The sequence below is a fragment of the Cornus florida genome, unplaced genomic scaffold (genome assembly GCF_030987335.1).
Source record: "Cornus florida cultivar Cherokee Brave unplaced genomic scaffold, ASM3098733v1 CherokeeBrave_3.0.0_Hap2_Chr07, whole genome shotgun sequence".
Classification (NCBI taxonomy): domain Eukaryota; kingdom Viridiplantae; phylum Streptophyta; class Magnoliopsida; order Cornales; family Cornaceae; genus Cornus; species Cornus florida.
In genome coordinates this window covers 16,833-266,148 of record NW_026775577.1, presented here as the reverse complement: position 1 = coordinate 266,148, position 249,316 = coordinate 16,833, and the positions used below count along the sequence as shown (strand labels likewise).

Below are 249,316 nucleotides of genomic sequence, written 5' to 3'. Positions count from 1 at the left end.
CAGCCGTCTCTAATTCCCTCAGCCCTTACTATATCGTAATAGTTTTTTTTTTTCTAAAACCCTAGTCAGAATACTACCTGAATATTTATAGGCCACTAACCCTAGGTTCAATTAAACCCTAAACATAATCCACTCGGCCCATAGAAAACTAGGTTATAAACTATGTCGGCTATGAACTGTGTACTATATGTTTGCAACTAACCCTACAGTCACGTTACGGCAAAACAAATAATGAGATTGAATAAAATAAAACAATTTAATAATTAACAATTAACTTAAACAATTAATTCAAATAAAACAAATAATCAAATAATTTCAAACAAATATTCAAATAAGGAAATTAAAAACAATTTATGCAAATAAGTCAAATTTCAAGCAAACAATCAATTAAATAAATCAAATAATCAAATAATAAATAAAAAAAATCTAATTTAAACAACAAATTAAATACCAGGACTATCCTTTTGAAATTAGGGGTGTTACATGCCAGCTCCAGCCATTGGATCAATGGTCAGTGGAAGAAGCGATCACATGCGGCTCATCTACATTTCGCATGGTGGACACCCAGCACTGCCAAACAATATATGACGCGTGAACAGCACGCGCCATCAAGGCAGCGCGTCCGACGCGCTGCCAACTTGTAAAGGCGCGTGTATGCGCGTGGGGAGCGTGGATGGCGCGTGGCAAGTGCGTGTGTGGGCATGTGACCTATTTTTGTCTTCTGCTGGTGCACAAGACCTTACGGTGGACCTCCAGACTTGTTTTTACGATTATTTTGTACTATTTTCACTCATTAAAGAGTGAATTATTACCCTAAAGTGGATTTTAAAATTATTCTCCATTATTTAAAGATAGTAGGAGTTTAATGGGGTGCAATAATTATAGCACTTAATAATTATAGCATTCAAATGTTAAAAGCTAAATCCATTGGCCATTTCATTTATTTGTTTTTTGTCTGTCATTTATTTATTTATATGATGTATGAAATGCATGGAATATATAATTGCTAATTATTATTATTCATGCATTGGATCCATGATATTTATTTAAATAATTTGATTTATATTAATTAAATTGTGAAAATTAATTAGATTTAATTACTAATTAATTAGAGGGCACTTAAGGGGAAATGAAAAATTATTTTATTTTTTAAAAAGGTGTGCCTCAAATTAAATATTAGTGAATCATTTAAAGTCCAAATATTTTCTAAATTTAATTGGATTAAAATGAAGGCGTTTTGCATGCATCATATCATGTTTTTGAATAAATAAAAAATCCTAATTATGAATGATTAAAAATTGAGTGGGAGCGAAGATTTTTATACATTACCACATGGCCTTCGTTATTATAACCATTGTAATTAGATATTCAAAAATAAGGCCCCACGCATGATTTGAAGAGTCTAAAAATTACAAGAATGATTGTCTCATGAAAATAAAAATATTAAATTTTCATTGTAATTAAATCTTTTAAAATAAGGCCCCAACCATTATTTAAAGAGTTAGAGCATTAATAACATTATACACTCAATCTAAAATCGATAGTGTTAACTCCCCAACGGAGTGGTCTACACAAGTTGATTTTAGAAAGACTAAACATAATCGGAAATCATTTCATATATAAAGACAAGTCATTGTGTGATACCCCTCGATTCTAGAGTCACGGGTGATCAAGTCCGAGCACAGATCCGAGGGATACCAAACAATTAATATATAAATAAGCACAGAATACAAAAATGAAATAAAAATAAAATAATAAGCTGAAAAAAATTCTAATTATAAAATCCTCAAAAGTTACTATTGTTAAAATCTAATAATCCAAAATAACTCCATTAATTTAACAACTCGAAAATCCATCAAGTGGACCTCTAAAAAAATCCCAAACTAGAATGGAAATAATTGAATAAAAATCCAATGCTAAATATAGAAAACAGTCCTACGTAGTTGGAGGAGCGAGCCACTATATCTGCTCTGCACGACCAAGCTCTAACCCTGGAACTGATGAACACCTGAAAAATAAGTGAGTGGGCCAGGCCCACATGCAAGTCCTATCATACTACGATCCATACAGAAACCCGATACGCAGATACATCCTAGATAGCTCAACAATAATTAGAATAGTCCATATATGTATAAATACACACTATAGGACGCTCACTAGTCCAATAGGTCTGTCTCAGCCTGAGTAGAAATACCATGCAAATCGCACACATCATGGTCATGTGTACCTAGACCTACTAAGGAACAACACCGATGTCCAGTTATCCATCCTAGGCGATATACGCACCCTAACCATGGTCCTGAGACTCAAGCTCATACCATGGCACCATAATATATATATATATATATATATATATATATATATATATATATATATATATATATATAAAGTCCATATACTCCTAATACAAAATATCATCCATCTGGTATAGTGGCCTAATATATGTATAACAATCCATCCAGAAACCAAAGTAAGTCATTCAATTGTTTGTTGACATGACACAAATATGAGTAGAACTTAACCTTATGGTTAATTCATACCTCAATCCAGAATAGGTAAGACTTAGTGTTTGAACTAATCCATCCCTAGTATGCCACCGTCTCATACTGGTGCATACAATCCTCCAAATAGCATAATTGATAAAACAACACTAAGTATTCATCAACCATTCTCCAAAATATGCATCAATAAAGTTTCATACATATATGACGATATTAGGCATTCATTATAGAATCCTAAAAATCATGTTCCAACTATTTAAATTGCTAAAATAAACTAAAGCATTTAAATCCTCCAAATCAATCATAAATTGATACAGTTTATAGCAAATTAAATACCAAATAAATCCCAACCAAGCATAGTTAATTGCAAGTAATTCACTATACTTATAACTCTATTTAAAACATAATTAAACAGTATTAAATCATATATAACATAATCTCCGAGTTCCATTAAGTAAGTTCATTAACAACCAGTGTGCAACATATAGGATTTTCTCTAAATTCATCTTGCCCCGTTCTTCAGTCCAGTTATGAATTAATGTTTCCCTATAATTTTAAAGGTCTATAGCAATCCTATACATCATTTAAAACAGTTTAAATAGAGTGCAAATAGCCTGTACAGTCCAAACACATCCTAAAAACAGGTTAATACGCAATTATGGGCGAGAGCAGGCTCTCACAAATTGAGAGCCTGCTCCATTAACATGGGAGCTGACTCCCTACCCTTGGGAGCCGGTTCCGTGGAGCTAGGAGCCGGCTCCACACTTCTTGGAGCCGGCTCCATTGATGAGGGAGCTGGCTCCCTCCTTTTAGGAGCCTGTTCTCTGACTCTCTGAAGCCGTTCTGCGTTTCTGCTTCGTCTTTCTCGCCTCCGGCGATACCCAGGGCCTCTGTAATTCTTTTAATACTTGTTCCAGTGTTTAATCAATGTCCCAAAATATTTATAAGACATCGACATGCATCAACGATGTCAATTAAACCAAGCTTAAACTTAAAGACAGTAGGATTCAGTTAAGAACTTTAAGAATTCGCAAACCAGTTTAATTCAACGAGATTACATACATTTTAAACATGCATAAAAGATATTTTTTAGCATTAATTAAATCCCTGGAGTCTACCTAGGCATGCACAGAACACAGGTTTACGGGAAAAAGTTAGAACAGAGACTTGCCTTTAGGTTTCCGTTCAAAACCTTAAACCTCCGTCTCTGAGTTTTCCGACCACCTTCTAGACTGTCGTTCCTCACCCCCGTTGCTCTTGGTTCAACCCAGAGCATGAGTCAATTACTCCTCCTTGGTTTAGCCCTTGACCCTAACCAAAACCCTAACTTGTCTCTATCTATTCTCTCTCAAACCACCCTAATCTTTCTCTCAGCCTCCACAGGTCGTAAATAGAGTTCTAAAAACCCTTGCAGACCCCTAACTTATATATATATAGGCCTCAATGAAAACCTAATTCTAATTCCCCACTAATTATAAGTCGGCTAAACTAAATCCTGTGATTCCATAAATAAAACAAAACCCTAAATTACAATTATCGCATTTAACTTATTAAAACAATTACGTCAATGAAAGAAAATAATAATAATATAATTAATGTAATTACAGAAAAATCAAAATTCAATTAACAATTAATTAATTCAAATAAACACCACTAAATAAAATAATTCATTTAAATAAAACAATTCATCAATTAATTCAAATAAACATGCAAATAAGCAATTAAATAATTAAAAATGTTGTTAAACAATTAATTAAATACCAGGACTATCCTTTTAAAATTAGGGGTATTACATTCTTCCCTCCTCACAAAAGGAATTCCATCCTCAGAATTCGCTCTTACATTTTTCCAATATTTTAGGAAACTGCGAGCGAATGACATCTTCTCCTTCCCAAGTGGACTCAACCTCATTGTGATGACTCCACTGAACATGCACCAAAGGGATAACCTTATTACGAATGATTTGATCCCAACGGTCAACAATACGACACGGTGGCTCCAAATATGTTACATCCGGCTGCAAGTCAATCTCCCCAACAACGATATGTTGATACCGATCCTCATCTAGCAGAAATTTCCGTAACATGGAACACATTATGTACGCGATCCAAATTATCCGGAAGTGCTAACCGATAAGTTATAGCGCCAACTCAATCCGTAATCATGAATGGACCAACAAACCGCGATGACAACTTCCCTTTCTTCCCAAAGCGCATTACTCCTTTCATAGGAGATACCTTAAGTAAAACTTGATCCCCAATTTGAAACTCCAATGCACGAGTACGACGATCTGCGTAACTCTTCTGCCTACTCTAGGCAGTGCGCATGTGATCGCTAATAAGAGCAATCTTTTCAGAGGTATCCTCAATGAACTCAGGACCCAAAAATCTACTCTCGCCAACCTCCATCCAACAAACACGCGATCAATACGGTCGGCCGTACAATGCCTCAAATGGTGCCATACCAATAGTCTTCTGGAAACTATTATTATATGCAAACTCCATAAGTGGCAAATAATTTTCCCAGTGGCCCTTGAAATTAAGAACACACGAATGAAGCATATCCTCCATGATCTGATTAACCCTCTCAGTCTGTCCATCAGTCTGAGGATGATAAGCAGTACTAAGATATAACTCTGTACCCAAAGCTTGCTGAAAACTCTTCCAAAATCCTGACACAAAGCTCTAATCCCTGTCTGATATAATAGACAATGGAATCCCATACAACTTCACAATCTCTGTAATGTAAAGTCTCGTCAACTGCTCCAAAGTAAAGTCAGTGCGAATAAGCAAGAAATGAGCTGATTTAGTCAACCTATCCACGATGACCCAAATGGAATTGTGATTCTTATAGGAACTAGGCAATCCCTCCACGAAATCCATAGAAATGCTTTCCCATTTCCACTCCAGTATAGGTAGTGGCTGTAGAGCTCCTGGCGGCCTCTGATGATCAATCTTGACCATCTGACAAATACTACATTGAGAGACAAAAATAGTAATGTCCTTCTTCATACATGCCCACCAAAACTGCCGCGTCATATCCTGATACATCTTGTCGCCTCCTGGATGAACAGAAAACTCAGAATGATGAGACTCAATCATCACATCCTTGCTCAAATCGTCAGCAGAAGGTACTACTAACCGTCCCTTGTACCTCAAACCTCTATCAGTCCCAACATAATAAAATAGAACTTCCCCGGAAGCTATCTCCGTAACTCTGTCAGTGCACTGCTGATCCGTAAGTTATGCTTTCAAAACCTTGTGAATAATAGAAGGTGTAACTACTACGCAAGCCATGAAAGCATCCGACAACTCATCCATCGTCTTCAAAGCATTCCAATCAGAAAGACTAGTAACGGGTCGGTGACTGAGTGCATCTGCCACCACATTCGCTTTCCCTGGATGATATTGTATAGAGAAATGATAGTCTTTCACAAACTCTAACCATCGGCGCTGTCTCATATTCAGCTCCCATTGAGTGAACAAATACTGCAGACTCTTGTGATCACTAAATAATCTGAAGGATTCTCCCAACAGATTATGCCTTCAAATGCGTAAGGCAAAGACCACAGCTGCCAACTCCAAATCATGTGTTGGATAATTAAGCTCATAAGGCTTAAGCTTACGAGACCCATACGACGAAGATCGCTCCTCCTACATCAAAACACACCCAAGACCTTGTAATGAAGCATCTGTGTAGACAAGATACTCAATCCCGCTCTATGGAGTAGACAGAACCGGTGCAGAAATCAACTTGCACTTTAGCTCATCAAAAGCTTTCTGACAGTGTTCGTCCCACATGAACCATACTCCTTTCTTAGTTAGGTAAGTGAGCGATCCCGTTATCTTCAAGAACCCATGAATGAACCTATGATAATATCCTGCTAATTCGAGAAAACTCCAAATCTCAGTAGGTGAAGTAGGCTGTCCCCACTCAACCACTGCTGAAACTTTGGCTGGATCTACTGCTATTCCCCTTTCTGACACCACGTGACCCAGAAACTTCACTTCCCGCGGCCAAAATTCACACTTTTTGAACTTGGTATATAACTGGTGCTCATGAAGCGTCTGAAAGACTATGCGTAGATGTCTAGCATGATCGTCCTCTGACTTTGAATAAATTAAAATGTCATCAACGAAGACAATGATAAATTGATCTAAGTAAGCCCTAAAAATTCTGTTCATTAAGTCCATGAAAACCGTAGGTGCGTTAGTCAGTCCGAAAGGCATGACACGAAACTCATAAGAACCATATCTAGTGAGAAACCCTATCCTCGGAACATCATGCTCCCGAACCCGAAGTTGGTGATATCTAAAACAAAGATCAATCTTAGAGAAATATGTAGCTCCCTTCAACTGATTAAAAAGATCATCAATCCTGGGCAAAGGGTACTTGTTACGAATAGTAACCTTGTTCAAGTCCCTATAATCTATAAACAGGCGAAGTTAACTATCCTTCTTCTTCACAAATAGAACTGGTGCTCCCTAGGGTGAAGTACTCCTACGAATAAAACCCTGGCTAAGTAATTGCTGAATCTTATCCCTCAGATCTCGCATCTCTACTGGTGCTATCCTATATGGTGTTCTAGCAATAGGCGTAGTGCCTGGAGCTAAGTCAATCACAAAGTCTATCTCGCGACTAGGTGGCAACCCTGGAATCTCCTGAAAAATATCTAAAAAATCCTGTACGATTGGTATGCTATCCAATGACACAATCATTGCCTCATCCGTTTCCTCCTCCATATGGAACAAATATGTGCTAGTAACCCCGTTAGAACATGGTATAGCTACAACGTACATATCTTGACCAAGTATGGTGAACATAACAGACCTATCATAACAATTAACTTGGGCATGGTAGTGAGATAACCAATCTATCCCAAGTATCACGTCATAAGTGTGCATGTCCAGGACCAATAGATTGGCTAGAATTCTAAGTCTACCAATATCTAGTGTCACAGGCCCATCACTCTCATGTAAAATGGCTGTATTACCTAAAATTGTAGAAATACACTGAGGTCTACTGCATACCTGTGTCGTCATCCCAGATAAAGTAACAAAAGACCTAGATACAAATGAGTGTGTAGTACCCGTATCAAATAAAACATGCCCTAATGAACCATGAATAGGAAACATACCCTCAACAGCCTGAGGTGCCTGAATATCATGTGGCATGGGGTTGTACACCCTGCCATAATGTAACTACTGCGGTGCCTGTCCCTAAGGCTGTGGCGGTGCTGGTAAAGCTGGATATGTCTGAAACCTGTGGAGCGGGTAAAGGTACCGGTGCCCTCTATCCCTGCTACATATGCTGTCACTGTCCCTGTCATGTTTTAGGATACTGCCTCGAAGTATGACCATACTCTCCATAAGTGTAGCAACTACCCTAGAAAGTGCCAAATGGCCTCCTCTGTCGGTTAGCCGGTGGCTGACCCTGTCCTACCTGTGGTCTCCCATTCTGTTGCCTTTGAATAGGTGCCCCATCCCTGTGAGCATCTGAACCACCCTTGTGCTTCTTCCAAGACTGTTATCCCTAAAATTTGCCTTTGTCATTCTGTCGGTGTCCATTGCCATTTCTTTTCTCAGTTGACTAATTAGCAGAGTCTCTGTCACCCCGCTTCTCACCCTTAGCCTGTCTAAAGTCTACAGTCAACTGATACTGCTGTAAAGCGGCGTCCACCACCTGAGCTTAAGTAATGTAGGTTGGACTACCTGTAATAGCTCGCTTAATAGACCATATTAGTCCCTTAACAAAACTATTTCGCTTCTTTTCCTCCATATTCACCTCCTCTGGAGCAAAAAGAGATAAGCGCATGAACTGCTGCTCATACTCTGCCACTTTCATGTTTCCCTGTTGCATATTAAGGAACTCTGTCTTCATAGCTACCCTGACTGCATAAGGAAAGTACTTCTCATCAAAGCGTGCAATAAACTGATCATAAGTCAATGACATCTTCTCCTCTGTGGTGGTAACTGACTCCCACTACTGTAGTGCATCTCTAACCAGCTTCAAGGTAGCAAGCATCTGAACCTCCAAGCATTGAACCAGGCGAAGATGACACTCGATGTCTTGTTTCCATTGGTGAGCTGTTTTCGCATCGGTGGAGCCTGAGAACTCAGGTGGGCTCCCCTTTGTGAAAGAACTCCTAACTTTTTCCCAAGTATCAATCTGAACAACCGATGCTGGTATAGGCTCCTGCTGAACTGGTGGTTTATTCCAAAGTGCAAATATCACACCTGCTTCTATAGCCCGAGCAATGAGGTTATTGATATGAGGAAGATACTCTGGATCTCCTCCTTGATCCTGAGTCTGCTGAACTTCCTCCTGTTCCTCGTAGAACTGACCATTATCATCCTGACGCAGCCTATGGGCCTCTTCCATTCATTGCTGATTGTTTCGTCTGGTTCTAGCGTTAACCATTCTGTTAACATAGAAAGACAGATATCAGTACAATTTAAACCGAACCATAAAGGAATACAATGAATCCTAAACTTAAGCGCTAAACAAAGAGAAAATGCTACGCGGAAGTCTTATACGATAGAATCTTAGAGACACTGAACCTAGAGTGCTCTGATACCAACTGTGATACCCCTCGATTCTAGAGCCACGGGTGATTAAGTCCAAGCACAGATCCTAGGGATACCAAACAATTAATATATAAATAAGCACATAATACAAAAATGAAATAAGAATAAAATAATAAGCTGAAAAGAATTCTAATTATAAAATCCTCAAAAGTTACTATTGTTAAAATCCAATAATCCAAAATAACTCCATTAATTTAACAACTCGGGAATCCATTAAGTGGACCCCTAATAAAATCCTAAACTGGAACGGAACTAACTGAATAAAAATCCAACACTAAATATAGAAAACAGTCCTACGTAGTTAGAGGAGTGAGTCACTGTATCTGCTCTGCACGATCAAGCTCTAACCCTGGAACTGACGAACACCTGAAAAATAAGAGAGTGGGTCAGGCCCACATACAAGTGCTATCTTACTATGATCCATACAGAAACCCGATATGCAGATACATCCTAGATAGCTCAACAATAAATAGAATAGTCCATATATGTATAAATACACACTATAGGACGCTCACTAGTCCAATAGGTCTGTCTCAGCCTGAGTAGAGATACCATGCGAATCACACACATCGTGGTCATGTGTACCTAGACCTACCAGGGAACAACACATATATCCAGTTATCCATCCTAGGCGATATACGCACCCTAACCATGGTCCTGAGACTCAAGCTTATACTATGGCACCATAATATATATATATATATATATATATATATATAAAGTCCGTATACTCATAATACAAAATATCATCCATCTGGTATAGTGGCCTGATATATGTATAACAATCCATCCAGAAACCAAAGTAGGTCATTCAATTATTTGTTGACATGACACAAATATGAGTAGGACTTAACCTTATGGTTAGTCCATACCTTAATCTAAAATAGGTAAGACTTAGTGTTTGAACTAATCTATTCCTAGTATGCCACCGTCCCATACCGGTGCATACAATCCTCCAAATAACATAATTGATAAAACAACACTAGGTATTCATCAACCATTCTCCAAAATATACATCAATAAAGTTAAATACATATATGACGATATTAGGCATTCATTATAAAATCCTAAAAATCATGTTCCAACTATTTAAATTGCTAAAATAAATTAAAGCATTTAAATCCTCCAAATCGTTCATAAATTGATACAACTTACAACAAATTAAATACCAATTAACAATTCAGTAATCCAAATAAACACCACTAAATAAAACAATTCATTTAGATAAAATAATTCATCAATTAATTCAAATAAATATGCAAATAAAAATTAAACAATTAATTAAACAATTAATTAAATACCAAGACTATCCTTTTAAAATTAGGGGTATTACACATTGTCTTAAGAGATATGGAAATGATGGGATTTGCCCGCCAATAGCAATAATGAACTTTGCCAACCGAATAAATTATTAGCGTATTGGTTATCCGATTTTTCATGCTAAGTGATTAAGGGACCCACATATTATTTTAATGGAAGTGCTTACCTAATAGGTAAATAAGGCTCAGTAATAGTACTAATGAACTCCTCCAACAAGATATGTTATTGACGTATTGATTGTATGATTTATTATTAGGGCTGCAACTGAACCGAGCTGTTCATGAACAGCTCAGGCTCGACTCACTCCAGGCTTGGCTCGCTAGTAAATGAGCCGAGTTCGAACCCAATTTTCAGGCTCGTTTAGTAAACCAGCCGAGCCCAAACAACGTTGGGCTCGGCTCGGCTCGTATAGGCTCATGAACAGGGGCTCGGTAAGGCTCGGGTTCGACTCGCTATATAATATAATATAATATATAGTAAGTGACACATTAAAAAACATGACTTAGCAAGTTAGCATAGCTCGAACCTAAGACTTCATCATGAAAGAATAGAACTCCTAACACTCCTACCAGGCTACCACTAAACCACTTTGTGTCTTTAAAGTACAATATTGATTAATATATACTAATATACAAATACTAAATAGATTATCAAAAACAATTTTAACAGAATCAATAACTATACTACAATTTTTTTAATCATTATCGGTAGAAATGATAATTTTTTTTAAATTAATAATTTACATATCAAAAGCTAAACACCACAAGAATAATATCAAATAAAATAATATTGGAGAATCATTATCATGTTGATCTAAAGCTAAACACCACAATTTTGTTTTTATTAAGTTTGAATAGAAATCAGAATTGACTCTAGTATGAATGAAAATCAAAATTGAGCACAACTTAGATAAATATTTTGTAATTTTTAAATTCAAATATTTATCTATATTATGTTATAAAATATTCAAATATGAATTAAGTATGAATGGAAATCAGAATTGAACACAACTTAGATAGATATTTTGCAATCTTTAAATTCAAATATTTATCTATATTATGTTAGAAAATATTCAAATGTGAATTAAGTATGAATGGAAATCAAAATTGACTCTATGATCTTCAAAGACTTGTCGATTTAAGTATGAATGGAAATCAGAATTGAGCACTAACTTAGTCTACTTATTTAATTTTAATTAGCGCCTATATTAATAAACTGAAATAAACTTTTTTAATAATTCAAGTCAATAGAATTAAACCAAACTAATGAATTCACCATCCAGGAGCATGCTCCTTGGTAAGTTTATAATTATTCCCGATTTTATAATTTATAACCAATATGTGCCAATGATTTACGACATAATACTACATTAAACTGTGTTTTTTGTTTTTGTTTTTTTTGTTTTTTTTTTTTTTTTGGGATAATTCGGTTATTTCAATTATTATGAGGTGATTTTATAGAAACTTCTTTAGGTGAGGATTTTTTTCGTGTTAGATTTAGAGTTAAAATGAAAAAGAAAATAAATAAAAAATTCTTATTGTCTTATAATTATAGTAGTACAGTACTAGATATACAAATTGATTTAATTAGATTAAATTACCAAAAAAGTTTATTATTTGACTAAAAAAGAGACGGTGTCGTTTGGATTGTTAAACCAAAACCCTAAGGGTGTGTTTGGATAGTATTAGTAATGAGAGAAAAGAAAAGAAAAGAAAGGATAGTATTAGTGAGAAAAGAAAAGAAAAGAAAAGAAATGATAGTAATAATTTTTATTTGTGTTTGGATAGATAGGAGAGAAAAGAAAAGAAGTGATAGTTATTTTTATTTGGATAAGATAGAGGAGAGAAAAGAAAAGAAAGGATAATAGACAAATTACTTTTTTACCCTTTCATAACCATGGGACTTGAATGGAATAATAAATCTGTCTATTGATTTGTGGAGGCTAATTTTGGTATTATCAAAATACCACTAAAATCACTATCCTTTCTCTCACTATCTCTCCCTATCTTCTCAATTTTGAGGAGAAAGCAAATAAGAGATAGGGAGGGATAGCTATCCCTCCCTATCTCTCCTTATCCCTCCCTATCCCTCCACTTAAGTTACCCAAACACAAAGTTACACTATCCTCTCTTTTCTTTTCTCTCCCTATCCCTCCAAATCAACCTTACCAAACACACCCTAAGTATAAATAAGAAAATATGGTCCAACTGTCCAAGCGCCTCATTCTCTTTTTCATCCCAGAAGACTGCAAAACCAAAACACCCTAAAATCATTACCATTGAAGGAGCCAAGTCCGTATTTGGATCTGGATCTCTCAAACTTAGACTTCTTATCTTTATGAAATTCAAATTGAACTCAGCCAAGTCCGTATCTATATCCGCCGTCTACTATCCAATCTGTCCTCACCATTTGTTATCCTCGCCGTCATCTGGCCTCGCCGTCCTCTCCGTCTGCTGGTATAAAGATTCATTGCTCGTTTCCTTTTCTCTTTCCAATTCCATCTATCTTCATAGCATTGATGTCATGGTTATCATGATTATGTAAACACTTCATTGTTTGGGAAGATGCAGTTTAGGTAATACTGAAGTATGTGTGTGTAAATCACGGGGCTTAATTGATTTAGTTTTTTATTTTTATTTTTTTTCTCTGTTGTGAGATTTTTGAAAAATAAAAAAATTAATTTTGAAATTTGTTTTATTAAAATTGTCTTAAAAAAATCTGATATTTTGTATTTTTTAATCAGTTTCCAGAGTTTTTAAATTGGATTATAGTCTATTTTTTAGCTCATTAAGTTATGGAGTGGAAAAATCCATTGCTGTACTTGATTCTGTATCTTGTAGATGTCACTGGGTGTGGTTAAGAAGGGGCTGAAACTCTAATTTGATCTTTTTTTTCTTTTTATTTTTCTTTTTTTTTTTTTTTTTTTTTTTGTGGAATACTAATTAATTTTGAGGAGTAATTTTTTTTTAAAAAAAAAATTTAACGAGCCGAGCCCAAGTTTTATAAATTAAGACAAGCCCGAGCCTGAGTAGACCCTGTAAACAAACGAGTCGAGCTTGAGCAGACCCAAGCTCGGCTCGGCTCGGTTCATTTGCATCCCTATTTATTATGCTACGAAGTTAAGGGACCCACATTAATTAAAAGGGATTGTTCATCAATAGTGATAATGAACTCCTATTCTAGTGAGATTTATTATATTATGTGGTTGATAAACTCATTTTAATTTTAAATATGCATGATAGTATTAATAATTCACCTTGCTTATTGTATGAATGCATTTATATTCAGATTAATTATGTCTAATCGATTTAATCTGCTTGCTAACATATTCAATGTATCTGGACCTCATTTATACGGACTGGAAAAAGAACTCAGATATTTTATTCACAACGTAAGGGTACAAAATGTGTTTACTACTCCCATACCTAATTCCTTTTTACTTTAAGATACCCAAGAGGACATTAATATTTTTTAATAAGTGAAATAAGACAAATCATATGGCTCGGTGCAACATTCTAGAGTTTATCTCGAATACGCTCCAAAGCTAATATTTGTATTATTTTATTTGTTTCAAGCATAATGTTAAATCTCAATGAGATGTTTTGGTGAGATTGATAGAGCGTATGCCTAAGTACTATGTCAGACTTGAATACCATCGAGATAGCCTAAGGAACTCCAGTAAAAGATCGTATTTTGAAAATAATTGTTTATTATTTAAAATTAATTGGAGGTCAATAGGACTGACTTAGGTGATAAGTTTCAAGTTGATATGATTATTGCCTTGTTACCAAACTCGTTTGACTTTTTTTAGAGTGACCTAAATAAGGAACCAGTTGAGTTCACACTCACTAATATTCTTATAGAGTTGATAACATATGAATGGATAATCAAAAGTATGGGCGTTCCTACCAATCTAACTTAGTCTATACCATTTTCTTCTAGGCCCAAGTGGAAGGGCAAAGGAAAAGAAGAAAGATGACAATAGGACTAGGATAACACAAAACATGGGGATCCAAAAGGTTAAAGAAAATAAGGTAAAGTATGTTGAGGGCGAATGAAATTATTTCTTTTGTGGCCAACTAAGACACTCAAGGAACGAACCGTCTAAATAACGACATGGCATAGGAAAATGTATATTTCATCATTGAGCCATGTTATGTGATTGTATCTATTAATTCTTGATGAATAGATTCTGGAGCCACTAAATATGTTTGCAATTCGTTGTAAGGATTTCAAGAATCCAGTAGCCTCAATGATATAGATATATATTTGTCTTTTGACCTGATGCCAAGGTTGTAGATAAGTCAGTGGGAGTATTGCATCTGAAATTAGAGAGTATGAGGATATTAGTATTAGAGAACTATCTTTATGCACAGATGTTAGACGCAATCTCATTCTTGTTTCACTTTTGGTTTATAAAAACTATGCTATTACTTTTGGTAAAATTGCTTTTATAAAATTGAATAAATGTGCGATTGCTTTTGGTGCATTAAAAGATGGTTAATATACTACAACCACTAGCTCTTAATATTTGCATGATGCAGAAACTAATGTTGCAACTTATAGATTGAATGTTAAGAGAAATTTTGTTATTCCTGACTCATTGTATTTTTAGTGTCTATTATTGAGTTATAATCAGTCAAAATGAGATTCAAAGATTGGTTAAAGAAGGTTTTTTACCTAGTGAGGCAGGGGAGCCTAAACCAACTTATGAATCTTATTTTGAAAGATAGATAACCCTAAGAGCTTTAATCAGCTAAATGAAATAGGCATAAAGAATAATTGGAGTCAGTACACACTGATATATGTGGTCTTATGAACATCTAAACAACACTACTCATGTTTTGGATACATTTACCTGATGCAACATAAGTTTTAAACTTTTGGTGTATTTCGAGAGTGTCAAGACGGAGGTGGAGTACAAATTAGGTAAATTTATCAAAACACTTTGATCTGATCGTGGATATGAGTATTTATTGGGATAATGCAAATACTATATGGTCAATGAGGGTGTTGTGTACCATTTTTTCGCAATTGACGCTCGATGAATTGAAGTGTCAAATATGAATAACAGAATTCTGCTTAACATGGTTAGATCTATAATCAGTTATGCTATATTATCTCTTTCATTTTAGAGTTTAGCATTGATTATATCGATGCACATTATGAACTGCATTCCATTTTAATCTTTCTCAAGGATACCTTTTAAGCTGTGGTTTTTGACTAAATCTTAGTTTGAATCACATGCACATATGGGGTAGTCTTACACATGTGCGTTTGATATAGATAAGTAAGTTGCAAGCAGATTATAAGTATTTTTGATTTGATGGCTACTCTAAAGGCACTAGGATGGATTATTTTATAATCTCAATGATAAAAGTTGATTGTTAACACTCATTATTTATCTATAGGAGGAATGGAGGATCATATTATGAATCACATACCTAGTAGCGTAATGTTAGAGAATATGATATGAGTATCAGATGTACCACATATGAATATACTTATTTTAGAGATTAATAATTATATATGAATTCCCTATTGATGCGTCAGTATCATCTAGTACACAGATTCCTGCATCGATACATTGTTGTAGTGGGAGGATTATTATCCAATCCGACAGAATCATGTTTTTAGGTGAGACCTTTATGGACATCCCTATTAAACATGAGTTGGACCCAGTAAGCTACACGGAAGCGCGAACCGATATGGATACAGATCGTTTTGGCAAGTTGCTATAAAATCAGAGTTGGAATCTATGTATTCTAATAAAATCTGGGATCTTGTAGAACTTTCTGGTAGGGTGATACCTATGGAAGATAAGTTAATCTACAAAAGGATACCAGAAGATTTCTTAGTGAACGAACTATGTGTGTACAGGGTAATGCCATTATTTTTCTAATTCTATATATTGATGACATCCTATTCATTTATAATGATATGGAAGTTTCGTCATCAGTAAAGAGGTAGTTGGTCAATTACTTTGAAATGAAGGATCTTCAAGATGTAAGCTATAGTCCTTGGATCAAGCTTTTGCAAGATCAAGTTAAAAGGAAAATAGGCTTATCTTAATAATCCTATATTGATAAAGTTTTGACCAGGTTTGGTATGCAAAACTCAAAGAATGAGTTCTTACTTTATTGATATGGATTGCTCTATCAAGTAACTATTTTTCCAAGACTAACAGAGGAGATTAAGCAAATGAAACTGGAATAATATGCTTCGACATGTGGGAGTCTCATAAATGCCATGGTATACCAAATAGGACATCCGCTACATTGTAGGGATAGTCAGTAGATATCAGTCCAATCCCGAACTTGATAACTGGTTTATTGTGAAAAATATCATAAAGCACCTTAAGAGAACCAATAATCTCATACTCATTTATGAATGTGATGATGTGGTTCCAGTCGGGTATGCTAGTTCTGATTTTAAATCAGATGTAGATACTATAATGTCTATGACTTAATGTATGCTCACTCAATGGAAGGAAAATCAGTTGGTAGATTGTTAAGCAGATTTCAACTGCTGACTCAAACATGAAGGTGGAGTACATTGCAGCCTTAAAGGCAGCAAAGGAAGCCTTTTGGTTTGATCTCACTGATTTAGAGGTTGTGGAGCATATTAGCCTACCTATCGTGCTATATTGTGATAATAGTGCAGAAGTAATCCAAACTAATGACCTAAGGCTCCATAGAGGAACAAGGTACACTGAGAGGAAGTATCATGTCCTACATGATATTGTCTGGCAAGAAAATGTACACGTGGCTAGAACGTTGCATTAGAACACAACTTTGTTGATCCATTAACAAAGTTGTCATCGACCAATAGTTTTGATCGTCACCTGGATAACATTGGAGTTAGATGCAATTCGAATTGGCTATGAGGGTAAGGGGGAGCTGTTATATGCCCTAGCATAATAAATTCCTATTTAGATTAAAGTGACATATGTTCCTAACATATTTGAAATATTTATACTTTATACAATTGGTGAATTCAATGTATTATGTTTCGATTCCTTATGGAATTGATAGTGTTCATTTGATTACAAGAGATATTTATATATGTATGTGATGACGATCAATACATGAACATAAATAGTAATCATAAATAGTTCATAGTCGGTAATTATGGATGGACTCATTATTAACTAAGACTTGAACTGGATTCGCGTTAGGTTGAGATATATTGCGAGAGTCGTCATATGCAATTGCTCCCTATCACTGTCATGGCAATTGACTCTTAAGCATGAGAGAAGTATAAACTCTTTTATTAATTAATAATTAGTTTTATTAGAGTTCAATTAATTTCTTTTAGTGGAGTAGAAATTAATTTATGAATTAATTGAATTGGATCTATGGATCGGGCCAATTATTAATTCATTGTAACCAAGAAAATAATAAGTCCAAAGGATTCTTACTCATAGCCCAACTTGATATTGGAATCCTATTAGATTTAAGATATCATGTTACTTTTAAAGATTGAGAAAATATGATATCTTTAATTATTATTTTTATTTTGCCTATATATACATAGGGTCTATGTATATTTTAGGTTACGCCTTTGTGCAATAATTTTTAAAAGACAAGAAATTATTTATCTCTCTAGAATTTTAGCGTTCGTGTTCTTATCTAATGGAGGCTCCCACAAGCTAAGCTTTCCAAGGTCATTCATGGAGGCTTATGAGTGATTCCTAAAGGCAACATCATTACCAAGAAGATGGAGATCCATGGAAGAGGGTATCTAGCAAATGGATGTACAATAAGTGAAAACATTCACTTTAGAGGAGAGATTTAAGGTTTACTCAAACCTTGATGTAAGTTTTCTATCCCTAAATTGAATGGATCATCATATTCTTCATGCATAAAACTTGTCTCTACACATGAATCAAGATCTTTATTTGAAAAACCCTCATAAAGTTTTAAAAACTTTCGTTTCCCCAACAGTGTGTACGTTTGTATCCGTGTTTTCAAGTTGGTTAATTAACCTATTTGCATTTTTCTAAAAATCCTCTCTATTATTGAATCTGAAATTATCATTTCCATTGGGAATGAGATGGGTAGGAGGTCATTAGCAACGTGGATATGAGTGGTTGAGAGTTTTTTACAACTCTATTGATAAATGGATTTTTCTGGACTTACTTTTGAAAAAATTTGCATGGTGAGAGAAGGTCACCCAATCAAAGGCCAACAACCATGGAATTAATCTTTATAGATATTGTAAATGATGGGGATGTTCTACATTAAGAAGGAATTCCTAACCATTCATGAAATCAAAAGGCTTTCTGATATAGAACTGATTGTTAAAGTCTATATAATCCATTTGGACTACTAAAATGTCAAATGAGCAGGTTAACACAGCTTTTTAGGGTTGTTTCAATCAATCTATATATTTTGATCCACCAAGACCGTGTTCTGATTGGACTGAAAAGGCCCAACTCACAAAATTTAGCAACTTTGCTTCTGATGTAGGGTAGTTTTGAGCGAAATTCTACAGAATTGAATTCCTTTATGCTATGTTCAGTAGGAAAGAAAAAATTAGATGGAAGGGAGATAAGACACAAGTCGTGTCCCAACTGTGTCCAACTGGAAAATAAAATGCGAGCTCACAATAAAATGTGTCCATCCAAAACCTCATGAGACATCCTACGAAAGAGATTATATTTTTCCTTCTTTTTGTAATAAGCTCACAATTTATTATGTTGGTTATGAGAGAGGGAAATATAATGTTTTAAATTGCTTTTGTATATCATTATTTTCAATAATATCTATAATATTGTAATTCATAGAGGATAATAGTGTAATTTAAAACTTAAGTAATTTAATTTAAAACTTCTATAAAATAGTTCACTTTTCTTTCCCTCTCTTCCATCCAATCCAATAATATTTATAATATTGTAATTCATAAAGGATAGTGCTGTAATTTAAAACTTTTGTAATTTAAGAGAGTATTTAATTTAAAACTTCTATAATAGTTTCTTCCCCCTCTTCCGCCCATTTTTGGACGGATGAAAATTTATAAAGAATGAGGGATGATCCATCATTCCTATTATCATTTCTTTCCTTATATCATTAAACAAAGAATTTTTTTTTTTTTTCCTTCCTATTTTCTTTCCACACTTTCTTTCATTCTTACCTAATAAAGCATTAGTTTTTTGTATTTAATAATTTTTAGTAATTCATTTTATTACCTTAATAAATTAATTAATAATATATCAGATATTCGGCAATTTTTATTTAAGTTATTTAACTTTGTGAATTTAAAATTGTTCCATCAATTTTTCATAACTTCTGCTCAATCAATTTCTGAAGTTAATTTTGGATGCCCGTCTAAGAGTGTTACATTGCTTATGATATCCATATTTAGTAACTGTTGGGCTAAATTCGAATGTTATTGGAATACCAATGTCCACATCATTCCATGAACCAAGTTTAATGTCACTAATTCGGACCTTTCCAAATTTACGTGTTGTATAAATACCTGACGACTTCTGGATGGGCCAACTTTAGGAAGGGCCGAAGATATACGGAGTTGACGGGTCGGGGCACCTTAGAAGTTTTGTTTGTTTGAATTCCAAAACTATAATATACTTTTTGCGGGATTAGATTAATCGGGACTTTCACACAGATTACAACCATAAAATGATATGGCTGTGCCTGCACATGCATGTGATCCCCTTAGTGATGAAGATATAAGGTCATGTTCCCCGACTTTGGTGATATTCCCCTTGGTGATTATGCAATTTAAATTTCAAATCCCACCAAACTAGTTATTTGTACGTATTTATATGTATTTAATGTGTGATATACACCATGTAATAATTTCTTTTAATTGAAAATAACATGCACTTGATAAACTCTCTTCCCCCTTTATATATATATATATATATATATATGTTGAGTGATAAAGATTTATATAATAAAGTTTTTCAACATGATTGCATATGGAACCCTGTTGAGAATCTTGACTAGGATGCATTTAGACAGAAACCAAAACTAAGAAGACAAAGTCTTCAATAATCACACGAGAAAAGCTAATAAAATACAGGAGAAGGACAAGCTCAGTAATCCAAATCCCAATGAAACTTTCACTTATCCCTTTACATCAAATTGGGTGCCCATAATTAAAATGGAAATATATGTGCTGGTCTCCCTTTAAAGTCTTGGTAGGTTTTTGACCTAGCTCTATATCTTGCATTGGTTGAAACCAAATTCTTAGGTAGATAAGACTCTACATTTTTATATCAAAAGAAGGACCGACCTTAATTTTAGGATATATCCGACCCTAGCCTTGTTTCTTCTACTCCTCAGTAACTAGTTACCTTTCACACGCACGCTTCACATCTCATTAGCCAAAAATTCTCTTCAGAGAATTTGAGATGCCATATCAGTCTACCCATTTGCCAAGTATATTTGATTAAAATAATGGTATACCTACTATCTAGCTATTAAGGTTGAATCCACAGTTGCAACACCTAAGTTTAGTATTTTTATTCGGAAACTAAATACACCACCACATGAATAATGAAGAGTATACAGGTGAAAAATAAACAATCGGCAGGTATTTTATGGAACCCTACTTTTCAGCAAATTTAGAATTATTGTCGTTGTTGTGTGATTATTTTTATGCAGAAAACATGGAATAAAGCTAGGATCATGTAAAGGTGCATATATATATATATATATATATATATATATATGTATGTATGGATAGTCAAATATATGCAATTTACTTTGACATATATGTATCTTTTCTTTGGTAATTATATTAGTTAGCGCCCACGGTTCGATTGTTTTTCTCCACGCACACACGCTAAAAAAGGCACGCCTAGATGTTGCTCTCACATGCCACCCAACATGGCTTCTCTTCTCTTCATTCATATGAAGACCTGCTTTAATACTCCCCATTAATTGTTAATATATTAATCTGCAAAAGGAGCAATCCTAACCCCGCAAAGAATAAATAAAATAAAATAATAATAATAGTAAATAAATAATTTTCAAAATAAAATAAAATAAATAGATATAGATGTTTTGGTTTGAGTAGAATTAATAATATTCACAATAAAAAATAGGAAAGAAGAGACGACCGTGGAACAGTCATTGAAGAACCTTTTTTTTACTCAAATTGGATGCACATGGCTTAGTAATGATATTCCTAATTAAACATCCCACTCTAAAAGCCTTCTATATAGGATTAGGTAACATGATCTCACATTAGAAATCCCTTTTATATATTCACCTCCTCACAACCATGCACCAAGTGTGTGTCTATATATATATATATATGTCCGGCCAACACTTTATTTCTATTTGTTTGGAGCTATCATTAAAAGTGATTGATATTTAAGAGGCCATATAGATACTCTGACACAAGAGAGGTGGAATGTATAGGATAAAATATGTCAATACCATGATTGAAAAGGTAATCAATCTAATGATAGAACAGAATTTGTAAGTATAGTAATCTATTGATCGATGAAATGTTTACTAGAGATGCAATTAATGATGTCGTTCTAATTTTAGCCGCAGAAGAGAAGTTTTAAATTGGAAATTCAGTCCAATGTATATATATATATATATATATATCTCCAAATAAATAAATAAATAAACAGTTGATACTACAAAATTGACTATTGTCAGTGATGTGTGTTAGAAAAAATTACAAAAACATGAATTTTTGGACCCCATTTTACATAGAAGGGCTTATTTTCACAAATGGGGAATCTCTGATGTCAATTATTGTAGGTCTTTTTTAGGGTTCGTAACTGATGTGGGTTCAAGTGTCACTTCCTTGATTAAAATTTCTAAGCAAAAAAATTGAAACCAGAAGGCATGCATTTGTAGGAGATATGTTCATGTCCACGAAGCAAAATGTAATTAAGTTCATGTTTTCAGGTTCTCGACTTCCCCTTTTAGAAGGTGGGTTTGTACGAGTTGTGGGCTATTGCCCATTTGGTAAACGGGTTCCAATAACCTACATCATATTATGTTTTTTTTTGCAAGGATCAGATAACAATGGTAAAACAGTGAGACGAAAACCTGCAATTATGTAAAATAGCCTAGATAGTTGTAAGAAGATGAAAACTGCATTCATGTCTTTAAAAGAAAAATGGATTAAGTGGAATTGAAATTAAGTTGTAATTAAAAGTTATACTAACTCAAAGGATGATGATCGATCCAGCTTGCTACTTCATTTTAGTTGAGATGAGATTTGTAGTACGTATCATGACAATCATGAGTTATTTGATCTATTTCATCTCAAATGTGTATCAAATGATGATGGCGTTTGGATGACTGGTTTGATGTAATTATAAGGTAATGATACCGGATAATTGCAAAGGCTGATCTCTCATTTGAAGTAATAATTGGACTGTGCATAAAGTCTTTGATCAACTTTTTGTTCCAACAGATGAGACCTTCATAAGTGATTCTATATATTTATTAATTAATAGATTGTGTACGGTGCATGCATGTAAGCTCTGTATATAGTTTTATATAAGATCACATGCATTCATGGAAGGATGAGCAAATTAAGAGGTACTATATATATATATATATACACGAATGATGTTAATATTAGAAATTCATTAAACGGTCATTGGAGGAAATCGTTTCTGATTGAATAAATGGAAATCTGATTGAGAATAATAATAATGGCAAAGCAATGCATCAAAGGAACATGATTAACAGTTAACATGCAAGGCTTGCAGTTTATTTTTCTTACATCTTCTTCGTCATTTAATTTATATAGAGAATCCCTACAAATTTTTCATGTTACTTGCCCAAAAAATTCATAGCATGTTGGCACAAATTATTATTATTATTTTTTCATAGTTTGTTGGCACTATTTACTAAATTACGTATAAAACTATTAAAAAAAATCAACTTTTGCTTAATTGAATGGGTAACCATAATGAATCATCTATATACATGCAGTAAATTAAAGGAGTAGTAGTGTTTGTGAAATAGTCAATAATGGATCCAAAATCAGTAATTTCATTAACCAGTAGTAGTATTATATAATACTATATATACATTAATTTTATGCTGGTCTGCGCAGGAAAATAAAAACGGGAAAGGACAAAAATGGGAAAGCAAAAGATGATTTAATTGTTAATTAATGGAGAGAGAGAAGGTTTCTCCACCTTTATTTAAACGACTCAATTACATGAAAATGGAAACATCCAATCCATCTACAAATTAAGCAACAAAAAAAACACCACTTAGCTACCCACCAACGTCCAAATTCACTTCACTCCAATAGTGTTGGTTTCCTTTGGATTAAAAGACAAATATATGGAAACGCTAGCAGCTTCTACTGTGGCTTTAATGATCAATACCTCATAATATCGATCCATCCATCTATCTTTCAGTTTTACAGTTCCTAACTTAATTAGTTAGCTAGCCCTTTCAGTAATTTGATATCTATCTGTCTCTTTCTAGATCCGTCGATTCATCTCTCATCAGCTAGAAACTAATTAATATGAATCACTCAGTGGCCAAGAGCAAAAAGAAGCAAACACAGCAGCAGCAGCAGGAAACAAGTAGCTGTAGGTTTCTGGGTGTTCGACGGAGACCTTGGGGAAGATATGCAGCAGAAATAAGAGACCCTTCAACCAAAGAGAGGCATTGGCTGGGCACCTTTGACACTGCGGAAGAGGCCGCTCTCGCCTATGATAGAGCCGCCCGCTCCATGCGTGGCTCTCGTGCTCGCACCAATTTCATCTACTCCGACATGCCACCTGGTTCTTCCGTCACCTCCATCATCTCCCCGGACGACGTTGAGGCCAACTTCTCTTCACAACTTTTCCCCCCTCCCTGCCAGCAACCGGTCACTGCAAACCAACTGATCATGACACTACCGCCGGTACCACACAATATTAATTCCACCACCACAACTACTACTACCACCCATTCCCATTTTTCATCAGGCGGATTATTATTCCAGCAGCCGGTGCTACTTCCTCAAGGCCATGGATGGCCTTCTTCCACTGATCTAATTTATGAACAACAACAACAACAACAACAACAACCTCTCCTTGACATTAATAATATTAATGCGTATACTACTACTACTGGTGTAGACTACCACCAACTGTATCAGTATGATGGGGTTTCCACGGATCTCCCTACTCTGCCTTTGGACGCCTCCTCCGCTACTTGTATTGGGTCGTCAAATATGCTTGATTCGGTTTCTGGGTATGATCCGGCCGGTCAAATGATTTGGAACGATCCAACAACGTCTCTCCTTGACTTTCCGGACACTACTACTACTACACCTATTGCCACAGTAACAACTACAACCACCACCGCCGATTTTGAACCGTCTGGTAGCGAATGCTATGTGGGATTTGATTCCAGCAATTATGTTCACAGCCCGCTTTTTGGTCAGATGCCATCAGTATCCGGTACAGATGGGTTTGAAGCTTTTGATTTGGGTTCTTCCCGGTATTTCTTTTGAACTGTTGGCATACAAATACTGCATATAATACCAATGACTAAGTTGGTATAATTTCTCCTCCCTCACTCCCTCTAAGAAGGTGAGGAATTCGTGTGCTAGTGTGTTGTTTTGGGTTAGGGGTTCAAATCCTTGCTTTAGCAACTCGTCTGTTTTTTTTTTTTTTTCCTTTCTTTTCTTATGATTGGATCCATGTGTTTTCTGGCCTAATTTAATGGAATTACTGATGTTAATATGATATTTGATTGACTCCACTACTATTCCAATGGTAAATTGAAACTACTCTTTTCTATCTTCACTGATCAAATTGATGTTTTGATTAATTAATGAATAAAAAGGCTGTTCCTCTCATTCAAGATTAATGAGTCAACCTTTACTTTAAAGTTTAAACGGTATTTGTTACCGATTGATAAATTTATCTTATTTTTTTCATATTTAAATTATAAAAAATTAACTATAACAAAAAAGGCGAAGAGTTATTATTATATAAAGAACTATGATACGTACAGTATTCAAAGAACAAATTGAATGAGTGAGCCGAACTGATTTGGCTCACTAATCGGTTTTGTTTCATCCGCTAACAAATCATTTTCTTTTACAAATGCTAAGAGCAGGGCGGAATATTTTATTATACTCGGAAATTTTGAATCAAATACACATTTTTCATGGGTTATCTCGGTTTAAACAAAATGTTCTAAATTTTAACAAATTTTCAACTATTATTTACAAGGCGGAGAACAATTATTTATTGGTACTGTATCTTAAAGATCTTTTAATTTCTGAGTCGAATGATCAAATGGCTTGCTTAATATACATTTTTTTAAACATATTTTTAGTTTATTAATAATATGATTAGTTTATAGTATGTTAATAAAGAAAAATATTAGCCAAGAGGAGGATGCATTCCAATTCTTAGAACAGAATTATAAGCACTCAGATGTGCTTATACATGCATTGAAGAGTAGGGAGTATTATATTATGTAAAGCACATCATTACTTTTCACTACATATTATGATACGAAATATAAATTACCAACATTCCCCTCTCTTGTCAAATAATGGATTTTATTTATTATTATTATTATTATTTAACACTATCAAATAATGGAATGTCTCTCGTTGGTCGTGAAGGTTCGACTTCCTGGCGTGTGTGCCTGAGGGCTTTTTCAATGGTAACTTGTCTCGGCTCCCATACTGAATACATAGCGTAGTTTTGAGTTTCCTTGTGTTCTTGAGTCTCCTTGGGATTGTGGCCTCTTGGGGCCTCTTTTTTGTTGGTCCTTGGCGTCTTTCAATCCAAAATATTTACTCATTATTTTATTATTATTATTATTATTATTATTTTTTTTTTTTTGTGACAGCAACCACACAAAAACAAATTAACAAACCCTCAAACTGAGCCAACAACATCACGCTGCTGCCAAAAGCTGAGATATGAAAGGAGGGACTGAATGGAGCACCAAATCCTCCTCCATGTCAACACTCGAGAGACCAGCTAGAGCATGGGCCACCTTATTACCTCCCTTTCGAACATGCACAAAAGAAAACGAAGAGTAAGCGTGCAACTCCTTCCGGAGCTCAGATACCAAAGGTAAGCACGCACCATCACCATATCGCATTCCCGCAATAGCTTCCACCACCACCTTAGCATCCGTCTCAAAACAAACATCATGAAAGTTAAAAGATTTGGCCCAATACACAGCACGAGAAAACGCAAAAACCTCAGCTTCGCTTACGGATAAAGAAGAGACCGGTTTAAATATCACTGCTTGAAGAAACGATCCATCAGATCTCCGAAAAACCGCCCCTCCACCGCCTAACAACGAGGCATTTTTAAAGCTAGCATCCACGTTATAATTAATCATACCAGGCGACGGGTGTGTCCAACGGTTAGAGGACACAAAACAACTCATAGAAAATCAAACGCTTGGCATTTTTTCTGCACACGTAGAAATTTTCACATCTGATCCGTAGCTAGATTAGCCACCACCAAAGGATCCCAAACTTCTTTTTCAAATACCATTTTGTATCTAACCTCTAAATCATCCACAAACAAAAAGCAGCCAACCCTCTCACTACCTTGTTATTTTCCATGGAAATCAAATAAACTCTCGAAATACTCTCCCACCAACCAGTAAAAGACAAAGGAGAATGCTGAGAAAAATCCCAATGAAGAGGTGTGAGCTTCCATACTTGGACGGAGTGAGTGCACCGGAAAAAAATGTGAAGAAAATCCTCAACCTCCAACCCACACCTCGGGCACACCGGATTCTTCAAGCAATCTCTTCGAACTAACTCAGCCCCTGTAGGGATAGCACCATAGCAACATTTCCAAATAAAATGCTTAACCTTAGAAGGCACAGACAAGCTCCACAACTAACTCCAAAACTAGCTAGACACTTGTCCCTTCCTGCCCCCTCTCGACTTAATTCAAATTCGGACAATAAAGAGATACAGCCAATTGGTAGACGAACTTAACAGAAAAACGGCCTGAGGCATCTGTTGAGAAACGTGCAAGTTTTAAAAACTTTCTGAGGGATTTTCATACATAGATCTTAATTCATCACATAGAGACAAGTTTTATGCAAAAATAAAATATGATGTATCATTCAATTAATAAATTAAAAACTTACATTAAGGTTTAAGTAAACCTTAGATCTCTTCTCTAAAGTGAATGTTCTCACTTATTGTAGATCCCTTTGCTAGATGCCATCTCATTGGATCTCCATCTTCTCGGTAATAGTTTTGCCTTTAGGAATCACCCATAGGCCTCCATGAATGACCTTGGAAAACTAGACTTGTGGGAGCCTCCATTAGATGAAAAAGCAAACCCTAAAATCTAGAGAAAGAAAAAAAAAATATTCTGTTTTCTTTTCTTCTAAAAGTCTCCACCTAAAATATACATGGACCTGTTGGGATTTATATGCCCTGGCATAGCAATTCCTGTTTGGATTAATTGACATATGTTCCTGACGTTTCTGAAATATTTATGTTTTATACAATTGGTGAATTCAATGTATTATATTTCGATTCACTATGAAATTAATAGTGTCCATGTAGTTACAAGAAATATTTATGTATATGTATGTGATGGCAATCAATGCATGATATATAAATAGTAATTATAAATTGTTCTTAGTCGGTAATTATGGATGGACTCATAATTAATTAAGACTTGAACTGGATCCGCGTTAGGTTGAGATATATTGCGAGAGCCGTCGTATGCAATTACTCCCTATCACCATCATGGCATTTGACTCTTAAGCATGAGAAAAGTATAGACTCTTTTATTAATTAATAATTACTTTGATTTGTTCGGCGAATTCTTCGGGATCCTTAGACCGACACTTCGGGTAGTTATGTAATTAATAGTTAGAGGGTTATATTTTCAATATTTGCATCATTGCTACTTGTATTTATTTTGTATTGATTATGGTTGATCACAAAGTAAATTCGAAGGCCTTCGTATAATTTTAGACAAAATGATTTATTATATATTTATTTATTAAATTATTATTTTTGTCAAACAAATGTTTTATTGTGATCGAGCCAGAAATAATCAAAGGTACCAAAATAAATATATTAATTAAGTAGTCGGATTGATGGCATTATTTATCCGATAACTAATTATGCATAGAGGGGTCAAAGTGCAACATTGACTTAGAGGTTATTTATTATTTAATTGGAGTTCAATTAATTTCTTTTAGTGGAGTAGAAATTAATTTATGAATTAATTGAATTGGGTCCATGGACCGGGCCAATTATTAATTCATTGTAGCCAATAAAATAATAGGCCCAATGGATTCTCACTCATAGCCCAACTTGATATTGGAATCATATTAGATTTGAGACATATGAATTAGAGATGGAGAAGGATTTGTTGTTTCCTTTTCTTTATTTTTATGTTGCCTATAAATATACATGGTCTATGTATATTTTAGGGGGTGATTTTTATGAGAAGGAAAAAGGAATAAATTTTCTCTCTCTAGAAAATTAGGGTTTATGTTCTCATCTAATGGAGGCTCCCACAAGCCTAGTTTTCCAAGGTCATTCATGGAGGCTTATGAGTGATTCCTAAAGGCAAAACAATTACCAAGAAGATGGAGATCCAAGGAGAATGCATCTTGCTAAGGGATCTACAATAAGTGAGAATATTCACTTTAGAGGAAAGATTTAAAGGTTTACTCAGACCTTTTGATGTAAGTATTCAATCCATTAATTGAATGATACATCATGTTTTATTTTTGCATAAAACTCGTCTCTATGTAATGAATCAAGATCTATGAAGTTAAATCCCTCGAAAAGTTTTTAAAACTTGCACGTTTCCCAACAGTGGTATCAGAGCATGGTTTGATTCATTACTAGAGATCATGATTTTATGAAAATCATCATTCATGGATCCAAAATTATATTCATATATATTTTTTTGATGTATGTTGATGTATGATTTAATATGTTGATATATATTGATACATAATGATGTATGAATAATTGTGAATGAATGATGATGTATGGTTGGGCCATGGATGAAGCTTATAGGTTAAATTAATGTAATTTTATCTTTGGATGAATGTAATTAAGGCTTTGATTTAGCCGTTTGAAAGTTCAATGATGTAATTTAATTTTTTCCATTGTATTTCAAATTGTAAATATTTTTAAAGCCATGTAATCTTCGTCAAAGGATGCTATGAAGCTTCAAGAAGGTCCAAAAGGGTTAAATTATGCTTCAGTAATTTTCTGGAATTTTTCTGAATTTTTTGGAATTTTTCTGGAATTTTTTGAGGCTTAATTTAATTTTCTGGGAATTTTTCTGATTTTTCTGAAATTTTTCGGCGTTTTTCCGGTGGCCGGAGCATCGCCGGCGGCGAGAAGGGCGTCGGAGAAGGCTGGGATCAGATGTGGTGCAGGTGGGATGAGCCTGGAGCGTGAGGAACACGCGCCAGGAGGAGACATATGCTGGCGCGTGCATTGCACGCGCCAGCTAAGGTGGTATAGCCTCCACGCGCGTGCAGGCGCGTGGAGGCGCGTCCCACGCGCCCCACGCGCGTGCCAGCCCGTGGGGGCGCGTGGCTTCACCTGCAGCATGCCCCAGGCGCGTGTAAGCGCGTGTGGGGCCCTCCAGTCGCGTTCCAAGCAGTGTTTTGCTTCTCTTAGCGCGTATCAACCTCCTGCGGGTGTTTGCAAGCTGATGGAAGATCCTCGCGCAATACTTAGAGCAATTAAATGTTAAAAGCTGAATCCATTGGCCATTTAATTTGCTTTATCTGTCATTTATTGTTGTATGTGATGCATGAAATAATTAATTGCTAATTATTATTGTTCATGCATTGGATCCATGATATTTATTTAAATGGCTTGATTATATTAGTTAAATTATGAAAATTAATTGGATTTGATTACTAATTAATTTGAGGTCACTTATTGGGAAATGCAAAATTATTTTTTTGTAATTAAATTATTTTTAAAGTGTGCTTCAAATTAAATATTAGTGAATCGTTTAAAGTCCAAATATTTTCTAAATTTAATTGGATTAAAATCAAGACGTTTTGCATGCATTATATCATGTAAATGAATAAAATGAAAACCCTAATTATGAATGATTAAAAATTGAGTGGGAGCGGAGATTTTTATACATTGCCCCATGGCCTTTGTTATTAACACCATTGTAATTAGATCTTCAAAAATAAGGCCCCACGCATGATTTGAAGAGTCTTAATATTACAAGAATGGTTGTCTCATGAAAATACAAATATTAAATGTTCATTGTAATTAGATCTTTAAAAATAAGGCCCTACGCATGATTTAAAAAGTCTAGATTATAATGACAACATATTTAATGTTTAATTTTTCGTTAGAGTTTTAATAACGTTATACACTCAATCTAAAATCAATAGTGTTAGCTTCCCAACGAAGTGGTCTATATTAGGTGATTTTAGAAAGGCTAAATTAAATCGGGAATCATTTCATATGATAGACAAGGCATTGTCTTAAGAGATATGGAAATGATGGGATTTGCCCGCCAATAGCAATAATGAACTTCGCCAACCGAATAAGTTATTGGCGTATTGGTTATTCGATTTTTCATGCAGTGGTTAAGGGACCCACATATTATTATTTTAATGGAAGTGCTCGCTTAATAGCAAATGAATCTCAATAATAGTAATAATGAACTCCTCCAACAGGATAAGTTATTGGAATATTGATTAGTTGATTTATTATGCTACAGAGTTGAGGGACCCGCATTAATTAAAAGGGATTGTTCACCAATAATGATAATGATCTCTTGGTCGATTGAGATTTATTGTATTATGTGGTTAACAAGCTCATTTTAATTTTAAATATGCATGACAGAATTAATAATTCACCTTGCATGTTGTATGAATGCATTTATATTCAGATGAATTATATTTAATCCATTTAATCTGCTTGCTTACATATTCTATGATATTGGACCTTATTTATAATGACTGGAAAATGAACTTAGATATTTTATTCACAACGTAAGGGTACAAAATGTGTTTATTACTCCTATACCCATCTCTTTTACTTTGAGATACCAAATTTGACATTAATGCTTTTAATAAATTAGATAAGGCAAATGATATGACTTGGTGCAATATTCTAGAGTTTAACTCGAATATACTCCAAAGCTAACATTTGTATTATTTTATTTTCTTCAAGCATCATATTAAATGTCAATGAGATATTTTGGTGAGATTAGATAGAGCATATGCCTAAGTACTGTGTCAAATTTAAATACATCAAGATAGCTTCATGAACTCCAGTTTGAAATCAAATTTTGGAAAATGATTATTTATTATTTAAAATTAGCTGGAGATCAATAGGGCTGACTTGGGTGGTAAGTTTCAAGTTGACATGATTATTGTCTTGTTACCAAACTCGTTCGATTCTGTTATAGTGAACTAAATAAGGAATCAGTTTGAGTTCACACTCGCTGATATTCTTATAGAATTGGTAACAGATGAAGGGATAATCAAGAGTATGGGCGTTCCTATCAATCTAACCTAGTCTATACCATCTTCTTCTAGGCCCAAGTGGATGGGCAAAGCAAAGAAGAAGGATAATAATAGGACTAGGCTAGCACAAAACATAGGTATCTAAAAGGTTAAAGGGAATAAGGCAGTGTATGTTGAGGGCGAATGAAACTGTTTCTTTTGCCGTTAACTAAGACACTAAAGGACAAACTGTCTAAGCAATGACGTGGTATAGGAAAATATATATTTAATCATTGAGCCATGTTATGTGGTTGTATCTATTGATTCCTGATGGATAGATTCTGGAGCCACTAAACATGTTTGCAATTTATTGTAAGGATTTCAGGAATCCAGAAGCCTTGATGATATGGGTATATATTTATCTTTTGACCTGATGCCAAGGTTGTAGTTAAGTCAATGGGAGTATTACATCTGAAATTAGAGAGTATGAGGATATTAGTATTAGAGAACTATCTTTATGCACAAAAGTGAAACGCAATCTCATTCTTATTTCACTTTTGGCTTATAAAAACTAGATCGTTATTTTGTAAAACTGGTTTTATAAAATTGAATAGATATGTGATTGCTTCTGGTGCATTGAAAGATGGTTAATATACTATAATCACAAGCTCTTAAGATTTGCAGGATGTAGAAACTAATGTTGCATCTTCTAGATTGAATGTTAAGAGAAAATTTGTTATTCCTGACTCATTGTATTTTTGGTGTCTATTTTTGGGTTGTAATCAATCAAAATGAGATTTAAAGATTGGTTAAAGAAGGTTTATTACCTAGTGAGGCAGAGGAGCCTAAACCAAACTTGTGAATCTTGTTTTGAAGGATAGATAACTCTAAGGGCTTAATCAGCCAAATGAAATAGACATAAAGAACAATTGGAGTCGGTATACACGTACACGTGTAGTCTTATGAACATCCAATCAAGATTACTCACGTTTTGGATAAATTTACCTGTTGCGACACAAGTCTTATACTTTTGGTATATTCCGAGAGGGTCAAGACTGATGTGGAGCACAGATTAGGTAAACTTATCAAGACACTTCGATCTGATCGAGTATTTGAGTATTTCTTGGGATAGTGCAAAGACTATATGGTCAATGAGGGTGTTGTGTACCAGTTTTCCGCAATTGACGCTAAATTAATTTAGGTGTCAAATAGGAATAACAGAATTCCACTTAACATGGTTAGATCTATGATCAGTAATGCCACATTATCTCTTTCATTTAAGAGTTTAGCGTTAATGACATCAATGCGCATTATGAACTGCATTCCATCTTAGTCTGTCTCAAGGATACCGTTGAGCTGTGTTTTTGACTAAATATTAGTTTGAATCATATGCACATATGGGGTAGTCTTGCACACGTGCGTTTGATATGGACAAGTAAGTTGGAATCAGATCATAGGCATGCTAGATTTGATAGCTACTCTAAATGTCACTAGGATGGATTATTTTATGATCTCAAAGATAAATGTAATACCCCTAATTTTAAAAGGATAGTCTCGGTATTTATTTATTTATTTTTATTATATTTTTTTAATTGTTTAATTGATTATTTGACTAATTGTTTATGTGTTTAATTGAATTAAGTGTTACTTGATTAATTGGCTACTTATCTATGTGTTATTTGTATTTTGTCTAGGTGTTATTTGTATTATTTGTTTAATTAGATTGTGTGCTTAAATGATGTATTTGATTAATGTTAATTAATTGTAAATTAAATGTTTTCATTTCTTTTATTATTTTATTTTATTTTTCTTTTATGGTTATGGTTAGTGGTAATTGGCCAACCAATTGGATCCCATGGACTGCTTGGATAGGAGATTGGATGGGTATGGATAATTATCCATGGATAGTTGTATATGTATATATATAGATATATATGTATATACATATATATAAAAAGGAAAGTAATTTATTAATATTATAGTAACTTTAGTATTAATAAATAATCTGATGTATATATTTTATATATTTATAAGGATATACATATATTTTATACGTAACATGTTTTAAGTTACCTTTTTAATATTATGGTAACTTTAGTATAAATAAATAATCTGATGTATATATTTTATTTATTTAATGAGAATACAGATAGATTATATACTTAACATGTTTTAAGTTACCTTTTAATATTATGGTAACTTTAGTAGTACTAAATAATCTAATGTATATATTTTATTTAATTAATAAGGATATACATAGATTATATACGTAACATATTTTAAGTTACCTTTTTAATATTTTCATTTTTTTTTTTTTTTTATTAAGTTGACTTGGATTGGGAAAAGGAATAGGGTTATTATTTAGCCTATAAATACACAACTATAGGTTGAAAAAGGAGTGAAAATATATCACGTAATATATTCTAGAGAGAGAGTTAGAGAGAGAAGGAGAAAGAGGGAGGAAGGAGGAGAAAACCCTTTAGAGAGAAGATCAAGGAAGAAGAAGTTTAACTTTCAATCCGAAAGTTTAAGGCAAGTTCTTCTTCTATCTCTTTCCCTTTGATTCGTGTTTCTGTACATGCCTAGGAAATTCCAGGATTTACTAAACACATAAAATTAAATAATTATGCATGTTTAATTGGATTAAAGTATAGGTTTTTGTGAAATTGGGTCATATCTGTTCTTGTGTTATAAATTAAAAAATGCATGATTTTGATTTGATTTCTGGTGTGAATTTTTATATGTTTGAATTATGTATTTTTCATATATGTGGAATGATGGAACGTAGAAACATGCCTAGGATTCCTGAACATTAAATAGGGACTAGGTTTGGGTTTAAATAAATTTAAATACACTCAATCATAACGATGCTTGCTATTTAAATGTTTACACAAACGAATGGATTTAATCTTTTAAAATGCTTTAGCAATTGAGAATAAATGTGTAGGATGAATTGGATATGGAGAATGCTTATTTGACGATATAATAAAATATCATCATGTATAAGATTCAGTTTGTGTAGGACATATGATATATGAGCTTAAATAAATAATAAGTCATTCATATTCTGTGATAACTTGATATCATATTATCATAGTTATTTCTGGAATGTTTGATGTATTTCTTTAATTATTACATCAATTGTTGGATTGTGTGGTTTAATGCACCGGTATGGGACGGTGGCATTCTAGGGACGGATTAACTTATCAGTTAAGTCCTACCTATTTTATATAAGGGAATGGATTAACTAAAATGTTAAGTCCTACTTATATTCAAGTCAGGTCAGCTGAACAAGTTGAATGACTTATAGAGGATTAATTTATTATATAAGGGAATGGCTTAACTAAAATATTAAGTCCTACTTATATTCAAGTCAGGTCAGCTGAACAAGTTGAATGACTTATGGAGGATTAATTTATACTGGATAGGATGGTCACTAGATTTTATATATATAAGTATGGTGCCATGATATGAGCTTGAGTCTCAGGATCAGTGGTTAGGGTGCGTATATCGCCAGGGATGTGTAGCTAGATATAGTGCAGTTGTGTACCCTGGTAGGTCTAGGTACTCATGCCCACTATATGTGCGTTTTGCATGTTGCCTACTATTCAGGTTGAGACAACCCTATAGTCTAGTGAGGTTCCTTTAGTGTGTATATATATATATATATACGGACTACTAGTTACTGTTGGATTGACTAGGATGTATACGTGTATCGGATCTCTGCTTGGACTGTAGTAGAGTAGAACTTGTTTGTGGGCCTGACCCACCATTATTTTTCAGGTGTTCGTCACGAGTAGAGGTTGTTCGTGCTGAGCGGGGATCAATCTACTTCATTCTTCCGATGCTACATAGGAGTTCCTTTATGATTCAGTTTCCTGTTTTAGAATACTGTCATTTGTTTAGTTTGGATTTTCTAGGGGTCCACACAGTATGGATTCCCGAGTTGTATTTTGGAGGATCGGTTGTATCAGAAGAGTTTATTAATTAATGGAAATATATTATGAGGTTTATTATTAGATTATCATTTTAGTTTCTTGTCAGCATTTTATTTATTCTTCTTTATTCTTTTGTACTCTGTGTTCGTTTATTATCAATTTGTTTTGATATCCTCGGGTATTCGGGCGTGGGCCTGGCCAACCCGCATTCGGAAATTCGGGGGTATCACAATAAAAGTTGATTGTTTTCACTCACTGTTTATCTATAGGAGAATCATATTATGAATCACATACCTAGTAGCATAATGTTAGAGAATTTGGTATGAGTACCAGATGTACCACATGTGAACACACTTATTATAGAGATTGAGAATAATATATGAATTCCCTATTGATGCGTTAGCATCATCTACTACACAGATTCTTGCATCGGTACATTGATGTAGTGGGAGGATTATCATCCAATTCGACAGAATCATGTTTTTAGGTGAGACCATTATGGACATCCCTGTTAAACATGAGTTGGACCCAGTAAGCTACACGGAAGCGTGAACCGATGTGGATACAGATCGTTTTGGTGAGTTACTATGAAATCAGAGTTGGAATCTATGTATTCTAATAAATTCTGGGATCTTGTAGAACTTTCTAGTAGGGTGATTCCTATGGAAGGCAAGTTAATCTACAAAAAGATACCAGAAGATTTCTTAGTGAATAAATCATGAGTGTACAAGGAAATGTCATTATTTTTCTTAACTCTATATATTGATGACATCCTACTCATTTATAATGACGTGGATGTTTTGTCATCAATTATAAGGTAGTTGTTCAATTACTTTTAAATGAAGGATTTTCAAGATGTAAGCTATATTCCTAGGATCAAGCTTTTGCAAGATCAGGTTAAAAGGAAAATAGGCTTATCTTAATAATCCTACATTGATAAAGTTTTGACCAGGTTTGGTATGCATAACTCAAAGAATGAGTTCTTGCTTTATTGATATGGATCGCTCTCTCTAGTAAGTAGTTTTTCAAGACTAGCAGAGGAGATTGAGCAAATGAGACTGGAACAATATGTTTCGGCATATGAGAATCTCATATATGCCATGGTCTATACCAAACAGGACATCCGCTACATAGTAGGGATAGTCAGTAGAGATCAGTCCAATACTGGACTTGACAACTGGTCTATTGTGAAAAATATCATTAAGTACCTAAGGAGAATCAATGATATCATACTCATTTATGAATGTGATGATATGGTCCTAGTCAGGTATGCTAGTTCTGATTTTCAATCAGAAGTAGATACTATGAGGTTCATGACTTAGTGTATGTTCACTTAATGGAAGGGAAATCAGTTGGTAGATTGTCAAGCAGATTTCAACTGTTGACTCAAACCTGCAGGTGGAACATATTGCAGCCTTAAAGGTGGCAATATAAGCCTATTGGTTTGATCTCACTGATTTAGAGGTTGTGGAGCATACTAGCCTGCCTATCGAGCTATATTGTGACAATAGTGCAGAAATAGTCCAAACCAATGACCCAAGGTTCCATAGATGAACAAAATACACTGATAGGAAGTATCATGTTCTACATGATATTGTCCGGCAAGAAAATGTACTTGTAGCTAGAACATTGCATTGGAACACAACTTTGTTGATCCATTATCAAAGGTGTCATTGATCAATAATTTTGATCATCATCTGGATAACATTGGAGTTAGGTGCAATTTGAATTGGCTATGAGGGCAAGTGGGAGCTGTTGGGATTTATATGCCCTGGCATAGCAAATTCCTGTTTGGATTAATTGACATATATTCCTGACGTTTCTGAAATATTTATGTTTTATACAATTGGTGAATTCAATGTATTATATTTCGATTCACTATGAAATTGATAGTGTCCATGTAGTTACAAGAAATATTTATGTATATGTATGTGATGGCAATCAATGCATGATATATAAATAGTAATTATAAATTGTTCATAGTCGGTAATTATGGATGGACTCATAATTAATTAAGACTTGAACTGGATCCGCGTTAAGTTGAGATATATTGCGAGAGCCGTCGTATGCAATTACTCCCTATCACCATCATGGCATTTGACTCTTAAGCATGAGAAAAGTATAGACTCTTTTATTAATTAATAATTACTTTGATTTGTTCGGCGAATTCTTCGGGATCCTTAGACCGACACTTCGGGTAGTTATGTAATTAATAGTTAGAGGGTTATATTTTCAATATTTGCATCATTGCTACTTGTATTTATTTTGTATTGATTATGGTTGATCACAAAGTAAATTCGAAGGCCTTCGTATGATTTTAGACAAAATGATTTATTATATATTTATTTATTAAATTATTATTTTTGTCAAACAAATGTTTTATTGTGATCGAGCCAGAAATAATCAAAGGTACCAAAATAAATATATTAATTAAGTAGTCGGATTGATGGCATTATTTATCCGATAACTAATTATGCATAGAGGGGTCAAAGTGCAACATTGACTTAGAGGTTATTTATTATTTAATTGGAGTTCAATTAATTTCTTTTAGTGGAGTAGAAATTAATTTATGAATTAATTGAATTGGGTCCATGGACCGGGCCAATTATTAATTCATTGTAGCCAATAAAATAATAGGCCCAATGGATTCTCACTCATAGCCCAACTTGATATTGGAATCATATTAGATTTGAGACATATGAATTAGAGATGGAGAAGGATTTGTTGTTTCCTTTTCTTTATTTTTATGTTGCCTATAAATATACATGGTCTATGTATATTTTAGGGGGTGATTTTTATGAGAAGGAAAAAGGAATAAATTTTCTCTCTCTAAAAAATTAGGGTTTATGTTCTCATCTAATGGAGGCTCCCACAAGCCTAGTTTTCCAAGGTCATTCATGGAGGCTTATGAGTGATTCCTAAAGGCAAAACAATTACCAAGAAGATGGAGATCCAAGGAGAATGCATCTTGCTAAGGGATCTACAATAAGTGAGAACATTCACTTTAGAGGAAAGATTTAAAGGTTTACTCAGACCTTTTGATGTAAGTATTCAATCCATTAATTGAATGATACATCATGTTTTATTTTTGCATAAAACTCGTCTCTATGTAATGAATCAAGATCTATGAAGTTAAATCCCTCGAAAAGTTTTTAAAACTTGCACGTTTCCCAACAGGACCATGTATATAGGCAACATAAAGATAAGAAAATGAAACAATAAATCCTTCTCAATCTCTAATTCACATGTCTCAAATCTAATAAGATTCTAAAATCAGTTGGGCTTTGAGTGAGAATCATTTGGGCTTATTATTTTATTGGTTACAATGAATTAATAATTGGCCCGATCCATGTATCTAATTCAATTAATTCATAAATTAATTTCTACTCTACTAAAAGAAATTAATTGAACTCCAATTAAATAATAAATAACATCTAAGTCAATGTTGCACTTTGACCCCTCTATGCATAATTAGTTATCGGATAAATAAAGTCATCAATCCGACTACTTAATTAATATATTTATTTGGTACATTTGATTATTTCTGACTCGATCACAATAAAACATTTGTTTTACAAAAATAATAATTTAAATAAATAAATATATAATGAATCATTTTGTCTAAAAACACACGAAGGCCTTCGAATTTAATTTGTGATCAACCATAATCAATACAAAATAAATACAAGTAGCATTGATGCAAATATTGATAATATAACCCTCTAATTAGCAATTACATAACTACCCAAAGTATCGGTCTAAGGATCCTGAAGTATCCGCCAAACAAATCAAAGTAATTATTAATTAATAAAAGAGTCTATACTTCTCTCATACTTAAGAGTCAAATTCCATGATAGTGATAAGGAACAATTATATACGACGGCTCTTACAATATATCTCAACCTAACGCGGATCCAGTTCAAGTTTTAATTAATTATGAGTCCATTCATAATTACCGACTATGAACAATTTATAATTACTATTTATATTCATGTATTGATCGCCATCACATACATATATAAATATATCTTGTAATCAAGTGGACACTATCAATTCCATAATGAATTGAAATATAATATATTGAATTCATTAATTGTATAAAGTATAAATATTTCAGATATGTCAGGAACATATGTCATTATAATCCAAATATGAATTTACTATACCAGGGCATATAAATCCCAATAGCTCCCACTTGCCCTCATAGCCAATTCTAATTGCATCTAACTCCAATATTATCTAAGTGACGATTAAAACTATTGATCGATGACACCTTTGTTAATGGATTAACAAAGTTGTGTTCCAATGCAATGTTCTAGCCATGAGTACATTTTCTTGCAGGACAATATCATGTAGGACATGATACTTCCTTTCAATGTACCTTGTTCCTTTATGGAGTCTTGGGTCATAGGTTTGGACTACTTCTGTACTATTGTCGCAATATAGCTCGATAGGCAGACAAGTATGCTCCACAACCTCTAAATCAGTGAGATCAAACCAAAAGGCTTCCTTTGCTGCCTTTAAGGCTGCAATGTACTCCACCTTCAGGTTTGAGTCAACAGTTGAAATCTGCTTAACAATCTACCAACTGATTTCCCTTCCTTTGAGTGAACATACACCAAGTCATGAACCTTATAATATCTACAACTGATTTAAAATCAGAACTAGTATACCTGACTGGAACTATATCATCACATCCACAAATGAGTATGAGATCATTGGTTCTCCTAAGGTACTTTATGATATTTTTTACAATAGATTAGTTATCAAGTCCGGGATTGGACTGATATCTATTAATTATCCCTATAATGTAGCGGATGTCATGTTTGGTATAGATCATGGCATATATGAGACTCTCATATGCCAAAGCATATAGTTCCAGACTCATTTGCTCAATCTTCTTTACTAGTCTTGGAAAACTACTTACTAGAGAGAGCAATCTATGTCTATAAAGCAAGAACTCATTCTTTGAGTTTTGCATACCAAACCTAGTCAAAACTTTATCAATGTAAGATTATTAAGATATGCCTATTTTCCTTTTAACCCGATCTTGCAAAAGCTTGATTCTAGGAATATATCTTACATCTTGAAAATCTTTCATTCCAAAGTAATTGAACAACTACCTCTTTACTGATGACTAAGCTTCCACATCATTATAAATGAGTAGGAAGTCATCAATATATAGAATTAGAAAAATAATGACATTACCATGTACATACATGGTTCATTCACTAAGAAATCTTCTAGTATCTTTTTGTAGATTAACTTGCCTTCTATAGGGATCACCCTACTAGAAAGTTCTACAAGATTCCAAATTTTATTAGAATACATATATTCCAACTCTGATTTCATAGCAACTTGCCAAAACGATCTATATCTATATCGGTTTATGCTTTCGTGTAGCTTACTAGGTCCAACCTATGTTTAACAGGGATATCCATAAAGGTCTCACCTAAAAATATGATTCTGTCGGATTGGATGATAATCCTCCCACTATATCAATGTACCAATGCAGGAATCTGTGTACTTGATGATGCCAACACATCAATAGGGAATTCATATATGATTCTTAATTTCTATAATAAGTGTGTTCATTTGTGGTACAACTGGTACTTAAACCATATTCTCTAACATTATGCCACTAGGTATGTGATTCATAATATAATCCTCCTATAGATAAACAGTGAGTGTAAACAATCAACTGTTATCATTGAGATCATAAAATAATCCATCATAGTGCCTTTCATGTATATAATCTTCTTCCAACTTACTTATCCATATCAAGTGCACATGTGCAAGACTACCCTATATGTGCATGTGATTCAAACTAAGATTTAGTCAAAAACACAGCTCAAAAGATATCCTAGAGATAGACTAAGATGGAATGTAGTTCATAATGTGCATCGATATCATTAAAGCTAAACTCTAAAATAAAAGAGATAATGTAGCATAACCGATCATAGATCTAACCATGTTAAGCGGAATTCTGTTATTCCTATTTGACATTTCAATTCATTGAGCGTCAATTACGGAAAAACTGGTATACAACACCCTCATTGACCATATAGTCTTTGTACTATCCCAAGAAATACTCATATCCACGATCAGATCGAAGTGTTTTGATAAGTTTACCTAATCTATGCTCCACATTAGTCTTGACACTCTCGGAATATACTAAAAGTTTAAGACTTGTGTTGCATCAGGTAAATTTATCCAAAACGTGAGTAATCTTGCTTAGATGTTCATAAGACCACACGTGTCAGTGTGTACTGACTCAAATTGTTCTTTATGTCTATTTCATTTGGCTTATTAAGCCCTTAAGGTTATCTATCATTCAATACAAGATTCCCAAGTTAGTTTAGGCTCCCCTGCCTCACTAGGTAATAAACCTTCTTTGACCAATCTTTGAATCTCATTTTGATTGATTATAACCCAATAATAGACACTAAAAAATACAATGAGTCAGGAATAACAAAGTTTCTACATCCTGCAAATATTAAAAGCTTGTGATTATAGTATATTGACCATCTTTTAATGCACCAAAAGTAATTGCACATCTAATCAATTTTATAAAACCAGTTTTACAAAATAACAACACAGTTTTTATAAACCAAAAGTGAAACAAGAATTAGATTACGTCTAACATCTGTGCATAAAGAAAGTTCTCTAATACTAATATCCTCATACTCTCTAATTTCAGATGTAATACTCCCACTGACTTAGCTACAACCTTGGCATCAGGTCAAAAGACAAATATATATCCATATCATTGAGGCTTCTAGATTCCTGAAATCCTTGCAACGAATTGCAAATATGTTAGTGGCTCTAGAATCTATCCATCAGGAATTAATAGATACAACCACATAACATGGCTCAATCATTAAATAAACATTTTCCTATGCCACGTCATTGCTTAGACAGTTCGTCTTTTAGTGTCTTAGTTAGCAGCAAAAAAAACAATTCCCTTTGCTCTCAACATGCACTGCCTTATTCCCTTTAACCTTTTGGATACCCATATTTTGTGCTAGCCTAGTCCTATTATCATCCTTCTTATTTCCTTTGCCCTTCCACTTGGGCTAGAAGAAGATGGTATAGACTAGGTTAGATTGATAGGAACGCCCATACTTTTTTTATTATCCCTTCATTTGTTAACAATTCTATAAAAATATCAGCGAGTGTAAACTCAAACTGATTCCTTATTTAGTTTACTCTAAAAGAGTCGAACGAGTTTGGTAATAAGGCAATAATCATGTCAACTTAAAACTTACCACTCAAGTCAGCTCTATTGACCTCCAGTTCAATTTTTAGATAATAAACAATCATTTTACAAACACGATCTTTTATTAGAATTCCTTAGGCTATTTTAATGGTATTCAAGTCTGACACAGTACTAAGGCATACACTCTATCAAATCTTGCCAAAACATCTCATTGATATTTAACATAATGCTTGAAGAAAATAAAATAATGTAAATGTTACATTTGGAACGTATTCGAGATAAACTCTAAAATATTGCACCAGATCATATCATTTGCCTTATTTCACTTATTAAAAGTATTAATATTCTCTTGGGTATCTTAAAGTAAAAGGATTAGGTTTAAGAGTAGAAAATACATTTTGTACCCTTACATTGTAAGTAAAATATCTAAATTCCTTTTCCAGTCCGTATAAATAAGGTCCAGTTATGTTGAATATATTAGCAAGCTATTAAAATGGATTAGACATAATAAATTTGAATATAAATGCGTTCATACAATATTCAAGGTGAATTATTAATACTATCATGCATATTTAAAATTAAAATGAGTTTGTCAACCAATAGTATAATAAATCTCAATAGAATAAGAGTTCATTATCACTATTGATGAACAATCCTTTTTAATTAATGTGGGTCCCTCAACTTCATAGCATAATAAATCACACAATCAATATGTCAATAATTTATTCTGATGGAGGAGTTCATTATTACAATTGTTGAGATTCATTTACTATTAGATGAGCACTTCCATTAAAATAATAATATGTGGGTCCCTTAACCACTGCATGAAAAATCGGATAACCAATACGCCAATAACTTATTCGGTTGGCGAAATTCATTATTACTATTGGCGAGCAAATCTCATCATTTCCATATCTCTTAAGACAATGCCTTGTCTATATATGAAATAATTTTCGATTATGTTTAACCTTTCTAAAATCACCTAATATAGACCACTCCGTTGGGGAGCTAACACTATTGATTTTAGATTGAGTGTATAACATTATTAATGCTCCAACAAAAAATAAAATATTAAATATCTTGTCATTAAAATCTAGACTCTTTAAATCATACGTAGGGCCTTATTTTTAAAGATCTAATTACAATGAACATTTAATATTTTTATTTTCACGAGACAACCATTTTTGTAATATTAAGACTCTTCAAATAATTCGTGGGGCCTTATTTTTGAAGATCTAATTACAATGGTTATTAAAATGAAGGTCATAAGGTAATGTATAAAAATCCCAGCTCCTACTTAATTTTTAATCATTCATAATTAGGGTTTTTCATTTATTCATATCCATGATATAATGCATGCAAAACGCCTTAATTTTAATCCAATTAAATTTATAAAATAACTGAATTTTTAAATGATTCACTAATATTTAATTTGAGGCACACTTTTAAAAAAAAATTCAAAAATAATTTTTCATTTCCCAATAAGTGCCCTCTAATTAATTAGTAACCAAATCCAATTAATTTTCATAATTCAATTAATATAAATCAAGTCATTTAGATAAAAATCATGGATCTAATGCATGAACAATAATAATTAACAATTAATTATTCCATACATCACATTCATAAATAAATGACAGATAAAGCAAATTAAATGGCCAATGGATTTGGCTTTTAATATTAAATTGCTCTAAGTATTGTGCGAGGGTCAATCAAAAGCTTGTGAACACCTACAGAGGCTTATACCCCGACCCCATGCACAATTGGACCCCCCTACGCTCCTCTTACGCACTTGCACGAGCTACGGAAAGTTTCCAACTCGTGCCACGCGTTCCCGCGCGCTGGTGGGATGTTGCTGTGCATGTCACATGCGTGCAGAAGTTGCCAGCACGTCCCACGTGTTGGCACACGCCATGTGGCGCTAACTTGTCTCCAACGCGTGGTCCTCACGCGCCAGTTCATTGGTGGTGCATGGAGCACCTTCCAGCGACGATTCACCGGATCTTTTCCCTCGGTTAATGATGATCCAAGGGTTTCCGGTGCAGGTGCATGTGCACCGCGTCGCACTGGATCATCCTCCCCAATTCTGGCGCTGATCTTGCCTCCGGCGACGCTCCGGTCACTGAAAAACTGCCGAAACTGCAGAAAATAATTTAAAAAATTTCAGAAAATTAAATTAAGCCCAAAAAATTCTAGAAAAATTCTGAAAAAATTTCAAAAAATTCTTGAAGCCTAATTTAACCCTTTTGGACCTTCTTGAAGCTTCATAGCATCCTTTGATGAATATTACATAGCTTTAAAAAATATTTACAATTTGAAATACAATAGAAAAATTAAATTACATCATTGAACTTTCAAACGGCTAAATCGAAGATTTAATTACATTCATCCAAAAATAAAATTACATTTAATTAACCTATAAACTTCATTCATGGCCCAATCGTACATCATCATTCATTCACAATTATACATACATCATCATGTATCAATATATATCAACATATTAAATCATACATCAACATACATCAATAAATATATATATGCACATATAATTTGGATCCATGAATGATGATTTTCATTAAAAAAACATGATCTCTAGTAATGAATCAAACCATACTCTTATACCACTGTTGGGAAACGTGCAAGTTTTAAAAACTTTCTGATGGATTTTCATACATAGATCTTGATTCATCACATAGAGATAAGTTTTATGCAAAAATAAAATATGATGTATCATTCAATTAATATAATTGAAAACTTACATCAAGGTTTGAGTAAACCTTAAATCTCTCATCTAAAGTGAATGTTCTCACTTATTGTAGATCCCTTTGCTAGATACCATCTCATTGGATCCCCATCTTCTTGGTAATAGTTTTGCCTTTAGGAATCACCCATAAGCCTCCATGAATGACCTTGGAAAATTAGGCTTGTGGGAGCCTCCATTAAATGAGAAAGCAAACCCTAAAATCTAGAGAGAGAGAAAAAAATATTCCTTTTTCTTTTCTTCTAAAAGTCTCCACCTAAAATATACATGAACCATGTATATATAGGCAATATAAAGATAAGAAAAAAAAAAAAAAAAACAATAAATCTTTCTCAATCTCTAATTCACATGTCTCAAATCTAATAGGATTCTAATATCAAGTTGGGCTATGAGTGGGAATCCTTTGGGCTTATTATTTTATTTATTACAATGAATTAATAATTGACCCGATCCATGAATCCAATTCAATTAATTTATAAATTAATTTCTACTCCACTAAAAGAAATTCCACTAAAAGAAATTAATTGAATTCCAATTAAATAATAAATAACCTTTAAGTCAATGTTGCACTTTGACCCCTCTATGCATGATTAGTTATCAGATAAAAAAAGTCATCAATCCGACTACTTAATTAATATATTTATTTTGGTACCTTTGATTATTTTTGGCTCGATCATAATAAAATATTTGTTTGACAAAAATAATAATTTAAATAAATAAATCATTTTATCTAAAAACACACGAAGGCCTTCGAATTTAATTTGTGATCAACCATAATCAATACAAAATAAATATAAGTAGCATTGATGCAAATATTGAGAATATAACCATTTAACTAGTAATTACATAACTACCTAAAGTGTCGGTCTAAGGATCCCGAAGTATCCGCCGAACAAATCAAAGTAATTATTAATTAATAAAAGAGTCTATACTTCTCTCATACTTAAGAGTCAAATGCCATGACAGTGATAGGGACCAATTGCATACGACGGCTCTCACAATATATCTCAACCTAACGCGGATCCAGTTCAAGTCTTAATTAATTATGAGTCCATCCATAATTACCGACTATGAATAATTTATGATTACTATTTATATTCATGTATTGATCGTCATCACATACATATATAAATATATCTTGTAATCAAGTGGACACTATCAATTTCATAATAAATCGAAATATAATACATTGAATTCACCAATTGTATAAAGTATAAATATTTCAGATATGTCAGGAACATATGTCATTATAATCCAAATAGGAATTTGCTATGCCAGGGCATATAAATCCCAACAACATCACCATTCCATATTTGAACATCCTCTACTGGCCCATTACGTAAAGAGATCTAAAGTATACGATTAATCTCAACAATACAAAAAAATTTCGCAACACCTCCATACGCCATTGATTATTATCCTCGTCAATAAACTCAGCAACCCACGTAAAAGGCGACCCACCCGTCCTCGCCCCAAAAGGCTTGGAAATACCTAACACCCATTTATCATTCCAAATATGAATAGATATCCTATTACCTACCACCTATTGTAAACCATGCCTCAGCAACTCTTACGTTGACCAAATACTACGCCAAGCCCAGGATGGATTCGATCCAAGACCCGCATCCATAAAGGAACATCATGGAATATATCGCGCTTTGAATAATTGATATGCCACTCCACGCTTAGAAACTTGGAACTTCCAAGTGTGTTTTGTCAACAACGCCAAATTAAAAGCTTCCAGGTCTCGAAATCCCAATCCACCCTCCTGCTAACTTTTACATAATAAATCCCAAGGTGTCCAATGTATTACTTTATCTTTACCAAATTTTTGCTACCAAAAAGAGCGCACCTATTGCAATAATTCCATACATAAATTACGAGGAAGGCGAAAAATAGACATAATATAGGTTGTAAGAGCATTCAAGACCGTTTTTATCAAGACTTCCTTGCCACCATCAGAGAGTGTAATTTGTTTCCAAGAGGCCAAGCGATTATTCATTCGTTGAAGCAAAAACTTAAACACATCATATTTAGATCGACCAATTATCGTAGGCAGCCCAAGATACTTCGACTGAAACCCTTGCTCAGATAGACCCAATGTCTGACTCAAGTCGTGCCATAACTGCAAAGGCCTATTCTTAGAGATAAAAATAACGGATTTTTCAAAGTTCACCTTGCCCCGAAGCCAGCTCATAAGCTGAAATAATACGCGTTAAAGATTTAATCTTCGACGCAGATGCCTGACAAAAAACAACAGAATCATCCACAAAAAATAAGTGAGAAATAGATGGAGCACCTCGACAGATTCTCACCCCGGAGATAAGCTTCGCCTGCTGAGCACATTGAATAACTAAAGACAGCACCTCTGCACATAGAATGAAGAGGTACGACAATAAAGGATCACCCTGGCGCAACCCACGCGATGGCTGGAAAACCCCCACTGAAGTGCCATTAATAACTAAAGAATATGAGACCGTTGAGAGACATGAAGATAACATTTTAACCCAATGGTCATTCATTCCCAATTTACGAATCATACTGAATAAGAATTCACATTTGATACGATCATATGCTTTACTCATATCAAGCTTAAGTGCCAAAAAAGCCTACTTGCCCTTCCTTTTGTTTTTCAAATAATGGAAAATCTCATGTGAAATAAGAATATTGTCAGTAATATGCCTTCCCACAACAAACGCAGATTGATACTCACTAATAACATGATCAACCACACATTTCAAACGATTAGACATAACTTTAGCAATAATTCGATAAGCGACATTACATAAAGAAATAGGGCTATAATAAGTAACTAAAGTAGGTGAGTCAGTTTTAGGAATAAGAATAATATTAGTATGATTTAAGTAGGAAAACATATACCCGGTCTGGAAGAAACTGCTTACCGCAGCAACAACATCATCCTTAATCACCTCCCAATATTTCTGATAAAATAGAGGAGTTATACCATCCGGTCCAGGAGCTTTCAACGGTTCCATTCCAAAAATGGCTTCCTTTATTTCCAATTCTGTTAGTGGCAACAATAAAGATTGATTCATATCTGGTGAGATTTGACACGGAACATGATGCAGAAATTGGTCAACTTGTTGAGGATGCTGAGTTTAGAATAATTGCTGGAAATAGCGCAGAAAAATAGATTGAATTTTAACATCCTCCTCTTGCCAAACTCCCACTTCATCCGTCACCCTTGAAATTCTATTCCGAGCTCTTCTTTGTCGGGTCACGGCATGAAAAAGCGTGAATTTTTATAATCCAAAATAATTACTTCATTTACTCAAAAATTAAATAAAAAAATTTGGAATGAGAATGTATCCATGTCAACCTCTCTCTCTCTCTCTATACACACTAGTAAAAAATACGTGCAAGTGGTAAAAACTTAAAAGTTAATTTATAAACAAAAAAATTTATTTTATAAATAACTAATTAGCAACTTGTTTTAAATAGTTGATATTTAATATTTATAAAGTCATTTATTTATAAGAGTTAAGTTTGATTATTTCTTTTATTAATAAATTTTTAAAACAATAATCAAGTATAATTAATAATAAAATAATTGTGATCCAAAACTAAAATAAACAATAATCAGTAGAAATAATGTATCTTCTATATGTAAAAAATTAGCTATTACTTTCATGGTGCTTCATGAGAAAATAAAAATAAAAACTAAAGAATAAAAACATAATCCTAATGAACTTCTTCTTGAAGAAAAATCTAAACACCAATTATAAAGAGAAAAGGAGCAGATATAATAGAGTTAAAATACAAACTAAAAAAATAAATATAATACTTTCATATGATATTTTTGAAATAATAAAAAATAAATCACCATACAAACTAAATTTACAAGATCAACCATTGTTGTCACCAACCAAACATAAAATACACAATAAAAAATAGGATTACCTATTTTATTTTTATTGATAACTTGTTTTAGTTGTTTTAGTGTTGAAGAATTCCGAGTATAATATGATTTATTTTAATTGGTAACTTTTAAGAGTATAATAGGATTTATTTTAATTGGTAATTTATTTTATTATTTATTTATTTTTAGTGATGATTTGAAATTCTTGACAACCCTAGTACAAAATTTCTTAACACCCATTACAAAGAGAAAAGGGGCGTTTGGTAAATTATTTTATTAAACAATTACCTATTTTATTTAAATTGGTAATTTGTTTTAGTTATTTCAGTCTTGAAGAATTTCAAGTATAATATGATTTAATTTAATTGGTAACTTCTAATGTTGCGTTTGGTGTGCAGGAATGCAAGTGGAAATGGAATGGAATGGCCATTCTCATTCTATTGTCTGGTTATAAATATGAAATGTGTAAGAATGGAATGATAATAACCATTCTAATGTTTGGTTAGACTAATTTAAAATTTAGAATGGAATAAATTTCAAATTGAGTTATCCAAAATATCCCTGTTAGTAATAAATAAATTAAATGAACAAAATAACATTCTTCAATAATTGTTTAAAAATAGATGGTGGCAGTGGCTGTGGTGATGATGGTGGTGGAGGTGGAAAGCGATAGTGGTGTAGGTGGTGGTGTTGGAAGGCGGTTGTAGCGGTGGTGTTGATAGAAGGCGGCAGTGATATTGGTGGAAAATGGAAGCAGTAGTGTGGTGGTTGTGGTGGAAGGAGATAGTGGTGTAGGTGGCAGTGGTGGAAGTTAATGGAGGTGACTGTGGTGGTGGTAGAAGGTAGTGGAGTTAGCGGTGGTGGAAGCTGGTGGTGGTGGTGGAAGGCAGTAAAGGTGGCGACAGTGATGTTAGTAGAAGGTGATGGCAGTAGTGTGGTGGTGGTGGAAGATAGTGGAGTTGGCGGTGATAGAAGCTGGTGATGGTGGTGGAAGGCGGTAATGGTGGTGGTAGAATGCAGTAGTGTCAGTGGCAGCGGTGGTGGTGGTGGAAGGCATTGGCGGAAAGTGGTGGTGGCGGTAGAAGGCAGTGGCTGTGGTGGTAATGAAAGGTGGTGGCGGTAGAAGGCTGTAGCGGTGGTGAAAGGTGGTGGTAGAAGGTGGTGGCTGTGGTAAAAGGCAGTGGCGGTGGTGGAAGGCAATGGTTGTGGTGAAAAGCATTGACGGTGGCTGTGGTGGTGGTTACGACAAAGGAATGCGGTGTCGGTGGTGAAAGGCGATAGTGCTAGTGGTGGTGGAAGGCGGTGGTTATGGTGGTGGTTGCGACAAAGGAATGCAATGTCGGTGGTGAAAAATGAAAGCGGTGGTGGAAGGTGGTGAAAGTCAGTGGTGGTGGAAGGTGGTGGTGAAATGTGGAGGTGGTTGTGGTGGAAGGTAGTGGTGGTTTTTGGACTTGGAATATGCGGGTTTTTTGAGAAATTAATTTTTTTATATAAAAAAAATTAAGGTTAATTACAACGACACCCCCTGACATAGTTGTTAAAGGCGCCAAAGGCGCGCGCCTGAGGCGCAAGGCGCCTCCAGGCACAACCTTGGCGCCTTCATTGACTCAAGGCGACTGCCTTGTAATAGGCATGCGCCTCTAAGGAACAGGCTCAAGGCGAAAGGCGCGCCTGAGTGAATATATATATATATTTTGTACTTTTTTTTGCTATTATTTTGATTGTTTATTATTTGTTTAGTTTATTTGTTTAGTATTTGTTTAGTTTTTATTTTTTAATTACAAAACCTATGCAAACGGCTATACAAGACTACAAAAGTCAAAAGAAAAAGAAAAGAAAAAAGGACCAAAGCAAGAACAGGGAAGTACGAGCCCGGATCTGCGAAGCTTGCAGCTTGGAGTCTTGGATCTGCCGGAATCCGGATCTGCGAAGCCGGTAAGTTCTCCTTCCCTCTATTCTTCTTCTCTTCTTCTTCTTTCCTCTCTTCTTCTTCTCGGATCATCATCTCTCAGTCTTCTTTTGTTTTTTCTTTTTTTCTTCCAGAGACTGTCGTCCGACTCCTCTCTCAGATTTTTTTTTTTTTTTTTTTCTTCTTTTTTTCTTCTTCTTCTTCTTTTCTTCTCCCGGCAGGCTCTTAAGTCTTGGCGTCTTGCTTTTCTTTTAATTTTTTTTTAAATTTTTTTTTCCTCTTATTTTTTATTTTTTATTTTTTTATTTTTTTATTTATTCTTCTTCTTCTTTTCTTCTCTCGAGTCTCGGCTGAGTCGGATCTTCTTGCTTTTTTTTTTTTTTTTTTTTTTTCTCTCTCGTCTGAGCTCTTCTTTTATTTATTTATTATTTATTTTTTTATTTCAATAGCAGATCATTGTTGTAGTCTTGTAGATCATTGTCTTGTAAATTTTTTTTTTCAATAACATATCTTATTGGAACTGGAAGATGAAATTCCATTATTATTATTATTATTTTCATTTTCTAAATAATAATTGGAACTTATGATTTCATAAAAGGATATTCAAGACATTGAACCATTGAGGATAACTATTTTGTAAATTTGATTACTATATATATACATTTAGGAAAAAATATATAAATATAAGTATTTTTTGGGTAAATAAAATTTTCAAAAAAAAAAAAAAAAATTATATATTAAATATAACTAGGTAATTTTTTGTGATCAAAGAAACCAAACCAAAATTCCATTTTTTTCAATAGCATATCATTGTTGTAGTCTTGTAGATTCCTTGCCGGTTTGCAGTTGATTGTCTGGACTCTGGTCTGCAAAATAATATTCGAAACCAAGCTTTGATCTCAACATATCTTTCATGAAAAATGATAAATATATATATATAACCTTGGTTTGGACATAATTCATGAAAAATGATAACTATATATATATAAGTTGAGATCGAAATAATATATAAATAATATTCTGCTCTTTGCATTAACACTGCTTTTTTTTATTTTTGCATGAAATAATATTATGCTTTTTGCATTTTGTCAAAGCTCTTTATTGTTGCAGACACTAATTACATGATGCTATTATTTTGTCATCTTGAATTTGATTGTAGTTTGTACTTTAAAAGATGCCTAGTGATGGTTCAAGAAATGATCCGACATGGAATTACTCACATTTGGAGAATTCGAAAGATACAAATGCCGTCACTTGTAACTTTTGTGCAAAAGTTACAAAAGGAGGTATTTATCGGGCTAAGCAACACTTAGCTGGAGGGTATAGAAATGTGAGTGCATGCACAAGATGCCCATCTAGTGTTAGAGAAGAAATCAAAGAGTACATGAGTAAGAAAAAGGAAGAAAAAGAGCAAATGAATTTATTGCCTAGTGATGAAATTAATTTCATTGATAGAGAGGATAAGGATGACGTTATGGAAGTTAACAATCGGGGGAAAAGGGTAGCTAGTGCAAGTAGTGGCAGTGCTAGTGTCAATTCCTTAAAGATGCAAAAGCAAAAGGATCCGATTGATTTATATTTCATTCCCAGACCGGAAATTGTGGTACAAAAAAGAAAGGAGGGGGGAAAACAGACAACCATTAATGATGCATGCAAGAAAGAGTTGAGAGGAAGAGCATGTGTTGCTTTTGCAAGGTGGATATATGATGCAGGAATTGCATTCAATGCTGTTAAGTATGATAGCTTTGCCGAGGTTGTTGAAGCAATTGGATAATATGGTCCTGGCATGAAACCACCTAGTTGTCATGAGGTGAGAGTTCCTTTGCTTATGAAGGAATTGGATAATACCAATGCTTTGATGAATGACCATAGAGAGGAGTGGTCAAAATTTGGATGCTCATTAATGGCAGATGGGTGGACAGACAAGAGGGGGAGAACATTGCTTAATTTCCTAGTAAATAGTCCAAGGGGAACCCTGTTTATTGAATCGATAGATACTTCTTCTTTTTCAAAGGATGGTGCAAAGATGTTTGACTTACTTAATAAATTTGTGAACCGCATTGGAGTAGCAAATGTCGTCCAAGTCGTCACAGATAGTAAATCAAGCAATAAGTATGCCGATAAGAATGTTCAATGTTACATTCTTTACAAATATATAATTTAAATATTTCTTGATTTACTCATTCTCTTTATATCATTTTTTCTTTTTTTCCTTTTTCCCGTTTGGTTTCAAATAGGGAGGATGTTAGAGAAAGAACACCCGCATTTGTATTGGACACCATGTGCTGCTCATTACTTAGACTTGATGTTGGAAGACATTAGGAAAATACCGTCCATCTCTAGAACAATGCAGAGGGCAGTGGAGTTGAATAGTTATATTTATATGTGTCCAAAGTTGTTGAATATTATGAGGAACTTTACTCATAAAAAGGAGTTGCTTAGGCCCGCTAAGACTCGATTTGCTACATGTTTCATCACATTATCAAGTATTCACAAGCAAAAGAATAACTTGAGAAAGATGTTTACTTCAGAAGAATGGAATCGTAGTAAATGGGCAAAAGAGGAAGCCGGTAAAAGAGTTGCTTCTTATGTTTTGATGCCTTCTTTTTGGAACAACATTGTCTTTAGCCTTAAGGTTTCTGGTCCTCTTATTCTGGTTTTGAGATTAGTTGATGGCGAGAAAAAGCCTCCCATGGGATACATTTATGCGGCTATGGATAGGGCTAAAGAAGCCATTGCAAAATCATTTGGGGGAGTAGAAGATAAATACTCAGATATTTTTGAAATAATTGATAAGAGGTGGAATGTTCAACTTCATCGCCCTTTGCATGCAGCAGGTTATTATTTGAACCCAGAATACTTTTATTCAAATCCGAAAATTGAAGAAGATGAAGAGATTGCAAAGGGTTTGTATGCATGCATTGCAAAGTTAGTCCCGGATGCCAAAGACCAAGACAAAATTACTGAGGAGTTGTCTTTATATTATAAGGCTGAGGGCTTCTTTGGTAATCTCTTTGCTATTAGACAGAAAAGTACACGAGCACCAGGTAAAGTGGTAAAGTATATTAAGTTAACATAACTAAGTGTTAAAATTATTTTGACAATAGAGTCGATAGAAAGATGAAGCTAAAGTTGCTAAACATCATTATTAATTTTTTTTAATAGCTAATTGGTGGGAAGCTTATGGCAAGTCAACAAAACTTCTCCAAAAGTTTGCTATAAAGGTTTTAAGCCTTACTTGCAGTTCTTCTGGTTGTGAACGAAATTGGAGCATGTTTGAGCATGTAAGTATATACTATCTACTAACTAAATAGGTTTGTAATTTAATTGTTGAAAATTAAAATTTTAATTTTTTAAACTTACTAGTTAAAGTTGAATTTATTACAGCTTCATAACAAGAAAAGAAATAGGCTCGCTTAAACAACTTTGAATGATTTAGTGTTCATCAAATATAATAGAGCATTGAGGCGTCGATATAATATGCGTGACACTTTTGATCCCATTTTACTCGATGACATTGATGAGAGCAACGAGTGGTTGATAGGGAGGATGGATGAATCTGATGCAGAACATGATCTAGTCTATGAAGATGATTCCTTGACATGGGGTGATGTTGCTAATTTTGCTGGTATTTGAGAGGTTAGCAGGCCGCAACGGTCTACTAGATCAAAATCTAGTTCTAGTTCACGGTTACCAACAAAGGGAGCAGGAAGTTCTTCAGTTTAACTTGTGGATGAGGATGAGGATGATTCAGATGAGATAGAAGAGGATCCTGAGAATTATGAATCATTTAGTGACGATCAAAATGATGTTATGCTATTGATGACGAGGATGATATTTAGATTCGTTGGTGTTGTCTTCTTAGGAAGAAATGATGTTTATGTTTGTTTTAGTTTTATCTTATATTTCTCCTTAGTTGACTTTTGTATCTTTATATTAATATGTTTGATTATTCCCTGTTGAACTCAAGTACTTGATTTACTTGGTTTTGGCATCTTTATGTTGAATATTTAACTTAAGTAATTCATTTAGTTAACTTTTACATCTTTATATATACTATTGCATCTTTAATACTTTATTGGGTGGGTTTTGTTTTTCTTTTTTTTTCCAACGTGCGCCTTGCTTCAGTCGGGCGCGCGCCTCGCCTTGCGCCTTGCGCCTCAAGCTCCAGGAGGCATTTGCGCTTTTGTGCGCCTTGAGCCTTTAACAACTATGCCCCTTGAGGTTTGCCATATTGACAGCCGTATACAACTTAGCCCTTTTTTGAACAAAGATACCCCTCTAAAGTTACAAACTTGAACAAAGACACCCAATTTAAAAAAAGCAGAGCCAAACACAGCCTTAAGTTATGTGAAATGTCTAATGTGCCCTAAGAATATTTTAATCTCACCTGAAATGACCAAATTATCCTCTCCTCTCATCTTATCTATCACACACACACACACACACACACACATAAACTGCTTAATCGCCCTTGTTTTCTTCCACACCCTCAAACGCCCAATCCATATTAAAACCAAATTGCAGGCCCTTTCTGCAAAGAGAAACAACAGTGAGTGGGAAGGAGAGACCCACCAAGTGTGATAATTTGATTGGATAGCGAAAGGTCTCCTATGCTTTGTCTTGACTCTTGACTCCCCCTTTTATACACACACACACACATATATATATATATATATATATATATATATATATATATATATATATAAAATGTTAGAGAATAAAGGTGGAGGGAATAAAAGATTAAGGGAGAAAGAGATTTATTGTTTGGCATTATATCAACGGCGGCGGCAACGGTGGACGGCAGAGATCGGAGAAGGTTGAGGATATCAACGACGGCAAGGAGTGAGATCGGCGGCAGCAGCGATGGACGACAGAGATCGGAGAAGGTTGAGGATATCAACGGCGGTAAGGAGTGAGATCGGCGGCGGCAGCGATGGACGGCAAAGATCAGAAAAGGTTGAGGAAGATCTTGGATCTGTGAGCAGGGTTGGTGTGTTGGGTATCGGTCGAGGGTGAGGTGGCAGACGCCGGTGCTGTTGTCGTTGCAGAGAGTAGTGGCTGAGAGGCGGAAGTGGGTGAGGCGAGTTAGGAATTGGATTGACTGTGGATGGCTCAGTCGTGGAGGACTTGCGGTGGCTGGTGAGGGCTTCTTCTTGCTCGCCGCGAGATCCCCTTTTGAGGCGATCTGTGTTTTTTTTTTTTTTTGGATGGTGTGATCTATGTGTGTTGGGTTTGTGTGATTTATATGGGTTTGGATGGCTCGGCCATAAATATATATGTGTAATTTTGAGGTGTTGGGTTTGTGTGATGGTGGTGAAACGGGGAAGAAGATGGTGGTTATGGAGGTTACGGTGGTGGTGAGTAGTGGTTGTGTATTGGCCGGAATGAATGGGAGATTGAAAATTTGGAAGAAGAAAAGATTTTTTGGATGAGAGTAATTTGGTCATTTTATGTGATCAAAGGGTAAACATGTACTTTCATCATGTTTGGGGTGTCATTATTCAAGTTTACAACTTTAGAGGGTGTCTTTGTCCAAAAAAGGGTTAAGTTCTATATGACTGTCAATATGACAAATCTCAGGGGGTGTCGTTGTAATTAACTCAAAAAATTACTTGAGAATGAAATGGTCATTCCATAGGTTTAGTTGTGAAATAGATTTTCATTCAAATAGAATGATCATTCCCACTTTAAATTGCATATTAAACAAAGGAGTGGTTGGAACAGGCATTCCATTACATTCATGCATACCAAACGTAACATAAGAGTATAATAGGATTTATTTTAATTGATAAATTTTAAATGGTAATTTATTTTATTATTTATTTATTTTTAATGATGATTTAAAATTCTTGACACCCCTTGTATTTTTAATAATAATATAGATATACACACGCATATAGTTTCTCATTTAATGCCCAACAGGGAAATTATGAGCTCCCAATGTTTACGGTTGAGTTTAAAATCAAGTATACCAAAAAAAACCTAATATGGGATCAATTTCACAATTGAATAGTGAAAATAACTCAGTGTCAAGCAACTATGAAATTTCACATTTGGGGTAAATTTGAAGTCTTTGAAACTCCTTGATGTAGGACTTCACGTTTGGGGTAAATTTGAGGTCTTTGAAACTCTTTGATGCCGGACTTCACGATATTCAAAAGATGAATTATACTCAAAATAGGGAGTAAAGCAAAATGTTGTTTACGGGCATCATCAAATTGAAAAGCTAAATCCAAGTCCAATAGGTTTTAGTTTCAAAAGTAGCTCTTGGTAGTTGTGTATATGATATTTGGAGAGAGAAACAAAAGAGTTTTAAATGATCAATGTTGTCCTCCAGATGTTATCCAATCTATTAATAGTGTACTTCCGCTACAGCAGACTTTTTCCCACTAGATGCACCCATTGTCCGATCCCCTGTAGAATTTGTCACTACAAATTGGCAACTTCCAAACTCCTTTGACACTTGTGTTCCATGTTTTTGGTTCCTCCACTCATATTCCTATTTCTTCCTTGTTTAGCCCCTGTTTCCTCTTTATTCCTTTTTTTTTTTTTCTTAATTTGTGTTGTTTAAAAGGAAGAATTAATTATAGGTTCACAGGGCATACCTTCAGAAATGAGACAACTATTTCCAGTACAAAAGGAAAACCCAATATAACATCCAAATCCAAGGCCTATTTAAGCAAATCTTGAATTGAAACATTTATAACATCAATGACCTCAAAAAAACTTTGTTTAGCGACCTCCTGTGATGATCTTGAAGTTGAATCGTGAAGCCTACCACAATGAGTATAATAGGCCTGTGTTGGGTGTATGTCCTTACCTGTGTGTGCATAAAGTAAGTATAGACTTCCACCCACAAGGAGGTCAAATGAAGGATCAAGAAACTCTAATTGTAACAAGATTATATTTTTACAATAAATAGCTACACTTCAGTAAAATTGATGAAACATAACTCACAAAATAGTAATAAATAAACACAATAAGCAATTAACATTTGACACCAAAAAAAAAATGCTAAAGATTCATATAAGTTTGATAAGTTACGAGCATAAACTACATGCTTGTCTATTGCTATATTAATAACTCTCTTTACCAAAATTTTCAACTAACACCAAAAAAGTAGCAGAAAAGCCACACACCTTATATGCTTTGAGTGAATGATCAGCTGCCTCTTTCATCTCCTCACAGACTTAAATTCAGCCAATACCAATAATAATAATCTCCTTCCTGCATGCAACTAACCCCAAATCAAAACCCTAAACTACATGCAACTTTTTTTGTTTGTTTGTTTAAAACGCATTTAATCAAAATCACTCACATCTTGTAGAAGAACACCGTCGATTCACCAGTAGAAGCAATGCTCGTCTATAACAGTCATAATTTCACTACAAATGTTGGATAACTCCGATTCAACCTTTTATCTGTACTCCTTCAATTCGTTACCTCCTGCATCCTCCTTTTACTCTATGGAAGAAAAAATTCGCCTCGGAGTCCTCCGAGCTCCAATCACATTCTTGTACCCAACAGAGCAAATTCCTCTCCTCAATAGTCAATTCGACATCAACCTTTGCTTCTTTCTTCGTAGAATCGTGTGCGAGAGTACAATAGTAGAAGATAAAATCCTAAATTAAATCTTGGTTCTCCTATTCCTTCTGTGTACAAAACCCAAATCGCGTGTGAGAAAAAGAGTGTTGAATATCAAAAAACTAAATCAAATCTTTGGTTCTCCTCAAAACCCAAATCGTATGTGAGGGACAAGTTAAAGTCTGTCTGATAATTTTAAGGGTAAAGGGCAATAAACCCCCCCTCAAACTATGCTCTCTTTAGCAAGAAACCCCCTTAAACTTTTATTTTTACAATTAACCCCCTAAACTATCCCTTTTTTTTGCAAATATCCCAATTCCGTTCAAATTCCGGTGAATTTTCAACGTTAAAGTGGTGTGTGACATCACATAAGCTAAGCATAAATTTTAAATGGCAAGAATAACCTTATTACCCATTTAAATCGGGTTGTCTTTTGACCCGATTTAAAACCCACTCCAACTCCCAAATCTAGTCACCTTCGTCAAAGAAACTCCTTCTCTCTACCAGACTCTCTCTCTCTCGTTCTCAAGCAGATCCTACCAGCAGATCCGATGACGGCGAAGATCAGCCGAGGAATATAATAGCAATAGATTCTGATGGTGACAGCAAGAATCAACATGGTGGCGACAAGGTTGAAAGTCTGAACTAACGACAATAAAGCCTGATAATCGGCGATCGTGATGGCGATGGTGTTTCGACGGCGAGACCCACCAACGTGCCTGTTGCAACGGCAGTGGTTTCAGTGAAAGTTCTCTTATATGGGTTTGGCGATGATGGGTTGAGAATTTTACGGTCGCGATTGGGTTTGCCTGGTGATCACTCTTGGGGTTTTGCGATTGGTTTGCTTGTTGATCGACGACAACATATTTTTTAGATTTTGCGATTGGGATTACTTGATGATTGACAACATATTCTTGGGTTTTGTGATTGGGTTGGCAACTTTTGTAATTGGATATTGCGGCTAGAGTTTGGGGTTTTGTGATTGGGTTGCTGATGATTGCGATTCATAGCCAAAGATTGTATCGAAGGAGAGATAACACTATGATGTTTGGGATATTTTTAGTTGCTGGCTTTCGGTGTAAATTTGCCCTGTTACTGGTTTTTTTTTTTTTTAATTGCTTTTCTTGTTGTGCATTTGGTTGCTTATGACTATTTGATTTTGGCAAATTTAGGGTTTCAATGGTCACTGGTCAGAGCAACAAATTTAGGGTTTCAATGATCAAAGAGACGGGGATTGTTTGGCGCGAATTTTAGCAAAAAGCACACATAACAGTAATATGTGATAAAACTTGATGTGCTGTCAATGTTGGCAAGAGGGATTAGCAGATGAAGGTTAAAAAACAACAAAATGACATACCAGTCTATTGTAAGGGCAAAATGGTCAATTAATTTTTCTAGTCAACTGCTGTTAGACTACTGTCCTTAAATTGCACATTTTTAATAGTTGAGGGGGCAATTGTTAATATAGGGGGGTTTTGTGAAATACTCTAATTATTCAAGGGGGTTTATTGCCTTTTACCCTAATTTTAAATTATAGATGATTTCAGAATGAGGGAGATTTTGAGATTCTACATTTTGAATTTCAAAGGAGACTTGTTGTAGATCGTACAATTATGATGCATATATACTTTAACTTGGGTATTTGTATTATACAGTTGAGTTTAACCATGGTTAAGTTCATTACTCTCATGCCTAAAACGACGCAGCTGGAGGGACGAAATAACAACATGGAAAAATATACGTCAAGTAATTATACAGGAGACATAGATGGATCGATCTCCCACAGATTACTTAGATCGATCGATCTTGTCAATGAATAGGAGCAGAAATAACTACGTCAAGTAATTATACAGAGACAGTAGGACAATTCATTTAAGAGGATTCACTCCCGCAGACTACCTAGATCGATCTTGTCAGTGAATGGGAGTAGTCATAACATGCATCCACAAAGAAATACCTTTTGACTTTAAATTTAAAATTCCTAAATTAGTCAACTCAAGGCTTAAATATGCCACCTCATTTAACAAAATAAAATACACTTGCAATTTGTTTCCTTTTGAAGTAGCTCAACCTATTTGACGCCATTTTACTGCTTTGTTTTCTCTCTTAAAATAGGCAATCATGATATCGAAGAGTCAACGAGGGAGCCACCAGTTGATCACCAACTTTAACCATAAACATGATATCCCTTTCCCTGTATTGATCCATCCATCTATCTATCTATCTATCTATATATATATGATTAATACTATCATGAACAAATTGAAGTAAATTAAGATGCTAAAAATGAAGTTTGGAGCATGGTGTATGATTGGCATACTAGTAGCGTTGGCAATTCTAGTCCCAGAGGGATGGGCTCAGGAAGAATCGTGTGTTAACCAGCTTATCCCTTGCCTGAACTATCTTAACGGGATGGGTGAGCCACCAGATAATTGTTGCAATCCTCTGAAATCGGTGATAAAGTCGAACCCTGAATGTTTGTGCAGTATGATAAGCATCAAAGGCACCAATGAAGCTGAGAAGGCAGGCATCAATGTTACTGAGGCCCAGCAGTTGCCTGGCAGATGCGGACAACATGTTAACCCCATCTCCTGCCTCACGGTCACAGGTATATTTATATATATATATATATATACACATATTCCATTGATCAGAAAATAACACTTGAATTAATTGATTAATTCTGTGTAACTTATATGTTTTAGGTTCGCCTGATTCCAAAAACTCGGTTCCACATTCAGAAAGCTTCTCATTGTCATCTCCAAACATGAGAATATCTGCCGCTGTATCAATCATTATTCAGGTCCTGTTTCAGGTTGTTGATATTTGATCATGTACTTCTTTCTATCATTGAGCTCTCAGCTCTTACACTTTTTGTTGCTTTCAATCTGTACCCTTCGATCTCAATACAATACCTATTAATTCCGGGTTTTTTTTTATTTTTTCCCCCTCTTTTTTGGAATTGTCGTCAGAGTCTATACTAGTGTTGACCAGTCCTGAAGCTGCTTTTTGTTGGGCAGGCAGACAAATTTATTCATTTTTTTGGGGAAGTTCAGACAAATTAATTTATACTAGCTATTTCAACTTTTCAAAAAGAAAAAAAGAAAAAAAAAAAATTACTCAGGGAGATTTTTTTATTTATTTTATTAGAGGGACATGGTTGGTACCGACACAGGCATGCATATTGGACGATCCATGCTGGAAATCAGCTTCTCATGGTTCCTCTATAGTCTATACTGGGGACTTGAAAGTTATGTAATCGGACAACAGTTTCCAAAGTTTAAAGTCCCGAAATTAGGCAGGAAATTAGCTGTACATCAGGTTTGTATTTCATTATGTGTGTGAACAGCCTGTGTGGTTAGATTTCATTCCCATGATCCCTCCTGTCCGCGACATTCTAAACTACCTGTGACTGTTGAGCCACGCAGGAATTGAATTACAAGCAAGAAAACTAGATTCACACCATCAACACCAACAATGCGGCCTTCGACCACTGCCCCGTCACCACACGGCCGCCACCTTCTACTGCTGCCACCGTCACCGCCACCTCCACTGCCACACCGCCACCATCCCATCACCGTTGTTTTCCACCCCACCACACCGCATCCACAGCAACCATCACTGCAGCCACCACCTTCTTCCACCACCACGTACCATCCCCACCACAACCACCGCAGGCCAAAATAATCTTAGGTACCTTCCCCATCCATTTCATTTCCATTCTGCAGGCCAAAATAGGCCTTCTATTATCTACTTCCACAATTTTTCCACGTCTAAAATTCAGTTCCTGAATCTAACTGTTGCCAAGATTACCTTAGGTACATGACCTAAAAAAATATATCTTAGGTACATGAAGATTTAACATACAATGGAAACATTAAAAAAAAAAAATTCTAATTATTATAAAGAGAGTTTGATGAAGTCATAAATACAAAGATGCTACTCTAAATCGACCTGAGATGTAAACAAAATCATCTGCAGCCATTCAGTGAAACCTTTCATAATAAATCACATGATGATCGACTGGATAAGAAAATAAGGTTGGTTTGAATAGACATCAGTTGCATCTCAAAATATAGGCTACTAAAGAATCCTTTCATCCTATATGTTTCGACTTTTGAGTCAACAGATCAAAATTTTCTTTTCGCCAGACATAGAGGGAGTTTCATATGAAACAAAGGCAAGGATGATGATGATGAGAGGGAGCTTCCTGATTGAAAACACAAAGAGCACAGAATTCCACTGAGAATTATCAGCCGCCTTTTAGCCATTCTTGGAAATAGGACTGCATCTTTTCACGATTAGCAGCATTACCAACATTGACAGTAGGAATTATCTTGTCAGGCCTCAGAAACTGAAAAAGGTAAGGCCGATAATTAGTCATGGATGACTACATCAACCACGCACATTAAGGATGAAGGCGTGCATTTTCTAAATGACTATATTTTAAAGAAGACAAGGGCCACTGCTACGTGCAATAGTAAAAGCTGGGGCCTGTCACCAATATTCCTCTAAGAGCACCGGTAGTCAGTAATAACACTTGATAATGGCCTTTTAGTAGAATTTTAAAAAACATTTAGAGTATCCTAATCAAACCTGAACAAATTCTTGCAGTTCTGTGAAGCTGGAGTGCTCACTATATGGAACTCCTGCGAAATAACAACAAAATGATTGTATGTTAACCCCCAATAACTAGGACTGTTAAGAAAATCTGAGAAAGTCCTTAAGAAAAAGATACTCGGATACAACAGACACCATATTATAATCAATCTTCAAACTACTAAAAAGAAAGTTAACTCTTGATGTAAAGCATCATGTTAGGTCTATATACAGACAAAAAGGAATTCCTGGAGCATCGGTTCACGTGCTTTGTTTCATATCTAATGGTCAAATCCAAGATGACGAAAAAATTCATACTCAAAATCCTACAATCTCACCGTAGATTGTGACAATGCCTTTGGATCTGGGTTTTATTAGATCCAGGTGGCTGCCAATAGCCTCAGAGTAAGTCCAACCTGAGGAAGAAGTACTTCGGGGTTTTAGCATTCTCCTGCACTTAAGCAAGGGTGGCTTCCAGATAAATTACGAGGTCAATGTGAGTCCATAGCACATAGATGTCTCTCACCTGTAGGCCGAAATGCCAAAACTGCTGTGTATTGATTCATGTACGTCTTCAAGTAATTTTCCAGGATCTGAAGAACAAAAAAGGCAATCATTTTATTTAACAACAGAATACTTCAATAGAAGAAAAACAGGGGCCATTCATAGCAAACCTGGAATTTAAGTGATGATATAGGCAGAACATGCAGAGGTGTATCCTTCCCATTTGAACACAGATTCCCAGAAAGTTCAGTCCAACCCAAGGACTGTAGAACACGCCTCCTCAGAGCATTTGCATAAATTTTAACCTAAAGGATTTACAAAGAAGGTAATTACTGCCTAGGTCTTATATCCATCTTATTTCAGTCTATGAAACAAATTTCATATATAGAACATATTTCAACAGTAGGGGTTATGTCTTTTGGTGATTAGTACTTTTTAATGGCATTTAATTTCTCAAAAAAACCTAATATCAATAAGATTGAACAAAATAAATCTGTGAAGTCTAAACCCATTTGGATTTTGTCTATTGTAAATGTGACAAAATCTGGCAAAATTATCAACAACCAAATAAATCTGTGAAGTCTAATCCCATTTTGAATTTTGTCTACTATAAATATGACATATATTGGCATAAACATCAACATGGTCATCCCTCTTTCCTTGCTGTTGCAATATTACGAGCCTATAATGTATTTATGAGCTTCCAGTGAGCTTTTTCCACCAAGCTAAGTAACAAAATTCATGTAATAACCACAAAAATATATAAATCCTTCAACAGAACAAAAATTAATAAATAAAGATGAAGAGAAACCATCATACCCCTAGAGCCTTGGAAATCGCAAGATATACACATTCTTTCCCAAGGCTATACGCCCCAACAATGACCAGAGTTTTGGGTTGCTTCATAAGGCAGTTCTTAGTGACTCCAACAACAAAACTCAGTACATCTTCTTTGGAAGGAAACCTGGACCAACATATCAAAATATTTAGAGCAATATGAAACTAATTTGAAGAAGTAAAGTCAGAAGATCATACACTTTTACCTGTACTTCGGGTTGCAATATGTCGTGTCAAGGTAAAGCACATTGACTCTTTGGTTCACAAGAAGGGGATAAATGTGCATAAGTTTAGAAGCTCTGAAGTCTCCAGTGTGCAAATAACATTGTCCATTCGGAAGACGGAAGTGAATGAGAGCTGCACCTGGGCAGTGATTAGCTTCTAGCATTGTCATCCTGATTCCTTCAATGAGGTATTCTTTACCAAATTCCACAGGGAATAGGAATCTGCAAATGGAGAATGATGAAAAGCAAATTTCAATGTGGGCTTAAGTAGAGCCTGAGGCAAGGAAAGAAAGTGAGAAAATGAAAATTGTTACGATAAACGCAACGAACTCAAATTGAACCAAGAATCGCGACAGAAAAGTAAACACACCACACAAAGAACACAAAGATTTATATGTGATTTGGCAACAGCCTATGTCTACGATTGGGATCCGACGAAAGTTTTCACTATATATAAAATTGAAGATTACAAGTTTTCAGCCCCACTCTGTTTCTGTACGAATTTCAGAGTCTCTCTCTTACCCCACTCCAAACCCTAAGCTCCCTTATATATCGGGTTACAAGAGACTAATTAGGGTTCACGGCCCATGAACAAAACGAGTCAAAAATTTTCCGACCCAACACCAAATTCGGGCTATAACAACACAAAAATAGATAACCATAAAATAGTTAAAAAGTTAATTACCCCAAAATAAAATAAAATAAAATGCAACAAAAGTAAATGGTATTTGCTGCATAAGCAGTAAGTGCAACCACTGAGAAAGGACTTCTTACATAGGATCTACCGATAAACACATGCTGACCAAGCGAGCAGTGAGAGAGGTGCAGTAGATAGGACCATGTGACCATCTCTTGCTCAAGCCACGATAGTGATCAGCATGGAAGTGGCTAAGGATAAATGCAGAGCAGCCTTCAATGCGACCATAGCAGAATGCATCGACAGTGAAGGGTGTCCCTGTGTGACCAAGAGGATCCAATAAGAGCAGAATAACATGTAATTTATAGTAAATTACAGAGAAAACACAAGCTAATGGCACAGCAATGTGAGTGATTTAGTTGTCCATTAAAGCCACCTAAATGATTGTGTTTGCAGATGAATAGTATTGAAATCTTAATGCCGATACACCTGTAACAACAACATATGAGGTCCGATAGAGTTATAGTGGCATTTTGGAAATTTTGTGGGTATTATTATTATTTTTCTTTTAATTTATTTGCAGTTATCAAATTGTCCCTTTTAATTACTTTGAAAAGACAATTAATTTGGGATATATAAAAAGAAAAAAATGGACTAATAATAAGAGACGGAGGGAGTACTTATTTCCTATAGAAACCAATGGGATGAGTTTTATGTATGAAATATGAACTACATTCAATACAAAATGAAGTGGAAACTTTCCAAAGCAAATCTAATAAAAAAACAGATAAGAAAAGTAAGTGGTTCTGCAATGCTGGGCAACATGAAATGGGGATCTGAATCTTACTACCACATGGTATACTAAAATAGAATGGAAGAAATCTTCACCAAAAAACCAGACTATGTAATCTGTCTGCCCAAGTTTATGGATCGAAATCGTAGATGATTAAGAAAAAGGATCGCCTACAAAAATGAATCGAGTGTGACCAATATCTTGGGTAGGTTTTGAGAGCAAAAATGATACTCATTATAAGATGGGATGGATGAATTTAATAATCAAATCAAATAGTAAATAGAAAAAGGGAAACAGGGCTGACAAACCAGGGATTTTCTTATAGAAGGGGCAAACACGGGGCTGCTGACCGTATTTATGGGCAAATTCAGAAGAATTACCACCACCACCACCACCACTGCTTTTATTAATCTTTCCCATAATAGGAGGGAGAAGATGAGGTTGTTTCGATTTCATCATTCCAGAGAGAAGGGTAGATGACGTGGTGGAGGGTTTGTTCTTCATATTCATATCCTTCTGGAAGCCCCACATGTGGAATAGAGTAGTTTGTTTGAGGCTGTTCGTCCCCTTGTTCTTTTTGGAATCAATTTGTTGTTCGCATGGATTTTGGTTGTTGTTCTCTTCAACTTCAACAATATTACCAGTAGTATTTGTATTTGTGTTTGGTAACAAGCAAGACCAATCCATTCCACATCGGTAGAAATTAGCGGCGAAACTTTCTTCTTGCTCGGCAGTTGCAATCTCAATTGCATCCTTACCGCCATCGTCCTCAGGCTCCTCAGATGAAAGCTGGAAAGGCAGAAACTCGTTGTCGTCACAATCATAATCATAACATTTGTGGGTTGCAAATGCAACTCTCTCCTCTTCCGTTACGCTCTCCTTCCCCTTCATTTTGATTTGATCTTGAAAAAAAGAAACTAGTCTAGGAGGATTTATTTGCTGCAAACACCACTTGGTCTACTCATTTGGTTGGTGAGTATCATCATGTCGCGGCTAATGTGCTACAATCATAAATGCACACAATGATTTGTAATTACAAAATCCAAAAAATAATAAATAAAGATAATAATTTTATATGAAATAAGTCCCGTAACCCTTTTATTTTTTTTATTATCACTTTTTAAATTTTGTAATTACCTATTATTTGTGCATTTGTGAGTGAACTATTTGTGCATTTGTGAGTAGCCTACATCAATGATTAGTAAGAATGACCTACTCACATAAGTAGGAAGTCTTGTCCAAAATATTAAAATCATAAAATTCTAGCTACATTTAAATATGTCATAAAATCTTATCATTTTGTCTCTATATTGGTGTCCAACCGGACTAGAACCACGATGATTCAATAAAAACCCTAAACTAATCCCAAGGATTCCCTGAGTAAGAACCATTGGATCATCACTTATTATATGAATAGATATAATGACTAAAAATCCAAAGAAACATTTGTCTTTTGGTCAAAATAAGCATAAACAGTAGTTTAAAAGAATAAAAATCTTTCGATTTATAAATTAGGGACAAAATAATAAATGGGATATATGATTGGTCATATAATCGTGGTTACATAGATGCTTTTTATGCAGCATTTTTAACTGGAGGTATAAGAGGATTGACTAAATTAATTCATTTTTCCTTTTTGTTTTTACTTAACTTAAGAGAATACAAAAAAACTTCTTTTTTTTCATCGCACAACGAATGATTTTTAAAATCATAGGATTTTTTTTTTATTTTTTGTTTTATTCATGAAAACTATCTAGAAAAATAATTAGATAGAATAAGTTCGACCTTGTCAACTGATAGTGAAAGAACAAAATCGGGGTAAATACCAATACCTATGACAGGTAAAAAGATAGAGATCGAAACAAATAACTCTCGCGGTCCAGAATCAAAAAAATAAGAGTTTGGAGCATTAAATAACTTGTATCCATAGAACATCTGACGTGACATAGATAATGAATAAATAGGAGTTAATATCATCCCAATTGCCATTACAAAAGTAATTAGTATTTTTGTCATTAAAAGATACTTTTGGCTGGTAATTAATACCCCGTTCTATTCAATATCTCTATGGGGTAAAGTAGGCTCGAAAACAATTAACAAAAATTTTCGCTTATTAACTTTATTAACAATGAATAATAATGAAAGTGCTTCGTTTTTTTCAAAGAAGACATATCGAATTGAGGAGAATATAAGAAAGATGACACGAACCTTTATTACTATTTTTTATTGAGTTGTTAAATGAGAAAATTACCTAATGATTTTTTGTTAAATTAAAAATTAAAAATTATTTTTTACAAAATTACAAAAACACCCTTTAATCTTCTTCTTCACCCATCTTTCTCTATAGAATAGACACCACTATGATAAAGTGACAAAAAGAAGTGCTAAGAAGGGGAAAGTAGAGCCCAAACAAACTTGGAAATGGAATTGGAAACCAAAAGGCATATTCAAAGCGTATTAGGGTTCTTTCTGGGTTTTGGTTCTATATACGAGCATGTGTGTATGTATAAATTAGGGTTTTCTCTTTTGATCCATATACGAATCTATTCTTATGCAAACGAGAGATCGATTTATCGGCAAATCAATCAATGGCAAATGAGGGCACAAAATTTACAGGTATTGTGCGTTGGTTCAACAACAAAAAGGGCTATGGTTACATCAAACCAGATGATGGCGACAAAGATCTCTTCGTTCATCAATTGGCGATCGAATTCGACTATGTTTCAAACCCTCAAAGAAGGTCAGGTGGTCAAGTTTTTGATTGTCTTGTAGAATGGATCGCACCAAGGCCGTTGGCGTGATCAGTCCAAATGGCACTTCTCTTGATTAGATCAAGAAAAAGAGTTATGGACGTTATTGGTGGCTATGTTCGTCAGTGGCGGTGATGGTGGCTTTGTCTATCAGCGGAGGTGATAGTGGTTTTGTCCATCGGTGACGATGATGGTGGCTATGTCGCTAGTCAAAGATTCAACCACAAGTGACCAACCGATCGAAAAATACCATCAACAACGGTGATGATGGCTATGTCTGTCGACGGCGGTGATGCTCCAAATCCTCCTCTCTAATGGATTCTCTATAGGTCTGTTTTAGAGAAAGGGGTGAGAGTTTTAGAGAGAAAAGAGGGTGAAGAAGAAGATTAAAAGGTATTTTTATAATTTAAAAATAATAATTTTTAGTTTTTAATTTAACATTAAATAGTAAGGTCAAATTTGTCATTTTATAGCTTGGTTAACGGGTCAGATACAGACATTGGGGCAATGTGATCACTTCTTAAAGTGTAAGGAGTTTTCTGAAATAAATTGGGGGTTTGTGATTAAATTTTGAAAGTAGTGGGGGTTTTATGATTTTAACCCTAATAATTATGTTAAGTTGGGAGAAATTATTTATTATTATCCGCCAATAATTTTGATTTGACTGGCAATCAATCTTCTCCAGTATGTCATTCATCCGGGTCCGTTTTGTGCATTTGAAGAAAGCCGAAATTAGGTCCCCTCAAAATATTATATCCCAAATCAAATTTCCCCAAATCCCGCCACTCCAAAATGTTTTGTATCTCAAAAAAAAAAAAAAAAAAAAAAAAAAAAAAAAAAAAAGTTTTATCCAATTATTCTCATCTCTATAGAACAAAAGTGCACAAAAAAAAAAAAAAAAAGATGAGTTAGCTGTGACGTTCGAAATTTTCACAAACATGAATAGTCAATGTGACCCGAAAGTTGACCCGATAACGAATCCGGAATGCGAAAGCGGAAAAAAAAAAAAAAAAAAAAAAAAAACAAGGTTCCTAGGGATAAACAGCATCCCAAGAACGCTAAAGTGACTTTCCATGAAGTCACGGAGTTCAAAAGAAAACAAAATGCGGAAGCGATAATTTAAAAACGAATAATTTTAGCCCTAGAGGCAAAACGGTAATTTTCATAAAGTTATGGGTGCTACCGAGCACACCATTGGATAAACAATGAAAATTTAATGAACTTAGACTTAAGAATTGCTTGATTCGGAGTCCGGACATAAGAGAAAAATCAAAACGAAGAATGGACGTCGTTGCAGTCGACGACGACGACACCCTGACATGCCCTATGCGCGCCCACACGCGCTAACATGTGTGCGCTGCCCCTGTACGCCGCGCTGCTAATGTCAAGGCTGACACCTAGGCACAAACATGAAAATGCTGAGAACGGTGGGGTTTTTGGACCCCGAAACGACGTTTTTTTAGAAAACACAAAGAAGAAACCCCCCTTATAATAATTTTTCCAAACTAACCATGTCGAAAGACAATTTTTTTTTTGAACTGAAATGCCCAAAATACCCCTGAGATCAATTTTGAAGAAAAATGTCAAAATGCAAGTTTGCTTCAAGTGTTCAAATGACAAATTATGAAGTTGTGAACTAAAACAATTGTACACGCAAGTGTAATAAGTGTTTTAAAATATACGGGAATGGTCCGTGACCCCCAAATATGCCCAATGCAAAATCCGACCTATTAAACCTAAAAAGTACATAAAAATGGAAAGTTTGAAGCCTACCATCAACCATAACATGCAACCATGATATTTTGTGCAAAGTAAACATTCTCGTAGACGTCATATGTATAATAAAATGTGTCTCAATGGTCCATGACCTCAAAATACACCATATCCAAAATATGACATGTCCAAACCCCAAAAATCTTGAAAATGCCCATTTTTAAGCAATTTGAGAAGTCAATCACCAAAGATGCATTCAAAAAACCATTTAGCTCTTGGTCACACGTCACAAATAATGACACTAAAGCTTCGCATTTTCCCATTTTTCACATATTAAAGCATATAACTAAGTAGAATAAAAGTAAAATATGAGGTCTTGGCCCTTGGCCTCATCACATACATGTCAAATAGGTCTCAAATGATGCATTTAGGTACTTATTACATATCCCAAATAGAAGTTACAAGTTTTGACATAATTGACCAAAGATAAGGCAAAATCATGCTAGTAAGTACAAGAAAAGGAGTACGCCAACTCATCAAGCCACAAGCAAGTTCAAGGATGTTGTACATCCCTAAAACATGGTTCTTTACCTGAAAATATCCAAAACAACGAGGGTGAGTAAACTAGTTACTCGTAGGAAATGAACATGCGTAAAACCTAAAGTTTTGGAAGTCTTTACAAATTTATATAAATCAATCCATGTGGTTAATGTCACCTAATGTCTATGTCCAAGGTGAAACTAAGGGATCATCCTAAACTATATTAGAAAATTTATATCATAAACCACGATAAATAAGTAATTAAATAACATTGAAACATCAAATACCAAATAGCAAAATATAAATTCATAAAGAAAATAATTTGGAATTGAAATGCGAAATCAAACAAATGGAAAGACTAGGACGTGGTCACAAGACCATGCAAGTTATTTTGGGTAATTACAACCCACAAGGAACTACCTAACGCGCACTTGTGACTACAAGAGACCTTGTCCTCATACTAGAGCTGAACCCTAGCCATCACATAAATTCTGTTCTTACAAGCTTTACAAAATCAACGAGTTGTGCACTACAAGAATATACACATATATTAAATGCACAAAATCAAATACTACACACAATCAAGATGTGGAAACACACAAGACATGCCCTAGGTCCTCAACTACCATGGCATGTAACATAATAGGCCTTGAAAACATCAAAGATGCAAATAAATCATTATTTCATTAAATGGAAACTAATTAAATAAAACTTAATTAATTTCTCTAGATAGCAAAATATCACCAAATGACATGAAATTAACACATAATAAGTAACATACCATGAATAACTCAAATATTAAATCAAAAGTCTAATTAAGTCGTTAAAACACTTAGTTAATTTTTAATTAATTTAATTAATCAAAAATCTTTAGATTTCAAAAGTCATCCAAAAATTCTAAAAATAATATATGATAAACAACAAGTCATGGGCTCCCCAAATATCATATTCTTAATTAAATCTAAGCATGCTTTAACTAAGAAATTAAATCATCATTTAATTAAAATAAAAACCATTTCTAGATCTAAACTTTAAACATGCATACAAGTTATATAAACCTCAAAAACATGTAAAACACTAAGATTATAAACATGAATACCTCCTTTGAGATGAAAATCTCAAAACACACCAAAATCAAACCCCATAAAATGCGATGAAACTTCGGGGTTATGATGGGGACAACAAGGACAGCAAGAAATCCTCAAGAGACAAGACCCAAATCCAAGTTTGAACTCTCAACCCAAGATTCAAAGTGCTGCAAATTAAAAACCGATTGGACAGAAATCACCGCGTCGTTGGGGACATCAAAAAAGTCTAAATCGCGAAGAGGTAAATCAAAAAGGAAGTAGATGAAAAGAGGAAAGAGAAGATGGCAACCTCTAAGCTCTAGAAATGGTGGTTGCTACTGCTACTTTAGGAAATAAAAAGTTAGAGATGTTTTCTCTCTCATCTACCTACCCTAAATAGGTCAAAAAGGTGTCCCGAACAGTCCGAATAGGCCCCGTCCTGGTCCAAAAAGTGAAATCTGTGAAGACGCGCTCAAATGATGATGGTCCGTGAACGAAAAAGTTTCAAAATGGAATTCTAAGGCCAACTGAAGAACGGGGTCAAAAACCAATACCCGAGCGAAAAGTTATACCTCGAACAAGACTGATGACTCAAGGGATTCGAAAATTCAAAATAAATGAAATAAAAATAAAAAAAATATTCTGGAAGTGCCAAAGTCCATAAAAAATGAAAATAAACCCATCATGAAGGTTTGAACCCAAAACGAGAAATTTTCTAAAAACTTTTCAAAATTACACAAATTCCCTTCACTGAATAACTCAAAAAGTGAATTTTTCCAAAGCCCAAAATGAAGTGCCATTCAAAAGATACATTTAAAAGAACCTTAAATACAAAATTTCATCAAAAGATAATTACAAAAAATACCCCAAGTAAAGAAAATAATTTTCAAGAATTTTTACATTTATACCCCTACGGGCAAAAATAAACATCTAGCATACTTTTCTATAAAAGTGAAAATACGTATCACATAGAAATCAAGTAAAATGAATGCATGCAAGGCCGGAATCAAATCCGAGCATGACCCGATAGGTTACGCAAAATGAAAAGACAGTGAAAATGACGGAAAAAGAAAACACAAAAAAAGTTGGGAAGAAAAATGACAGGGTCATTACAACCTCCTCTCCTTAAAGAGATTTCGTCCCCAAAATCAGGACGTACCTGAGAGTGAAACAAATTGGGATACCGAGAGTGAACCTCCTGCTCAAGCTCCCAGGTAGCCTCTTCGACTCTGTGGTGTCTCCACAAGACCTTAACCAATGGAATAACCTTGGTCTGCTAAACCTGCTCTCGAGAGTCAAGAATCTAGACCAAACCTTCCTCATAGGTCACGTCCTCATCAACAACCACATCTGTCCATTGCAGAACATGAGATGGATCCGACTCGTACTTCCTCAACATAGAGACATGGAAGACGTCGTGAACCCTATCCAAATCTGACGGCAATGCCAAACGATAAGCGACTTACCGATGCGCTCTAGAATCTCAAATGGCCCAATGAACCTAGGAGACAATTTACGAGTCTGTCTAAATCTCAGAAGCCCCTTACGAGGTAAAATCTTGAGAAAGACATGGTCTCCTACCTCAAAAAACAAGGATATCCTCCTCCTGTCGGCATAACTCTTCTGTCTGCTCTGAGCTGTAGCCAACCGCTGCCGAATCAACTTGATCTTCTCTATAGTCTCAATGACTATATTGGGACCCAAGGCAACTGTATCACCTACCCCAGTCCAACAAACTGGAGATCTGTAATGCCTGCCATACAACTCCTCAGAAGGTGCCATACCAATACTAGCTTGGTAACTGTTGTTGTAGGCAAACTCAACTAAAGGCAAGTAGTCCTCCCAATTATCCCCAAAATCCAAGATGCAAGCTCGTAACATATCCTCCAATATCTTAACGGTTCGTTCTGACTGATCATCAGTCTGACGATGAAATGTTGTGCTAAAATGAAACCCTGTGTCAAAAGCCTCCTGAAAGCCCTGCCAGAAGTGAGATGTGAACCTGGGATTCCTATCCGAAACAATGGACATTGGAACCCATAAAGCTTGACAATCTGCCTCACATATAGTCCACTCAATCTCTCTGCGCCATCTGTCATCGACATTGGCAAAAAATGAGCTATCTTTTTCAATCTGTCAATAATAACCCAAACTGCATCATTCCCTGCCTAGGATCTCGAAAGTCCCGTCACAAAGTCCATGATAATATGCTCCCACTTCCACTCTGTTACTGGTAGTGGTTATAACAACCCTGCTGGTTTCTGATGCTCTGCCTTCACTTGCTGACAAGTAAGGCACTTAGCCACAAACTGCGAAACATTACGTCGTACACACAAATTTTATAGTCTGCAAATAAATAACAAAATAGGGAGCAAAACAGAATTTTATTGATTTATGATAAATAAAAGGAATACAATCCTTTGTAATATTCTTTACAAAGAATAAAGTCCTTTTATTCGATCTCCTCTGTTTGTATTCAAGGGCTACACGAGCTTGATCTTGAATCACCGTGGAATTTAGATGAAGGACGGCACGATTTGATGTAATTGTTGTTGATCACCGTGGAATTTAATGAAGAACGGTACGATTTGATGTGCTTGTTGTTGATTACCATGGAATTCGATGAAGAACGGCACGATTTGATGTGCTTGGTGTTCTTCGCCTTTAGGTTTGGATGTTGGGGATGAGTATTGACAAAGTTTTTGTATTTCTTTCTAGAATTCTTAATTTCTGAATTCTGAATTTTTATCCCTTTCCTCCTTCCTCCAGGCCTCTATTTATAGGCTTCTTGGATTAATAGGATGATGACACGTGTCCTCTCCTAATAAGGAAAAAATTATAACTGGGCTGGGCCGATTATATTATGATAATTATCCTTAAAAATAATTATTCCAAATATGTTTTACTAGGAATAATTATCTTTTCATTTAATCATTTGGGCTGGGCTAATTAAATAATTTAAGTAGACCAAGATTAGGCTAGTTCAATAACTTATTTAAGCATTAAACCTATATTTGATGGGTTAATTTGTTAAAACCAAAGCCCATTGTTCTGTTGGAACGCATCTAGTCCGCAAGGCCCATTGTTCCTTTGGAACTCATCTAGTCCGTAAGGACCCATTGTTCCGTTGGAATGCACCTAGTTCGTCGGGACCTATTATTCTGTCGGAACACATCTTTACTAATCCGTCAGGACCTATTGTTCCGTTGGAACATATCTAGTCCGTCAGGACCCATTGTTCTGTTGGAACACATCTTTACTAGTCGGTCAGGACCCATTGTTCCTTTGGAACACATCTTTACTAGTCCGTCAGGACCCACTGTTCCGTTGGAATGCATCTAGTCCGTAAGGACCCATTGTTCCTTTGGAACACATCTATTCCTTCAGAACTCATTATTCCTTTGGAACACATCTAGTCCGTCAGAACAATAATACCCCTAGTTTTCAAAAGGATAAGATTGGAATTAAAATTTAATTCTATGTGTCAAATTGTTTATTTGAATAGTGGTTTATTTTAATTAATTGTTTTATTTAAATGAATTATTTTTTTTATTGTGTTTATTTGAATTAATTAATTATATTTTGATTTTCGATGGTTACATTAATTAATTGTATTTTAATTACGTTAATTACTTACAGTCTTTTGAACGTTACGTATGTGGAGTCGTAGATTATAATATAAGTGCCGTGGATAATAACTTAGGTTTTGTTCTATGGGCCGACTAGGATTTAGATTAGGACTCTATCTTTAATCCTACAGGGAGTAGGGTTTTATTAAGTCTAGATATATATATAACAGTATGGCACCTTAGGGTTTTAGCAAACACAGACCCTATTTACGTTCAAAGTTGTTGAGAGAAAACAGAGAGAGGTTGTGAGAAACAAACAAAGCAACTTTGGTGAGGGTTTGGCTGTGGCTTAAAGGACGGACATAGGAAAGAGGAAGATGGAGCAATAAGAGATTTAACAGTGAATTGGATCGTCGGGAAAAAACTTAGAAAGATGGCAACAGAGTTTTGAATCCAAAACTATAAAGGCAAGTTCTTTTCTTCCTCCTTCCTTTTGACTTGCGTTCTATGCACCTAGGTAGCCCCTAGGGTTTAATTAATCATGAACTGAGCTTTACAGTTATATTAGATGTTATATTGATGCTCTGTATGTGTTGAATCTATTCAAGTATAGTTCATGCATGTCTGATTTAAACTGTGTTCATAAAGCATGTTTAGTTTGTAGAACTTGTAATCTCTGTATTGGATTTCAACTGCTGTAAACACACCATGGGGATTGTACTGGACACAGTTAAGACTAGTAGGAACAGTTTAAAACTAGATAGATAGGGTTGGAAGTGGCCGGCGTTGAAGAAGAAGGTCGCAGAAAGTGCAGACGCAAGAGATGGCTCTCAGAGAGGGAGAGAGCCGGCTCTACCTATCTAGAGAAGGCTCCAAGAATTTGGAGCCTGCTCTTTTGTTTTCTGGAGCCTACTCTACAAGTTTTAGAGCAGGCTCTCCCACAAGAATTGTTTTCTGAAGTTTTCTGGGCAGTGTTTGGATGGTTTAATGTTCCTGAACTGCTTTGTGAGTGTACTGGGGTTCCTAAGTGAAGTTTTAAAAGTTTTTTAAAATCTCTTATTGCACGGTTTATGTCCTATGTAAAAGAATGGAACAGTATAAAAGTAAACAATTTAGCATACGGTTAATAGATGGGAGGAACTGAATTGTTTAATTTAATAAAAACAATTTGTTGGATTATAGCACGAATATAAATCTTGTTTAAAATGCATGATATTTATATTTGACGTTGATCATCTGTTATTTGTGAAAACTTGTCTGCAATAGTTCTGTCATATATGGCTTTTATCATCTCTGTTTTAACATAGAAGTCACCACTGTGTTATTTTTGGTGTTGAATTTTACTGTAATAAATCGAAGTCTGGATTAATTCTAGATGTAATTTAAGACCTGTAAGTTCAATTTAGAGCAAGAACAGTAAGGTCGGATGTGCCGGAAATGAAGCAGAAGACGTGTAGTAGGGAAAAGAGAAGGCTCTTAAAAAACTTAGAGAAGGCTCTCCTTTAGTTGGAGACGTCTCTTGTAACTTAGAGCCTTCTCCAGTTTTTTAGAGAAGGCTCTAGGTGGTTTAGAGACTTCTCCAGTTTTTTAGAGAAGGCTCTTTTTAATAGTGTTTTCTGAATTTTTTTTTTTTTTTTACGAACTGTTTGGTTATTGTTGGAGCATGGGAACTGTTCTGTTGACTCTGGGGTTTTACAGAGGGATTAGAGGGTTGGTTTTGAGTGTTATTAAGTCCTTAAATTGGGTAAGGTTGACCTCTAAGTGAATGAAATTAATAGTGCGTTAATTTAACAACTGTGTATACGGTTAACGGCTGGAAGGAGATTTGTTGTCTAGTTTTGGTTTGACAATTTAAAGTGTTATATCATAATTCCAAATTAAATTTTAAATACATGGTGAAGTCTTTTAATTAACAAATTGGACTTGGGGCATAGTGTATGGCTCCGTGTTAGAGGATAAAACAGAATACGAGTATAGAACTTAGTACGCTGTTACCGGATGGAAAGAATTAAATTGCTTAAATTAATTTAGCAATTGTTTGGACTATAACATGATTACAAAACTTATTTAAATGCATGATAGAGTAGTTGATTCATTAAAACTGATCTATGCATATTTTGGATGCTAGTTGTGGAACTGTTAAACAATACATGGTTTAACTCTTGGACTTAAATTGCTGAAACTTAAAACACTTTCCTGCAATGCTATGGATATTTGGTTTTGAACTGTAAATTTCTTGCTTACCTATTTATATGTTGTAATTTACATGGATATGGAGGATTGTATGCACCGGTATGAGACGGTAACATACTAGGTATGGTTTAGCTCAAAACGCTAATTCCTACCTTATGGATTTTAATTGGTGAACAGTTTTACCTGTTCGATCAATTATATGGATTTTGTGGGTTGTATGCACCGATATGGGACGGTAGCATACTAGGGACAGACTGATTCAAAATACTCAGTCCTACCTATTTTGGAATAAGAGTACGAATTATAAAAAAAAAAACATAATTCTCTTTATATTTAAGTCTGTGCAGTTGAATAAGCTGAACGACTTACTGGATCTCTTTTTCACGTCCTACGCCGGACTGCTCTCCCTCTAGATCAAATTAGCACCGGACTCGCGAAATCCGATTCTTTTTTATAAAAATCTTTTCAAAATCCTTTTCTCATTTCCCTTTTCTGCCATGTCATGCAAATGCCTCATTTTCATCAACTTAACTTCAAATTCGTCTATGTAACAATAATGGCATAAACATGGCATATTCAATACAATGGATATAAGTATGGCATTTACTACCATTTGATTTTAAGCAAGGCATTCTCTATCAATTAACCACAAGTAAGACAATTGTCATAGAATTAATTATGGGCATATCATCTTGAATACAATGGAAACATGCACAACTTCTCCAGAATATAGCTACCAACATGCTCACTATATCTTTCATATTTCACAACCATGCTAGTACTTAGAATTTAACACAAATGGCATCACATCTATTACATATAAGCATGCTTGAATCATTAGAACACATCACCATTTTTCAATTAGGAACAAAATTATGATGTAGCATTAGACATGAAATTAAAGGAAGAACATGCTAGTAGTTCTCAATAAAAGACAAAGTTTAAGGACTTAGAAAACCCCTACCTCCATAAAGCAAGCCAAACAAGGCTTTATGGCAAGCCAAATTTCAAACTCTCCCAAACCCTAGCAATATGGGTGCCAAATGAAAGCCCTCTCCAAGCTCTCCAACTTTCACTTCTTGTTCCTCTTCAAAAACCTATTCCAAACCCCTCAAAACCAAGCTTTAATCTATGGAGATATATATGTGTATAAATGTAGAGATGTAGAGAGAGAAAGAAGAAAGATAGAGAGGGGATGAGAATTGGCCGAGAATGGGAAGGGAAGGAGGATGATTTGGTTTTCCAAATGCCTCCAAGGCTATTATTGTGCCAAGTGTCAACATCCTATGGCACACTAACTTTTGTAAAGTTACTCTATTGCCCTTGCTCATCCATTGCAATGCCAATCTTGTCCCACAAAATATCTGCTCTAATATGTGTGTGTGTGTGTATATATATATATATATGTATATGTGTGTAAAATACTAACAATGCCCCCCAAATAAAATGGAAAAACCGAGAGAAATTTCCGAACTCGAAAATCGTCCTGACTTTCAAAAAATTATAAAAATGATCCGGTCAACTCTAATTGACTTAAAATAATTAAAAGTATATATCTAAAACCTTTGGCTCGAAAAATAACCGAAACAACTCTCAGGACCTGCGTAGCATGCAAAACAAGGCGCGAAAAATAAATAAAATACAAAATTTGAAAGAAAAACTAGAAAAATCTAAGACATTTCAAACTGGGTATGGCTTTTGGGTGTTAGTTTTCAGGTGGGAAGGTGCTGACAAAAGGAAGAGGCACCTCTTGTCAAATGGGTTATAGGGATTTGGTTATCTTACAGCCAAAGCTTTTAGAGACAGGGACGAATCGAGCTAAGGGGATAGCAAGGGATAGCAAGGGCCATGGCCCCCCTCCCCCCCAAAACTATTTGGAATTTTTTTTACTACCTCCTAAATGTTAATTGATTTGTAATTTTGCCTCTAAATCTATTAAAAAATTTAATTGCCCCTCCCCCCTTCCCAAATATTTTTAACACAAATATTTACCAACCAAGTTTTTTGAAAATTCTGTTAATAGCACCTAAATATTAATTAATTTGTAAATTTTGTCCCTGAAATTTATTAAAAATTTCAATTAGTCCCCCCCCAATCTTATTCAAAACACATATATTGACCCAAAATAAAGAGTTTGAAAATAAATTTAGTTTGTCTCCTTGAAATTTAAATTTTTTTCAACTTGCACCCTTTTAACTATACTTTTAAAAGTTCAAATATTATGAAACAAAATTTTAAACTCATTATTATTATAGTCATTTTTTTTTTGGGTAAATAATTATTATAGTCATTCTCGGAACACATTGTTATTTTATTTATATATCACGTACAATATCTATAATATTAATTCAAGAGAGAAAAAAAAAAGGAATAAAATAATTAATATTCCCTCATGTTTCGTAAAAATACATAAAGCATTTTTGTCAAACATTTTTGTAAAATGGTATTTACAAGAAAAATATCTAAAATTATATAACAATCTTTATTGACAGATCCTAGAAATATTTGGAACAAAAATAAACTAAAGTATTGTAAGACTCTCGATAACAATAATAATAACATCTATGCTAATACTTTTATTTATCACCTTCTAAATAACAAAATTTATAACTATTTGTATCTATTTTAATAACTCAATAATAATCTTGTAGAATTTTTTTTTTTTTTTTTAAATTGAGTTTAAATTTATTATGTTGTTGAATTGTGGAATCTAAATACTTAATTTTCTTCTTCCAAAAATTAAATTTTTGAAAAATTAAACTAATTGATAAAAGAAATTTGATTTTCTAACAATACTTATTTCTTTACATTTCATCTCCATAATTTTCTCCTAGCATCATTTTTTTTTTTTTTTTGTCCAAATGTTTTTCTCATTTTTAAAATTTTCAAGATATATATACTATTGACTACTATTTAATATATATATATATATATTGTCACGCCCCAAATCCCATGACTCGAGTCGCGAAGAAATAAAAATAAATAAATAATTAAATACATAAATAGTTAATTGTAGAAAAATTGATGTCATTCACCTCATAAATAATAATAATAATGATTTTTAAAGAAAATAATATTTGAACCGCAACACTATTTCCTTGTTCGACAAAACAGTGGGCATGAAATTTAATTCACTATTTAGTCCCATGTTGACAACCTGGGTAGTTTGGGATGCAAGGTCAATGAGCTACACCACGAGGCTTTGAGTAACTAGATGGTACCAGTATCATGTCAATAGTGATGAACAAATCAATAAAAATTGGAATCAATTAGTGGGACCCGCAGCCAATTTACATGTACACAAGGCAAGGAAAATAATAAGGCTTTACAAAAGTGTATCCTGGCAAGCACCTATACATATATACTGATCAATCGAAAGCCCCCAAACAGTGATGTTATTAAAACCTAATTATATGCACATAATAGTAATGATAATAGAATTAATAATAATTTGTAATAAAACCTCCGAATGAAATCATACTAGTAATTGGTTCGAACACATGCATTCACTGTAGTTTTATGAACATGGCTTCTAAACAATATATATGATCCAAATAGAAGATGTAGCCTCCATTACCTCATTACAATCCATAAAAAATATAAAGAGGTAATAATGTTGTGAGACTACATGAGAAGAGATGAGAGAGAAAATTCTATTGGAAATCCAAAAGATACATGGGTGATTTCCTAAACTATTTCCCTCTTTAAAAAAAAACGAGTCAAAATACAAGTCCAAAAGTAAGCTACACAATGGATGTCACAATTATCACAAATAACTCAAAAACGTTGTCAATATCTCAATCAAGCTAGGGATGAGGAACCTCTCTTGGGCAATGCCCTTCCTGAAAAATATAAGAATCAACGGGGTGAGTAACGAATTACTCCGTAGGAATGTCTCATAAATATAAATTAGGTTTCACAAAATTCTATAAACATGGCATAGCCATACAATACAAGGAACATGTTTCCTAACGTCTAGTCTAGACCTGTCAACAGATCGGATTTGGACCGGATCATGGTCAATTCGATCCGAATCCGATAAGTATAATGGACAATCTAATCCGATCTGGCAATCCGACGGATCCTTCTATACTCAATCCATATCTGATATCTTCTTTATTTGGATATCTGATCCGATAATCCGATTTGAAAATCAATTACACAATTTTGCTCAAATCAACAAACAATTAGAAAAATTAAACATAAAATTAAACTGTAAATCTCATTCATTTGTTTATAGTTACATCATAATAATACATACCCATAACAAATACAAGGAAAAACAAAACAAAAAAATTATTTTGCTAATAATCCATAAAAAAATATTCAACACTGAATTCATCCCATAATTTCATTCTTCAAATCTTTATTTGCATAATAAGGATGTAGAAGAAAGGGGAAAAAGAAAACAAAATACAAAGTCAGATCTATGTGGAAGGGAGGAAAAAGAACACAAATTAGGGTTTGTAAGATTGAATAGAGAAGAAGAAAAAGAAGAAGGAGAATGAAAAATGGAGAGAACAACACAACTCATGATAAGGGATTTGGCTTTCGGCAACCGATCTCCTCACTGCTTCATCTTCTACGTTCGCCTCTTATCTGTGGAGTCCCTGGACTCTTCTAATTACTAATAACCTAATCGTGAAACACTGTAAGGGGTTTCTATCTAAAGTGCTAAGGTGATGTTAATATATATGATAGTGTATATCTTAAGTATGCACCTGATTCAATCTAACGGTAGATGATTCTTAAATATGAATCTAATGGTTGATTGCATTTCAATATATATAACATACATATATAATATACAATATTGCAATGTAATATATATATATATATATATATATATATATATAAAATTTAATCGGATCGGATTACCCTTAATCCATGTCCGATTTGTTGAAGTATCGGGTTATCGAATTCGGATTATTATCGAGTTATCGGATTTGTTATTCAATCCATATCCGAGTCATCGGATCAGTCTAGTCTAGTCTAGTCTAGTCTCAAGGGAAACCTAAATAGGATCATTCTAGTCTAGCATAAATAATATTAATCCATTCATCAAGACAAGCATAAACAATATAGTGTATTTTTTTTTTTTTTCATAATTGTGGTTGTATAAAAAGAAAAGAAAAATATGTACAGGAGCACAGAGGGCATTCCCCCAGAAAAAGAAAATGAAAAAGCACCAAAAAGAGTAAGGATACAAGCATCCAAACCCTAAGCCAGAGAAAAACCAGAGCCAAGGCTATAAAAGAACCTCAGCAAAGAGTAAAAAACATAGAATTTAACAAGTAAAATCAGAAATAGAAGTATTGTGAATATCTAACACTTCTAACAATAAACTTCTAGCAACAACTTCCGGCTCAATATCATGTCCATAAAACCTAGCATTCCTCTCATGCCAAATACCCCAAAGAGAAGCTGCAAACAGAGTCTTATAAAATCACATAGTAGACTTAGCTTTAAACTAGTTAAAAAGATCATCAGTACTTGCAACAGTAGCAAACTGAAGTATATTCCATTGTAACAGCTCCCATAACCAGCTCCAAAAACGTTTAGCAAAACTACAATTTATAAAAATATGATCAGTAGAATCAATAGCAGTGTGATAAAGGGTACATCTCGGCAACAAGCAAACCTTTCTTCTCTGAAGATTAACCATGGACGGCACTTTGTTACGAAGAATAAAAACAGCAGTAACAGACCATCTTGGTCTAGCTTTTCCCCAGCAAAATGTTAACCACTCAACTTCCACCACCTGATTTTTGCAGACCTGCCAAGCTCTCTTGAATGAAAATTTACCCTTTTCCCACATGAACTTATCAATGGAATCATGAATAGGCACTGCATTCAGAAACGATCTAACTTGTAGTAGTCCAGGCCCCTGAAAACGCTGCCAGTCCCAAGTACCATTCCTCAACAACATGCTCAATGTAGCAGATCTAGAGATATTCAAAGACCTTAAGATTCGATGTCCAAATCTTTGAGAGAAGGTCATACCATGACACCATGGATCTTGCATATGAAACGTCAAACCATTCCCAACACAGAAATTAACATGCTGCAACATAATATCTCTCATTTCCACCATGGATCTCCAAATGACAGCATGAGTGATTTTAGGAATGGCATTCCAGTAACTTGATGAAGGAGTATATTTGTTTCTGAACCAAGACACCTAAAGCCGATCTTTACTTACCAAAAAATCCCAAGTAAGAACAACTCTAGAGGCAAACTGAATATCAACAAGTTTTCTCAAACCAAGACCACCTTCAGCCTTGTCTCTAGTAATTTTATCCCAACTCATGAGATGGATTTTGGAATGATCAGTACTACCCCATATAAAGTTCCTACACATTTTTTGCAATTGGTTGATCACAAAGACAGGAACATTGTAATACTACACCAATACAAAAATATAGGATTGACAGTGGATCTAACAAGTTCTATTTTACCAGCAACGGAGAGCATTCTAGTGCACCAGCAGTTAATCTTTCTTAATATTTTATCAATTAACATTTGACAATTTGCTTTCTTCAATCCATAAGGTCCAAGAGGTAACCCCAAATATTTAATGGGAAACTGTTCTTCAAAACTCTAAGCATAGTTAATTTCCTTCTAACTGCTCTAGAAAAAATTATAGAACTCTTCTGTTGACTAACTTGTAACCCTATTAACTTCTCAAACTTTTTAAATAAACCATCAAAAACTTTAGCATTAGGGATAGAAGCTTTACACGTAATCAACAGGTCATCAGCAAAGAAGACATGGTTCAATGTAGGTTGAGTTTGAGTAGCAGCATGAGTAATGGAAATATCATTCCTTTGAAAAGCAGTGTTAATAATAGAAGAAAGATGCTCTGTAACCAAAGTAAACAACAGATGGGAGAGAGGACATCCTTGCCTAAGAGCTCTACCCGGCTGAATAAAACCTTGAGGGGAGCCATTAACCAGGACTGAATATCTAGTAAAATTAAGAATTGTGGAGATCCAAGCAATCCAAACATCACTAAATCCAAATCCCTTCAGAATCTTCAACAAGAATTCCCAAGAAACTGAGTCAAATGCTTTCTTTATATCCACCTTTAAAGCCATATAAGCATGTCTTGGTCCCTTAAAATCATCTCATGAGCCAAAATTAAAGCATCTTGTATTTTCTTACCCTTGACAAAGCACTTTGTTCAGGACCTACCAGACTATTTAACACCAAAGCCAATCTGTTAGCCATTATTTTAGTAATGACTTTGTAAATCAAATTACATAGGGCAATTGGTCTGAATTCGCCTAATTTCTTTGCATTTCCAACCTTTGGAATAAGGGTAAGAAAACAGCTACTAACCCCAATTGGCATGTTGCTATTTGAGAAAAAATACTGCACAGCTGCAACCACCTCCTTGCCCACAATAGACCAATAAGTTTGATAAAACCGTGAAGGAAAACCATCTGGCCCTGGGGACTTGTCAGGATTGAAACCCATCACCACACTCTGAATTTCTTCAGTACTCACCATTCTATCAAAAGCCTCAACCTCTTCAATCTGCAGCTATTTAGAAGTATGAATAACCTCTGGAATCTCTTCATTTTTCTTAGCAAAAAGATTGTGATAAAATTCAATGAACCAGCTTCTAATCAAACTAAGATCACTAGTTGTTTGTCCATTCTCATGTTCCATAATAGTGATGGCATTGAAATTTCTATGTTGCTTCATTTTGTTGTAGACATATCCAGTACATCTATCAGTATCCTTCAACCAAAGGATTCTAGATTTTTTAGCAATCAAAATCTCATGATCAACAACAGCAGCTTGATAATTATCTCTAGCCTCTTGTTCCGCCTGGAAATTATTATCATTAGGATCAATCAAATGTTGCAACTGTAATTGATTAAGCTTCTGTTTGGACTGAATCAATCTTTCCCCCACATCACCAAAACAGTTTTTGTTCCACTCTTTAATAGCAGTCTTGACAAGCCTTAACTTTTTCAAAAGGATATGCATAGGATTACCAGTCACCACATTATCCTAAGCCTTCTGAACAATAGGTCTAACACAACCTTGTTGACACCATACCTTAAGAAGTTTGAACTGTTTAAGACCAGCTGCAAACTCCTTAGAGATATGAATCGCCAATCCATAGTAATCTGAGCATGTTGCAGCAGTATACATAACTTTAGTCCCTGGAAGATTGTCAAGCCAGCTCTCATTCAAGAAAACCCTATCTAATTTCACATAAATTCTCCTTGAAATCTGCCGTCTATTACACCAGGACCAATCTCCATTAGTAGGGTGTACTTCAGTAAGGCCAGCATCTTGCAAGCAATCATTGAATTCATTAAGTAACCTTTGAGGAACTTTTCTCCCACCCCTTTTATCACTAAAAAATCTAATGGAGTTCCAATCCCCCATAGCCATCCAAGGACCATTCACCATGGCAGTATATTAAACAAGAGAATCCCAAAGTCCTTTTCTATCATTAGCCAAATTAAAAGCATAAACAGGAGTATAAAAGAAATACTCACCAGTTTCAAGAACTTTAACCTTGAGCAGCATACATTGAGCCTTCACGTCGAGAATTTGCACCGCGAATAATAATGGATTCCATCCCACCCAAATTCTTCCAAAATCATATGTATCATAATTATGAATCCATTCCGAATTAATCCTTAACCTATTAGTAATAAGATCAAAGGAATTTAACTTTACTTTAGTTTCCACAATACAGACAAATTGAGAAGCTTCCTTAGTAATCCAGTTCTTAACCTCCCTTTGCCTTCTGGGTTTATTTAAACCCCTTACATTCCAAAAACCAATCATTTAGTGGAGGGAGTTGGGGTAGGAACTCCTACTTGGCTTCGAGTAACCCTGTCAGAAGCAGTCAAGGCTCGGCATCTAGATTTCTTGCTCAACTCCACCTTTAAAATTGCCTCATTATCAGCTGATTTTTGATTATGAGGGGTATGGAGAAATGATTCCTCTACACTCTTGTCAACACATGATTCTGTAATAGGTAAATGAGAGTCTGCTATAGAATTGCATTCCACAATCTTGTTAACCTCTTCAACCACAACTGTATTTTGATCGAAGACATTATAAGTTGGATCAACAGATAAGTCCAGAACGATATCCCTTCTAGTAATAGCAATTGAAGAATTATCCCTCACCATAGGAGATTCATTATTACCCAGATTATTATTCATCACCAAATCAATATGTGGAATAACAGCCAGTATAGAACCCTGACCCTCTTGCTCAGAAATTGTATCTTCTCCAACCTGATCAAGCACCGCAAAAGAATTATGAGTAATAATTTGAGCACTTTGTATCTGTCGCACAGGTTCTTTATCAAGCACATGGTGTCCATCTTCCACTTCCACCATTTTCCCTCTATGTTTCACAACCCATTTGTCCACCAACTGTTTCTTCGGCTTAGGTTTAGATTTAGACAAAACTTTTTGCGGACATCTAGCTGTAGCATGATCAACTCGCTGGCACAAAGAACACACCACTGGTTTCCATTCATATTCAATATTAACAATGCAATCTTCACTATGTATGTCAATCACCATAGACTCTGGTAGATCCTGACGAACATCCACCTCAACCATTACTCGAACAAACTCGCCTTTATCACGATGTAAAGAGGGCTCATCGATGTAGATCGGCTTTGAGAACAATAAACAAACCTTAGATAATGAAATGGAATTTCTACAATGGACTGGTAAGTCATGCACACGAATCCAAATTAGAAGCGAATCAAAATTCTCCCTCTTTAGGGTAACGTTCTTACTCCATTGCTTAATAATAATTACGCGTCCTTCAAATGTATGAATACGTGATAACACTTTCTGCGCATCGGCTGCATGTTGAAAGCGCACCATGAAGAACCCATTTTTCAGATACACCAAGGTGATTGCTTTGGACCAATATTTTTCAATAAAGGCCTTGAAGTGGGGATAGTATGGCCGCTTACCCATCACATATCCAACAACTGAAGATTTCCAGTAATTGATTTCCTCTGCAACGTCCTCTTCTGTAATGGAACCTTTAGAACCAATAGCCGTATTAACATAATGAAGATTAACGAAAGAGTTCACCTCCTTCAAAACAACTTCGCCACAAAGGACGAGCGTTAGATGATGTAGGTATAGTAGTTGGCCAGACAGTAGAGACTACAGGCGGGGGGAAGGAGGTTGAAGCCCCCTCCATCAGATACCCCTACCAAACCTGCACCACGCATACAGTCATAAACCTTAAATCGCCCAAAAATGCAATTAGAGAGAAAAAGGGTATCTAGATTCTAACTTATAAACAATATAGTCTAACGTACATAAATCCACAAGTTGTAATAACACATAGATGCTAACTTGAAAATAAAAGTCGAAATCAATTAATAGGATAACTCGGAACACACCCACACTCCCGGTCACATAGTCATGCTATGTGCCTACATAAAAATAGTCATTCTCAAATTACTAGTTCGCTGGAAACCAACCAATTGGCCAATATAAAGTGAGGAAATTCATGTTTCACCCCTGAGCGCCAAGCCTTCGCATTCTCAAAGTAACAACTCCTGAATATCTTCCAAAATCAACAAACAAATCCACAAAATAATTCATATACCATGATATTCCCAAATTGCACTTCACAAGCGCACATAAATTATATTAATCACACAATTAATCCATGTCTTATGGTCCAAATCATTATAATGGCATACTCTTTGATGCAATGTCAACAAATTGGGTATTTTAAAGTCATGTGATTTCATGTTATCATTACATCAAATTTCAAGTGTATAAAAGTTTAATATCATCGTAGAAATATACATCTTCAAAGTTAATCCTCACAAGATAACAAATACATGATAATTCCATGAACAACCACAACATGTAAGGCACTTTAATTACAAGTAATTGTACACACTAAGATTTAGTACTTTAACAAACATCAATAATGTTAACAATGAAACAAATAACATGTTACACATGAAAATTAATATTAAAACTCAATGAAACATTATGGATATGCAATTAAGTCATTATATAAGCTTTCTAATCCAACCCCCACACACAAGTATATGAATAACTCACACAATGGTCATAAAATCCCAAGAATTCTTAGGTTATAAGCACAATACACCCCTACCTCAAGCTAGGAGCAAACCCTAGCTACTCCAAAAAAATAAATGTGCTCCAAATCCGAAATTGGAAGAAGGGTTTTGTAGCCACCAATGTCCTTGTACTTTTCTCTTCTAACACAAGGTGAGAATCATCAAGATAGAAGGCCAAAATGATGGTGGAAGCTTGAAGTAACAAGAAAATGGAGATGGAGGTGAGAGAGAAAGAAAGTGTAGGCAAAAGAGGGGAGAAGAAATGGGTTTCTCTTAATATCTACACTACATACACACCTTTCGTTCTAGTGAACCATAGGCCCCACCAAATGTTTACTTATCACAAATGTGCCACAAAACTAGAAATATTAACATATGTGTATGTATATGTCACACAAAATAAATATGCCATGCCAACATGTCTCAAATAAATAAATGAATAGTGTCGGGAATAAACCCCGAACACTAGACCTGCGTGACCCGAACATGAAAACGCACAAAATAAAATAAGGAAAAAAGGAAAATAATTTCCGATCCTCACAAATATATTACAATTGATTTATAAAATTTAAAAATTTTTGTTACATAGTTCAAATCTGACCCCCCAACCTTAAATTTTTGGCTCCGCCCCTGTTTAAAGATGGTGTTTAAAGAAAGGATGGTGGTCCAATAGTTGTGGTGGTGGTCCGATGATGGTTGTGTAAATACATAGGTGTGTATATAGAGAAAGAGGTAATGAAAAATTCTTTAAAAGATAGGGATAATTTTGTCTCAATTTTTTAAATATTTATCAAATATGAAAGTACTCTATATAAATTATCATATTTGTAATTACTTTTTGTTAAGTTGCTTTATACTTTGGTTAAGTTGCTTTATACTTAGATTTTTTTTTTCATATTTATGATATTTTAAATTGCGTGCGTCCCCAATACTTACTATTTTTTAAATTATATTATAAAAAAATAGAGTTGCAACCATCATTTTATAAAATTATTAACAAAATAGAGTTGCAACCATTATTTTTTAAAATTATTAACTTATTATTAAAACTTTACTATTTATAATAAAACTTACTATACTCCGTTTAAACTTTTTAAATATAAAACATACATTTTCTCATACAATACATTCATACAAATTAATAAATTACTTAAATAAAAAATACATTTTTTTCATGTAATATATTCATTAAAAATTTTGATATTACTTAAATTTATTTAAACAAATAATTTCAAGAATTAAAAGTAAATTTATACAAATTTAATGAGAATATGTCATCAAAATAGCATAAATTATTTTTATAATTTATTTTAATAAGAAAACCAAATTAAGTGAATTCACTAAGAAAGAACATTATTATCGTTTAATGCTTACCTTTTAACTGAAGAAAAAAAAAAAAAAAAAAAAAAAAAAAAAAAAAAAAACCATTAAAAAAAATTATTATTATCGTTTAATGAAAATAGCCTATAGGCATCTGACATTGTGCAACAAAATGTGATGCGAGTGAATTTGTGTGTAAAATTCCCTATCTCATAACTCCTCTCTTAGCTGACGCCACAATGTCATCAATTATAGACTTTTCCCCATATTACAAGGAAAACAGCTGAGTTTTTCTTTTTCTTTTTTCACATACCCATTTATTATGCAAGAACTTAAACCCTTTGGCCAACTACTTTAAAAAGATAAGAAAGTACAATTAAACTACCTGGTACAGAAAAGAAGAGACTGTTTTTCTTTTCTATTTTTTATTTTCTTGTTTTTCTTTTCTATTTTTTATTTTCTATATGTGTTTGGTCATTGGAGGGGATATGTAGATCAGTTAGTCACCGGATCAAAGAACTCCATTGGAAATAATTATGCCCTACTTGTTTTGGCATTGTCCGATAAAATCAGTTCGGATCTTCACTTCTTGCTGGCGAGCAAATAACATTGTCAGGCTGCTCAGGCAGAATAGAAAAAAACACACACATAAGTGCTTCACGAAAACAAGCTTTACCTCTCCTGACCCTTCTTAAGCTGAAACGTCCTCTTCTTCATCTTCTTCTCCCTCATCATCCAAATCTATCAGCAGATTTGTCTACTTGCATCCTATCATATTCATTAGAACTATTTTATATTTTCACGTGAGCAAACTATTTTATATTTTCACTTGCTTATGTAACCCTATTTACAGGAAACAAACATAACGACCATATAAATTCCCCACCAACCATACAAGTGCAGCATCTAATTTTCCACCAAGGACGGTAAATCAAGGAGACTGAGTGTGTTGGTCTTCAGAGTCCATTGTCTACAAGTCAATGAAAAGAACTTCTTTAGAATGCAATGAGCAGCTGTCATCTGAAAATGCAATTTTTTAATTTCAAAAATGTGTCATGTGACTGTTGGAAATTATCCATTAACCCGATGAAAACCCAAAAATACCCTATTAGTTTTTTTTATATATACTTCAAGGCCCATATGCATGTTTGGATGGTTTTTTGCACTTTACACTAATTTAAATTGCTGAACAATATAACCAAAGCCAAATTTGTCAAATATTATCGGCTTGAGAACTTATTCGGGGCTTAATTGACTGGTGCTATACCCAATAATGTTGATTAGAGAACAACTTAACCCGCACAATCCTTTCCAAAATAATACTAAAATGTAAGTTATCATCAATATAATAAGACGGATAAGTGATTACCGGTAAATGCATATGACTAAGAAAGCCATGTTGACTAGCGTTTGACTGGTGATAAAAGCTGTAATCACTTTGTTGGCACATGGCTAAATTTGGTGCTTCATATGTGAAACTGATCAAGGGATTTGTTCCAACACCATCCAACCCCTGCGCAGTGCGCACACAAAAAATAACAATTGTGACAAGGTTTATCAAAGAAAGGTTATCATGGTGAGCTTAAGGTGAAAGCACCATCGTGATAGATTTTTCCATAAATGAAATCATCAGAACACAAAATATACAAATTAAGGTGAAGGCAATAAAAGTATACTACCAGCGAAACTAAACTAATTAAATAAAAAATTAAAAGTATATTACCTGTGGAACTAAACTTGGAGTTGGGAGTTGAACCGAACAGTAAGCTGGTGTCAGGCATGGAATGGAGGAAATGGTGTTTGAAACAGGAGCCTGTAAATCTTCGCTAAATTTCATAGAACCAGCAAAAATATTGTGTTGAGCTGCATCATTGTGAACGCTCTTTGCCACACATTTACTTTCAGAATCACTTGCACCATGTTTGCAAATTTGACTCTCATCAGCAGGTTTTACGTTCATCATCTTTTCCACCTCTTGTATCACCTTATCAAATTGTTCTACAGCAAACTGAAATGCTTCTCCTGATTTGGCAGCCCTTGCTGATATCTTAATTACGTTAAGGCACATATCCTTGTAGCGACTTGATGATGCCAACTTAAGGTCTTCTTGGACTCTAAAGTCAGCTTCAACAGCTTGAGCAAATGCTAATCTCCTTTGTGATGGTAACATGTGAACTAGATGTGGGCTGACAACATCATGATTGTGATTTGCTTCAAAATGGATTATGCGGTATTTACCATTTGGTTGACGAGATATGGTCATTTGTGCCAAACAACCAGTTCTTGTTTGTTTTCGTGGTTTCTTCACATGAACATCGCGTTTGTCTTTCCGCCTAAATCCTTCTTTGAAGCAAGTAAACCTTCTAGATACAACTGCACCATTTACCTTACTTTTATTTAAAAAATCTTTCCGGACACTAAAACCAACTACACTAGCATATCTATTGTAGAACACATATGAGTCCTCTTCTGATTCAAACTCCATGCCAACTGATGGCAACTCATCTATTTTCAAATCCTCTTCTGCAAATAAAGTGGATTGCTCTACATCGACATTGGCAATGTCTGGGCTGTGACTCTCCTGCTCTAAGGTAAAGTCAACCTTGCAATGCTCTGTATCCACATCCTCTTTACATGGACTACACAATTCCCCAACATTCTTCCCATCCATTGCCCTTCACTTTCAGAGGTATAAAGAGTGGAACGACAAATAATGGCAACAAAGAAGGCGGCATTGTTAATAGCCAAAACATTTTATTCTTAAAATTGCAATAAAATTTAAAAAGCTGCCAATCACTTCACCAAGGTATCACATGAGATTTCCTAACATGCTTCTCATTAAATTTTTCACATTTTGAGCTTCCATTTCCTATTAATGCACATCTCTGGGGAAATATGTACGGTGAACTATGTGTGCGTTTGGCAATGCTACTGTTTTGTGTTGCAAAAAACAATAAAAGGAAGTTGAAGAAGAAACATGTTTGGTGTGCATGCTTTTCTGGAGTTGAAAATAAATCAACAGAGAACCCGAAATGGAAACAAAAAATAAAAAATTATGCTTCCTTGTGTTGTGGCAAACAAATGGGTAAAAACACTTCATACAAAGGAAACATATTGGACATTCCGTCAAACATCAGAAACCCATAGTGTGTGTTCAAATCCAGAAGTGAACTCCTCTCTTGGACAAATCCCTCATCTGAGTCATCTCCCTTATCGTCTTCTTTCATTTTTCTCTTCTCCCCAAGATGATCCCCAATCACCAAAGCTTCCCCTTAAGTGCTCTCTCTCTCTCTCAAAACAATTCCCAATCAGTGAACTCTCTCTCTCTCTATATGTGCGCGCTCGCACGAGATCTCTCATAAACCTTGTCCTCCTAACTCTCTAACCCACAGATTCTTAATGTGTCAAAGCTTGAAATCTAGATTTCTCCAAACTTTTTTGCTTATTTCTTCCAAACTCTCTCACAACACAGAATTGTAGGTAAACACCTTCTGTTTTGGTTTTTATTTTTGATTCATTTTAGGGGTCATTCCCTGTTGTCGTTGTAAAATGCTTGGATTGTCGAGTTTGAGAGCTCATGTTCGAATCTCAAGAGCATCCACTTTGTACATATGATGCCAGAGGTTAAAGCTTATATTTAATTTGTTCCTCTCTGCTAGGTTTGCAAGCCCAACTCAATTTTTTGTCAGGCTTGGGCAGGCACGGAGCTACGTACACCCCCACTGAACTTTTTTTATTTTTATTATACACCTATAAACTCTGTAAAATTTTGAAAGTGTCCCCACAAAAATTATGAAAAAATTTCTAATATATAAATCTGCCCCCTCTGATATTCTTTAATATTTATCTAATCGACTCTCTTTCTCTCTCATTTTATACTTGTTTTTTGTATATATAGATTTTAGAAGTGCCCCTTCAAATTTTTTACATATAGAATTTTATAAATGTTAAAATTGTCCCATACTTCTAATATTTAGTCTCAAATTCACTCTCTCTTTCTCTCCTTTATCATTGGGCACTTCATATCTCCATCTTTAATCATCTGTTTTTCTATACTACACGGCTCTTTTTCAGCTATTTCAATCTCTAAAAAGGTATGAAAACAAAACCTAAAAAAAAAAATTAAAAAAAAGTGTCTGCTTCTCTTTAAACTACTTTATTTGTATATGATACTTGGAAATCATGAATATACACCCGCTATAAAATGTGAAGACTCATATTGTAAACTGCACAATTCTTCATTTATTTGATTTAATCTAATTATAAGTTAATTTTTTATTTGGAGAACATAACTGAAAATTGTTCAAGTTTTCAATACAAAAACAAGTTTCATTTCATTAATTTTTTATTTATTGCAAGCAAATAATTTGACTTATTAGAAAATTCTCAATAGTATGCACTACAAGAGGAAATGAGATATACACACATTGGAATACAAGCATACATTTGTGTTCGTTTTATATTGCATAATTTTGTTTATTAAATATACATGATTTTTCTCTTCAATTTTGTATGAAAATCTTGCTTAATATTAAAATTCATCGAGAACAATTATAAATGTCACAAATAAAAGTATTCTCAATCAAAATATAATTTTTTATATTTATCATTTTGTCCCCCCCCCCCCCCCCCCCCCCCTAAAACCCTCCTTCCCCCTTCATCTCAGTAAATTTCCTTGCTCCGTCACCAGGCGTGGGCAACTCTATTCCGTAGAAGGAAATAGACAACCCGACTCAAGTTGGGATTTGGGTAGAGGGATTGACAATCCAAGCCAATCCGACATGTTATTGTTACTATTATGAATGAAATTTTAACACCTTTCATTTAGATCAAATAGGAAAACCCTCTCTCTTCCCTTTCATTGTGATTCACTGAAAAGACCCTAGCGGTTGTCACTTAAAAATCCTAGCCACCATCCTTCATCTAAGGCTCACTTAGAGAATGGATTGCTTTCCATTGTTGCCAATGTCATTGAACCATAGTTAGAACCCTAGGTGTCACTGCAAAAACCAATCAAAGGTTCTCACTGTTATCATCAAACAAGAGTTAGAAACCAATCATTGTCAACAGCAAACTAAGATTAGAAAACTTCATTACAACTGTAATCAATATAAAATAGAAAACCCTCATTGCCATCAACATGAGTCAACAACCCTTACTGCCACGTGTCAATCAAAATTGGTTGTGTAATAAGGAAAATTATGGTAATGGCCAAAATTTACAAAAATTAGAATGTTGAAGGTTATAGAAAACACTAGAAAAATATGCACTGTGAGTCTGTTATAAACTTAATCAACCCAAGCTTGGCTAAGCTCTTCAGATTGAAGGTCAGGTCAGGCTCAGGCTTGGACTGAGGTCTCTGTAATCCAGGTTGAGTCTAGATTTGACCTCTCAAACCCACCCGAGTTGCAACCCTACTTTCAGCACCCTAGATTAACGAGGACCACACTTAGTAACGACGCTTCATTTGTGATTTATAATAGTTTGAGAGATATTTGCAAGTCTGTTCAGTTGTATTATATTTGGGCAAAATGGATCCCTCACTATCAATTTCTTGGGCAAATATCCCCTTGACATTGAAAAATCCCTGAAAACCATCAATATTCGCAATCAAGTCATAGCACCAAGTCACCATTAATATCTATGTAACTAAAAATATATTTCAACTAAACTACATCATTTGTTATATATATACTCATCTAATATATATATATACATATATACATATATATATATTATAATCTACTCATCTAATAGGAGAGAGTTTGGTAGATGAGTTTGTGTCAAGAGGTAACTAGAGATGCATACCCTTGACTAACACATGTTAGACGGGCGTGCATTGGAAACGGCCCTGGACATGCGCGTCTGATCAAAGATTTTTAGAAATATTGAAAAAAAAAAAAAAAAAAGGTTAAAACATGAAATATGTGGAATTCTTTTAAAAGCTTTAAAAATATGGATGTACAAATTTTGTCATGGAATGTCCGGGGTCTCAATGACCCGGTGAGGAGAAAAGTGGTGAAGTCAATTATTAGTAAAGGGGGAGGTCATGTGGTGTGTTTGCAAGAAACCTTATTATGTGGAATAACAGATGGGTGTCTTTGGTGGAATCTCGGATTGGGAGATTCTCTGATTCGTGTGTGCTCTCTTTGGTGGAGGATGGTTTTCATTGGGTCTTTTATGGAGTTTATGGGCCTACGGAGGACATTATGCGACATTTGCTATGGGAGAAGCTAAGGGATGTTAGAAGGTGATGCTTGCTGCCGTGGTGTGTTGGAAGGGATTTCAATGTTGTTCATTCTCCTTTTGAGAGATCGACGAGGGGTAGGTGGACGTCTGACATGGAGTCCTTCTCGGCGTTTATTGATGTTTCTAGGCTGGTTGATTTGCCCTTGGAGGGAGGACTGGTCTAGTGGTCGCTCTCCTCCTACCCTCTCTCGGCTTGATAGATTCCTTGGGTCGGGAGATTGGGAGGAGAAGTTTTCTGATGCTATTCAGGCTACTTTGACTCGCCCTATCTCTGACCATGTTCCATTGATGTTGGATTGCAGTGGGTTGCGCAGACGGCAATCTCCTTTCAGATTCGAGAATATGTGTCCGATTCTGGTGGGAAGGGTATGGGGTGGTTGGTACCCTAAGTCATACGCTCGCAGGTAACTTGCGCCTTTTTAAGGAAAGTATCAAGATTTGGAACAAAGAGGTCTTCAGGAATCTTGTTTGGAGGAAGAATCGGGTTTTTTCTGAGATTGCTGATATTGACCGGATGGAGGGTCAGGGGTCTTGGTGGATTCCTTGAAGGTTAGGAAGGTGGAGTGTCAGGCGGAGTTTGCGGAGATTGCTATCATGGAGGAGATCTCGTGGAGGCAAAAGTCTCGAGCTTTATGGCTCAAGGAGGGTGACAAGAACACGAAGTTTTTCCCTAGATTGGCCAATGCCCATAGAAGGGGCAATCATATTGGGCAGATTCGGGTGGAAGGGGAGTTTTTGTGTAAGGAGGAAGGGTTGGCAAAGGTATTACTGAGTTCTATGCGAAGTTGTTCACAGAGATTGCTGGGTGGAGACCCTTGCTTGAGGGGCTCAGTTTGACTCTATTTCTAGTGAAGAGTGCTCTGGTCTGGAGGAGCCTTTTTCTGAAGAGGAAGTTTTGGTTGCTTTGAAGAGTTATAACGGGGATAAAGCCCCAGGTCCAGATGGGTTTACAATGAGATTCCTTTTGGAGTACTGTGAGGTGGTTAAAGGGGAGGTGATGGCCACTTTTCATGCTTTCCACACTTAGGGCTCTTTTGAGAAGAGCTTGAATGTCACTTTCATTGCTCTCATTCCCAAGAGCGAGTGTGTGGACTCCAGATTGCGCAGTGGGGTTCTGGGTGTTCTGTGTAAGTTGGACATTGAGAAGGCGTATGATCATGTGAGTTAGAGCTTCCTTCTCTACCTGATGGAGAGGATGGGGTTTGGAATGCGTTAGAGGAAATTAATTCATTTTTGTATTTCCAGTACTCGTTTCTCTATTTTTGTGAATGGAGCTTAGAGCTCCGACGGGTTTTTTCTCTAGCTTGAGGGGCTTTAGGCAGGGGGATCCGCTTTCCCCTTTCTTGTTCCTCTTTGTGATGGAGGCTCTCAGTAGATTGATGAGGCGGGCTGTTGAGTTGGGTTTTCTGAGAGGTTTCCAGGTGGGCAAGGATGCTGCTAGTTAGTTGGAGATCTCCCACTTGATGTTTACGGATGATACTTTGGTGCTTTGTGATGCGAATGTGTCCCAGCTCAGATATCTGAGATGCATTTTGAACTGGTTCCAAGTTGTCTCCGCCCTTAAGGTGAATGTTGGAAATAGCATTTTGGTGTTGGTTGGGGGGTTGCCCCTGGGAGCTCTTTCAGGGTGTGTGGGGGTTTGGGATCCTGTTGTGAATAGGTTTGAGAGGAGGCTGGCGGGTTGGAAGAAGCAGTACCTTTCCAATGGTGGACGGGTCACTCTGATTAAGAGCACCTTTTCATGCCTTCCCACTTATTTTATCTCTTTGTTCCAAATTCCCTCTTCTTGAAAGATTATAACGTAATTTTCTGTGGGGGGGAAGAGGAGAGGAGTTTAAGTTTCACCTAGTTCGATGGGAGCAAATGTGTAGGCCAATTCAGAATGGAGGTTTAGGATTTAGAAGATTGGTGCCTTTCAATAAAATTCTCCTTGGGAAATGATTGTGAAGGTTTGGGGTGGAGAGGCATTGGCTTTGGAGGAGGGTCATTGAAAGTGGATATGGGGAGAGCAGAGGAAGGTGGAATTCTCTTGAAGTGCGTGGTCCAAAGGGTGTGGGGGTTTGGAAGTTTATTCGAAAGGGCTGGGATGACTTCTCCAAACATGTTCGTTTTCGACTCAGGGATGGCAGGAGGATCAATTTTTGGGAGGATGTTTGGTGTGGGGACCTTTCTCTTGCTCTCGCTTTCCCACGGCTCTTCAGGATTGCTACGGATAGGCAGGCCTTGGTGGTCAACTGTTATCATCTTGATAGCGGGAGACTGGTTTGGCATGTTCGATTCAGGCGTCTTTTTCAGGACTGAGAGATTGAGGATGCCACTCGTCTTTTGGAGTTGTTATATCGTCAGGGAGTTATGGTTGGAGATTCAGATAGTTGGATTTGGGCTTCCAACGCTCAGGGTCATTTCGATGTTCGGTCCTTCTTCAAGTATCTTACAGAGCCTGGAGGTCCTTTCCCGTGGAAGTCTGTTTGGCGTTCAAAGGCTCTCCTCAAGGTGGCTTTCTTTGCTTGGACCACTATTTTGGGAAGGATTTTAACCCAGAAAAATTTGAGAAGGAGGATTAAGGTGGTGGTCAATCGGTGTTATATGCGCCTTTGGGATGAGAAGACAGTGGATCATCTTCTTTTACATTACTCCATGGCCAAGGAATGTTGGGACTTGGTGTTTGGTATGTTTGGGATTCTCTGGTTCATGCCTGGATCCTCTAGAGGGTTGATTGCGGCTTGGAGAGGTTGTTCTGTGGGGGCTCATATTCAGAATGCTTGGAGGGCTACGCCTCTTTGTGTGTGGTGGTGTATTTGGCTCGAGAGGAATAGGAGATATTTCGATGGAAAGGAGATGCCTATTTTTATTCTTAAATTCTCTATTATTTTCACTCTTTTTATTGGGTTTCAGGAAGAGATTTTTTTTTTTTTTGATAAGTAAAATGTATTAAAAGCGTTCAAAAGGGGAACGCGTCCCAAACTATACAAAGACAAAACGGAGCCTATGAACTCAAAGAGCTCATAAAATCAACAATATCAAGGTTTCGGGAAGAGATTATAGATCTTTAAAGGATATTGTCGATTTTTTTGGCCTTTTTAAAGGCTTAGAGGCTCTTTTTGGCCTTGTGTAGTTCTCTTGAGACACGCTCCCCTTTTGAGCGCTTTTTATACATCTTTACTTATCAAAAAAAAAAAAGTTTTTAATTGAAACCTGTGAAGCATTTTTATTTATTTGATCTTTTTATGGTTATTACTTGTTTGAATTATAAAAAACCACAAAGAGAAAATGGTAAGAATCTTGCTCTATTTCGCAACCAATCTTTATCATTTTTTTTTGCTTTTCCTTTTGTCCTCTTCTTCCTAATAACAATCCCCCTTCTTCCTATACAGATTATCTCTTTTATTATCAACAAAGGACTATTTTTTCCTTAACAACCTTAGTTTTCCTTATGTCTTTATTTTTTTTTTTCTTTCTTTAATTGATTCTCTCTCTCTCCTAATAGAATTCCCTTTCCTTTAGTGTTTTTTTTTTTTTTTTTTAACAAGCCTCTAACCTTTGTTTTCCTTGTGTCTTTATTTTTTTTCTTTCTTTAATTGATTCTCTCTCTCCTAATAAAATTCTCTTTCCTTTGTTTTTTTTCCTTTTTTTTTTTTTTTTTTTGTTTTAACAAGCCTCTATTTTTAGAAATTCTACTTAAGCCAATTCCCTCTCTTTTTTTCTTTTCCTTTCGTTTCATTCTCTATACAACTATAAATTTTTGTTTAGTTATGGATTTAAATTACAACAAATTATATAAAGGGGTATAGAAACTACACTACTACAACCCATTCTCTCTTCTTTTTCCTCTTCTTGAATGAGATAATCGATGTTGTAGTTTGTTACTTAATGTGATCTGAGATTTTCTTTTGGATAACTATTGTAATTTAGTATTTTTTACTCTCAACTTAATTAAAAGTAATGTTAGTTTTATAATGTACTATCCAATATATGAATTATACATATTTATTATCAGCCATGTTTGCGTCTTAATTTTTTAGGATTTGTAATGTTGTTGTGTCAGTGTGTGGTGTAACGTGTCATGTATATGTATTCATATTCGTACTTCTTAGATTCCGGGTTTATGACTTGTTAAGCTAGTGAAAATCTCTTTCATATAGTGAATTAGATCTGGCTGGACTAGCTGCCATGATTTTTTCCCTTGGAGTTTCCCACATAAGAATCCCTATGATCGCTTTGCTTTTTACTACTTTTACTTTATATGCTTGATTTGATAGTTATCGTTGTAATTTGATCTTTAAAATATTGAAATTTTAGTTAAAATTTTAAAACTACTTAAAATAGTTATTCAAACTACCAAGACCTATTCAACCCCCTCTAGGTCTAGATTTAGATCTCGAGCCTTCACGCCTTGCGCTAACTCTACATCAGAAACTAAGTGAAGTGCATCAAAAGCTTCCCCGTACATATGAACTACACATGAATCTATCCTATGCTAAGAGGGGCAAGGAAAGCTAAAGTTAAAAGAGTTTTTTTTTTTTTTTTTTTAAGTATTCACACAGTTTTGCCCACGCCCGGGCTCAAACCCCTCCCCTCCCCTTTAAGGATGGGGAGGTTATACCATTGAGCTAGAGGCCCTTTTAAAATTTTAGAATTTTCTTACATCTGTTAGGAATAAAAAAATGAATTATTTTTGTAATATTTCCTTCTAATTAAGGTTAGGTTTGCATATAAATAAGGTCTCCCGTCTTGCAAATTTGTTGAACTTTTTTATACAATCTTTAATTATCAACAAAAAAAAAAACTATTGTGTACTTCCTTCATTCGGGTGTGCCTATATGGTGCTGTATTTCAACAATGAATTGAGATTATTACTTCTTCCCCAATTCTTGCTCTTCTCTACTCTCAATCAATCTAGCCTATCTATTCACTCTATTTTCTCATCCCAGTCATATGTTTCTCTCCACTTTTTTTAGTCTCACCACTCATCTTCTCATTCTCATCCCCTTCTTTCATTCTAGTTCTAGCACTAATCACTACCTTCAACTATTGTCGAAGCGAGATTCTACACGACTAGGAACGAAACCGTTTCCTTGCAACAAAGAGGTGAACCTTGACCGACACCGGTGTGGTGCCTACCAAGAGCTCTTCAACGATCAAGTTAGTTACCGGAGCTCTCAAGTAAAAGCTGGAAGTTAATGTATTAATTCCCTCCTCCTTGTTTGTTGATCAGACTTGTTCTTATAAATGGTGATCCTCAAGTTTGTTATGACCTATTGGGGGTTCAAGGAGACTTGTTGGGATTTGAGTAGATTTGTTGAGATTGGAGGAGATTCCTCCGTACTTTGAATTTGAACTTTGTAACCTAATCCCAATCTTTAATTTAATTTTTAAACTGTTCAACAGGACAGTTAACTTACCTTACCATATTTGTTTGGACTTTGGACAATCCTATTTCAAATTATCCTTATCAGTTGCTCCTTATTCTCGAGCTTGCTTGTCAAGCATTGGGAATGTCAAAAACGGTTTTTTTTTTTTTTTTTTTTTTTTTTTTTTTTTTTTTTTTTTTTTCGAGTCGAGTTGTTTTTAATCCAAGCTAAAGCTTGTATTATTGCTTTCATCTTATCCCTTTAACAACGGAAGTAGTTGTATTCAGCTAATCCTTTAATAAGGAGTAGGTATTCCGAGCTTCGCGCAACTCGTCCTTTTAATAAGGGAAGTATAATTTGTCAAGCTTTACTTAGCTCACCCTTTAATAAAGAAAGCATTTTTTACGAGTTTCACTCAGCTCGCACTTTAATAAGATAAGTATATTTTACGAACTTCACTCAGCTCTCCTTTTAATAAGCGAAGTATATTTTACAAGCTTCACTCAACTCTCCCTTTAATAAGGGTAATATATTTTAGGAGCTTCACTCAGCTCGCCCTTTAATAAGGAAAGTATATTTCACCGAGCTCCATGAGCTCCCCTTTAAATAAGGAAGTAGGATTTCCGAAGCTTCATGAGCATGCCCTGTAATAAGAGAGGAAATTCAAGAGTTTCACTAAGCTCGCCCTTTAAAAAGGGAGTAGTTGTGTTTGAGGATGTCCTAGTGATGCGAACTGTAAATTATTAAATGTCAAAGTCTCTATCCTCTTCCTTGTAATTGAGGACCAATTATGTTTGTCCTTCAAAGGCCATGGGTTGGAGTGTCAACTTCTTCGGCGTTGTCTCGAAATATTAAAAATTGGAAAAAAATATCCTTAGTGAATGGCCTTATATGCTAGCAACCTGCCCAATACATGATTTCCATTTATACATTCGCGTATTTCTCCCAAAATATAATCAAATCCTCTCTGATCTTGGAGGTCGAGACCTACCAGGACTTGGTGGTCGAGACCTACCTAGTCTTGGAGGTCAAGACCAACTTGATCTTGGAAGTCAAGACCAATCTAGTCTTGGAGGTCAAGACATACTTGGTCTTGGTGGGAGACCTACATGGTCATAGTGGTAGAAACCTACTTCGTTATAGATGATCTTGGTGTGAGACCTACATAGTCTTGGTGAGAGACCTACCTAGTCTTGGTGCGAGACCTGGCTTGCCTTGGTAAGAGACCCAGCTTGGCCTTGGTGGGGGACCTACCGGCCTTTATGATTGACCTTGCTTGGCCTTAGTGGGAGAACTGTATGCCATTGGTGGGGACCTGCCTTGCTTTGGTGGGACTTAGGAGACCCTTTTGCCTTGGTGGAGACCTGCCTACCTTGGTGGGAAACATTGTCTAGCCAGGGTGGGAGACCTGCCTAGCCCTGGTGGGGGACCTACCTTGCCTTGGTGGGAGACCCTGCCTGGCCTTACCTTGGTGAGAGACACTACCTAGCCTTGGTAAGAGACCTTGCCTGGCCTTGGTGGAAGACTCGCTGGCCTTGGTGAGAAACCTTGCCTGGCCTTAGTGGAAGACCCGCTGGCATTGCTTATCCTTGGTGGTAGACCATGCCTTGCCTTGGTGGGAGACCAACCTAGCCTTGGTAGGAGACATTGCTTGGCCTTGGTGGGAGACCCAGCTTAGCGTTACTAAAAGACCTGCCTTGGGAGAACCTACCTTGCCTTAGTGGGAGAGCCAGCTCGGACGTGTTAAGAGACCCGCCTGCCTTGGTGGGAGACCTTGCCTAGCCTTGGTGGGGGACTGCCTTGCGTTGGAGGGAGACACTGCCTGGCCTTGGTGGGAGTACCTAGCATTGATGAAAGACCTGCCAACGTTGGTGAGAGACATATCCTGCCTTTGGCGGGAGACCCGCGGGCCTTGGTGAGAGACCTTGCCTTTGTGAGGCTCACAGTGGGTAAGCCCTTTCCATTTGCCACAGTGACGCTCGATGTGAGTGAAGCCTTGCCAAAGGCTGAATGTGGGTGAGCCTTGCGAGTGCGAGGCTCGATATGAATGAGCCCTTGCCAGAGGCTCAATGTGGGTAAGCCTTGCCAATGTGAGGCTCGATGTGGGTGACCCCTTGCTAGACGCTTGATGTGGGTGAGCCCTTGCCATTGCAAGGCTCGATTTGAGTAAGCCCTTGTTAAAGGCTTGATGTGGGTGAGCCTTGCTAGTGCGAGGCTCGATCTGTATAAGCCCTTGTTAGAGGCTTGATGTGGGGGAGCCTTGCCAGGGCAAGGCTCGATTTAGATAAGCCTAGTGTGAGGCTCGATATGGGTGAGCCCTTGCCAATGTAAGGCTCGATGCTTAAGTCTTCCCCCGGCATTCAGATCGGATCGCGTCAGAACCCTAATTTGTTTAGAAAATTAGTATACGTTCCTACAGACAGCACCAGCTGTTAAAGCGAGATTCTGCACAACACCGATCCCTACAACAAAGAGGTGAACCTTAACCGACACTAGCGTGGTGCCTGTCAAGAGCTCTTTAGCGATCAAGTCAGTTACTTGAGCAAGGAAAAGCCAAAATTCAATGTATTAATTGTCTCCTCCCTGTTTGTTCATCAGACTCTATCTTATAGATGGTGATCCTCCCGTTAGTTACGGTCTATTGGGGGTTTAAGGAGACTTGTTGGGATTTGAGTATATTTGTTGAGATTGGAGAAGATTCCTCAACTTTATATATATATATATATATTTATAAGTCTTTAGTTGCTTGTTATATTATGACCCAAACGTTACTCAACTTTAAATATTATACATTCATTACACATTAATTACGTGATTTTAGATATTTTGATTTCACATATTAGGAGAAAGAGAATAAACTCATTTTTTAGGGTGGTTGGTCGATGACGATAAGGGTTGCTTGTGAAGTTAATCAACACAAGGTAAGGGAAGTACTCTCGATGATGGAACTAAATCAAGATTTGTGTTTATTTGTTCTTATTGTATGTATTGTTTGGATCATATGAATTGTATTGTCTAAATATGTTTGTTTTGTATTTGTCTAAATATGTTTGTGTGTGTTCGTACATGTATAACAGGATGAAAATAGGAAGAGTGTAAGTCCTTCAGTGGAAAGAATTATTCCGGAATTTTAGTTGGGGTCAGCGGTCTGCCAGAGATTTCATTTAGTAAAAAAACACATCTTGACCTATTGGGCGTTTGTGTGTGGGTGTCGTGTATCTCATTAACAGTGTGCACACAAATGCAGTATATATTATGGTGTGTGTATAGGTTGTACATTGAATTACAGAATAAATTGACATGCATTCTTTGTGACAAAGTAACAAGGAATATGTATGAGTGAAAAGAAAATTAGAGAAATTTGCACTCAGATAGGATAAAATAATTGAATTAATGTCAAAAATTGTGTCTCTATAGATTTTGTTATCACTGCCTTTAAACTCTCTGTACCGTCACCGCACTGACACTCACTACCACACAAGCACCAACTCTCCAAGTAACAATGAACCGAAACCCTCACACAACCCATACCATCAGTTTCAACCATCCAAACCCTAACCTCGCCGCTGCCTCATCCTCACGGAAACTCCATTAACTCCGTCCAACCCTGCCACCACCCAAGCAACACCCAAGCGAAACCCATCAACACGACAAAATCTAGCCAAACATAACTGTTTCAAGGCAACATAAAAAAAAAAAAAAAAAAAAAAAAAGGCCCACTGCGGCCAGAAGAAAAAAAGAGAAAAAGGAGGAGAAGACAACGACAGAAGGAGTACCTGCGATTTTCGCCGGAGCATGTCGCTATCTTCAATTCCGTCGCTCACCATCATCGCGTCACCATCTCAACCGACGTTAACACCAAGGCTGCGTTCCCCGACCACGCCGTCAGACGCCACCGCTCTCTTGCCGCTCAAAGTTTCGCTGTTTCAAGCCCTGGGGGTTTCATCGCCCAAGTTTCTCGTTTCGGGAAAGGAAAATAAAAGGCGGTTTGTTTCAATATAAACATGCCAGGCCAGACCCAGTTCAAAAGGTTAGCCCGATCAAGATTGCCCCGTCCATCCCATACTCAAGCCACTAACAAGTTATAACGGGTGGGTACTTACTCATTTATCCAAAAGCTCAAATTATTGAGAAATGTTTCATACCCACCCATTTATACTCAATCACTTTCCCAACCGATTTCAATGTGCGACAAATGACCCTTATTACATTCTCCCCCACTTAAACTCGCAACGCTCTCGTTGCGGCTCAGGCCACCTTGCCTACCCGGGGTGTTCGCTCGGATGCCTTTTGAGTTGAGCGCTTAGCGTGACACTGGATCAAGGATTGGATCTGACTCTGATACCAACTAAAACGGGTGGGCGCTTGTCCATTTACCCAAAAGCTCGAACTATTGGGTAGTGTTGCATACCCACCCATTTATACCCAATCACTTTCCCATCCGATTCTGATGTGAGACAAATGACCCTCGTTATACCAATCCATACTCAACCTCTTAACACGGTTACACGACACTCAGTAACTTTAGGCAGCATTTAAAGCCCGTATAGCCTGACTCAGCAACCACCAAAAAATAAAATAAAAAATGTAATTAGAATCGGCCAAATTTTGTAGGGCAAAAAAAAAAAAGTTGCATTATTATAAAAGTAAAAGAAATATAATGAAGGGCAAAAGAGAACTACAAACAACGAAGAGAGAGGAAGCTGTTATGTTTCAATTCTTTTCATTCAAGTACATGTAATACAACATTATTCCTATTTATAAGAGATGATACTGACTAAGGCAGTCATATGCACCAATTATATTTGGTTCCTTTATCAATACAATTTTAGGAGCCATCATTACCTTTTCAAGTTGCCTTCCAATTTATATATTCACAATCCAAATGCATATGTATTGACAATGCATTAATAATGTTTTTGGGAGCCATCATTACCTTTTCAAGTTGCCTTCCAATTTGTATATTCACAATCCAAATGCATATGTACTGACAATACATTAATGATGTGGAGCCTACATATTGTAACACTCCTCCTTAGGTTCCACAATGCTACACTAAGAACATGTCTCATTAAAACCTTGTCAGGAAAACTTATTCGAACAAAACCTGAGCGAAGAAAAAAGAGTACAATATTTTTATGTGTCTGAAAATAGTATTGCATGGGTTAGAACCGCCTCATTAAAACCTTGCCAGAAAAATCCATTGGGACAAAACCTGAGTGAAGGAAAAAGAGTATAATAAATGTCAATGCCTTTTTAAGTACTCCCCCTCATCAGTGCCAGAGATCTTTAAGTTGTCGCATTCCAATGTTGTGTACCAATTTCTTGAACGCCGTGGTTGGCAGTGCCTTAGTGAACACGTCTACTAAATTTTCACATGAACGTATTTGCTGACTATCAATTTCACCATTCACCATTCTTTTGGCATTCATGTGCACAAAATAATTTTGGTGAGCTGTGTTTGGTCCTGTCACTTTTGATATAACCCTCTTTCATTTGTGTAATGCATGCAACATTGTCTTCATATAATATTGTGGGGCTATCTGTTATTGATGATAAGCCACTTGTTGATCTAATGTGTTAGATTATGGATCGTAACCAAATGCATTCCCTGTTGACCTCATTAATTGCGAGTATCTCAAAATGATTTGAAGAAGTGGCAATCATTGTATGTTTCATAGAGCACCATGAGATAGCAGTACCACCATAAGTAAACACATACCCTGTTGTTAATCAAGCTTGATATGGGTTAGAGAGATAACCAGTATATGCATATCCAATTAACTGAGATTTTAAATCTTTTGAATAAAACAATCACATATCAATTGTTCTACGAAGATATCTCAATATGTGTTTGAAAAATGTTTCTTGCTTTTTCAAGAATACATATACGATTGATTTTTGCAAATGTATTTTTTGGAAAATTATGCTCTCCGATTAACTGGGCAAGTTTGAGAAAACATTTTATATGAGTTAAAGAAAAATCTTTTTCCCAGTCAATTGTGAAACATGTTTGGATGCAAACCGTTTTGAGCTCTTCAGTCATGGCTGTTTGTTCAGCAATGATTGAAGTAAGATTACTCAGGTGTTGCCTGAATTTCTTATTGCCCAATATTCTTTTGCTATTGAACATATTAAAGGCACTAACAATTTTCTTGCAGATTTCTTGAGCAGAAATTATACTGAAGTATCTAACAAAGATATTTCTTTTTTTCACAGATGAGTGATCGAGGTAAACAACCTCAAAAAGATGGTTGGGTTACAATAGCTAAAAAGGCTCAACAACCTAAGTTGGTGGTGTTCGAATTCAGTGTCTTCTGTAAGCTTGAGAAGCCAGATTTGGTATGGAGACCAGAATATCATCGATATAGATGACAACAAATTTTTTAAGGTCATTAAAGATCTTATCCATCCATCGTTGATAGATTTGAGATGCAGTATTGAGACCGAATGGCATTACAGTCCACTAATAATGACCTCATGGTGTACTGAAAGCAGTTAATGGCTAGGATTTTTTCCTTAATTTTATTTGCCAAAAACCTGCTTTGCAATCAAACTTGCTGAAGATTTTTGCTCCGCGAGTTTGATTTATAAGAACATCTTTTCGAGGGATGAAATAACCATCGAAAATTAAATGTTCATTAAGCCGCTTATAGTTGATTACCGATAATCGATAGTGGTATTGCTGCTGAATTGTTCAATAATTCTTTTGGAAAAAAAATTTGAACTTAGAAGTCTTGTATAGATCTTCTGTTTTCAGTTTCTGGAGTTTAGCAAACTGAATGAGTTGTTCGTTTGTAAACTGGACTTTTTCGCTAATAACATTACTGAGTTTAATGTTAGAGGATTCTTCTTCAGGATGAAAGGTGAATTGAAGTATGTGTACTTCTTCATCATCATTACTGGAATCTGATTCACTGGACATTTCGTAAAGAATATCTTTGGAATCAAAGAGGTCGTTACCGTAAACGACACAGAGATTTTCTGCGACAATCCTTTTGACCATCTTAAAAGTGCCTTTGCCTTTGTTCGGGCAAATGATCAAGGCCATGATCTACAAAACAACTTCTCACTGGAAATTCAGTTGCAACCTGACATTTTGGATCTCCAGTTCCATTGGATGGCGCGAAAGTTAAGTGTACCGTTGAAATAAGTATACTTTCGTTTTTTCCCTTGTGAAGGAGTAAGAAGGATTTCATCTTTTCCATGTTGGAAATGGAAAAACTTTGCTGATTGCATCGTGTTGAATGAGTTGTTCGTTCGTAAACTGGACTGCTTTGCCAATAACATTACTGAGTTTAAACCAAATGAACAGAATTATATTATTTATGAAAAAGAACTTCTGGCTATTAAATTGGCAATAAAACATTTTCCCCCAAGGCGATCTAATGCTCAACCTTCTGATCCATTATTCAAACAAAGGTTTACTCGAGCGGAAAAAGGAAAGGACCCTCTCATTCATGATGCCCCTATCCTTCCAGGATTTACTCATACGATGCAATCAACAAAGTTTTTCCATTTCCAACACGGAAAAGATGAAATCATTCTTGCTCCTTCACAAGGGAAAAAGCGAAAGTATACTTATGTCAACGGTATACTTAACTTTAAAGGTTATAAACCCTATAGCCTTTGTGTTCTCATCGATATGGGAGCAACCACCAGCTGTTGTAGATACAACGGCATACTAACAGATAAATGGCGTCAGATGAAACACCCCATTGGCGTACAAGGTATTGATGCGGAAGCACCGCATACTGTTATCCAGTTCAAAGCCAAAGATATCGCTATTTGGCTTAATGACAAAAAATTTATAATTCCAAAATTACTATGTTTTCCATTTATGCATGATGATTTTATTTTAGAATGCAATTTCATCTATTCCTATCTTCCTTTACAGTTAAAAGAAAAAACTATTTCTTTAACTTTAAAAGATAATACAGTTATTGAAATTCTTATTCAAGAAAATCTCGCTTCTGTATGTGACGGTAATTTTTCTCCACCAAGACGAGAAAATACTGACATTTTTGTCTTAAATGAAAACCATTGGTTATATACTATATTAAGACAAATTTTTACTGAAAAACCTTTAAATCTCTGGAAACGAAGCCCTCGTTTTTGCAGATTACAACTTAAGGATACTAATGTCATCATTCGAGTAAAACCCATGATATATCTTAGAAAAGATATAGATGAGTTTGATGACCAGCTTCAGGACCTTCTTGAGAAAAAGCTCATTGAAAGGACCAAAAGCCCTCACAGTAGCCCTGCTTTTATGGTAAGAAACCACAGTGAGGTTAAAAGAGGAAAAGCCCGTATGGTAATCAACTATAAGCGGCTTAACGACCATTTAATTTTCGATGGTTATTTCATCCCTCGAAAAGATGTTCTTATAAATCAAACTCGCGGAGCAAAAATCTTCAGCAAGTTTGATTACAAAGCAGGTTTTTGGCAAATAAAATTAAGGAAAAAATCCAAGCCATTAACTGCTTTCAGTACACCACGAGGTCATTATTAGTGGACTGTAATGCCATTCGGTCTCAATATTGCACCTCAAATCTATCAATGATGGATAGATAATATCTTAAATGACCTTAAAAATTTTGTTGTCATCTATATCGATGATATTCTGGTCTTTTCTAAAATAAGGGAAGAACACAAACAACACTTACAACTTATTTCTGATAAACTCAAAAAGCATGGGATTATTTTATCGCCCACCAAGATAGAAGTTGAACAGGAATCTATCGATTTCCTAGGCCTAGTTTTAACCCAAAAAGGGATAAAACTACAGGATCACATTATTATCAAAATTCGTGATTTTCCTGATGAAATTCAAGATAAAAAGCAACTTCAAAGTTTTCTCGGTATCTTGAATTATGGCCACAACTTTATTAAAGGTTTGTCTCAAAAAGAGCTCCCTTTAATAAAGAAATTGACAAAAGATAAAGTCTTTGAATGGACTGAAGAGGACAAAAACGTTGTCCAACAAATCAAACGCGATCTTGTCCATATCCTTGAAGTTTATTTTCCCTAAAATGGTGATAAACTTATCCTTGAAACTGATGCCTCAGATTTCTGTTGGGTTGTTTTTTAAAAGCCATTCCACAAGAAAAAATGGAATGAAACTATTTTTATAAATCATCAGATAAGAGCTCGCAAAACTCCTATCTCAAAAAAGCTTCAAAAAGAAGAATTGATTTGTGGTTATAATTCTGGAAAATTTAAACCAAATGAACAGAATTATATTATTTATGAAAAAGAACTTCTGGCTATTAAATTGGCAATAAAACGTTTTTCTATTTATCTTGCTCCAGAAGATTTTATTATCCGTACTGATAATTAAGCAATAAAGAACTTCCTTATAAATAAGAAAAATTGTTTAGAAGGAAGACGATTAAAATGGTATAATGTTATTACCCAATATTCTTTTGCTATTGAACATATTAAAGGCACTAACAATTTTCTTACAGATTTCTTGAGCATAAATTATACTGAAGTATCTAACAAAGATATTTCTTTTTTTCACAGATGAGTGATCGAGGTAAGCAACCTCAAAAAGATGGTTGGGTTACAATAGCTAAAAAGGCTCAACAACCTAAACCAACTCCATCACAACCACAAAAATGGTTTGTGGTCTTTGCAGGTTTCGAACCCGGAATCTATTGAAAATGGCACGATTGTCATGCCCAGCTAAAAAATTTTAATGGGTCATGCTTTAAAGCTTATGACACACTTGAAGAAGCCCAAACAACTTTCTACAATGTGGGTAAAGCTTCACAAAGAGTTTTTGCTAATTTTGCAAAATGACAGGAAACAATAGAAGTAAAAGATTTCTATAATCCTGGTCTTCCATACCATATTTATGATGAAATTAATAATGTATGGAAGATGCATAAATTAGAATGCAATAAGAAATTCAGGCAACACCTGAGTAATCTTACTTCAATCATTGTTGAACAAACAACCATGACTGAAGAGCTCAAAATGCTTTGCATCCAAATGTGTCTCACAATTGACTGGGAAAAAGATTTTTCTTTAACTCATATAAATTGTTTTCTCAAACTTGCCCAGTTAGTTGGAAAGTATAATTTTCCAAAAATACATTTGCAAAAATCAATCGTATATGTATTCTTGAAAAAGCAAGAAACATTTTCCCTCCTGAATTGTTTAGAATAGTCCTCTCCAAAATAGTGGACCATCCTACAACAATAAAGAATTTTTATCTTGAAAATCATGAAGAAATAAACAAATTCGACATGATTTACAACGGGAAACACATCCCAAAAATGACTCTTTTCATTGTTCCCAGTTTTGACTGGTCAATGGAACCTATCGATTGGGGAGTAATTAAAAAAATTACTTTCTCCTCACATGATTGTCTATCATGGAAACATTTCCTAGCAATGATCAAGGCCATGATCTACAAAACAACTTCTCACTGGAAATTCAGCCGCAACCTGACATTTTGGATCTTCAGTTCCATTGGATGGCGCGAAAAAACAAAATTTTTCAAGCCATACCAAATCCGGCTTCTCAAGCTTACAGAAGACACTAAATTCGAACACCACCAAATTTTGAATTCAGAATAGATCACAGAAAGGGTCAACTCATTTGATCTTGCAGTTCATAGTCTTATCCACCTTCAAGACAAAGCTCGGCGAGTTATGAATAATAATTCTGATGATTCTCTCGAGCCTCCTTATAAACAGATTTGTGACGGAAGAAGACTTTTTGTCACCTCTCTAATTATGGACTATCCCTCCTATTCAGCAGAACATCTCAGAACAGCTGTCGAATTTTTTAAAAAAATTCAATGCAATACCTTGGATGCTCCAGATGAAATCCGTCTTGGGGCTGAACAAATCAACATTGACTGGGATATGGCCCATGCCAAAGGCCCAGACGACAGTCCTCCTCTTGATGAGTATGAACTCCATAATCTTATTAATGCTATAGAAGGATGACTTTCTGACAAGCACCTATACTGATCGACTACACACAATCCAACACACGACAAAAGCGCTGTCACATCTACTATTCATCAACAGTGAAAGTAGCTGACACACTATTCATCAACAATGAAAGTTGCCGACATCTACTTTTCGGAACAGTAGAAAGCAAGATTCGATCTTATCCGATCAACTGTTTCTACTTTTCTTTTTCTATTTAAAACCTGAGCTGAACCAAGCATTCGACATCTGAAGTTTACATTCTCTTTGGTAGTTTTCTCTCTCCCCTTTGTAAAACATTCTCTGTTTTTATATTTTCCGCGCTTGTGTTGTAATTGGTATCAGAGCTTGAACACCGATCTTGGACTCCATTGTAAGTATTTAACAGTTCTACTATAGTCCTGTATTATTGTGTTTTGTTTACTGTTATAAATCTCATACACTTGATTACTGTTTAAAGCCCATATTATCCTGCTATAGCTGTTTATGTCTGTGTGACTGTCAAAAGCTTTTAAACAGGATTCTCTGGTTTTAGGCACCTTAACAGGAATCAAAAGGTCTTAAGAACCATTAACTGTTTCTCATGGCACAATCTACCTCTGTAGGATGTATCTGTAATATAGTGGGTAAAGACCCTAATAAATATAGTCATATACCACACTATCTAACTTCAGATCCGCTCAATCTTAACCAGATTGGTGCCGATATGAACTTTTTAATTGACATGGTTAATGAATGGAAAGATACATTCCAGATTAATCTGGAATCAACAAATTCTCAAATGGAAACATCATTTAATGATTTGCAACAAGGAGTAATTTCCTTGAACGATAAACTTGATACTCTAACACAGATTATCCAGCTATCTGACAATCAGGATCTCAAATATCAGATTCACCAAATGACTATCGATTTAGAAAAACTTAAAAAAGTAAAGTTATCTGATTTTTATCCTCCTGATCCAAAATTAGATCCTCTAGATCCTAAAGTAGATAAACACCCTACTTCTGCTCCGAGAATAAAGGTAAAAAACCTTTACTATGGAACTGAGGATATCAAGGTAATTCATGATAAACCATCATTGAGTTACAATAAATAAGAATTTGACAACATTGTCGATTATATTAATTGTCTACGACAGATGTATGTCAGTCTTCAACTATCTATTGATAAAAGCAACCATATCATCAATCAGATATGAGAAATTTCTCTACAAAATAAAGATCTCCTTATACACTTCGGATATCAACTAAATATCTCCGATAGTGATACTGAATTAGAAGAACAAATCAATGTTCTCTCTGATCAATCTGATGTTGAAGAATTTAACGGTTCTGCCGACTCAGAATCTGTTGACGAAGAAATTCAAGCTGAACCACAGCCAGAGTCATCTTTTTACAATAGAAAAAAGTGAGTATCAGATACTATTTTAGATGAATCATTTTACGGTGAATTTCCTTTAACAAAGCAGATGCTCCCAGCTGAGGAAACAAATATTCCAACCTCCGGCACACTTGCCGAATCTTCCACCAAAGCCGAAGGTAAACAACCTTCTGTCTCATATAATTATGAGTATATGATATCCTATGTTCGCCCGTAAAGATGATCTCAACAAGTATCCTATTTCTCAAAATGGTACTTATCTTGATCTTACTCACGTCTCGTACAAAGATCATCTCAAGAACATCAACGAGTGGGCACAATCTCTAGCGATTCTCGTTAATAACCAAAAATCCATTTGGAAAAGAGATCGTTTCCTCCATTGCAGTAACCCTGTAAGGTGATGCTCTTGACTGGCTCCGTTAATGGGATCAAACCACCCAGGGCAAGCGAGAGAAAAATGAGATTCTTAACAACTTTGACGACCTCGACGGTGTCTTACGCGGGTTTGTTAAAATCCTAAAAGAAGAACTCGTTGGTTATACAGGAAAACAACTCCTTTCTGATGAGCAAATTTTGCTCTTTCCAAAATAGAACTATGCGATATTTGTCGTTTTCTCGAGTACATCAAAATGTTTACTAAATATTTTCGACGTCTTCCAATCACTAGTATTGACCATTGGTTACCCTAATTCTTTGTTAAACTTCCAAGTCCTTGGGACGAATTAGCTATAAAAGGCTACCCAAACTTTCTTACGTGAATCAACCGAACCAATAACCTCGACTTTCGCACCAACTACATCTATAGGCTCATAAACAAAAAATGTTTAGAAGCCAAGGCTAAGAAGCAGGTCAAAAATCAAATCAGCAATACACCAGCTGGATAACGCTGTTGCAATAAGATTTTACAGGAAACCTGGAAAATCGGTTGTGCTCCAAGTAGGTCCCTTCCTCAACGTAAGAAACGCTTTAAGTGGCGTAAGTGGAAGAAAGGCAAAAAGCCTATTCAGAAGAAAAAGAAGTATATCAAACCAAATACTTCTAAATCTAAATCCAACAAAAAAGGCATAACATTTTCTAAAAAGAAAGATTGTAAATGCTACATCTGCAATGAGCCTGGTCATATAGCCCCAAATTGTCCGAACAAAGGTAAATGCGCTTCTAAGATAGTCAAAAGGATTGTCGCATAAGATCTCTGTGGCGTTTACGGTAACGACCTCTCTGATTCCGAAGATATTCTTTACGAAATGTCCAGTGAATCAGATTCCAGCAATGATGATGAAGAAGTACACATGCTTCAATTCACCTCTCATCCTGAAGAAGAATCCTCTAACATTAAACTCAGTAATGTTATTGGCGAAGAAGTCCAGTTTACGAACGAACAGCTCATTCAGTTCGCTAAACTCCAGAAATTGAAAACAGAAGATCTATACAATACTTCTAAGTTCAAAAAATTTTCCAAAAGAATTATTGAACAATTCAGCGGCAATACCACTATCGATTATCTCTCAAATGGTATATCTTCTTTCAACATCCTCAACAAGGACAAAGTTGACCGATGGAGGACCCAACATCCTCTTGCCCGTTATATTCATATAGGAATGGTTCAAATCAAGATCACTTCCCTATTTCGCAAAGGAACTGATCAACCCATTCTTGTTCTTGTTATGGATTACCGATTCCATAACCCAATTGACGCTTTAATCGGCGGAGTTCAATCCAATCTTGTTAACAATGTTATTTGGTTCAAACTCACCCCAAATTACTTTGTCTCCATCACTGATCCAAACATTGAAAAAGTTTTGAAAGTCAAACTCAAACTTTCCAATCTTCAGATGGATCATGACTTTCCAGGTTTAGGAATCCAGTGGAAAGTTCTTTATGAGCTTACCCGTGAACCTGAAACCTCTACAAGACCAGTTGACCCCAAAATGGTCACCCTGTTCGAGCTATGGCCCTTCGATTCAATAATTGAACCAAAATTATTGAAATGGACAGATTTCGAAATACCACGAAATTGGTTATTCGAAGGCATTAATGAAGAAAAGAAACTGCGAATAAAGGAACCAACCGTTACCACTATTCAAGCCTCTGGTTCAAATCTCTATATCACAAATATAGGAAACCCCAGCTTCTAAGATCAGCCTCAGCACGACAACCTCGTGAACAAACTGGTTGGGATAAACTCCTTCCCCCAAGGCGATCTAATGCTCAACCTTCTGATCCATTATTTAGACGAAGGTTTACTTGAGCGGAAAAAGGAAAGGACCCTCTCATTCATGATTCAATAATTGAACCAAAATTATTGAAATGGACAGATCTCGAAATACCATGAAATTATTTATTCGAAGGCATTGATGAAGAAAAGAAACTGTGAATGGAGGAACCAACTGTTACCACTATTCAAGCTTCTGGTTCGAATCTCTATATCACAAATACAGAGAAACCCCAGCTTTTAAGATCAGCCTCAGCACGACAACCTCGTGAACAAACTGGTTGGGATAAACTCCTTCCCCCAAGGCGATCTAATGCTCAACCTTCTGATCTATTATTTAGACGAAGGTTTACTCGAGCGGAAAAAGGAAAGGACCCTCTCATTCATGATGCCCCTATCCTTCCAGGATCTACTCACACGATGTAATCAACAAAGTTTTTCCATTTCCAACACAAAAAAGATGAAATCCTTCTTGCTCCTTCATAAGGGAAAAAGCGAAAGTATACTTATGTCAACGGTATACTTAACTTTAAAGGTTATAAACCCTATAGCCTTTGTGTTCTCATCAATACGGGAGTAATCACCAGCTGCTGTAGATATAACGCCATACCAATAGATAAATGGCATCAGATGAAACACCCCATTGGTGTACAAGGTATTGATGCGGAAGCACCGCATACTGTTATCCAGTTCAAAGCCAAAGATATCGCTATTTGGCTTAATGACAAAAAAATTATAATTCCAAAATTACTATGTTTTCCATTTATGCATGGTGATTTTATTTTAGGATGCAATTTCTTCTATTCCTATCTTCCTTTACAATTAAAAGAAAAAACTATTTCTTTAACTTTAAAAGATAATACAGTTGTTGAAATTCGTATTCAAGAAAATCTCGCTTCTGTATGTTACGGTAATTTTTCTCCACCAAAACGAGAAAATACTGATATTTTTGTCTTAAATGAAAACCATTGGTTATATACTATATTAAGACAAAAATTTTCTGAAAATCCTTTAAATCTCGGAAACGAAGCCCTCGTTTTTGCAGGTTATAGCTTAAGGATACTAATGTCATCATTCGAGTAAAATCCATGATATATCTCAGAAAAGATATAGAAGAGTTTGATGACCAGCTTCAGGACATTCTTGAGAAAAAGTTCATTGAAAGGACCAAAAGCCCTCATGTTTGACTCCATTCCAATGTCTACGGGTTGATGTAGAACTGTATGTTGCTAATAAGTTGACTGAAAAAACAATGTCAGGTTGTGTGTAATTTGTAAGATATATAAGAGCACAAATTGCACTAAGATATAGTACTTCCGGACCAAGAAGTTCCTCATCATCTTCTGGAGGTCAAAAAGGATCTTTCTTAATATCAAATGATCGGACAACTATTAGTGAGCTCGAGGGAAATGCTTTATCCGTATAAAAATGCTTCAGAATCTTCTCTGTATATGTTGACTGGTGGATATGGATTCCTCTTGATAAATGTTCAATTTGCAGTCCCAGACAAATATAAGTGGCAGTCTTTAGGAGTTCTTTAGAGGTTCCCACAAGATTCAAATCATCAACATATACTGCAATAATAGCAAAACCAGATTCTGTTTTGTTAATAAAAATACATGGACAAAGATGACTATTTATATACCCTTTCTTTTATTAAATCCTCGCTGAGGCGATTATACCACATGCGCCCAAATTGCTTTAATCCATACAAGGATCGTTGTAATTTTATTGAGTACATATTATGTGGTTTTGTTTCTGGCATTTTGAAACCATCAGGAATCTTCATGTAAATATCAGTAGCTAGTGATCCATATAAGTATGCCGTTACTACGTTCATTAGATGCATATGCAATCTTTTTGTGATTGCCAAATGTATTATGAATCTAAAAGTATTTGCATCCATTATCGGAGAGTATGTTTCATCATAATCAATACTAGGTCTCTGTGAGAAACCTTGAGCTACTAGTCGAGTTTTATATCTCACAATTTTATTTTTTCTCATTACATTTATGTACAAATACTTATTTGTATCCAACTAGCTCAACACCCTTGAGTGTTTTGTGACACCCCTCGATTCTAGAGCCACAGGTGATCAAGTCTGAGCACAGATCCGAGGGATATCAAACAATTAATATTTAAACAAGCATTTGAATACAAAAAGAATAATAAAGGAATAAATAAATAATAAGTTGAAGGGAACTAAATAATAAATCCTTATTTTAAAAAAATCCTTAAATAAATAATAATTAAAAATCCCATAATAAAATCCTCCAATCTTCGGATACTGATAATTAATTAAACTACAACTCGGGAATCCATACTGGGGACCTCTAATAATACCCTAACTGAAATAACTAAACTGAAATAAAACTAATAAGTAAAACATGAAGAAGAGTCCTACGTAAAGTTGGAAGAGTGAATGATTGTCTCTACTCGGCATGAACAATCTCTAAAACTGGACTTAACGAACACCTAAAAAATAATGGTGGGTCAGACCCACAAACAAGTTCTAATCTACTACATCCCAAACAGAGACCCGATACACATACACATCCTAATTAATTCAACAATAACTAAATAGTCCATATATAGATATATCCACACTAAAAGAATCTCACTAGACTATAGAGTTGTCTCAACCTGAATAGTAGGTAACATGCAAAATGCACATATAGTTGGCATGAGTACATAGACATACTAGGGTACACAACTGCACTATATCTAGTTACACATCCCTGACAATATACGCACCCTAACCACTGATCCTGAGACTCAAACTCATATCATGTCATATAATTCTATATGTAAAATCTGTCCTATCCAACCATCAAAATAAACTATCCAATTATTATTTCAATAATATGTCATCCAACTATTCCGTTGACCTGACACAAATAAGTAGGACTTAACATTATAGTTAATCCGTTTCTTTATTAAAAATAGATAGGACTTAACTCTTAAGTTAATCCGTCCCTAATATGCCCCCATCCCATAATGGTGCATTAATCCATATCATAACCAAATAAAAGTTTCAAATCTAAGGATAATGAAAATAATATTTACATCTAATAATCCAAATAAATATGATATAAATCATATACACATCCTTTGTATTTACTTGAGCAAAAATATCAATTCTAAGTAACATGCATTTAATTTCCATCACAAGAAATTAACATGCATCTCAACTAAATTGTACATCTCCATTCTGATTAAATTAATTTAAATCTAAACAATTGATTAAAATAATTTAATCCAACAATATTTAATCAATTTATCCTTTTTAAAATTTATTAAATTTCATACTTAGCATGTAAACTTAAATCATGCATTCCAATTCTTAATGAATCTATTTAAATTAAATAAATATTTAATTCAGATCCATCAATTAAAATAACAAAGATTAATTTAAAATTCCAACACTAATCAGATTCACATACAAATCTATTTAAGGCAAAAATAATCAAATCAAATGGAAGAAACAAACATACACAGACAATTTAAAAAAAAGTTATTTAAATAATTAATTAAATCCCATTATATCAATGATTTTTTCTTCCTTTCTCGTTTAGCGTGCATGATGGCAAAATACCAATTTTGATTTAATTTATACCAATTTAGCCTTTTGGAGCCTTCCTGGTTCGGCGTGCCTACCTATGAAGTATCACAATTGTTTTTTTCAATTTTATTTTAGATATTATATACAAAGATACAAATTACAAACTGATGCAAACCAAACCAAATATTAACAAAAAAAACGGCCTTTGACTTTTGTTTTGCCTTCCTCGTTCAGCGTGCCCATATGTCCCATATAAACATGTAAACTGATTCATGCCAACTAATTCATGCGAATTGATAAATGCTAATTTCTTTATTATTATTATTATTATTATTATTATTTTTCTTTCACCATTGTTAATTATTCTATGAACCAATCTATGTTCTAGGATTATCCCAATAGTAATTAATCATTATATAAACACACCTTGAATATCATAACCACAACATATGTATTATTATTTTTTTTTTATCAAGATATCAAAATTCATTATAATCCATTATTAAAACACATGAACTGAAATTTCCAAATCAACTCATGTAATTAGATCCAATTAATTTATTTCAAAAACCTAGAATTAATCTACCATGCATAGGGTATGAATCAAAGGAGAAGAGAAGAATTAAAACTTATCTTTAGGGATTTAATAAAAAACCCTAACTTCCTTCTTCATTTTTCTCTTACTTCGTCTTCCTTCTTTCTCTCTTTAAAATATATTACGTGATTATTTTCTAGTCTCTTTTCCTAACATATAGCTATGTATTTATAGGCTAAATAAAATAACCTAATCATTTTCCCAATCCAAGTTAACTTAACAGAGAAAAAAAAAATTAAAATATTAAAAAGATAACTGAAATATATGTTACGTATAATCTATGTATATTGTCTTTTTATATATAATATATAAATATATATCAAATTATTACTAAAGGACTTTCCTTATATATATATATATTTATTTATTTATTATATATACATATACAACTATCCATGGGTAATTATCTGTACCAATTAAACCCCTTATCCAAGTAGTCCATGGGACCCAATTAGTTAGTCCATTACTACTATCCATATCTAATTCCTTAAAAAATATAAAAATAAAAATAAAACAAAAAAATTAAATTCCTAAACAAATAAACATCATCACACACAATTTTATTTAAATAAATAAATCGAATACACGTTTTAGAACACAAGTTTATTTAAACAAATAATTCAATTAACACATAAATAATTAAATCAATTAAACAAGTAAACAATTAGCCAAGAAATCAAATAAATAATTAAAATGCAATTAAAATAATTAAAATAATACCGAGATTATCCTTTTAAAATTAGGGGTATTACATGTTTTGATGACTGATTCAAATACTTTTCGTTTAACTAATGAACTTAGTTCTGCCTGTATTACTTCTTTCTATTTCGGCCAATCATTTCTTCGTTGACATAGTTCGACGTTTTGAGGTTCCGAATCCTCATTTTTAATATCAAGAGCAACGAAATATGAGAATATGTTGTTGACAACAATTTCATTTTTATTCCATCTTATTTTATAATCTAGTGAGATCTCGTCATTTTCAAGTACCATCGTCTCATCAAGGGCATGTGCCTCATTAAGGACCACATTATCATTATTTACTATCTTTGCCTCATCAAGGCTTATCATTTCATCAGTTTTAGGTAACTAGGCCTCATCAAGGGCTATAATTCCAGATTTATCAATAATTTCTATTGCTCCTTTTGTGACCTCTTCATGAGCACCAACTTTTATTTGTGCTTTCATCTTACGAAGAACAACATCTTTTGCACCAACTGGTTTTACACGTTCAGGTGTATTCTAGATGCATTTGCTGCAATAATGACAGATTGTCCCATAGGGATATCAATTTTTGCTAGAACATTTACAGCTGGTACATATGTTTTTTTTTTTTATGCACTAAGTAATTGATTTGCAACATTTTGTAAATGAATAATCCTCTGAACTTCATTTTCACATTAATTTGTGCGAGGATCAAAATGAGATAATGTTGAGGCATTCCAAAATATCTCATTATGCATTTCAAAAATTTTCTTTTCTCCCCCTAATGGTGGGAAAACTGCCTCTTCAAAATGACAGTTGGCAAATCATGTTTTAAATACATCACTTATCAAGGGTTCAAGATATCTAATGATGGAAGGAGAATCAAAACCAATATTATTCTAAGTCTACGTTGATGACTCATTTTAGTACGTTGTGGTGGTGCAATAGGAATATATACGGCACAACCAAAAACTCAAATGTGAGAGATATTTGGTTGTTGTCCAGACACAAGTTGTAATAATGAAAATTTATGGTAAGCAGTTGGTCGTATGTGATTTAATGATGCAGCATGTAATATGGCATGTCTCTAAGCAGAAACAGGTAATTTTGTTTGTATAAATAAAGGTCGACCAATTAACTAAAGTTTTTTAATAAAAGATTCTGCCAAACCATTTTGAGTATGAGTGTGTGCAACAGAATGTTCAACACTAATTTCAACTGACATGCAATAGTCATTAAAAGCTTAAGAAGAAAATTCAGTGGTATTATCAAGACGGACTGTCTGAATTGGATAATCGGGAAAGTGTGCTCATAATTTGATAATTTGTGCAAGGAATCTAGTAAATGCAACATTACGAGTATAAAACAAACAAACATGTGACCAACGTGTTGAGGCATCAATTAAGACCATAAAATAACAAAAATGGTGGCCTATATATATTCCCGTAAATTCGTTGTAAAAAGGTGGGGGATTCAACAATGACTTTTAAAGGGGATAGTATAATAATCAACTTTCCTTATGAACAGACGATACGTAGATGATTATTTGGTAAAAGCATTTTTTGATCCTTTAGTGGATGATCATGTGAATTTTCAATAATTCGACGTATTATTGTAGGCCCTGGGTGACCAAGTTGATCATGCCAAAGCATAAAAAGTTTTGGGCCACAAGATTTTTGGTGTATCACAGCATTTGACTAAACTGTCCTGATGGTTGTATCGTATAACCCAGAAGAGAAAACATGAAGTTTCTCAAATACATGCTTTTTAGAAGTAATGCAGAGATATTCTACATTTCCTTCATTCATGGTCTCAATGTGATACCTATTTTGACGCAAGTCGTTAAAATTCAATAATTTTTTTTTGAGATCTAGTAGAATTTATGACATTATCAATGTGTATTATTGTCCACGTAGTAAAACAATATATACTTTTCTAGAGCCTTCAATCAAACTTATGGGACTTGAAATTGTACTAACACTAGCCTCAGTCAATGTTAAGTGGGAAAAATATTTTTTATCATGAAGTATTGTATATGTCGTCTACAAGGCATATATCATTGCCATTAACCAATGCATTTGAAATATCCATGCCTATATATCATGCAAAGTTCATATTTAGACTTTAATACAAGGATAACAAAAGAAAATTTTAATTCAAAGGTAACTAAAGAAATTTCAGTTCAAGCACAACAATAAAAACAAAAAACAAAAACAACAACAAAAAATATAGACTAATGATGGCATGATAAAAGAAAGTAGAGTTTAATTGGTGTGAACATTTCTATCACTAATCAAGTGGTTAATTTTTCCATCACTATACTCAAAGAAATCTAACATGTCCAGATTTGTGATATCTATTGGCTCATTGAAATCAGTGAAATTCATTTATACTTTTTTTCCCTTTTTCCTTCAGTGAGGCTTGGTATAGATCAACCAAGTGTTTAGGCGTACGACATATACTTTGCCAGTGTCCTGTCATTTCACACCGATAATAAGTATTTGCATCTGTCTTTGAAGTTTGGGCCATACCTTTCCCATTTTCATTATAATCCCTTTTTTGGAGATATGGTGTGAATATCTGATTATTAGCATTTGAGGACTGATAACCTGTAATACCCCTAATTTTAAAAGGATAGTCTCGGCATTTATTTATTATTTTTATTGTATTTTTGCGTGATTATTTGGTTTAATTATTTTTATTTATTAATTTTATTTAATTGTTTACCTATGTGACATGTATTTAATTGACATTTATTGTTTAAGTGTTTTAATTGTTTAATAATGAATTTTATTTTCGTTAATTGTTTCTTATTTTCTTTAATTGGGTTGTGTATTTAGTTATATGTGTATTTTCTGTAATTGGATTTGTTGGTCATTCTAATGTGTAAATTGGTTTATTTAAATATTTTAATTAGATTAAATTATAGATTAAATTAGTATCAGTTACTGTATTAAAATAAATTACTAACTGGTCTAATTTTAAACAGTAAGGTTCCCTAAGAGGTTATGCGTATGTAGCCGAGTATCTTATAACCTAGATTGCTATATGGGCCGACTGACTATAGTTTTACACTAGGGCTCTGGCTTTAATTAAACAAAGCTTAGGGTTTAGGATTTTTACGCCTATTTATACATAGTTGTATCTGTATTACGGGTTGGAAAACCCCTACTCACGTAACATAGAGACAGAGAGTTACAGAGTGAGGCTTTAAGAGAGCAGAGTAAGTTTGTGAGGTTTCCAACCGAGGCTTCAAGATTTCCATCTGGCTTGTGTTCTGTGCACCTTGATAATCTCTAGGGTTTAATTAATTATTAAATCAGAACTTAAATGCTTACCATATAAAATATCGATGATCTCTGCGTGTTAAAATAAATTCTGTTAAATGTTTGCAAGTCTTGTTTCAGTTCTCTGTTTAAGCATGTTTTGTTGTTAGCAATTTTAGTTTCTGTAATTGTTTTTAACCTCTGTAAATAAATCATGGGGATGATTATAGGGTGTTATAGGACTCTAAAGTTCAGTAGTGAAGAGGAACAGAGGGGTTGGACTAGAACTGTTATTGCAAAATAGTTGCAGATTTGTTCCTAACGCGTGTTAGTTCGGTAGCCAATTTAACCTCTGTAATTGATTCTAATGGTTGTTATCAAACCTTTGGGATGCTCATGGGTGTTAATAAGATGCTTAAAATCTATTTTAGAAACCAACAGAGTGGTAGGAATTGATCAGAGAAGGAGCAGATGGACTGAAACGAAGCAACGGGGACAGAGGCTCTCAAAGGAGGTGAGAGCCGGCTCGGAGCAGGCTCTTTCAACCTAGAGCCGGCTCTAGGAGTCCTTAGAGCCGGCTCTACTTGTTGTGGGAGCCGGCTCCATGGATGCGGGAGCCGGCTCCCACAACAAGTAGAGCCGGCTCTAAGGACTCCTAGAGCCGGCTCTAGGTTGAAAGAGCCTGCTCCCAAAATTTAGAGCAGGCTCCCTTTGCAATATACGATTAATTTTTATTTTTTTTAGTTTTTAAGGCACTGTTTGGTATTCTGGACACTATTTGAGCCTTGGGATGCTTCTAATGGATTGTGGGGACTTTTCAGAGGATTTAATTACTTGATTCTAAGTGTGATTAAACTAGTTGATGCATGGTTTAAGTCTCTAAGATAAAGGATAAAACAGTATAAAAGCGTATGACTTAGTACACTGTTATCGGATGGGACGAAATAAATTGTTTAGGTTAATTTAGCAATTTGTTAGACTATAATGGGATTATAGAATTTGTTCTAAATGCATGATAGAGTCATTGATATATTGGATTGGGTCTATGCATGCTTTGGATGCTAGTTGTGTAAACTATTAAACTGTTTCTTGCAATTACATGGTTTAATTATGGGATTTAAATTGCTGAAATCTTAAATACTTTTCTGCAATGGTGGTTTTGGACTGTAAATTACTTGTTCATTATGTATACATTGTAATTTACCTGGATATGGAGGATTGTATGCACCGGTATGGGACGGTAACATACTGGTGACGGTTTAGCTCCAAACACCTAAACTTAACCTAACGGATTTAAGGAATGGATTTATAAATGTTGAATCCTAATTTTGGTTAAGACATGTCAACTGCAACTAAGTTGAGTGGCTTCTTGGATTAATGGACGGAGGTTAAGTCACATCAACTGAATAAGTTGAGTGACTAACCAGTTGGTTTGTTGTATGTCAATCTATTAAATATTTAAACTACATACCCTGGATTTGGATGGATGTTATATATATGTTTATGGTACCACGAGCTGAGCTTGAGTCTCAGACTCGTTGGTTAGGGTGCGTATATGCGGTGGATGCGTAGCTGGTTATAATAGGTTAAGGTGTACCCTGTTAGGTCTAGGTACTCATGCCCACCTTTGGGTGCGTATTGCATGTTGCCTTCTATTCAGGTTGAAACCCCTATTATAAACTAGTGAATGTCGCTTAGTGTGGATATATTTATACGTATGGACTAGATAGATATTGTGAGGTGTCTACGGTGTATCTGCGTATCGGGTCATTGTATGGATTGCAGTTAGATTAGAACTTGCTCGTGGGTCTGACCCACTCCTTTATTATTCTTTTCAGGTACAGGACGGTTCCAGTTTTAGAGCTTGATCGTGCTTGTCAAGGGCAGTCTCATATTCATCTGATTACGTAGGATTTTCTCGATGTTTCTAGCATTTTCTATTTTAAATTTTCAGTTTCAGTTGAACTTTTGGTTAGGGGTCCACCAGTGGATTCCCAAGTTGTAACCTTGAAGTTTTGGGAGAATTGGAGTTTTATTATTTCAGTTATGCATGGAGGGTTTTATAATTAATGTTTCTTTCAGTTTTATTCCATCTTTATTATTTCATTTTGTTATCTGTGTTCGCTTTAAAATACTTTAATTGTTTGATATTCCCTCGGGTTTGGGCCTGGGCCTGATCAACCCGTGTCTCGGATCCGAGGGGTATCACATAACCTTCATGGTAATAAGAATGATTTTTTTCACGACCATATTCGCCATTATGACCATTTTGATTACCACGACCATATTCATTGTCATTTTGACCACCACGGCCATATTCACTACCACGCCCACGTCCATGTCAATGTCCACGTCTAGAAAACGAGGAAACGTATGTTTCGAAGATTGGTGTCGATCTAGTTAGAAGGGACTAGTGTTTTCTTAATAAAAACTCGTTATTTTGTTCAGCCACAAATAAACATGATATTATCTTTGAATATTTTTTAAAGCTATGCTCTGGATATTGTTGCTGTAAAAGCACATTTGAGGCATGAAATATGGTGTGTATTTTTCCAACAGGAGCTCAATAGTGATAGTATCACCACATTATTTTAGCGCAAAGTTGATTTTAAATAGAGTAGAGTTATATTCAGCCACAATTTTGAAATCTTGCAACTGCAGTTGCTGCCAATTGGCTCGAGCTTTTGGGAGGATAACTGTTTTCTGGTGATCATATCTTTCTTTCAAAATTTTTTACAAATTCAGTGGATCTCTTTCAGTGAGGTATTCAGTTTTTAGCTCCTTACTAATATGGCAACGAAGGAAAATCATGGTCTTTGTCTTGTCTTGTGACGATGCATCATTTTCTTTTTGAATTGTGATTCCAAGACCCATGACATCTAAATGGATTTGAACATCTAGAATCCAAGATAAATAATTTTTGTCGAAAATGTCCAAGGCCACGAATTCCAGTTTTGTCGAGTTTAACATTTTTAGAATAACTAGATGTAATAACAATATAAGAACACAATTTTAGCATAGTATAAAAATAAGCGTATATCTTAATAAAATGGCATTAAGTGAAAACAACAAGATAATATGAACTATTATAATTTAAGCAATAAAGACAGTAAAACCAGACGTTAAATCATTAAATAATGAAGGCGGTAAAACCGACCAATAAATAATGAATGTAGTTAAACCTACCATTAAATAATAAAAGTGGTAAAACTGATCATTAAATCATTAAATAATAAAGGTGGTAAAACCGACCATTAAATAATAAATACGGTAAAATCGACCATAAATCATTAAATAATAAAGGAGGTAAAACCGACCGTATTGTGAGCACATATATCACTTAAGTGAACAAATTAATTAATGAACAATCATAAATAAATAAAATTTTCTTACCCTTTAGTGGGGTAAGAAGTACAATTTTTTCAGTAAAGTAAGCAAATTTAATAATCTATCAAAATTAATATCACAAGATAGATATATAAAGTTGAAATAGAAAGAGGAAAAGAGAGCTTCTTTTTCAAGTCTCAAATGGTTAGATCTCGTCCTAATAACGTATTATAAAGTAAAAGAAATATAATGAAGGGCGAAAGATAACTACAAACAACCAAGAGAGAGGAAGCTGCTATGATTCAATTATTTTCATCCAAGTACATACAATACAACAGTACTCCTATTTATTGGAGATGATGCCGACTAAGGCAGTCATATGCACCAATCATATTTGATTCCTTCGTCAATACAATTTTGGGCGCCATCATTACCTTTTCTAGTTGCTTTTCAATTTGTATATTTACAATCCAAATGTATATGTACTAACAATGCATTACTAATGTGGAGCCCACATATTGTAACAGCATTAATATCCCCTCTAACCATTTTGGGTTAACAGACCTTACAAATTAGGGTCAAGTTACTCTTGTACCCCGATTATTTAATCTAATTTGTAAAGGGTAAATTAATCCTAAATTATCCATGGGTTAAACTAGCTAAAAAAACGTGGTCTCTTGAGATTTTGCATAACCACTTTGACTACTCCGGGCATCCTCAGGGGTAAGTCCATTAGTGGAATAATTTTTAAATGCTGAAAATATTTTTAAATGAAATGAAATGACTTTAATATCCATTTAATTGACCAAATAGTCAAGGGAGGGAGTTACTAGCACTCATATGTACGCATTCTTCTAATTGTGTTGATGCATATTGAACATTGTAAGTATGAAGAGTGCGCAAAGTGACAAGAGCTACACATAGAGGGAGCGTACACATGAAGGCCTGGCCAATGAGGAAATTGGTCTGGGGAAAGTGCTGACACTTATATGTGTTTATGCCTCGTACATATGTTAAATGTTTTAAAAATGAGGAGTAAAAAGGATAATATTTAAACAACAAAAAGTGAATCATGACAAAGTACAAAAAGGTGTTGGACAAGTGATGACAGTGGTCAGTAGTTGAGGGAAGGTTCTGTAGACAGAAAGTAGTATTAGAAGGTGAAAGCTAGAAAGGATGGTGCCACTGATATAAGAAAAATGTGAACGAAAGAGAGAAGGAAAAGAAAAAAAATTGATCAACGGAAAGATAAAGTTCAAGCTTAGAAATATCATATATTTTTTTACAATACCACTACCACCACTTCAGTTTCACATTTTGACATGCATAAATTTTACATTTACAACTACGTTGTGATTATTAATTCCTATGTTCAATAATCAATTAATACTTTGTAAGTATGAAGGTTTTGTGATTTAATAGTACTTTCTTTATCTTCCAAAGTGAATGATGAGGGTTTGAATCTCTAAATGAACAAAATGGGTATATGAATTTCTTACCGATGAAAAAATAAAATAAAATAAATTTAATACTTTGGTAATAAGGAATGTGGATACTTAATTAATTAAAAAAAAAAAGAAAAAAAGAAGGGGGGTGAGAAAGGAATAGATATTCAATGTGTCAAATGCACTGGATTAATCAGAGTCATTTGTGACGTACACGTGTCGATGCGTATTGCACATGTGCCGGGGCGTATTGTACACGGACGGCTCTGATTAGCCTTATGCACGTTGCACCTGGCACATTGAATACCTACTCGTGAAAAAGGCTGTTTACGAATCCCCAAAGTAAATAAAAAAGAAAGTAAACTAACTAATATGTTTTTAATTAAAATTGACAAATGCAAAAAAAAATTGTAACTTTTCACATTTCAGCCATTAAGACTTTGTTTGGATAGATGGAATCAACTAGAAAAGAAAAGAAAAAGAAAAAAAATTTAAATTTAATTTTTTTTTTGAGTTTAGATAGAAGGAAAGAGAAATGTATAAAAAAAAAATTTAGTTTTTCGCACTTTACCTATTTCCTCTCAAAACTTTTCCTGCACAAAACATGCGAAAATAATATTTTCACGTGAAAAGAGTTCATTTTTATTCGATATTCATATTTTATCCAAAAATTTAATCGCACGAAATAACTTGCCAAAAAAAAAGAGGCAACTTGTTTAGTGGTTTCTTTCTTTATTTTGACTAGGTTTCTTTGTGTTCTGGAGCCATAAATTGTTGGAAACGGAGCATACAAAATAGAAACTTTGGGCAAAATTTTGAGTATGTCCCGCTAAAAAATTCTTGTGGATTTATAAACGAACGCATTTCTCTCCGCAAGGAGATGAACGTGGTACATTTACTTTCTCAAATCCGTTTCTGGGTGAATGAGAAATTAGCTTTAAAGTAAGATGTTTTATAAGCTTAAATGGGTATACAAAATGTAAGAAGCGGTTGTCCCACATTAAAAATAAAGTGAAACCAATTGGAATATATATAGCCCAAGTTTGGAATTTGGGTTTTGGGTCCAAGGGCACCTAAGTTTTTAAGAGGGACCTAGGCAAGTTTGCAGACATATATATAGTTTTAGAGTGTCAATTTGAGTCTTATACTTAGAGAGAGTACTTCACCGAGCCGGTTCGCCCATTTCTCAGAAAGGTCGTTGTATTCTGGGAGACATATGTTACAGAGTCCGTCAGCATTTGTCTTAAGGAGAAAAAATTCAATTCTAGAATCGGTCTATTAAGAAAGGTCACTGTATTCTGGGAGACATATGCTCTCACGAACCCAAGACCAACCTGAACACGGATGGATTTGAGACAACCCAACCCGATTTGAGCTCAATTTGTAAATTTAGAAGCCCAAGTCCCAAAAATTTTGGGCTGGGTTCGGATTAGACCGGGTTGCCCAAATTATAGCCCTATTGTAAGCACAAAAGACCTTACGTGTAGCATTTAAAGTCAAGGACACCTCTAAAAAGATGTTCTAAATAAACTTCTTAAACTTTTGGAGTCTAAGTTAATTTACACACATGTAACAATTTCTCCACTTTCAGGTCAGATAATAAATTCCAGATCGGTGGCAATGGTGTTAGTGGGGCATGATTGCTTATCTGCTTCTGCTATGAGGCTCCTTCATTGGTGATACTAGGATCGAGATAGGCCCAAGGCAAAGGTAAAACCTCTCCAACGAAAAAAAATTATTACATGATCCCAAAACCATTGATCCTAACCAACCAACACTTGACACATCAGCAAACTAGCTACTGCAAGAGTATCATGTCTGCAGATAGGGGAGTGTCATGTGCCACAATGGATAGGGAACAACGAATGGATGGCAAGTGTCCCGTCCATGACAAAGACAAACTGCTGTGGAAAGCATCCAAAATTCTTAAGAAATTTTTTTTAAAAAAAATTTACCTAGAATATAAGCTGAAGCAACATCTCGTTTTCAAAATCAACTTTCTAAATTTCTAGTCAAGTTGGTTTACATGGGTAAATTTTTTGTGCCATTGCAAACACCAATTGTCTAGTCATTTACCAAATCGAAATTTCATTTTTCAACAACAATACGGATAGCATGTACATTTCAGTATCCATAAAGAACAATTGACCAGAGACAATTCAAATAACACATTCCCATTATCACCAAGCCAGTTTCTTTATATAAACTGTTAGCAAACAGTACGGACAAAGCTGTTACTTCCGAAATCTGGTTCATTAGGAGCAGAATGCCTTCTCCAACAACTCTTGCAATTGCCCATTCTGATATGCCTCTGAAACACGATTAATTTACATCTTAGGACTAGTCCACAAGAACGAAAATTGAAAAGCAATTGACATGTTTCCTTATGAAAAGTACAAACTTCCACAACCAATCGGCCATTACTCCAATGGTATAACCTCTCCTCTAGGGAGGTGAGGGGTTCGAGCCCCGTAGTGGGCAATTTGTGAAATGTGTGTGTGACTACTTACCTAACCAAAAAATAAAAATAAAAAATAGCGTACGAACTTCCACACCAATGGGAATTAGCCCATATTGTATGATCATTCCGCTCCAAAGAGAAACTTGAGCGTTCAAGCCCTGCTTGGGGCAAAATTGTGGGTGGGTGTGTGTTTGCTAAAACCAACGCATTGATGACAGAGAAATCCATACAGCTTACCATTAAAAACATGCATATGAAATATTATACTTCCATAATTATTTTGAATTGATGAAACACCTACTAAAGCAAGAAAATTGATATATTAGTTTAAAGTAATTAAATTAAAACATCATAATTCTAGAACACAAGAGTTGTAGCTCCATTAATCCACTAGATGTGAGGGTTCAACAAAAAATGTTTTTTAGTTGTGACAAAAGTGTGTAGGGATATTCAAAATTAATTGTGTGAGTTCTTAAGGATGAGTAGGATGCATGATAATAGAAAACACAATGGATCCAGCAGGTACTTGGTTACATGGAGAATCAGACAGATTCAAGTAAAGGGGGCTGGTAGTTGGTGTATAGACAATAACTTCTTTCAAGTCCATTAGTGGTGTCCTCTAATGCTCCTAGGACGAGGACAGTGTTTCTTCTGCCAACGGATTAGTCCATCCATGAGAATATATTATCTGTTTACATATATTATCTGTTTACCTAAAGCAAGAAAATTGATATATTAGTTTAAAGTAATTAAATTAAAACATCATAATTCTAGAACACAAGAGTTGTAGCTCCATTAATCCACTAGATGTGAGGGTTCAACAAAAAAATGTTTTTTAGTTGTGACAAAAGTGTGTAGGGATATTCAAAATTAATTGTGTGAGTTCTTAAGGATGAGTAGGATGCATGATAATAGAAAACACAATGGACCCAGTAGGTACTTGGTTACATGGAGAATCAAACAGATTCAAGTAAAGGGGGCTGGTAGTTGGTGTATAGACAATAACTTCTTTCAAGTCCATTAGTGGTGTCCTCTAATGCTCCTAGGATCATCTTATTCATAATGGCGTCCTTCAAGAGAAGGTTGAGTTTCCACACAGGTGTAACATGTATTGGAATGGAACCCTGACTTTCCCTTCTACGGCATATGTAGTTTAAAATTCAACTACATCGGTTTGCATGGATATATACTTAGAAAGTAAACCAATAACTGATAGAGACTTACAACAATCAGCCTGATTGAGCAGCAATGACGCTAGCAACATATTATAGAGCTGGAAATGGTAAAAAGTGATTTCAAGCAGCATCAAGAGATAACAGACTACACTTACCAACAGTGATGTCACAGCCACCAAAGAACTCCCCATCAATGTATAGTTGAGGAAAGGTTGGCCAATTGGAATATTCCTTCAATCCTTGACGTAAAATTTCATTTTCTAGTATGTTTATTGTTTCAAAAGGCAAACTCTGGGATTTCAAAATCTGCACAACTGTGTTTGAAAATCCACATTGTGGAAACTCCTTGGATCCCTTCATGAAAAGAACCACCTTATTTGATGTAACAACTTTATCCAAGGTAGTTCTCAGCTCAGGAGTTAAAGCTGCAAATTCATGCAACCCCACACACATGCACAAATAAGAAGTTAGTAATCTTGTTAACATTTTATTCCAAAAGGGAAGGAACTGCAAGTAAATAAAATGAACCAATGGAGAGAGAGAACCAATGTATGTGAGCACCACATGCATAAATGATAAAGACTGTATACATGAGATGGACATTGTGGTCTAATTTCCTTCAAAGTGTCTAGCATGTCTCACTTTTCATATTGCTTCTGCTAATTTTCATGTCAAATTTATTTGGCCCACGAGTTTGTTTGACCAGCATCCTTGCTAAAGGCTTTCAGGAATAAATCCCTTAGTATCAGAAAATGAAAATATCAACGGATCTACCCGCCCCCACATTTAATTATTTGTTCAACAACATATATATATTGGGTGTGTTTGTGTGAGCAGTCAGGTGGGTAAATCTTTTTCCAGATATTCTTAAATGTCCACTATAACTCTACTTTATCATCTTTGGTGGATAAAAGTATAGCGCAGATTGCTTATCAAGCAGATTGCCTACATATTTATGTATATCTCTCTGACTTTTTATTGCCATATCTATTAGATGATTTAGATCTAAGAGTAAGCGAGCATTACAGCATTGACAAAATGCAAAAACTCTCTAGAAACTCTACAAAACTGATACTCGTTCCATTTTTCCAAGTTCAAAGCTTCTCTACCATTACTTTTTATTTTTATTAGTTTCTAGGTTACATCTACTAGTTAACTAAGCTAAGCTCAATTCAATAATGTCTTGTCCAAATTATTTAGAGTGGGTTAAGGAATCGTGTCAGATCATTCCACTCTACAAAATCTAATAATTCATCCAATAAAATGAAAAGGAAAAAAGATCTCTAGTTTTCCTGCTTTCACACACTATGAAAATTGAACATTTGCTTACATGTAGAAACATAAGTCATCTTAAAGAATCCAAGCACAACGATTCGAAAATTTCCATATGTGCACAGTGTCTGTTTACCTATACCATCCATTACATGGCTAGACAGCTTATTACATCCATTTTCTCTCTAATGCGTGTTTGTCACATCAAAAAGACTTTTCTTCTAGGAGACTATTGGTGTGATGTTGGGTTAACTGCTTGTGTCAGAACGAGTGGTTAGGAGTAAGTCTGTATCAAATTACAGAGCTTGCACTTCTTCCTTTTCCAAGTAAAAGTCATTCACTTGCAAGTGTTGGAAAGTCACACTCGAGCAACTTAACTACCAAAACCTCCGGGTCCAACGAATAAGTTTATAACCTCTAAAGCCAGGAAAGCAACCGTAAAGTGGTACTTTTATGTTTATGTGATTATACCTGTGTTGTTCATTTCTTTTTACTAATTTATTCAATGAACTGTACTCACAAGGCAAAGAGTTGGAGTATTATCCTATAGCTCATCTGATTATGCGCAGCTCGAAGTTATGATCCTCTGGATTTAGAGTTGGGAAATGAGTGAAGAAGGGGACAGAATTGAATTCATGTTCTCCCGATTGTAGGAAGGGACTAGAACAGTTGTTAGGGTTCATAACATATGTACGACAAAGACAAACAAATAGTTCAAAACAACAGCAGTCAATCAATCGAACAGTAAGTCCAAAGTTTCATCGTGACAGCAAGATTAAATAAATAAATAAAAAAGAAAATTCAGAACAGGCAACGTTAATATTTACCGGATAAGCATCGAGTGGAAGTGGAGCCAATCCTTCTAGGGCGGACTCCGATAACAATAGAGCGTCGGAATGGAGCAATAGAGCATGGGGAACATCGGAATAGAGCAGGGGCGGCTACAATTTGGCGCACCGGAGCGACAAGCAAGGGATTTGTCGTCCAAGTGGAATGAAAAACTATCGCTGTACTTGCCATTTTCCTTTTCCTCCGCAATCCCGACCCCAAATGCTCCTCTTTGTTCTACCAAAACAGTGGCCCCACAAATGACTACGAAAACAAGAGAGAATAAACAATGTAAATTACACTTGCACCCCTTCACACTAATCCTAATTACGTAGCCACATAGTTCCGTCATAATTTCTCAAACTCAATCACCTTCATCTTTAAATTTCTACCAGGAGCCTTCATCTTTAAATTTCTACCAGGAGAGTGGCTGCAAAAATTAAAACCTTGAAGGTGCTCTCCAAAGCAGGAAGGAATACTCCTATTAAATCAGTCTTAAGCACTGTTCGTAAATACTCTGTCATCTTTCAAAATGTCCATCAACCTTTGTGATCAGATTACGAGCAAATTGAGAAATTTCTGGTGGAGGGGTAAAGAAGACGGTTCTAAGATGAACTGGGTGAGCTGGGATAAAATGTGCGAGACTAAAGCTACTGGAGGGCAAGGCTTTAGAAACTTAAGAGGCCTTTAGCCTAGCTCTTATGCCCCAAACACACCGATTTTCCAACCTGCTCTTTCCTTCAGTCGAAGTGCAATTCTGGTTACTCATGGGTTTGGAGAAGCCTCAGCTACAAAACATATAATTCAGCAAGGAAAGAAATGGACAGTTGGCTTAGGCCATTAAGTCAATTGTTGGTCAGAAAACTGGATTGCTGGAAAGGACAATTCTAAATTCACAACTCACAAACCTCCAAACAGCTGACCTGATTAATCACGATTTAAAGAGATGGATGTCTACTACTGTAAAAGCTTTGTTCAACTAACAGGACAACCAAGATTCTTCAAATGCCAATTAGTCAGGGAAGAATCTTATTATCTTTTATCTCTTTGTCTCCCCAACCATAGAAGTTTTTTTTTTTTCTTTCCTATTTTCGCTCCACTCCAATTGTTAAGTCCGAATAAGACTAGAATGCACAAATTTCAGTAACTAAGGAAAAAAAAAAACAAACATTAATCATTCAATTCAAATACCTACCTCTATATATATATATATATTTTATTAACATAATAATGAAATGTGTCAAACCTTTCAAAATTAATAAATAAAATAAATGATTCAATACAATCAACCAATTTACCTACAATTCTACATTTTGTAGATCAACGAACAAGTTTACCAAAGCAATCCCCTCTCTATGGTGATTGAACTTCCTTGCTAGTGATCCAATCATATTGTTTGGAGTAACTGACCTGAATAGATGTAAAAAAGACTCGACTCCAAAAGCACAGGTTGTAGTCCAATTATGTCCATGAATTATCAGACTAAGCATCTGAATGTCATATGAAGGTTGAATATAGAAATATGTAAGATAAAAAATTTATTGTAGAAAACTTAAAAACACAAATGACTTTCTGTTATTAAGAAGCTTGCATATTGTCACGGGCCTAGGGATTTGGCGCAGCGGCACCGCCCGTGCGGCACCAAGGTGTTGCTTCAACTCGCACAAGTACTCTGGTCAGCCACCACGACCTGCCTTCCCAAGATACATCCTGACTGGTTTCGACCTGCCTTGGTCTCATCAGAGGAACGGATCCAGCTCCCGACTAGTTTGTGCAGGGATGGCCAACTCCCTTCTTCATAGTTAAGTCCACGAGCAGCGACAAACTCCTCAAACTTAACCGAGTTGACCTGGCTAAACTCTGAAGAGGTACCATCCTGTAGTCCTGCACGCCCCTTCCCTGGAACCATTTCCACTCAAGCTCTGCTTTTTGCCAACCAGCATGCGTGTCTTCCATACTCCAAGTGTCTTAGGAATCACTTCGTGACACTCTCCCACCCGAATCCTGCGACGTTACTCCACTATGTCCACTCCTCTCCAAAGTCTACCTCCAAGCGATATGCTCGCCTTCCCACCATCGCTTCCTTGTGCAGCTCTCTGCACTGCACTCGCCCAATGATAGGCCTCGGACCAAGGGGACGTCCACTATTCTAGGATGTGACTTTTCTCCGTCATGCCACCTCCGTGACATCCTGAGCAAACAAGGGCCTCCTGCCAACTTGATACCCGCGTCCCTCTCCATGGTTTGCATCACCCAAGGAGCTCGCACGAACTTTGGTACGTGCGCCTTCCAGCCCTCCAATGCGCAACTTCAATGAACGCTTCTTCTTGGGGAGATGGAGGCTCCCCCCAACTGCATTGATTCCCCATCGACACAACTTCAATGCACCGTCTTCATTCTCAGACCCCTCCCATATTGACGAGGGGGCACACCCCTGTGCTTTTACCCCAAGTCCTGTTCTGATACCATTTGTCACGGGCCTAGAGATTTGGCGTAGCGGCATGGCCCATGCAGCACCAAGGCGTTGCTTCAACTCGCGCAAGCACCCTGGTCAGCCACCACGACTTGCTCTCCTAAGGATACATGCTGACTGGTTTTGACTTGCCTTGGTCTCATCAGGGGAATAGCTCCAGCTCCCGACTAGTTTGTGCAGAGATGCCCAACTCCTTCTTTATAGTCAAGTCAATGATAAGCGACAAGCGACAAGTTCCTCAAACTTTACTGAGTCAACCTGTTTGAACTCTGAAGAGGTACCATCCTGTGGTCTTCCACGCCTCTTCCCTGGAACCATTCCCACTCAAGCTATGCTTTTTGCTAATCAGCATGCGTGTCTTCCATTCTCCAAGTGTCTTAGGAATCACTTCGTGACAATATGCTTTCTATCCCTAACACAGACGGACAGACACGCACACATTAGAGGCAATAGAAGTCGCCTCAAAAAGAAATCATGGATTTTTGGGCTTTATCTCTTGAGGTTTTGTAACGTACCATGGTGCATGAAAATCATTCCTATGCAAGTCTATATTGGTAAGTTATCTATTTGTAAGATTGATTTCGCCTATTTCACTCCAGGACCAAAACTAGCCTCCTCATAACCTTCTGCCTCATAATTATTAGTTATCCATGTTTAAGGAGAGTGGGCAAGGAGGTCGGTCCTCTAGCTACTGAAACATAAAATAAATCAAATAGATTCCTGTTTTATATGAAATTCACTTGCACCAGTTTCAGAAAAGATTCTCAACTTGCAATTATTACTTAAAACTTGGGAAGTTTAAATTTAACTCTTGAAATTTTCAGTTTTATAAAATTAACAACTTAGTCACCTGTTTCATTTTCCGGTCACGAGTTACTTATAACTGATTCATGTTGGACCTTCCATATTCTAATCTGTTCATCAAACACAAATCCTTGATACGTGCCAAGCGGAATTCTTTAGGAAACTCAGGCGATAGCTCCCCCAATCATCAATGCTAAGCTATCCTTTCATCCAGGATATAGTATATTATATACTACTACTTGAAAAGGCTGCAAGCCGAAGTACATTAACTTAGAAGAATTCAATATTTACTGAAGGAATGATGAAAAATCATTTCTTTCTTTATTTACTGTATGGTTCAGAATTCCGTCTCTGGCTACTCATGAAGATGAGAAAAATAATAAACACAAAAAAAGAAAAAAAATGATAAAAAACAAGAACTGACAAATTTTCAGACGTTTGCCAAAATTGAGGGTGCTGTACAATTAATCTACAGAAGAATGCTAGTAATTTGAATGGGGAATTCACCAGATTTGGCAGACCCCAAGATTGCCCAGGCTTTAAAACAAGCTATCAATTTACAACAAATGCTACAGGTGCCACTAACATGACTATGCTTTTGACAGCTTTCCAGGCTGCAGCCTGATCACTAACCATAATTTAGATCAGCAGTCATAATACCAATCAAGTCAGATTTGGAACATTTCGATGACTGTCAGCAAATTCTCGTACTAAACGCTTCAAAATTCGTCCTCCTTTCCCTTGCATATGCCCATGATTACACTTTCCTCCACAGCTTCTGCTCTCAAGATAATCGGTGGCAGCCTCAGCAAGAGATTTGAGCCAAACAGGCACTAAAGATTCCACTTCCCCCTGCTTTAAGTAATCAACAGGTAGAGTCTGCACCTGGTAATGTTTTAAGTAGTTAACTGATGTGATCAAAAGGAGAGACGAAAAAAATCAAAATGGACATGGTGTAGACTCTTATTTAAATAGCATAGTGCACACACAATATAGTCATGAGTCAAATCGACCAAAAAAGAGGCAGATTTTTTAATAGCATAGTGCACCATGATCTGGTGTACAGTGAATAAGTGATGATGTTCGTGTTAAGAAATAATGTGTAGGAAAACTTCAATAAATTCAGGATAGAAAAACTAAAAAATTTAGGCCGAATTGCATTAAACACCCCTTGACTTGTACCATTTTTCATTAAACCCCTTTAATTTTTTTTTTTTTTTTTGGCAAAAAAATTCCCCCTACCTAACCAGGGGGTTACTTTAAAGGGATAATTACTAAAATAACCACCAAGTCAAGGGAGTTTTATGCAATTCACCCAATTGTGTAAATTTAGCTAATATATATATATATATATATATATATATATATATATTATTATTTTTTCTATTACATGTATCACTATACTTTTAGTTTAAAAAAAAACATAAAAAAGTATTCATTGTATAAAATTAACTTTATGTCATTCAAATTTTCTAATTAAGATTCATTTTTGTTGATCTAATCGTTTGATCAAATGCCCATCTCATATACTTTTTATATATACGCAACGTATATATTGAAGATTTAATGGAGGAATTAGTGGAGGAAAATCTTTCAGTAATGACGTTGTTTCCTATTATTGAAGATTTGATGTTACTAGAGGAATCAGTGGAGAAAAAAACTTCCTTGTTTCCTATTTTCTAATTCTTCCATCCAAATTTTTTCTTTCCTACCGAACGAAACATAAGCCTGTAGAATAGTGATCGTATCAGATTCAGTGGATTGAGCATCTGATTAGGCATGTGCAATGGGAACATTCTCTTTGTAAGAAAACTAATTTGCATAGGCAGGTTGTTTGTCCTGAAGATCCCAACAATACTTGACGGTATGATTAGTACGCCCACAGTAAGAATATCTCTGTAGTTCTCTACCTTGATCACAGCCTACCCTCATCTGAGCACTAAGAGGCTCATATTTATACCACACTCATCAGTAGCTGCCATACTATATGCAGAAAACAGAACAGAAAGGAACAAATATGCACTGGATGGAGAAAACAAAATAAACCAGAAATAAGGCTTGCTGGAATGAGTTTAATCTGGCCAGAAAAAGAAGACTGGCTGGAAGAAAGTATATGAACCTGTTGGAAATCATATCTAAAAGTTGACTCAATGATTGTGGCAGATTTATTGGGTCTTCATTATAGGTTAATGTTTAGGGATTTTATACTCTTTATTCTGATTTGATTTGATTCTCTTTATTTTGATTTGATTTTATTCTCTTTCCATATTTGTAATTTTCCTCTTGTATATAATGATAGTCAGGTTTTACCAAGTTATTTTTTGGTATCAGAGCCTTAAACCTACGCCTCCCCCCGTTTCTCTCTCTTTCATCGCCTTTTTTGATCTCTCTCTCTATCTCGTCACAGCCCCTTCCCTCTTTCTTTTTTCCTTTTCTTCACAGATCATCTCTCTTCTTCAGGCCGCTGTTGCGACAGTCCTAGGGGGAGCCAATCTCCTCTAGGTTCGACCCCTGTAGGGGTATTCCCTTAGTCTTTTTCATACACTAAGGGTCAGAAGACGTGTTTGTAATTTTTTTGGGGCTGCTTGGATATTCGGCAGCATTTTCGGATCAGACAGCCGTGTCTCCAACTTCTTGGTTTGATCAAAATCAGGTTTATTCCTCCTTTATTTGAAATTATTGGTGATATGTTGAATTGTTCTATTTAATATTATGACCGATTCAAGTAATAATAAAGAAACTCTCTCTTCGGCGCAACACACACCGGCTCAACGAGTTACTAGTGTGCTGTTGAATGGCCTTAATTTTGCATCTTGGGCGGAAAAGGCAAATCAGGGTGGATTTTAGGTACTGAAAAGAAATGTATGCTCATTCTAGGAATGATGCTCGTATTTTTGAATTATACCAAGATATTGCTAAAGCCTCACAGGAAGGCCTGAATTTGTTTGTAGCTAATTACTTTGGGTATTTGAGATCTCGTTGGGAGGAACTAGCTCAATATAAGCCTCTCAGTGAATTTCCCCCCGAGGCAGCCTCTCTTCTTGTCAAACGTTTTGATCGTCAGTATACCTATCAGTTTTTGATGGGATTACGCCCAGAATTTGAACCACTAAAGTCTCAGATCTTGAATGCATCACCAATGCCATCCCTGTTGGAAGCCTTTGCTACTGTTGATGGTGAAGCACGCAGGCATCGTTTAATTCAGCCCTCAGTTGTTCCTCTACCGGTGTCTGAGCCTATTGGGGATAGTATGGCTTTTGCAGCCAACTTTGGATCACGTACTTCTGGAGGTCAGATTATTTGTCACCATTGTGGAGGGGTTCGACATGTTAAGGCTCGTTGCTTCAAACTTCATCTGAACTAAAGCAGAAAATTTCTAAGAACCGTTTATCTAAGAATCGTTTATCTAGAACTAGTTCTCTCGTACTACTGTTGTTGCAGAGACTCTTGCTACTACTGGTGGATCTACTGTATTTTCTGGACTGAGCCAGCTTCAGTCTCAAATTGGGCAGATCCAGGACCAACTTGGCTCCTTTGCTTCGGTGCTCCTTCGGCTGCTCCCACTGCCACTATTGCTACAGGTACTCCTACTGCATTTCATGTTAAGGCCAAGCAGCCCAATTAGGTTCTGGATTCTAGGCCAAATGATCACATGACTGGTGAGTTATTAGTTTTTTCTTCTAATGTCATACTTGTTACCCAATCTGTGTATCTTGCGGATGGCTCTACATCTTACATTCACAGTAAGGGTGATATTTGTCTGTTTCCTGATATTACTCTTTCATCTATCCTTCATGTATCTAAATTTGCCTTTAACCTTTTATCTGTTAGCCAGCTTGTAAAAAACCTCCAATGTGTAGTTATATTCTTCTCAGATCACTGTCTATTGCAGGACCTTTGTTCGAAGAGAATTTTTGGCAAGGGTTATAAGCGTGATGGGCTTTACTACTTTGGGGAACCACCAGGAACGGGTCTTCAAGCTTTTGTCCTACTTGCTTCTAGTGTTTTTGATGTTTCTTTTCGCACTTTTAGTCTGTGGCATGCACGTTTAGGGCATGTAAACTTTCAGTATCTATGTTTATTGTTTCCTTCATTAAATAAAGCATGCAAGGACCATAAGTTTCAATGTGAAGTTTGTGAGCTTTCTAAACATACTAGAACTAGCTATATTTTTTATATGAGTCGTGCTCCAAGTATGTTTGATCTTATTCATTCTGATGTTTGGGGCCCTTCCCCAGTTATTGCTTTCTCTGGGCATCGATATTATGTGACATTTATTGATGATTATTCTCGTTGTACTTGGGTTTATTTCAAATGATAAAAACCCAGTATAACACTGTTGTCTGTAATATTCGTTCTGATAATGGACGTGAATATGTTTCGAATGAGTTCCGGACTGAACTTAATAAAAAGGGGATTTTACATCAACTCACTTGTCCTTACACTCTTGAGCAAAATGGCGTGGCTGAACGTAAAAACCATCATCTTATGTCTGTGGTCCGATGTCTTCTGAGTGGTATGCATGTGCCTAAATTCTATTAGCATATGGCTGTTCTTACAGCTGCTTTTCTGATTAATCGTACTCCCAGTCGAGTTTTGGGTGGTAAGGCCCCATTTCAAATTCTCCAGCCTGATTATACATTGTTTCACCTTCTGCCTCGTGTTTTCGGCTGTACTTGTTTTGTTCATAACCGTAGTCCTTCTCGTCATAAACTTGATGATAAATCTATTAAGTGTAGTTTCTTGGGGTATTCTGCTATGTCAAAGGGCTATCGTTGTTATGATCCTGTGGCCAAACATATGTATCATTATCTTGATGTGACATTTCATGAAACTGTTCCTTCTTATAGTACTAATTCTGTGGTACATAATTCTCTCTTTTGTGGTCTGGAGAAGGAGATCTCTCCTATTGCCCGTCCTGTTCCTCTCTTTGAAAATCTCACTGTCCTGGAATCTCCTCCTCCATCCATGCAGGGTTCCCCTCCACCTTTGCAGGTTTACTCTCGTCGCCATCGCACTCAACCACCCCTGTTAGAATCATCTTCAGAACCAGGTCCAGGTAACTCTCCTTCTCCTGTGGCTCCTACCATTCCTGAGCATACATCCCGTTATCCTGCCTGTGATCGTCACCCTCTTAATTGGTATGGTTTCTCTAATAGCACTAACCACCCTATTTCCCAGTATGTCTCTTATGATGGTCTTTCAGGTGCATATAAATCCTTCTTGGGCAAGATTGAGACCGTTTCTATTCCTCAATCAGTGTCAGAGACCTTCCAAGATCCCAATTAGGTGTCTGCCATGACAACAGAAATGGATACGTTACAGCATAATAATACATGGGAACTTGTTGCTTTACCTGCTCGGGAGAAAACGGTTGGCTGCAAATGGGTCTTTAATGTGAAGTACTTAGCCGATGGTTCTATTGATCAGTATAAGGCTCGGTTGGTGGCAAAAGGCTCGACTCAGATTCCAGGCAAAGACTTTGGTGCTACCTTTGCTCCTGTGGCAAAGTTGACTTCTGTGCGACTGCTTATCTCCTTGTCTGCTGCCCATTCTTGGCATCTACATCAGTTAGACACCAAGAATGCATTTCTTAATGGAGACTTACTTGAGACTATATATTTGGATCCACCCCCTAGATTTCGGGCTGAGGGGGAGTATGTTGGGAAAGTCTGTCGGCTGCGGAAGTCTCTTTATGGTCTGAAGCAATCTACTAGAGCTTGGTTTAGTCGTTTCAGCGATGTTGTTCTATCCATGGGCTTTGTGCACTGCCACTCAAACCATACTTGCTTTATTCGACGTCGCTATGATGGTCATTGGTCGCTGCATTATGTTATTGGTATATGTGGATGATATCATTATCACAGGTGATGATGCTTCAGGGATTGCTCAGGCGAAACTTCATCTTCAAAAGTCCTTTGATGTGAAGGACTTGGGTCCCCTTCGATATTTTCTTGGAATTAAGGTTGCTAGATCCCGCCGTGGAATTTTCTTCTCTCAAAGGAAATATGTTTTGGATCTTCTTTAAGATACTGGCACGCTTGGGTGTCGACCCGCTTCCACTCCTATGGACCCCAATATCAAACTCTCTGTTGAGTCAGGGGAATTACTTCCAGATCCGTCCGTGTATCAACGTTTGGTAGGTCGTCTTATCTACTTGACTAACACAAGGCCCGATTTGACATTTGCTGTTAGTGTGGTTAGTCAATTCATGCATGCCCCTCGGTCAGCTCATATGGATGCAGTCTACCATATTTTGAGGTATCTTAAGTCGTGCCCTGGTCTTGGTCTATTCTATGCCTCAGGAAATCAGTCTGGACTCTCATGCTTTACTGATGCCGACTATGCTGGATGTAAGACAAATATACGTTCTACCTCTAGCTTTTGTACTTTTTATGGTAATCATCTCATATCATGGAAGAGTAAGAAGCAAGCTGTTGTCTCCAGATCCTCTGCTAAAGCTGAATACCGAGCTATGGCTCAAGGTACTTGTGAGCTCTTTGGCTTTAATCAATTTTGGGAGAGTTGGGTCTTGTAGAGAAAGGTTCTTCAAGGCTGTTTTGTGACAATAAATCAGCTATTATGCTTGCTTCCGATTCTGCCTTACATGACAGGTCGAAACATATTGAGGTAGACATTCACTTTATTCGAGAGAAGGTTCGATTAGGTATCATTAATCCTATTTTTGTTCCCTCTTCAAAACATACTTCAGATGTATTCACAAAGTCTGTTGGGTCTTCTCTTCTCCAGTCTTCCATAGTCAAGCTGGGCTTGGTCAACATATTTGCCCTGGCTTGAGGGGGAGTGTTGGAAATCATATCTATAAGTTGACTCAAAAATTGTGGCAGATTTATTAGGTCTTCATTATAGGCTAATGATTAGGGTTTTTATTTTTATTCTGATTTGATTTTATTCTCTTTCCATATTTGTAGTTTTCCTCTTATATATAATGATAGTCAGGCTCACAAATTGAGTACGCCAATTTTACCAAGTTACTTTTGAACTAGAGAAAAGAAAAAAAATTGACAAAGAGGAAAAAAAAACTGAACCGGCCAAAAATTGACTGGTGAGAATTTGGGTGGCCAAAAACTGGTTGGTTGGAAATTGGCTGGCCGGAAACACGTAAGAGGGAAAAAAGAAAAAAAAAAAATGTCCTGACCTAAAAAACTTAAGTGATCAGTTGGGTTGAACCAATTGTTTGAACTGGATTAAATAGTTGATCCAATTTGGTAGAATCAGGTTGATTATGCTAATTCGAAGTGGGTTGATCTGGTCGGGTCAAACCAAGTGGACAAATATCAGGTCAATCTGGATGAATAAATATTGGATCGGGCAAAGAAGCCATTTCTCTCTCAAGGTTGTTTGTCTGTGGCGAACAAGCCCTAGCTGAATTAAATCTCCTCCAACGACAATCCCAACCACACAATCAAACGAGTGCACTATGAGATGATCTCACCAAACGACTGCCACTGTGACCACCACACAATGGCAACAACAAAACAATGGCGACTAATAGTGAAGAGTCAACAAGTTCAACAACACCAGCCGACTACAACTGCTCAACGACGGCGACTGTAACAGTCGGTACCACTGAACCGCATTGATACCATGTTGAAATTAGAATTCAAAGAGAAGGAAAGTGAGAATACTGTGTTTTGGGAAGTTTATTGGATGGTGTCTGATGTCCTCTCACTTGTGTATATATATATAACAAAAATAGTGTTACAATAAAATGACCAACATGCCCTAATAAGTAATAGAAAAATACACCTGTATACATTCCAACATAGATGAAGATTGCAAAGAGTGGATAAGGGGGAAGAAAGAGTATTGAGATTCTCTTTCTTTTTCTGCTCTCCTACGGACTGTTGGACGTAGTATTTATAGACTCCTTGATACAGTGCAAATGGAAGAGTGCTTTCTTCAAACAGTTGAAGATCCTTAGAAGACTAGACTGGGTTTCCATTAATAGATACAGCTGATGGTGTGATCAGATTTTGCGTTTATTTATGGGACTTGAGTCATTTATCTAAGTATTAAATCTGTTTTTATTTCATGTTTTGGATAGTGTGGTCATTCTAGTTTCATTTTATAAGTCATGTGCCTACTTGACTCTTTTGTCATTTTTTATCTCTTTATTGTGCTGGACAGAATACTAGCCTTTAGATTACATTTATTTGAGGGGCTAGGATTATATCTTTGCTAGGGCATCCCTTGTGTTGGAATCCTCTAAATGGAACAAACCGTCACCCAAATCTCCAAACCAAAATTCTACTCTAATCGAATTCCTGATCAAAACCAGCCTATCAGTGTCTCGACTGGTTTACATCCTAGCAGACCTCTCCAATTTCACCGCCAATCAAGCGATTCTCAAGGCCGTGTACGGTTCGATGCTCATCCATGTCGTCTATTTTGACATGGCGGTCTTATAAAAGGGCTGTTCCAAGTTGTAATCAGCAGCTTTTACATATTATCAATATAATCAGCCTGCTACAATAGCTTTTTACCTCTCCCTTTTCTTTGGGATTGTGTTGTGGTTGTTTAATCTAATTTTCTAGTTTGAATTAGCTCTATGTTTTCCCTTCTTCAGATTTATTTCTTTTCTTTCATGGCTGATTGCATTACTCCTTATAGACTTGGAGTCCAACAGTAAAAAACAAAGAATAAGAAAAATTAGGAGTAAAGTTAATAAAACGAAAAAAAAAAAAAAATCAAGAATCTTATAGAATAGTTTAAAGAGGTTTGGGAAACCTTTTATATACTTTAACAATCCACCACAACGTTTCCAAACCCCTTAAAATTATTATGCACGTATATATATTGATGCAGTGGCCAAATAAAACCCCTAATCTTTCTTTCCTTTCTTGTAATTAAGCCAACTATGGCTAGGATTGCTAGGAGACTATATAAAAAGGGTGGCTAGGGTATTGGAGAGGCGGTGATTAATATTATTGTTGATAGAATTGCAACAACGATTGTTTGCTCATTTTTTTTTCTCCTTGTTCTAGCATTCTTTTCCTTCTTCGTTGTTTTCTCTTGCTTTGGATGGCAATTGTTTGTCCTCTCTTGGTAAGGCAACATCAGTTTGGTATCAGAGCACAAGTTCGGCTTTCCGACTGCTCAATCATGCCTCCACGACAACAACCGAGAGGAGGATATTGTAGGATGCAAGGTCCAGCCGAGCCTTTAACCCAACAAGTCCAAATCGAAGTTGAGAATCTTCAGAGACAAGTTGAGATGTTGAACCAGCAATTGGCTCAACATGTTATCAACGCGCTAGTTGATGACAACTTTCCGATCGAGGATGACTTGTCTAACATCGGAACTTTCGCGAAAAATCCGTTTTATATTTCGTGTTGCCATAGATCGCCCATTGATCGGACCAATCGTAGTTGGGAGGTGAATATCAAAATTGAGATATCTGAGTTCCACGGGAGTCTTAAGGTTGAGGAGTTTATCTATTGGCTAAATACGACTTAACGTATTTTTGAATACCACAAGATACTTGATCACAAGAAGGTCAAGCTCGTAGCTATTCGTTTAAAAGGTCAAACTCGTAGCATCAGCATGGTGGGATCAACTATGGATTACTTGGAAGCGTAAAGGTTGATAGAATGTATATATGGTGGTAGGTATTTCACTAAGGGCCAATGTGGTCATTTCACTGTAATAGAAATTGTATATATTAACACGCGAGAGGAGAAAGATTGGTATCTCTCACGAAATTCCCAAAACCGTCTCCATCTTTTCTGCCTTTCTTTAAACCCTAAATTTAACATGGTATCAGAGCGGGCTGCAATCGATGCCATTGAAGTGAGAGATTGAAATCATGTTGTTGTTCTTGTGGTGATTGCGAGTTGTTGTTGTGTGTTATCATCACCTCAGCCCATCTTTGCTGTTGGTCTTATCGCCGTTAACATCATCTCCGCAGTTGCCTCTTGTTGCCATCAGTATTTTCATCGCAATCGCTTCTTGTCGCCATCAGTATTATCATCGTCATCGCCTTATTCAGTCGTCGTTGTCATCGTTATTCAGTCGTTGCTGCCTTTGTTGCTCGTCATCAGAGTTTTATATATATATATACAATTCTGGTTCTCCTTTATCATACAGTGTTGTGAAAGTGTTTGGTTGTGAAAGTGTGTAGTCCCAGAATAGAACCACCCGTACAACTCCAGCAATTGGATCCGACCAAAGTGGAGCATCTAGACCGGACCCGATACTGTGATTTGAACCGACTGATGTAATTGGACCTACCCAAGTCCAATTCAGGCTTATATTTTGATCTGTAACAGTGCTCCTCAAATTATCAGTCTGCTGTTCATCTCAGTATTCTCCTTCCCTGGACTTGGCTTAATACGGTATGCCATCCACTATAGATTTATTTTCTTCTATGGCTTCCTTCAACTCTCCCATGACTTCCATAAAGCTTAATGGTAAGAACTATATTTTATGGGCCAAATCTGTTGCCATCTTTCTCAAGGGCAAGGGTCTCGGCAATCATTTGGTTGGAGATAAATTGAAAGAATCTGATTCTTCCTTCAGTCCATGGGAAAAAGCGGACGCTCAGATCATCTACTTGATGTTAACTAGCATGGAACCCCAAATCAGTTCCAAGACTGCCAAGGAAATATGGGAGAGGTTGCAGCAATTGTATTCTGGGAGAGGTAATGTTACTCGTGTATATGAGTTGTGCAAGGTGTACTTCAATCTTGAACAGGGTAATCAGAGTTTGGAAACATATTATTCGAAAGTCATGGGTGTTTGTAAGGAGTTAAACATGTACCAGTCTATCACATCTGATGTTCGATAAATGCAACGCCGCCACCAGGACCAAAATGTTGTTCGATTTCTTACTGGTTTGTCAAACACATATGAGCCTGTTCGTGCCCAGATTTTGGGTAGTCCAACACTTCCTTCTCTTGCTGAAGTATTTTCCCAGCTTCAGCGAGCTACACTCTCTAGTTGTATATCAGAGATAAGTAGTGATTGGAGTGGCGAACGGCCATCTTTAGTAGTCTCACAAAGTGGACCAAATGTTTCTCGTGGTGGTCGTGGAGGGCGCTCTACCCGTGGTGGCCATTATTCAAGGGGAGGGCGTGGAAGAGAATCACAAAAATGTACTCATTACGGTATGACTAACCAGACAGTCAATTATTGTTGGGATCTCCATGGTAGACCATCCAGCTATGCAAACCAAGTGTCTTCTAAGGAATATGTTCCTGCACCTGCTCAATCTTCTGGCTCTTGCCCAATTACTGAATCAGATATGATTATTGTCCCACATGATGAGTATGCTCAGCTTGTGTCTGAACAGAGGACTTCTGTTTCATCCTCCACTGTTGCTTTTGCCCAGTCAGGTATTGCACCTACGTGTCTATTGTCCTCCTCCACTCATAATCCTTGGGTCATTGATTCAGGAGCATTTGATCATCTGACCAGACATTCTCATCTTTTATCTAACTTCCATTCTGTAACTCCCACTCAGAGTGTTACTCTTGCTAATGGTTTATCTACTAAGGTTTCTGGTTTGGGGACTACTTAAGTCAGTTCTTCCTTATCTCTTTCATCTGCTTTATATGTCCCTTAATTTCCCTTTAGTTTGATGTCTATTAGCAAGCTTACTAAATCACACCAGTTGTTGCATTTTATCCTAATTGTTGTGTTTTTCAAGATCTCAAGACGAAGAAGAAGATTGGTACGGGGCATGAAGCTGGTGGCCTATATTATTTTATTTTGAGTCTTCCCTGTCTCCATTCCAGTGGCATTGTCGTGTTGGACACCCATCACTTCTAGTTTTACAGCGTCAAGTTCCTAGTCTTAGTTCTGAGTTATTCTCAAAAAATTTCAAATATTTCGAAAAGAAAACAAAACTCAATTTGGCAGCTCTATTCAGATTTTACATTCTGATAATGCTAAAGAATATGTATCAGCTCCCTTTGATACATATCTTAGTAATAAATGTATAATCCATCAGACATCATGTGTTCACACTCCTTAACAAAATGGTGTTGTAGAGTGTAAAAATCGACATTTATTGGAAGTGACTCGTGCTCTCTTGTTTCAAAATGAATGTTCCTAAACGTTTTTGGAGTGACCTTCTTACTGCATGTCATCTAATTAATCGTATGTTGTCCTTTGTGTTGCATGGTAAATCTCTCCACTCTGTTTTATTTCCACCTAGAGTCTTTGAATGTGTTTGTTATGTTCACAATCTTGGTTCTGGTTTCGATAAACTTGATTTAGCCACAAAGTGTCTTTCTTAGTTATTCTCGCTCTCAAAAAGGGTATCGTTGCTATAGTCCAACTTATCAAAGATACTTTATTAGTGCTGATGTTACTTTTTGGGAGGCCACTCCGTATTTTGCCGAACCTTCTCCTCCTCTTGATATCACTTGTGAGCCGTTCGTACCTGATGTTCCTCTTCCTCTTCCGATTCCTCCTTTGTCTATATTGAAGATTTAATGGAGGAAAATCTTTTAGTAATTGATGTTGTTTCCTATTATTGAAGATTTGGTGTTAACAGAGGAATCAGTGGAGGAAAATCCTCCTTGTTTCCTATTTTCTAATTCTTTCCATTCTCATAAATTCTTCTCCTATATAAAGGAGCCTCCACCATTGTATTGTATATGAATTGAGAGAATATTATAAAAGTGTTGTAGCCCTTTGGGCTATATGTGCCGTGGATGTAGACCTTAGTGGCTGAACCACGTAATATCTGTGTGTTCTACTTGTTTTATTTATCTCTTCGCTTCCATTTTATGCTTTACAACATGGTATCAGAACATAATTTCTCTTCCTAGGTTCGGACCCCTATTTTGGGGTATTCCCTTAGCATCTGAAATGTTGTTAAGGGTTTTTCGGTGCTATTTGTGACTTGTTTGGGTTGCCCATTTGTTCGGTAGCATTGTCTTCGTCTTTGCTGTGTCTTCGGCAGTTTTTATCGACTTGTTTGGGCTGCCGGTGTGTTCGGTAGCATTGTCCTCGTTTTTGCTGTGTCTCCGGCAATATTTTGTTGACTTGTTTGGGCTGGCGGTGTATTCGGTAGCATTGTTCTTCGTCTTCTCTTTTCTCTCTTCATCATTCACATTTGTTATTACTCGTCATCTCAATGGCAAGTTAGGCATTCATGCTCCAACTTGAGAGGGAGTATTGAAGATTTAATGGAGGAATCAGTAGAGGAAAATCTTTCTTGTTTCCTAATTTTATAATTCTTTCCATTCTCATAATTTCTTCTCCTATATAAAAGAGCTTCCACCATTGTGTTGTATATGAATCGAGAGAGTATTATAAATTGATGTAGTCCTTTGGGCTATTTGTGCCGTTGATGTAGACGCTAGTGGCTAAACGACGTAATATCTGTGTGTTCTACTTATTTTATTTATCTCTTTGCTTCTGTTTTATGCTTTACAACAGTCTACAACCCCATTACAAGTTTACGAACGAAGATCGAAGACACCGCCATGCCTCAACCACCTTCTTCAGAGTCTTCGGATCCCACACCTACTGTGTCTGACTCTTTTCCTATTACACTCGTATAGCCGTATAGGTACTCGATCTTGTGGTACTTAGCATCTTATTTCCAATTATGTCTCCTATAATTCCTTATCGCCCTCTTTCTCGTGCTTTTCATCTCGATTGTCTTCTACGTTTGTTCCAAGGAATGTGCAGGCTGCTATATCTGATTCTGGTTGGAGGAAAGATATGAAAGAGGAAATGGATGCCTTACACCACAATAGATAATGGGATCGTGTTGCTTTGCCACCTGGTGTTAAACTTGTTGGTTGTCGGTGGGTATTTACAGTGAAATATCTTCCAGATGATTCTGTTGAGCGTTTAAAAAGCGCGTTTGGTTGCCAAAGGTTATACACATAATTATGGTGTTGACTATGATGAGATGTTTTCTGCTGTTGCTAAGATTTCATCTGTTCGTGCTTTGATTTCTCTTGCTAATCTTAAATTATTTCTCTTGCTTAGGTTTGTTGCTCATGGGGAGTATCGTCACAGTGTTTGTCGTTTAAAAAAGGCTTTGTATGGTTTGAAACAGTCATCAAGGGCGAGGTTTGGCAAATTCTCTGAGGCGGCATTAAAGTTTGGGCTTCGCCAATGCAGACAGATCATTCAGTGCTTCAGTGTACTGAGGCAGGTTTTATATTTCTTGTTGTATATGTGGATTACATTGTTATCACTAGAAATGATAGAGAGGGTATTGCCAAACTAAAACAGTTTTTGCAGCAATGTTTCCATACTAAAGATTTAGGCACACTTGGGGTATCACACTGGAGTGCTGTTCTTTGAATTCGATATCTAAAGCAAGCTCCAGGACTTGGGTGGTTGAATAAATCAAATGGACACCATAGAGTGGAAGGTTTTACAGATGCTAATGGTTTTTATATTGATCAAAGCAGCGTGATTTTTTTATTCATATTCGTGATTGCAAGGAAGGCAATCCAATCGCAATGAAGAAGATAGAGTGTTCTTCCATCAACCCAACTACAAGAATTGAGGAGTGAGCTTGAAATCCACAGCAATTGGACGAGGAGTCGCAAGAGTGAGTTTGAGATGTTCGACAACTAGTTTTTAGCAATAGAGTGGGTGTGAAACTGAGACCGAGTTTGTGTAACTTTACTTCAAGATAGTGGATTGTTTTCACCAGAGATGGCTAGTCTCTATGGTTTTTCCCTCGTCAAGGTTTCCACGTTAAAAAAATTGGTCCTTGCTTTATCTGTGACGCTCAGTGTTCTCCAACTCTAGTGCCTTCGTAATCACCATCAACACTGATCCACGTCAACGCCACCACATCATGATGACTGCTTCTCCTAATAACCGATTGCCTAATCTTCCACAAAACAATGTGAATATTTGAAGTTGATGTGATTGTACTTAGTAAAGCCCACGATACCGGCCATCAAAAGAAGAACAACACATTAAACACTAAACAATAACACGTGTGCTTAAATCAAAGAAACAAAACTTAAGAAAGATCTTAACTTGATATCACTCAAAAACTCACAAAATACTCGGCTTGAAAGATGATTATTTATAAATTAGAGAGTCCTTAAAACAACTGAAAAAGTTGTGTAAGAACATTAGAAGACTTCTCTTAGAGTTTGGAAAGGTATGGCAAGCTATGGGTGCATGATCCCACATCACCTGAGTAAAGTGAAGGTGAAGTGCTTATATGTTCTACTGCTGTCTGGAGGGTAAAACCCATGAACAAAACTATGCGGGCTTAGGCCCAAAACGGATAAATCATACCATGTGGTGGAGTGAGCTATTACAAATGGTAATAAAGCTAGAGCCCAACTGAAAGTGCGGCCAACAAATACGTTGGCCCCTAGAGTGGTGATTGTGGCGACTTTGTGAGCGGGTGCAAGGCACTGGCAAGCTACAGGTGCACGATCCCACATCACGTGGGTAAGGTGAAGGTGAAGTGCTTTTATATGTGCTAGTGTTGTCTCCAAATGTTATGAAGCCTTTTGGGGGTAAGACCCAAGAACAAAACCACGCGGGCTTTGGGCCCAAAACGGATAACATCATACCATGTGGAAGAGTGGGTTGTTACAAAGGAAACAAAATCAGCTTGAAAAATAGTTTCTTGGTTTTTGGGCAATTGGTTGAACACTGTTTTGTTTCAACACTCGGTTAAATTTCCAGAATCCTTAAAACAATCCTTTATCAAAAGAAGTGTACTCGCACATTTACCTGATCGAAATGTTGTTCAATTCGAATCAATCAAGCTTAAATTTGTGATGATCACTCAATCTTTAGCTTTCGAAACCAAGAATCAAATAAATAAATTATTTTATTTTATTTTATTTTTTTTTGATAAGTAAGAATCAATTAAATAAAATTTACAACCCGATGAACTAGTTTTGACTATGAAATTTGCCCACACAATTAAATTTCTCATAGAATTTGACTAGCCAAAATTAGCATTTCACATCTTATAGGGAAAGTAGTTAGAAGAGGCGGGTTAGGTAGCAAACTAATGAGGTTCATACGGCATCTTTCACCAAATGATCTCAATTATCACTTGTCAAAAACACAATAAATTTGGCCCTATATCTCAAAGAAAGTAACTAGCAATCTGCAGTTCACATGGCCTCCCGAGAGGGTCCATTACTGTTTAGAGTTCGCCAGCTAGCATCAATTGGCGAAGGGAAACAAAATTGCCCCGCTCTTTCCTGAATTAATAATTGATCACCAAACCAATATCAGCAATATTTTGCTAGCATCATTCTAGGTCATGTTGAACCCAATGATGGAATAAATGAGTAGATAGTAGTTCAAGGTATGGACAAAGAATTGCAAAACTGTTTGGATAGTGTTGTTGCTTGTATGCCTCTTTGGTGGGTGCAAAGATAAGAGTAAAACTAATTTTGACAAGGAGTTTTAACATTTATATGGTCAGAGAATTTGACAGAGGTCTATTTAAGCTCCCTTCTCAAAATACGTCTGCCCCACTTTTTTAATCCTTCAATTAACTTTTAACTCAATAAAAGATATATATAAATATATATATGAGAATAATAGTGACCAGAAATACTATGGAATGTACTTGGGTGGATCCTCTTCCCTAAAAGTTAGTCTTTGTAGGTCTGAGGGTAATCAGTGGGATCTCATTTTCCATGCCTGGTCAAGGGTTAAGTTTGGTTAATTTAAAGCTTCTCATTTAGTAAAACTTAAAACTCCAAACACAATGTTCTAATGTATTCAGTTCAATGTTTACAAATTACACATAAATGCACATGTGCGCCCACACAAACACACACAGAGAGAGAGAGAGAGAGAGAGAGAGAAACGGACCGCATAGTGTACCCATCCATGCAAAGACTCCCAACAAAGAATAGCCTTCCATGTTGTTCTCTCAGTTAAACTGCATATTGCAGCCAATTGTTGCAAGATTGTAGCGGACTTGTGAACCTACAAAGAGTGTGACAAACAATAATTTCCCAATTTCCCAGCTATATTTCATAAGCTGGTATAATAATTATATGAGGAAAGGAAAAGAAAGAAATATATATATATATATATATATATATATATGGGTGCTAGGATGTACATTTAAAATTTGAAATTGAAATGGTCCCATTGTGATTTACGAATGATTTAAATTGAAATCAATTAGTTTTTTGACTGCAGTTATATAGGTTTATTTGCTTTTTCCTTAATTATCATATGCGGACAAAATGAACTTAGGATCAAAGCACAAAGTGAGTGCTCTTTTAGACACTATTGCTAATCCCATCTGTGTCGGGTGTTAGGAAGGGAAAACTGGAGAGAGACTAACTTGGCAAAAAGTGACTGCTCTTAGACTTGAAGCTGTATCCTTGAGCTTGTTGCCCGAATTTTTACCATTGTACCTAGATATAGTCCCTACCCCCCACCATTGTCGGAAGGCTAAAATATAATGTACATTGTGATAAATTCTAAAATAAATTTAACAAGCGTAGAAGAAAGGTGGAAAAGGAAAAGACAAAAGAAGAAGAAGATGGAAGCAGTGGCATGATGAATTCAAGAATGAATTTATAAATCAACAAAAAAATTTTGGATCGAATATGTTTTGATAGGAAGGAAGAAAAGGAAGGAACGATGAAAAAGAGAAGAAAGAAAAATTGTTCAATGATATTCAATCTTTTGTTTGAAGTATGTGAGAGAGTGATAAGATAAATTGGAGGTGGCATTGAAGATGTTAGAATCTGGAGTTGCTTTATTAATTTTTTATTGATTGTGTCTTTATATGAATCTCAATTTACACTTTTGTTTATGAATATAGGCTAATTAGTGCCTCCAGACTAAGAAAAGTCTATGTTACATTAGTCACTTAGTTTGTGAAGTAGCTGTGCCAGACATGACATGAAATGCATAGGGATGGCAACGGGGGCGGGTTTGGGCGGGTGTACCCTCCCCCGCCCCCGCAATCATTTAAAAACCCCGCCCCTGTCCTTGCCCAAAACTGCAAAAGCGGGGGAACTTTCCACCCCATTCCCGCAACCGTTTAATATTTTTATCTCGACGGGTACCCGCCCCGCCCCGTTTAAGACCATAATTTATTTATTGTTGTAATAGATTTGCTTTTTTTTTTTTTTTTTTTTCCCCTCATCTTCAGTTCTTCATCATTGCAATTTTCCTTCTAATCAAATTCATTTATTACTTTAATATTGTTATATAGGGTACTTAATATATATGTACTGGGAAATATATATACTAATTAAATAAGGGTACTTAAGTAATTTGCCTATCTAAAAGGTGCGGGGCGACCTCCCCCCGCCCCCGCTCCAAACCCACGCGGGTTTTTATTACATCAAACCATCCCCGCCCAAATAAGCTAAACGGTCCCACAAAACCGTAAAAAATGGAGCGGGGCGGGGCGGGTAACTGCGGGGGCCGATCAAATTGCCATCCCTAGAAATGCATATGAATATAGGATGCATATCAAACAAATAACCGACTTGTTGAATAACATGGCAGACATATGGGCTACACATATCTGCAGGCATTAAATGAATTTATTTGATTGTGGCTCAAAATTACAACAGACAACTTGTACCAGCTCTTTAAGCGTGGAGAACAAGTACTTGACATCCAAATTCTAGTCTGCTAGCCTACCTCTGGAACTTGGCCAGGAGATGTAGCATATTAAATCATATGAACCCATTTGGTCAACAATTGCTGCATGATCCTTTATATAAAATGGGTACAGCAATTAATGTAGTGAAGGAATCAAATTGTTGACTTTGTGATGCTTGGGCAGGAAGCTAGTTTGCCGCCTCACTTGCTCGACTTTGTGACTTTATCTTATCACTCTCTCACATACTTCAAACAAAAGATTGAATATCATTGAACAATTTTTCTTTCTTCTCTTTTTCATCATTCTTTCCTTTTCTTCCATCCTATCAAAACATATTCGATCCAAATTTTTTTTGTTGATTTATAAAATTCATTCTAGAATTCATCATGCCACTGCTGCCATCTTCTTCTTCTTTTGTCTTTTCCTTTTCCTCCTTTTTCCTATAATTTTAGTCCATATATATATATATATTCTTGTGTTGTTGTCGGACCGCATAGTGTACCCATCGACGATCGTCTGTGTTGTTGTCGCTAGCTATCGATAAGTTGTGCGGTCGCCATTTGCGACTAATTTTGTGGCCGGCTTCTTAATTTGAAACTGTGGTTCTTTGCTATAGCCGAGAGATTTGCAAAGGAAATATTCATCTAAGTTCTTCATTGATTTAAAAAAATGTCTTACATGTTCCAAAGCTTACCACAAACCTTGTCTTTATTCAACATCTCACAGAAGACCTAAACTGCAATCTAATCTTTTTACCTACTTCATGTGTTTTTCGGGGCCAAGTTTCGGGGAGGACAATTGGGCGTGCTAAGGAAAGTAGTGGCCTCTACTACCTGGATTTGCCGAATAAAACTGTGAACAATAAGGTCAATTCATCACTTTCTTTGCTGTCCGATACCAAGTCATCAATAAAAAACCAAATTTTGCTCTACCATTTACAATATGGGCATCCATCTTTTAGAGTTTTGAGTGTCATGTTTCCCTCTTTGTTAAAGGGTGTTGATATTAGTTAATTTCATTGTGACATTTGTGAGTTTGATAAACAAAAACGCGTTCCATTTCCTGTGAGTAATAAAAGATCTTCATTACCCTTTAATTCGATTCATAGTGATATTTGGGGTCCCTCAAGAATCACAAATATTTCAGGGTAGATGGTTTGTCACTTTTATTGACGATTGTACTCGTGTCACGTGGGTTTTCTTGATTAAACAAAAATTTGATGTGTGTATGCTTTTGCCAATCTTTTACGACATGATAAAAAGGGTTATAAAAAAATAAAAATAAAATAAAAATAAAAAAATGATCTGACAATGCCAAAGAATATTTTAATCAAGTTTTATCTCCTTACTTTCAAAAGGAAGGGATTATAGATGAATCCACTTGTATCGATACACCCTAACAAAATGGAGTGGCAAAAAGGAAAAATGGTCATCTCTTATCAGCAACCCGAGCACTACTATTCCAAACAAAAGTTCCAGAATATTTATGGGGGGAAGCTGTCCTTACATCCACTCACTTGATAAACCGTACTCCATCCCGAATTCTTGACTTTAAAAGTCCCTGGGAAGTGTTATCAAATTTTTTTCCAGATTTTACCTCTCACAACCAATTGGCTCCTCGGGTATTTGGGTGTGTTGCGTTTGTTCGTATTAAGAGTCGTAGCAATCTTGATCCTCGAGCACTCAAGTGTGTCTTCATAGGGTACTCCTCAACGCAAAAAGGATACAAATGTTATCATCCACCGTCACGTAAAACTTTTATTTCCGCTGATGTTACCTTTGTTGAAAATGATAATTTCTTTCACCCTTATCTTCCAGGGTAGACTTCTATTAGGGGGGAAAATCTTTGACTTTGTAATTAGTTGGAAACTAATCCTCATTTAGCTAGTATCCTGATTTAGTTAGGAAAATCCCATATTTTATGGGATTCAAACTTTATTATTTTTCTGATTGTACAGATTATATTCGGCTATATATGGCCAACTCTCCGTGATGTATTAGATAATTCCCAATAATAATAATTTTAGTCCTCGCTTAGAATAACACATACCATGGAATGTTTTCTTCAACGTCTTCCGTTATTTCAACTAATATTATCGCAAATAGGTATGGACTCAACACTAATACTTGGAGTAGTCCCACCTTTATAGGTTAGTCACTAGTTTCTCCGCATGTAGTGCTAACTCTAGTCAATGTCTTCACTATACATGCCATGAATAAGATTTATAAGTTTTATAGTTACTTGTTTTCTTTGTAGAGCCCACCAAATTATGTCCCTTGGCACTCTTTCATATGCCTTCTCTAAATATATGAAAACCACATACAAGTCTTATTGTTTGCTCCTATACTCTCCTATTAGTTGTCTTATCAAGTATATGGCTTCCATAGTGGATCTACCAGGCATAAATCTGAATTGGTTATACGACATTGATATTTCTTTCCTTGGTCTTTAATCTATTATTCTTCCCCATAATTTCATTGTAATTTTGTATATCCCCTTTATGTTTATAAATTGGTACTATTGTGCATTTACTTCACTCATTTGGCTTCATTCCTTTTTTAAAATGTTGTTCAATAAATGTGTTAACCACTCAATTCCTACTTTTCCTAACATTTTCCAAGTTTCTATAGGTGTGTCATCAGGCTTACTGCTTTATTAGTCCCTATCTTTTAAGCGTGTACTCTACTTCCTTATCGGTGATTTTATTTATCATTCCTTTTTTTTTTTTTTTTTTTTTGATAAAGATCTCAGCTGAGTCCGGAGATCTCCTTTCTGATCCCTCACAATATCAGAGCTTTGTAGGAAGATTGATTTATCTCACCAACACCCGTCCTAATTTGGCTTTTACGGTTAGTGTTGTGAGCCAGTTTATGCATGCTCCTCGTACAGCTTATATGGATGCGGTATATCATATTCTTTGATATCTTAAGTCCAATCTTGGACTTGGATTATTCCATTCTTCTAGCAAGCAGGTTGGGCTATCCTGTTTTAGTGATGATAATAAGTCAGCAATTATGCTTGCTTCAGATTCTGTTCTTTATGAGACGACTAAACATAAAGAGGTGGACATTCATTTTGTCAGAGAGAAGGTTCGATCGGGAATTATCAAGCCGTATTTTGTTTGGTTCTCTAATCAGTCGGCCGATGTGTTCACCAAATCTGTTGGTCCATCTTTGCTTCATTCCTCGATTACCAAGCTGTGCTTGATTGACATATTCACTCCAGCTTGAGGGGGGGTGTTGAAATATCTTTATTATTATTATTATTATTATTATTATTATTAGTTGTTTTTAGCCTTTTATTAGGTGCTTTATGTAAGATCCCTATAATCACGTGATCACGTAGATAAGATCCCCGTAATCATGGGATCCCGTAGATAAGATCCCTATAATCATGTGATCATGTAGATTTTGGTATATTTTCTGTTTTTCTTTGATTTGGTTTCCTTTCTTTGTACCCTATTCTTGTATATAAATATAGTTCTTGGCTCTCGGTTTGAGTAAGCTAAAACCCAAAACAACTTCTTTTATTTCATCTAAAGATATACAATTTCTCCCCAACACGCAACTAAAAAGAGAACTAATAATAGAAAATTTCAACACCCCAATGGAGGTTTCCTCTCCATCAAAATAATTTGATCCATGCCTTCAGTTGACTTATCTCTATTCTTTGACAATTTATAAATAGCCTTTTCACCCTCTTTTGTGCCTAATTTTTCATACAAAGCATTTAGTGAGTCTTGTTTAGCTTTACCCACTATATTCTTTGCTACAATAAATACCACAAACAAAGATACACAGATTTATGTGGTTCGGCGTATGTTGATGGTGAACATCCTGCGAGAGATTTCACTATGTGAAAAACGGGAGATTACAAGTTTCATCCCCCAAACACTAGCTCTCTCTTTCACTCTCTTTCCTGCAATTTCAGTGTTCCTCCGTGTCCCACTCCAAACCCTAAACACCCTTATATACTGGGCTACAACAGAGTCCTAAACAGGGTCTAATCCTTGCACGAGAAAAAAAAGTATAAAAAAATTTCCTTTTGGGCCGGAAAAAAATTCGGGCTACAACATCACATTCTTGGTTTCATTTTTAAGTCTTATCTAAATTCTCTAGTTACTTACTTTTTTGCTATGCTTTAAAACTTTATTTTTTTTTCTTTTGTTGTACTTCCTCACTCCACCACCATATTTCTTTCTTAATGAACTTTTTTCCTTTGGTTTTTGATGCACTTGATGTTTCTATCAACATTTTTTGGAAACTTTCCATATTCTGTTTTTTGAAAACTTTCCATGTTCTGATTTTTTGAAACTTGCTGATTTTAAGCAATTTCAGATTTTTAGTAATTTTCCTTTATTGTAATAAAGCCAATTATAGTATTGTAATAAAGCCAATTATAGTAGGATTGCTAGGAGACTCTATATAAAGGGTGGCTAGGGTATTGGAAAGAGCGGTGATGAATAATATTCTTAATAGAATTGCAGCAACGATTGTTTGCTTGTCTTTTTTCTCTCTTTTTTTTTATAAGTAAAAATAGCATTAAAAAAGGCGTTCAAAAGGGGAACGCGTCCCAATTACAAAAGAGGAACCGGGGCTAAAGCCCCAAAGAATCCAAGAAAGTAATAATCATCATCAGAAGAACAAAAGCTCCTCTTCACATAATTGAAAAGAGAACGAAGAATGTAAAGTTTGACCATAGCCGTAGGCGTCTCATTCCCTTCGAACATCCTATTATTTCTCTCCTTCCAAATACACCACCATACACAATGTGGCACAATTCTCCAGAAATCGCGAACGTCTCTTCTCACTCGACAGCCTCTCCACACATGAATTAATTCCTTAGTAGAACGTGGCATAACCCAACACATGCCAAACAACCCAATAATGAGATTCCAACAGTCGTTTGCTTGTCTTTTTTCTCCTTGTTCAAGCATTCCTTTCCTTCTTCGTTTATCTTTCTCTTGCTTTAGACAACAATTGTTTGTCCTCTCTTGGTAAGGCGGCATTAGTTTGGTATAAGAAAATAGGTTCGGCTTTCCGACTGCGTAATCATGCTTCCACGACAACCACTGAGAAGAGAATGCAGTAGGATGCAAGAGCTGGCCAAGCCCTCACCCCAGCAAGTAAAAAACAAAGTCGATAATCTGGAGAAAGTTGAGACGTTGAACCAGCAATTGGCTCAACATGTCATCAATCCGCTGATCGATGACAACTTTCCGATGGAGGATGACCTGTCCAACATCAGAACTTTTGCGAAACATCTGTTTTATATTTCGTGTCGCCATAGATCACCCGACGATCGGATTGATCATTGTTTAGAGGCGAATATCAAAATTGAGATTCTTGAATTTCACAGGAGTCTTAAGGCAAAGGAGTTTATCGATTGGCTAAATACCACTGAAAGAGTTTTTGAATACGAGGAGATACCAGATCACAAGAAGGTCAAGATCGTAGCTATTCGTTTAAAAGGTAAAGCATCAACATGGTGGGAGAAATTACGGATTACCCGAAAGCATAGAGGTAAGCCAAAGATTGTAGAATGGGAGAAGACGAAGAAAAAGTTGAAGAAACAATTTTCTCCTTTTAATTATGTCCAAACGCATAATGTGAGGCAAAGAAGCGGTAGTGTGGAAGATTACACTAAAGAATTTTATGAGTTTTTAGCACGCAATGATCTATCGGAGAGTGAAGAACAAATTGTGGCACACTATATTAGCGGACTAAGACCCAACATACAAGAAGTTCTGCTCTTGCATTCATTTTGGTCAGTTTCGGAGGCTTATCAACGAGCTTTGGTGGTGGAGAAACAACAAAACAAGCAGGTTTTGCGCTCCAGCAGCACTTCCACAAGGTTGCAGTCCACTTTTAAGTGCAAATCAGCCTCTACAACAGTGCAAAACGAGGCCCAACATGTGGGACAGCAGCTGCCACTGTCGAAAACTTCCAAAATTATGGAAGGCCAGCAGGCCAAAGTCAAGGCGGAGACCTTGGGCTGAAGTGTTGTAAGTGTAGAGAGCCTGGGCATAGATCGGCGGAGTGCAGACAAAGATGAAAAACAGATTTTGATCAAAGAAGAAGATGCAACCCCAGAGGTCGGGCCAAAATATGATGATTTTCCGGAGGAAGAGGATGATGAAATCTTATAAGGTGATTTAGGTGAATTCTTGGTTATGCAAAAGTCCCCTTTGCTTCCGAAACATGAGGATGATAAAGTTAAGGAATTCGATACGGAAAAAGAAGAGGACGGTGACAAGAAGATTGCTATTGAAAATGAACAACATGGATTAGCTGATGAACGGGTCGAACAAATTTTCAAATTCATGTCCAAGATCGACTGCAGAAGTTTAGGTATCAACTTTGTGAAGGATCATTATGTGAGTCGATTGTTGAAGAAGAAGTTATTATTCCAGAAAGTGCCAGTGAAGATACTTTGGTGTAGTGTTCTGACGGTTCTCTTGGCAATGTACGGAATGATTTTGTGGCGAACATGACTTGTTTGGCTGGGATTGAATTTGGTGCAATGCTTCTAGCTCCTCTTACTAACTGTTTTGATGATGATATCATGCATCTTGAGGTTTGGAAATATGAGGACCGAGTTCATAGTTATCTCAGTATTAAAGTTCACCGTGAAGTGATCATTCCAGCATGTCCCTTGGATACAAAATGGCTTGATTGTCCACTTAAAGGTAGAGGCCAGGTGAACTTCATATTTGCTCGGACAATGCAATCAGACATAAAAAAATTTGAAGCAAGATTTTGTAGTATTAAGATCAAGTCTTCAATGGTATGAAATTTTGTTCATACTAATATATGATAAGCATGATGAGCCACTTTATTCGCAGCGAAACTTGAGGGCGAGTTTTTCCAACCCGGGGGGTCTGATGCAGTCAATGATTTTATCAACATTTTTGGAAATTTTCCATATTCTGCTTATTGGAAACTTTCCATGTTCTGATTTTTGGAAACTTGCTGATTTTAAGTAATTTCAGATTTTTAGTAATTTCCCTTTATTGTAGTAGAGCCAATTATAGTAGGATTGCTAGGAGAGACTATATAAAGGGTGGCTAGGGTATTGGAAAGAGCGGTGATGAAAAATATTTCTTTTTTTTTTGATAAGTAAAATGTATTAAAAAGCATTCAAATACAAAGACAAAACGGAATCTATGAACTCAAAGAGCCCATGAAGTCAACAATATCCTCAAGAGAAGAGTAGTCTCTCCCCCGACCACAAAAAAGAGTACAAATAATAGAAAATTTCAGCACCCCAATGGAGGACTCCTTCCCATCAAAAGATCGTCCATTCCGCTCTTTCCAAAGGCTAAAGGGGTCACCCTCCAGAAAACTCTCGCCTGAGCCCCCACCCATTGGCCCTTCCGAATATCCAACAACTCCCGAGAGATCCGAGGCATGACCCAATGAATACCAAACAAGCCAAAAATCATACTCCAACAATCATGAGCCACAGGACAATGCAACAGAAGATGATCCACTGACTCCCCATTAATCTTGCAAAGACAACACCGATTAAAAATGATATGCCTTCGCTTCCTCAAGTTGTCCAAAGTCAAAATCTTACTCCAAGCTGTAGTCCACACAAAAAAGGCCTACCCTAAGAGGCGCCTTAGACATCCACACCGTTTTCCATGGGAATGTGGTACCATGAAAACTAGAGAGGCACACAAAAAGACCGGACTTGGAACATCCCCTGAGAAGAAGGCACCCAAAACAAGGAATCTGCACCAGTACCCTCCACCTCCTGTCTATACAGGAGAGCCAAAAACCCAGTGACATCATCCAACTCCCAATCTTGAAAAGCTCGCCGGAAGCGCACATCCCAAGACAACCTTCCGCTATCAAGGCGATAGTAGTCAGCAACCATAACATGTTTGTCAACAGCGATCCTGAAAAGCTTGGGGAACAAAAGAGCCAATGGCCTAACCTCACACCATGAATCCTCCCAAAACCGGACATTCCTTCCATCCCGAACTTTGAATCTAATATGTTTGGAAAAAACATCCCACCCCTTCCCAATGGCCCTCCACACCCCCACTCCACTAGCAGACCTGACTGGTCTAACTGACCACCCTCCTCTCTCCTCCCCAAAGCGACACGAAATAACCCTTCTCCATAATTTGTGTCTTTCACTGCCAAATCTCCAAAGCCACTTGCCAAGAAGAGCACTATTGAAAGGGGCCAATCTCCTAATTCCAAGCCCTCCCAACTGAATAGGCCTGCAAACCTGCTACCATTTAACAAGATGATACTTGAACTCCTCTCCGCGAGCCCCCCAAAGGAAGTTCCGTTGGAGCATCTCAATTCTTCCAACAATAGAGGCTGGAATCCGAAAGAGCAAAAGAAAGAATGTTGGGAGGCTTGACAAAGTACTCTTCACTAACGTAACTTTACCACCCTTTGACAAATATTGCTTTTTCCAACCAAATAATCTTCTCTCGACCCGCTCAATCACCGGGTTCTAACTTCCCACCCTCCTGGCCGAGTCCCCCAGCGTGTTGGAATCCAAAAGAGCGAAAGAAAGTACGTTGGGAGGCTTGACAAAGTACTCTTCACTAACGTAACTTTACCACCATTTGACAGATATTGCTTTTTCCAACCAGATAATCTTCTCTCGACCCGCTCAATCACCAGGTTCCAACTTCCCACCCTCCTGGCCGAGTCCCCCAGCGGCAAACCCAAATACGAGATAGGAAAGCATTACGTCCCGCACCCTAAAACCAGAGTGTCCACCTCCTGAACCTCCCCCATAGGAACAATCACACTTTTACCCACGTTAACTTTCAAGCTAGATATAGCTTGAAAACAAACCAAAACACATCTCAAATACCTAAACTGGGACACCTCTGCCTCACAAAAAACAATAGTGTCATCCGCAAAAAGTAAGTGAGAGATCTCCATCTGCTGAGCTAAGTCAGGGCCGATCTTGAAACCCCTAATAGAACCCAAGTCCACCGCCCGTCTCATCAACCTACTAAGGGCCTCCATAACAATAATAAAAAGGAATGGGGAGAGAGGGTCCCCCTGCCTCAAGCCACGAGAACTGCCGAAGAACCTCGAAGAAGACCCATTCACCAACACCGAAAACCTGACAGTGGAAACACATGAAACAATCCATTTCCTCCATCTCTCACCAAAGCCCATCCTCTCCAACAGATAGAACAGGAAATTTCAGCAGATATGATCATAGACTTTCTCGATATCCAGCTTGCAAAGTACACCAGGAGTCCCACTGCAAAGTCTAGAATCCACACATTCACTGGCAATAAGGACGGAGTCTAGGATCTGTCTACCCCCAATGAAAGCATTCTGAGACTCAGAAATGACTCCATCCAGGACCTCCCTCAATCTAAAGGCAAGGACTTTTGCGATGAGCTTGTAAAAGCACCCAATTAGACTAATAGGTCTAAAATCCTTGATATTAGAAGCACCACCCTTCTTAGGAATAAGGGCAATAAAAGATGCGTTAAGCGATTTCTCAAACCGCCCCGTGGAATGGAACTCATGAAAGGTGCCCATAATCTCGTACCGAACCACCTCCCAGCTCTCCAACAAAAACCTCATCGTGAAACCATCAGGGCCTGGAGACTTATCACCATTGCAACTCTTTAAAGCCTTCAGCACCTCCTCCTCCAAAAAAGGACTTTCCAACCCATCCCTTTCCAAGGCAGATATAGAATCAAAGTGAAGACCATCAAGACGTGTTTGCTTGTCTTTTTTCTCCTAGTTCTAGCATTCCTTTCCTTCTTCGTTTTCTCTTGCTTTAGACAGCAATTGTTTGTCCTCCCTAGGTAAGGCGGCATCAGTTTTTCTCGGTACTTCTTTCGCCTAACTTCTAATATAACTAGACATTTTTAACCACAAGTTGTTAATATTGTTGTTTCCTTCCCATGTCTTTTTTGTTTTTAATATTTAAATCCTTGAATTAATAAATCTAAAATCAGTCCAACTCTTCTCGTCTCTATATAAACAATAGTCAATTTTCGTTCTGTATCCACTCTTAAATGTTACTAGCTTGTCTCATTTTTTTTAAAATATATTAGCTATGGCTATGTTATATGCTTTTGTGATGTCTAACTGGATTACTTCTTTCTTATTGTTTTCTTTCTTCCAAATACTTCTTTTCACAAATGGGATTTAAAGATCTTGTGTTTACCCTTGACATTGCTGAAACACCAAGCAAAGCGTACACCAGATTTGATACAAGTCCCTCACCGCCATGAGATATGACCTGAATCACCACAGCATTGAATGATCCTTCAGAGATACAAGTCATGGATTGCAACAAAGATGTCAGGCCAACCTCCAAGAAACCTAAAAAAGATATAGGCAGAGATGACTACTAACCCAAAAGTACCAAGATAAGACAAAGTTCAAGACAGATGCAAAATGAAAGATAATTAAAATCCTACATCATGAGGTCAATTTTGTAGGATAACACCAAAGTACATTAACACCAAAAGGCAAAGTGCATAGTAACCACGAAGCAAACAGACAGATAAATGGTGTACAAATTTTTTGGGAAAGAAAACAGAAGAGAACTAAATGATATTGCTTCCCTTTAATGTGTCCTTGAAGAAACTGCCCTTAGGTTTATTAATTACACAACTTCCTCATTTTACAAAAATGTAATGATTACATGACCTAACTAGGATCCTAGGCCATCAGTTTCACATCCATCTTTTACTACAGGTCACAAGGGCCACAAGCATAGCCTTCTGCATTAACAACTCCATCAATTATTTCAAGTATTGGCATTACGTTTGGCTACTCATATTACCCAAATCACATGCAATCGTCGCAAGTTACTCTTAAGGGACTTGAGACTATCTCCAATCTTTTACAAACTACTAAGTTTTCTTAGTTGTTAAGTAATGTTAAGGAAGCTTTTGGTAAATGTAACTCATGTAACGAGTTGTTGTCTTGAGATTGAATATTGAATTGAGTTCAATTTCTCCCCCTAAACTAAATTCTTCTTCTCTTCTTCTCCCTCTCCTCCTCTAGTCTCCCTCTTCTCTATCTCCCCTCTGTTTCTATCTATCCTACATCATCACCACACATACTTCTATGGCAGAGTCTTTCTTATCCAATGTTTAACCCAGAATTATTAGAGCTTCTGGAGTTGTAGTGAGAAAAACATTGCAATCATAGAACTTCATAGCCCCTTGAAATGTCTGTCAAATAAAGGCAGATGCATGTGATTCTGTTCCCCCCCAACCCCCCCCCCCCCCCCCCCCCCCCCCCCCCCAACCCAAAACAAAATCTTCCTGGCCAGGGGACTTTTTTTTTCCTATGCAATGGTAGAGCAGTTTAATATAATCCGTGTTTAAATGAGCAGATCTACATAATAATGCATTGATCATATACTTTATAGTCATGCCTTTCAGTTGGAGAGATGCGACTAAAATTATGGGCCCTATCAAACATTGAAGAGTGACTTGGAACCCATACACAACCCAAAAGCAACAAAAAGATATTTACTATAGTATATATGAGCATCTAAGAAGTCAAGAATCGGAATGGTACAGCTACAGACATGGTAAACATATAGAGGTATGGAAATCCCATTCAGTAAGTTTGATACACCAACCGCTATAACAATCTTCTGCAAGTTTAACAAATTACGATACAGGAAAATCATTGAATGAACAGCAAGGGGTGTGGGCATTGACTTGTTATGTTTAGAGTTTTGACCACAAATAGGATTTAGTGTTGATGTCAGGATGTAGAGAGAAAAGTGAGGATCTTCTTACGAGCAATAAGACAATAATTTCATATTCCAACTAAACATGACCAAGAAGGCTGACTAGCAGAACAAAATTTTGTTGCCAAGCCAAATAACTGAGATGCAGTATAAATATCTTTCTTGACTCCAGTCTCTGATATAATTATTATCAAGAAAAGGAAGTACCACTGGTGCATTGTACTTACAGGACATATATGACATTGCTGCTAGTGCTGCTCCCCTATGCATAGCTGTACAGCATATAGCTGCCTTCTGAAAGGACACTTCAAGAAGGGAACCAGAGGCAGCCAATACTTCCTGAGATATTTCACACAGCTGCACAAGTCAGTCAACTTGTTATACTGTATCACTATTCATGAAACAGTGCTTAAAGTAACAAATACGTCAATTATTCTTTGTCTGTGTGTGTGTGTGTGTGTGTGTGAGAGAGAGAGAGAGAGAGAACATAACCACAAATTATATTAAAGGTATACTGAACCTTAGGAGTGTCACGAACAAATGCAGACGCAAAATTAGAGTACGCCTCCACTAGATCAGGCTCTTGGTCACATATATATGAAGAATTAATAGCCATTATTGATGCTGCATATGTAAAGCTTTCAAAAGTACTGATAAATAGAGGTCCATATTCCTCTTTGTTACCGAATTCTTCAACAACAACAGAGGCTGAAAAAGACCCAATAAAAAGTAATAAAGATAAGCAAACATGATACATTTCATGGGTTGGATAAAGTAAACACAATGAAATCATATCAAACAATATTGCATAAAATACCACCCAATAACTGGGACTATTTTACATAAGTTGCAACCTAAATTCAATCAAAACCCAACTCCTAGAAGTTACCATTTCAAGGACTTATGCTCGGTAGACAGGCATATTTAAGCCAAAGCTATTCACTTCCAGAATATGGGCTTGGGATTAACTCAAACATCAAAAATAAAACTGAATACAACCAACTGTCTTGTGCATAAGCTATATGAGTATTAAATTGATAAAATATGCAAAAGTTAAAAAAATCACCAGCCACTCCACTCCCTCTTTCTTTCTTGCAAGGTACCAACCATACCATGCCAATAAAAAGTAACTTCATCTTTCAGTAGAAGGCTAGAAGCCATACAAGACGTGGCAGTAAATTATACATGATCGCTTTCCACATTTGATACTATAAAGAGGAGCTGAAAATCCTCACAAACTTGAAGCAGAAAGATAAAGGTAGTAGTTCATAATAATAAAAATTTAATTGTTACGACAAGGTAACATGCTGGCATATTCTGTGAACAGAATTTGTCATGGTGGTAAATTATACTAAGTCATAAAAGTCAATTACAACTTTGGCTATCAAGATTGGAGGACTGCAGAGTGCTCAAATAATTGATCACACACCTTAGATCAAACTACGACTTAGAAAACTAGGATTTTGGTAAAAAGTAGATTCAAGACAGTAGCTACTTGATGAATCGAATTAGAGGCTCAATTGATCAAACTCTTAACAATACCGAATGGACAGATTGAACAGAAGACTTGTATGGATCAAACCATGATCAATAATAAATGGATTAATTGCCAGAGTTAAGAATTGATCGGGTTTAGACAAAAATATTTTTTTGACAATTTTTTATGGGTTTTGTAATTTAAATCTTAAAAGTCTTTATTTCTAAATTTCTCATGCTCTCTCCACAACTCTAAGTAAAAAGTGTAGGACAACACTACATAAAGCGAGACCTTAGGTACACTTGTCAGTTTATTCTCAGGAAATCAAAAATACTAACCAAAACAGATTCTCAAGAAATCAACAATGTTTGCATCACTTAAGATCTACATGTTACTTGATGACGAGAATGATACTGGCCGCTAGCACGGGCGGATAATTTGAGCAGTCATTAACTTGCAGTGACGTAACACACTATCTTTTCAAAGTGGATTGATTCTAGTGGTTTTTCTCAGTTGGGTTTTCCACGTTAAAAGGCTGGTTAGCTTGACTTGATCACTTGCATGGTTGATTGATGAAATTTAAGCGGCTGACAAATTGTGATTCAATGAAAATTAACAATTATCACAAGAAATGGCTATAATTTATCAAGATTTAAAGTGGACCTACTAACCCCTCTTAAGTCTTATATATCCATAATCTCAATATTTTTACTAAACTGGTATAGATCAGCTTCATTCATTATAGTGAGATCATGTTTGTTAGTAGGTAATTATGGTTTCACGGTATTATAAGTAATTGATAAATTGAATGCTTATATGAATTTTACTGCTTCTATCAATGATTATACATGGTCCAAGTCAGATAAATTGTTTTGCTCCCTGACGGATGTGAAAGCCCCTTTGAAATCGATGAAGAAAGTCTGCAGGCTGCTTATAGTAAATTATTTGACAAGAGTCCTGAATTAAAAAGGGTAAAAAAAAATTTGAATGTTCAACATGAGATTATTCAGAAGGAATGTGATGTCTTTTAAACTGAAACTGAAAAAACTTGAGGCAATTTCTGGTAATTTTCCAAAACCTTTTCATACGTTTGTAGATTTTATAAGTGTTTTTTGAATTGCATAGATTGCCTTGCCCCTCAACTGCTGCATGCAAGTGCATTGCAACCACTTCCTAATACCCCCTCAACGCCGCTTCTCCATCCCCTCATGAACCAAAAAAAAAAAATGGTAAATTAATGAAGGGCTGGATGCCACTATAATTATGAAAATCTAAATTACTGTGTTATCAATCCATGCTATGTAGACTATAGTTCCTATGTAAGACACTAATTGGATAAACGGAAGATATCACCAGCAACTCCCATCAAATGTTACTCAGGATTATCAATAATGTAAACACCTTACCTGTTCTGATGTAGCATTCATGACTTTGGAATGAAATGAAATTTGTAGATAAACACACCAATACTTTTGGCAAAAGTGCTACAAAGTGTTCGCCTGCGATGAAACAATCAAATGAAAAGCATGTTTCCAACAATTGGAATATAAGGAAAATTAAATAAATAAATAAGAGAGAGTAAATAGAGGCACCAATACCCGAGGACTGAATTGCTTGTTGGAGAGCCTTGCAAGCTGCCACAGATAAACTTCCATTTTGCATGTGCTCTGACTTTAAGAGTTTCTCAAGCATTGGCCAGAAAACGCCCAGCAATGCAAGGATAGGATCATCTGCAGCAGGACCAGTTGACATGGGTGTGGCACTGAATACAGTTCCCATCCTGTTCCAAGGAATGGAAAATTGGAGATTGAGAGGACCAATGGTGAAGAAATTGTTCTACAAGGAAAGAATTAATACTTAAGCAAGGACAGTCTCTGTGAAATTCAAGACGAAATCATAATGAACAAAGAAAAAATATCATAGCAATAATATTTAACATGCATATCATATTTTATTGTCAATAGTCTATCGAACCTGGTTTAGTTGTCTACCAAACATAAATCCAAATATCAAGAGCATTGTAAATTTAAAAAAACTTACAAGCCAAGTGTAAAGTTTAATCCCATGACTAGAAAGTAGTAGTGAATCTAAATACCAAGAAGGAATCTAAAAATATATATTTTCTTAATATAACAAGCTTACAATACTCAAAGCAAGCAGTCCCGAATTTCCTCTTTTTTATGGAAATACTAGGCCTCAAGCCAGAAATCACACAAAAAAACACTTTGGAGTCAAAATAACAAACCTGTACAACCCTCTTGCTGCAGAGTTGACAATTTGTGTATAGGTAGAGGGGTTCTGCCTCAAAGAACACTCATGATCTTCATCAATCTGTTAGAGAGAGAGAGAGAGAGAGAGAGAGAGAGAGAGACTGAAACTTTTAGCTAGATGACTTTAAAAAGTTTATTAGTATTAATAACTATTGACAAGCAAAACAATCTTAATTTGAGATGCTGTCACTTAAGGAGAACGCACTACACATCTGTCAATCATTTCCACTTCTCTATCTAAATATAAACAAAATCGTATTTGTACAGTACAGGAGTGATGAGTACAAGGGGTGAGATACTGCAATACAGAAGCAGTACAACCCAACTAGGTTGGCATCTACACATCCATCAGTTCTTTGCACATCTCTACTCAAAAAACAAAAATGTAAGAAATAAAAAATTAAACAATTCTTTACATTCTTTTTGTAAACACGTTATTTATTCATCTTCTAGAGAGTTTTTGTTTGGCCATTGCTCTTTACACAATTTGAGGCCCGCTAGTTGTTCACCAAGCTCTCTATCTCTTGCCTGCTGTTGCAGTCTACAATCAGTCTTGTTAGCATGTCATATCAAGTATTGCTAACCCTAAATAAACTCACACTCCACATAGTTTTATCGAGTTGCACTCTAGTGGTATATAGCATTCAACCGGCTAACTTATTATCCGGCTTTTTTTTAGCATCAAAATATGGGACATTATAAAGTTCATTCTATTCAGCAGTCAAATTCATCCAAAGAAACTTGGGCTTGAGTTTTGTCACAAGTGCGAATATTGCTACTACAAGTGCAATCAGGTGCAGAACGATGCGTATGCAATATTGAGACCATAGAAGCTTTCTGGCTGCGTAATAAGCCCCATTGCTTCTATACTTACTAAGTGCTTATAACCGAATAGTTTAAGTAGTTCCACCATCAAGAACAATTAATAAGATCCAATTAGCTACCAGTCAAAAGAATAAAATCCACTCAAGAAGGGTTTGAATTTGAGAAAGAACTGATATTTTCTTCAAAATTTGGAACACAATCAGTGTAGGTGAGTTTTAGTTTAATTTGATGATAAATTTAACATAAATTCTTAGTTCATAGTCGAATTGCTTAAAATTATCATAATGATTATTTCAATACAAATATATATATATATATATATATATATAATATCAAATTTAGATATTAATAATTGAGACTAAGCATGCAAAAATAGGATATCGTGAAAATCAATTCGAATTGGCGTGTCATATACCAACTCAAGCAAAGCTTTCTTATTGAATTACCTATCATTTAGCATTCTCAAGATTATGCCTTTATGATGAGTGAGATGACTCAAACCTCCATGCTCGCATGAGATTTGAGTCCCACATTTCTATAATTTTCCCAGCAAGGCAACATAAAAGTGGATCTTGGGTGTGCCATCGAGGAGAGTACATTAATGGGATCCAGTGGTGGACCAGTTTGAGAGGAGACTTGTGGGTTGAAAGAAACAATATCTATCTAAAAGGGGGTGGGGCTAACTCCATTGAAAATCACTTTTTCGAATCTCCCTACCTATTTTGTCGCTTTTTCCGATCCCTTCCTCCATGGCGAAGTGGATTCAAAAGTTACAAAGGATTTATTATGGGAGTGGCATGAGGGAATAATTCAAGTACCACTTTGTGGGTTGGGAGCAGATAGGCAGACCCATTCAGGTAGGGGGGTTTGGGTATCAGGAGGCTGGACTTGTTCAACAAAGCTCGCAAGTGGTTGTGGAGATTTGTTTTGGGGAACCTACGGGTGGATGGTTGTAATACCCCTAATTTTAAAAGGATAGTCTTGGTATTATTTTAAATGTTTTAGTTGTATTTTATTTATTTATTTGCTTATGTAGTATTTGATTATGTGATTATTTGCTTACGTGTTTAATTGAATTGTTTAATTATATATTTTATTTGCAAATGTGTTATTTGACTTAACTGATTATGTGCTTGAATGTTATTTGAATTAGTTGGTTTAATTTATGTGTTGTTTATTTGAAATTAATTAAAGATTAAGTAATTAAATGGTTCTTTTGTTTTATTTTTTTTATTTTTTATTTTTAATGGTTAGTAGTAATGGGCCAACTAATTGAGTTCTATGGACTACTTGGATAAGGGGTTTAATGGGTACGGATAATTACCCATGGATAGTTGTATATGTATAGTAACATATATTTTAGTTACCTTTTTAGTATTTTAATTTTATTATTTTCTTTATTAGTTTGACTTGGATTGGAAAAAGGAATAGGGTTATTATTTAGCCTATAAATATATAACTATAGGGTTGGAAAAGGGGACTGAAAATATATCATGTAATATAATTTAGAGAAAGATAGAGAAAGAAGGAGGCTTAGAGTTTTTTATCAAATCCCTAAAGGCAAGTTCTTGTTTTACACTTCTCATTTGATCTGTGAATTATATATCTCTAGTATAATCTTAGGATTGTTTAAAGAACAATTAAAACTAGAATATATAATTTGATTGATCTAGAACATAGGATTTATAAATTATATTTCATGGTTGTTTTGTTGTATGAATTCGATATGGGTTCTTTATGGATTTTCACATGTTTTAAATAATGTGTTTTCATATCTGTGTATTGATGGAACCTAGAAACATGCCTTAGAATCCTTAAACAATAAAGACTGATTTTTTGGGTTGAACTGCGTAACAGTACTCGATCCGCTGTTACAGTGCTTGAGCCTTGGAAGCAAAGCTTGAGCCATGGATGTAAAGCTCAAGCCTTGGAAGAAAAGCTCGAGCCATAGGAGAAAAACTCAAGCTATTGATGTAAAAGCTCGAGCCATGTACTGAAAGCTCGAGCTATAGGTGTAAAGCTCGAGCTATAGGTGTAAAGCTCGAGCCATTAAGGTAAAAGCTCGAGCCTAACCTGGGGAAGTTTCGTAAACATCGTTAAATTAATTTTAATTGATTTTGAGGGGTCCTAAACATTAAGAACTACATATGAGTTTAAATAAATTTTAAACAGACTTAAATGTAACAATGCATGCTATTTGAATTCTTTAGGAATAAATGGATTTAATCTTTTTAAATTGTTCTAGCAACTGAGATTAGATATATAGCATGAATTGTATATGGAGAATGCTTACTTGACTGTATAATAAAATATCAGCATGTTTAAGATTCAGTTTGTGTAGGGTATATGATGTAGGAAGCTTAAATAAATTATAAGTGGTTCCTATACTGTGATAGCATAATATTATGTTATTATGTTTATTTCTGGATTATTTAATGTATTTCTTTAATTGTTACATCAATTGTTGGATTGTGTGGATGTAGTGCACCAGTATGGGATGGTGGCACTCTAGGGATGGATTAACTTATCAATTAAGTCCTACCTATTTTATAAGGAAATGGATTAACTAAAATGTTAAGTCCTACTTGTATTCGTGTCAAGTCAACTGAACAAGTTGGATGATACATCGAGAATTATTTTATATTGGATAAGATATATATATTATACATATATATAAACATATGCCATGATATTAGCTTGAGCCTCAGGATTAGTAGATAGGGTGCGTATATTGCCAGGGATGTGTAGCTAGATATAGTGTAGTTGTGTGCCATGGTAGGTGTAGGTACTCATGCCCACTATATGTGCGTTTTGCGTGTTGCCTACTATTCAGATTGAGGCAACCCTATAGTCTAGTGAGGTTCCTTTAGTGTGTATATGTACTTATGGGCTATGTAGTTATTGCATGGGTTACTATAGATATATAGTTTCTCTAGTCTCTGTCTGAGTTGTCGTAGAAAGAACTTGTTCGTGGGCCTGACATAGAGCTTGTTCGTGCTGAGCAAAGACAGTCCACATCACTCTTCCGATTCTACGTAGGATTCTCTTTATGTTTTAGTTTCGGATTATATTTCTTTTCAGTTATTTCAGTTGGGATATCATTAGGGGTCCACTAGTTGGATTCCCGAGTTGTAATGATATCGGAGGTTTTGGATATTTCATTTGGAGGATTAATTATTTTAATTTAAGGATTAATTATTTAGTTTTCTTTTCTGCTATTTTATTTATTCTTAGTTATTTCTTTTGTAATCAAATGCTTGTTTATGTACTTAATTGTTTGGTACCCTCGGATCTGTGCTCAGACTTGATCACCCGTGGCTCTAAAATCGAGGGGTATCACAATGGTGCTCCTTGGAGGTGAGACCCCAGGCAAGGGTGGGCCTTTGGAAATTCAATCAAAGAGGTTGGGATTAATTTTCAAAACACATCCGCTTCAAGGTGAAGAGTGGGAGACATTTGTTTCTGGGTGGATCTGTGGTGTGCAGCAATAGGCCACTAGCAAGTGTTTTTCCAAGAATCTTTCGAATTTCTGTAGATAGGTAGGCGCTGGATGCTGACTGCTATCACCTTAACAACAGGAGATTGATTTGGGATGTGGAGGTTTCTGCAGGATTGCGAGATGGAGGACACTATTGAGTTTCTGGAGTTATTATATCCTCAGAGTATGATTAGGGAAGCATATGGATGACTGTTATTGGCTGGGCTCCAGCCATGGGAGGCTCAATGTGTGGTCCTTCTACAGCAAATTGTTGGATGCTTGGGGGACCTTTTTTCCATCGAAGGCAATTTGGGGCACTAAAGCCCCCCTAAAGGTGGCCTTTTTTGGTTGGACAGCAACCCTAGGAAGGATTTTGACGGTTCACAACCATAGGAAGAGACGCCAATGTAGGAAAAATGGGTGTGCGCAACGGAAGCAAAAAAAAAAAATTTTGTTTTCGTTTCCCCACTTGGTTTTGCGAATCATAAAAGAAAGAGAATAGAGAGAAGGGAAATACGATCTTGGGACGATTGCTAGATTGTCAATACAAGAACTCTATATGGAGAATTCTAAATCGAAAAAGGCCCACTGCATCACACGAACAAAACTACCATCAATCAATCCGACTAAAATCATTGCTCCAAGTTTTTCTATTATCAAACAAACCAAGTCAAAATAAATATCTAGCATAGATACCATCTTGAGAATACATGTTCCAATGTTGATAATTAAAAATTACCTAAAATACCTAGATATTAGACCCTAGGGTCCACTGAAGTAAATCAAAGCAACCACTAATAATGACAAGAGTCCATTACTCTCTCAGGATTAAGAGTAACTCGCCATAACACTAATAAGTGAAAATATACTATGACGGCTCGGCTATTGTAATTTTCACTCACCACTAATAACAGCAAGAGCCCATTAGTCTCTCAAGATTAAGAGTTTCTTGCTATAACACTAATAAGTGAAAATTTACTATGACGGCTATTGTAATTTTTACCTAATCTCGATCTAGTTCAATGTGTCATGCTCATCAACATGTATGGTTTTGACTTACACTCAAATTAAGCAACTCCATCTCTAGAAACCAAAATGTCAAATTCCAATTTCTATCACTGAATGCGAACAATATTTCTGATCATGTAAGTCAATGGTTTATATCTTCTATGCATGAGACTTTCTCTATGCTTCTAAATCATCATTGCATATATAGTGGACCCTTAATTCATCTCATGAATTAAAAGTAACCAATACAACCATTCACCATATATTGATGTAAAGCACTAAATAAATCACATTCATTAAAATAAATGTCAATCACAATTTAAAATTTGCTATGAAGGCACATAATCCCAATCACCAAATCATTGTTAATTGGCACTATATATGTAAGAGGGATGAAGAGTCGATGTATCATCTTCTCTTGCATTGCACTATAGCTAGGGACAGGTGGGCTATGCTCACTTCTATCTTTGGTGTCTGTTGGGTCATTCCATAAAATTTGCTATGAAGGCTAATAATCCCAATCACCAAATCATTGTTAATTGGCACTATATGTGTAAGAGGGATGAAGAGTCGATGAATCATCTTCTCTTGCATTGCACTATAGCTAGGGTTAGGTGGGCTATGCTCACTTCTAGCTTGGAGGGCTTCCCCTTTGCCTGTGGTGGGTCTTGTGGAAGAGAGAGAAATAGGAAATCCATTGAAGGGGAGGAGATTGTTGTCGGGGGCGTATTTGTTATTACTTATATAATATTGGGGCTTATGTGTAATTGCTAAAACTTGTTATTATAAATAGAATGTGGTGAAAGGATGAAAGGATTCTTTCATTCTTTCTCTCTTTCCCCATCTCTCTCTCTTTTTCTCTCATCCTCTTTCTTCTCTTTTTGTTCTTCTTATACTTTACTCTTGATTGGATTATCTCTTAAAGTCAACATGGTATCAGAGCATGGTTTGTAAAGCTCGTGTGTAGTTGAAACCCTAGGGCAAGTTTAACCCTAGTGGGTGTGAAGGGTTTTGAAGAGATTTCAAGATGGGATTGTTTGCAAGGAAGTAGTTTTTGGACCTGTTTTTTATCTATTGCAATCTCGATTGGTGTCTTTTTTCGTGTTTGCGTTGTTCTGCAACGACGACTTTTTCTTCGTCATTCGCGATTCTGGTATGGTCTACTTTGTTGCTTTCTAAGGTTTGTGCGGCGACTGTGTGGTCGCTTTTTTATGCATCTTAGAAGACGGTAATTTTTCTAGTTGAAGTTTGTGTGTTAGAGAGGTGGTTCTCTTCGTATTTTGTTACTACTTTTGTTTCTGGGGATTGCATACCCATAAACTATTTGATAAAATGTCTAGCTCAAACGTGACTTTAAAAGAAGCTGGGTCTTCTCCTAGTCTGACTCCAGTATTAAGAGGTAGTAGTGATCACTATCCAGGCCTTTGAATTACAACTGTTAAGTTGGATGAGACGAACTATATGGAGTGGGCTCAATCTGCTCATATGCATATCACTGGTTGTATAATGATAGACTATACCGAAGGGACTGTCACGTATCCCTCTAAGAGTGATCCTGAATTCAAAGAGTGGAGTGCAAATAATGCACTAGTTATGACGTGGTTGTTGCAGTCAATGCAGCCACAGATCAGCAAAAGGAATCTATTTGTGAAAACAGCTAAAGAGCTATGGACGGCTGTGGAAGAGTCGTATTCCTCGGTTGGTAATTTTGTAAAACTGTATGAACTCCAACAACAGATTTCAAGATTCAAGTAGGAAGACCAAACTCTTGCTACATATTACCACACTTTATGTAATAAATGGGAAGAATTAGATCACTACCAAGACTACATACCTGTGTGTATAGCTGATGTCAAAGTATTTCGTGCTATGGTAGAAAAGAATCGAATCTATAAGCTCTTGGGTGGTCTGCATTCGAGATACGAGCATGCCAGGGTACAAGTGTTAGGTCATTTACCTCTTCCTGTTTTGAAGCATGTGCTTCCCCAATTTGCTTCTGTTGAATCTTTTGAGTTAAGTTGTGAAACATGTGTTCTTGCCAAACAATGTCGTGTTTCTTATCTTACTAGTATTAATAAAAGTACAGCTCATTTGCAGCTTGTTCATTCTTATGTGTGGGGTCCTCAATCTACTACTTCGTTACTTGGTTTTCATAACTTTGTTGTGTTTGTTGATGACTTTAGTTGATAAACTTGGCTTTATCTTGTGAAAACCAAAGATGAAATTCATTCCATTTTTTAAACTTTTCATCAGATGATATGTACTTAGTTTAGTTGTCCCCTCAAAATCCTTCAATCTGATAATGGAGGAGTGCTTATGTATGGTGGTCTTGCCTCATTTTTTGCTGATAACAGGATTGTCCATCAAACCTCTGGTGTCGATACACCACAACAGAATGGTGTAGCTGAAAGAAAACACCACGATATTACGGAGGTGACCCGTTCTCTTCTAATTGGGATGGGAGTACCTAAAAATTATTGGGCTTATGTAACCTTAACAGCTATATACCTTATCAATCGCATGCCTTCTAAGGTTCTTGGTTATCAATCCCACTTCTTTGTCTTACACCATCACACTGTCTTATTTACTGTCCCTCCGAAAGTGTTTGGTTGTGTTTGTTATGTTCACATTCATCATCGTAAGGACAAAATGCGCCCAAAAGGCCAAACATGGATGGACCCAAAGGAAAAACATGGATGTCACACCATCACACCTTATAAGGCATGCAATTGATAAAGGCACCACCTTCTTGTCTCCATGGATGTTACATTCTTTGAGTATGTTCCTTTTTTTTCACTACTCGGGATTCTCTCAAGGGGGAGACTACTATACAGGTAAAGAATCTGCCATCCATTCAGAAAGAATGCCCCTTCCTTTGTACGTTCCCATTAAGGGGGAGCTTTTTACTGAGGTGCCTATGTCTAGTCCTCTAAACACTAATGATTTGCAGCAAGGAAAACAGTCAATTGTCTACACAAGGAGGGCAAAACAAGTCATTGACTCACATCAGGACCAAGAAGTCTCCTTCGATCCAAGTAATTCCTCAGTTGACATTGATACTCCTGATTCTTTTCCCAATAGTATTCCTGTTGATCTTGATATCCCTATTGCCTATCGTTAGGGTGTTCGTAGTTGTACAAAACATCCCATATCTCAATTTGTATCCTATGGTGCCTTATCTCCAACATATCGTGCTTTCACTTCGTGTATCTCCTCTGTATTTGTTCCTTTTAGTGTTTCAAATGCTTTCAGTCAAACGCCATCAAAGGAAGCCATTCTTGAAGAGGTGAAAGCCCTTGAGAAGAATGGTACTTGGAATATTGTTCCATTACCTAGGGATAAGAAACTAGTAGGCCGCAAATGAGTCTACACAATAAAGTATCGTGTAAACGGAACAATTGAGAGATATAAAGCCTGGTTAGTTGCAAAGGGCTTCACTCAGTCCTATGGGATTGATTATCTGGAAGCATTCTATCACGAAGTGATTCCTAAGACGCTTGGAGGATGGAAGACACGCATGCTGGTTGGCAAAGAGCAGAGTTTGACTGGGAATGATTCCAGGGAAGGGGCGTGCAGGAGGACAGGATGGTACCTCTTCAGAGTTCAGGCAGGTCAACTCGGTTGAGTGCGAGGAGCTTGTCGCTGGTCGTGGACTTGACTATGAAGAAGGGAGTTGGTCATCCCTGCACAAACTGGTCGAGAACTGGAGCCGTTCCCCTAACGAGGCCAAGGCAGGCCGAAACCAGTCAGCATGTATCCTTGGGAGAGCAGGTCGTGGTGGCTGACCAGGGCGCTTGCGCGAGCTGAAGCAATGCCTTGGTGTCGCACGTGCCGTGCCGCTACGCCAAATCTCTAGACCCATGACAAATGGTATCAAAGCAGGACATGGGGTAAAGCATGGTGGGGTGCCCCCTTATCGGTCCGGGAGGGGTCAACGAATAAAGACGGTGCACTAAAGCTGCATCGATGAGGAGGAATCAATGCAGTTGGGGGGGGGGGGGGGGGGGGGAGAGCCTCCATCTCCCTAGGAAGAGGCGTCCGTTGAAGTTGCGCACCGGAGGGCCGGAGGTCCGCGGGCACCAAAGTTCGTGCTTAGTCCTTGGGTGATGCAAACCATGGTGAAGGGCGAGCATGAAGTCGGCAGGAGGCCCTTGCTTGCTCGGGATGTCGCGAAGGCGGCATGACGGAGAAGAGTCACGTCCTTAAGGAGTGGACGTCCCTTTGGTCCGAGGCCTATCATTGGGCGAGTGCAGTGTAGGGAGTTGCGCAAGGAAGCGATGGTGGGAAGGCGAGCATACCGCTTGGAGCCAGACTTTGGAAGGGAGTGGACGCAGTAGTGAAGCGCCGCACTGCGACGAGGGCGTGGCAGGATTTGGGTGGGGGAGAATGTCACAAAGTGATTCCTAAGACGCTTGAAGGATGGAAGACACGCATGCTGGTTGGCAAAGAGTAGAGTTTGACTGGGAATGGTTCCAGGGAAGGGGCGTGCAGGAGCACAGGATGGTACCTCTTCAGAGTTCAGGTAGGTCGACTCGGTTGAGTGCGAGGAGCTTGTCGCTGGTCGTGGACTTAACTATAAAGAAAGGAGTTGGCCATCCCTGCACAAACTGGTTGGGAGCTGGAGCCATTCCCCTGACGAGGCCAAGGCAGGCCGAAACCAGTCAGCATATATCCTTGAGAGGGCAGGTCGTGGTGGCTGACCAAGGCGCTTGCGCGAGCTGAAGCAACGCCTTGGTGCCGCACAGGCCGTGCCGCTGCGCCAAATCTCTAGGCCCGTGACAATTCGCTCCAGTTGCCAAGATAAACTCTATACGTGTTCTTTCGTTGGCAACTAATTTGAATTGGCCTTTATATCAACTGGATGTAAAGAACGCTTTCATTCATGGTGAGTTGGAGGAAGAGGTGTATATGACTATGCCACCAGCGTTTAAGCTTGCCAATGGTCAGAATTTAGTGTGCAAGCTAAATAAAGCCTTGTATGGGTTAAAGCAGCCGCCACGGGCTTGGTTTGAGAGGTTCAACACTGATGTGAAAAGAGTAGGGTACACACAGAGTCAGGCAGATCATACTCTTTTCATCAAGAAGCACCAAGGCTGCACCACTGCCCTTATTGTATATGTTGATGATATTGTTATCACTGGAAATGATTCATAAGAGATTCGTCGAATGAAGTCATTCTTGGGGACAGAGTTCAAGGTTAAAGACCCCGGATCATTGAGATTCTTTCTTGGCATCGAGGTGTGTAGATCGAAGAAAGGGGAGTTCATTTCTCAATGGAAGTATGTGTTAAATTTGTTCGCTGAAATAGGCTGGCTTGGAGCCAGACCTATTTGTATTCCCATTGAGCAAAACCATAGGCATAATGATATAGATGGAGACCCATTAAAGGATGTGGGAAGATTTCAGCGATTGGTTGGGAGACTGATTTACCTATCTCTCACGCGCCCAGATATTGCCTACGCTGTTAGTGTGATTAGTCAATTTATGCATACTCCACATACACCTCACCTTGAGGCAGCACATCGTGTTCTTCACTACCTCAAGGGTTCACCTGGTGAGGGGATATTGTTTGGCCGTCATGGCCACTTGTGCGTTGAAGCCTATACTGATGTTGATTGGGTAGGGTCTATCACAGATCGATGACCTACATCAAGATATTGCACATTTGTTGGAGGTAATCTTGTTTCATGGCGAAGCAAGAAACAGTTTATAGTGGCTAGATCTAGTGTAGAGGCTGAGTTAAGATCCATGGCATATAGAGTTTGTGAATTGTTATGGCTACGAACGATGTTGGGAAAGTTGGGTTATCCTGTTCGAGATTTAATGAAGTTGTATTGTGACAACAAAGCTGCTATTAGCATTGCCCACTATCCAGTTCAACATGACAAGTCAAAGCACATTGAAGTCGATCGACACTTTATCATGGAAAAGCTTCGTCTTGCTTGCAAATATGTTAGTCAAGCAGGGCATGATAGATATCTTTGCACCAGCTTGAGCCTTGAGTGTTGTCAGGGGCTTATTTGTTATTACTTATATAATGTTGGGGCTTACGTGTAATTGCTGAAACTTGTTATTATAAATAGAATGTGGTGGAAGGATGAAAGGATTCTTTCATTCTTTCTCTCTTTCCCCATATCTCTCTTTTTTACTCTCATCCACTTTCTTCTTTTTTTTCTTCTTATTCTTATACTTTACACTTGATTTGATTATCTCTTGAAGTCAACAGAGACTCCTGTTGGGGTGTTAAAATTATGTGTGCTAAGTTCTTTATTCTTTTGGGTCATGGGAGGAATTGCAAGTCCATGAAGATTCTTTTGTCTCTTGTGGATACCATGAGGATATATAGGTTTTTGCCTTGTATAGTTGTATTAGGGATGCAGTCCCTTTTTTTGAGTGCTTTTCAATGAGATCTTACTTATCAAAAATATATATATATATAGAAACTTTTTCATTAACATTATATCTATATGGGGTGATGTATGAAATTTATGACAAAGGTGCAGTGTTGGAGTAGTTATATTGCTTCAACCAATTTGACAAACAATTTTATATTTTTTTGACAAATAATTAGACAAACAAAATTTGATACTTCCTTTTCCTCCATATCAGGCATTTCTGAGATTAAAAAAGTCAAGTAGACCATCATATGGCAGATTGGCGATATTTGACCCGAGCTGGACTTGAACCAGCATATACATATTGCTAATGAATTTACAATTTAGCCCATTAATTGTTCAGGCGTCGTCAAACCAGCAGATCCATTAGCAACCAATTCGGACATTTTAACAGAATGTAATCAGATCCATTTGAAAACTCCTTTGGCTCTTCTTTCCCTTTTCTAAATTCTGCTTTCAGATTTTTTTTTTTTTTTTTTTTTTTAAAATAAAAATTATATAAAAGGAGTTCCATATGCCCATTTTTCGCATTTTCCATTAGAGCTACAAACCAAAACAAAGAGAAACAAAAACTTAAGGCATATGCTATTAAATTTGTTCTAAATAAAAGCATCACTATGTGGGCATAACAAATATATAGGCATCAGTATTGTTGACAACCATCTACTCTAAAAGCTTAAATTGTTAGAGAGTGTGTTACTTTAATATTTAAATCCTCTAACACGCCCCCCTCATGTGTGACCTTTTGATCCAACACGTTTCAATTTTAATTATCAGGGTGAAGGTGAGGTTTGAACTCAGGATCATACCATGTTAACAATCATCTACTCTAAAAACTTAAGCTGTTAGAGAGGGTGTAACTTTAATATTTAAATCCTTCAACAATTATCATATACAAAAAACCACAAAAGACTAGGAAAAAAAATCTTACTAGTTTCCCAATAGCTCCATAGCTGGGAGAAAGCAATCGAGCCACCAAGTTATTCTTTAGCTCCTTGTTTGGAACAGAGCCAAGTATTGGAGCAATTGCACCAACAACTTCTTCTTCTACTTCCAAAGGTAAATGCCTATTCTCCAATCCCTAACAAACCAAATATTTTTTAAAAAAAGAATAGGAAAACCAGAAAATGGAATAAGAACAAGGGGAAAATTACAATGCCTAAATGCATAAACAGCGTAATGACAAGGACAAGTTCTCACGCAGTGATGGAGTAGAAACTAATGTCGATATAAGCAACATCAATTCAAATAATAGCCTCAGAAATGATGCAAAGAACTTGAGAGAAGAAATCAGAAAACTTTTGCCCAAGGTTTTAAAACGCGGTCACAGAGTCGCAGTCTAGGGCTGTAACAGGAGTTGCGTAATGGGTATCAGCTGTCACGGTTAAGAAATTTTTCCAACATGAAGAAATCTGATCGAAGCGAGCTGACATACAAGTTTTACTTCCAGAATTCAACAAAAGTATATTTTTAATAATTTTAAATGAAATTTATGTAACATTCAAAAGTGATATCATAGAAGTAATGGGCTACAAATTAAATTTTTTAGGCACTGTCAACAGTATCAGTGTAGTAATTTTTAGTTTAAATTTATGGCCACAAATGCATATTGAAACAAAAAATAAATAAATAACCATGTGATATTCACAAAACACATACAATAATAACTTACAAATTGAAAATTAATATACCTGTAGTTGGCACATGGAAATCATATACATTAAAGATTATAAACTCACTCTTATTTGCTTGTTCCTATTTTATATAATTTCTCAATATTTCTCAATTAATTTTGTAATTTTCTGATTTTTTAAGTCACTCGTTTATTAACTTTTTTGTGCAAAACAAATGTATATTATTATTTACATAACATGAAATATGTTTTAAACTTTATATCATACACTGATACACATTTATTAGTAGTTTACATTTTTGTTTTTTAAAAATACCAATTAATCTCGACTTTGGAATGCTTAGAACATAAATCTATCAAGAAAACTCGAGTTTTCGTGTCTTGATTTGTTAAACAATTGTTTAGCAGGGTGGAGGCTTAGAGAAATGAGAGGATGAAGCTAAAAATAGGATTTTTAGACCCAGTCAAAAATCATGGTCGACCGAACCAAGTCAGGCCTCTTAGAGAGTTGTATTTTAATTTTTGTGTACTTCTCTATATTTGTTAGGGGTAACTTTGTCTTTTTCTTTCTTTTTAGTCTGCCTTTAGGGCATTTTTATTCTTGTATAGTATTATTATTCATTGAATAATACACAACTACTGGTCTTCTCTTTTCTTCTTTACCAAAGCAGGGCTGAAATTTCTTCATTGAAAACTATCATGGTATCAAAGCAGGGCTGAAATTTGTATCAATCGCAAACTGCAACCGCTATCGCAATCAGGTCAAAATCAGATTTCTTTCTCTTTGCAACTTAATAGCTTCTCTTCTAGTTCAGTTTGCATCATCGATTGAAACTCTTCAGCCGCATCATCAGTACGCATCATCAATAGCAAACCCTAATCGCAGACAATTGCAACACACTGTCGTTCTCTTTCTGTTCGAAATGCACATCTACCTCAGCTTCTTTGCAAACCCTAATTCGACTTCTCTCACAATCGCATTACCTTTATTGCAAAGGTTCTTCTCTCTCCTCTGTTTTGACAAATATAGAGAGCAGTCTTGCAATTTCAAAGCATCGCAGCAACCTCTGTTCGTCTCGCTTTCAGTTTGCAGTTGGGTCTCGGTTACGATTTTATAGCATCGAGTCTCTCTGTTTGTCACTGCAGTTCATTTCTCTTCAAACTCAGAAACCCCAATTGATATCAATTTTGCATCACAACAATTGACTAGGATTCTGTTTGCATCTCTTACTATCTGAATCTGATTATACGACTTGGATTTTGCTTTTGATTTCATCAGTTGACAACATCAGCTCTCTGTTCACGTCAAATTTCTGCACTCTGTTCAATTTCCTTCTGTTCGATTTCGATTTCAGCATACTGTAATTGTTGTGACTTTGGGTGATGATACTACATATTATTCTTTTACCCTTTCTGTTAGATTTTGCATCGCAACAAACAATTGCATCATAGTTAGGGGTCCATTGCATCTCACGACCTCACTGATGTATTAATTGCAATTTTCGCACCTCTTGGTACAACTGTTGCCTTCAATTGCAAGTCCTAACTCTACTGTATTGGATCATCATAGCTTCTCAGACCCACTGCAGCAGCAATCAAGTTGTACACTAGTTGATTTTTTTTTTTGGAAGGTAACTTGTTTCGGATTTTCCTCCTCAGTTTGGGTTTGTTCGACTGTTATGTCAAATTTTAGTCCTTTTGAAATATTTTTTAAAAAAAATGGCTACGGGTAAAAATATGTTGAGTTACACTACAAAAGTTGCACCATTGGGGAAGGAGACCTCTTTATCCGATAAACAGTAGAATAAAGCATTAAGTGAATTCTTTTAGTGGTAAAGCATGACATACCTCTCCTATCCAGATCAAAATTTCCAAAACTGAAGGTTCATACATTATTGCAGAAGCATCTTCACAAAACTTACGTAAAGCAGAAGCACAAGCATTTGAAGACAGAGGTTCAGAAATGCCAGCAGCAAGAAATAATCTGAAAATAGCAAAACAGTTGAATTGTCAGAAAAAAAAACAATGCAGAATGATGCTCAGAAAATATGAAGGTCTAGTCAACAAAATAATGAATGCTAAAACTGCATACAACTGATAGAAGGGATTGGTTTCTACAAGATGTTATACCAAATGAATAATACATTCTAACATATGAACAGCTGCTTAGGTGAACACCATATGTGGGTCCATGCAATACCAATGAGAAGACACAAGGAGAAATTTCTTACAGTAAAGGTCTAACATTAGGTTGGAAAGCGGATATCCACTTGGAATAGGAACCAACAACATCTGCAAGTGATCTGTATACCTAGAAAGAAAATAAACATTGGGAGGTAAGAGTAACAAAATCAGATCAGAGAATGACAGACCAGATCAAAACAGATCCTTCCAGACTTAAGTTGCTAACAACCCAATGTTCACCGTTTTTTAGTAAGTCAAAATACAATACAACATATGAGAGATAAATCAAAAGCCCCTAAAAAGGCATGTATGACATACAATGCATATGAAACCCTTGAGTTCATCAGAAGCCCTACTGGACAAAATTGTTACCAAGTGCATAATCATAGAGAGATCAAAGGCTTGGCCTTCCTGCAGTACCACCTCAGCAACCTGGAACATGAAACTCGAACAGTCTTGAAATTGTTAGGACCAAACAGAAATAATATACTTGAATCGTGAAGGTTTATGTCTTTGACAATTTAAAGTGAAGAAGAACATCAATGCAGAATGAAGTTCGGACACTAAATATGTAAATGTGTACTGCAATTGAAATGGCTCAGATTATAAACTTTGCAATAAAAAATGGATACCTCTACAAACATGATAGAAGAAGGAACTGAATGTACGCCTATGAAAGAGATATGTGCCAGAGAAACTTCCACGAAGTATAGATAAAATTAACAAAGGCAAAGACTACATTTATAAAGGAGACGACTAATGGCATTGAAATGCATAAAAAGGTAAAATTCAACTAGTTAAATGCACTCACCACATTAAGAGCGAACATTTTCATTTCCACCTCCTTCCAAGGAATTTGCAAGTTTGCAGACACCCAGCCACCAAAAAATATCTAAAATAAAAAATTCAATGGAAAATTTCACAATTAACATAGAAATCAATCAACCCTCTATACTGTAAGCATAAAAGAGGTTGGAATTGGCAAATGGATACAATGAACATTTCAAATAAATAAGTATTTTATGTCAATAGTTGATCAATAGATGGATAAATGAAACACAACTATAAATATTTGAGATGTGTTTTGATTTGGTTCCAAGTTGTTTCCGGCCTTAAAGTGAATGTGGGAAAAAGTGTTTTGGTACCGGTTGGGGAGGTCCCTGAGATTGAGACTTTTGCTGATATTCTTCGCTGTCGTACTGGTTCATTTCCCATTTCTTACTTAGGATTGCCTCTGGGAGCTCCTTCGAGGTGTGTGGGGATTTGGGATCCAGTGGTGGACAGATTTGAGAAAAGGTTGGCGGGTTGGAAGAAGCAGTATCTCTCCAAGGGCGGTAGGGTCACGCTGATTAAGAGCACCCTCTCTTGTATTCCAACGTATTTTCTCTCTCTTTTCCAGATTCCCTCTTCAGTTGCGGAAAGGATTGAGAGGTTGCAGCGTAATTTTCTGTGGAGGGGGTAGAGGTGAAGAGTTTAAGTTTCATTTGGTGAGATGGGACCAAGTTTGCAGGCCAATTCGCAATGGTGGGTTAGGTCTCCGTAAATTGGTGCCCTTTAATAAGGCCCTCCTTGGGAAATGGTTGTGGAGGTTTGGGGTGGAGAGACATCGGCTTTGGAGGAGGGTTGTGGCATGTCGTTTTGGGGAAATGAGAGGAGGGTGGAGTTCTTTGGAAGTTAGAGATCCTCGGGGGGTGGGGGTTTGGAAATTTATTCGGAAGGGTTGGGATGATTTTTCCAAGCACATTCGGTTTCGTCTCAGAGATGGGAGGAGGATTCGCTTCTGGGAGGATGTGTGGTGTGGAGATGTGCCTCTTGCCCTCGCCTTTCCTCAGCTTTACAGGATTGCTACAGATAAGCAAGCCATGGTGGTTAACTGTTATCATCTTGATAATGGAAGACTGGTTTGGGATGTTCGATTTAGGCGTTCCTTTCAGGATTGGGAGATCGAGGAGGTCATTCGTTTCTTGGAGTTGTTATATCGCCAGAGGATTGTGGAGGAGGATTCAGACTATTGGTCTTGGATTGCAAACTCTCAGGGGCGCTTTGAGGCGAGGTCTTTCTTCAAGTGCCTCTCATTTGTTCCTAGAGTTCGCTTCCCTTGGAAGTTTGTTTGGTGATCCAAGGCTCCTCTTAAAGTGGCTTTCTTTGTGTAGACTTCGGTCCTGGGTAGGATTTTAACCCAGGATAATCTGAGAAGGAGAAGCCAGGTGGTGGTCAACCGTTGCTCTATGTGTCTTAGTGATGAGGAGTCTGTGAATCACCTTCTTATTCATTGCCCTTTGGCTAGAGAGTGTTGGGTTTTGATGCTTGGCTTATTTGATGTTTCTTGGGTTATGCCTGGATCTATTAGAGGGTTGATTGAGGCGTGGAGAGGTTGCCCTGTGGGGGCTCTCAGTCAGGATGCGTGGAGGGCAACGCCGCTTTGTGTGTAGTGGTGTTTATGACTTGAAAGGAATAGGAGATTCTTTGAAGGAAAGGCTTTGTCGATTTCGGTGCTTAAATTCTCGATTATTTCTACCCTTTTTTGTTGGGTTTCAGGAAGAGATCGTAGTTCTTTGGAGGAAGTAGTTGATTTTTTAGCCTCTTTGAAGGCTTGAGGCCTTTGTGGTCTTTTGTATTTGCTTGGGTTCCACTCCCCTTCTGAGCGTTTTTTTTTTATAAAATTTTTTACTTATCAAAAAAAAAAAAAAAAAATTTATTTGAACAGATAGGAGTCTTTGCACCTTAATCACCTCAACAATAGCCAACAAAAAGAATGTGGTATTTTTTTAAATAATAATACAGAATGTGGGATATCAGCTGATGCGTGTGCTAATGCCCTATATTCTGATTCAACACTTGATCTAGAAACAGTGGATTGCTTCTTAGTGGCCAAAGTGATGAGGTTAGAACCAAAGTAAACACACAAGCGATCATCTGGAGAACCAGCCCAATCAGCGTCAGAAAATCCCCTCAGATGTTCATCATGAGATTTAACAAGATGCATGCCAAAATGAGGAGTGTTTTTGATTTGCAGAAGAATCCTTATGACGACAACTAAGTGAGTCTCACGTGGCTGATGCATGAATTGGCAAACCTAATTCACAGAATATGTAAGATGATCTAGGCGTGTGATGGTGAGGTATTGCAGTGCACCAATGAGACGACTATTGGATGTGGCATTAACAAGGTCACCAGCATCATATAAGGATAATTTGGAACCAGCAACAACGGGTGATAAGCATTTAGCTAGAAGGAAATTAGCTTTCTTTAGAAGGCTGAGAGCATATTTTGATTGACTCATTTGGATGCCATGAGAATCACAGTAAACTTCAATCCCCAGGATGTAGTGTAATGACCCAAGTCTTTAATCTCAAGGTTCTTGTGCAGTTTGGTGAGGACTGTTGAGATGAAAGCATTGTTGGAACCAGTGATGAATATATTGTCCACATAGACAAGGAGAATAATGATATCATGGTCAGCATAGTGGAGAAACATAGACGCGTCAGTCTTGCTTTGAACAAATCTGAAGCACTAAAGCCATCAAACCATGTTCTTGGAGATTGTCACAACCCATAAATGGATTTGTGAAGATGACAAACATGATTAGGAAAATCCTTGTCTATAAAACCTGGTGGTTGCTGTTGACTTTAAGATATAATCAAATCAAGAGTAAGTAATAAAGAAAAAGAGAAGAAAGCGGATGAGAGAAAAAGAGAGATAGGGAAAGAGAGAAAGAATGAAAAGAATAGTTTCATCCTTCCACCACATTCTATTTTTAATAAAAAGGTTCAGAAATTAAACATAAGCCCCAACATTATATAAGCAATAACAAATAAGCCCCTGACAACACTCCTCCTCAAGCTAGTGCAAAGATATATATCATGCCCAGCTTGACTAACATATTTTGCAAGCAAGTCTTGCTCACACCCTTAGTCAAAACATTGGCAACAGAAGAAATATAATATAGAAGAAAGAGAATAAATATGTAAAAGGTTTGAATGAGATGTATATACACTCATTCACAACTCCCATATTTATATACTAAAAAGAGCACATGTTAATATTACAATAAAAGAAACTAAATAAAATCATTGCATATTTTATGCCTAGACATATGCATAAATAAAGTCAAATCCATGATTTGTGACTATCATATCTCAGAAAATATGGTCAGTCACATCCCATGATTTGGGCTTACCATATCTCGGCTAACACTCCCCCTCAAGTTGGTGCGTGGATGTCTGAGACGCCCAACTTGGACAATGCATCATTAAACACGGTCTTGCCAATACGTGCCAATCCGATCAACAAATCAAAGTGTCTCCTCAGACCATAAACATTTAACAATGTCTCCTCAGACCCAAAACAACCAACCATGTTTCCTCAGACCGTAAACCACCAACAATGTCTGCTCAGACCATTTCCCTTTATACACGTTTAAAATATGTAGATAAAATAATCAACAATGTCTCCTCAAACCATTCCCCTTCATACATATGTTTAAACAATGTAGATGAAAGAATCAACAATGTCTCCTCAGACCATAAAAAAAAACGACGACATCTCAGACCATTTCCGAATAGCCAGATGGGGGATGTCTCCTTAAACCATTCTCGAATGAGTGGTGCCGAACTTGCAATGCCCTCATTGCAGTCGGACCACCCTAGCTCTAATAACAAGAAGAAAGAGAATATAGAAGAAAGAGAATAAATATGTAAAAGGTTTGAATGAGATGTATATACACTCATTCACAACTCTCATATTTATATACTAAAAAGAGCACATGTTAATATTACAATAAAAGAAACTAAATAAAATCATTGCATATTCTATGCCTAGACATATGCGTAAATAAAGTCAAATCCATGATTTATGGCTATCATATCTCAGAAAATATGGTAAGTCACATCCCATGATTTGGGCTTATCATATCTCGGCTAACAGCAACCTAATCATGTGTATTGACCTATGGAGTACAAATCAACCCAAGACGAAGCTTTTCCTTGATGAAGTGTCGATCGACTTCAATGTGCTTTGTCCTGTCATGTTGAACTGGATTTTGGGCAATGCTAATAGTAGCCTTGTTGTCACAATACAACTTCATTGACTCGCGAACAGGATAACCCAACTCACGCAATATCGTACGTAGCCATAACAACTCACAAACTCCATGTGTCATGGATCTAAACTCAGCCTCTGCACTAGATCTAGCTACTACTTACTGTTTCTTGCTTCGCCATGAAACAAGATTACCTCCAACAAATGTGCAATATACTGAAGTAGATTGCCGATCTTTGACAGACCCTGCCCAATCAGCATTAGTATAGGCTTCAACACGCAAGTGGCCATGACAACCAAACAATATCCCTTTACCAGGTGAACCCTTGAGGTAGCGAAGTACATGATGAACTGCCTCAAGGTGAGGTGTACGTGGAGCATGCATAAACTGACTAATCACACTAACAACGTAGGCAATATCCGGGCACGTGATAGATAAGTAAATCAGTCTCCCAACCAATCGTTGAAATCTTCCCACATCATCTAATGGGTCTCCATCTACATCATTAAGCCTATGGTTCTGCTCACTGGGAATATCACTAGGTCTAGCTCCAAGCCAACCTGTTTCAGCTAACAAATCTAACACATACTTCCGTTGAGAAATGAACACCCCTTTCTTCGATCTGCACACCTCGATGCCAAGAAAGCATCTCAATGATCCTTGCAAACAAATCCCATCTTGGAGTCTCTTCAAAACCCTTCACACTCACTAGGGTTTATACAAACTTGCCCTAGGGTTTCAACTATACACCTAGAGCTTTGCAAACCATGCTCTGATACCATGTTGACTTTAAGATATAATCAAATCAAGAGTAAGTGATAAAGAAAAAGAAAAAGAAAAAGAGAAGAAAGTGGATGAGAGAAAAAGAGAGAGAGATGGGGAAAAAGAGAGAGAATGAAAAGAATACTTTCATCCTTCCACCACATTCTATTTATAATAACAAGTTTCAGAAATTACACATAAGCCCCAACATTATATAAGTAATAACAAATAAGCCCTGACAATAGTTGCTTCATATAACTGTTTCATGAAGAATGCCATGTAGGAAGGCATTTTTAACGTCAAGTTAACAAATAGGCCAGTAGCAATTTATGGCAAGAGAGGACAAGTCGAATAGTAGGGGATTTAACAACCGAGCTAAATGTTTCATTAAAATCCTGCCCATATTCTTGATGGTAACCTTTTGCAACAAGTCTGGTCTTGTATCATTCTAAAGAGCCATCATCTTGTAGGCTCATCAACAAGAGAATGAACTACACTTGGGAGGCATCTTGGCAGTGAGTGTCTGGTCACATGACCTGTAAAGAGGTCCCTAGGTTGAAGAGTACCATCACAAAGTCGAGTAACCATGGGATGTACAGATCTGGCTAGTTCTAACGGCGGTTGGGTTGAGTTAGGACATGGTAATGGGTCAACAAGGTTTGTAGCACTAGGCTATGAGGGTAAAATACATCGCCTTTACTAAGTGATAACAGCTTTTGGTGGCAGTGTAGGAACGGTAATTGATGGGACTGTGGTAACAGTTGGTGGTGTAGGTAACAATGATGGAGGTAGGAGCAAACCACGAGATGTAGGTAATGTAGATTCAATTGGTGCAACCCAATCTTCAAGCATTATGGATGGCTTAAGAGGACCAGTTGTAAGTAATTGAGCAAATGGGAATACATCTTCATTGAACCGAACATGGCGAGAGAAGTATACTTTACCAGTTTGTGTGTCAAGGCACCAATATCCTTTTTGTTGGGTTCCATAGCCCAAGAAAACACATGGCACCGATTATGGAGAAAGTTTGTCTTTCCTTAAATAGCCTAGGGAGGGAAAACATCGACACCCAAATGTGTGCAGTGTAGCATAATCTGGAGGTCGATTAAAGAGCATCTCATAAGGTGATTTGTGTTGTAACCCAAGAGAAGGTAATCTGTTTATAAGGTAAATTGAAGTAGAAAAGGCTTCCATCCAAAATTTACGTGGAAGGAACGCATGATGACAAAGAGCAAGACCATGTTCAACAATATGACGATGCTTGCGTTTTGCCTTGCCATTTTGTGCTTAAGTATGAGGGCATGTGATACTATGTTCAATGCCACTATTGGTGAGAAGAGCTGTAAAAACTTTGTTAATATACTCCTTTCCTCCATCAGTTTGAAGATACTTTATAGTGGTGTCAAATTGATTTTCAACAGCAAGCTTAAATTTGCGAAAGTAGTCAAAAGTTTCAGATTTTTGAATTGATGGATATATCCATGTATATCTAGAAAAATCTACAAAAATTAGATAATAGCAAAAACCACCGTGAGACAATTCAGGAGCAAGCCCACACAAATCTGAGTGAATGAGATGTAAAGGGCGGGAGATTCTGTAGTGATCTTAAAAATGGCAAGCGACAACTTTTATTAATGGAACAACTTAAGCAACTAGAAATATTATTGTTTCTAACAAAAGACAAGCATTTATTTATAACTAAATAATCAAGAACACGTGGTCCAGGGTGGCCCAGACGCTTATGCCAATTATCAAGAGAAGTATTCTTTCGAACCATGGCTGCAATGACATTGGAAGAAGGAGAAGGACAATGGTGTTGGAGCATCCTTTGGCTGTGACGAGCCGAGCCGAGCCTGAGCAGCCCAGAACTCAGCTTGTTTTCAGCCCTATCCCTTACTATAAATCTGATGTATTTAGAAAATTTGCCCCACCACTTCTGAATGAATTTCCAAACACCAACACCACCAGGAATCCGCACCTCCATGGAACACCAACCTCTCCTTTCCTCACCATATCTGCAAGCAACCACTCTCCTCCAAAGTTTGTGTCTCTCCACCCCAAACCTCCATAGCCACTTTCCCATAAGGGCCTCATTGAATGGCTCAAGTCTCCTGGTACCCAAACCTCCCAACTGGATTGATCTACAAGCTTGGTCCGAACAAAACAAATGGTGAGATCATTACCAACATACCTTAATTAACCCCTATTGAAGATTTAATGGAGGAATCAGTGGAGGAAAATCTAAGGTAATTGATGTTGTTTCCTATTATTATTGAAGATTTGGTGTTACTAGAGGAATCAATAGAGAAAAATCCTCCTTGTTTCCTATTTTCTAATTCTTTCCATTCTCATAATTTCTTCTCCTATATAAAGGAGCTTCCACCATTGTATTGTATATGAATTGAGAGAGTATTATAAAAGTGATGTAGCCCTCTGGGCTATTTGTGCCGTGGATGTAGGCCCTAGTGGCTGAACCACGTAATATCTATGTGCTCTACTTGTTTTATTTATCTCTTCCCTTCCGTTTTATGCTTTACAACAACCCCTATGTATCTAAGTTAGTAAAGTTTACAATTAATAATATTGTATAACCGACTGCACCAAGAAAAATGCTAGATTTTCTTTAAGCATCTACAGTGTTAATACATACATACATATATATATATATATATATATATATATTGGAAAAGAGTAGGACACTGAACTTGACAATCAGAAAAGTTATGGGAGTTCGAGTTTGTAGAGATCTTTAGGTTTCAATACTTGAATAAAATTGCTTATTTATGTCCTTTACTTGCCTAACTCAATGAGATTCTTATCAGGCACACAAACATTGTTATCTAAGAATTATAAATATATTTTACAATTAGCAATGAACTTGGTCGAGTTTGTGTTCCAGTATTTTACAAATTAACCCATTCACGGTCCACATAGAACAATTAGATCTGGACAGTTTTATGGAACTCTCAAAACCTAAATAGTAACAGCATGAGGATAAAGAATATATGCAGGCATCGAAAAAGAAAAAACATAAACTAACACTCAAAATATTTCAGGTTTATCACGCATAACATCTCAATTTAAGAATTTTGTATGCAGATATAGAAATCGCCAACAAATTCTAGTGTCCAGAAACATAATCAGTCCAAAAGAATATAGAAAGCAAAGTCAACTGCGCCTATTCTAATAGCATATCAATCTCTTATTATTGGTTCACATAGAAATAAGAATCTCCTGAAGCAAGAACCTTTTGTATAAATGTAGCAGATCTTAAAAGCTGACAAATATCAACCAAAAGTTCCACTAAGTTCATCCTAAATTGCACAAGGCCATCAGGCAGGTCAAGTGTTCCTTTCTCATCATTAAAAGTAGAATCGTCCACCTGTCAAAGGCAAAGTCTAAATTAATCAACTTTTTAGTCTAAAAAAAAAAAAGGAAAGAAGAGAGAGAGAAGCAGAAGTGGTATGGAAAGAAAGCTGCTTTGGTAAATAGAAATACCTTCCTAATAATGTAATACTTTTAAATGATGCACTGCTTGGTATTTGATACAACAGTTACCAAAGCATATAGATCAAAACACACAAAAGAAAAAATAGAAAAGAAAGTAAAATATCAAAAAATAACAAGAAAATAAATTACAGAAAATAATGCTGCTTTAAACACTAAACCTTTAAAGGGGAGAGAAGGCACCCGCCAGGGGGGCTAATAGGCCTGATAAAGTTATATGGAAAGATAGAAAGAGGGATTTCTCTATCAACAGATTGCCATTTTTTATTCTTCCTTTTTTTTTTTCCTTTTTTTTTTTAATAAGTAATGTTGAATTAGAAAGCACCAACGGGTCAGTGGCCTAGCGGTATCGGCCTCTTATCTCCCAAAGAGAGGTCAGGGGTTTAAGTCTCAGAAGAGACGTGTGTGTGTACACCAACTAGGAAAAAAAAGAAAAAATTAGAAAGCATTCAAAGGGGGAACGCAGCCCACAAAGGATACACAAGGGCCAGGTGGGGCCCCTAAACTCTAAACATATCCAAGGAATCAACAATTTCCCCCACTGATTTACAATTTCTCCCAAAGACCCAACAAAAAAGAGAACTAATAATAGAGAATTTCACGCCCCAATAGGAGTTGCCCGCCATCAAAAGGTCTATTATTCCGTTCCATCCATAGACACCACCACATACACAGGGGCACGACCCTCCAAAAGTCACGTGCTTGGGGGCCCACTGTACAACCTCTCCAAGCCTCAATCACGCCTCTAGAACACCAAGGCATAACCTACTGAACCCCAAACATCACCAAAATCATATCCCAACTATCCCGGGCCACCACAATGAAGCAAGAGGTGATCGACCCGTTCTCCATCACTTTCGCACATACAGCACCAGTTAGCAGTAATCTCTCTCCTCAAATTGTCCAGCATCAGAATCCTACCCAAGACAAGTGTCCAAGCAAAAAAAAAAAAAAAAAAGCTAACAGCCTTCCATGGGAAAGCAGGTCCCGCAGAACCCGATAATCTCCCATAGAAAGAGAAAACATCAAACCACTACCACTATCCACCTCCTGATGATAAAGCACCTCTAAAAGACCCCACAACCTCCTCAATCTCCCAGTCCTAAAAGTGTCTCAAAAAGCGCACATCCCAAGTAATCCTTCCGTTATCAAGCCGATAACAGTCTGCGACCAAGGCATGTCTACCCCGAGCAATCCTGAAATGCGAGGGGAAAGTGCATGCAACAATCACCACACAAAGTATCCTCCCAAAAATGGATGCCCCTACCAACCCCAACTATCAATATCCCACCCCTACTGGATGAATTTACAAACACCAACACTCCAGGAGCCCTCACCTCCAATGAGCACCAACTCCCCTCCCCAAATCTGTTGGAAATAACCCTCCTCCAAAGACTATGTCTCTCCTTCCCTAATGTCCACAAACACTTTCCCAACAAGGTCTTATTGAAAGGCACCAATCTTCTAATTCTCAGGCCATGCAACTGAATGGGCCTACAAACCTACTCCTAGCGAACAAAATGGAATTTAAACTCCTCTCACAAACCACCCCAAAGAAAGTTACGCAGGAGCCTCTCAATCCTCTCAGCCACTGAGGAGGAATCTGAAAAAGGGAGAAAATTAGTCCGAAGACTAAACAAAGTACTCTTCATCAGGGTACCTCACAAGCCTCCTCTCAAACCTCTCAACCACAGGATCCCTTCCTCCCGTCCTTCTCAAGGACAACCCCAACGGCAGCCCCATATATGAGATAGGGAAAGATCCAACTCCACAACAAAGAGTATAGGCTAAGTCAAAGATTTCTGCAACTTCTCCAACTGGAACCGGCACACTCTTACCCACATTTATTTTCAAGCCAAAGACTGCATGAAAACAAATCAATACGCACCACAGATATCTCATCTGTGACACCTCAGCATCACAGAAGACTAAGTGTCGTTTGCAGATAACAAATGGGAAATCTCCACCTGACTAGTAGACTCCCACCAACCCTGAAACCTCTGATAAAGCCCAACTCCACTGCCTCCTCATCAGTCCAACTCCACAGTTGTGATTCAAAATTTTCTCAAATTTTTGCCTTGTATTTTACTTTTTTACAATTTTTTAAAAATTTTCAGACTTATTTATTTTGTATTTTCTGTTTAACTAATTATCATGTGTAAATGCTAATTTTTTGTGATATAACACATGTCACAATTCATAATTCTCTCCAAATCTTTAACTCGTACCTTTTTTTACTAAATTTTTTATTTTTAGATTTATTTTGTATTTTTATTTTCTGTTTTGTAATTCTCATTTGTAACTGCTAACTATACACCCGTTATATATGTTGTGTGTGACAAAAAAATTAATAAAAGATTTGTGATTTTTTGCAAAAATACGTATCATTCACAATATGGAGAAGTTGGAAAGGGTGGTAGCGGTAGTGTCAAACCTTCCGACAGGTAGGACAACGATGGAGTGGGACTAGGGCAGCAGGAACGATCATTTTGGGTGGAACTTTAGTGCTCCAGAAGATAATGATAGGCACAAAATGAGATGTTTCTTATGTGGTAGAGTTGTTAGTGGCGGTGTTACCCAATTTAAATAGCATTTTACTCATAAGAAAGGGAATGTAGCAGGATGTCTAAAAGTAAGCAGATTTGTCAGAGAATGAATGATGCAACAAGTAAAGGCGGGGATAGAAAGGAAGAATGATAAATAAAAGAGAGAGAGAACTACAGGGACAGTTGAGGAGGGACTATGATAAGTAGCATGATCAGTTTGTTGATCTTGGCGATTCAAATGATGAGGCGAAGATGACCAAGGTTCATCCCAAAAGGAGTGGCATTGGATGTTGAGGGAGTGATGGAAAGCTTAAGTCAGTTTTTCTTAGAAGCCATTTGTCCTATTTTGGATGTTTTATTAAGGCATTGCATCCCGTTCACAGTTTTTCTCAAAAAATGTCTATGATGCATCTCTATGTGATTCCTTTTTTTTTCCTTCAAGTACTTCAATCCTATTAAAGATATAGGCGACTTGCAACCTTGTATAAAGTCCAACTTTAATTTTTAGTTCTTATATTTCTCTCTTTGTGATGGAACATTGAATTATTTTGTTCAGCATAAACACTACTTACAGGGAAGGAAGGGGGTGGTGGTGGGGGGTTTGGGGTGTTTTCTCACACATACATGACCTGATATGCCATCAAAGCAACCCTCCTCCTTCAACAACTTTCCACATTCTCTCTCATCAATCTCCCCTAATTGATACTTCAAAAGCAGTTTTCTCACTTCACGTTTCCTATATCAACCTCTTTCCAGGTAAACTTAAAACCATATATTCTCAAGGAATGCATTGCTCTCCTGTCAGCATGTGACTTTAAACAATCCATTCAAACTCAACAATTTCTGTATGCGGGTTTTGATAGTTTTTCATTGTTGTTTGATTATATTGAAAATTATAATTTTTAAGTTCAATAGGTTAATTTATAATTTTGTTGTAAATTAGAATTTTAATCATATGCATGCACGTCCACTTTTACTAGTATACAAAAATATGAAGAAGATTTTGCAAAAAAAAAAAAAAAAACATGGCTACCACCTAGAAGAATAATTGTTCTTCAATAGGAACAAACCAACAAGAGAAATAGATTGCACATTGAAATAAAATAGATTACCAAACCACACCAGAAACAAAGCGGATAGACAAACAAAAAACCTGAGCGCGCAATAGAAGAGCATCAAGTAACGCTGAAAATACAGACGAAAACATATCTTCCACATTTTTTCTTTCGGTTCCATTGTCCACATCAAGGCCAAGAATATAGCTTGCAAGGCTACTCCTGGGAATGAAGATAAAGAAACTTGTAATTACAAAGCTTTGAGTTTGAAGCAAGACTGACAGAAGTTTCTAATCATAGACACCTTGCAGAAACTATATATTAAAATCTAGCATAGCAAGTTTGACCATCTTCAAAAACAGAGGATTGCAAAGATAAAGGAAATCATAGGCCTAAAGATCATCCTAAAACTAAAAGAAACAGATCGGGAGTGAAAAGAAGATGCAGTATAAACAAATATCTCCAAATAATGATATCCACTTCTTCAGAGCTACATGAACTATGAACAACAAACAAAGTCACTAAACTCGCTCCAACCATGTGGAGTATCTGGATAATATATACCATAATTGTGTACACGACTGCACATAAACACAAATACACGAGTGTCTATGGAGCTATTGGGGAAGAGATCCATTGCCTCCTCACATTGTCAAATGTGTGCCTATAGTAGGGAGTAAAAGAGCAGTAAGTGCCATGCTCCAATATATTCCTCAAAAGAGGTCTGTGAGCTTCTTAGTGAAATATTTTGAGGGAGGCCACTTGGGATAACGTGTTACATGGACTCAAATACGAGTTGTCAGACGTGCATATTAGCCTAAAGGGACGTGGCTAAATTTTCATATTTCTTATTAGCCTTCTTCTATTTCCTAAGATCAATTATATTTATGTAACATAGAGCATTTAACACTGGCAATTCAGTCATTTGGAAATAATAGTTCAACAATTTTTTTTTTTGATAAGTCATTTGGAAATAATAGTTCAACAATAGGAATATATTACAAGAGGTTTAAGTAAAATATATATATAGTAAAGTTGAAGGATTGAATACTACAACTATTGAACCTAAAAACCCTCCCCCTCCCCCATTCCAAATAAAAACAATAAATAAATGAAATTAAAGAGGATAAAATGTACCAGAACTGCAAAGTTGAGTTCGCAATCTCCCAGTCTTCACATGGAAATGCTACACAACTGCAAGAATATTAAATCTGTCAGATGTAGAAAAATGCCTGAATATAGGACATTAAAATCCTTTTTTTCGGTGAATAGGGGCATTATAATCTTGATGCACTTTGGATGTGTGAATGGCAATAACTGACAAACTCGGAGGAGAATTAGTAAAACATGCTCCACTTGTCAGATGCCTCTTTTTTCTATTAATTCCTACCAGCAGATGTACGTAACTTTTTTAAAAAAAAACGTGTCCAATCTGATTTCTGAACAATTCCCTAATGTCACATAATTTCCATATAAACTCTTGGTCCGGGGCAGAGATTTAAGCAAATTGGAGGCACCTAGGGCACATTTGGTGCATGTTGAGAAACCAGATCTCACATACGTATAACACTATTTTTTTCAAGTGAAGTTTAACATTTAAAAAAAGGGTGAAAACTGAAACTGACCTCATAAGTGCATCTGCAAGTGCAAGTGCTTCAGAACTTGCTTCTACAATCAGAGATGGTGCCTAATGTACATTCATGAAGTGTAAAAAGTCATTAGCAATAGCGCTAGGAGCTTGTTTAGCTGGAGCAGCCCGCACATTAATGAAGTGTAAACAATAATATTCTTAAATAATTGTAAGATGCAAAATTATATAAAAGATCATACTCCAAAAAGAATTCCAAATACTTACAGCCTGACCAATTTCTGACATCAAGCATGCAAGACCACCAATTACTTTCTCATCTCCATTAGTAAGGGCTGGTAGAAGAAGTACTTCTTTAAGAAATCCAATTCTACATAACAAAACCTGTGGTAACCCCTAAAATAGTAGGGACAACAGAAGTATAATAAGATCAACTAGAAATGCAAAGCAAAGATGTCAAATATCTAAGCATAACTTCCCTGCAATTATTGAAGTCAGAATGAAAACAAAACAAATTACAAAATTGAACAATGTTTTTAGAAAGGTATTAGAATTGTGAACACATTCCAATTAACTGTATAAAAAACACATTCTCCTTTCGTCCAGTGAGAGAAAAGGGACACAGAAACATTATATTTTGTTATGAATTAAGGTTGTTGTGTTGGCAATTTCAGTGATCAAAACATGCATTGTAATCTATTGGCCATATTGACTTGTCTACTGATTTACTTGAGAGAGATGCGGTTGAAGCTACTGATAGAGGACTACATGATGATGAGATGGAAATTACAAATTGATACGGGACCAACGGCCTTTATCAAATTGGATCACACATTAGGACAAGGTAAGGGCCTTCAATTAAAATGGATAAATGAACTTGATTGACATTAACTTGGATACTTTGGGTGAAGTACAAAGTATTTTCAAATATAGAAATCTGTTTTAGTCGGAATGGAACAAATTTTGAGTGGGCTTAGGCTCAATATCCACCTAGGCTGTTAAATTTAGTAAAAACATTGACCTTTCTGGAGCCATAACAACTTATATATTTGGAATCTAGTGATTAGATTTACATTGCCAGAAAATAAATAAGTTCTCAAGCAATATATAATTTGCATAATTTAGAGTTTGACTGGCCCGTTTTGAGTAAGCCTCAAAAGTCAGGTCGTGTGTGCAGTCTTTTGAACAAAGACACAGTGAAAAACAAAAGAGTAGTATACCGGTATAGGCACTCCAAAAAGTTGTGTGCTGGTGCACTATTGATCCTGTACCGGTACACCTCCTGGAGCAAAAAAAAAAAGAGTTTCTAAGTCCGAATTTTTTTCTAATTCATCCAGGGCTTGTCCAAAACTTTTCAAATTGAATTCTAATCACTCTAAGACCTGGAAGAGAATTTAAAGCCTTATAAAATATCTATAGGGATTCTAACATATACACACCAAAAAAAACTAGTAATTCAGCATTCTCTCAAACATGACAATGGGTACTTGAAATGTGAGGTTTTGGGAGATTTGTGGACTTTGATTCCTTCTCACTCATAGAACTAATTTCTGATCTATCGCATATATTCTTGCCTACTCGACTTTGATTTAACAGTATCTCAGGAGTTGATTTTGTTTAGAAAGTACTATACAAAATTAATAATCCATAGCCACTTACAAAAACAATGTGACCTTGATTCAAAGAGATAATCAAGTATCCAACATGCAAATCCTAATGAAGAAAAAATCAGCCTGAACGTGACAGAGAGGGGGGCAAGCAGAATATAAGCAAACAAAAAATAAGGAAAACAATAAGGAAAAAGATTATAAACCATACATGTGTTTAAATTTATATTTATTTAGATATACATTTGTAAATTGTTCAACAGTTTTGTTTTATGGAAATGAAAACAAAATTAGAAATTTAAAAATACTCATAACCTCTTTCACAAATAAATTGTTTATAAGTTGCCAGTTCAAACAAGTTCAGTTTTAGGACAGATGATATTCCTATTAGGTTTGGAAGCTTTTAGCAGATGATGACATAGACGGCTAACAAAATGGATTAACAAGATAATAGCAACTAAGAGAATATTTGATGAGTAGTGCAAAATTATTTTACCTATAAATAAAAAATAAAGGGGACATACAAAGTTGTACTAGCTATCGTGGTATTGAACTAATGAATTATTCCATTAAACTTTGGAGAGAATGATTGAACAACCAAGACATGACACTAGTTCTCTGAAAATCAATTTGGATATATGTTGGGCAGGTCAATAATGGAGACTATTTACTTATTGAGACTAATTGAAAGATGTAGAGAGAACAAAAAAGATCTTCGTATGACTTTATTGATTCCAAGAAAACATGTGATAGGCCACCTAGAAATCTAATATGGGGGGTTTTAGAAAGGGATATATTGATATTGTAAAGGACGCGTATGATAGAAACTATAGTTAGAATGCCTTTAGGAAACACGTGAAGTTCTAATTAATGTAGGCTTACATCAAGAGTCAGAATTAAGCTTATATTTTTATTTTTTTTTTGATAAGTAAAAATGTATTAGAAAGCGTTCAAAAGGGGGAACGCGTCCCAAGAGCTGTACAAAAACCAAAAAAGAGAAAGGGGAAGTCCTATGGACCCAAAGAATCCAAAAAGTCCACGATTTCATCTAAAGATGTACAATTTCTCCCCAAACCCCAACTAAAAAGAGAACAAATAATAGAAAACTTCAGCGCCCCAATAAAGGATTCCTCCCCATCAAAAGATCTTCTACTCCGCTCTTTCCAAAGGCTCCATCAAACACAGAGGGGGGTCACCCTCCAAAAATCGCGAATGTCAATCAAATCCCTTAAGGTCCGGGGCATAACCCACTGGACACCAAAAAGTCCCAAAATAAGACTCCAGTAGTCATGAGCCACTAGACAATGCAAAAGAAGGTGATCCACGGACTCTCCATCATTCTTACACAGACAACACCAATTGACAATGATTTGTCTTCTCTTCCTCAGTTTGTCCAGAGTCAAGATCCTACCCCAAGCTGCGATCCAAACAAAAAAGGCCACCCTAAGAGGAGACGTCGAATGCCAAACCATTTTCCACGGGAAAGTGGTATTGTGAAACCCAGAGAGACAAAAAAAGAAGGACCGGACTTGTAAAGTCTACGAAGAAGGCATCCAAGTCAAGGAATCTGAACCAGTGCCATCCACCTCCTATATATACAAAAGGTCCAGCAAACCAGTGACGTCATCTAACTCCCTATCCTGAAAGCATCGCCGGAACCGCACATCCCAAGACAACCTACCGCTATCAAGACGATAGCAGTCAGCAACCAAAGCATGTCTATCATCGGCAATCCTGAACAACCTTGGGAATAAACAAGACAACGGACGATCCTCGCACCAAGTATCCTCCCAAAACTAGACGTCCCTTCCTTCCCGAACTCTGAATCTAATATGCTTAGAGAACCCATCCCACCCCTTCCCAATGGATTTCCACACCCCCACCTCGATAACAGATCTGACCGGCCTAGCTAACCATCCCCCTCTCTCCTCCCTAAACGACATGAAACAACCTTCCTCCATAACCTATGTCTTTCACTGCCGAATCTCCATAGCCACTTGCCTAGGAGTGCTCTGTTGAAAGGGGCCAATCTCCTAATCCCAAGACCTCCCAACTTAAAGAGCCTACAAACCTACTCCCATCGGACAAGATGAAATTAATCCTCCTCCCCCCGACCAAAGCATGTCTATCATCAGCAATCCATATATTAAGCTTATATCTTTTTGCCTTAATCGTAAAATGAACGGAAAAAACACATTCTGGAAGTGATTCCATTGTGTATGTTAATTGTTGATGATATTATTCTAAAACTAAAAAGATCTAAGATTTTATTATTGAAAGTTGTATTGTCTTTTCCAGAGTTTATAAGTTTAGGGTATAGGCATTTTATATTCTTGTATGTTTGTATTTTTTTTGACATATATATATATTTGCTAAGTAAGATTGTATAAAAAGCAATCAAACGGGTATCACAACCCGCAAAAGCTACACAGAGGGCAAATGCACTGCCAGAAAGGATCAAGGACAAAGATGAGGTTATGGAGAAAGCACACAATACGATTTTGTTGTGCTTGAGTAACTAGGCTCTGCGAGAAGTTACAGGAAAGACTACGGCGAATGGGCTCTGGCAGAAGTTGGAGTCCCGGTATATGACGAAATCTCTTGTGAATTGCTTGTATCTAAAGAAGCGGTTATTCACTCTTCAGATGCACGAAGGTTCGTCTCTGAAAGACCATCTTGACAAGTTAAATAGTATCATGGACTTGAATAATATTGATGTCAAGATAGAGGATGAAGATCAGGCTATTATTCTGTTGTTTTCTATTACCCTCGTATGAGAAATTTGTCGATACAATGATGTATGGCAGAACTGCTTTGTCCATGGAAGACGTGAAGGCATCTCTGAATTCTAAGGAATTGCAAAAAAGGGCGTTTGAGGGCAATATAGAAAGTTTAGCAGAAGGGTTATTTGTTAGAGGGAGAACGGATCAGAAAGGAGGGTCTGGCAGCAAAGGTCGTTCTAAGTCTGAGAACAAAACGAAGGTGTTGAGATGTTTCATCTATTACAAGGAAAGGCACTTCAAAAAGGATTGTCCAGAGCGTAAGAAGGGAAAGGTAAAATCATCTGAAGTTGAAAGTGTGGCTGTTGCAGAAGGTAATGATTTAGATGGTGGTAATGTTCTCACAATTTCAGTTGGCAGCTCTTGCGATGAGTGGATTCTTGATTCGGGTTGCTTGTTTCATGCTTGTCCAAACAGGGACTGGTTTACCTCTTATCGATCTATTGACGGAGGGGAAGTTCTGATGGGGAATGACGCGGCGTGTAAGGTTGTAGGTATCGGTACAGTTCGAATCAAGATGTATGACGGCATAGTGAGGACACTAACTGATGTCAGGCATGTACCAGAAATGAGAAAGAATTTCCCTGGGTATGCTGGATTCCATCGGGTGCACTTATAAGGCTGGAGGTGGAGTCATTCGGGTTTCCAAGGGTGCTCTTGTGGTGATGAAGGGATTGAAGAAGCATGGTTTATATGCTCTTGTGGTGATGTATCGTCCTCGGATCCAGATTCAGATACTACCAGATTGTGGCATATGCGGCTTGGGCATATGAGTGAGAGGGGGATGGATGTTCTGAGTAAGCAGGGTTTGTTTGGTGGTTAGAAAACTAAGAAGCTGGATTTATGTGAGCATTGCGCCTTCGGGAAGCAGTGCAGAGTGAAATTCAGTACAGGAATTCACTAGACCAAGGGTACGGTGGATTATATTCATTCTGATCTTTGGGTCCCTCTCTCAAGTTACTTCACATGGTGGTGGTAGATATATGATAACGCTGATTGATGACTTTTCTCGGAATGTTTGGATTTATATTCTAAAACACAAGATGAGGCTTTTGTTACATTCAAGCAATGGAAGACCCTGATTGAGAAGCAAACAGGAAAACAGGTCAAGCGATTGAGGACAGACAATGGCTTGGAATTTTGTGATGGGGAATTTAATGAGTTCTGCAAGACTCACGGGATCGTGAGACATCACACAGTGAGGAAGACTCTGCAGCAGAATGGAGTTGCAGAAAGCATAAACAAAACGCTATTGGAGAGGGCACGGTGTATGTTGTCTAATGCAGGGTTAGACAAAGTGTTTTGGGGTGAAACTGTTTCTACAGCTAGTTACTTGGTGAACCGGTCTCTGCTCATGTTAATGAGGGAAAGCTTGAACTGAGGACTAAGAAATGCATATTTCTTGGTTATCAGCCTGGGGTCAAGGGATACGGATTATGGTGCCCGAAGGCTTCGGAAAAGAAGATACTTGTTAGTTGCAAGAGCAGTTCGGAGCTTTATCTACCTGGCTCTTCTACTCCCACAGCTATTATAGCTACAGGTACTCCTGCTTTTTATGTTAAAGCGGGAAAACCTACTTAGGTTCTGGATTCCAGAGCCAATGATCACATGACTAATGAGTTGTCATTATTTTCTACATCTGTTACCCTTGTTAATCAGGTTGTTAGTCTAGCCGATTGGTCAACCACCATTATTCATAGTAAAGGAGATGTCCATCTATTCCCTGATATTATTTTTCCATATGTTCTTCTTGTTCCTAACTTTGCATTTAATCTTCTTAGCAAACTTGCCAAATCACTAAATTGTGCAGTGATTTTCTTTCCTCATTACTGAGCTTTACAAGACCTGTGTTCGAAAAGGATTTTTGGCAGGGGATATGAGCACAATGGCCTCTACTACTTTAGGGAACCTCCACCGACACCTCTTCCTCCTCCGCTTGCTTCAAGCCTACAAGCCTCTGTTCTTCCAGTTTCTAGGTATTTTTCTTTTCAGACTTTAAATTTATGGCACGCTCGCCTTGTGCATGTAAACTTTCAGTATTTATATTTGATTTTCCCTTCATTAATAACAGCTTGCAAGGATAATAAGTTTCAATGTGAAATTTGTGAGCTCTCTAAACATATTAGAACCAGTTATATTTCTCATATGCATCGTAAACCTAGCATGTTTGATCTCATATATTCTGATGCGTGGGGTCTTTCTCTTGTTACTGCTTTTCAGGGCATCATTACTATGTCACATTCATTGATGATTATTCCCGCTGCACATGGGTATATTTACTTAAAAAGAAATCTGAAGTTTTTCACTTGTTCACTCAATTCCTCCAAATGATCAAAACTCGATATAAAACTGTTATTAGGAATATTAGGTCTGACAATGGTCGTGAATATGTTTCCAATGAGTTTCGGTCTCAACTTAACCAACAGGATATTCTTTATCAGCTAACTTGTCCATATACCCCTGAACAGAATAGTGTGGCAGAGCGTAAAAACTGCCAACAAATGTCAGTTGTTCAATGTCTTTTAAGTGGTATGAATGTGCCAAAGTCATACTCGCACATAGCGGTTCTTACAACTACTTTTCTCATTAATCGTACCCCTAGTTAAGTATTAAATGGTAAGGCCCCTTACAAGTGCTTCAACTTGATATTACTCTCTTTTCCATCATGCCACAGGTGATTGGATGTAAATGTTTTGTTCAGAATTGTAGCCCTTCTCGTACTAAACTTGACGATTAGGCCATTAAATGTATCTTTTTAGGATACACTTCCATGTCAAAAGGTGATCGGTGTTATGATCCCGTAAACAAACACATGTATCACTCTCTTGATGCCACCTTTCATGAGTATACCCCTTTTTATGGTCCTAACACTATCTTGAAGGAAACTTCTACTCCCGATCAAAAGGCTTCTCCTCTTGCTCATCCTCTTCCTATTTTTCAAGAAGAGTCTTTTCTTATGGTTTCCTCACCCCCTTTGCAGGTCTATTCTCGCTGCCCTCGTGCTCCGCCTCCATTGCCTCTCCTCAGATACAGGATAAGGTACATCTCCTCTCTCTCCTTTACATTTTCCTGACCGTGTTCCTAAGTCTAGGTATCCCACTCGGAACCGCAAACCCCCTGCTCGATTTGGATTCACTTGTAGTATTGATCATCCTATTTCACAGTATATCTCTTATGATGGTCTTTCAGGGTCTTACCGAGCCTTTCTACGCAAACTTGATTCCATTTCCATTCGCAAATATATGTCAATTGGATGTCTATTATGAAGGTAGAAATGGATGTTTTGCAACATAATGAAACATGGGAGCTTATATCTCTCCCTCTTGGTGAAAAGGTTGTTGGTTTCAAATGGGTATTCAATGTTAAATATCTAGTTAATGGCTCTGTTGATCGACAAAAGGCGCGTTTGGTGGCCAAAGGGTTTACTCAAATTCCTAGTAAAGACTTTAATGATACCTTCACTCCAGTGACCAAATTAACCTCAATTCGTTAGCTCGTTTGCTTGTCTCCCTGGCTACCTCTCACAATTGGCCTCTTCATCAGCTTGATGTGAAGAATGCTTTCCTTAACGGTGACTTTCTTAAGACTATTTACATAGATCCTCCACACAGTTTTCAGGCTGAGGGGGCAGTCGATTGCAGAAGTCTTTGTATGGGTTAGAACAATCTCCCAAAGCTTGGTTCAGCCGCTTCAGTGATGTAATTCTATCCATGGAGTTTGTTAGATGCCATTCTGACCATACATGTTTTATCCACCGTTCCTCCAATAGTCGATGTATCATTCTTCTTGTCTATGTTGATGATATCATCATTAGTGGCAATGGCATCCTTGGGATTGCTCAAGTAAAGCTTCAACAGGCTAAAGCTTTTGATGTGAAAGACCTTGGGCAGCTTAAAAATTTCTTGGGAATTGAGGTTGCAAGATCTAAGCAGGTATCTCTTTATTGCAAAGGAAGTATGTGTTAGATCTTCTTCAAGACACGGGTATACTTGGGTGTAAACCTGCTTCCACTCCTATAAATCCTAATCTGAAGATCTCGACTGAGTCTAGAGATCTTCTTTTTGATCCCTCGCAGTATCAGCACTTGGTAAAAAGATTGATTTATCTTACCAACACCCGTCCTGATTTGGCTTTTGCGGTTAGTTTTGTGAGCCAGTTTATGCATGCTCCTCGTACAAGCTTATATGGACGCGGTATATCATATTCTTCGATATCTTAAATCATGTCTTGGACTTGGATTATTCTATTGTTCTAGCAGGCAGGTTAGGCTATCCTGTTTCAGTGATGCAGACTATGCTAGGTCCAAGACTGACAAATGTTCCACATCTGGCTTCTGCACTTTCTATGGAGACCATCTTATATCCTGGAAAAGTAAGAAGCAACCTGTAGTTTCAAGATCTTCAGCAAAGACTGAGTATCGTGCCATGGCTCAAGGTACTTGTGAGATTAAAGGGCTTCGATCTTTTTTGGAGGAGTTAGGGCTAAGTGAAAAACAGTCCTCAAACTTGTTTTATGATAATAAGTCAGCAATCATGCTTGCTTCAGATTATGTTCTTCATGAGATGACTAAACATAAAGAGGTGGACATTCATTTTATCAGAGAGAAGGTTCGTTTGGGAATTACCAAGCCGAGTTTTGTTCAGTCCTCTAATCAGTCAGTCAATGTGTTCACTAAATCCGTTGGTCCATCTTTGCTTCATTCCTCGAGTACCACGGTGGGCTAGACTGATATCTTCACTCCAGCTTGAGGGGGAGTGTTGAAATATCTTTATTATTTTTATTTTTATTTTTATTTTTATTAACTATTTTTAGCCTTTTATTATGTGTTTTATGTAAAATCCCTACAATCATATTATCACGTAGATAAGATCCCCGTAATCATGGGATCATGTAGATTTTGGCATATTTTTTATTTTTCTTTGATTTGGTTTCTTTTTTTTGTACCCTATTCTTGCATATAAATATAGCGCTCGGTTTGAGTAAGCCAAAACCCAAAATAACTTCTTTTGATATATATGATATACAACAGAACTATGTACTAAACAAGTTGTTCCATAGGTAGAGTTCAATCTCAACTATAATTCTATTTATATTCAAAAATGAATTACCATACCAAGGTAGGCTAGACTGATATCTTCACTCCAGCTTGAGGGGGAGTGTTGAAATATCTTTAATATTATTATTTTTATTTTTATTAGTTGTTTTTAGCCTTTTATTATGTGTTTTATGTAAGATCTCTATAATCATGAGATCGCGTAGATAAGATCCCCGTAATAATGGGATCACGTAGATAAGATCCCCATAATCATGGGATCACGTAGATTTTGGCATATTTCCTTTTTTTCTTTGATTTAGATTCCTTTCTTTGTACCATATTCTTGTATATAAATATAGCTCTTGGCTCTCAGTTTGAGTAAGCCAAAACCCAAAACAACTTCTTCTGATATATATGATATACAATACAACTATGTACTAAACAAGTTGTTTCCATCGGTAGAGTTCAATTTCAACTGTAATTCTAATTTTATATTCAAAAATGAATTACCATAGAATTAACTAGTGAAAGAGAGTTTATAGAGAGAAAATAAAAGGCATTAAAGTTCTCAAGGAAATGACTTGTTCGAAACTAAATATCTCTGCTGCTTGCTTGCTTATAATAACTCTCACTTCGTATTAGCTCTCTCTACTATCTGAGAGTACAACACCAATCAATGTACATACAAACTGATTTATATGTACCTAATCACACCCAAACAGAAAAAAGGGACAAATTTGGATCATGATTTCTTCCTCTTTTAATCTCGTCATCTGGTTTCTCTTTTTTTTTCTTTTTTTCTTTTTTTCTTTTTTGTTTTGAATCTTTTGAATATGAAAAATCAGAATGAATCAATCCATAAGCCCATCTTGAATTACAAGTTCTATATCATGTATATATGCATATGTATTAAATAGTAAAAAGGAGAGCTATATCTCCTTCACCATGATGATTAGTTTCATAAATCTTAAGTAAGCCTTTCTATTATAATTGAAAATATCAGATATTAATCAGTAAACTTTTTGGGTGACATTGGAGCGAGAGAATTCGTTGGTGTTGGGCCATGCTGCTTTGGCGAAGGAGATGAAAATAGGAGCTATAACTCCGGTTGTTTGTTGGGTATTTAAAAGAGGTGTAAAAAGGGCATTTTTGTCACAAAAGTCACGTGCCAACAGGGTCACTTTTTTAAAAACTGTTTAGTTCTGTTACCCCCTGGCCCCCTCAATTAGTTGAGGGGGGTTTTGCCCCAAAAAAAAATTATAAAGGGGGTTTATTGCCAATGACTGATAGTCAAGAGAGGTTTATTGCGGAAAAAAAAAAAAGTTGCGTTGAGACAAATTCCAATTTAAAGGGAAAGGAAATAAAAAAGAGAGGATATTACAAAACAATTGGAAAACTAGTAATATAAAAATCCAAAGCGTGAGTGATGCAATTATCATGTAGGATTTTTTCACCCTCCTTTCTTCTGAAATCAGACCTAAAATTCTATCAAGCAAAACTTCCTTTCAAGCATTTAACCTAACAGCTGGAGAGCTACCACCGTCAAGTCCCCAACATATTAGGAAATGTTGAAACACATTATACTGTCTCTTCCAAATTTTGAATTAATTTGTTGGGAAATCTCTTACAAATTTTACGCTGGAAAATCTGTGAAAAGATGTAAAGCCCCTTGCTCATACAGACTACAACTGTTGGTTCTCATATTGGATCAGTTCATTCACTCCCAGCCTAGAGCCAAATATATAATACTCGTGTCTCCATTAGCTTGCACAGAACTAGCCTGCATCTCCGCTAAATGAAACCAAACTAATTCAAATGAAATCCAGTAGTGTAGGCCTTGGATGCAACAAATAATACCATAGGTACGTATAGTGCTGCTGTTACAAGGAATGCGCATACCTCATGTCGACTCACAAGCTCCACAAGGACTTCGATGGCCAAATCAAATGAAGATGAAACCTATGACCAGCAATGCAGAAAACAGTTGAGTGCATGACCAAAATCAATTTTAAGACACTACAAAACCACCATTCAGGATAGTAAATAGAGACTACCTGCAAAGAGTTAAAAACAAAACTAAGAAGTGGATGCCCTGGCAATGAGCCTGTGGGAACATCTGAGAAGCACCCAGCTCGAACCTGAATACAGGTATTCATTATTAGCTAATTGGGGACCTATTATACGCTGAATATGTCAAGACTACAGCATTTTCCAATTTCAAACATATCAAACATTACAAATTTAGCTGGGGAAGCCCATCTCATACTTTATGATGAAACTAATGCAGCAAAAACTAAATACTTGATTCAGAGGCAACTGAGGACGATAAGGTCCACAATTGCAGGTAATAAAATAAGCAGTTGCAAGATCTAAGCTATACATTAGTAAAAGGTATTGGCCTTATTAACAATTGTCTTACCCAACTCAGTAAGCAACGCAATATCTTTCTGTTCCTTTCATGTAGTTGAATGTCACCATGAACCTTTTTCTCAGATTGCTGCAGTAGGAACTCAAGAACCATAGGAGTGTGCAAGAGAAGCTGCATTTAACAGATTAAGACGTACATTAACAGCCGTTGGTTGAGAGGGGGGTTGTTAAGATAATAAAGTATATAAATGGGTCCAAATAATAAGGAAGTCCAAAACCTCTCGGCCATACTCGCATCGGCAAGCAGCACTTATGTTACAATCAGTACTTTGATCCTCAACAACTTCTGGTAGGATGGTGAGCATCTCCAAAACAGCAATATTACCATCACCCTGATTTTGCAGATTCTGGAGACTTAAAAAAAGCTGCTGAATGGGTTTACTATGCTCTACAGCGTTTATTATTAGAGCAGAGAGTGCAAGACAGATTTGTGTTAAGAGCTGTCCAAAACATAAACCCACAATTAAGTCAAACACTACATTTCAGAATCAAAAGAAGAGAAAGATAAAGACATAATACAGAAATAGAAATTCATTTTAAAACAAAGCAGCGACACCAAATATAAAGAGATGTGGCAGCAAAATCTAACATTCCCTTTTTTTTTTCATTTTTTTATGACAGAATAACCCAGAAAAAGCATCTGTTTCAAGTATTAGAGCCTCAGCAGATTGTGTGAATAGGGAAAAGATGAAACACCTGTGGAGGACCGGAACTAAATTTTTTGGCCGCCATGAGTAGAGCATTTAATAGAGCATCTTTTGCCCCAAATTGCAAATAATATCCTTCATTTTGGATCTGCAATGTTAGAGGATAAACTGGAAATTAATCTATATATTTGGACGCCTAAATATGCCAGTGTGCTTGCAAATAATGCAAAATAAGTACCAAAATAGGGTAAAATAATAAATTTGGTTCAGTTTGAAATAAACATACATTGCTCATGTTATTCCAGACACATTAATAAAATGAGAATCATGAGGAACCTAATGAAGATAAAACGTGCTGAATTTTTGGGAGGTATATTATGCTAAACCTACCGTTTCATTATTTCTGGACTCCACTAGATTACAGGATTTGTTTTTATGCCCTTAGCAAAGTAAAGTGATGGGCCAACTATAGATCACTGCTTGTCCACTGCAAGCTTCCAATAACACTGTCCTGAAACAAATTGTTTGATAAAAATTTACTAATATCACCCAGTTAACAAGAGATAAATTCAACAGGCCCTAGTCCTTTTTTTTTTTTGTTTTTGACAAGTAAAGAAAACATTCAAAAGGGAACGCATCTAAGAGCTATACAAAGGCCAAGGCCAGAGAAGAGTTCACCCAAAGAACCCAAAAAATCCACGATTTCATCTAAAGATAAACAATTTCTCCCCATCACCCAACTAAAAAGAGAACTACCAATAGAAAATTTCAGCGCCCCAATGGAGGATTCCTCCCCATCAAAAGATCTTATATTCCACTCTTTCCAAAGACTCCACCAAACACAGAGGGGAGTCGCCCTCCAAGAGTCACGAGCATAGGCCCCCACCCTGTGGCCCTCCAAACGTCAATCAAATCCCTTGAAGCCAAGGGCATAACCCAATGGACGCCAAACAGACCAAAAATAAGACTCCAGCAGTCGTGAGTCAGGGGTCAATGCAAAAGAAGGTGATCCACAAACTCTCCATCATTTTTACATAGACAACACGAATACCAGTTGACTGTGATATGTCTTCTCTTTCTCAGATTGTCCAGAGTCAAAATCTTGCCCCAAGCTGTAGTCCAAACAAAAAAAGCCACCCTAAGAGGAGCCTTCGAGCGCCAAACCGTTTTCCACGGGAAGTTGGAGCCATGAAATCCAGACAGGCAAAGAAAAAAGGATCGAACCTGGAACGTCCCCTAAGGAGAAAGCACCTAAATCAAGGAATCCGAACCAATACCATCCACCTCCTGTCTATATAGAAGGTCCAGCATGTCAGTCACATTGTCCAACTCCCAATCCTGAAAGGATCGCCGGAATCTCACGTCTAGGTAAGCCTACCGCTATCAAGCCGATAACACTCAGCTACCAAAGCATGTCTATCAGCAACAATCCTGAACAGCCTTGGGAACAAACAAAACAATAGGCGATCCTCGCACCAAACATCCTCCCAAAACCGGACGTCCCTTCCCTCCTGAACTCTTTATCTAATGTGCTTAGAGAACTTCCCCCCCCCCCCCCCCCCCCCCCCCCCCCCCCGGCGGGCGAAAGCAGATATGACCGGCCTAGATGACCATCCCCCTCTCTCATCCCAACAGGCCCTAGTCCTTGATGAACGCATAATAACAACTCTTCTATTTTCTTTTATAATTAACCTTGTTGCTTATGTTAGCACACTGTAATAAAGGCAGTTACCTAGTGTCACCCCAGCTTACACCGGGTGTTAGGAGGGAAAGAACGGAGATAAACCTAATTTTAAGCACAGTTTTGCCAAAACTGTTGACTCTCCGATTGAACTTGTGCCCTCACGCTTGTTAGCACGAGTAATTTACCATTAAACCAAGAAATAGCTCCATGATGACATAGTTCTGTCAAACATTTATAAGGAAATCCTAACAATAAAAATGCAACCTAGAGATATACATTAGGGTTCACAATATCTGCACAAAATGGTTGCTCTCAGTTCGAACCTGTGTCCTCACACTTTATAGCAGAGCATTTCCCAAGTGCACTAAAAATGGCCCCTTTTATATATGTAATGTAATTCCAAAAATAATAATAATAATAATACAAAGAATGACAACATAATGATAATCATGTTGTTAAGAATTAAGAGTGATACCCAATACTGAAAATTAATAGAGTAGTTTAGGTGGTATGAACATATGTAACATAGATCATGAGATGCACCAAGGAAATAGAAAAACTAGTAAATAGAAGGTAAGGGTGATAATTGAAATTGGAACTAACACGGAATTAACTAATAGGAAAATATGCCAATGAATTAGATATGTAGGAGACATAACTTGTACTAGGAAGAAAATTTATGTGGCTAACCCATTCAATTGAGACAAGGCAAGGATGATGGCTATGGTGGTAACAAGCAATAGCCCCATAAACAAATGTTAGGAGTAGGACACACTAACAATTGTTGGAATATTCCTTAGATAAAAGTCATGAACAAAATGTTAGTAATACTGGTTGAGGTCATACCTCAGAGGATGATGATTCCTAAAGTTGTGATTGTGATGTAGGACTTCAAGAGCAGCCTCAAATAGTCGAAAAATAAATAGTTTAGTGGCTGAAAATTCAGATAATCAGGGCTTCGGTCACCTCCTAATTTGTGAATCACTCGCAAGGAAATTTTAAAAGACATTTATTATTCATTCACTCACTCATTGAGAAATTATTAGATGGTCCAAGACCATGTGGAGATACAGTGAAGATCAAGCGGCAATAGATAGCAAAAACTAAACATTTTCTTCAACACTTAGCTTGATTATTGGAAAAAGAACGAGAAATGGGAGATCATGTTAATCATAAAATTAAAGTTTAAATGGAGTACTTATGGCATTATACACGGTCGTAGAAGTGAAGGTTAAGTTTTATAAACAACTTTTAGACCTACTATATTTTGTAGGATAGAATATTAAACCGCTAAAAAACAACATACCACAAAATAATGAGATTGAAATGCAAAATGTTAGGATGGATGTCTGATGAGACAAAAAAGGATAAAATTTGAAGTAAACACATTTGTGAAACTGATGAACAAGCTTTTGTACTAGAGATAGAATCACAATGATGATGAATATAACATGATTATGCCATGGAAGTATTATTAAGGAAATCCATTATGTGATACGGCCACGACAATGAGAATACTTAAGAAAGCAATTTATCACAAGAAATATCGATGAACAGATATCTTTCCTTCATTTGGTAGTTCTCTCCTTTTTGTTTTTTTAAATTTTCCCAGTGGGGAATTTGGATTAAATGTGTCATCTTAAACATCGCAGTTTCACCCGATACGAAAGTAGCATGAGAATTTTAAGATTTAATCCAAGGACTTCTTAGCTACTACCAAGCATAAAACTATAGTGAGCTAAACCCCCACGATCTAGTACATGTTAACTGTAGCATGCCTGTTTTCTGTTTTCCTCCTTTTTCTAAAATCTGGATAGTTGTAACAGTGTTTATTTAACCTAAGCTCAGGGTTGGTAGTTTAGAATGCTATTAAAATTGACCTTTCGTTTGAGAATCTGTGCGGCGAAGAATTCAACTTCGAAATCGTTTACGAATGGCTGGCGATGATCGGAGGTGAGGATCGAGGTGGCGACCTCCCAAGCGACATCGGTTTGTTGAAACTGAACCAGCCATTGATTTGCAGCAACACGGTTGCACGATTGAGAGTCGTGATTCAGGACATGGACCGCCTGCGCCACCTTGATTTGCAGCTCCATCTGTCTCTATCTAGTAGTAGTTCCTAAGAAAGCAACGGACCAAACAGGATCATGGAAATCGAATGCCCAGAGAACGACGCCTGTAATTCCTTAATTCCTTGCGACAACCCTTCTATCGAACGGCTGCTGTAGTCACAGATGTTGGATGCTGTGTGTAGAGTTCAACTTATTGGAAGAAAATATGAAGGGAGGGCAAAATTGGATGGTCCGGAAAATGGTGTCATACATTTTATTTAACAATCATCGGATCGAAGCACCCGAATTTTAATCGGGTTTAGTCACGAGTGTTTTTTTTTTTTTTTAAGGTTAAAGTACAGTAACACCCTTTGAGATTTGTTAAAATGACACTCAAATATAAATTATCCTATCTTGAGACAATGACACTCCTTTATGAAATTTGCAAGCCAAACAGAGTCTTAAAACATATAAAAAGCCAATTTTACTCTTCATTATTTTATTAATTTTAATTATAAAATATTAAAATAATTAAAAGACCAAATTACCCTCTTCATCTTTATACACACACACCCACACACACACCCACACACCGCCACCGCCTATGTTCCTCTCCACCGCCCACCCATCTAAATCAACATTATCGATGGTTACGCTACCGAAGAAGGCGTCGAAGGACCACCGTACTAAGGTAGAAAGCTGTGGCCGGAGATTCTCCATGCCGACGGCTTGTGCCGCCAGAATCTTCCAAGCCGGCCACTAGTATGGGGCAAATTCTTCTCCACATGGTCGAGCTCTTCAGAGTTCAATCCCGTAGTCGCCGATCTACGTTAGTTCGCCGTCACCGGAGTGAATTTGTCTTCGCCAAACTCATTATCACCGCCACCCCAACTGTCGCAGCCATCACCACAATCTTTCTCCTATCTTCTTTCTCTTGAGGGCGTCACAGAGCTATTTCATCGTGTCTTCTTCAAATACAAGGTTATTGACTTGCAACGACACATCTCCATTACTATATCAGAAGGCTAAAATTTATGAGTCCAGCAGTAGTTTAGTGTTTACATGTTCTTAATTCAGTGACACATGAAACCCATTTGATTCCTTGTACATTTCTTACAGGTGAATATTAATTACCCATATCAGTTGTCTTCAACACATCTTAGGGCCTGTTTGGGAAGTGTTTTGTTTTAACCTAGAACAGAATAAGTGTTTTGTAGTGTGGTGTTCTGAAATGAGAACAAAACATGTTTGGGACGAAAATTTTGGAATAGAAATTTTTTTTTTTTTTTTGATGATTAAAATAAATTAATTACAGAGCTTGATTAGTTTGCAAAACAAGAGAATTGCAGAGCTTGATTAGTTGATTTAGAAAAAAAAATTAAAACAAAACCCATACACACAGGTTAGCAGTTGCAGAGAGAGATGGGGCAAGCTTGAGAGTTGAGAGAGCGGCTGAAGCTTGCGAACAGTGAACCAGAACTGGAATATGGAAACTGAAAGATATGGGTTTTGATTTTTTGAACAATCTGTTCTACAAAACCCTAAATCATAGCTTAGTTATGGGAAATCATAAATGGGTTATGAAAAATCGACTCTGTAGACGAGAGTAATTAGATAAAACATAGCATAAATCCAAAATTTTGAAATGCACAATATTTTGAATTGGTGGGATTTGGGGAAATTTGGTTTTGGTGGTTGTTTGGAAGGGATCAAATTTGGGTTGGGGGAAATTTGGTATGTAACAAAGTTCAGAGTTGAGAACGAGAATAGAGATGGAGGTGGGACTTCTGATCCTTGTAGATTTTGTAGTTTGCAGTTGCAGAGAGAGAGAGAGAGATTAGGGCAAGTTCAAAGTTGAGAACGAGAATAGAGATGGAGGCGGGACTTCTGATCCTTGTAGATTTTGTAGTTTGCAGTTGGAGAAAGAGAGGGAGAAAGAGACTAGGGCACGTTCAGAGTTGAGAACGAGAATAGAGATAGAGGTGATTCGGAGGCTAAAATGATTTGGCCTAAAAAAATTTGTGGAACAAACCAGAACAATAGCCCATTTTGTTCTGAAAATGGGTTATTGTAGCGGGCCTGGAGCATTACACCACAGATGGGAACATACACCAAACAAGCTCTTATGGATTGCATCTCTTTTCCCCCTCTGTTTTGTTTAAATAGATTATTTTTTTTCCCCTCATATGTTTTTCCTTTATCTTCTTCACCTCATCTCTTCAACTATGGCCGCCCCTCTCTTCCCCCCTCCCTACACCCACCATCGCAGCCACAACCACCATCCATCTCATCTCCCTTCTTCCTCTCTCGTTCTCTCTCCTCTGGTGAACTATATAATACACACAACCGGGTTTGGGTTCAATTAAAATGTTAATTTTATTTCAAAGGACAATAAGGTCAATTCACCATCTTTAGGGTCTCTTTGTCCATTTTTCAAACTTGAAGGGGTGTCATTGTCCAAAAATAGGCGAACTTTCATCTGCATGGCCTTATCTCAAACCTCAGGGGGTGTCTTTATACTTTACCCTTTTTTGTATTTTCCCACAATATCTTTATCCACGCCTATATAAAATTTCTGATTATTTTTAATTAACAAAAATCATTAAACACAAAACTCTTGTATATTTTATATATATATATATATATATATATATATATATATATATATATATATTAACAAACTCTACTGAATAAACATTTCTTACCAGTAGCCAACTTTTTTGTTTTATTTATATAATTCATTTTTAAACAAAGAATGAGCATATAATTGTGCATCAATGGCTGAAGCAATTTCATCAGTTTGTGAGGTGATTTATTGGGCTGGATCATCCAACTTTGTAAAATTTTATTTCTTGTATCTTGTTTTGTAACTTTTCCTAATGAAACATTTCTGTTGGTATTTTGGTATCAGAGCTTTGTGACGAGTTAGGCATTATTAACTTTGTGACGAGCTTGGAACTATTGTAAGTATTCTATTATAAATCTTTCTTTATTATTTCATATATATTTCTATCTTGTAAAAAAAAAAAAAGTATTTTTGGCTCAATCTTGTTTTCGGCTTCAATATTGTTTTATGTTATGATGCTTCATTTTTTAGCTGTTTTAAAATGTATATGCCCATTATTTTATATTCGCAGCCCATATCTCATGTTTATGCTAATTCGTCTGAATGACATTAGGTACTTTTTTTTAAGACACGGGAACAGTAATAGGTAGTTTTGGGTACCCTTAACATATTATAATGGCATAATAAGGAGAAAACCCTCGCGATTGTATTTGTAAATGATTAAAAAAAGAACCTACTAATTATGAACATATGGTTCACAAAAAAAAAAAAAAAATGTTGAACCATCTAAACTAGATTGGTGCGACTATAAATGCCTTAATAGACATAATAAGTAGCTGGAACACACAGCCCACAAAAAAATATAACATCAATACCACGAACATAAAGTCTTCTTTAGACTGTATACAAGAGGCTACTGATATTATCAACGGCAAAGTTGAGTACTTAACTCAACTTGTAGATCTGACAGAAAGCACAAAAACTAAATGAAAAATTGATTTAATGCTAAAAGGGATAGAACAGACAATAGTTGCAAAACTATAATATCTTTATTCGCCAAAAATAGTGACCGTGGCTTCTAGTTCTAAACCTTAAAAACTCTACTATGGAACTGAAGATGTTCTTATGTTTTAAACAAAAACAAAACAATTCAACAAAGAAGAATACAAAAATGTAGTAGAACTTCTTGATTGCTGGAGACAGATCTTGATAGAACAAATAATAATTGCAAAACTATAATATCTTTATTCACCAAAAATAGTGATCGTGGCTTCTAGTTCTAAACCTTAAAATCTCTACTATGGAACCGAAGATGTTCTTATGTTTCAAACAAAAACAAAACAATTCAACAAAGAAGAATTAAATAATATAGTAGAACTTCTTGATTGCTGGAGACAGATCTATACCATGTCTAATCTCTCAATTAATGAAAGAAATCACATCATCATCAATCAGATCAGAGAGACTTCTCTGCAATATGAGAATCTCTTAGATTAATTTGGTTACCAAATAAATCTAATTTTCGAAAGCGACTCGGATAAAGATATATATCATCAATGTCCTTACAAGGAATCTAATGAAGAAAAAGCCTCATCAGAATCATATGATGAAGAATTCCAAGCTGATCCTTAGTCGAAGTCTTCAACTTGCAAAAGAGAAAACAAATGATCCTTTAGATCAAGAGTTTTTGGAGACTATCCTGAACAAAAGGAAGAACAGCTCTTCCCCGCTATAGTCAAAGTCGAAGATATAAAAAATTCAGGAACAAATTATAATCCAAGTACATCGTACACTAGATCGTATTCCAAAAAAGAAGATCTTAATAAAAATATGATTGCCGAACACAAGATGTATTTAGATCTTACGAACATATCGTTCAAAGATGTAATTGATGATTGGGCACAATTCTTGTCCATACTAATTACTAATTATATAGATAACTGGAAAAAAGAAAGATTACTTGATTATATTGCAGCAACATTACAAGGAGATATGTTAAGATGACTTAGACATTGGGTAAGGAAAACGACAAAAAACTGAACTCTTTGCTAATTTTAATGATTTTGATAAAGTTCTCCATGAATTTATAAAGATCATCAAAGAAGACTTAGTTGGATATGCAGGATAACCCTTCCTTCATGAGGACGCAAACCATGCTCTGTCTAAATTAGAATTGTGTGATATATGCCGATTTGACGAATATGTTACATTATTCAAAAAATATTATTTTTTTATTACCAATCTCGCAAGTCCCAAATTGGTTGCCTTGGTTCCAAACTCCCAAACCCATCTGATGAGCTTGCTCATAAAAGATATCCTGATTTTCTCATGAGAATTAATAAGGGAGATAACCTAGGATTCCGAATTAATTATGTTTATCATTTAATCTTTGATCGATGTTTATAGGTTAAAGCAAAGAAACAAGTTAAAAATCAAATCAACAATACAAAGTACGGCAAAAAGTGTTGTGATAAGATTCTTAAAGAAAATTGGGAAATTGGTTGTGGGCCAGAATGACCCTACAAACGCAGATCTTTCAAAAAGAAAAGATTTTGATGGAAGAAATTGAAGAATGACAAACCATTTCAGAAAAAGTATATAAAAAGAAATACTTCTAAAGCTCTGTCCAAAAAGAAAGGTTTCAAAGGTTATATTTGCAATGAAGAATGTCATATTGTGGCCAGTTGCCCAAAAAAGGAAAAAGGAACACATAGAATGATACGGATGATCAAAAATATATATATAAAAAAGTGTCACCCTATCTTTCATTCAACGAAACAAAAAATTATAATGAAGGTTATATTTGATCGATGGTTACCAAATAAATCTAATCTCCAAAAGCAACTCGGATGAAGATATATATCATCAACGTCGTTACAAGGAATCTAATGAAGAAAAAGCCTCATCAGAATCATATGATGAAGAATTCCAAGTTGATCCTAAGCCAGAGTCTTCAACTCGCAAAAGAGGAACAAACGATCCTTTAGATCCAGAATTTTTGGAGACTATCCCAAAAGGAAGAACAACTCTTCCCCGCTATAGTCAAAGTCGAAGACATAAAAAATCCAGGAACAAATTATAATCCAAGTACATCGTACACTAGATCGTATTCCAAAAAAGAAGATCTTAATAAAAATATGATTGCCGAACACAAGATGTATTAAGATCTTATGAACACGTCGTTCAAAGATGTAATTGATGATTGGGCACAATCTTTGTCCATACTAAGTACTATAAAGATAAGTGGAAGAAGGAAAGATTACTTGATTATAATACAGCAACATTACAAGGAGATGTGTTAGGATGGCTTAGACATTGGGTAAGGAAAATGGCAAAAAACCGAACTCCTTGCTAATTTTAATGATTTTGATAAGGTTCTCTATGAATTTATAAAGATCATCAAAGAAGACTTAGTTGGATATGTAGGATAACCCTTCCTTCATGAGGACGCAAACCATGCTCTGTCTAAATTAGAATTGTGTGATATATGCCGATTTGATGAATATGTTACATTATTCAAAAAATACTATTTTTTATTACCAATCCGCAAGTCCCAAATTGGTTACCTTGGTTCCAAACTCCCAAACCCATCTGATGAGCTTGCTCATAAAGGATATCCTGATTTTCTAATGAGAATTAATAAGGGAGATAACATAGGATTCCGAATTAATTATGTTTATCATTTAATTTTTGATCGATGTTTATAGGTTAAAGCAAAGAAGCAAATTAAAAATCAAATCAACAACACAAAGTATGGCCAAAAGTACTGTGATAAGATTCTTAAAGAAAATTGAGAAATTGGTTGTGGACCAGAACGACCCCACAAACGCAGATCTTTCAAAAACAAAAGATTTTGATGGAAGAAATTAAAAAAGGACATACCATTTCAGAAAACAAAAAAGAATATAAAAAGAAATACTTCTAAAGCTCCGTAAAAAAAGAAAGGTTTCAAATGTTATAGTTGCAAATGACCAGTTGCCCAAAAAAGGAAAAAGGAACACATAAAATGATATAGATGATCAAAGAAGAAGATCTATGTGTCATATACAGTGAAAAAATCTTTGACACAGACATTATCTTATATGAAATCAAAAGTGAGGAATAAACAAGCGGCAAAGATGAAAAAATATTCATATTCAATTTTAATTCCTGTCCAAAAGAATCGTAAAATATACGATTGGGTGATGTCAATAGAGAAGAAGTTTACTTTTCCAACGAACAGTTAATTTAATTTGAAAAGCTCCATCAAATAACGATTGGAGATCTTTAGAAAACATCACGATTCAAATTATTCTTTACAAGAGTTTTTGAACAATTCAGTGGAAATACCATGGCGAAATGTGCTTCACAAGGAACAACTAAATTAGCACTCTTCGACAGACAGAAAATAGCAAGATGGAAGAAGCAGTATCTAGAAGTATGCTATATTCATATAGAAATGGTTCAAATAAAGACTACTTCTCGTTTTAGAAAAGGAGTTGATCAACTCATTTTTGTTTTGGTAAGGACAACATATTTCATAACCCACTCAAAGCACTAATCGAAGGAATTCAATCCAATTTAGTCAATAATGTAATTTGGTTCAAAATTAAACGAAGGACGATCCAAATACCAAAAAGATACTTAAGATCAAGATTAAACTTCCATACCTTGGAATGAATCATGATTCCTTTAATCTTGGAATTCAATGGAAAATCATTCATGAGTTAACAAAGTTCCCGAAACTTCTACAAAAGATGTTGATTCAAAATTAGTTACTCTTTCGAACCAAGACCTTTTGATTTAGTAATTCAACCAATATTACTAAAATGGATAAATCTAGAAATCCCTATAAATTGGTTATTTGAAAATATTATCGAAGTCTCGCCAAAAAAGATGTGCATGCCCTGATAGAAGGAGGACTCGTGATGTGACGGCCCTGGTTTTTCAAGCCAGTGCGTCCTGTGATGAACCGAAGATTGACCCGATAACGGATCCGAATTGCGGAAGCGAAAACAGAAAACAAGACTCTAAGAAGTCAAAGTGACCTTCCATGAGTTCGTAGAACTCAATGAGAACTGATGCGGAAGTAAAATATCAAAAATATGACAAATAAGCCCTCAGGGGAAAAATAGTCATTTTTGAAAACTGTGGACTCGGGTGCCACTGAGCACACCACTGGAAGGACAACGAAAAACTAATCAAGATGGACTCAAGAATCGCATGATTCGAAGTCCGGACGAAGGAGAAACGGCATGACGAAGAAAAACGAGCACTTAAGGCTAAAAGGGTAAACTGGTAATTATTTAGGAAGATCTGGGTGCAACCGAGCACACCGTTGGAAAGACAGCGAAAAATTAATTAAGTTCAAAAAAAAGTTCGCTCGATTTGGAGTCCGGACGAGGGAGAAAAGAGTATTTGAAGTTTTGACATCACGGCGGCCCGACGAAGGCCACGACATGCCCCATGCGCACCCGGCGCCCATGCCGGCGCCCAATGGCATGCCCATGCTGACAGCAAGGGTCCAAAGCAGGTTTTCCAGAACTGAGGTTTGAAACGGAGGTCAAGACGAGTTTTTCTGGAAAAACACGAAGAATAAACTCCCCCTAAAATCGAGTTTTTTACGTGATTTGCGAGAGAATTAAAAAAAAACTCACTGTAAAATACCAAAATGCCCCTTCATGAAATCTGGCCATGAAGGCCAAAAAGCTGCTAAAATGCAAACTGGAAGCTGAAACTTCATGAGGGATTTATGGTACCAAGATGACATTTTCTAGAAAAACACGAAGAAGAACCCCCCCTAAAATCACATTTTCTATTCAACCATATCGAAAGAAGAAATTAAAACTGATGTGAAAGGTCTAGAATGCCCCTAGATCAGATTATGCAACAAAATTTCAAAATGAGTCCATAGGAGGCTCATTTCACCAAAGAAGAAGGTTTGCCCGGAAACGACCATACATGCAAACGTAACTTACCTATTTGGACGCGCTACAATGGTCCACGGCTTAAAAATACTACCGATACAAAATCCCACCCCCAACGGGCAAAAAGGCAAAAATGAACAAGAAAAGGGAAATTTGAAAACCAAAATTATCAAATGATTTCAAATTACCGTTTGGCCATTGGCCACATTTCAAACATGATTTATAAGACCCTATGAAAGAATAAGAATGGAATTCCCACACCCGATGCAAAAGTTATAAAGCAATGACGTAGCATTTTTCAATATTTTCATAATATTTCATAAAGTTAAAGTTGCATAGAATACAAGATACATGTTATTGGCCTCCGGCCTCATCTCATACATGTCAAATACATTGCATAGAGTGTACTTATGTACATATTACATAATTGGAATCAAATATACACATTTTTACATATAAGGCTGTAAGTGGCATTTCAAGCCAACTTTTACAAGAATTGAAACCTTCAAGGCTACAAATCATCCAAGCAATATGAGAATCTCGAATCTTAATTCCTGTACCTGAAAAATGTTCCCACTACGTGGGTGAGTAACATAACACTACTCGTAGGAGATAAGCATGCATCGACCTAGCGTTTTACAATTATATCACCTTAAGGTGAAACATGTCAAAGGGGCTCATGCCACCTAACGTCTATGTCAAGTGAGACTCAGGGATCATCCTAAGCTACTCATGCAATTTAAAGTGAACAACGGCATACAAGTATACATGCTCAAGTATACTAAACAATGTTAAACATGTTATATAACATACAATCATACATTTCCAAGTATACTAAACCACATTAAGACAAGTCATGCAATGTTTAAGCATATTTACACAAGTACGCATTTTATATGAAAATCTCGTAAATCAAGTTTACTGACACAAGTAATTAAGCTAAGAGAGATACACCTAAAACAAGTATGCACGGCACAAGCATACTAAATGAAATCTAAACTCACAGAGCAAGCATACAAGTTCAAGTAAACTATATGAGATCTAAATGCACAAAACAAGTATACAGTTTCAAGTATACTAAGTAAGATTCAAATATCCAAAGCAAGCATTAATTCTCAAGCTACAAGTAATCTATGATTAACAACTTGAAATTAAATGCGAAATAAAAGTAGAAAGACTAGGACATGTGGTCACTAGACCAAGTAAGTGTTTCCGGGTAATTACGACCCACAAGGCACTACCTAGTGCGCACATGCATAAGTTATTCCGGGCAACTACGACCCACAAGGTACTACCTAGTGCGCACTTATGACTTAGAAGACTCTTGTCTCCGTACTAGAGTCAAACCCTAGCCATCACGTAACATATGTCTTTACAAGCTTTCTAAAATCAATAAGTCTAAAACTAATACAAAAATCAATAAATTAGACCAAACTTATACCAAATCCACTAATGCATAAAACCATCTTCCATGCACAAATAAGGTTGAATCCACATAAACCATGTCCTATAATTCAAGTCTAGATCGCATATGACATGTCAAGCCTCCAATATGCAACTTATACACCAAAACAAGAAAATTTTACAACAATTGAACCACATTACCACACTAAGCCACAAGTACTAAATAAGTCTCAATTTAATAACTAGCTTTCAAGGTAAACAATTGTAATATTCTAACAAGCTATACACCTGCACAAGATATATCTAAACAAGCTACGCAAGTCAATGATATTCTATATCATGCTAAGTCCAATTACCATTTCAAGAGGTCTCAAGTACTAATTCTACATCAAATTAGTAACATGCTCACAAGGTGATTAAACAGACTACATTTCAAGGGATTATCAACCCATTACCTCCAATATCAATTTAAGTGACCAACACACTTAAAATAAAATTAATTAAGCTCATTAATTAATTTTTCTCCAAACTTTCAAACATATCCAAATGTCCTCAATTTAATATATATTAAAGAACTCACCAAGGCCTACTTTAATATCACATTACAAGTTGGTTTCATACTTGATAAAACTATGTGAATTAATCTTTCACAAAAGATAAATATTAAATAAGTTTTGCAATTCTTACTCAAATGCCCTAAATTTAATATATGTTACACAACTCACCAAGGCCTAATTTACTAGCATGCCATAAATTAATTCTAAACTATATATCATCATTATAATTAAATCCTAAACAAAGAAAATAAATAAATTAAATTCTAAAAACTTGAACAAGGCATGCTCACAAGTTGTATATGCTTATAAAACAATCAATACAACAATAATATAAACCTAAGACATCCCCTACCTCAATTTGAGATGAAAATCTCAAAAGCCCACCGAAAAAAAAGTGCTCCGAATCTGACAATATCGAAGGGTTTTGTCGGGGACAACACGATCTACATGAACACACAAGAAGCCCCATCAAAATCACAACTTGACTTCAAACCCAAACTCAAAATTTGGCCAAAAATGGGTTCTAATAAGGGTAAAAGAAACGCGTAGTCAACACGAATACAAAACGCAAAGGCCCTACTATGTTCTGACAAAGAAATGAAGTTCAAATGAGGAGAGAGAAGGTGGCAGCCTCCCTTGGGCTACCATGGAAGCTTCAGGTCTTGCAAGAGAGTGGGGAAGATAAAAATATAAAATATCTCATCCCCCTTTTATAGAAATCTCAAAAAGTGCCCCGAACGGGCCCCGCCGGGTCCGGAAAAGTGAAATTTGAGTAGACGCACTCAAATGATGAAACTCTATGAACAAAAAAGATTCAAAATAAGAAAATAAGAATAACGGAAGAAACGGTGTCAAAAATTGAGTCCCGAGCAGAAAGTTATGCCCCAAACAAGTTTGGTGCAAATTAGGGCCAGAAACCCTAAAACTGAAAAACATCAACCAGAAGGGACTTCTAAGAGTTTACAACTCGACGAAAAGTGAAAATGAATCCCGTACGAGGATTCAGGTTCAAAACAAGATAATTTGTTACAACTTTTATTAATTGCATAATGGCCCCCACAAAAAGGTTAACTGCAAAACTGTCCTAGAATGAAAATATCTTTCAAAAGATATTTTCTTAGATACCTCTGAAATAAAATATCTTTAAAATATATTTACAAAAAACACCCCAAGAAAAGAAATTAATTTCAGAGAATTATGCATCCATGCCCCTATGGACACCGGAAGCAACCAGAGTACATTCCTGCAAAAGTAAAGATACGTATTTCGTGGAAACCACTCACGATAAAGATAAGTGAAGTCAAAAACCATCTCCGAGCACAAGAAGTGAGGCTTTGCCAACAAAGTGACAAACGGGGAAAAGACGAAATAGGAATAAGGACAAAAAGTGAATAGTGTCGAAAAACAAAAATTGTGGAAATGACTCGGTCCTCAAAGGAAGTTGTCAATCCAAAGGAAAGAGTCTCAGAAACCATTTTCGAGCACTCGAAATGACACTAAGCGACGAGAAACTAAACTCAGAAAAGAAATTTCAACGAAAAAAATTCATTCGTAAAATTATGAGGAAAAAGGAAAGGAAGGAAATGACCAGGTCATTACAACCTACCCTTCTTAAAGAGATTTCGTCCCCGAAATCAGGAACATTCCCAGAAGAACCGAAAAAGGACCGTACATAAGGTCATACCAAGGAATAGATTATAAAGTACCCAAGAATAACTCCAAAGGTCTCGAGATTAACGAAGAGATACGAAACCGTGAATAGTGAGACACCTCTTCAATGAATTGATATACTAACCCAATGTCAACCACCCAAAGGAGATAAAGGAAACTACACATCGAAACAAGGAACACAATCAGAAGCAACATAGCAGCACGAATACCGACTAGAACCCGCCCACAACGTACCCAAGGTGTAGTAGCATCCACAGTGTCAAGTGCCCACCCACACTCACATTACTAGTTAGGTAATGCAAGGTAGCATCGACAGCAACTAGTACTCGCCTACACACAACTTGTACGATAGCATGACAGTATAAAGCCCTAATTCGTCACCTACCCCCAATAAGCTCACCCGTAAAACCTATCGATATAAATGACATCAATGTCAAACAATCATTACCAAAAGTACCACGAAAACCAGGCATTCTGCGAGAGTTACGATATGGTCCAAAATGTCCGGCCGGACCATTCTGGCTAATCCAAAACCCTGACAATAATGTCATAGGCACCGCTACGCTTAAGGCCTTAAATCCCCAATACTGGAAAAACTAACAACCCCAAGTCTCAAAACACCACTGTCAACAACACCAGTCACGAATCCAAAGCCTGACAAGTCTGTGCTCTCAAGCCAATGGATCGGACTTTACAAATCAAACAACATCATCATCGCCCTAGCCACAACGACTTCCAACCAGACAATGCACCCAAAATCCTCTACGTCATCCTAATGCTGACCTACTACAAGGCTACGCCTAGGAATCAAGACATCGGATCAAGCTCACACACACAATCCCGACAACTAAGGTCACACAACCCCAAGCAAAGTGCAGAATGATAAAGGAAATGAACTAATAAACCAATTAGTCATGCAACATACACGTATATATACACAAGTATACATTCACAAGTATACCAAACGGTACTAAATCCATGGTGAACAAGTATACAGGCTCAAGTATACTAAATCAAAGTGAAATGAAATAAACAACGTGCAAGTATGCTAAGTACAAGTATACTAAATGTAAATGAAATTCTATGAATAATTTCATAGAAACAATATCGCACCATACAACTAAACACATAGAGTACAAGGGTAATCAAATATGCTATATATCACATAGGGGTCAAACATCAGAGACATACTACACATCACCTATGACGCTAGCATGACAAACAGATATAGTAAATGGAAAACACACTATCTATACCAGCACATAGCCATTAAATAGTCACATCCCCTAACATGTTTCTAAGGCATGCTCAAAACGACAAGGCATATAAACATGTAAGAATGACTATGCAAATAACAATCCCACAAAATCAAAAGCAAGAAGGGATGAAATGCCTCTCAGAAGGACAAACTCACGGAAAGTGAATCCCAAAAATCCAGATGAGTCTGATCTCTCTTCATAAGGAAATGAATCATCTCCTAGAATGAACACTAAGGTTCCCGAAACAAAGAGTCTACAAGTCTTTCCCAAGACTGGCCCAAACACAAGGTGGAATCCTAACGCCACACAAAACAAACAACGATGTAATGGATAGTCCCAATACTAACCATTACGAGACACCAATGAGAGAACTCAACTCAAGATGCTAATGAGTTCGATGAGAACTCTACAGGATCCTATCCATACAAAATCCCAAGTCTCCAAGGACAAGGGAGAATAATTAATTGTCAATGCAATTAATTACGCGTAACCACTCACACCCCAACCTTAGCTCGTAAGAGCTGTCCAAGGCAAGACAAGTAGAATCCTAGGTTAACGCACCTATCAAATCTCCAACCATCACTTTAAGAAGAAGAAAAGCGAGGACCTCGCCATTGAGGCTCACGAAAATAAATCTCCCAATCCCCAAGGAAGGACTCGAGTCAATCCGACTAGTCGTCCCGTGGCTTTAGAAACAAGACCCCAATGACGTCATCACATCAAGGTCACCACGAAACTCCAAGAGATGATGTCCTAGCATCAATCTCAACCAACCAAGCTAGGACAACCCGCAATGCCTAAACAAGACATAAAATAAGTAGTTGTCACGTAATATAACAATGGACTACGTACTCACACAAGTAGAAAATAATCACATAAGGCATATCAATGTAAGCATTATACAATCATGCAAAGAATAACAAGCACATGTAACACGCCAAGGCAAATAAGCATAACCCACATGCTAAGCAGACAAGCGTAAATCAACATGCTGAAACAGACAAGCATATACAATGTACCCAGATAACAAGCACATATAACATGCTAAGACCCACAAATATATATTATATGCTAAAGCAACAAGTATATATATATCATGTTAAGACAGTTAAGTAAACTTCTAAACATACGTCCACATAAGCACGAAAACATGTTACTAAGAAGCCACTAAACACATAGATCATGGCAACACAAGTATGATATGCACCCAAAACCCATCGTCCTAAGGTTTTTGAACCTAGGAGCTTTGATACCACCTGTGACGGCCCTGGTTTTTCAAGCCAGTGCGTCCTGTGATGAACCGAAGATTGACCCGATAACGGATCCGAATTGCGGAAGCAAAAACAGAAAACAAAACTCTAAGAAGTCAAAGTGACCTTCCATGAGGTCGTGGAACTCAATGAGAACTGATGCGGAAGCAAAAGATCAAAAATATGACAAATAAGCCCTCAGGGGCAAAATAGTCATTTCTGAAAACTATGGACTTGGGTGCCACCGAGCACACCGCTGGAAGGACAACGAAAAACTAATCAAGATGGACTCAAGAATCGCATGATTCGGAGTCCGGACGAAGGAAAAACGGCATGACGAAGAAAAACGAGCACTTAAGGCTAAAATGGTAAACTGGTAATTATCCAGGAAGATCCGGGTGCAACCGAGCGGCCCGACGAAGGCCATGACATACCCCATGCACGCCCGGTGCCCATGCCGGCACCCAATGGCATGCCCATGCTGACAGCAAGGGTCCAAAGCAGGTTTTCCAGAACTGAGGCTTGAAACGGAGGTCAAGACGAGTTTTTCTGGAAAAACACGAAGAAGAAACCCCCCTTAAAATCGAGTTTTCTACGTGAACCGAGAAAGAATTAAAAAAAAAACTTACTGTAAAATGCCCAAAATGACCCTCCATGAAATCTGGTCATGAAGGCCAAAAAGCTGCTAAAATGCAAAGTGGAAGCTGAAACTTCATGAGGGATTTCCGGTACCAAGACGACATTTTCTGGAAAACACGAAGAAGAAACCCCCCCTAAAATCACATTTTATATTCAACCATGTCGAAAGAAGAAATTAAAACTGATGTGAAAGGTCTAGAATGCCCCTATATCAGATTATGCAACAAAATTTCAAAATGAGTCCATAGGAGGCTCATTTCACCAAAGAAGAAGGTTTGCACGGAAACGACCATGCACGCAAACGTAACTTACCTATTTGGACGCGCTACAATGGTCCACGGCTTAAAAATACCACCTATACAAAATCCGACCCTGAACGGGTAAAAAGGCAAAAATGAACAAGAAAAGGGAAATTTGAAACCAAAAATTATCAAATGATTTCAAATTACCGTTTGGCCATTGGCCACACTTCAAACATGATTTATAAGACCCTATGAAAGAATAAGAATGAAATTCCCACACCCGATGCAAAAGTTATGAAGCAATGACGTAGCATTTTTTAATATTTTCATAATATTTCATAAAGTTAAAGTTGCATAGAATACAAGATACATGTCATTGGCTTCTGGCCTCATCTCATACATGTCAAATACATTGCATAAAGTGTACTTATGTACACATTACATAATTGGAATCAAATATACACATTTTTACATATAAGGCTACAAGTGGCATTTCAAGCCAACTTTTACAAGAATTGAAACGTTCAAGGTTACAAATCATCAAAGCAATATGAGAATCTCGAATCTTGATTCCTGTACCTGAAAAATGTCCCCACTACGTGGGTGAGTAACATAAAGCTACTCATAGGAGATGAGCATGCATCGACCTAGCGTTTTACAATTATATCACCTTATGGTGAAACATGTCAAAGGGGCTCATGCCACCTAACGTCTATGTCAAGTGAGACTCAGGGATCATCCTAAGCTACTCATGCAATTTAAAGTGAACAACGGCATACAAGTATACATGCTCAAGTATACTAAACAATGTTAAACATGTTATACAACATACAAGCATACATTTCCAAGTATACTAAACCACATTAAGACAAGTCATGTAATGTTTAAGCATATTTACACAAGTACGCATTTTATATGAAAATCTCGTAAATCAAGTTTACCGACGCAAGTAACTAAGCTAAGAGAGATACGCTTAAAACAAGTATACACGGCACAAGCATACTAAATGAAATCTAAACTCACAGAGCAAGCATACAAGTTCAAGTACACTATATGAGATCTAAATGCACAAAACAAGTATACAGTTTCAAGTATACTAAGTAAGATTCAAATATCCAAAGCAAGCATTAATTCTCAAGTTACAAGTAATCCATGATTAACAACTTGAAATTAAATGCGAAATAAAAGTATAAAGACTAGGACATGTGGTCACTAGACCAAGCAAGTGTTTCCGGGTAATTACGACCCACAAGGCACTACCTAGTGCGCACATGGATAAGTTATTCCGGGCAACTACGACCCACAAAGTACTACCTAGTGTGCACTTATGACTTAGAAGACTCTTGTCTCCGTACTAGAGCCAAACCTTAGCCATCACGTAAAATATGTCCTTACAAGCTTTCAAAAATCAATAAGTTCAAAAATTATACAAAAATCAATAAGTTAGACCAAACTTATACCAAATCCACTAATGCATAAAACCATCTTTCATGCACAAATAAGGTTGAATCCACACAAACCATGTCCTATACCAATATGCAATTTATACACCAAAACAAGAAAATTTTACAACAATTGAACCACATTACCACAATAAGTCACAAGTACTAAATAAGTCCCAATTTAGTAACTAGCTTCCAAGGTAAACAATTGTAATATTCTAGCAAGTTATACACCTGCACAAGATATATCTAAACAAGCTATGCAAGTTAATAATATTCTATATCATGCTAAGTCCAATTACCATTTTAAGAGGTCTCAAGTACTAATTCTACATCAAATTAGTAACATGCTCACAAGGAGATTAAACAGACTATATTTCAAGGGATTATCAACTCATTACCTCCAATATCAATTTAAGTGACCAACACACTTAAAATAAAATTAATTAAGCTCATTAATTAATTTTTCTCTAGATTTTCAAACATATCCAAATGTCCTCAATTTAATATATATTAAAGAACTCACTAAGGCCTACTTTAATATCACATTACAAGTGGGTTTCATGCTTGATACAACTATGTGAATTAATCTTTCACAAAAGATAAATATTAAATAAGTTTTGCAATTCTTACTCAAATGCCCCAAATTTAATATATGTTACACAACTCACCAAGGCCTAATTTACTAGCATGCCACAATTTAATTCTAAACTATATATCATCGTTAGAATTAAATCATAAATAAAGAAAATAAATAAATTAAATTCTAAAAACTTGAACAAGGCATGCTCATAAGTTGTATATGCTTATAAAACAATCAATACAATAATAATATAAACCTAAGACATCCCCTACCTCAATTTGATATGAAAATCTCAAAAGCCCATCGAAAAAAAAGTGCTTCGAATCCGATGATACCGAAGGGTTTTGTCGGGGACAACACGATCTACATGAACCCACAAGAAGCTCCATCAAAATCACAACTTGACTTTAAACTCGCACTTAAAATTTGGCCAAAAACGGGTTCTAATAAGGGTGAAAGAAGCGCATAGTCAACATGAACACAAAATGCAAAGGCCCTACTATGTTCTGACAAAGAAATGAAGTTCAAATGAGGAGAGAGAAGGTGGCAGCCTCCCTTGGGCTGCCATGGAAGCTTCAGGTCGTGCAAGAGAGTGGGGAAGATGAAAAAATAAAATATCTCATCCCTCTTTTATAGAAATCTCAAAAAGTACCCCAAACGGGCCCCGCCGGGTCCGGAAAAGTGAAATTTGAGCAGACGCGCTCAAATGATGAAACTCTGTGAACGCAAAAGATTCAAAATGAGAAAACAAGAATAACAGAAGAAACAGGGTCAAAAAATTGAGTCCCGAGCAGAAAGTTATGCTCCAAACAAGTTTGGGGCAAACCGATGCGAGAAACCCTGAAATTGAAAAATATCAACCAGAAGGGACTTCTAAGAGTTTACGACTTGACAAAAAGTGAAAATGAATCTCGTACGAGGATCCAGGCTCAAAATAAGATAATTTGCAATAACTTTCATTAATTGCACAATGGCCCCTACAAAAAGGGTTAACTGCAAAATTGCCCCAGAATGAAAATATCTTCCAAAAGATATTTTCTTAAATACCCCTGAAATAAAATATCTTCAAAAGATATTTACAAAAAATACCCCAAGAAAAGAAATTAATTTAAAAGAATTATGCATCTATGCCCCTATGGACACCGAGAGCAACCAGAGTACTTTCCTGCAAAAGTAAAGATACGTATTTTGTGGAAACCACTCACGATAAAGATACGTGAAGTCAAAAACTAACTCTAAGCATAAGAAGTGAGGTTTTGCCAACATAGTAACAAACGGGGAAAAGACGAAATAGGAATAAGGATAAAAAATGAATAGTGTCAAAAAACGAAAATTGTGGAAATGACTCGGTTCTCAAAGGAAGTTGTCAATCCAAAGGAAAGAGTCTCAGAAACCATTTCCGAGCACTCGAGACGACACTAAGTGATGAGAAACTGAACTCATAAAAGAAATTTCAATGAAAACAATTCATCCGTAAAATTCTGAGGAAAAAGGAAATGAAGGAAATAATCGGGTCATTACACGTGACCATCTTTGTATGTGATTTGAGTGAGATACTCATTACACAGTTGAGTGTGCTTTAGTCTAGTCAGAGTTTTTAGTGTGTATATTTATATTTTATCAGGCTATGTAGTTATTGCATGAATTAACTATAGATTTGCAGTTTCTTTAGTTCTATTTTTGGATTGTCGTAGAAAGGACTTGTTGTGGGTTTTGACCCATCATTGTTATATATTTCAGGTCCTCATCAGTAGCAGGATTATCAGTTGTTCGTGCAGATCAAAGACTTGGTGATGTGTCTATTTTTTAATTATAAAAGACCACTCGCAATAGAACGAATCCTTTGCAGGATAGGGCTACGTTGAGGGTGTCAAACTTGGACTATTAAGTCTAAAATTAATTGCTATTTTAATTTAGAGAAAAATGGTGTTTGTTATGATGGTGTTCAAATAGCATGAAAATAAAGTAAGCAAATTAATTAAACTGAGATCAAAGGAAGAAGTATTTAAGGCTTGATCTCACTACGAACCTCATAATATGGTCAATTGATTCAACCTTAGGGATTTTAATATTTATGTATAATCATGAATTAAATGAATTGACATTATATTTAATTCAGTTTTTAAGAAGATAAATCATGATTGTTTGTTATTAATAATCTTTATTCGGTTAGCACGAATTATCTACTTACATACTTTAAACTAACTTGCAGAATAATTCGTCTTCCCTAAGCACAAACTATCAAAATATTCATTCATAAAAATAGTTTAAGCACCATTGCATGATCATTATTCTTATTGTTATGAGAATCCCTTAGCCGCCAATCTCAAATAATAAGAATAGTTTGAATTTGGTTAAAGAACAATTAATTATAAGACAATATATTAATTTTATCAAAAACCAATTTTATTTCATTAAAAACCCAATTTCTTAGAAGATCTAAGTCAATTGCTCATAAGTATGCAATCAAAATACATAAATACTGAAAATCCCCAAAGTGGAAAAACAATCAAACCATATTAATCGGATTCGGGTTAAATCAATGCCCTAAGAGAGGATTTAACTGTAGAGACCGGTTCTTTCTCATACTTTTACGGATTTTCTTTTTCTGTTATTGTATTTTCTGAGTTCGGGTTTTATTCCTCCGGGTCATTTTGAGTGCTCGGGAATAGTTTTTGACACTTCCTTATTTTGATATTTATATCATCCTTGTGATGACGGTGTCATCTTCTTCTCTTCTCCGATGTCTTCCTCTTTTTTTCTTTTCTTTTTTACTTTACTTATTTATCGTTTCTTTTCTCGTAACCTTAGAGTTTGGGAACCCAAGTTAGAATTTTGTGTTCGGATTCGATTTTCGAATTCACATGTATTCACACCATTTTATTTTCATGAAATGCGTATCTTTACTTTTGTAGAAAAGCAATCTACTTGTTTACTTTTCCCATATGGGTACAAATGCATAGTTTATTCGGAAACGTTTTCACTTTTTGGGGTGCTTTGTGTAATTATGCTTTTGTAATTATTTTTATCTTAAGGACCATGTTACAATTTATTTTGGAAAATATTTTGGGGAATGACCATTTTGCAATTTTCAGAAAGTGTGATGTCCAAGTATATCCACTTTGTTTGATTTCGCATTTCGTTTCAAGTTGATAACACTAAATCGTTGTAACTTGTTTTTTTGTAGTGGTTATTCCAATTTAGTTATATTGTATTCATTTGTTGTGAATTGGTTTTGTTATGTTTCAGGTTAGCTTAGGATGATCCTTTAGTGCACCCTGAACTTAGACGTTAGGAGGAATGATTCCTTGTGTTGGTATATATTAAACTTGCATGACATTTGAAACTATAGGGTATACGCATGCTCTTCTTCTTACGAGTAACTTTGGTTGCTCACCCTAGTTGATTGGGTTATTTTTCAGGTAAGGAAACTCTATTTTGGGATGCACAACATCCTTAGCTTGGATCGGTTGCATTTGGATACCTTTTATGTTTTTGATGCGTACAAGTGTTAACATGCTTAGTTACTTTTGATATTGTAAAATGTAACTTGTTTTAAGATATGTTGCTATTATGTGGGATATGTAAAGTGTGCCTAAGTGCACTATTTTGTCACTTCCTTAAGTGTATGTAATGATGCCAAGGGCCAACTACTTGAATGTATGCAAACTAGGGCTTTTAATTTCAAGTGTTCATTTTCATGTCATGGTCACTATTCATCCATATTTTTCTTAGAACCGTGCCGACCGTTCCGGGACTTCTGTGGGTCTATAGGGCATATTTTAAGGTTGCATAATCAATTTAGGACTTAGAAAAACCTCCCGAGAAACCACTTTCATCAAGTGGGCAGCAACTCAGCAAAGTGGCGGGCGCCCGTGGGTTTTGGCGTCCGCCCATAATGCATTTTTTTCCTGCGGTTTTGATAGCTTTGACACCCTGTTTTGTAACAGTCATAACTTGCTCATTTTAAGTCCAAATTAAGTGATTCTTAAGTCTAAATTCAAGAATTTTGAGTTAGCTTTCCAATGGTTCAAATCTCATCTTCAAATTTATTTGCTACTGAGAGATATGATAATTTAAGTGGGACACTGTCAGGATTGGTTTGAATCGAGTTAGGGTTTTTGTGGGATTTCACTTCCATTGACCTTAGAACTTCATATGAGGTTACCAAAGGACCTAATTGAGTTATTTTGATCTCATTTAACTTGTTAAAAGTCAAATTTCCTTCTTTTAGGGTAAAATGACCATTTTACCCCCATTTTGGTTTTTAGTTCGTTTCAGTCTTACCTTCCGCTTTTGTTTCCTTTTTGAACTCCGTGACTTAATGGAAGGTCACTTTGGTGTCCTAGAGGTGATGTCTATCCCTGGGAACTTCATTTTTTTGTTTTGCTTCGACATTTGGGATCTGTTATTGGATCAGTTTCAGGTCACTAACTAACGAACTGAGTTCGGAAAATCTGGGCCGTCACAGGTGGTATCAGAGCTCCTAGGTTTGAATACCTTATGATGGTTTTGGGTTCATTTCATGTTTCTTGTTGACATGCTTTGATTTATTCACATATTTACGTGCCTATGTGCTTAAGTGTTTAAATCTTTTATTACATGACTTAATATAATTTAAGTGCTTATGTTTTTGCCATGCGGGGTTTATCTGTGCATTCATTGGTAGGATGCATTGGGTCGTCAGCACTTGAATTTGATTAATGATTTAGTCGAATTTCTTGGTGCTCATTTGTCTTTGACTTAGACGGATTAGTGGGGTGTGAGAGAGGCATGTGAGCTTCTCATTTTGGTATTCATGCATTGTTAGGTATATTTTGTAATATAACATGCTATTTGATTACTTGTATGTACTATGTGTGTATGCTATTTGTTTAGCATGATTTGATTTTAATACAAAAAGTATGACATATGATGTATGGTAGATTGAACTTGTTTATGCATAATTATTGTTACGCATTTGACATGACATGGGATTGGTCATAGAGGGCATGAGTTGAGGTTTTGGTGCGTGGTAAGTTAGGCACTTGGTATGTTAGCATTGGTGTTGTTTGTTGCTTTGGCACTTTTCCTTAAAGAATAATAGTGATTGTTGTCACAATTTCATGGCAGTGTATGTTATGTTGATCTAGCATTGGATTTGAGATAGGTGGATAGATACCTTTTGCTTAGGCTCTTGTGAAATGAGTTTCTTTCTTAGCCGTAGTGCTTTGTGGGCGGGTACGTTTGTGGGTGGGTGCATAACACTGTCATGCTACCATACTGGTTAGCTACGTTGCAGTTTAGGGTTTTGGGTTTTGGGGTTTTACGGTTTTTGGGTTAGGGGTTTCGGGGTTTTGTGTTTAGGGTTAAAGGTTTAGGGTTTTAGGGTTTAGGGTTTAGAGTTTTTAGGATTTTGGGTTTTAGGGTTAAGGGCTTAGGGTTAAGGGTTTGGGGGTTTGGTGTTTGGGGTTTGGGGCTTAGGGTTTGGGGTTTAGGGGTTGGGTGTTTAGGGTTTAGGGTTTAAGGGTTTGGGGTTTGGGTTTAGGGTTTTAAGGTTTAGGGTTTTAAGGTTCGGGATTTAGGGTTTAGGGTTTTGAGGTATGAGGTTTTAGATTTTGGGTTTGGGTTTAGGGTTTGGAGTTTAGGGTTAAGGGTTTAGGGTTTAGCCATTTTTCCTTTGACTTTGATATTTGCATAGATGATGGGTTTAATTTGTTTTTCTTGTTACATACTCTTTCCGTCCCATAAAAAGTGTCATTTTAGGGAACCGTGGCTCTGACAAATTGAACTGTAAAGGTTCCCGAAAAGAGACACTTTTTTTGGGATGTAGTTAGTATTATATATATATATATATGTAAAATCTGATGGAGAAAGGAAATGGGATTATCGGCCGAAGTGGGAAGAGAGTGAAAATTTGTGATGATGGTAATGTGTTTTGCAGGTCCCACTTGATGACTTTTTGGCCAAATACATTTTGGGTTGGCTGTTCACGTGGGGATTTGTTTGGGGGTAAGGTTGTGTTATTTATATGGAATAATAAGAATGTAACGATAAAGGTAGGTCATCATTACTTGTTTCCCATCACCTGCACCTGTAACTCACTCTCTCTCCCCTCTTTCTTTCTTTCTTTCTCTCTCTATATCTCTATCTCTGCGTATTCTCTGTCCCAAAAGCCTCCACTTTTTACTCTTTTTTTTTTATTTTTTATTTTTTATTTTTTTTTTACAGTACCTTTTACAATATTTGCTTATTCGATCTTTAAGTCTTTCAATTTTAACCAGACGTAATTACCATAAATGCACTGACCCATTTTTATGTATTTCATTGATTTTTAATCTTTGTTTATTTGAAAAATTGAGAATGATGTTTAAAGAGCAAATTGTCAGAGAAACATAAAGGGGGTGAAGTGTTAAAAGTACAAGGGTTAATTACAACGACATCCCCTGAGGTTTGTCATATTGATAGTCATATACAACTTAGCCCTTAAAACTTTAAAAAACTTTTAAAAAGACACCCCCTGTGAAAATTTTGATCCAAACAAGCCCTTAAAACTTTAAAAAAGACGAGATTGCCCTTCAATGTTTAGTTCATTTTTATACTAAAATATTAGACATTACGACTTGGGGTTCTTCAAACAAAAAATGAAAGAAACATTTTTTCTTTTTTAGGAATGACTCATACATCCCTCCCCCTCCCCCTCTCATTCATTTTTCTATCCCTCCAACCAAATGAGCATTGGTGATTTATCCAATTGAGATGTTTAATGTTTGATTTAGTGTCACAAAATGTGTACACACACACACACACACACACACACACACACACACACACACATATATATATATATATATATATATATATATATATAATAGGAAAACGCACGTGCGATGCACGTGATAAATGTTTTGTAACTTATTTTATTATTTGGTAAATTATTTTATTAAATAATTATTTATTTAACCTATTTTTTAGTTGCTTTAATAATCATTTGAAACTCTTTTATTTTAATTCATTTTATATCAATTAATAAATATTTTTTATATTAATAAATAAATACTAAAATACTAAAAGAAAATAAAATAACTAATTTGTGATAGAATTTTATAGAGTATTTTTTATATTAATAATTCTTGTCTAATTAGATTTCCTTTTATTAAAAAAGTCATAAGTAAAGGTAATTTGTGTTAAAGTTTTAGAAAAATTATTTAATTTTTTTTATCAATTAATAAATATTTTTTATATTAACAATTCTTGTCTAATTAGATTTCCTTTAAAAAAATTCATAATAATAAATAGATAAATAGGTTAGTTTGAATTTTATTAGTTAGATTTTAGAATTTTATAGAGTTCTTTTAAAAAATCTTTTTAAATCAATTAAAAAATATTTTTTATATTAATAATTCTTGTCTAATTAGATTTTCTTTTATTAAAAAACTCATAATAAAAGATAATTTGCGGTAGAATTTTAGAGAAATTATTTAATTTTTTATATCAATTAATAAATATTTTTTATATTAATAATTCTTATCTAATTAGATTTCCTTTTATTAAAAACATATAATAAATAGATAAATTGGTAATTTGTGTTAGAGCTTTATAGAAACTCCTTTAAAAAATATTTTTATATCAATTAATAAATATTTTTTTATATTAATAATTCTTGTCTAATTACATTTTTTTCTTTAAAAACACTTATAATAAATAGATAAATATGTAATTTGTGTTACAGTTTTATAGAAACTCCTAAAATATATCATTGTCTGATGTGATAGAATTTTATTGAAAATAAAATAGGTAATTTGTGGTTGAGTTTTATATAAACTATTTTATTTTATTTAAATATATCTTTGTCAAATTAGATTTTCTTTTGTTAAAAAACTCATAATAATTGGTAATTTGTGGTAGAGTTTTAGATAAATTATTTTTTTTTTATATCAAATAATAAATATTTTTTATATTAATAATTCTTGTCTAATTAAATTTTTCTTTATTAAAAAACTCAAAATAAATAGATAAATAAGTAATTTGTGTTAGAGTTTGATTGAAACTCTTTTAAAAATTCTTTTTATATCAATTAATAATTTTTTTTATATTAATAATTATTGTCTAATTATAATTTTTTTCTTAAAAAACTCATAATAAATACATAAATAGGTAATTTGTGTTAGAGTTTTATTGAAATTCTTTAAATATATCATTGTATAATGTGATAGAGTTTTATTAAAAATAAAATAGGTAATTTGTTGTAGAGTTTTAAAGAAATTATTTTATTTGACTTAAATATATCCTTGTCGAATTAGATTTTCTTTTATTAAAAAACTCATAATAAATGGTAATTTAAATATTTTTTTATATTAATAATTCTTGTCTAATTACATTTTTTTCCTTAAAAAACTCATAATAAATAGATAAATAGGTAATTTGTGTTAGAGTTTTACGGAAACTCTTAAAATATATCTAATGTGATAGAGTTTTATTGAAAATAAAATAGGTAATTTGTAGTTGAGTTTTATATAAACTATTTTATTTTATTTAAATATATCTCATTCTAATTAGATTTTCTTCTATTAAAAAATTCATAATAATTGGTAATTTGTGGTAGAGTTTTATAGAAATTATTTTGTTTTTTTATATCAAATAATAAATATTTTTTATATTAATAATTCTTGTCTAATTAGATTTTCTTTTATTAAAAAATTCATAATAAATACATAAATAGGTAATTTGTATTAGAGTTTGATTGAAACTCTTTTAAAAAATCTTTTTATATCAATTAATAAATATTTTTTTATATTAATAATTCTTGTCTAATTACATTTTTTTTTCTTAAAAACTCATAATAAATAGATGAATAGGTAATTTGTGTTAGAATTTTATAGAAATTCTTTAAATATATTATTGTATAATGTGATAAAGTTTTATCGAAAATAAAATAGGTAATTTGTGGTATAATTTTACAGAAATTATTTTATTTTCTTTAAATATATCCTTATCTAATTAGATTTTCTTTTATTATAAAAGTCATAATAAATGGTAATTCGTGGTAGAGTTTTAGAGAAATTGTTTTATTTTCTATATCAATTAATTAATATTTTTTATATTAATAATTATTGTGTAATTAGATTTTCTTTTTTAAAAAACTCATAATAAATAGATAAATAGGTAATTCAAAATTAAGTCCAACCCAAAATCAATAAACATTCAAACCCTACTCAAAATAATATGTTAAGAATGAACCAAAAATAAAAAATAATAAAAATTGAAAAAAAATAACATATAAAAAATTTTCAGCAACAAATTCAAATCAAAATCAAGTACAACTGAAAATCAAAAAGCATAGAAACCCGACTCAAAATAATATATAATGAATGAACCAAAAATAATAAAAAAAAACTGGAAAAAAAAAAATTACAATCCAAAGTAAACCTAAGAGTAAAAGAAAAATAAATACTAAAGAAAAAAGAATAATGATACTTTTGAAAAATAAAAAGTAAGAAAAATAAATAACAATAATGACTCAAAATAATAATAAATTATGAATGAACCAAAAATAAAAAATAATAAAAATAAAAGAAAAAAAATCACAATCCAAAGTAAACTTACCAAATCAACTACTTCTAAACATCAATTAGAAAGAGAAAAATTAAATAAAATAAATCGACTATTTTTATACATCAATTAGAAAGAGAAAAATAAAAATAAAAGAAGAGAAAAAAATACTAATAATGCTTCTAAAACGGAAAAGTAAAAAAAAATAAAAATTAACAATCCAAACTTCTCAATACAACAAATTAAGAATAACAAATTTTGAACCATCCAAATTAAACTTACAAAGAGAAAAATAAAAATAGAAACTAAAGAAAAAAGAAGAATGATACTTCTGAAAAAGAAAAAAAAATAACAATAATGACTCAAAATAATAATAAATTATGAATGAACAAAAAATAATAAAATAAAAAAATGAAGAAAAAAAATCAACCCCTTCTAAACATTTATTAGAAACATCAATGAGAAAGAGAAAATAAATATAAAACAAATCAACTACTTCTAAACATCGATTAGAAAGAAAAAAAAAACAATAAAGCAAAAGTAAAATAGCATAATAATAATGCTTATAAAAACAAAAAGTAAATAAATAACTTACAAGACCAATTATAAAGAGAAAAGAAAAAATATGCACACCACAAACCTGATCTAATATATATATAGGTTATATGTGATAGAGTTTTAGAGAAAATAAAATAAGTAATTTGTGATAGAGTTTTATAGAAAATAAAATAGGTAATTTGTGTTAGAGTTTTATAGAAATTATTTTATTTTCTTTAAATATATTCTTGTCTAATAGAAACTCTTTTTATCAATTAATAAATATTTTTTTATATTAATAAATAAATACTAAAATATTGAAATCCTGAAACACTTTGCATATTTAATAATAGTATATATATATATATATATATATACTCCCATATTAAGTATATATATAAGCATGAGATGATGATTGAAGTAAAAGGGGGCAGCAAAGTGGGTGCCAACCGAAATGGAAAAAGGGAAATATTGAAACATGACGATGTTAGTGGCGAGTCCCACTTGAAGACTTTTTAGCCATTCTTCATTTGACTTTGATTTTGCACAGATGATGGGTTTGATTTGTTTATTTTATTACATACTCTTTCCGTCCTATAAAAAGTGTCACATTTAGGGAACTGTGACTCTGACAAATTGAACTATAAAGATTTCCGAAACACGACACTTTTTTTGGGACGGAGTTAGTATTATATATATATATATATGTAAAATTTGATGGGGAAAGGAAATGGGATTGTCGGCCGAAGTGGGAAGAGAGAGAAAATTTGTGATGATGGCAATGTGTTTTGCGGGTCCCATTTGATGACTTTTTGGCCAAATACATTTTGGGTTGGCTGTTCACGTGGGGCATTGTTTGGGGGAAAGATTGTGTTATGTATATGGAATAATAAGAATGTAACGATAAAGGTAAGTCATCGATACTTACTTCTCTGTCTCAAAAGCCTCCACTTTTTACTTTTCTTTTTTACAGTACTTTTTGCAATCTTAGCTTATTCGATTTTCAAGTCTTTCAATTTCAACCAAACGTAATTACCATAAATGCACTAACCCATTTTTATGTATTTCATTGATTTTTAATCTTTGCTTATTTGAAAAATTGAGGATGATGTTTAAAGAGCAAATTGTCAGAGAAACATTAAGGGGGTGAAGTGTTAAAAATACAAGGGTTAACTACAACGACATCCCCTGAGGTTTGTCATATTGATAGTCATATACAACTTAGCCCTTTTTTAGACAAAGACACCTCTTGTAAAAATTTTAATCTAAATAAGCCCTTAAAACGTTTAAAAAGACGAGATTGCCCTTTAATGTTTAATTCATTTTTATACTAAAATATCAGAACTCATGAAAAGTCAAATTTACCCTGCCTTTTTCAACGTGCATCTCACGTGCCTTTTCATCACATGCATCACATGTGCCTTTTCCTAATATATATATGTGTGTGTGTGTGTGTAGTAAGGACAAAATTAAAGAAAACACAGAAATAGGAGGAAAGTGACGTAGGTGATCGAGTGGACCAGGCAGGCATAATGGTGAACATCTGAATCTATTGACTCTTTGACCAGACTAGTTTTTCTGCTATACCTGACATACCTACATTATCTATCTTTTTGGTCTGTCAAGTGCAATTAAAGTTGATATATATATATGCACTATCTAGCTACACTGTCTATCTCTCTGGCCATTGTTAAATATTGCATAGGTCAAATCAGTCCCCAATTTTAAGTTTTTGGCTACGCCCGATACTGAGGGTAGTCTGTTTTATTTTGTCTACAACTTTTCTATTGATACATCTTGTCAAACTTTATAGCTCTGTCCAGTGTCCACATTCTACTATCCTCAAATTGAAAAGCTCTTTACTGACATTGTAGTTCTTGCATAGGGCACATCGTCATGCAACAACAAATTGATAATAATAATAATCATATTAATAATAGTAGTAGTTTGCAATTGCTATGATTAATTTTGCTCGATCTTAGATAATTGTTGGTTTACATAATATGCTGGAACTTTGGATAATTAAGTGGTATACTATTTGCATATGTATATTAGAGCTCCTTCTACCAACCTATGCATTCTGTTCTCATTTCCAATCAGATGATCCATTAATCCAACCAGAAAAATCGCTTGTGATTCTTCTTTTCGACTATAACCGGTGGAATCGACCATTGCGATATATAAAAAACCAACACTTTGAAAAGGCTGTAAGAAATGAAATGTCAACTCCTTTGCGCGCTCCGTAGCAAAAAATGATATATTCTGTTAAAGAGAGTCCTCCACGTAAATTACTTTGAATAGGTAAATCAATCATTTGTCCTTGGGGATCCGACATTAATCCCCTCATACCTACTAATTGATGTACCTGAGATGCATTTCCTCTAGTTCCCGAAAAAGACAAAGAAG

The 249,316-nt window shown here is 36.0% G+C and overlaps 9 protein-coding genes across 22 annotated transcripts; 3 read left to right on the top strand and 6 right to left on the bottom strand.

Moving 5' to 3' along the window:
- Positions 1-23,893: 23,893 nt before the first annotated feature.
- Positions 23,894-24,871, top strand: LOC132267470 (ethylene-responsive transcription factor LEP). Its single transcript, XM_059768633.1, has one exon. The coding sequence runs from the start codon at positions 23,894-23,896 to the stop codon at positions 24,869-24,871; it is 978 nt and encodes a 325-aa protein (XP_059624616.1).
- Positions 24,872-44,597: 19,726 nt separating this feature from the next.
- Positions 44,598-59,295, bottom strand: LOC132315596 (uncharacterized). Of its 2 annotated transcripts, none has more exons than XM_059813923.1 (3): positions 58,856-59,295; positions 58,677-58,764; positions 44,598-45,120 (listed from the first exon to the last, which is right to left on the bottom strand). In XM_059813923.1, the coding sequence occupies exons 2-3, from the start codon at positions 58,713-58,715 to the stop codon at positions 44,755-44,757; spliced, it is 405 nt and encodes a 134-aa protein (XP_059669906.1). In that variant the 5' UTR covers positions 58,716-58,764; positions 58,856-59,295; the 3' UTR covers positions 44,598-44,754. The 2 variants fall into 2 exon arrangements, 1 of the variants encoding a protein (XP_059669906.1); XR_009483732.1 differs by lacking the exon at positions 44,598-45,120 and adding an exon at positions 56,269-58,357.
- A 2,112-nt stretch (positions 59,296-61,407) lies between these two features.
- Positions 61,408-61,951, top strand: LOC132267467 (non-specific lipid transfer protein GPI-anchored 30). The gene is made up of 2 exons (XM_059768627.1): positions 61,408-61,729; positions 61,827-61,951. Exons 1-2 carry the CDS (start codon positions 61,408-61,410, stop codon positions 61,949-61,951), a joined length of 447 nt encoding a protein of 148 aa, XP_059624610.1.
- A 1,047-nt stretch (positions 61,952-62,998) lies between these two features.
- LOC132315595 (DNA cross-link repair protein SNM1) lies at positions 62,999-67,699 on the bottom strand. The gene is made up of 9 exons (XM_059813922.1): positions 67,024-67,699; positions 66,060-66,240; positions 65,268-65,507; positions 65,044-65,188; positions 64,395-64,529; positions 64,247-64,313; positions 64,059-64,136; positions 63,718-63,770; positions 62,999-63,475 (listed from the first exon to the last, which is right to left on the bottom strand). The coding sequence occupies exons 1-9, from the start codon at positions 67,604-67,606 to the stop codon at positions 63,374-63,376; spliced, it is 1,584 nt and encodes a 527-aa protein (XP_059669905.1). The 5' UTR covers positions 67,607-67,699; the 3' UTR covers positions 62,999-63,373.
- An 18,393-nt stretch (positions 67,700-86,092) lies between these two features.
- Positions 86,093-86,977, bottom strand: LOC132267464 (uncharacterized). Its single transcript, XM_059768624.1, has 2 exons — positions 86,618-86,977; positions 86,093-86,524 (listed from the first exon to the last, which is right to left on the bottom strand). Exons 1-2 carry the CDS (start codon positions 86,975-86,977, stop codon positions 86,093-86,095), a joined length of 792 nt encoding a protein of 263 aa, XP_059624607.1.
- A 4,067-nt stretch (positions 86,978-91,044) lies between these two features.
- Positions 91,045-106,568, bottom strand: LOC132315594 (uncharacterized). 2 transcript variants are annotated; one of them, XM_059813921.1, is made up of 4 exons: positions 106,354-106,568; positions 92,701-93,652; positions 92,347-92,490; positions 91,045-91,947 (listed from the first exon to the last, which is right to left on the bottom strand). In XM_059813921.1, the coding sequence occupies exons 2-4, from the start codon at positions 93,646-93,648 to the stop codon at positions 91,909-91,911; spliced, it is 1,131 nt and encodes a 376-aa protein (XP_059669904.1). In that variant the 5' UTR covers positions 93,649-93,652; positions 106,354-106,568; the 3' UTR covers positions 91,045-91,908. The 2 variants fall into 2 exon arrangements, with proteins under 2 accessions (XP_059669904.1, XP_059669903.1); XM_059813920.1 differs by having other exon boundaries at positions 91,047-91,947; positions 92,701-93,657.
- A 9,585-nt stretch (positions 106,569-116,153) lies between these two features.
- On the top strand, positions 116,154-117,044 carry LOC132267462 (uncharacterized). Its single transcript, XM_059768621.1, has one exon. The coding sequence runs from the start codon at positions 116,154-116,156 to the stop codon at positions 117,042-117,044; it is 891 nt and encodes a 296-aa protein (XP_059624604.1).
- A 15,048-nt stretch (positions 117,045-132,092) lies between these two features.
- LOC132315593 (monothiol glutaredoxin-S7, chloroplastic) lies at positions 132,093-135,986 on the bottom strand. The gene is made up of 3 exons (XM_059813919.1): positions 135,757-135,986; positions 133,813-134,082; positions 132,093-132,332 (listed from the first exon to the last, which is right to left on the bottom strand). The coding sequence occupies exons 1-3, from the start codon at positions 135,947-135,949 to the stop codon at positions 132,277-132,279; spliced, it is 519 nt and encodes a 172-aa protein (XP_059669902.1). The 5' UTR covers positions 135,950-135,986; the 3' UTR covers positions 132,093-132,276.
- A 3,334-nt stretch (positions 135,987-139,320) lies between these two features.
- Positions 139,321-219,558, bottom strand: LOC132315592 (transportin MOS14). Of its 12 annotated transcripts, none has more exons than XM_059813912.1 (24): positions 219,153-219,554; positions 215,638-215,736; positions 215,160-215,381; positions 214,934-215,053; positions 214,569-214,652; positions 214,414-214,473; positions 203,360-203,488; positions 203,130-203,191; positions 202,642-202,698; positions 201,603-201,726; positions 197,644-197,778; positions 189,405-189,485; positions 188,912-189,025; positions 188,641-188,720; positions 188,258-188,393; positions 185,708-185,857; positions 173,046-173,131; positions 172,399-172,580; positions 172,207-172,299; positions 169,844-170,031; positions 169,551-169,680; positions 167,776-167,933; positions 155,841-155,957; positions 139,321-139,913 (listed from the first exon to the last, which is right to left on the bottom strand). In XM_059813912.1, exons 1-24 carry the CDS (start codon positions 219,366-219,368, stop codon positions 139,698-139,700), a joined length of 3,039 nt encoding a protein of 1,012 aa, XP_059669895.1. In that variant the 5' UTR covers positions 219,369-219,554; the 3' UTR covers positions 139,321-139,697. The 12 variants fall into 12 exon arrangements, 7 of the variants coding, with proteins under 7 accessions (XP_059669895.1, XP_059669897.1, XP_059669894.1 ...); XM_059813914.1 differs by having other exon boundaries at positions 139,321-139,919; positions 188,966-189,025; positions 219,153-219,553; XM_059813911.1 differs by having other exon boundaries at positions 139,321-139,919; positions 219,153-219,552.
- Positions 219,559-249,316: the final 29,758 nt, after the last annotated feature.

Excerpts from the sequence above, each read along its gene's own strand:
- LOC132315596 (XM_059813923.1), bottom strand. The coding sequence starts at position 58,715 with ATGAAAGAGGCAGCTGATCATTCACTCAAAGCATATAAG. Across the intron at positions 45,121-58,676 it reads ATTCACTCAAAGCATATAAG|TTTCGGCAGTTTTTCAGTGA; the intron begins GTGTGTGGCTTT and ends TATTTTCTGCAG.
- LOC132267464 (XM_059768624.1), bottom strand. The coding sequence starts at position 86,977 with ATGGTGAATGGTCCTTGGATGGCTATGGGGGATTGGAACTCCATTAGA. Across the intron at positions 86,525-86,617 it reads AACAGTTCAAACTTCTTAAG|TTAAGGCTTGTCAAGACTGC; the intron begins GTATGGTGTCAA and ends CTTTTGAAAAAG.
- LOC132267462 (XM_059768621.1), top strand. The coding sequence starts at position 116,154 with ATGTCCAGTGAATCAGATTCCAGCAATGATGATGAAGAAGTACACATG.
- LOC132267470 (XM_059768633.1), top strand. The coding sequence starts at position 23,894 with ATGAATCACTCAGTGGCCAAGAGCAAAAAGAAGCAAACACAGCAGCAG.
- LOC132315595 (XM_059813922.1), bottom strand. The coding sequence starts at position 67,606 with ATGAAGGGGAAGGAGAGCGTAACGGAAGAGGAGAGAGTTGCATTTGCA. Across the intron at positions 64,314-64,394 it reads TATCATCACTTAAATTCCAG|ATCCTGGAAAATTACTTGAA; the intron begins GTTTGCTATGAA and ends TTTGTTCTTCAG. Across the intron at positions 63,476-63,717 it reads AACTGCAAGAATTTGTTCAG|TTTCTGAGGCCTGACAAGAT; the intron begins GTTTGATTAGGA and ends TACCTTTTTCAG.
- LOC132267467 (XM_059768627.1), top strand. The coding sequence starts at position 61,408 with ATGAAGTTTGGAGCATGGTGTATGATTGGCATACTAGTAGCGTTGGCA. Across the intron at positions 61,730-61,826 it reads CTCCTGCCTCACGGTCACAG|GTTCGCCTGATTCCAAAAAC; the intron begins GTATATTTATAT and ends TATATGTTTTAG.
- LOC132315592 (XM_059813911.1), bottom strand. The coding sequence starts at position 219,368 with ATGGAGCTGCAAATCAAGGTGGCGCAGGCGGTCCATGTCCTGAATCAC. Across the intron at positions 189,486-197,643 it reads CTGCTACATTTATACAAAAG|ATATTTTTTGGTGGCTGGGT; the intron begins GTTCTTGCTTCA and ends TTTTTATTTTAG. Across the intron at positions 172,300-172,398 it reads ACAAGCAATTCAGTCCTCGG|GCGAACACTTTGTAGCACTT; the intron begins GTATTGGTGCCT and ends GTTTCATCGCAG.
- LOC132315593 (XM_059813919.1), bottom strand. The coding sequence starts at position 135,949 with ATGGCAAGTACAGCGATAGTTTTTCATTCCACTTGGACGACAAATCCC. Across the intron at positions 134,083-135,756 it reads TTCCACTCGATGCTTATCCG|CTTTAACTCCTGAGCTGAGA; the intron begins GTAAATATTAAC and ends ATGAATTTGCAG. Across the intron at positions 132,333-133,812 it reads TGGCTGTGACATCACTGTTG|AGGCATATCAGAATGGGCAA; the intron begins GTAAGTGTAGTC and ends ATCGTGTTTCAG.
- LOC132315594 (XM_059813921.1), bottom strand. The coding sequence starts at position 93,648 with ATGGATGGGAAGAATGTTGGGGAATTGTGTAGTCCATGTAAAGAGGAT. Across the intron at positions 92,491-92,700 it reads CTCCAAGTTTAGTTCCACAG|GGGTTGGATGGTGTTGGAAC; the intron begins GTAATATACTTT and ends CGCACTGCGCAG. Across the intron at positions 91,948-92,346 it reads TTAGTCATATGCATTTACCG|ACAATGGACTCTGAAGACCA; the intron begins GTAATCACTTAT and ends ATTGACTTGTAG.